General features: G+C 37.1%; 1 long non-coding RNA gene and 1 other non-coding gene across 2 annotated transcripts; both read left to right on the forward strand.

Annotated features, from left to right (window-relative positions):
- The first annotated feature begins 26,338 nt into the window (after positions 1-26,338).
- Positions 26,339-239,906, forward strand: LOC135971795 (uncharacterized). The gene is made up of 4 exons (XR_010588055.2): positions 26,339-26,578; positions 26,911-27,123; positions 122,098-122,177; positions 239,782-239,906. It is a non-coding gene; the product is annotated as an uncharacterized lncRNA (long non-coding RNA).
- Positions 48,206-48,756, forward strand: LOC102144083 (small ubiquitin-related modifier 2). Its single transcript, XR_006699296.3, has one exon. It is a non-coding gene; the product is annotated as a small ubiquitin-related modifier 2 (transcript).
- Positions 239,907-288,358: the final 48,452 nt, after the last annotated feature.

Genomic DNA, 288,358 nt, shown 5'->3' on the forward strand with positions numbered 1-288,358 from the left:
GGAAAGGAGCATTTTGTCTTTGAGAATTGAAAACTTTAGCCAAAGTCACAGGGCAAGGTAAGCAAATTTTTTAAGCTCACTGGATCTAATAGTAAGAGGGGCCTCTCCCACTTCCAACTTCTGGTTCCAAGACCCATATATTCTGGTGATGGGAGAAATAGCATTATATATCAGGTAATCATTCAGAGAATTTACTGCTGGTATAGTGCCTGAGTCTTTTAATATGCCATGCCACTGTTTTCCATGTCCAGCTTCTTTTAGAGAATGCAGTTCTAAGCCACCGTCTTTACCTCATTTCCCATAAAGTGAGTGTTCCTTGGTTAGAAGCAATGTTTGTGATATACCACCTGTTTAATAGGGTATTCTGTGATTCTTCACTTGGTGATACGGCTTTTTAGTATGGTGTACAGAGAAAACAAAACAGTCACCAAATAGCCAGTTTCCATCCCTTCCACATCAAGGATCCAGTGTAACTGAAATTCAGTAAATGAATGGCTCCTCTTAGACAGTATTCCACATTGAAGGGGGAGCGTAAGGGAGGTCACTCAACATTGGCTTCTGCTACTCACTGACTGATTACTTATCAGTGGAAGTAAACAGCTTTAGGGAGGTGAGGTCTATAATGTTAGGCTCCGACATCTCTTTTATCCTTGACACCAAGTCTGCTTTGTTTCTGAGCCTATTGATTAGGGGTAAAAGAGATTATGGAAAGAGGCTGATCAACATTCACAAGGAGAGTGATGCTGATTATTGAAAGCCACCTGATGATTGAAAGCCTTCCCCACCAAGAAGGCCTTCTGATGAACAGTCATATAAGAACCAAGTTTCTTCCATTTTTTTAGCCCATTCCAAGAGGTCCATCCATGCTCCACTAAGCCACTTTGACATCAGTCTTCCAATTTTGTTATCTCAGGATGCAGAGTCTTCACTGAGGCCTTAATTCCTTCAAGGAATAGTGAACAATCAGATATACTATCCAAAGTTCTGCCTCATCAGAAGGATTTATTTCCTCTTTTAAGAAAAAAATCAGTTGCCTCATCTATCATCTGAGAGGCTTCAGTTGTCACTTCCTTCAGGGTTTGCCTCAAGTGCAAGAGCCATCTTGTCCAAGGACAGAACTTTGTCTAGGGAAGCCCATGTTCAATGACTGAGTGAAGTAGAAATATAAAGGCCTCGTTATTTGGGCCCAAAGCAGGGTAATCGTGATGAATATGCTTTTAAGTTCTCCATGGGGTTGACCAAGTTTTGTTTATCTTCTATCACTGTTTGACTTCTTCCTGTGCTCAATCCTGCTTTTCATCTCTCCCTTTAGCAGGTATTGATTCCTAACAAACATTCTGCATTCCAGACTCCATCTCAGCATCTACTTCTGGAGAACCTAACCTGTTGTGTAAATTCAGTTGGAATGTTTTTTTTTTTTCTCAATCAACTAATCTAGGGAATAACCAACAGGTAGGAGCTGAAGGAGGTTTGGTTAACGTCAGTTGCACTGGGTTAAAAGCTTTCTGCTCATGCAAAATAATTATGCTTTCAGGACTTGCCTAATCCAGGCCTTCTTTGTACTGCTTTCATATGATGATGGAGTGATTCAGGGCATCCCTGACTTTCTGGTTAATGTATAGATTAAACCTAGTTTGCAGTGAATTGCCCAGTACATACACTCATCAATGAACCCATAATTATATGTTTAGTTACAAGGGGAAGAGCTGACTCTAACAAAGTCTTGTAACTTTTTCAAATGGGCATGACTTCCCTCTCAAACCTTGCAGACCTTATTTGAAATTCTCTGTTGAGGCTTACCACTCTGTCTGGGCACATCCAAATCTTCCACTGAACTGTACTATACTGTATCATAAAGAAGTAAGCTCTACTTTTTACCTACTCTTATAAGTGACTAAGTGAAAAGCATTTCTTAAACATTAAAAGAGAGCTTAGATCCAGGTGACAAATACCCACTACTAGGCCCATCTTACTATTACATTTCAAAATAGTATGATAGGTTTTTTTTCATAGGGCAAAATACATCAGGTTAAAGATACCCATTGTGGTGATGGTGGCTCATCTAAGCCAACTTGGAGTAGAGGATGATTTGATTTAGGTAAAGGTCCCTGGAGGCAGTGACATCTGGGATGGGATTTGTGGAAACAGTTTGAGTAAGGAGATAAAAAAAGAAGCAAAGAAAGATGAAAAAAGAAGATTCTCAGCTGAGAGAGTAGTATTTGTCAAAGCAGTACGGTGAGAGAAGACAAGGCATATTCACTGTACTGCAAGTTTTGAAATCAGCCATATTTCTCATCTAATGTACAGGAAGACTGGTCTGTCTGGGGAAAATGTAGCCTGTGTAGATAAAGACTATTTAATATTAATGGGGAGGTTCCAGGAAAAAAAAAGTCTAAGGGTTACAAATAAATATTTTTTTGCCCTCTCCTAACCAACATGAAGGCATATTTGTGGTAACATTGCATAGATTTTTATAAAGGAGAAAAAGAAATTGAAAGTCCCCCTTCTCTCCCCCTGGCCACATACACACACCTTGCTCCCTTCCAGTCCTTGGGGGTTTTCCCTGGAAGGAGGTTTATACATGCATACGCTACCGTATAATTGTCACAGCAATTAAGATGTAGGCTCCGAGTTCACGGCTCCATAATTTATTGGCTATGAAACTCTGATCAAGTTACTTAACTCTTCCAAACTTCAGTTTCCTTGTCGGTGAAATGGAGAGAATGTGTCTCTAACTAATAAAGTTATTGTAAGAATTAATTGAGACGGGGTTAATAAAGTGCTCAGCAAAGTGCTGGGATATGAAAATTGTTTCAAAATTAACTAATATTTTATTATTATGACTTTTTTCTTCAGTCCTTTTTACCATGATCTTGACTATTTCACTTCTATGATTCAGGATAACTACAGACAAGGTTTTAAGTGCCTATTATGATTATAATAGAAATTCCATTCTCTTATGCCATCAAATCATTACATTTACATATGTATTCAACACTGCCAAATCCCAAATGAAGGTTAATGTTCATGATGGAGAAGAGCCATTAGCACATTTATGAAGTTGAATTCCACTTATACTTTCACAGATATTTTTATCAATAAAGCTAAGTAACTAATTTGTATTAATATCAGGAATACCAGGCATATTTGTGATATCTGGACTAAACAGATAGGCATTTGGACTCTCAAACCCCTGCCCTCTGTATCTTACTGAGAATCAGGAAGCATGCAACACAGAAAAAATAGAATCAAGGTTTCTCATCCCTTGAGCCTTAAACACTGTTTTCCGAAGTGGGTTTATTTAAACTACTAGCTGTTGGAGAGTATGTATAGTTTTTATGTTAAAATAAATCCCATGGTCAATGAGATACAGGAAATACAGGTTTTAACCAAGTTAAACAGAGTTTATTATTGTGAGACCTCAGAACTCTTATTATGTAATTATATATTGTAGATTTCCAAAAGTGACTACAGTGGTGCCATTCTGGAGATTTTCTCAGTTATTTATAATGTGAGCCACATTTTCCAGAAGGCAAAATAAAAAAATTATAAATTTATTTTAATAATATTTTCTTAACCTGGTATATCAAAAATGTTATCATTTTAGCATTTAGTCAATATAAAAATTATTGAGACATTTTATATTTTTCTTCATTGTGAGTGTTCAAAATCAGTGTCTACTTTGAAGTTGCAGCACATCTCAATTCAAACTAGCCACATTTCAAGCACTCAACGGCCATGCATAGTGAGTGGCTACCACATTTAACAGTGCAGGACTGACTGAACTGCAGTATTTCTCAAATTTACTTTTCCATAGTTTACTTTTCATGGAGCATATTAAGGGATTATATTCCAGAAACAGTGATGAACAAATAGTGATGTATGAAGGGGACCAATGGAGAAATTTCCAGATGCAAGAGAAATGAGGATATGGAAAGTGCCATTAACGTATGAGATCTGGGTAAAAATGAAGGCTTGCATCATGGTTACTGTGAACATTAACTTAGCATCACACTGGTATCATACAAAGGAGCAGATTGACATTCAACTGGATTAACTGCTGAGCAGGCGGAAGAAACATGAAATTGCAATATTGACAAGACAAATAAGAGAGTGAGTAGTTCTCAGAGTAAAAGACTAGCGAGCAGAACAGCTTTACAAGGGAGATCCTGGTGTTCAAACAGAAGGATCCTCCAACCCACTGCCTCTAAAAGGAATGGTAATTCCTTCTAAATTGAGTCATTTTCCCAATCAAAGGAAAGCCTAGATTTTTTTTTAAAAAGGATTTATCTCCCAGAATTTCTTATATATTCTGAGTCATTCCTAGACATTCTAGGTGAAATCTAGTACATGACGGTTACTAGAGAGGAATTCTGAATTTTTCATCTCAAACAAAGCTTGGCTTAGACCCATAGGGATTTATTATTATTATTATTACTATTTTTATTTTTATCTTGAAGAATCACAACCCCAGATGTTCCCCTACCACTCTACAGTAGGTCACAATGATTGCCTTGGCATTAAATTGTACCTTACTGGCCTATATGAGTTCATTGTTTACCTCCCCAAGTACCTATATTAGTCACAGGGTTTCAGGACCAAAGAGGAGTCATGCAAAATGATTAAAACAGGCTTAAGCATTCTTCATGTTTCCACCTCAAATAGAAATTACAAGAGAATATTTTTCAGGGATCATGCCAAAGCCTTTTTCTGCTGAAAACAGGCTGATTTAGCAAGGCAAATAAAAACAAAATCTTTTTTACAACATTTGATTAGGAGGTCTTGAGTTTAAACTTGAAGAGGAGAAGAAGGAGGGGCAAGGTGAGGGGAGATGCAATTTGTATAATTGTATTGCTATGGATGGGAACACCAATACCGCCAGATTTAATTATTCCTTTCATCTTGCCTTATTTCACTCTCGAAGATCAATATGCTTGTTCTCTTCTTAAGCAGCAACGATTTCTACAATCTGAACATAAATTTAATCATGTGCTGCCATCTCAGTGTTTATAGACTCTGTCAAAGACATAGCCCATTATAATTATTTTCTCAATCATTCGCCACAAGAGAAACACTTTAGGCAACACTAAAACTTAACTTAATCACTAGAAACAATATCAGCTCAACAAATAGATCTTATTAGATGGCCCATTTTTTTTTTTAAAAAAAGCTCATTTCCCAATACTTTAATTTTCTGTTAAATGTCAAATTGTGTTTACCTACAGGAATTGAGCTATTGCCATATTATATATGAACCATAAATGAAATAGTATCATGAAGATTATTATTAAAACTGATTCCCAATACAGCATATGCAAACTTCTAAGTCATAAATCATTAGGGGTAGTTTGTTTCCTTCCTCCCTGAAAAGGAAGTGTATGCTAATGCTAAAATGAGTGCAGCCTATAGAAATGACTAAAAGTGAGTAAATTGAAATGTCAGGAGACAAAACATTTATCACAAAATTGGCAGCTCGGATGACCTTCAGAACTTTCAGATCTGAGAGGTGAATTAAATCGCAAAATGAATGTAGAATTGTGAAAGAAACCAATGGTATTCTAGCTGTGATCACATGATCCAGCAATGCCACAGACATATCACAACTCTGTCTTATGATTCTGCAGCACAAATAGAATCAAACTCAGATATGTATACATCAACAAAAAAGAATGAGAACATGTCCATTGCAGGAACATGGATGGAGCTGGAGGCCATTATCCTTAGCACAATGACACAGGAACAGAAAACCAAATACCACATGTTCTCACTTGTAAATGCAGATAAATCGAGCAAATGGATACAAAGACAGGAACAACAGACCCTGGGGCCTACTTGACACTGGAGGGTGGGAGGAGGGAGAGGATGAGAAAAAGTAACTACTGGATAGGTAGTTAGGTGACAAAATAATCTGTACAACAAACCCCTATGACACAAGTTTACCTAAAAGACAAACCTGGACATACACTCCTGAACCTAAGATAACAGTTTTTTTGTTTGTTTTTGTGTGTGTGTGTGTTTTTTTTAAAGGACAATAGTTATACAATTTTATGTAAAGTAAGGTACAGTAAATATCACATTGCTATAGAGAAATTAGGAGTATGTGTATGTGTGTGGATGAACATGTATATAGGTGGGTAGGCATGTGCATATGTGTTCACATATGTGTGTATGTTTTGTTTAGGTGTGAGGCTGTTTGTGTGTTTAAGTGTGTTCTTGTTATTCTTCTATATTTTTCTCTGGAGGGAAAGGCAGCTTGCTTAAAGTTGTTTTAAAGACAAAAGTGGCCAGGCACGGTGGCTCACGCCTGTAATCCCAGCACTTTGGGGGAATGAGGTGGGCAGATCATGAGGTCAGGAGTTCGAGACTAGCCTGGCCAACATGGTGAAAACCCATCTCTACTAAAAATACAAAAATTAGTTGGGCATGGTGGCGGGCACCTATAATCCCAGCTACTTGGGAGGCTGAGGCAGAAGAATTGCTTGAACCCGGAAGGTGGAGGTTGCAGTGATCGCACCACTGCACTCCAGCCTGGGCAACAGAGTGAGACTCCGTTTCTAAAAAAAAAAAAAAAAAAAAAGCACACACAAAAATATGATTTGTTAACATCAAATATTTGTTTCTAAAACTATGAACTTAACAAGATCTAGAAATTCATGACCAAATCAGATAAAATTCTATTAATTTCTTTTCAAAGGAGTAAGGAAAGATTTCTTACTAAAATAACTTTAGAAGATGCTCTAAATAGTACATTTTATTCTTTTATTTATTTTCATTATTACATATTTATAACTCACACAATATGTCTAGAGAAAAATAAAACAAATATCCTGAAGCCACTGCCAGATTTACTTAAATCTACCATTTTGCCATATTTCCTAAAGAAAATGTGCCACATTTAATAGAAGGTCCTGTATATCCCTGCAAAGCCATTTTCTTTTTCCCTTCCCCATAAAGTAAGTACTGTTCTGGAGTTTTACATCCTTCCTGTCCATGATTTTGTACTTTTAATATTTAATTGTATTAAACATATAAAACATGAGGTGCACATTTTTATACCTTATGGATATGACATCCTATTGTGAATACATTCCATATTTTTCTTTCTTCCCTTAAAATTACATTTTTGAAAATTATCTGTATTAATATATATTTGTATTGATAGCACTAGTGAATTTAACTGCTGTGTAATATTTACTGTGAAAGTCTAACATTATTTTTGTCTTAAATTGATAAACATTTCCAATTCTGTTGTACTTCTAATTAAGCAATGATTATTCTTGCACATTTCTGTTGAACATATATGCAAGAAATATGCTATAGAACTTGACTAAAGGTAGAATTATTGAGTTTCTGGGAATGGCATTTTTGACTTTATAAGGTCACCAAATTGCTTTCTATTGTGTTTGTACAATTTAAATTGTGGTATGTGAATTTCTTATTATCCCATATCCTTATCAAAATTTGTTACTGTGAGACTTTAAAAATTTTGTCAGTGTGAAAGATGCGAAATAATACCTTAGTTTTTTTGTTTTAATTTGCAGTTTTCTGATTGCCAATAAGCCTTTTGTAACATGAATTCCAAATATTTTCCATTTTATCATTTATCTTTATTCCTTGCTTACAGTGTCTTTTAGACCTTTTTTCTTGATTAATTTTGGCTCTTTTATTTATACTTTCTTCCTGTTTTCTTTGTTTACTCTTGTGTCCTTTTCCTCCAGCTTCTTAAAGTGAATTCTTAATTCATTTTTCCCCAGCCTTTATTTATTTTTTCTTTCTTTAAATACACATTTAACAGAGTGATGTCAGCAACATAGCTGAAAAGTTGCCTGGTGCTCATCCCATAAAAAGGGAACAAAACAATGAATAAACAACTATATTTTGAGTAGGTGACTGAAAAAGCATGCTGAAAAGCACCAGAGGGGCAGCACAGTCCCCACAGAGCATGGAAGTGCAGGATAGCACCATAGTGAGGAGTGTGAAGCATCCTGCTTCTGCCACATTCTTTCTTCACTAGGATTGACTTGAGCCAAGGAGTACTTCTTACGAGGAAAAGCTAAGCTGGAGGCTCTCAGTGGTCCCCATTACTGTCACAGATGCTAAGAATACTTGCTACGGGAGAATCCCCCAGTTTTTACAGGCCCTGAATCCTGTTTGAAGAGTTGATGGGAGTGTGTGTGGCTGCACTGCCCCAGAGTAAGAGCCCATTTTACATCTCCTCCTCCCATGACCTAAGCTCCTATGACACACTGCCATATTGAAAGACTCACTGCTAGAATGTATCCTGCCCTCGAGGCCAGTAGCTACTAACTCTCTCCCTCCCAAAGGTTCTGCCATCATTCCACCATGTTCATGTGGGTACCTGTAGCCTCGTGACCCCAGCTTCCTGGCTTGAGGGAATAACCAAGACCCCAAATCCAAGTGGCACCCAAACTCCTGTGACACATGTGCACCTTCACAGTGGGGAAGGTGCCACACAGCTGCTGGCCCACTGCACTCATATACACCACATCAGCCTGACAGCCAATGCAATGGTTGTCCCACCCCCCAGAGAAACTGCCACACAGATGGCTAGCCCACTGGGTCCACGATACTTGCCCAACCTGACAGACAATGTGGCAGCAGCCTTGCTCACCAAAGAATCAATTGCACAGTCAGACAGCTGGTTGTGCCTACATATGCCCCACAGAGAGCCTGTTGGACAGTCAGCCATCCTGCTACACTCATGCCTGGCCTGGCAATCGGTCCAGTGCTTGAATTCTTTGAAAAATTGTGCCACCACCATCACAAACTCCCATAGCTTAGGCCACTGAAGCAATTACAGACATCACTGATGAGGATTATGGCTGAAGAAACTGTACAGAGCCACATGACTGAATCCACCCAAACCAAAGCCAATGTACCACCATACCTAACCAACACTCTAGCACCCATATACAGAAAAAGCATTCTCTCCCTACTAAAGCTACTCTATAAAATTGAAAAAATTAACTCTTTTACTAGATGCACACACATCAACATAGGGACACAAGAAACATGAAAAAGCAAGGAAACCTGACACCTCCAAAGGAATAATTTTGGAGAATAATAGTTCTCCATTAACAGACCCCAAAGAAAGGTTATTTACAAGTGCCTGAAAAGGAATTCAAAATAATAATCCTAAGGAAACGCAGCAAGATCCAACAGAGTACTGACAAACAATTTGAAAGAATCAGGAAAACAATTCATGATATGAATGAAAAGTTCAACAAAGAGACAGAGATAATAAGAAAGAATCACACATAAATCTGAGAGTTGAAGATGTTAATGGATAAAATAAAAAATACAATTGAAACCTACAATAATAGACTGCACTGAGCAGAGGAAAGATTTTTGAATTTGAGACAGGTCTTTTGAAATAACCCAGTCACAGGGGAAAAAAGGAAATAAGAATAAAAAAGAATGGAGAACTCTCTAGGACTTACGAGACACCATTAAGTGAAAAAATACTTGCATTATAGAAATGTCAGAGGGAGAAGAGATAGAAAAAGAAACATATTTAACACAGAAAACATATTTAATGACAGCTGAAAACTTCCCAAACCTGGAGAGAGAGATGAACAACTAGATCCATGAAGCTCAAAAATCTCCAATTATATTCAAACTCAAAATATTCCTCCAGAGCACATTATAATAAAAACATCAAATATAAAGGGGGAATTCTAAAAGTGACAAGAGAAATACATCAAGTCACATATAAGGAATCCTCATTACACTGAGTAGATTTTTCAGCAGAAATCTTGCAGGCCAGGAGAGAATGACATAATATATTCAGAGCTGTGAAAGAAAGAGAGAAAGAAAAAAAACCTCTAAGCCACAAATAATGTATTCAGCAAAGCTTTACAGCAAAGGAGGCAAAATAAACACCTTCTCAGATAAGCAAAAGTTGAGGAACTTCACTGCTGCAAGACTGGCCATACAATAAATGCTTAAGGGAGTGCTACGACTAACAGTAGAAAGAAAATAATTACTATCACAAAACACGTAATTGTATAAAACTTACATTTAAAGGTAAGTTTATAATCAAACTCAGAATACTCCAGTGCTGTAAGGGTGCTATGCAAAGCTTTCAATCCTCTAGTATGAAGAATAAAGGTCAAATTAACAATAGCTAAAATTGGTGGCAAATAAACACACAATAGATACGTAAATTAATATAACCAAAATATAAATTGTTGGCGATAGAGGGAGAATGTTGATAAAACAAAATCAACAAAAAGTTTCAGAAACTGTATACATGAAAATTAGAAAACATGCTCCTAAATAATCAATGGGTAAATAGCGAAATTAAAAGGAAAACTTAAAAGTCTTTTGAGGCAAATGAGAATAGAAACACATCACACCAAAACATGAGATACAGCAAAAGCAGTTCTATGAGGAAAATTCTTAGAAATAAATGACTACTTCAAAAACGTAGAATGATTTCTAGTAAACAACCTAATGTGACACCTCAAGAAACTAAAAAAGAAGAACAAACTTACTACAAAATTGGTACAATGAAGAAAGTAATAAAACTCAGAGAAGAAATAAATGAAATATAGACTACAAAAATAATCCAAAGGAGCAATAAAATGAAGAGGTTTTTTTTGAAAAGATAAAATTGACAAACCTTTAGCAAGACTTAAAAAAGAGGAAAGACTCAAATAAATAAAATTAGAAATTAGAGAAGACATTACAACTGACTTCACAAAAATTACAAAGAATCTTGAGACTATTATTAGCAACTATACCATTGTTGTTCAAGTATTATGAGCAACTACACATGAAGAAAGTTGGTAACACAGAGAAGTTGATAAATTCTCAGATCCAACCTACCAAAATATGAAGAAATAGAAAATCTAAACAGACTAATAATGAATGAGGAAATTGAATCAGTAATAAAGTATTTCATAGAAAAAAAAAAAAACTTGGGATCTGATGGTTTCACTGATGAATTCTACCAATTAAAAGGAAGTAATACCAATTATCCTCAAACTATTACAGAAAGTTAAGGAGAAGAAATGCCTCCAAACTCATCTTACAAGGCCAGCGTTCCCCTGATGGCAAAATCAGTCCAGGACATAACACAACAACAAAAATTAAAAGCCAACATCCCTGATGAACATAGATACAAAAATTCCTGACATGATACTAGCAAACTGCATTCAACAACACAGTGAAAAGATTATCCACAATGATTATGTGGGACTCATTGGAGGGATAAAAGGATGCTTCAGCATATGCAATTCAATAAATGTGACATACCACATTAACAGAAAAAGAAAAAAAAAGACAAAAACCAGACCGCCATCACTGTGGCTCTAGTCAGCAGTTTCCCCTGGCCAGTGCTAGATAGATCAGGAGGTTTGGACTGGGCACTATTGCTCAGAGCATAGCACAGTGGTTGTGGCCAATTGTTGCCAGACTCCTTCCTTAGGTGGGACCCAGATCCATCCCTCCTCACTGGGCAGGGCCTCCCTACAGGAATTCCAGCAACTCTAGCCAGGGCCTTTCAGACAGAACTCTCATCTCCTTGGGACAGAGCACCTGTGGGGAGGGGTGGCCAAAGTCTCTGGTTCAGTGGACTTAATCTTTCCTCTCTACTAGCTCTGAAGAGTCTGGGTGATCCTTACAAGGGGGCATCCCCCAGAACAGTGCACCAGCTCCACTAAGAGACAGACTGCTTCCTTAAGTGTGTCCCTGATCCATGCCTCCTGACTGGGTGAAGCCTCCCAACAGGGGTTGCCAGACACCTCATACAGGAGAGTTCCAGCTGGCATTAGGTCAGTGTCCATCTGGGATGAAGCTTCCAGAGGAAGGAGCAGACAGCAGTCTTTGCTGTTCTGCAACTTCTACTGGTGATAACCAGGTGATACCCAGATATGCAAAAATTAACTCAAGATGCATTAAAGACTTAAATGTAAAACCCCAAACTATAAAAACCCAGAAGAAAATCTAGACAATACCATACAAGACATAGGTATGGGCAAATATTTTATGATGCAATCACCAAAAGCAATTGCAACAAAAGCAAAAATTGACATATGGAATCTAATTAAAGAGCTTCTGCACAGCAAAAGAAATGATCATCAGAGTGAACAGACAACCTACACAATGAAAGAAAATTTTTGCAATCTATTTATCTGACAAAGGTCTAATATTCAGAATCTATAAGAAACTTAAATAGATTTACAAGAAACAAACAACCCCATTAAAAAGTGGGTAAAGGACATGAACAGACACTCCTCAAAAGAAGACATTCATGCAGGCAACAAACATATGAAAAAAATCTCAACATCACTGATCATTAGAGAAATGCAAATCAAAACCACAATGAGACACCATCTCAAGCCAGTCAGATGACGATTATTAAAAAGTCAAGAAACAACAGATGCTGGTGAGGCTGTGAAGAAATAGAAACACTTTTACACTGTTGGTGTGAATGTAAATTAGTTCAACCATTATGGAAGACAGTGTGGCGAATCCTCAAAGATTTAGAACCGCAAATACCATTTGACACAGCAATCCCATTACTGTGTATATAACCGGAGGAATATAGATCATTCAACTATAAAGATACATGCATGTGTATGTTCACTGCAGCACTATTCACAATAGCAAAGACAAGGAATCAACCCAAATGCCCATCAGTGATAGACTGGATAAAAAAAATGTGGAACATATACACTATGGAATACTATGCAACCATAAAAAGGAACAAGAACATGGCCTTTGTAAGGACATAGGTGAAGCTGGAAGCCATTATTTTCAGCCAACTAACACAGGAACAGAAAGCCAAATACCACATGTTCTCACAAGTGGGAGCTGAACAATGAGAATATATAGATGCAGGGAGGGGAACAACACATACTGGGGCCTCTTGGGGGAGGGCAGGAGGGAGAGCATTAGGAAAAAGAGCTAATGCATGCTGGGCTTAATACCTAGGTGATGGCTTAATAGGTGCACCAAACCACCATGGCACATGTTTACTTATGTAACAAACCTGCACATCCTGCACATGTACCCTGAAGCTTAAAAACATAAATTTAAAAAGATAAAAACCCATATTATCTTTTCAACATGTGCAGAAAAAGCATTATGACAAAATTTAACATTTCTTAAAGGTAAAAACTTTCAACAAATGAGGTATAGAAGTTGTGAACTTCACCACAATAAAGGCCGTAAATAATCAACCCACAGCCAACATCATACTGAATGAGGAAAGATGAAAGGGTTTTCTCTAAGATCAGGAAAAAGACAAGGTTGCACGATTTCATGATTTCTATACAGCAAAGTACTGGAAGTCCTAGCCATAGCAATGAAGCAAGACAAGGAAATAGAGGGCATCCAAACTGGGCAGTAGAGAGTCAAACTGTCCCTGTTTGCAGAGAACATGATTACATATGTAGAAACTTATAGAGACTCCATGAAAACACTGTTGGAAATAATAAACAAATTCAGTTAAGTTCCAGGATAGACACAAACTCAGCATACAAAAATCAGTGTTGTTTTCACACACTAATAGTGCGCTATATAAAAAAAGAAATCAATGAAACCATTTCATTTACAATAGCTACTCCTCAAAATAAGATACCTAGAAATAAACTTAACAAAGGAAGTGAAAGATCACTATAGTGAAAACTATAAAACCCTGATGAAAGAAATTAAAGAGGGCACAAATAAATGGAATAATATCCCACGTTCATGGATTGAAATAATTAATATTGTTAAAATGGCCATACTACCCAAAAAAAGCTACAGATTTAATGGAATCCCTATCAAAATACCAATGACATTCTTCACAGAAATAGAAAAAAAAAACTTCTAAAATTCATATGAAACTACAAAAGACTAAATAGTCAAAGCAATCTTGAGCAAATAACAAACCTGGAGGCATCACACTACCTGACTTCAAAATATATGCATTCTACAGGCTGTGGAAACAACAAAAAAGTGTGGTACTGGCAAGAAAAAATAAACAAAAAGCAAACCAGACACATAGACCAATGTAACAGAAAGAGGGCCAAGAAATAAATTCATGGACCTACATGATTTTTGACGAAGGTGCCAAGAACACACATCGATGAAAAGGCAGTCTTGTCAATAAACGGTGCTGGAAAAATTGGATATGTACCTGTAGAAGAATGAGACAAGACCCTTATGACTCATCATATATAAGATTCAACTCGAAATGGATTGAAGACTTAAATGTAAAGCCTGAAACTATGATACTACTAGAAGAAAACGTAGGCAAAATACTTTGCAACATTGGGCTGGGCAAGGATATTTTAATAAGATCTCAAGAGCACAGGCAACAAAAGTAAAAATAGACAATAATATATAAAAGTAAAAATGTTTTGCACAGTGAAGAAAACAATTAACAAAGAGACAGCCACAGAATGGGCAAAAATATTTGCAAACTGTATATCTGACAAAGGATGAATATCCAGAATATATATTAAATAACCTAACAGCAAGAAAACCCCAATGACTCAATTAAAAACTGGGCAAAAGACCTTAATAAACTTTTCTCAGAAGAAGAAATACAAATGGCCAACAGGTATAGGAAAAAAGGCTCTACATCACTAATCACTAGGGAAATGCAAATGAAAACCATGATGAGATACTACTTCATTTCAGTTGGAATGGTATTGTCAAAAAGACAGAAGAAAACAAATGTTGGCAAAGACATGGAGAAAAGAGAACACTTACACATCGTTGGTGGGAATGTAAATTAGTAGAGCTATTATGAAAAACAGTCTAAAGTTTCCTTAAAAAATACAAAATAGAACTACCAAATGATTTAGCAATCCCACTCCTGGGTATATGTTCAAAGGAAATGAAATCAGTATGTTGAAGAGATAGCTGCATTCTTAAGTTTATTGAAGCACTATTCTCAATAGCCAAGACATGGAATATACCTAAGTTTCCAATAATGGATGAATGGATAGAGAAAATGTGGTATATATACACAATGGAATACTATTCAGTCATAAAAAGAATAAAATCCTGTCATTTGCAACAACACAGATACATCTGGAGGACATTATGTTCTGTGAAATAAGCCAGGCAGAGAAACAAATACTGCATGATATCACTCTTATGTAAAATATATTTTTTAAAAGTTTATTTCATAAAAGAGAGTAGAAGAGTGGTTACCAGAGACTAGGGACAGGGTGAAGGAGAGGAGAATCATTGGGTAGAAAGTTACTATTAGATAGGATGGGCTGGGTGCGGTGGCTAACGCCTGTAATCCCAACACTTTGCGAGGCCGAGGAGGGTGGATCACCTGAGGTCAGGAGTTCAAGACCAGCCTGGCCAACATGATGAAACCCCATCTCTACTAAAAATACAAAAATTAGCCAGGCATGGTGGCATGTGCATGTAATCTCAACTACCCAGGAGGCTGAGGTAGGAGAATCGCTGGAAACCAGGAGGCAGAGGCTGCAGTGAGCTGAGACTGTGCCACTGCACTCCAGCCTGGGTGACAGAGCAAGACTCCATCTCAAAAAACAAAACAAAACAAAAAAACAAAACAAAAAAAACAAACCCAAACAAGAAAGTTATTGTTAGACAGGATGAATAAATTCTACTGTACTTTTGCACAGCAGGGTGCCTGGTTAACCGTAGAGCATTGTTTATTACAAGACAGCTAGAAGAGAAACTTTTTAATGTTCTTAACACAAAGACATAATAAATTCATGAGATGAAGGATATGCTAACTACCCTGACTTGCTCATTATACAACATATACATGTACTGAAACATCAAATTGTACCCCACAAATGTGTACAATAACAATGTGTCAATTACAAAATAAATAAATACACATTTATCTTGGTTTCAAGACTATCTTTTGGAGGCAATAATTCATTCAAAGCAGTAATTTAAATAGTATGGATTTTCAGAATAACAGGCTGAAGTCTGTAACAATTCTTTTAAAGTGAGAGGATTCTTTTGGATTCTTTGAAATCACATAATATGTGTGACCAGGCTGCCTAGAGGTTGGGGCAGGCTTTGCATACATAGTAAAAATGTAATTGTCCCTGAGCTGTCATGCCTAGTAATCATGAACAAGTACTTTTCTGAGTTAAGAAACTTCAGCTACACTCCTTTAAGTCTGTCTTATAAATTAAAAAGTTCGATTTTTGTTTAATAAGGCCATCAGTGAACCTCAGTCAGCAGAACAACTTCTAAAAACATGACTATATGACTAGGGAGTTATCCTTAGATGCTATCAGCTTAATCTGGTATCTCCTAATTACATCTCTCAGTACATGCCATTGTCCTCGGAGAGCAATCAAATACCCTAACTGAATAACCTCCCTTTTGAGGATGTGAAAGACCAGAATGGTTTAAAATATGTATAAATATATGTAACATTTCTTCTTTAAAGCAAATGACATACCAACAGCGAGTTGACGCAAGCTGATTCTACAGAGATGAAACCAAGCCCCTTCATTTACCAAAGTTAATTTTTTCTCTAAGAATAATGTTGAAGCTCTTTGTAGATTCTGGATATTAGCCCTTTGTCAGAAGGATAGATTGCAAAAATTTTCTCTCATTCTGTAGGTTGCCTGTTCACTCTGCTGATAGTTTCTTTTGCTGTGCAGAAGCTCTTTAGTTTAATTAGATCCCATTTGTCTCTTTTGGCTTTTGTTGCCATTGCTTTTGGTGTTGTAGTCATGAAGTCTTTGCCCATGCCTATATCCTGAATGGTATCACCTAGATTTTCTTCTAGGGTTTTTATGGTTTTAGGTCTTACATTTAAGTCTTTAATCCATCTTGAGTTAATTTTTGTATAAGGTATAAGGAAGGGATCCAGTTTCAGCTTTCTGCATATGGCTAGCTAGTTTTCCCAGCACCATTTATTAAATAGGGAATCCTTTCCCCACTGCTTGTTTTTGTCAGGTTTGTCAAAGATCATATAAATCATTCTACTATAAAGACACATGCACACGTATGTTTATTGTGGCACTGTTCACAGTAGCAAAGTCTTGGAACCAACCCAAATGCCCATCAATGATAGACTGGATTAAGAAAATGTGGCACATATACACCATGGAATACTATGCAGCCATAAAAAAGGATGAGTTCATGTCCTTTGCAGGGACATGGATGAAACTGGAAACCATCATTCCCAGCAAAGTAACACAAGAAGAGAAAACCAAACACTGCATGTTCTCACTCATAAGTGGGATTTGAACAATGAGAACACTTGGACACAGGATGGGGAACATCACACACTGGGGCCTATTGTGGGGTCGGGGAAGGGGGAGGAATAGCATGAGGAGAAATACCTAATGTAAATGATGAGTTGATGGGTGCAGCAAACCAACATGGTGCATGTATACCTACTAACAAATGTGCACATTGTGCACATGTACCCCAGAACTTAAAGTATAATAATAAAAAGAATAGTGTTGAAGCCTGAGGTTTATCAATAAGACCATTTGTCTTATGTACGTAACACCTACTAATTTTTTTCTTTTTTTTTATGAGATGGAGTCTCACACTGTCACCAGGCTGCATTACAGTAGTGCGATCTCGGCTCACTGCAACCTCAGCCTCCTGGGTTCAAGCGATTCTCCTGCCTCAGCCTCCCGAGTAGCTGGGACTACAGGCACGCACCTGTGTGAACCACCTTGCCCTGCTGACACTCACTAATTTTTTAACAGGTTTTTAGGCTTTTTTTTTCTTTTGGTCTTTTATAAATATTTTACAATTCCAAGTCTTTATCAAATAGTCCATTAGAAATTTTCCCCATATTCTTTGCAGGTGTGATAGCCATGCATTACTACATCTTATAGAGCACTGTCTTTACAGATTTATTTCTCATTTAGTAGTTCCATTTAAACTGGTTTCCATTATGATTGTTTTCTGGGTTGCAGATTATTTTAATCTGTGAAGTCTTTATTTACCATTGTGTTCCAGAAAATAATTTATTGTTTTATTATGCCTTTATTATGAGGCAGAAAAACATTTTTATTCCTCCTTTGTCTTATTCTTTCTTTTTTAAAAGTCTACAAATGTGGATAACACGGAGAATAAATCCATCTACAAAACCTCCATTCTGTGGACCCCACAAGTAATTTCTTGAGAAGAGATTATAAATTAGAAGTACAATCTCTATTTAGGAATGAAATATTTAGGCTGGGTGTGGTGGCTCACGCCTGCAAGCCTAGCACTTTGCTAGGCCAAGATGGGTGGATTACCTGAGCTCAGGAGTTCGAGACAAGCCTGGCCGACATGGTGAAACCCTGTCTCTGCTAAAAATACAAAAATTAGCCGAGTGTGGTGGCCGGCGCCTGTAGTCCCAGCTACTTGGGAGGCTGAGGCAGGAGAATCGCTTAAACCCTAGAGGTGCAGGTTGCAGTGAGCTGAGATTGCACCACTGCACTCCAGCCTGGGCAACAGGGCAAGACTCCCTTTAAAAAGAAAAAAAAGAAAATAATAATAATAATAAAATAAAAATGCCAGGCGCTGTCCCACAGTGATGAGCTTCTTCAGCTAATGTGTCATGATGACAGACTTGCCACCCAGTGCCAGAAGTGTTAAAGGGAGAACTGGTAGCCATTTTAGTGTTTGCTAATGAAACTGTTGTGCTCCCAGTTCCGCTCCTCGTTTGCCCACCTCCATCAAGACATATCATCAGTACATGCCAATCAAAGTGACTGCCAACAATGGATCCTAAGAAGAGAAGTTGGCCAGGCGTGGTGGCTCACGCCTGTAATCACAGCACTTTGGGAGGCCGAGGCAGGCAGATCACGAGGTCAGGAGATCGAGACCATCCTGGCTAACACGGTGAAACCCTGTCTCTACTAAAGTACAAAAAATTAGACGGGCGTGGTGTCTGGCACCTGTCGTCCCAGCTACTTGGGAGGCTGAGGCTGGAGAATGGCGTGAACCCAGGAGGCGGAGTTTGCAGTGAGCCGAGATCGTGCCACTGCACTCAGGCGACACAGCGAGACTGTCTCAAAAATATAAATAAATAAAAAATAATAATTGCCTTTTTTACTTTTTCTTTTTTCATTTCTTTTTTTAAAAGAACCTACATGGGTATATTAGATAAAAAGTAGTTGGAAATGTAGTTTCCAGAGTCGACCACAGAAATCATTGGCCAATTTTCTGTTGCTAGATTTTTTAGTAGTCATCTTGTACTGCAACAGCCACAAGTTTGGTTTTCTTTTCCCCCATTAGAAGGCTATAAATTGCAAACGTTATACACTTATGCTACTAATGAGGATTGAGTCCAGTGGTATGCTTCATAATTATTTAACAATCAGCTTTCTGGAGAATGAAAAGCTCTAATTTTTAGCCTTTGCTGCTTTCTTCAGTGTAAATAGTATCATCAAGTCTGATTATAAGTTCTCAATGTGACATCACTAAGCAGAGAATTGGGAAGGGATTCACAGCAGTATGCTATTATGTAGTATTTCTACCATAATGATTGATTAGATGTAAATAATCTAAAGAGCACAGATAATATTAAATCAATTAAGATGTAATGAATTTTTATTACCTTTAATATAATTTATTTACTTGTAGGTTTATATAATTGATTTTAAAATAATGTCAGTCTCTAACAACTGACTCTCAAAATTTAGTGATTGGCTCTCTTGAGCCAGTATGAGCCACCTCCAGCACACAACTGGTTCTGCCTTTCTCTGCTTCTTTGGTTTTATGACTTGATTTTAGAAATGGCTTTAGTTGAAATATAATAGTTGGGGTTTTCAGGAAAAAATTCTCATATATATATGCTTTACTGGTATTTAGTGGAGAAAACTTTTTCTGTGGTTGAATTTATATTCATATTAATCGTTGTTTGAAGCAGGCAGATTTTATCATAAAGAACAAATTTAAAATTGGGATTCTTTGTTGTTAAAATTTATTTTTGTAACATAACTAAAATGCTTTCTTATTCCCTCATGGATTTTGAAAGATAAATAATATACTATAAAAAATAAGGCTTACATATCAAACTGTCTTCGATTCAAATCCTGGCTCTGCTATTCACTGTGTGCATTTGAACAATTTAGTGAATTCTAAGAGACTCAGCTACTTTTCCTTAGAATGGAAATAACACCACCCATTTCTGAGGTTGGGTAAATAATATGGATTTTTATATATATATAGATATACACACACACACACTCACACACACATATATATTATATATACACACACATATATATTTATATATACACACACATATATATATATATATATATTTATATAAAATAAAGACAAGTTTCTCTCATGTACTGGACCCTTGGTGCCCCATCTCTGGAGTTACACCTTCCTATCAAATTCTCCTGGATGCTTTGTCTCTTCACAGAAATAGTCAGTGCACACTCAGACACATCTATGTATGTTCAGCACCTTGTTTTTTCACATAATATGTCTTAGAAATTGTTCCATTAAAGTGCACATAGAACTGCCTCGTTCTTTTGCCAGCTTCATAGGACTCCACTGTAAGGATGTACCAATGTTGATTTGATCAGTCTTCTGTTGATGAAAATTTAGGCTTTCAGTATGCCTTTTCCCCCAAACATTATTACTGTAAATATCTGTTTTTTATTTTTATTTTTTGAGATGGCATCTCATTCTGTCGCCAGGCTGGACTGCAGTGGCATGATCTCGGCTCCCTGCAACCTCTGTCTCCCAGGTTCAAGAGACTCTCCTGCCTCAGCCTCCTGAGTAGCTAGGATTACAGGCGTGCACCACCACGCCTGGCTAATATTTGTATTTTTAGTAGAGATGGGGTTTCACCATGTTGGCCAGCATGGTAAACATCTTTGTACACATATTGTAGTACATAATATGTGTAGTAATATTAGTATAATAACTTTATAGAAGGGAAATTATTGAGTCAACAATTTTTTCATCAACAATTTCTTAATTTATACCATGCAGAGTTACTGTGAGAACTCAATGAGATAACAGAGGCTGTGCATGGTGGCTCACGTCTGTAATCCCAGCATTTTGGGAGGCCAAGGTGGGTGGATCACCTGAGGTCAGGAATTTGAGACAGCCTGGCCAACATGGAGAAACCCCGTCTCTGCTAAAAATACAAAAATTAGCCGGGCATGGTGGCCCATGTCTGTAGTCACAGCTACTGGGGAGGCTGAGGCAGGAGAATTGCTTGAAGCCAGAAGGTGGAGGTTGCAGTGAGCCGAGATCTCACCACTGCACTCCAGCCTGGGTGACAACAGCAAAACTCCATCTAAAAAAAAAAAAAAAAATAGATAATGGAGTTAAAGTGCTTAATACAGAGTTCAGCATCTAGTAAGCACTCAGCAAATGTTAGATATTATTAGCAGGGCACCTGTGGCTCTCAACCCAGACAAAGCAGGACCCACAGACTCAGGGCAGCTGTCAAACAAAGGGACACGTGTGCAGGCCATTCTGAGTCTGAGCACTCTCGGGGAGGTGTACAGAACAACAGTAAAGAGATTTAGGAGAACATGTCATTACACAATTTCATTTCCTTTAAAGAATGACAAGGATGTCATTAGAAATGGTCTGACTGGATCTGATGATTAGGTGCTAGGCTTAAATGGCAGATCGCTCAGCCAACTGGTTGTTTCTGTTCTGCATGACACAACCAGTGTGACTGAAGTTTTTCATTTCTCAGTTGATTACTTTGGCAAGTTTTAGACATTTTTATATAAGCATTGAAGGCAAAAGAAGTTCAGGCCTTATAGTTAATTCACTAATATTTACTGCTGAATTTAGGACATTAAACTACCTCCTCTGATGAGAAAGCCAATAGACTAGAAGCTGGCTTATGATCACCAATATCAGGCCTCCATGCCATTGGCATTAGGGCTGATGTATCAACTCTGCCGTGTTGCTCATGCCAAAGCAGGGGTTTCACAAATCCCACTTTTAATTGGATTTCCCCCCTATTTGTAACAAACAACCCTCTGTCTCTATATTAGAATAAATGCTTCTTCCCTGCTGAGTGCTTAAAGTCTCGACGTTCAAGAAAGGAGGCAGATTTATTCTAGCTTTCTATTTTCACATATTGGATTGCTTTCTTAGTATTTACTGAGCATTCAAAATGTGAAAAGTTCTGAAAACTAAGATACCTTGCTTCCTGTCCCTGAAGCCAATCATGAAAGAAAAATAAACTATTGGGATTAATTAGCTATTTATTTACATTTAAAGGAAAGAACGCTGCATGCTCTTCCTCTTTTTTTTTGTTTTTTTGTTTTTTTTTGAGACAGCGTCTCACTCTATCACCCAGGCTGGAGTGCAACTGGTGCGATTTTGGCTCACGGCAGCCTTGACTCCCAGGCTCAAGAGATGCTCCCACTTCATCCTCCTGAGCAGCTGGGACTGCAGGTGTGCACCATCACGCCAAGCTAATTTGTTGCATTTTTGTAGAAGTGGGCTTTTGCCATGCTGCCCAGGCTGGTCTCCAACTCCTGGACTCAAGGGATCTGCCTACCTCAGCCTCCAAAAATGCTGGGACTACAAGTGTGACCTACAGCACCTGGCCAGTGCCTCTTCCCTGACCCCCACCCTGCCCTAAGAAAAGACAGTCAAAATATGTAACCTCCTTACCCATCACAATATCCATATTGAAGTTCTACAGCTACCCTGTGGTGAGCCTAGGTTGAAGCCAGGTATCCTTCTGGTGGTTTTGCTATGATGGGCATAAAGTATGTCCATTGTGCTAGCTACTTTCAGGGAGCTTAACCAAATCAGAACCCAGATCCCACTGATAGATCTGGCTACTGAGCTGCTTCTGCTACTAGGCTATTTAAAACATTTTGTGAACAGTTTTGTTTTTAATAACCCGGATGCTAGTCAATAAATGACAATGAAAATGGGAAGAAAGATTATTATTGGAAGGCAGGAGGAGCTTTAGGAAGAGGACAGAAGGGTGTTTACCTGGTTGGGAGGCACAGCTGAACTGTACTGATATAATCTTTCCTTTCTTCTTACCCTTCCCAAATTTTCTTAAATCGCTCTTCACTCTCCCATGGATCCCATTCCCACAACCATGACCAAGAGTATTCCTTTCATCAAAGCTGATATCATTTATATAAAGAAGTACATGATTCAGAGTCCAAGGACCTTAACCCTTCAAAAGGATATTTACATTCTTAAAAAAATGTTTGCTAATGCCTTCCAAACAGGTGTATTATGCTAGGGTATTTTAGGCTCAACTCTCTGATGCTTCCTGTCTATTCCACAGACTGTGCTGCTTGTTCTTCCTCTTAAGTATTTAGGAGATTAAAAAAAAGAAATATCCACAGGATCACTACATTAAGGCCCTGACTTCAGTGTGTGTGTGTGTGTGTGTGTGTGTGTGTGTGTGTGTGTGAGAGAGAGAGAGAGAGAGAGAGAGAGAGAGAGAGAGAGAGAGAGTCAGTGGAATGAAGGGGCAAGGAGAGCAGAATTAAAACCTGAATTCCAACCAACTATCTGCCTATTGCTTCTTCCTCTCTGTTTCTCCTTTGTACTTTCCATTTTTCCACCTCTACTGACCCTTTCTTTTTTGCCTGCAAACACATTCAACTGACCTTCTAAGTACAGTTTTTGTCCTTATTTTCCCTCCAGAATTTCTAGAGCGAGTGGTCCTCACACCTTTCCTCCACCTGCTTCTTACCACCAACTTGCTCATCTCCCAGCCCTTGCTGTCTGATCTATGTTCTTACCACTCAACTTTCTGGCATAGCTAATAGGCTGTCCCACTGAAGCTCCCTAACCTTTCAGAATCTTCACCGTGGCAACCTGCTACATCTTGACCTCTCTCCTCCCTTCCCTCAGCAACTGCTCTTGCCTAAGACACTAATGATTCCTTTCCATTATATTCAATACAGACTTCTCCATTGACCTCTTGGCAATGTTTACTACAGTTAACCCATTGTCCTAGCTGACACATTCCTTCCTTGTATTCTAGAACACAGACTCTCTTCTGGTGTTTCCCCTACCTCTCTGGTAAAAGTGGCCCAGCCTTTGTTGTCGTCTCTTCCTTCTCATCCTATCCCTTAAATACTGATATTCTTCAGGGATATATCTTGGCACTTTCCTGTATTTGCCTGGGAATGTGTCTAGTAAGTACGTATTCTTCTGAGGTTCTACTTTTCATTTATGTGATAAAGCCTTCAAAATTTGTAGCCTCAGATTGACCTCACTTATGTCCATCAAACACATATTCAACTGACCATTGGAAATCTCCCTTTAAATATAATCTCAAATTTAGTATCACAAGACGAGGTCTCTTCCTACAAATCAAATTAAACACACACTCATACACACACACACAAACACTATCCCCCGCTACTTTTGTATTTGTTACTTAGTGAATGGTAACACCGACCATCTTGTAGCCAAGAAGAAACTTGATGTTTTTCTTGACCCTTCTCTCCCACTACCCCTACTCCACAAAAGAAATAGTGAAGACTTGTAACTCTATCTTTTGAGTCAATTCGTATTTCTCAGTCCACATTGATACTATTCAAGACCAGGTCTCCTGAATCTCACTGCCCTGTGTTTCTCCTCCTTCTTTCTATTCCCACATTGTTGCAGAGCAATTTTTACCTAGTTAGACAGAGCAAGACTCTGTCTCAAAAAAACCCAAAAAAACCAAAACAAACAAACAAACAAAAAAACAAAGTTAAACTAGGATAACACCAATCAGCGACTTCATATGATTCGCTGGATAGAGTCTACATTCCTTAATGTAACCTTAAGGCTCTGAATAATTGGCCTCAACTTTCCAGCCTTCTCTCTTACTATTTTTCATCTTGTATTTTCTTCCTATTTGCACCTTGCTGTCACTCTAAGCTGAGCTTTCACACTGCATGGGGATGCTCTTCCCAATTCACTGCCTTAATCTCCTGCCGCTTAGAGGCCACTTGCCTCTGGGATCATTCCTTGACCCCACAGTGTAAGTAACACGTTCTGAAACGCCTCTAGATGCCATAACACCCTGTGTTTCTCTCTCTTACCCCAAACAATGATCAGATTATCAGTCTACAGGAGACCGGTGGGTTCACCTGTCTGTATCACTCAGCAGACTGTAAGTGCTCTTAGATATCAGAAGCCATGAATCTTCTTTATCTTTGTAATCCCAGTACATCATACAATGCCTGGCACATAGTGGATTTTCTAAATAAATGACTTGCTAACAATTTGCTAAGTAAATGACTCCCAATTCTATATCTTAGTCCTGGCCTATTTCCTGTAATTTAGCTGCCTGCTGAGCATTTATAATTGTTTCTAGCTAGTACCTTCATTTCAATGCACTCCAAAATAAACTCAACACTTTCCAAGACTACAGACTTTCTTATCTCTCCATGACAACATTATTATTCCAGTCTCCTGGGCCTAAAATCCAGGCACCATCTCTGACTATTTTCTCCCCCTTGCCAGGCAACATCCGACGAGTGGTCAAGTCTGTAGATTCTACTTTCAGAGTTTCTGCAAACTTTTTCTTCTTTTACTATTTCTACTTCTACAATCCTAATATAAGAGATTTCTTACATTTAGATTAGATGACTAGAAGAGTTAGTCCCATGGGTTTCAGCCTCCAATCTCCTTCTAATATATCCCATTATTAATTTTTGAAAAATGCATTTCCAATTATATCATTTTTATATTAAAAATCTTCAAAGATTCTTTACTCTCTATTTAGTTAAAAACCAAACAGCCTAACATTTAAGACGTTTCCTGATATGGCCCCAAGATGACTGTTCATTCTTATCTTTTACTATTTTTCTATAAGAATGGGATGCTTCAGTTAAACCACATTGTTCTACCATCATGTTCTGCACTTTCCCTCATGGACATGTTTGTCCTCCCTCTGCCCGACTAGTGGAATGCCCTCTTTCCGTCCCCTTTCTCCATATGTTGAAATCCTCCCCACACATCTGGGTTGATCATACAGTCCACGTCTACCATAAAGGCTTTCCTCATTTCACGTGATGAAATATGATCTCCTCTAGTGTTAAACCCCCAGAGCGCTTTGTTTCTCTTACATGGTACTCATCAGTACGAAATTTGTATTTGCCCCTTACTATAGTCATACAACTCTAATACTCTGTTTCTCTTCCTGAAAATCCACTGAAGTTAGGAGTGATAGCTTATTTTTTTTTTTTAATCAACTCACCCCGGCACCAGATATAACTCTCTGTGTACATGGATGCACGTACACATTACACACACACAGCAACGTACAAGACTCATGCACTCTCTATCATCGTGACGAAAAGAGAAATACCCATTGCTCTGCTCTTTTCTCTGCATCTATTATTCAGGAAACATACACTGAAATACTAATCATGGCTATACTTTTTTTATTCCTAGGGCATCTAAGATATATCTCATTCCTGCAGCTCATGATCTTTTTTAAACTATTTCAAACTAGAGGCGCTACTGGACCAGCTGCTTGCTGTCCTGCATATTTGGAAGACTCCCTTTATGGAATTGTACACAGACCAAAGTGGGTCTCTCCCAGGCATCACCTGCATCCCTGTGTTTCCCAAGGTCTTCAGACAGACCTTGCCAACTCCCGGGCGACTTGAGAAAGCGCTGTCCTTCTCAGGTAGGATTCATGTTCACATTTCCAGATGAAATCACCAGCCCCTCTGAACTTGAGAATGAAGGGAGGTCGTTCTTAGCCTGAACAAAAGGGACTTCATGCCTGACTTGTTCCCCAGGGTGAACAAACACAGCCATGTTTACCCTCACCAGGGCACATTTGCAAGCTAAAAAAGACTGGGCATATTCATCCCTTTCCTGTTTAGAGTAATGGGGAGCCCAGCTGGGGTGGTTACCAGGTTCACAAAGAAACAGGCAAAATGTTGGCAAGTCATTGGGAGACCTAGCAACAAAATTCACTGCGCCCACCCCCTTTCCCATCCATCTGAAATGCAGGTTGCCTCAAAGAAGCATGAAATCCCTGGGAACTTCTTGTGCCCTTTGAACAAATCAGCTCGATGAAGGGAGATGACTCAGTCTCCTTTTGCCCCCGAAAGCCGGAGCCAACTCTGGCTACCAGCAGTCTTGGCTTCACAAAAGAACAATTTACCCTGGTTCCCTCCCAGACTCCAGTCAGTCTCCCTGCAGCTTCAAGTGGCATCAAAGAGGGTATGTATACTTTGTTTAATTATCACTTGCTCTTCTGGAAATAGTTCTTTGATGGCCTGTGTGTGGAAATGTGCTCATTTACAAATGGATGTTTCTATTTGCCAAGTAGAACAGCTCAATGCAAATGAAAGAACTCTTCCTTTACATTTAGGAAACTTTTTTTTTTTTTTTTCAAATGGGACAAATCAGCACTGCCCAGTTATGAACTGGTTCTGCTGACTCTCAGCAATTTAAGACTGTTAATTAAATTGGAAACTGCTTGCTTTCTGTGGTGCAGCAGAAAGGATTTATAAGACATACATGCCTTATATATATCTTATATATGGTGGGGTTTTTTTTTTCTCTAAAGGAAAATGTGTCTGTTGAATCTTTGTGTTGGTGTATAAACCAGTCCTGACTTGGCCTGGAGCAAGACTGCTGATGGCAAATTGAGACCTGGAGACACATCTCATTGCCTGATGGATGGAAGAAGCTACCCAGCCATGTTGCCTCATTTTTCTCAGGAGGAGGGAGGACTACACCTCTGTTCAGAGGAAATAAATCACAGGGTCAGAGGTCAGAGGGCATTAGTCTATAAAGTTTTACGACCTGTAGCTGACAGTTATTTCTCTTGGATAGAGGAACAAGAAAAAGAAAAGACAACTTGTACTTGTTCTCATTCTCATTTCTTATCTCTCTCTGAATTTAATTTCCTTGTTGTTGCATTCAATCCCAAAACATTGCTTTCTCAGCGTTTCTATTATTTATTCTTCACTATCTCATTCATTTTTACCACTGTTCGCTCCAGAATTCTATTTACCTTTTCTCAGTCGTGCTATTACTGTTTTATTTGTTTCAGCCAGCTTGTCATCCTTCTCCAGGAACTTACTGTTAGCAAAGACTTGTTTATTGACAAATTCCTGTCTCCTTGAAGAAATGCTGAATTAAATTGTTGGGATAAATCCTTTATGTTCTTGTACATTTTTTATATTATTAAGGTTATTTTCTTAATTTTACATTTATTTTTGTATTTTTACATTTTATTTTGGGCCTTGGATGGCGGGAAATAGACGAAAGGATAACAAACAATAGCTACACTATCTTTTTAAACATTTATTTCTAATGTTTTATTTTATACTTCATTAAAAATTATTGAATATTAGGCTTAATTTTAAAGATTTCTCAGCAAATTTAAAAATAAAATGAACCTCAGTACATGCATCTATGTAATTTATTTGGAAGAAGGTATTTCTGAACATTAATGGAAATATGTTCATTTTGGTTGTTTAAACAATACAAAGATTATGAATAAAATAAAGAGTAGAATAGAATAACAGAACTTAACAGACCTCCAAAAGAAAATTAAAATTTAAAAATGAGTCTGGAATAGCAGTAATGGAGATCAGAGGCAGAGAGACTGTTCTAGAATGAATTAGGGATGAATCATGTGCTCCTTCACGTCCATCAGAATCATCAATAACTGTCATTTTCTGAGTGATAGCTAGTGATAGCTAGAATGAAAGCTTCTTTGAGGTAGCTCTGTGTCTTGTGTGGAGCTCTATGTCTAGCCTCTAGCATAATTCCTGACACACAAGAAGTACTCATTAAATACGTGCCTGTGAGTCAATGACTGAACACAATTATCAAAGACTTATGGTAATGGGGTTCTGATTGCAGGAACCTCCTGTTCGCATATCTGTCCTCTATCACACTATAGCCCACAGTGTAGTTCTTGTGGTTCTCTATGTGCACTGTGTTTTCTCATTTTAGGTTTCAACACTGTGCTGCCTGACTGGAGCAGATTCCTCTCCCTAACCACCTTTACTTCCTTCTTCCTTTTAGCATTTCATTTAGATGACCCTCCTCAGGAGCTGGGTGAGGTGCTGCAACATATAACATGCATCCGACTCTACTGGAGTTGCATGTTTGGCTTGCTAGACTAAAAGCATCTTGAAGGTAAAAAGAGTGTCTTACACAGCTCTGTACCCTCAGTGTCTAGCCCAGAGCATGAGACAAAATAGAAGCTAACATATCTGCTGAATTAATAATGAATGAAGGAGCAACAACAAAAATGTGAAAAAATAGAAAGGAGTAGCAGATAATGGCAAGAAGAGGTTGAAAAGCAGTCCTCTGCCTTTACCTTGAGAATACAAAGCACAATCTTATACAACAATTAAATTGATTTTGATTCCAGTGCCCTCCAATGTGGACCATTTGGTTAGATATTTGTTGTTCTGAGAGATTAAAGGTAAGGAATAAGTTGGGTAGTGTAGATTGTTCAGTTAAGAGTATGAATGACTAGAAGTGAGAGGTAGCGTCATGTGTGGGCGTTGTCCCAGTCATACTATGGGGAGCACTATGGTGGATTCTCCCACTCTACCTGCTAGAACTTATTCCCCACTCTCCCTTAATGCATTCCTTCTCATCTGGTTAAATCTACATATTTACTGACTCTATAAAATACCTTATTAATTTGTACTTTACCACCTTTTCTCAGTTTCCCTCTTTTCTGTTGTTTCTTCTCCCCCTTCTCACATATAAAAATATGATCCTTCAAAGATCAATTCATATTTTTCTGCCTTCAGACTATTCTAAGACATGCAAATGATGTTTCTGCTATCTTCAGAACACCTGCAGTATTGCCACCTACACTATACAATCGATAGATGACATAACTATGAATAAGACTGTATTGCCCACTGCTTTCTCCACTCAATTTGTCTCCCAACCAGACTGTAAACTCTTTCAGTTCAGACTGTAAACACTTTGGACTTTTTATACTCCTTTACGGCACTTGCCCTTATAACATGCTAGTTACCCTATGAGTAATTGATTGAGAAAAATGGGTTACTAGATAGCTTTTATATATATGTATGTAACATCATCCTCAGACAGCTATCTGATTATCCTACCCAAATATTGCTTTTAGGGCATCCTGATTTTATAATTTTATATGGATATGTGTATGTAAGCATAGAAATGGTTATAGTTAAAGATGTAAATATAGAGAAGTAGAAAGAGCTCTTTCATTGTTTCATTGGACACTTCAAGAAGTTCTTAAACTTGCAAGCTTCTTTTCTCTTCTTTCTTTCTAAGAGGGCATGATAAACAGTTGTTTACTGCCCTTTGGATAATGGACTGTCACAAACACTACTCTGGTTTCCTCCTTTCTTGGCTAAACAACCTTAGCCCCTTTAGACATTTAAATGCCATGAACAGATGCTCAATAATATTACTTGGTGGTTAGCCATAATTTATAGTGCTTATTTATGGAAGTAGATGAAAACAGAAGCCTTACGTATTTTTAAACTTTTCTTTCACATATGGCATACTTTAGAGAGAGTGAGGATTTGGATGAATGGATAGATGAATGCAGCTAATATTATCATTTTGATCTCATCTAAAAGCGGGGAAACATAGGAAACATTAGAAAGAAAGCTAAAATGTACAAGATGCTATTTTACTATTAACTCAGACTTTTCTTATGCCAGATGGTGTTGGAGGAAAGCTTTTGTTTTCTTGATGATAGGCATTTCCTTTGAATTTTGCTAACCAGACACATTTCCTCTCTTTTCAGTATGCAGAGACACAGCAACCATCTTTTAAACACCTCTTAGATACAGTAACTGGTTTGGCATTTCCTGGTGACTGTGGGTCTGACAATTGCTCAGAATTTCATCACTGCTTCAGTCATATGTAGAAGATGCTCCCAGAGATAAGCATGAGACCCCCATCAGTAGAGTTATTTTAGGCTTAGTATTACTAAAACAGCATCAAATTCTAATCGGACCTACCAGACTTAATTTAAGGAGCTATAGTGGACTAACACCAATGTACTGTGACATCCAAACGATCAATACAACATTATATGTAATCACAAATGTGTGTTTGTGTGTGTGTGTGCATGTGATGTATATGGTAGAGGGGAGGGCAATGTGGGTGCAGGCTGGTGGGCTGAAGACACCTTTAACCTTGCTTTTGTACTATACCAGATAGGTCTTGGTACTGCCCCTCAAGCAAGGCCTAAGAGTATAAAAGGGAAGGGTAACTAAATAAGCAAAAGAGATAGAGGTTGCCATGCTAGTCAAACTAGATCTTGAGATGTTAGGAAACTGAGAGGTCAGTTAACACAACTTCTTACTTGATGCGGAATGCCATTTCCATTGTCATCAGTGAATATCAACTATCCTTGAAAGGCTATATTAAAAGATGATTATTTATTTTGCAAACATAAAGACAGAGAAAGAAGAAGAATTGGAACTATTAATTTTCAATTAACAGTTGGGAAGGTTAAAGATAGGGATGGATTTAGTCACCTATTAGCAGAATGTCAGACTTAAAGGCACTTCTTGAAGCTGAGAGATGGGTGTGTGCTTGTGGCATTTAGCTCGGCAGGATAGAATGTAAATTACACTTCTTGCCCTAAGAGCTGGATTCTAGCACAGGCTCCATCATTAGCTAGCTATGTAGCACTGAGCTACACACATGACTTCTCACCAGTAAAATCATCAGGTAGGATTAAACGATTCCTAAGTTCTTTTCCAGCAAGAAATTATGTGACCCTAAAGAAAACATTTACTTCTAACAGTAGATCAACTGTAGTACTGATAGGAATCTCAAACTTTCTATCACATTCTCCTCTACTGAAAATTATATCATCATTGTGTCTACCTCATAGGCTTGCTCCATATCTTTTTCTCTGAGCCCTGCATTTTTCTTTATAAGATTATCTTGCTTCCAGATTCCTCCCACAGACTCGGTGTTGGATTAGAGAGGTATTAATGTTCAGAAGGATGATTCTAAGGCTATTATGTATCTTTTCCAGATTACATACTGCACAAGGGTACCCAACTGAAGGATCAAGTGGGAGCTGCAAGCAGGGTGCCTTGGGTGGATGCATCCACCTGAAGGCAGGCATGCCTATTGCTAATCCATTCTAGGGTATTGGCTTAGGGTATTCTGAAAAGTGGGATTCACCCATTTGTTCTATGATCTGAAAAGGTCTGAAATATACCAATGCTATTAGCATTGACTCTCCAATGCCGAACATATATCACAAAACCAATTACAAGAGACTCTGGGGTTAAAAAAGAGATGTTACATATTGGTTCCTCTTAAGGGGCAAAACATTCCAAGACAGCTCAGATTAAACTTTTGCATCACCTATTTTGTGGGAATAACAGTACATTATCATGGGAGAACACATTTTTAAGTGAAATTTATTGGATAAAACATCCTCCAGGCGAACTTGCACTGAATCCCTGCTGAATGATCTCAAATGAATAAAACAAATTATATACACTGCATTAGGCCTTAGCATGTATAGTACCGTCAAAAGGAGATTCAAACACTCTCTGTAGATGCCCTGCCTGGCAGAAGAAGGCAAATCTCATTGAGGCACTTGTTGGTAATCCTTCTCTCTCATAAAGAATTTGATAGACTTTTCTGCAGATATTCAGCAACTTATTTGGGGTTTGGAGTGAAAATGTGGTGAAAAAGGCTGCCCTAAAGTTTCATGGAAAAATGTAAATTGCGTGAGTTTTCTTCCAAATCAAATCGGACTGAAAATGGCTCCCACAGCTTCTTCCTTCAACCATAAGATGTTCCCATTAGTGCCAATTAATGCTGAGACCCTGGCAATCTGTGTGCATGATTCATTAATGAGGAGCCTCATTTACAGTTGAAAAAGTAACGCAATGGAGCAACTGCAGTAATGTCCTGCTTTTTCCACACTGACCCATGCTCTGCCAACTGCTGACCTCTCCCCGCAGAGAAGATTTCCTCCAGCTGGTCGATGGCAGCATATGCACAAGGGACAGTGGACATGGCAACAATGAAGGTGAAATCTCACCTACCATCCCAACCTCCATGCTTACTTGAGACCAAACATGATGCTGAGATTCTCTTTCTTCTTAAATGAAATTTCTAGTTTAATTAAGGAAGGAACAGAGAAGCTGAGACCTCTATTACTCTACAGCACATTGCTTTTCTACAAGGTATCCACTTCATCAACACCCTCTAAATCTGTAGAATATCCTGCTATCCTCATTACTAACATGACACCAAAAAACAAATGGGCTCAATTAATTTGTAATGCTGCTCTGTGTGAGAGATACTGGTTTTTACAATATAAATATATATGTACATCTTTTTAATTTTGCCTGAGTATTTCACTGCAATGACTGATGATGGTTATTTATTTAACTGTAACAGTCAAATCAACTTTTCCCTCTATCTAGTTGCATCCTTCCTATTCTCCAACCTAAACAGGGATAAAAAAAAAAGAAGGGCCTGGAATTCTGGGCACCAGCCAGTGTCCCAAATCTACTGTAGCCAGAGAGTAGGGAGAATGCAGCCTCAAGTCTAGAAAGCCAGGAAACACTAATCCTCTTCAAAATGAGAAAGTGACTTTCTCTGCCTTGGAGGGAAAAACACACCAGGCCCAGCAATCTCTTTTTTCCATGAACTTAGCAAGCATTTTTCTCCCCACTCCCACTCTTACTGCTCATAGGAGAAAACATGACACACTTATTAGCAAGGTCATTTTAAATACTGTTTTGCTTAAAACAGCATCAAATTCTAAACAAAAATCTGTGGGTTTTCATTTTCATTTTTAGTTTATTTCTAGTGGGAGCTGGGCTAAAATAAAATTTTATACTTTCTACAAACAACAGTGTAAGTAACAATGAAGAGGAAATGTTTATGCTGCTGATATGGTTTGACTCTATGTCCCCACACAATTCTCATCTCAAACTGTAATCCCCATGCGTTGAGGGAGGGACCTGGCGGGAGGTGACTGAATCATGGGAGAGGTTCCCCTGTGTTGTTCTTATGATAGTGAGTTTGAGTTCTCATGAGATCTGGTGGGTTTCTTTTTTTTTTTCTTCTTCTTCTTTTTGAGACAGAGTTTCTCTCGTCATTCAGGCTGGAGTACAGTGGCGCAATCTCAGTTCACTGCAACCTCTGCCTCCTGGGTTCAAGTGATTCTCCCACCTCAGCTTCCTGAGTAGCTGGGGTTACAGGCGCCCACCACCCTGCCCAGCCAATTTTTGCATTTTTAGTAGAGATGGGGTTTCACCATGTTGGCCAGGCTGATCTTGAACTCCTGACGTCAGGTGATCTGGCGGTCTTATCAGTGGCAGCTTCCTTGCTCTCTCTCTCTCCTGCCACCATGGGAAGATGTGCCTTGCTTCCCCTTCCCAATCCGCTATGATTTTAAGTTTCCTGAGGCCTCCCCAGCCATGTAGAACCGTGAGTCAATTAAACCTCTTTTCTTTATAAATTACTCAGTCTCTGGCAGTATATTTATAGCAGTATAAGAACAAACTAATACAGCTCCTAAGCAGAATCAGCTGTTTTCCACATCTTTTAGCAATAGTACATTTGATCAATATCCCTTCTGAGCCATTAACAAGCATGTGACCTTGAACAAGTCTCTAAACCTCTATAGGCCTCAGTCTGCTCATCTGTAAAATGAGACCACTGGATTAGATTTTCTCTATGGATCCTTATAGCTATAAGAGGTTATGATCCTGCACATGAATTGCAAGTGACTCTTACATAGGTGATAAAAACCACTGGCCCAACACGCTATTGAAATGAAGGCCGTTTCTAGCTTTTTCTCTCCTGGATGAAGATGGAAATAACAATCATTATCTGGGGCCTTGGGGGCTACTTGCTTGTACTCAGGCTTTTTGGAAAGTTGAAAAGCATTAATTGGTTATCTTCTGGGTCTAAATCTACTTCAAAATTGATTAGAAATGTTGTATTTTCTCTGTGAGATTCAGCAGTGGCTAGGTACTCAAAAGAAGTTATTGTTAAACAAGGAAGCATAGTCCAGCTCTCTGGAGGGATCAAACTAAAACGAACTTTATTCCTACTTAAGCCTCTGGTAATTTTCTAGAGTATGAAGGGACCAAAAATTACCCAGGCAATTAGACATTTCTGATATGTTTAACTAAACTGAAGCACCATATATATCTCATAGAGTTAGGATGATGCTGGGTAAAACGTATTAACTGTACTATCCAACCCAGGTAAGTTTACTCATGAGGCTACATACTCTTTAGGTTTATAACTTGTCATTCATTTAAAAATATTAATATCTGCAAGGATTCATTGGCTACAATGCCTTTTATTTTGTATAAGGCTGTGTAGTCAGATTAAGCAAAGGTTAATAGCACCAGTTTGTTCTTTTCAGAGAAAGGCAAAAGCCTTTGGACTTACGGACAGAAATTACACAGGGTTAACTGTATCCTTACAAACCTCTATGGAAAGGGATGACAGGACTTTGGCTTCATTCCCTCAATCGCTATATCAATAGAAGAAGTGCTATAATTTCATTTCTTGGGCAACCTATTCAGATAACCTTTCACACAGAATTATAGCTTCTATTAAAAATGTGTATCCTTTCCCAAAGCCTTTTTACTCTCTTGTTTTAATATGAAACAATTGAGAGTTATAACAGCACATTGGGAAAGAATTATTATCCTTGTCAACATCCTTAGGGGACTTGATTAATATAAGAACCTCTTCTTCCTAACTAATGATACTACAGGCTGCAGGAGCATTCCCCAAACAATCGTGTAATTCAAGTCCTTTGTATCTGGTGTGTATCTGACAGACTGGTCAATAGCTTCTGCTGAAGAAAAGTATTCCTCTCAATTTCAGTCACAAAGCAACCTCTAAGGAAATTCTCAAGTCTCATAAGTAGGCTGGACTTAGAACATCAGGCTCACCTGTGACACCTCTGCCTCAACAGAGATGTTGAATTCCAAAAGATGTTGAATTCCAAAGAGGAGGCTTTACAAGGAAATCTGGAGGATGAATGACAGAGAAAGGTCAGGTACTGTGGTACAGAGAAAGACAGGTAAATGGTAAAAATCTTAAATTATTTTTATATGATGATACAAGGAATAATAAGCTATTGTATATGGAACACTTTCTTTCTGCCAGCTAATTTTCTAAGTGTTTTACAAGTATTAACTCATTTAATCCTCACCTCAACCTTATAAGGTAATGTATAGGACTATAATATGTAAACAGTTTTCTCTACTACTATTTTACTTAATGTTGTTTTGTTTGAATTTTCCTATATCCTTTCTTTCCATTTGATATGTAAAAGCTGTTGACTTTCATCATTTACGTGATCTACGACTTCATTCACTCATCACAAACTTGGCTTGAAAGTTTCCTCTTTGCCAAGAAAGGGCAGAGAAGCTTCCAAATATATAATAGGGGATGAGTAAAGGATGAGCATAGATTTTATTGTAGTTTCTCAATGGTGTCAATTGAGTTGTGTGCCTTTGCTTTGGTAGAGCAGTAGTTATGTTTTCGACTATGCCAAAATGGCTAATGATATATTTGGTGTCCAGTATGGACTGAACTGTGTCCCCCTGCCTCCCAAATGTATGTGTCCAAGTCCTAATCTTCAGTACCCCAGAATATGACTATATTTAGACACAGGCATTTAAAGACTAAGGTTAAAAGAGGTCATATTGGTGGGCTCTAACCCATGAGACTGTATTTAGAGACAGGGCTCTCAAAGAGGTGATTAAATTTAAACAAAGCCATTAGGGCAGGCCCCTAAGCCAATCTGACTGGTGTGCTTATAAGAGGAAATCTGGTTCTGAGGGAGACACTGGGGGCACACACAGAGGGATGACTATGTGAAGAGGCAGCAAGAATGAGGCTATCTGCAAGCTAAAGGTCTCAGAAGTAATCATACCCTGCCAGCACTTTCACCTTGGACTTCCAGCCTCCAGACTTATGAGAAAATAAATTTTTATTGTGAAGCCACTCAATCTGTGGTATTTTGTTATGGCAGCCCTAGCAAATACAGTATAGAGCAAAATGCAGGCTTTAGCTGTTTTTCATTTAACCATTTCCCCTTTAATTAGTTAAAATAAACTTGTATTAACGAAAAAGCAAATCTTGATAAGCCTTTAGAACACATGTCGAAAATGGCCAGTCAAACTCAGACCATATGTACATAAATAATTTAACCCTGGCGATTTAGTAACACTACCGAGAGCCTATGGGAAGTGTCCAGCGAAGAAATGGTAATATTTACATATCTTACTAAGCAGCATTTGGTGTTCCTCAATCCTAGGAACTACTGGAAATTGTAGCATCCCATGACCATGGGCATCTGTAGGTCCATCCACAGTGCAGCGCAGAGCAGTAACAGCACAGAAACGTATCTTTTAATTGTCCTGCCTTTCCATGGCATAGTTGGGTCTTGAAATCAGTTACCTTGATGCCAAATCTTTACTTTTTTGGTATATAGGCTTTAAAATGTTTAGAACATACTGACATTCAAGTATTTATTAAATTGTAATTTTATGTTGTATATTTATACTGTGCTTTGGGTAGTGGAAGTAGATCTGAGAGAGTATTGATACTTACCCTTTTTCTTGAGGAAATCTGGGGGTCCAAAATTCTAAATAACTGAGATGTGTCATCTAGTCACATTATTATGCTGAGTGCTCCTTATGCATTTTGGAAAATAAGGCCCATTTCAAAATAATATCTTTTAAAATTTTGGCACAAGTTTTTATGACAGTGTTGATTAAAAACTCAAAAAAGATAAAAGCATATGCTGTCATTTTAAAGCACAGATGTCTCCCTTCAGAGAAATCACATGCTCTCTCTCTCTCTCTCTCTCTTTCTCTCTGACTCTCTCTCAGACAGTGCCTTTGGTTATCCATTGAGGAATATAATCATTTCCAACATTGAGAAAGGTTTTCTTACATAGATGATCTTAATCTCTAATGTAGCAGTTTGTCTATTTCTTCCTTTTAGGTCTTCAGCAAAAAGAACAGCTGGTCTCAATCTTTTCTATGTCAGTTTTTCACATGCTGGGGGACTTAAAATGGTGAGCTAGGTCATGTCTGTCAATTATAATAGCAGACTTGAATTCATATAACCTTGTTTCTTTTAACTCCCTATGCCTGAGAAACAGAGGGTGGGGAATAACTGGTGTTTGGCAGGGTTTCATACGTTGCCATAATCTTATTTCCAAACAAAGTATATCCTGATCAGATTTGTCCTAATTCTTTAGCAAAATGCCTCAGGAAAAGTACACAGGATAACCAAGAAAATTTCTTCTGTGCATGGTTGAAGAAAACTCACACACAAAAAGGCAGACAAGTCCCTGTGATTTTTCCTGTGTTACTCGTGTTTTGTAAAATGTGTTAAACACTTGCTAAACACATTTTGTTAAACACTGTGACCCTTATGATCCTCTATTGCTCGCCTTTAGATTAAAAAGTAAAGGTTTTAGGGTTTTGGCCTCTATGGATTAGCTTGGCCATGTCAACCCTCCCATAAGTAACAATGATTAAATGTAAACAAAATTTAAAAGTAGCAAACAAACAACTATTTGAAGGCACTGCAGTGACCAAAAACAAGCCGAAACTAGAGAAGACTGCTTTTGAAAGACAAGCTGCAATAAGTGAAACTTACCATTTTGTGGCTATTTGCCTAAAAAAATATATATAAAATACAGCAGAAAGACAAAACTCTACATGCTTGAGGTCTCAGAGAATATAGTTTTGGGTTGTCAAGAGGGGTCAGAATGCTTGGGGAGGAAATCTGGAAAGTGAAGGGACTGAGGAGATGATCCCTAAAACAAGTGTCCAAAATTTACCCAGACTCTTGGCTAACCAGTAAACTATATATTTACAGGGAAGATTCTCGGAGGCCAGAATAAAAGCAGCAGGTGGAGGCTAAAATTACTGTGTAGAGAGTCAGCTAATACCAATGTAAGAGACAGAGTTTGACTATCAAATTAACTGCCTCCTAGAATATTTTTTAAAAATCATTCCCCCAGATAAACACAGCAGAATCCAGAATCTTTACAAAATACATCATTCATAATGTCCTAGATCCAAATAAAAATCATTAGATATGTAAAAATAAAGGAAAATGTGACCCTCACTCATGAAACAATGAACAGAAACAAACCTCCAGGTAAACCAGGTGTTGCAGTGAGCAGACAAATACTTCAAACAGCTCTTACAAACATGTTTAATTTCTTAAAGGGAAATATGTGTATAATAGATGAACAGATGGGGAATCTCAGCGCAGAAATAAAAACTATAAAAAAAGAGCAAAGTGGGAATTATAGACCCCCAAAATACAGTAATTGAAATGAAAAATTCACTGGAGGGGCTTAAAACAAATTTCAGATAGCAAAAGAAGGAATTGGTAAACTTGAAGATTTATCAGTAGAAATTATCTAATCAAAAGAACAAATAAATGAAAAACGGAAGAAACTTGAACAGAACTTCAGAGATCTGTGGGACAATAACAAGAAGTTTAATGTACACATAATTTGAGTTCTAGAAGTCAAGGCAAGAGAAAATGGAGCAGAATAACAACAAATTGGGGAAATAATAGCTGGAAACTTCTCAAATGTGCTGAAAACATCAATTATACTTTGGAAGATACAGTATTAGATATTCATTTTCCCCAAATTAACATTAAATTTTAATCATATTCCAACAGCCATTTTTATAGACATCGATAAGCTTGTATTAAAATGTACGTGAGTATGCAAAGAACCTAGTATTTGCAAAACAATCTTAGAGAAAACAAAAAAGAAAAAACCTGCAAGGCTTGCACTATTTGACTCTAAAAATTACTCTAGGTTAATTTAATCAAGACAACATAGCACCATCACAAAGATAAACAAATCAATGAAATAGAATGGAGTGTCCAAATGAACCCATGTTTATATGGCAAATTCAGTCTCAATAAAGATGTCAATTTAGTTCAATAAGAAAATGACAGTCTTGTCAATAAATGGTGCTGGATCAAATGAATATCCATATGCAAACAAAAATGTTCAGCTCCTAGTAACGTCATGCACAAAAATTAATTTGTGATAGCTCAGAGGCCTAAATATAAAATCCAAATCTATAATGCAGCATACAAGAGTATTTTTATTAATATTACAAACATTAAAGAAATAGGCATAAAGAGTGTAAAAAATACTCAAAAATATGTATTTACAAAACATATTTGACAAAGGACTTGTATCCAGAATAGATTCATAATTCCCACAGTTCAAAATATGGGCAGAAGACATGAACAGACAAGTCACAAATTAAGTTATATACATGGCCAATAAATACATGAAAAATTACTCAACAAATTAAAATGATTTATCACTGAATTCCTATAAAATGGCTAGAATGTGTAGAGTGAAAGAAAGACAAGAAGAGTACATGCTGAATGATTTCATTTTTGTAAAGTTTTAGAAGAAGAAAACCTTATCCAAGGCAAAAAGGATATTAGAATACTGGTTATCTGGTTTGGGATAAGGGGATACAAGTGGAATGGAATACAACAACGCTTTAAGGAGAGGCAAGAAGGCCCTAAGTTATGAGGTGTGAATTGTGGGTTACTCAGTTCTATTCAGTTTTTTGAAGTGTACATTTCATGTTTGTGTATTTTATTATAGGTGAATTTTACCTCAAAAAATTAAAATAATACCACTAATACTACTAATGATATTCAAACTGTAGATACAAAATGGTTGAAAGCACAGAAAAAACACAAATGGAAGAATGTTGATATTTGTAAAATCTGAATGATAGGTCCATGGGGTTTCCATGTACTATTTTACTTACTTTTTATGCTTTTACTTCAGAAAATTTATAACAAAAAGTTAAAAATAATTTGGTATGTCAGCTGGGCGCAGTGGCTCACACCTGTAATCCCAGCACTTTGGGAGGCCCAGGCAGGCGGATCCAGTTTGAGACCAGCCTGGCCAATGTGGTGAAACACATCTCTGCTAAAAATACAAAAATTAGCCAGGCGTGGTGGCGGGTGCCTGTAATCCCAGCTACTCAGGAGGCTGAGGCAGGAGAATTGCTTGAAATTGGAAGGCAGAGGTTGCAGTGAACCAAGATCACGCCACTGCACTCCAGCCTGGGCAACAAGAGCAAAACTTCATCTCAAAAAACAACAAAAAATAATAATAATATTTTGATATGCAATACAAACAGTAACATGACAATTATTGGAAAATGGCATTATTCAATAATTAAAGCTCAAATTTGTATTAGATTTTATCTAAAACAATTAAATATAATTGCTCACACACATAAATAACTTTTGTAACTTAAAAACCAAATGGAACAAACAATCCACTTAAACATTTATAAGAAATTTAGGAGGAGGTTCCATGAAGGCCGAATAGGAACAACTCCAGTCTACAGCTCCCAGCATGAGCAACGCAAAAGACAGGTGATTTCTGCATTTCCAACTGAGGTACCGGGTTCATCTCACTGGGGCTTGTAGGACAGTGGGTGCAAGACAGTGGGTGCAGCCCACGGAGCATGAGCCGAAGCAGGGCGAGGCATCGCCTCACCTGGGAAGCACAAGGGGTCGAGGAATTCCCTTTCCTAGCCAAGGGAAGCAGTGACAGACGGCACCTGGAAAATCAGGTCACTCGCACCCTAATACTGTGCTTTTCCAATTGTCTTAGCAAACGGCACACCACCTGGCTTGGAGGGTCCCACGCTCACGGAGCCTCGCTCATTGCTAGCACAGGTGTCTGAGAATGAACTGCAAGGTGGCAGCAAGACTAGGGGAGGGGTGCCCGCCATTGCTGAAGCTTATGTAGGTAAACAAAGCAGCTGGGAAGCTCCAACTGGGTGGAGACCACCTCAGCTCAAGGAGGCCTGCCTGCCTCTGTAGACTCCACCTCTGGGGGCAGGGCATAGCTGAACAAAAGGCAGCAGAAACTTCTGCAGACTTAAACGTCCCTGTCTGACAGCTTTGAAGAGAGTAGTGGTTCTCCCAGCACAGAGTTTGAGATATAAGAAAGGACAGACTGCCTCCTCAAGTGGGTCCATGACCCCCGAGTAGCCTAACTGGGAAGCACCTCCCAGTAGGGGACTACTGGCACCTCATACGGCCAGATGCACCTCTGAGAGGAAGCTTCCAGAGGAACAATCAGACAGCAACATTTGCCATTGTGCAATATTTGCGGCTGTGCAGCCTCTGCTGGTGATACCCAGGCAAACAGGGTCTGGAGCAAAGCTCCAGGGTCTCTAACAAATTCCCAAAGACCTGCAGCTGAGGGTCCTGTTAGAAGGAAAAGTAACAAACAGAAAGGATATCCACACCAAAACCCTATCTGTACATCACCATCATCAAAGTCCAAAGGTAGATAAAACCACAAAGATGGGGAGAAACCAGAGCAGAAAAGCCAAAAATTCTAAAAATCAGGGCACCTCTTCTCATCTAAAGGAATGCAGCTCCTCGCCAGCAATGGAGCAAAGTTGAACAGAGAATGACTTTGATGAGTTGAGAGAAGAAGGTTTCAGATGATCGGTAATAAAAAACTTCCCTGAGCTAAAGGAGGATGTTCGAACCCATGGCAAAGAAGCTAAAAACCTTGAAAAAAGATTAGACGAATGGCTAACTAGAATAAACAGTGTAGAGAAGACCTTAAATGACCCGATGGAGCTGAAAACCATGGCACAAGAACTACATGACATACGCACAAGCTTCAGTAGCCAATTCGATCAACTGGAAGAAAGAGTATCAGTGATTGAAGATCAAATGAATGAAATGAAGTGAGAAGAGAAGTTTAGAGAACAAAGAATAAAAAGGAATGAACAAAGCCTCCAAGAAATATGGGACTATGTGAAAAGACCATATCTACGTCTGATTGGTATACCTGAAAGTGGCGGGGAGAATGGAACTAAATTGCAAAACACTTCAGGATATTATCCAGGAGAACTTCCCCAACATAGCAAGGCAGGGCAACATTCAAATTAAGGAAATACAGAGAACTCCACAAAGATACTACTCGAGAAGAGCAACTCCAAGACACATAATTGTCAGATTCACCAAAGTTGAAATGAAGGAAAAAATGTTAAGGGCAGCCAGAGAGAAAGGTTTGGTTACCCACAAAGGGAAGCCCATCAGACTAACAGCAGATCTCTCGGCAGAAACTCTACAAGCCAGAAGAGAGTGGGAGCTAATATTCAACATTCTTAAAGAAAAGAATTTTAAACCCAGAATTTCATATCCAGTCAAACTAAGCTTCATAAGTGAAGGAGAAATAAAATCCTTTACAGACAAGCAAATGCTGAGAGATTTTGTCACCACCAGGCCTGCCTTACAAGAGCTCTTGAAGGAAGCACTAAACATGGAAAGGAAAACTGGTACCAGCCACTGCAAAAACATACCAAATTGCAAAGACCATCGATGCTAGGAAGAAACTGCATCAACTAACAAGCAAAATAACCAGCTAACATCATAATGCCAGGATCAAATTCACACATAACAATATTAACCTTAAATGTAAATGGACTAAATGGTCCAATTAAAAGACACAGACTGGCAAATTGGATAAAGAGTCAAGACCCATCAGTGTGCTATATTCAGGAGACCCATCTCACACGCAGAGACATACATAGGCTCAAAATAAAGGGATGGAGGAAGATCTACCAAGCAAATGGAAAACACAAAAAGGCAGGGGTTGCAATCCTATTCTCTGATAAAACAGACTTTAAACCAATAAAGATCAGAAGAGACAAAGAAGGCCATTACATAATGGTAAAGGGATCAATTCAACAAGAAGAGCTAACTATCCTAAATATATACGCATCCATTACAGGAGCACCCAGATTCATAAAGCAAGTCCTTAGAGACCTACAAAGAGACTTAGACTCCTACACAATAATAATAGGAGACTTTAACACCCCACTGTCAACATTACACAGATCCATGAGATAGAAAGTTAACAAGGATATCCAGGAATTGAACTCAGCTTTGCACCAAGCGGACCTAATAGACATCTATGCAACTCTCCACCCCAAATCAACAGATTATACATTCTTCTCAGCACCACATCGCCACTTATTCCAAAATTGACCACATAGTTGGAAGTAAAGCACTCCTTAGCTAATGTAAAACAACAGAAATTATAACAAATTGTCTCTCAGACCACAGTGCAATCAAACTAGAACTCAGGATTAAGAAACCCACTCAAAACCGCTCAACTACATGGAAACTGAACAACTTGCTCCTGAATGACTACTGGGTACATAACAAAATGAAGGCAGAAATAAAGATGTTCTTTGAAACCAATGAGAACAAAGACACAACATGCCAGAATCTCTGGGACACATTTAAAGCAGTGTGTAGAGGGAAATTTATAGCACTAAATGCCCACAGGAGAAAGCAGGAAAGATAGAAAATTGACATCCTAACATCACAATTAAAAGAACTAGAGAAGCAAGAGCAAACACATTTGAAAGCTAGCAGAAGGCAAGAAATAACTAAGATCAGAGCAGAACTGAAGGAGATAGAGACACACACACAAAAAAACCCTTCAAAAAATCAATGAATCCAGGAGCTGGCATTTTGAAAAGATCAACAACATTGATAGACCACTAGCAAGACTAATATAGCAGAAAAGAGAGAAGAATAAAATAGATGCAATAAAAAATGATAAAGTGGATATCACCACCAATCCTACAGAAATACAAACTACCATCAGAGAATACTATAAACATCTCTACGTAAATAAACTAGAAAATCTAGAAGAAATGGATAAATTCCTGGACACATACACCCTCCCAAGACTAAACCAGGAAGAAGTTGAATCCCTGAATAGACCAATAACAGGCTCTGAAATTGAGGCAATAATTAATAGCCTACCACCAAAAAAAGTCCAGGACCACACGGATTCATAGCTGAATTCTACCAGAGGTACGAAGAGGAGCTGGTACCATTCCTTCTGAAACTATTCCAATCAATGGAAAAAAGAGGGAATCCTCCCTAACTCATTTTATGAGGCCAGCATCATCCTGATACCAAAGTTTGACAGAGACACAACAAAAAAAAGAGAATTTTAGACCAATATCCCTGATGAACATCGATGCAAAAATCCTCAATAAAATACTGGCAAACCAAATCCAGCAGCACATCAAAAAGCTTATCCACCACGATCAAGTGGGTTTCAACCCTAGGATACAAGGCTGGTTCAACATACACTAATCAATAAATGTAATCCATCTTATAAACAGAACCAAAGACAAAAAACACATGATTATCTCAATAGATGCAGAAAAGGCCTTTGACAAAATTCAGTAGCCCTTCATGCTAAAAACTCTCAATAAATTCGGTACTGATGGAACATATCTCAAAATAATTAAAGTTATTTATGACAAACCCACAACCAATATCATACTGAATGGGCAAAAACTGGAAGCATTCCCTTTGAAAACTGGTACAAGACAGGGATGCCCTCTCTCACCACTCCTATTCAACATAGTGTTGGAAGTTCTGGCCAGGGCAGTCTGGCAGGAGAAAGAAATAAAGTGTATTCAATTAGGAAAAGAAGAAGTCAAATTGTCCCTGTTTGCAGATGACATGATTGTATATTTAGAAAACCCCATCGTCTCAGCCCCAAAATCTCCTTAAGCTGATAAGCAAAGTCAGCAAAGTCTCAGGATACAAAATCAATGTGCAAAAATCACAAGCATTCCTATATACCAATAACGACAAACAGAGAGCCAAATCATGAGTGAATTCCCATTCACAATTGCTTCAAAGAGAATAAAATACCTAGGAATCCAACTTGCAAGGGATGTAAAGGACCTCTTCAAGGAGAACTACAAACCACTGCTCAACAAAATAAAAGAGGACACAAACAAATGGAAGAACATACCATGCTCATGGATAGGAAGAATCAATATCGTAAAAATGGACATACTGCCAAAGGTAATTTATAGATTCAATGCCATCCCCATCAAGCTACCAATTACTTTCTTCACAGAATTGGAAGAAACTACTTTAAAGTTCATACAGAACCAAAAAAGAGCCCACATTGCCAAGGCAATCCTAAGCAAAAAAACAAAGCTGGAGGCATCACGCTACCTGACTTCAAACTATACTACAAGGCTACCATAACCAAAACAGCATGGTACTGGTACCAAAACAGAGATGTAAACCAATGGAACAGAACAGAGCCCTCAGAAATAATACCACACATCTACAACCAACTGATCTTTGACAAACCTGACAAAAACAAGAAATGGGGAAAGGATTACCTGTTTAATAAATGGTGCTGGGAAAATTGGCTAGCCATAGGTTGCAAGCTGAAACTGGATCCCTTCCTTACACCTTATACAAAAATTAATTCAAGATGGATTAAAGACTTAAATGTTAGATCTAAAACCATAAAATCCCTAGAAGAAAACCTAGGCAATACCATTCAAGACATAGGCATGGGCAAGGACTTCATGTCTAAAACACCAAAAGCAATGGCAACAAAAGCCAAAATTGACAAATAGGATCTAATTAAACTCAAGAACTTCTGCACAGCAAAAGAAACTACCATCAGAGTGAACAGGCAACCTACAGAATGGGAGAAAATTTTTGCAATCTACCCATCTGACAAAGGGCTAATATCAAGAATCTATGTAGAACTTAAACAAATTTACAAGAAAAAAATCAATGCCATCAAAAAGTGGGAAAAGGATATGGACAGACACACTTTTCAAAAGAAGACATTTATGCAGCCAACAGACACATGAAAAAATGCTCATCATCACTCGCCATCAGAGAAATGCAAATCAAAACCACAATGAGATACCATCTCACACCAGTTAGAATGGCAATCATTAAAAAGTCAGGAAACAACAGGTGCTGGAGAGGATGTGGAGAAATAGGAACACTTTTACACTGTTGGTGGGACTGTAAACTAGTTCAACCATTGTGGAAGACAGTGTGGCGATTCCTCAAGGATCTAGAACTGGAAATACTATTTGACCCAGCCATCCCATTACTGGGGATATACCCAAAGGATTATAAATCATGCTGCTATAAAGACACACGCACACTTATGTTTATTGTGGCACTATTCACAATAGCAAAGACTTGGCACCAACCCAAATGTCCATCAGTGATAGACTGGATTAAGAAAATGTGGCACATATACACCATGGAATACTATGCAGCCATAGAAAAGGGTGAGTTCATGTCCTTTGTAGGGACTTGGATGAAGCTGGAAACCATCATTCTGAGCAAACAATCGCAAGGACAGAAAACCAAACACCGCATGTTCTCACTCATAGGTGGGAATTGAACAATGAGAACACGTGGACACAGGATGGGGAACATCAGACACTGGGGCCTGTTGTGGGATGGGGGGAGAGGGGAGGGATAGCATTAGGAGATATACCTAATGTAAATGACGAGTTATTGGGTGCAGCAAACCAACACGACACATGTATACATATGTAACAAATCTGCACGTTGTGCATATGTACCCTAGAACTTAAAGTATAAAAAAAAAAAAGAAGAAACAAAAAAAAGAAAAAAAGAAATTTAAATAGACATTTTACTAAATGATACAGATGGAAAATAAGCATATGAAAAGATGCTTAGCATAATCTGTCATTAGAAAAATAAAAATTCAAACATCAATAAAATGTCACTATATATTCATTACAAGAGCCAAAATAAAAGAGATTGAAAATTCTAAGTGTTGGCAACTATGCAGAACTAGTGTGAAAACAAAATTAAACACACTTACCAAACTACCTAGAAATTTCACGTCTAAGCATTACAAGGGAAATAAGAGGATATGTGCACACCAAGATTTGTGAAGGAATGTTTACAGATAGCAGTTTTACTCATAATAACAAAAAACTAGAAACAATCCACATGTTGACCAACTTTAGAAGAGACAAATTCTGGATTACATATACTACAGAATGCAATTCAGCAATAAAAGGGAACAAACTCTTTATATTCACATCATGATTGAAACTCAAAAACATCGTATAAAGAATCATAAAATAATCCAGTAACAATATATTACGTAGTCTATAATTTTGCTTATATGAAATGCTAGGAAAGGGGAAAAAATCAGTGGTTGCCAGAGTTCCATGGGTGGAAGGAGACAACTGATTACAAAGCGGCAGGTGAGAATTTTCTGGGATGATGGAAGTATTTCCCATCATGATTGTAGCAGAGTTAACAGCACTGTGTACATTTGACAAAACCCATGGAATTGAACAAGTTAAAAGGGCAGATTTTGCAATTTAAAAAGTGGATTGGGGTTCCTGGTGCTGCTTGTGTGCTCGTTTGGTGCGGACCTGGTACCTCTTTTGTGAAGCGGCAGCTGAGCAGACTCCAGCGCTCGCCATGGCCTACGAAAAGCCCAAGGAAGGAGTCAAGACTGAGAACAACGATCATATTAATTTGAAGGTGGCGGGGCAGGATGGTTCTGTGGTGCAGTTTAAGATTAAGAGGCATACACCACTTAGTAAACTAATGAAAGCCTATTGTGAACGACAGGGATTGTCAATGAGGCAGATCAGATTCCGATTCGATGAGCAACCAATCAATGAAACAGACACACCTGCACAGTTGGAACTGGAGGATGAAGATACAATTGATGTGTTCCAACAGCAGACGGGAGGTGTCTACTGAAAAGGGAACCTGCTTCTTTACTCCAGAACTCTGTTCTTTAAAGACCAAGATTACATTCTCAATTAGAAAACTGCAATTTGGTTCCACCACATCCTGACTACTACCGTATAGTTTTCTCTATTCTTTCATTTCCCCCTTCCCCATTCCTTTATTGTACATAAAGTAACTGGTATATGTGCACAAGCATATTGCATTTTTTTTTTTAACTAAACAGCCAATGTTATGTTTTGATTGACATCAAGTGGAGACAGGATGGGGAAAAAATACTGATTCTGTGAAAATACCCCCTTTCTCCATTAGTGGCATGCTCATTCAGCTCTTATCTTTATATTCCAGTAAGTTATTTTGCTCTCACTGTTTTAACAGAAACACACAACGTAAAAATCCTTGCATAACTTGTTCAATTGGACACTTTTAATGTTTTTCATTTATCATTGTAAAACCAAGGACAATTTTATAACTTTTTTTGTACGTAGCTGTTACATGTAGGGCAATCTGAGTTTAAGTAGGGATAAATTACTCTAAAACAAAAAAGAATCCTAGATAGTTTTCCCTTCAAGTCAAGCGTCTTGTTGTTTAAATAAACTTCTTGTTTAAAATGAAAAAATAAAAATAAAAAATATAAAAAGTGGATTGGAACATGCTTCTACATACACAGAATCTATCTTCCTTGGGAAGTTTAATTTTTTTTCCTGGTACTGTTTCTGAAAGAATAGCCAGTATGACCACAGAAAATCACATTAAACATGAAGATGCAGAATGGAAAGCAGGCTTAGACTTCAGCACAGGCACTAAAAGGCTCAGGAAACACTATGCTCTACTTAGACTCAGTCTTATGACTCAGTCATAGTAAAAAGTTATCCCTCTGAAATGCTAACGAACTGTGTGGTTTTAAATACATCGTCTTCAAATCAGTTCTAAGTAAAGGCCAACTTTTTACATGCTATCCTACTTGCTGGCTATGCCTTATGGTCACTAAGTGCTTCTCTGAGAAGTTGTTGCGTAGTGTTATTTCACAGTCTTCTGTCCTTTTTATGAGTCAGAGAAGGAGGGCTCAGTTGAGAATTAAAGGGGGAAGAAATGAAACACAGAAAGTAACTTTGTCTATATTGGGAGACAAATGGAGCTAAAAAGGCAATCGTTTGAGACTAGTGGTGGTATCAACCTGTCCACAAAGATTTTTGTTGTGGTGGTTTGCAATTGTCTTAAGGATGAAAAATTCAAAATGTGTCTAAGTAACATTCCTAGTAACTCAGAATGTGAATAACCTTCCTGATACCGTGTTTTGCATTTTTGTATTGTTTTTGTCAAATAAAAAATCATATATATGTATGGTGTACAATGTGATGCTTTGATATATGGATACATTGTGGAATGGCTAAATCAATCTATTTAACATCTGCATTACCTTGCATGCTATTTTTTTTACAGTGAGAACACTTAAAATCTACTTTCAGCAATTTTCAAGTATATTGTGATAATAATTACAATGATGTACACTAAATCTGTTGAACTTATTCCTCCAGTCCAGCTGGAATTTTATATCCTTTGGCCAACAATTCCCTTGTTTAAGTTTCTAGTTGCCTTTTTTGGTACCAGAAGTCATAGAATGCAAAGATGCAGAGGGAACAATGGGCATCATTTGGTTTTAGTAAACCAAGTAATGATTTTTATAAAGCCTCACTTATAGAAAGCTGCCAATTCCAAGGCTGCCAACAGTTTCCTAACTGTGTTTACACCCAGTTTGTCAACATCACAGCAAAAAGCTGACAGAGATGATCTATGGTGTGCCTGCTGCTAAACTCAATGCCAAAACTCACCATTCTTGGGCTTCTTATCAGGGCTGTGTCCCAGAACAGCTATTCCTAGAAACCAAAATATGTATGTGTGTGTGGTGGGGGTGGGAGTGGGGGTAGGGTGGGGGGAGTGGTGGTAGTGGTGTTGGATGTAGGAAAAGAGACATTGGAGAGATGGCGTCTTCATGGTTTCCGTACCATATTTGGCTGGGTATATCAACCACATTTAGGATGTCTGACTTTTAGTCACACATCAGAATTTTGGTGGGAGATCTCTCCTTTTCTCTTCTTGAATCCCAGTGCTCTCCACACTACACCATTCTGCCTCCAGTTGAGTAGATGTTACCATAGGCATGAACTGGCAAGGGAAAGGATAAACCAAAAGCAAGAAGGCTTCTGGCTGTTGCAATAAACAAGGATAAACACCAAAGTAAGTAGTAATTATGATGATGTGAGAAAGTTGAAGATACAGGAAACATTTAGGAGGAAGAATTGGAAGGTCTTGCAGACCTGATGAGGTATTGAAATTAAGCAGGGGCAACTGGGTGGAGGGCACCACCATTCTTGGAGCTAATGAAACAGAAAATGCTGCTGGCTGAATTTGGGAAAATTGGAGAGCATAGGCATGTAAGGGATCCATGTGAAAATTCACGAAGAGTCTTAAACTGTGGAGTGAATCTTGTGGCTTTATTGTTTGCTTGCTTAATATTTGATGTAACTGTCTATACTCTTTCATGTCCACTTACTTTGCTTTCTCAATCTTCTAGCACATTTATACTTAGCTTCTTCCAGTTCCTTGAATGCTCTTTGCTTTATCTTTCTTTTGTGACTTCTGCACATGAGTTTCCAGGCCTCTTGCCTTCACTCATTGCCACTTACCCTTCAGGTTTCCACTGAGCCATCCTTTCCCCTGGAAACCTTACATTTCCAACCTCCCAGGGCCCAAGTTAGGTAATTCTCTAATATACTTTGACTTCCCTTATTGGAGGAATTATCACCAATACTGATACTGGACTTTTAGTTGTCTCTCTTCATCTCAATATTGTAAACTCTAATAAGACAAAAACATTTGCCTTGTCAATAATGAAGCCCAAAGATCACAATAAAAGTTAAATACGTGTTAATAGAAGTGAATATTTTTAAAATTATGTATTAAACTTAAATAAAATTAAAACATACAAAGATATCCCAATTCTCACTCTTTGTATTCATTATAATTTGTCTTAATTTATATAAATTATAATTCATAAGTGATATATGAAATAAATACATTCATGGGAATATAATTACATATTATATAGCCATATATGTATGCATGTGTATGTATATGTACTCATGTACTGTATTAGTCCATTCTGCATCCCTATAAAGGAATACCGAAAACTGGGTAATTTATAAGAAGAGAGGTTTATTTGGCTCACAGTTCTGCTAACTGCATAAGTAGCATGGCACCAGCATCTGCTTCAAGTTGGGACCTCAGGAAGCTTTTCCTCATAGTAGAACGTAAAAGAGGAGCAGGTGCGCCACATGAGAGACAGAATAAGAGAAGGAAGGGAAGAAATGCCAGGCTCTTCAATCAGCTCTCTTGTGGACTAAGAGAGCAGAACTCACTCATTACTGTGGGAAAGGAACCAAGCTATTCATGAGGGTTCCACCCACATGTCCCAAACACCTCCACAGGGTCCCACCTCCAACATTGGGATGGGAGATTTTAACATGAGACTTGGAAGGGACAAACATCCAAACTATATCATGTACACATATACATACAAACACACATACAATAATATAATTCAATGTACTGCCTTTTGCTTTATAGCACCTTGCAGATATTGTGTGTGTTTTTTTAAATATAAATTGAAGGTTTGTGGCAACCCTGCATCAAGCAAGTCTGTTGGTACCATTTTCCCAGCAGCGTGTGCTCACTTTGTGTCACATTTTGGTAATTCTCACAATATTGCTAACATTTTCATTATTATTATATCTGCTATGGTGATCTGTGATCAGTGATTTCTGATGTTACCACTGTAACTGTTTTGGGGTGTCGTAACAATGAACTTACTTGGTAAATGTCATGTGTGTCTGACTGCTCCACTTTCCTTCTCTCTCTCTCTACTTCAGCCTGCCTATTTTCTGAGAACAGCATTATTGAAATTAGGCCAACTAATAAACTTGCGATGACCTCTAAGTGTTCAAGTGAAAGGTAGAGTTGCATGTTTCTGACTTTAAGTAAAAAGCTAGAAACGATGAAGCTTAGTGATGAAGGCATGTCAAAAGCTGAGATAGGCCAAAGCTAGGCGTTTTGTGTCAAACATTTAGTCAGGTTGTGAATGCAAAGGTATTATTGAAGAAAACTGAAAGTGCTACTCCAGTGAACACACAACTCATAAGAAAATGAACAGTCTTATTACTGATAGGGAGAAAGTCTTATTGGTCTGGAAAGAAAATCTAACCAGCTACAACATTATCTTCCTTAAGTCAAAGCCTAATCCTCAATTCTCAATTCAGTGAAGGCTGAGAGAGGTGAGGAAGCTTCAGAAGAAAAGTTTGAAGCTAGCAGAGGTTAGTTTTTATAAGGTTTAAGGAAATACGTCATATCCATAACATAAAAGGGCAAGATGAAGCAGCCAAGTGCTGGTGTAGAAGCTACAGCAAGTTATTCAGAAAATCTAGTTAAAATAACTGATAAAGGTGGCTACAGTGAAACAACATATTTTCAATGTAGATGAAACAGCCTTCTATTGGAAGAAGATGGTATCTAAGACTTTTGTAGCTACAAAGGACAACTCAGTGCTTTTCTTCAAAGCTTCAAAGGACAGACTGACTCTCTCATTAGGGACTAATCCAACTGGTGACTTTGAGTTAAGCCAATGCTTATTTACCATTTTGAAAATCCCAGGGTCCTTAAGAATTATGCTAAATGTACTCTGCCTGTGCACTATCAATGGAATCACAAAGTGTGGATGAAAGCAACTCTGTTTACTGAATAGTTTACTGAATAATTTAAGCCCACTGTTGAGCCCTAGTTCTCAGACCAAAGGATTCCTTTTAAAATATTGCTGCTCAGTGACAATGCACCTAGTCACCCAAGAGCCCTGATGGAGATGTACAAGGAGATGAATCCTGTTTTCATGCCTGCTTCCACGGCATCCCTTCTGCAGCCCATGGATCAAGGAGTAATTTGACTTTCAACTTTTACTATTTAAGAAATACATTTCATCATATTATATGTGCCATGGTAGTGATTTATCCGATGGATCTGGGCAAAGTCAATAAAAACCTTTTGGGGAGGATTCAGCATTCTAGATGCCATTAAGACCATTTGTAATTCATGGTAGAAGGTCAAAAGATCTACATAAAAAGGAGTCTAGAAGAGTGAGTTCCAGCCCTCATTGATAACTTTGAGGGGTTCAAGATGTCACTGGAGGAAGTAACTGCAGATGTTGTAGAAATATTAATAGAAAGCAAACTAGAATTAGAAATGGAGCTTGAAGATGTGACTGAATTGCCGCAATCTCATGATAAGCCTTGAAAAGATGAGGAGTTGCTTCTTATGGATGAGCAAAGAATGTGGTTTCTTGAGATGAAATCTACTCCTGGTGCAGATGCTGAGAACATTGTTGAAATGACAACATAGGATTTTAAATAGTGCATAAACTTAGCTGATAAAGCAGCAACGGGATTTGAGAAGGTTGACCCCAATTTCAAAGAAGTTCTACTGTGGGTAACATGCTACCAAAGAGCATCACATGCTATAGAGAAATATTTTATGTGTGTGAAAGGAAGAGCCAATTGCTGCAGCATACTTTATTGTTGTCTTATTTTAAGAAATTGCCACAGCCATCCCAAACTTCAGCAATCTCCCCTGTGATCGTCAGCTGCCGTCAACAATGAAGCAAGCCTCTTTACCAGCAAAAAGATGATCACACTCTGAAGGCTCAGATAATCATTAGCTTATTTTAGCCATAAAGTATTTTTAAATTAAGGTATGTACATTATTTTCAGACACACGCTATTGCACACTTAGTAGATTACAGGATAGCATAAACATAACTTTTATATGCATTGGGAAGCTAAAGAAGTTTGTGTGACTTGCTCTATTGAGATACTCCCTTCATTGTAGTGGTCTGGAGCTGAACTCACAGTATCTCATAGGTATGCCTGCATGAGAGCGAAAAAAGTGAGAGAGAAATGGGAAAGGGGGATTGTTAAGAACCAGGAAACAGAGTTTTAAATAAAATTCTGTCCTTAAGAAGCAGAATATTGCTTTATATATGGCATTTAAATACTCGATTTAAATTTTATCATTTTTATGAAGAAGATATAAGATGAAGAAAGTTTTATGCTCCTTAGTATTTATGTGAATCTATGAAAATAAGCAACCAAGAGGCTTATTAATTGCCACGTGTGAACAGGGATTTTTCAAAAGCAAGGTAAGAGCTAGGGTAATGTCCAATAATATGTGAGTGGAAACGGATTTTACTTTTTTTTTCAAAAATAAATATTACAGCATGAGTCATTTTCAAGAGCAATTTTATTCCTGGATTCTTCAAGTTTGTTTTTATTATTTATTTATTTTTATTATACTTTAAGTTTTAGGGTACATGTGCACAACTTTCAGGTTTGTTACATATGTACACATGTGCCGTGTTGGTGTGCTGCACCCATTAACTCGTCATTTACATTAGGTATATCTCCTAATGCTATCCCTTCCCCCTCCCCCCACCCCACGACAGGCCCCAGTGTGTGATGTTCCCCATCCTGTGTCCAAGTGTTCTCATTGTTCAATTCCCACCTATGAGTGAGAACATGCAGTGTTTGGTTTTCTGTCCTTGCGATAGTTTGCTCAGAATGATGCAAATTTTATTTATTATAAATAATTAACTAAGCCTAGCAATAGACTTGCTCAATATGTGTGATGCCCACCATAATACAGAATAAGTCAAGTGCAGCTAGTTAACACTGGTAAACACCTTCTCCTAACATTCAACATTAATGAGAGGCAACACGGAGGCTATAGGCACAAATCAAGTACATGCAAAAATTAATGGCTAATATGGTAGTACATCATTTCCAAATAAATATAAGATGTGTAAACAATAGCTGAGAAAGTGGAAATCTTTTCAGCTGTTCTAAAACAAAAGAATAACAAATTGGGAAAAGTCCTTAGACATCATGTAATCCTACGCAACTGGAGACTTGTACCTTTTTGAAATGCCCCAGTTAAGTGCTGTCCCAGTTACCCTTGAAAATCTCTGCAGAGGCAGTCTCACTGAAGTAACTCATTTCACCTTTGGACAGCTCTGTTTACAGTACAGTGTTTTCTTTTATTGTGATCCCTGACGCTTCCATTTATTGGTTTTAGTTCTGCCACTGTAATCCAGCAAAATACAAATACTCTTTTTTTTTCAAATACTTCTTTCACATGATAGCCTTGGATTACTATTACCAACCTAGAATGAATCCCGAATTTTGTATTTCTATGCAACAGAATATGTAATATGACAATCAAAACTTTTTGGAGCGAGACATGAATAGAAGTTGTTTAATTTCTTTTTTATTCACTAAATTACAGAAATTATAGTTCAGCTTAAATTCTGATTCATGTTGTTTTTAAACTACCGCTGCCCTCTTTTAAAAGTATCACACCACCTTCTTGCCTCTTTTTTTAGTCTGACATCAATCACCATAATCTAATTGTTCTTGTTCTTGCTTCTTGATACCTAGAGGTGGGTGGTCAGTTTGATGACATCTGGCATTTAATGCTTGCTGAGTTCTCTCTTTTATAGAAATAATTTGACGTATTGAAGCAGGCTACCAGCTTAAGTATGCTGGGGAGTGGGGTGGTTGAGGATGGTGAGGGCCGAAGCCACTTCTGCTTTCAGATAAAAGTGTGTTGTAGTACAGGGTTAAGAAAATAACATCAATAAAACAATGAATTCTTTGGAATAAGACCAGACCTAATTTTGTAGCCTGGCTTAGAAAGTTACTGTCTACATAACCTTCATTAAATGAGTTGATTTCACTCAGCCCTAGGGTCCTCATCTATAAAATGGGAATAATATTGACTTTGCAGGCCTGCTGTGATAATTAAATGAGACTGGCACACTTCATCTAGTACCATGTCTGGCTTCTCCTGTTCCAAAGCTAGTGTAGAGTTAGACACTTAGCTCTCAGTTGTTGGTAGCTTCCCCAGCACACCTGCTCCCAATCATCTCAACAGTATTTTTGTTTAGGGCAATCCCCCACCCCACAGTCAGGACAGGTGGCATTTTCTGCTCTGGGCTTCCAACTTCTAAATGGGAGCTCCTCAGCAGTGGTTAAGGCATCAGGTTTCTAATTTCCCAGAATAATAAAGGTGCTGGCAAGGCAAAGACCGAAGAGAAGTTGAATGTTTCCAGGACTCAGTTTGGTATGTCCCTGAGTGACTCAGGCTGCTATGCTTCTGAAGGTCCTCTGGATGGTATTGGAATGGTTTTGCATGAGAGAAATCTGCCGCTATTGCCCAGTGAACCAAGGAAGAAGAAACATATACAGAATATTGAATTAGGGCCAAGAACTCTGCCAGATCTGTGCCTCAAAAAAAAAAAAACAACAAAACAAAACAAAAAAACAAAAAAAACTCATTAAGATATTCATGCATTCATTTATGCACTCATTAATTCATTCATCAAAAGTGTTGAAAGCTCCCTTTGGGTCAAATTGTGTGCAACAGTCCCAGTGAAGAAGTTAGAATATAGTATAAAAAGTACAGTAAAAGATGTAAAATGTACAGAAATGATACAGAGAAAAGGATCCCCTAATCCTTGGGGTTCGAAGAGAAGGCTTCCAGGAAGAAATGACAGAAAGTGAGGTTTGTAAGCGAATAGGCTTTCAGAGAAAGGATAATTCAGGCAGGCATAGGAACACACATGTGCAAACAGAGGAGGCTTGACCTAGCATAGCTTGTTATGGAAATGTCCATATGTTGATATTATAGAAGCTTAACATGCCAAAGGGGGTTGTGAAAATAGCTTAAGTTAGAAGAAGAGTGTTGTGGAAAAAAGACCAAAACCTTAAAATTTCATCTAAAACTATGCTGCTTACCAATAAAGGAAAGGTAGAATTCTCACTAGTTAGTAGTGTCTGGGTTGCTATCACATTTCAATTCCTTTGCATATCAAAATCTTAGGCTTCCTGACATATAAGGGTACAACTTAAAACCCATTTGAGAATCAAATTTTGTTGGCAATGGAGTGGAGATTTTATGATCGCAGGTGATGAGGGTATACCTTGTGAAAAGGAAGGGAGGAGAACTCAGGGTAAAAATAGGAGAGAGAAATCTTACAGAACACCATTTTCAGAAGGCTGTTTGTGAAGAGTAGTGGCAACTTAGGCTTGAAAGAGGCAGAAGCTTTTTCTGGTAAACATTAAGGTGCTCTTATTTTGTAGAGACCTTATATTCTTCTCTCTAGCAGGAAGTTATGTGAGATGAAGTTCTGACTGATATAGGAGGGTTGGCTTTTTTTAACCAGGAACCTGGACTTGTGTGTTATATACATCTTGCAAGGCTAATAAGAAATTGTAAGCATGTAGAGTCATGATCAGATTTGCATTTCATAAATATACCTTGATCACAATGCAGAAGACCAATGTGTGGGGTATGAGGCTGGAGGCAGATAAATTAGTTAGGAGGCTATTGCAATATTCCCAGGGAGAGATAATGAGGGGATTAAACTAAGAAGAGCCATTGGGAATAGAAAGGGGATGATGAGGTTATCTAAAAAAAAAAAAACCCACAGAAAATAACAAACATAATGGGGAAAAATTAGATGCATTCTGTTTAAAGTTGGAATAAGGCACGGGTGACTGCTATCCGGTATACTTTTCAACATAGCACAGAAATTCTGTCTGATTCAGAAATTTTAGAAGAATAAATAAGATGTATACAGATTGGAAGCAATGATACAGTATGTGATTGTTTGCAGATATGAGATACAGGGACACACACGCATACACATACACATAAAAATCTACAAACTATTAAAATTCAAATGAAATCTATCAATATGCTAGATACAAGATTATATTACAAATCAACACACAAAAGATCAACAAATTGAACAAAAGAAAAATTGTGCCGAAGACCAAATTTCCACTCAGGGAATGTCCTCACACAACTATCTCCCTTTTTCTCCTTCACATCTAAGGGTGGCAAACCTCCCTGCCCGCTTCAAGGGTACCCTTAACAACCAGAAAACTCTATTGTCTCTTGTGGTTTTCCTATACTTGACTGCACTTACGTAAAATATCGTTTATTAAACTCTCTGGCTAGGACCATGACGAATATAATTCCTTCTCAAGATGGGTAGTATTAGCCACCATAGAAGCTCCATTCTTCTTGTCTGTCATTGGTTCAATAAATGTTTGTTGTCATGTGATTCCATTCTGGCCATTAAATGAGGTTGGAATTCTGTTGACTAGCTTCTGAAGAAATGTGTACTCATAAAAAATTACAAGAAAAAAATGGTTTCTTCTATCCTCTGAACATTGTTCTATCTGAATGTGCAACCTGGAACTTCTGAATCATCTTCCTATCAGCCTGTGGATGAAGTCATCCCAAAGTGTTCCTTCAGCACTGACAGATGGAAGTGAATGGATGGAGAGGGAGAATGCAAAGGGCCGGACTCTAGAGAACTTCAACACCTGGTAGGTGGTGTGAAAAGAGGAATCTCAGAAAAGAGCAATATTAATCAAAGAGACAGAAGATAAACCAGAATAATAGAGAAATTAAAAAAGAAAGAACTTCAAGAAAAATGTCATGGCCAATATCACGTTGCTGTTGGAGGGGCTTGTCAGGTAAGGTCTGAGCAGAGACTAGACAGTCTGAAGCAAAAGCAGTTGCAGTGGAATGATGGTGCTGAAACCCGAGTGCTAAGGCTTGAGAGAGAGAAGAGGCATTAGACTGTGTAAGGAGACCATACGAGAAGCTAAGTACATTTTCAGAGAGTTTTCCAGTGAAGCAGAGGAAGAAAAGTAGCTATGTAAAGTTGTTATTCCTTTTCTTTGTTTTTTGTATAGGGAATAATTCAGGGTGAGAAAAACCTATAGGTAGAAGTGATAAAGTCACAAAAGAAGAGAGATTATAGAACTGTAACCCACTTGAATAGCCAGGCCATTTTGAACAGCGGGGTAATTTTAATTGACTTTACCTCACATATTTGAACATTCAGACCATCCCTATAGTCTGAAGTGGTGTTAGAATCTGGGTTCCTACTTACGCTCTCTTCTCTCTCTCTCTCTCCTTCTCTGTCTCTCCGTAGAGTATTAATACTAAAACTGCAACCTCTGTATGCTGAAAGCGTGTCACTTTCCTTTAGGATTTATGTGCTTTGACCCAGCCTGATCTCCCCTAGAAATGCCTGTGGCCCTGGTCACTGCTTGAGTTGTTGGTAAGTGATGCTGTACTGAAATAAGCGCTGGGGAAAACTCAGGAGGGCTGATCTCGGCCAGAGCACTTGAGCAGGATGTACCTACTTCTGATGGCATTTTTGGCTGGGAGTCATTTCTCTAACTCCTGAAATCTAGGTCTTGCCTCAGGGCAGGGGGCTTGGAGCTTGGAGAGAGACAGATTGGAACAGGGGATAGGTGTTCAGATGAAGGTCTAGAAAATGTAGTTGTAAAAAGGCAGAGCAGCAACTAGTTTATTTTTTTTTCTTTCTTTCCTTCTTTTTCTGTTTCTTTTCCTTTTCTCTCATTCTTTTCTTTCTCTCTCTTTTAAATTACCAAAGCCTTTATAATAATTAAAGATAGTCAGAAAATAATCTAAGCTTTTTAAATTTGTTTTGCACTTTTTGGAATTCATTTCCTCCCTCACGCTCGCCTCCTGTATTTCCTTCCTATTTAATATTAATGCGATTCCGATCCTGCTTCTCCTCTACTCTGCCTGCTTTCTTTTTCAACTTCAGTGACGAGTCCCTGGCACTCAGGTTAATTTTCCCTTTATTTTAATTATTTCTGCTTTCTCATCTTGACCTTTCCTTCATTTCTAATTGATGCCCTCAGACTGCTGTGAGAAAATTAAGTCACCTCCATCCATTTCAGAGGACCAAAGTGTGTATTGCTCAGTCACAAATTCTCCATCTCATTTTCTCCTGTAACAGAGGCCCATAGAGATTAGTCAAAAGGAGCAAGAGATGGGTGACCTATTTGTTCATGGTAGTTAAAAATTTAACATACAGCAACAGCACATTTACCTCATTTCCTGAGGGTATGGGGTGTTCCATGGAAGTGATTTTTAGAACTAACAGGAACTCAGTGTATATTTCTTTTGAATATCAGGCTCCAATATTCAAAAGAAACAACTTTCTCTTCAATGGAAGTCTTTGTGAAGACTGATCATCGTGGGATGCACTTTCTAAATAGCAACCTCAATACATAATGCCACTGGAAAAGGGAGGCAGTGAATTTATCTGAGTTTAGCTCTGCCAAACTCTCCAGGGACGAGGTAGGAAGGTTTGGGAAGTTACTTCATTTCTCTAAGTAGCTTCATCTGAAAAATGAGAGTTTTAGTTCCATGATGCATTTCTAAGATCTCTTCCAGCCTTGCTAGTCTGTGATTCAACTTTAACTTTTCTGTTTAAATTGTTCATGGTTATTATGAACATTAGTTATTATTATAGTGATACATTCAGGCCTAGGCTTTATGAAATAAAACTTTTCAATAAAGAAATAAATGGATACATGACCTTCCATAAATGAAACCAATATGCTACCCTATGTAAAATACTTGTATCTATCTTGGCAATTTTTTAACCTTTTTATTCAGCAATTATTTACAACTTTATATGTCTCTCAGCTCCCTTTTTATAGCTTTTTTCTCTGTTTTCCAATTTGAGGTTTCTAACCTGCTATGTGTTGGAAAGTAAAAATCACCATACTTGCTATAAATGTGCACAAACTGTCAATGAGTTCGAGATAATGAAATGACTTAGTGTGCTATGAACAACATGCTTTTGTGTTGTACATTTAGTACCATTTCTGCTAATTTATTTGTACTAAAAATATTTCAGATAAATGAAGTTGCCAAGTAAGTAGATTCTTGTATTAAAATATTATAACACTCCCACATTTAAGAAGACTAATACATCCTGGCAAGCTTTATTGTTTCATTTTAAATAGAAGTTAGAACCAATTCTATAGAGTCAAAGAATGTGTACAATATTTGTTTAAAAATAAGCATCATAGTCACAAAATATCATGTCTAAAATTCAATTCTAACCCCCTTGTGGTAGAATGAGAAGAACATGGGCTCAGGAATCTAGCAAGAATATGTTGAATCCAGATATATGTTTGCAAAGGGGATTAATCCTAGGCAACTACCGAAGGGCTCTGGATTCCCAGACTTGCCTGTGGAGTGGAGATGAGAGCACCATCTCCCAGGTTGGTGGGTGAATTACCTTACTTATTAACACATACAATTTATTAAAAATATAGTATTTTCTTCTCATTGTCATTTATTATTCATCAAAGACATTTTGATTACCTTGAAATTGCTTGCAGAAAGCAATTGAATTTTTTTTCTTTATCAACTTTTATTTGCAAATCGGGATACACGTGCGGGTTTGTTACAAAGGGATATTGCATGATGCTGAGATTTGGGGTATAACTGAATCCGTCACCCAGGTAGTGAGCATAGTACTCACAGGTAGTTTTTTTAGCCCTTCCTCCAACTCCTTTTCTCTTCACTCTAGTAGTACCCAGGGTCTATTATTTCTGTCTTTATGTTTGTGTGTACTCAATGCTTAGCTCCTACTTGTGAGAACATGTAGCATTTTGCTTTATCTTTCTGCATTTTTCCCTTATGACAACAGCCTTCAGCTACATCTATGTTGCTGCACAGGGCAAGATTTCATTCTTTTTTATGGCTGCGTAATATTTCGTGTTGTATATGTACCACATTTTCTTTATCCAATCCACTGTTGATGGGCACTTGGGTTGATTCCATGTTTTTGCTATTGTGAATAGTACTGTGATAAACATATGGGTGCATGTGTCCTTTAGGTAGAACAATTTATTTTCCTTTGGGTGTATACTCAGTGATGGGATTGCTGAATCAAACTGTAGTTCAACTCTTAGTTCTTTGAGAAATCTCCAAACTTCTCTTTACAGTGGCTAGACTAATTTACATTCCCACCAACAGTGTATAATTGTCTCTTTTTGTTCTGTAGCCTCACCAATATCTGTTATTTTTTGACTTAAAAAAAAACCATTCTGATTAGTGTGAGATGGTGTCTCCTTGTGGTTTTGATTTGCATTTCTTGGATGACTAGAGATAATGAGCATTTTTCATATGTTTATGGGCTATTTGTATGTCTTCTTTTGAGAAGTGTCTGTTCTAAAATTCATATGGAACCAAAGAAGAGCCCAATAGCCAAAGCAATCCTCAGCAAAAGAACAAAGCCAGAGGCATCACATTACCCAACTTCAAACTATATTACAAAGCTGTGGTAACCAAAACAGCATGATACTGGTACAAAAACAGGCACATAGACAAATAGGACAAAATAGAGAATCCAGAAATAAAGCCACACATCTACAACCACCTGATCTTTGACAAATTCAACAAAAATAAGCAATGGAGAAAAGACTGTCTATTCAATAAATGGTGCTGACATAACTGGCTATTCATATGCAGAAAGAATGAACTCCTACCTATCACCATATAAAAGAAACTCAAGATATTTGATTAAAGACTTAAATGTAATACCTCAAACGATAAAAATCCTAGAAGTAAACCTAAGAAGTATTCTTCTCAATATTGGCCTTGGCAAATAATTTATGGCTAGGTTCTCAAAAGCAATTGCAACAAAAACCAAACTTGACAAGGGGGACCTAATTAAACTAAAGAGGTTCTGCACAGAACTCACAAGTTCAGAAACTATCAAGGGAATAAACAGACAACTTACAGAATGGCAGAAAATATTCACAAACTATGTATCTGACAAAGGTCTAATATCCAGAGTCTATAAGAAACTTAAATCATCAAGCAAAGAGAAAATAACCCCATTAAAAAGTGGGCAAGGGACATGAATTTAAAATATTTTTACAGGTCATAAGGAAGTTTATGAAAATGAACATGCTACTAATTATGGATAATCCATTAATACAGAGTTGAAAGTGAGTAGGTTAACCAATGTGAATGTAATCAACCCATCAGAAAATCTAAACAAGCTCAGAATCCAAAGTTACCTCATCTACCAAGAAAGCAGTGCAGTGCTTTGAGAGAAACTCAGATGTGGACTAAGAGACGTGGATTTGAATTCCAGCCAGACAACACTTTACTAATTGTGTGACTTGGAACAAGTCTCTTGATCTTTTGTGACTTAGTTTTCTCATTTACCAAGTAGAGGTATTAAGATATTAATATTTTGCATCTAGGCTTCACTAGCCTATTGTCAGGGAGAAATCAGATGAAATAAGTCATAGGTTTCAGAAACTAAAAGTGCTCTGAAAATGCAGCAAGTCATTATTACCACAATTACATTCTACCCTAGTTGACCAGTATCAGTATATTTTCTGAATATTTAGTCTTAAGAGTAAACATTCCCCTACTTTTACAAAACTCTGAATAACTTACAAAAATAATTCACATATATATATTTTTAATTTTTTGTGGCTTCTCTTTAATGTCTAGTTCTATATTATACATACTGGATGATTCAAAATAATACAGGATGCAGATTTAAAACACAGATGGGAAAATAAAAATAAACAGAAACAGAATAAAGGTTAGTCCCACATTTTGAATTTATGGTCTTCATCCTCATTTCACACCAAGAAAAATAGCTCTGTTGGGTCAAAGAACACATGAAACTCTAAATTATATATAACTTAGGTTTCTAATAGATACTCACTCTTTTCTAACAGATATTCATTCTTTTTTCTCAGTCTCTGTGGACAATAGAGTAGGACCAGACATCTGAAAACTTTCTTCTTAAGGATTGCCCACCTTTTGGAAAGCCGAGGTCATCAGTTGAGGCAAAGAGGAAAGGTCACACACAGTGAATGACTCAGGTCAGTTCTCCTCTTAGGGGGCAGCACAGCAGAGTGGTTGCAAAAGTACAGCTGTACAACCAGAGAGGCCTACGTTTTACTGCCTATATGTGAAATCTTGAGTAAATGCCTTAACAACTCTTAGCGTTGGCTTCCTAAGTGAAGATAAGTTTACGTGTATATGTCGCCAGATGAGTGTGAGTATTAAATGAGATAATCATGAAAAACTCTTGATTGGCACACTCAATAATGACAGCTGTTAATAACTGCTAAGCTTTAGAGAAATAGACTCTCCCTTTTTAAACTGTAAAATAAATAAAATATGAAGATACTAAGCAGGACTTGGTTAGGCCCAATGAAAAAGGAAGCCTAGTCTAAATAAACTGAGTCAGTCTCTTTTCTAGGTCTTAAGCTAAAAAATCTTAGACTCTTAGAGGTCCATACACTGTATAGTCCAGAGTCCAGTTGCAAATAATTTTATACATTTCTTATTTCTACCAGAGCATTTTTGGATATACTCCCTAATAGATAGTTACTACTTTTGCTTTAAGAAATCAATTATTTTTTCAAGAAATAAAAGTATTAATTTTTACCTCCAAAAATTTTCATACCTTCAATTTATTTAATTTCATGTTGTCTTTTATATTATTGAACTTGTGAGTTATATTTAGAGTCTCTGTTTCAATATTCTTTTCTAGTAATTCCATTGCTTCTACCATTTGGAGACATTTTTCTATGACATATTTTTTCCTGCTTTTGGTTCTTTTAGTCAGCTTTTTTGGTCTGCCTTGTAATTTTTTATTGAATAGCATATATTTTGAATTTTGCATTGTTGGGTGATAGATTTTGATATATTCCTTTAGGTAGTATTTGTCTCTGTTCTGGCACACAACTACCTGAAATCACTTGGGTCATTTACATATTTGCTTTTAAGTTATATTAGGGAAGTTGCAATGCAATCTTTCTTTTCAGGTTAATTGAGTCTCTCTAGTAAGATGATGCCTCTGTGGAGACTCTACCTGAAGCCCCTTATATTATGGGGTCTTTCTCTGTTGACTAGTCAGAACATGATTTATTTCCAGCCTTCTGAGAAGTTCAAGACTTCTTTAGCCTGCTGCTTTTTGCTGTTTCCTTCCAAGACCTAATATATGTGCATATCAGTACTCAAAGATGACTGAAGGGCCATTTCTGCAGAGTCTCTGTAGCTTGCTGCTTTCTATGAAGCAACCTCCTCTCCACTGCCCCTCAATTTGAGCCTCCTTGGCCTCCACAAACTCTTATCTGTATCTTTTCAAATCACAAATACTACCAAGCACTTCTTGGGGCCACTTCTCCCTGCACTGTAGCCTAGAAACTGCCTCCAAGCAGAGAGTGGGGCAGTTGTTAGGCTCCTCTCATTTGCTTTCCTTCTATAATACTAAGGATCCTAGTCCTGTGCTGCCTTTTGTGAAATGTCTGGAGACCATTATTTTATGTATTTTTTTTTCTAACTTTATTGTTGTTTAAGTCAGGAAGATTAAGCCACTCTTCGTTACACCATCATGGTTGGGAGCAAACATCTACAACTCTGTCTTTACTCTTGAGTGACTAATTGACTGTTTTCTTTAATAATTTTTGCATGTATTATTTTATGAACTTACTGCTATTGTGAAATTTACTGTCAGTGCATTTGTCATTTATTCATAGGTAATATGCCTCCTTTTCCCCCCAACCCAAAGCAAGAGGGCAAGGGAGCTCGTTCATATAGTTCATACAGGTAGGAAAAAAAAAAGCATCCACGTTTGCCTGAGACTGCTCTAGTCTTTGCAATGAAAGTCCTGTGTCCAGGATAGTTGGTCATCCTACAATACAGGTCAGCATCTAAGGGTAAAAAAACATGGTGAAGAAGGGTGTAAAGCGGATTGAGAGGGACAAATAGAAGGTATCTAACACACATGGTCTTGATAATGTTTTCATATTAATTCTCCTAATTCTTAATCTTTAAAAATATCACTAATTCTCTAATTAGTAAAATTTTAAAATTTTACTACTTCTCCCTTTAGTTGTGTATAGCATGCCATTTAACCTTTCCTTTTTTTTGTGTGCCATATTTTTCTCTTACACAATTTCTGTTGCATGATTTTTCAAATTGGCTAATGTATGTTCGTTTGTTCTTTTTTTATGGTTCTATGTTATCTCAGATTGGGTTCTCCGAGAAGCAGACTCTCGGAAGTAGATGAGCAAGCAGGACATATGCTAAGTAGTTATTGGGACCAACATCTGCGAAAGGGAGAGAGACAAAACAGGGTTTGAAAAGAGTGAGAAGATGAACTGCATGACAGTCCCAATGAAAGCTTAGCTGATGCCAGGGGAAGCTCTGGAGATGGAATGGCCTTTCAGATTTATACTGAATTGGACCAGGGGGTTAGTTTATCATCTATCTGATTAATCACTGGAAGTGGGGTGCCCCTAAAAGGTGGTGTGACCTCGAGTGAAGCAGTTTCTTTATTTGAGGCAACCTACAAAGAGGACTCATAGCTGAAAGGCCTATCCTGGAAGCCCTCATAGCAGCTGGGGAAATAAGTATGTTACTTCCAAAGGAGAATCTGAGTAGTCTCTCACAGCAACCACCACACGTTATTTTTTCTTCTCTTTCTTGCATGCCTTTATTTATTTTGATCATAAATGGTTAGTAAGCTTTATCTTATAGCTTATTAGCTTAGCTAATCTAAATTTTTTGAATGTCTGATTGTGTGGTTTATTGTGTCTATTGACTTCAGTTGATGTGAATGACACAAGAACTGCTTTTCTTGGTGTATTTTGTAAGTGTGCACGAGTAATTATTTCCTGTGGGAATTTAACTGTAGAAATTATCTGTAGCTTATATTTAAGGTTTGTCTTTCTAGAGTGTTTATAATTTACTCTGCTGTAGGTTTTCTTAGGTTTTTCTTTTATGTTAACTTTTAACTGGCATATTCCTGTACCACAGGGTTACATTTTAACTCCAAACTCATGTGAGATTCAGACTCAGGATATCAAAGTTTAGAGAAAGCCTTTGATGTTTTTGTTGTTATTCCTCCAGCCACAGCTCAGGTGGAGAAAAAAAAAGCTTCATTATTGTCTCCTTGTGATGAACTTTTGTTAATCTCTACCTTTTCTAGATTATATGAACATTATTCGGGGATTATACCTTGGCATCACTTTCTCACAAAGGCTCAGAGTCTCAACTCCTATTTCTGTGGGATAATTAAATTGCAAATTTAGGCAACCTTATATATTAGTAGTTAATGCCAGCTGATGTAACAAATGACCCCAATATCTTAGAGGCTTAACACAACATAAGTTGATTGTTCACATATCATTCAATAAAGACTAAGCATCTCTCTTGGATACTTTTCTCTAAATAGCAGTTGGGGGTCTAGATGCCTTCCATGACATAGCTTCCCTATTTTCATTTGCTTCCAGATACATGGATGAAGGAGAGAGTGTGTAGAAGTGTGAATAGGCTATATTTAGGGATAGTCCCTCCTACCCACCATCCATTGGCCAGAACTCACTCACATGGTCAACTTAACTGCAAGGGAGGCTGAGAAAGATACAAAGACACATGATTATGGATAAACACTAACAGTTTCTGCCATATTTTGACAGAAAATTGCCACAGTATAATTCTTGTATTACACATAAGCTCAGTGCTCTGCTCTGGTTTTCCATTCCCTCTTTTTTTTTTTCTCCTTGTGAGCTCAGCTAAGCATTTAATGGGTGTTAGCCTATATTTCTAGGTATTTTGTTCTTGCAAAGCTTTGAGGTTGTCTGGTTCTCCATATTGCAGAGAACAGAAGTCCAAATTTGCCAGTCTAAATGCAGCTGTCCTAAATATGCTGTTCAGACAGGATATTGTCTGAACAATCACTGAAAATTTCGAGAATCTAACACAGTGCCTGACACATAGGAGGTGATCAGTAAATGTTGGTTAAATTGTAAAATTATAAAATGTAGCACTCTACAGAAATCTTTATGCAAAATATCAAGAATCCATGAGTTGCAAAATCCAACAAGAAGTGCTCCTGAGTTATCTTTGGAATTGCTTGCATGTTACAGCAAATGGAGATACCCTCTTTCTCATTCTATGAAAATTAGGCCTCTGCTCTCCTAATGCCATCAGTGCTAAACAGACCTTAATTTTCTTTAATGCTCATAGCTTCCTGACATAATTTTGAGTGAGGGGACTTTGCCTTACTCATCTTGCCTAGCACCATATAAATAAAGTGGTTTTAGTGCTTATGGGTTTTCCATTCTCCTTGTTTTTTTATTTGAGGGTTAAAGCACATAGAGTGTAGTGCTCTGTGTCTGGATGTAATGACCTAGGAGTCCCCTCATCATCTGCCATTATCTTTTTCAGCAAGTAAATGCTGTATTTTCACCTTAGTCTGCCCCAATATTTTACTGCATCTAGAGATTTATAAAGGATACAAGGTTGAGGGTAAGAGAAAGACAACAGAGGCCTACTCTGCAACTCTGCAATACTGTTTGCACACACAGATTGTGCAGTCAGTATTTATGTACCTTGGAAAACCAGGTTGGATGACAGCACCTAGAGAACAGCTTTGTCTTTCATTTTGGTTTCATTTCCTGGTGTCATAGAAGATGAGTGCTTGTTTCCTTTGCTGTTGGCAGGTGTCGTACCCAAATTCAGCTGCATTTTCCCTGTAATTTACTTCTTCTATTCTTCTTGAAGTAAATGTCACTCATAGTTTCTTGTAGCTCCCATTGGCCTAATGTATATAAAATGCAACCCTCAGTCCTGAACTGATAGCTGATGTGTGGATGTTACAAAAACCAGATCAGTAAGATCATGCAATGGAATTGAGGGCAAACCTTGGGAATAACCGTGGACAAGTCCATTAACCTGTTTTGGCCTCAGCTTCTTTATTGGTAGAGTACATATGTTAATCTATATCATCCTTTCCACTGTGACATCTTGGCGTTCTAGCTCTTGTGGATGTTTTTTATTAATGGTTAGTTTCTGCATTTCTTAGTGAATTGTTTAAAACATTTTCTTACATGTACACTTAATTATTGGTCTAGGCCATTAATTGCCATTTTGTGAATCTATGTATTAAATATTAAATGTGGATGCATCGCTGTGAGTGCAATTTCAGATGGTGTTGCCTTGAGGAAAACATAGATTACAAGTAACTCAAATGTTTTCTTGAAATCCTCAAGACTAAAAAAATTCTCCAAATAGTGCACAGAAATATTTTTTAACATCCCTTGCTCTTTCTACACTTCTCTATCTTCATAAACTCTCTGCAGCCTCTTCCCTCCTCCAAGTGCAGAAGAACCTCTTAATCCCTCACTTCCTCTCTTCTTCCTATCAATTTCTCTTAAATTATTTCATTTCTTACAGAGATTTCATGCTGCCTTTCTTAGTCCCCAGAGAATTATAGTTTATCTTCTGTTCTCAGTCTATTCTTACCCTTCTCTTCATCATCTGTCTCCATCCACTTCTTGGGCAAAGGATGAAAGACAGGGAAGCAGACAGGGAATTTCTCCTTTTTGCCATATTCATCTCTAAGTGATGATTTCTTTTTTGGAAATGGTTATGAAAGGGCAGGAATGATAATTCAAGGAAATAATGATGAGAAACATGAGAAGGGTGTATTTCAGCTCCTTACCTGTGGTGTAGAAGAGATCTGAAGAAAAGAATAAACTTCCCAGTAACAATCCCTTCTCTTCTCTTCTCTTACATTGAGTTTATTAAAATGCAGGGGGTCATGAGTCCTTGGAATATGAATCTGGGCACACTGCCCATTATTACCTTTCCTCCCAAATACTAGTAAACTGTGGGATCTTTGTGGGCCAGTTCCAAAATTATATAGTATTCAAGTGCCCACTTCGGGCAATAATTACCTCCGAAAGCCTATTATAAGACAAGTTAATTATGGGATAGAAAAGTAGACAGGTAATTCATTTTTCATTTTTTTAAATTCAAACTTTCTTGAGTTGATTCTGAGTTGGTCAGTTTCTGATCAAGTTTACTCTTATCTAATCTAAATGTCCACAAATTGGTATAAATTATTGAATATCTGGACTGGCCTCCCAACTGCTGACCCTGTAAGAGAAGGTATCTTATATGATTTAGAAACCATTGACTGCTAGCATTAAATAATAAAGGTTGTTTCTATACACAAAATGTCTCAAGAGATGCAGCTGTTTGCACTATTGTGGTGACCTATGACATCAGAGCTGGCATCTCTGTGATTAATCTGGTCATTCTTTTATCTTTCCACATCATGACCACAAGATGACTTCTGTAGACTCAGCTTTATGTCTGCATCCAAGCAGAAAGAAGGGGAACAGGCCGGGCGCGGTGGCTCAAGCCTGTAATCCCAGCACTTTGGGAGGCCGAGACGGGTGGATCACGAGGTCAGGAGATCAAGACATCCTGGCTAACACGGTGAAACCCCGTCTCTACTAAAAAATACAAAAAACTAGCCGGGCGCGGTGGCGGGCGCCTATAGTCCCAGCTACATAGGAGGCTGAGGCAGGAGAATGGCGTAAACCCGGGAGGCGGAGCTTGCAGTGAGCTGAGATCCGGCCACTGCACTCCAGCCCGGGCGACAGAGCGAGACTCCGTCTCGGAAAAAAAAAAAAAAAAAAAAAAAGAAAGAAAGAAGGGGAACAGAGAAAAACTTTCCCCCCCTTTAATTAGGAAACTATAAGCAAGCACTTTCCCCAAACAACCCTACCCCACCCCTACCCACTGTCATCCCAGTAGGCATGTCATTTGATAGAACTAGATTTTGTGGCCATTCCTGACTGTAATGGAGGATAGAAAAGAAGAGGAGGAGACGGATGCATGAGCCACTGCCCAGGGCCATGAATACCGTGGCTCTGAAGTGATTGGGGTGCTTCTTTCAAGGAAAATGGGGCAGGGGCTGTGACAAAGCCAGTCCTCACTTGTTCCAAGATACCTCTCAAATAAGTGGACATCATCTTTTAGAGACCTTTTTAAAAGAAAAGGGCTAGTAAGGTTTTGTAGAAGTTTACTAGTAAGTGTTGATCAAATAATCTTCAGTATATGGAGACTTGTTCCATTACACCTCTCAAAGAAGTAGAGCATCATCTTTTAGATAACTTCACCTTAAAAAAAGAGTAGTAAGCTTTTGCAGAGGGTTTTCTAGTACATGTTGATAAAATATTCTTCAATATATGGGAGCAGGAAAGAGAAAGAGGAAAGGGAAAAGAAAGCATGAATATCCATGGGGAAAGTCATGGAACTGAGGCATTTTTTCCTGGTGAACCTAGAGTGTAAATTTATATTTCTCTGTAGAATTCATCATCCATTCTACCTTGCATTTTGCTTCTATGAAATTATTCATCCACCCCACCTTGGTGCTTCTAGATATTCTACTTTAATCTGAGTTCCTCAGTACTAGCATGACTGAGTGGTACCAAGTGACTATGGGTACATCCCCTTCCTTTAGTTTTGTAAAGATAAATGAAAAGCTGAATGTGTAACTCCCTGAGAACCTGGCAGGCACAGTGGTATGCAGAAATCACACAGTCAACACAGGCATGTGGGAGAGTTTTTCCTCTCTTGGGGAAAGAGAGTTTCCCCAGTGCTGAAGAACTGGAGGTATAGGTATATTCAGAAATACTTGCACACTGAATCTGTGTTTACACCTCAGCTCTAGATAAAGCCTTGCTGCCTTTGGACGTGTTTGAAGAACTGTAAGAATCCAATGTTTAAAAGCATTTCTTTAGATGTAGTGAATAAATGTGTTTCATAATTTCTTCTGGATAGAGATGCAAACCTTAAGTATAAAAGACTGGGGAATCAACAGATGAGTGTTTCAGGTCTGGAAAGACACTACTTTGTGTGTGCAATGGTACTGCAGCCTTGCGGCCCCCGAAGTTGAAATCCCTTAGGACTCTGAGGTTGAGGAACACTTTGCTGAAATACGGTTTTCAGTTCCAGCCCTATGTGCCCTCTCACATCCATTAAAATATTTTACTGTGAGGACTTAAATGACAAAGTAAATCTCACTTTATGGTAGATCTATGCATGTGGTTCTTTCCCTCTTGCTAGCCTCCAGAAAAGCAGGTTTCACAAGTTAAGACTGATGACATGGAAGACCGTGGTCCTGTTTGCTCTTCCCAGTGCTGGGTTTTCCTGCCACACTTCAACAGGGCTGTCTGGGGAAAGACTGCACTAATGTGGAACAGGTTGCTACTACTGGAAATATACCAGAAAGAATCTTGTTGACTAAAATTACCTGTTACAGCAGCCTCAGCTAGTGTATTAAATGAGTTCCAAGGAAAAAGAAAACTGAAAAAAAAAACGAGGCACCTGACAAGGCACTGATAGCACATTTATTCCTATCAATCACCAAAATCCTAATAAGAATTGGTAGTCTGCTCACCTTATTGAAGCATTGGGAGAAATCTGGGAAACATTACACCAAGTACATGTCTGCAGAGGTATACTCCTGAACCCCCAAAGGCAGGCCTATGCAGAGAAGTAATTTCTAAATTCAAAGGTTGCAGCATCTGTGGCTGATATATGGAGAGAATGGTTATTGAATCCCAGCAAAGTCACCCTATTCTTCTAGTGTGGTTTCCTCCTGATAATAAAGGAGCAGCCTGTCTCTGTATGAATGACTTCGCACCCACTTAGCTGTGAATTTGGAGCAGAAATAACTTGGAAGAATCCAAGAAATGTGGGCTTTAACCATGAGATGCCAAAAACCTGTGGGGATAACACAAGATCAGGAACCTAACCAAGCAAAAAGCTACAATTTTTATTATAAAGCAAGTAGCAGCCACAAATTGAAAGGCATGAGCTATATCAACCAGTTATAGATACAGCAGAAAAAGAAGCCACACAGAAGGATGCCATGTGGAAAATGTTCTGTGAGCTTCTTAAGGAAACACAGAGCAGAGAGCACGGTGCGGAACTAACATCCCACAGGCTAATTCTTGCTGTCAGATTACAATGCCTTGATTTGCAGTGATTGTCAAAAACATGAGTCGCTAGAGTTCATCCCCACCCCCACACTTCAATACAGATTTCCTGGTAACTTCACTGACAGTAAATATAGCAATAGCTGCCATAATCTAAGTCCACTGCACTGGGAGTAGGCGCTGCTCCCAGCCACTGAGGGTCTGAGGCTTTGCTGTTCAACACGGTGACTTACAAGATTTCCTTTGCTCTTCTATCTGTGGCAATAGCATATGCTTAAGCACAAGCAAGCATAGAGTATCTGGGAAAGGAGCACTAAGGAAAGCCTTTAATTACTTCATACATTTGCATGTGGCCAATGTTATAGTCATGGAGAAGAGCAGAATAGGTATTTGGCTAAATATTTTATTTTGGTGTCAAGAACAAAACAAAGACTCTAGACATTGGACTGCTGAATAGCTGTGCTTTTTCCTAAAGAAATGATATCTGAAAACAAACAGCCCTAAATACAATTAGCGGTTTACAAATCACTCTAGGCCTTGGTTTGAATGACTTTGCTCTGCCTGGCTATAGTTAAATAGAGTTCTAATTACATGTAAGTACCATGGGGCAGTGCTGCTGCTACACAGAAGACCAGAACTGTTCTGTACAGAGTGGCTTTCTGACTTGCTTAAAATTCTTTTCTCAATGGAAATGTTATTAGAAACCCAAATATATAAGACATAAAAAAGCTGAGTTTTTAAAACTTACTATTTTAAAATCATTATAGACTCATAGAAATTTGTAAAAATAGTACAGATAGGTCTCACATATCCTGCACCTAGCTTCCCTCAAATGTACTATCTTACATAAAACTCTAGTATGACATCACATATCAAAACAGACCTTCTCCATTATTACATTGTCATGAGACTTTGTAAACACTAGCTTGAGTAAAAAAAAAAAAAAAATCTCAAAACATAATTGTATGTATTACATTCTGGTTGCTTGGCTTTTACATGTTTTGATTACTGATGCCTAGATACTACCCCTTAGTTAATCAGCCAATAGAAAACATGCTCTTAAAACAAGGTTCTTCATTTATAATAATAATGACAAATCTATCTTTCAAAGGATCTCACTGATAATTTTGTGTTTTTAGGCTGCCATCTTATGCAATCTAATTAGATGACAATTTTTTTTTAAAAATTGAGATCTAACACTTTCTTAGAATAAATTTTTGCTATCTATCTACCTGACAAAGGGCCAATATGCAGAATCTACAAGGAACTCAAACAAATTTACAAGAAAAAAAACCAACCCCATCAAAAAGTGGGCAAAGGATATGAAGAGATACTTCACAAAAGAAGACATTTATGTGGCTAACAAATGAATGAAAACAAGCTCATCATCACTGGTCATTAGAGAAATGCAAGTCAAAAACACAATGAGATACTGTCTCATGCTAGTTAGAATGGCGATCATTAAAAAGTCAGGAAACAACGGATGCTGGAGAGGATGTGGAGAAATAGGAATGCTTTTACACTGTTGGTGGGAATGTAATTAGTTCAACCATTGTGGAAGACAGTGTGGAGATTCCTCAAGGATCTAGAACTAGAAATACCATTTGATCCAGCAATACCATTACTGCATATATATCCAAAGGATTATAAATCATTCTGCCTTAAAGAGACATACACACGTGTGTTTATCGCGGCACTATTCACCATAGCAAAGACTTGGAGCCAACCCAAATGCCCATCAATGAGAAACTGGATAAAGAAAATGTGGCACATATACACCTAGAATACTATGTAGCCATAAAAAAGGATGAGTTCATGTCCTTTGCAGGGACATGGATGAAGCTGGAAACCATCATTCTCAGCAAACTATCACAGGAACAGAAAACCAAACACCGTATGTTCTCACTCATAAGTGGGAGTTGAACAAGGAGAACACATGGACACAGGGAGGGGAATATCATACACTGGGGCCAGTTGTGGGGTGGGGGCCTAGAGGAGGGACAGCATTAAGAGAAATACATAATGTAGATGATGGGTTACTGGGTGCAGCAAACCACCATGGCATATGTATACCTATGTAACGAAACGGCACGTTCTGAACATGTACCCCAAAACTTAAAGTATAATAATTAAAAAAAAGAATTGTAAGTAATTGCAGTGCTTCCTTTTTAGTGTTTTACGTGAGTGCATGCATCGTTAGTATCATCTTCAACCAGTGAGGGACTTTCAGAATCCAAGAGGGTATATTTCTGGAGAGCACTGCTGTGTGTGGCATGCTACCTAAAGTACTCAGTCATGAACCAGAATGGTCACTACAAGTAATTTTCTCCACACTGTACAGTTTCCTCTTATTCCAAACACCTGGAAGTTCGCCTTCATCTTTGTTCTTTACAAAACATTAAAAAAATTGTTAATACAAATTAATAATTCTTTACATTGTGGTATGTACTAAGTACAGATTACATAAAGCCAAATATGAGCATAAATATATTCAGTGAGTGACAGAGGTCACACAGAAATAGCTCTATCGTTAGAGAGCCTTAAACATGCCATCATAAACATTCCTTAGGGATTTTCCATGTGTCATATATTACCTCATTTAGTCTTCCTAACCTTTCATTGGGGTAGGTGTTATGACTTTTTGTCATAACTTTGTAACTTTTCAGATGAGAAAATTGAGGCTTTAAGAAATTAAGTTGTGCTATATCACAAAGCTAAGTGGAAGATTCAAGATCTGAACTTCAGTTGAATACTAAACCAGTGCTTTTAAGTGCTATACAGTGTGTTCTCATAGGACATTGTGGAAACCCTTATTCTGGAGGGACTAACGATCTCTCTAAGGCCCACACAGGATCTTGCTGATCAGGGAACATGTAGGTGCTGATACTGTCAGACTAATCATAGAATTATGATTAATGAAGCTCTCTTTTGACAACTGTTATTGTTCAAAAGTCAGACTTTAATTTCAACCTTCTTCCCCAGCTATTCATAACTCACCTGTATTTTTATTCTGTTCCCAAATGCTATTGCATGTAACAACAGCTGACAGGGATTTCAGGAAATATGAATCCTTTCATGTTTCCTTCAATCTGGAATGCCCCCAGTAAATACTGTCTACCTAGAAATGCTGATTTTTTCAGCTATGTGGGACTTACCATCTTCCTAGTAAGGCACTATCGGCATTAATTCGTCTGAAAGGAAGACATTCTCCCGTACACTAAAATGGGCTCGTCTTCCTGTCATTTCCAATATTCTAGCGACAAGTAGCTTAGGGGAAAGCGTGGGTGTTTTCCTCTTTTATGCCCATTCTCTGCTACCTGAGGCTATATCCAGCTTTTTTGGGTCTTAAAACTCATACAACTTGGCAATCCCTTTTTAAGAAATGTAATACAGAAATAGCTTCCATTTTTACAACGGGTACACATTGCTAAGGCCCCCTCCAGATCTTAGGAAGTGGCCCATGCAGGCACCTCTGGGAAACTTAAACTCCAATAGCTTCATGATGCAGACAATCTCAGCCTCTGTGGGGTAATGCTAGTCTTCTGAAGCCATAGAAGAAAGACATTATGACACAGGTATACGAACATCTGCTTCAGAACCAGAGAGAACTTGAGACACCCTCAGAGTGCTAGGAGGGAGGTGGGTAAAGGGAAGGGCATAGGAATCTCCCGGGGAAGGCAATACTCAGACTCTATCATACACCTGGCATCTGGCAGCAAATTTTATGTGTTATTGACTAAGAAAATGAGTATAGAGGATGTCCTCGACAGGTCTCACAGGTGGATTTTTCTGATCTAATGAGCCAATGAATTGGTTCTGCTTTAGTAAAATTCAGATATTTTAAATTAAGATCTCTTTAAAAACTCTCTATTTTAAATATGAGGCTAGGACTTTGACTCTGTGATCATTCTTGGTATCCAGCATGCCAGATCAGTTTTCCTTGCCACTCCAGAGCAATCGAGTTCATGACAGAAACGTGCAAATCCATGTCCACATATGGTCAGACAAGCCTCGTACGCAGAAGGACATGGCGAATTAAGAAGTGCATCTGTCCCAGGCAAAATGCGTGCCCGGAAAAAGTGGATTATGTCCGAGCTTTAAGATACTGTGATGTCCAATTTATTTATAATGTGTTTTCAAGGCAAAAATCCAAGGATGTGTAAATGTAAGGAAGGGAAGGAATAAAAGCAACATTTGAAACTCAACGAGCTCCAGATCATTTTCATCAAACTTATTTCCAGTCACTGTCACTCCCCCGAGCAGACATTTTTGTCATAAGGCACCAGGCCAATGCAGTCAGGTTCCTGACAGATTTCTTCATCAATCCAGGAAATATATAGTGGGCTATTTGTGCCATCTGCCACCCAGGTGTCAGTCATTGAAAGGCAGCGCGGAACCCAGGAATGGCATTTGGAAGACTGCTCAGTGCTGCACTGAGAAAGAAACTGGGAGCACATCAAGTATGATAATGAAAACGACCACATCAGAAGAGCACAAAGGAGACAAAGACTTATGTTGAAGCTCTGACGAATGAGAGGAAATTCTACTGTCTCTCAGCCAATTGGATAAGAGTCTTGTTTTAGAAATCATAAAAATTTCAATATTTCTCAGGCATTTTGTAGTGGTTATTATACTCTGTGTGTAAGTATCTCCCTTGTAATAATATTTGCACACCCCTCTTTTTGGAGAGTGAGAACATGAGGGAAGAAATTTCTGTTAGAGACATCCTAATCCTGACCTCATCTCAGCTTGTAATAAAAAAGCTTCACTGTATTTACCATCCTGAAATAATTATGATTTTCACTTGGAAACGTATTAAAGTCACAGCAGTAGTCCTCTCTTAGCCATGAGGGATATGTTTCAATACCCCCAATGGAGGCTTAAAGCCACACATAGTATCAAACTCTAGAGATACCATGGCTTTTTTTTTTTTTTTTTGTCCAAATCAGATAGCCAAGATGGTTATTAAATGACTAACAGGCAGGAAGGGAGCAAATGCCCTGCGGATCCACTAGACAATGGGAGGATTCACATCCCTGGAGGGACAGAGTGGGGCAGTGGGAGATTTCATCACACTACTCAGTGCAGTGTGAAATTTGAAGCTTATGAATTATTTCTAGAATTTTCCATTTGATATTTTCAGATCATGGTTGCCCATGTGTAACTGAAACCACAGATATAGGGAAGTGCCATTGTACTGCAACTCTTGTACAGTTGGTGTTTAAAGCACTGGAGTCTTGGGTTCTAAAAGGCATCCATTTTATTTGCCTCGAGATGAGATTGTCTTAATTCTCAGTTTGGAAGGCTTAATACAAGCCACTGAGTTTTCACGCAAGGTGGGCCTATAATGGAACTGCACCCAATGTCATCGAAGGGGTCACTGTTTTGTCTGTCTTTGTACACTGCTCAAGTATCTGTGTGACTGGTGCTGTTGTAGGTCTCAGTTATACTTATCCTGTTTTCAACATTGGATCATGGCAAAAGAGTGTAGTTGGTAAAACTTCCCGTTGGTATCATTCTACCTTTTTAGTGCTGCTTCTGCTTTTGAAGGGGTTCTGTGTTTCCTTCCCTCCCTAACCCCTTTACCTGTCTCTTGCCTTCCACTCAAGTTGCTACCTGTTGCTTGATTCCAACAAAACCTAACCTGGGGCTTAGGAGCATTCGTAAGGACTTGGGTTGTGTTTCTCAAACTTGAGTAATATGTGTTTCCTTTTAAAGAGTAAAACAAAATACTTCTAGATCTTGAAAATTAACTAATGATTTTTGCTGCTTAAGTATGTATGAGCATAAAGCTAGGTATAATCTCCATCTGTTTAAAACTGTTATACAAGAATACACCTAAAACAAATTTATATATTAAATACAAAGAAAAGCTATAAAATCAATAAAAGTCAAATTAACAACATTAATTTAATGTCATGGAAAAGTCTGTTTTGCTAAAATCCAATCGACTGTCATTATGAATACTCTGTGCTATGGCTCAGGCTCTTGAGTTTGACATGCATATAACTATTATATGTCCTGTGGTGACTATATAGGCGTGCAGGACAATTGTCATTTTGACATCAAGACAGGCCAGTATAATGACATTCCCATACATTAGAAGAATTACAAGATTCTACTATTTTTAGATGTCTTCTTTAATTTTATAAATAATCTTGAATTTTTAAGAATTCCATTCCAAACAATGACTATATTGATGGTTACTTATAACAAGTTTTCTTATTGTGTACTATTATTATTACTATTAAATAAAAAATCTCTTGAAAATTTATATGCCCTAGTTTGAGTTTCTTTTGTATGTATTTTTTTTCATGTATTTAATTATTGAAATAGAATGCAACAAATGCCAAATCTGAGACTTGTTAGAAACATCCACAGTTTTTTGCAATTCTACAGGAAACCTTACTCACTGCATAATTTATTGCAATTTTTTTTCCTTCAAACCTTCGGCAATATTTGGTCTGTGTCTTCCCAACATCTTTGCTGATAGAGGAACATGTTTTAGTTTATTTCCATATGCTTTTCATGTTTTATTTCAGTCATTTTTGCTATAAAGAGAAAAACAGCTATTTACTCCAATGGTAAATGGCTTGGGGTTTTTTTTTTTTTTTTTGTCATTAAGAAAACTTAAAGTCTGCTTTCATATATACATAAATCATATTACAGATATGTACACATATAAAAATCACATTATACATACACATATAAATAATATGTATTACATATACATATATAAATCATATTTATAGATATATACACACACACATATATATCAAGCATTAGAAAATTAGTATTGAAATAATCATAGCCTCACAGGCATTTACAAAATTAGTCTAAAGAGGTTCCAGATACCCTTCACCTGGCTTCCCTCAGAGGTAACATCTAACATAACTCTAGTATAGCATAAAATATCAAAACCGGGAAATTGGCATCAGTATACAACCCACAGGCCTTATTCATTATGAAATGTTAGTAAAACTTTGTAAATACTGGCTTGAGTATAAATGACTTCTATTACCAAGAAAACAAGTATAATGTGTCCTATGATCCAGGTGCTTAGTTAGTAAATGTTTTGATGCCTGTTGTGATGTTTTCATAGTATCCCTGAGCTAATCCTGTGAGGGAAAACAGGCAGTTGGGATGAGGCTCTTCATTTATAATAATGTAAATCCATGTTTCAAATCCTTTTGAGGCAGGAGGATAGGGTCTGGAGGCAGGGAACCTGAGGCTGTTTCATGCTGACTTCCTAGAACTAAATTGAAAGGAAAAACCTAGTTTTGCATGCCTAAGTAACAAAAAGACCAGGGGCATTCAGGTCCTTTTGACCTTTTTCTGTGTTGCGGATGGGAAATCGGCTGTCTGCAACAAATCATATCGAGTGTGGGTGGAATCTTCGTTTGCAACTTTGTAACTTTACTGCAGCCTCTGAATGGTTGTTGTCCACAACAAATCAGACTGATTGACCACAGAGTCTTCATTTGTATAAATTTGCAACTTCACTTCAGCCTGTGGTTGGCTGCTTTCTGCAACCAATCACTGATTGCAGGCTGTCACTTCATTTATACGAAGTGAGCATGAAGTGGCCAATGGAAAACTTCTTGGGGATATTCGGACCCAAGAAGATTCTGTATTTGGGCTCTTGAGCTGCTGCTGGGGTCCACTCCCACACTGTGGCGTGTACTTTCATTTTCAATAAATCCCTGCTTTTGTTCTTGTGTTGCTTCATTCTTTCTTTGCTTTTCTGGGCGTTTTGTCCAATTCTTTGTTCAAAATGCCAAGAACCTGGACAGCTTGCAGTCATGACCCTCTACTGGTGACACTTTTATTGATAATTGTTGTTTCCAGGCCCTATTTTGTGCAATCTGATTCGAATACGATTTTTCAATTTGATATATGGCTGACAGTTTTTTTAGAAATAGAAAATCTGTCAGTTCTCTCCTTTTATTGTTTCGTACAAGTACATGCATGATTATTATCTTCAACCTAGTTTCTCTACAGGAATCTTCTTTCTAATCACTTCATTTTTTAAGTATTTCACTAAAATCAGATATTTATGTAGTAAATCTACCTAACTAGGTACATGTAAGTTACATAATCACTTAAGATAAAAGAATGAGGCTCCAATTCCTCTCGCCCTACCTTTATGTTTAGGAGCATTGTCTCTTCATTCAGGGTTACTTTATATACTTCATGTGACACCTGACCTATGACTTCCTTGTGAATATTTAGAAAACATGAGTTGAAGTTTAAACACTCAACTGATCCTTGTATCCCCTACTGGAGGTTATAAATTCCATTTAAAATAAACTGACCGACAGGATATAAATCCTTCCTGGTTTGTTCCTTTCTAGCCTCAGCTTTGAGTTTACATGCTCACAATACCAAACTACTGATAACTCATCACATATATCTTGGTATTTCACAGATCCTCTCCTGTATAAATGCTTTTCCATCCATCTGGAGTTTTCTTCCTTCTTTTACTGATTGAGAGGACTTCTCTTCTTTGAAAGCCCAGTTCAGTTGTCTTTTCTTCCACTAAGATTTACCACACTCTGGGAAGCTGAGGTGGGCGGATCACTTGAGGTCAAGAGATTGAATATCCTGGCCAACAAGGTGAAACCCTGTCTCTACTAAAAATACAAAAATTAGCTGGGTGTGGTGGCACACACTTGTAGTCCCAGCTACTCGGGAGGCTGAGGCAGGAGAATCGCTTGAACCTGGGAGGTAGAGGTTGCAGTGGGCTGAGATCGCTCCACTGCACTCCAGTTTGGCAACAGGGCAAGACCCCGTCTCAAATTAAAAAAAATAAAAAATAAAAAATAAAAAAACCACACACACACAAAAAAGATTTTCCTCTTTCCTTCTCTGTATTTCATGCCTGTTCCATGTGAATCAACCTGTGTCCTAACAGCTCATTAGGCTGCAATCTATTTCATTATATCTCTACGTTTTGAAAATTAAGAGTTCAGGTGTATTCTTCTTCTCAGTGTTTAGCATTTTGGACTACATTTATTTTAGACTGGGTCTTTCCCCCGCCCCATCCCCCCAAAAACAATGGCTTGTCTTTATCATGTCTTGATCATTTGGATCACAGGGAACTACTAGAAGAATCACAATGATGGTGAGGTCGGAATATTTGCCAATACAATTTTTAACTGTGATTTTCAGAACTGATGCAGCTGGAGAAAGGAATTACCTGTAAAATAAATAACAAATTTTTCTAGGATGGGTTCAGTTTTCTGACTATTGTGAAAGAATTTGGAGGACAATACACATTATTTCCCTGTAACATTCAGGATTATTATTTCAATTGTGAATTAACCTATTATTTTCTTATTCATAAAGGTACAATGAATATTTCCTAGGTATTTTGTGACCTTGCCTCCATAATCCCTCAGAGATTCTAACCTGTATTGCAGCCTTCAGGACTGTAAATTATATTGTGTGGGGTAAGGGGAGGGAGGTGTCTGAAACTAGACTTTAAAACCCAGTCTTTATAGTCTCATGACCTTTGGGAAATGAACCGCAGCTTATACATTTCTAATTTCTGTCCCTTCAGGAGGGTGCCAAACTCAGGCAAAGGGGAGAGAGGCTGCTTTGGGCTCTGCTTTTCTTCTCTGAGACTTGCTTTATAAAGGATCTATTAACAGGCTTAAGGTAAAATTTCTCTATTGCATAAGCCTGAGTATGTAATAGCCACCCATTGTACCCTCTATGAAGTATAAAATCAGATGCCAAGTTTTATGGTTAATTGTTATCTTTTCATTGGTTGGGATTTATAAAGTGTTTGTCTCTGGTGCTCATAGGGGAGACAGTATCTCAGATAGCCCAGTGATCAAAAGAGTATAGTGAGAGGCAATGGGGAGTTAGAACAAGAGAGGAAGGCAGGACTTAGCATATCAGACACATGAAGAGTTATGGTAGATGAAGCCTTGATTTGTTTTTCTTCATATAACCTGGTCCATACTTGGAGGAAAAAAACAGGAAGATAAAACAGGAAAGCCAAAACCGGCATGGCATGGCATGGCATTGCATTGCCAAAAAAGATAAGACCACAGATGGGAATAGGCCCCAAAGAGCTGGAGTTGGCAGTTTGCTCTTGTCAGGTTGTGAGAAACAGCATTGCATATCTGTTCCCAACTCTCCTTCAGAAATTTATTTTGGTAAACTGAAACTCACCATAGTAGGAATATTTACACCACTGCAAGTGGGAACTCTGTTACAAATCAGGGCTTTTTTTTTTTTTTTTTTCCTTAAGAGCTGATTATGGAACATTTGCCAGGTCACCCCTGGGAGTAGATTAAATTCAGATAAGTATAAAGATATACATGGGATCAATGGGTCTATAAGAAGGACTTTATCTTTTAGGTTGCTGTGCTTAGTATACATATAATTGCTTACTACTTGCATAATAATTCCACACTTCTTATCAGCATCAGCTAGAGTCCTGGCCAAAACAAGAAAATAGTTCATTCAAAAACTATTGAGTGAACTATGGGTATTCTGATCAAGGTTTAGGGCATGATGAATAAAAACCCAAAGGATTAGTACAAATAACAATGAGGATCCCTTACTATTTTTTAGCCTGAAGAAGAGAGAACAAGGAGCCATTACCAGAATCTGGGGACACAGCAGCTGTGTACAGAAGTGTACTTGATAGGACCTGTGACCTTTGGAATAAAAATGTAATTAGCCTAAGGGAACCCCTGGGAAGGAGTCAGGGGAATACTATGATCTCACTCTTCTCCCTAAGAAATCTTGTCACTTTCACCATTGGCCCAACCCAATGGTAAGCCAGAGAGCAACGGAGCCTGTTGGTGGAGTTCATTCAGGTCCGAGTCATAGGGAAAGAGGAAAGGTAGAGTGACACTGGAGATATAAATGGAAGATATCCAGTATAATACCCATGGATGTTGGTTTTATGTATCTTTCTGGTGTGTGGGTTTGCAACATGAAAGATGCTAGGTTTTCGAGAATTGCTTTTGCTGATTCATTACGAAGAGGCAGCTAGCAGTAAACTGTAGGTTGCCCTGTCAAGGACTGAACCAGACATTGGTAGTATGGCTGTGCTGGGTCTAAGAACTCAGGTCACTTGTGTTGCTCTTTTCTCTAATTTGCAGGATAAGTGGCTACAACTGGATCAAGTGAATACTAGATATAGATGTTTTCCTCCTGAAGGAACTATCCACAGTAAATGGCTGATGGGAAGAACTGGTGCACTTTTCTAACTGGGGCTTCTCTGTGCTCATTCTCTATTTCATGGTGGCCTCTGCCCAGTGGTGTGGTAAAGCAGGTTTCTACCAACTTTGTGAGAGACAAATGCTTATGTCTTCCTAACTTCAGTTCAGTGACATCATGATGATAGCTTGAGATCTACCATGATGTGAGAGTTTACACCATGGAAATCAGCAAACATTATAAATAATTTTATTTTCTTCTCCACAAAGTTTGTTTTTAAACACTGAGCAGCATACCGCTGCCTCTGTATATGGAAATTCTGTATAACAAGTTACTGAGTTCTATGAAACAATTTTTTGCTTAGGTCTCAGATCTGAGTTTCTGCCCTTCTTGTTTTATTATTCTTCTCTCAAAATTTGATTTTAAGTTTCCCCCAAAATTTGAATTCTTTCCCCATGCAGAACTACCAGCTCACTAGAGTATTAGGAAATTTATGGAGTGAAAAACCATCACATATGAATAATTGTTTCTTTTTAAATACTTACTCCAAAATATGAAGGATTGTTGAGGCAAAGGCAATTAAGAAGCAAATACAAAAAAGGCCCCCATTCTTTTCTGAAAGCAGGACACAGATTTAAAAATAAAAAAGGTATCCTGTCCCTTCACCTCAATCCCTACCAAGAATAAAGGTTAACCACTGAAGACAACTTTAGGCCCTTATCATCCTAGCGATGGTACCAGAGGAATCTATATTAGCAAGCTTTGCTAAGTAGCCTCTACCTGCCATTGATTTGCCTTCTGGCAAGTTGCTGCCCCGAGATACTTGGCCCATGACTTCTTTTCTGCTGTTTATTGCATCGGAATTTCATGGCCACGCTCTTCATTGTTGCTGTCCCGAGCTGCACGCCCCGGCCATAGCGAATAATAATTAAAGATTAAACGCCTGAGCTATATTCATTTCCACCTTCTACCTCCTCCCTATCTGCCTTTTTTCCCCTGTACTAATACCTCATTAAAGATGGCACTCTTCCTGCTGCTTCTTCACTCACTTTTCCCGTGCCCGGGAAAATTGTTACTTAATAGCGCAAGCGCAACATGACGTCCGACCGGAGAAACCGAAACCAACCTGGCCACGCCCTCGGCAATGAGATCATTTCCGCCTTGGCCCAACCCCTTCCCCTCCAAGTGTATATAAGGCAGTGCATTACCGCCATTAAACGAGACTTGATCAGAGCACTGTCTTGTCTCCATTTCTCGTGTCTCTTGTTCCCCAAATTCCCACCCCCTCCTCCAGGGCCTGCTCTGACGATCCCGCGGGCAGGGATAGTTGCTCTCAAATAAAACAGTTATTCCACATACCCCACTAAGAGTAGTAATTTCTTCTGTTTCGGGAGTATTTCTGCAGTTGAATGTATACTCACATAATTATTCAAAGCATTTGGAAATATCACTATGGCTATAAATATCTCTAATATTTCCAGAATATGGAAAGGCTACCAACAAATCTGGCAGAGTACAGTCTGGTAACAGCCCAAAGACTAGCACTTTCACATCTGTTAAATGCTCATAATTTTTAAACTAATACATTCATTCCAGAAACAGCAGAACAAAAAGATATCCTGCTAGGAGATCTATTTTCATATCAATATTTAAAATGCTTTCAATATTCACCATTTCACACTCACTAAATCTCCAGTGACTTTTTGCTTCCAAGAAATCCATCAATTACAAACCAAAGAGAACATCTAAAAGGACCTATAAAATGGAATACGCATTGGCAGGAAGGGAGTCCAACGCTCACCAGAGAATGCAATTAGCAAATTTTTTTCCTAATTAATGCAACTGAATAAAACGTGTCACCATCCAGAAAATCCATATTTATTATTACCTCAAAGAGAGTCACTCAATATCTAATTTTAGCATCTAGCCTTCAGAGGAAAGTACTCCTCATAATTAAATTATGAAGACACCAAGGGACATAAAAAATTCACATGAAATATCCAAAATATTAAAAAGATTAAAAATTAAAAAATAAAATGAAAAAATATTGGCCTCATTAATAAAATTTTGTAAAGTAAAAACAATAACTTTGTCTTTCACATTAACAAAAACATTTTAGTGGAGTATACTGATGAATGCTATGGAAAAATAATACTGTGTTGTGGTGAGAATCACAATCTATGGAAGTCACACTGCCTGGGGATTTACATCCCAACTTTATTTCTAATTGTGGAACCTTGGACTTAATCTGGTTAAGCCATAGCTTCTTAACCTGTAAAACAGGAATGATTAGAATATGCCTTACGGTGTTGTTGAGAAGATTTAAAAATATAATGTCTACAGAGCAGCTGGAACAGGGCCTGCCACAGGGTAAGTCCCCAGTGGCTGTCAATAATTATCATTACAGCGATGATGAATGAAGATGAGCTGTGGTGTGGAGGACAGTGAGTTAGACAAAAAACGCTTGCTTATCCAGTAATGAGAGAATTGGCATAAATTTTCTGGAGAGATGCTTACCTGTATGCATATAATTTATTTTCAAGAATGTTTATTTTAGCATTATTTACAGAAAATCATGAGAAACGATGTATAAAAATGTCAGTACCAAAATCATTCAATGGGGTATTATGTAATCAATTGTACTTTTGAGTATTATTTAATATCTAAGTATATAATATATAAAAAAAGCAAAATATAAAATGTGTTTCTGCAGCTGAATTCCTTAATGTTTGTTTAAAATATGAATTTTATAAATTATATATGTGCACAAAAATTATACATGTATGCACAGGAAAAATATCAACGTTAATTCATCAAACTTGTTGATTTTGAATACTGTTATAGTTGATTTTTGTTGACTTCTTTATATTTTTGTGTTTTCTAAGATTTTTATTATGAGCATTAATTAGTTTCAGGATTAGAGAAAAAAATCTAGTGAAAGTCTCAAGTGCTTTATATGTAATTAACAGATGTTCAAGTTAGAGCAGTTCTTGATAGTCTGCTACCCATCTTCCCTTCCTGACAGATGCATGCTCAATTAGATGCATACATAACTTCATGCACAACTGACGGCCTTTGTCATAAGTGTGACTATAATTACCTGGCCAACAATCCCAACACCAATTTAGTAGCCACACATGTACATAAGTTAAATCCATTTTCAAGGCTCTTAATAACTAGCATTTACTGAGGCTATACTTTATGCTAGACATTATTTTGCACACATTAGCTACTTTAATCTTTGTAACTATCCCATGAATTAGGTATACTGTTTTTCTATTCAACAGAACAGAAATTTGAGGCTCACTTAGATTGACTTGCCCACCGTTGCAAAAGTCCTATTGAGGAAGTGACAATGTGCTAGCAGCCCTTGCTCACTCCCTGTGCCTCCTCGGCCTCCGCGTCCGCTCTGGCCGCGCTCCAGGACCCTTCAGCCCACCGCTGCACTGTTGGTGCCCCTCTCTGGGGCTGGCCGCTGGAGGCCCTCGCAGGCCGCAGGCCGGCGCGGTTCCGGGTGGGCGCGCGCTGGGCAGGCCCCGCATTCGGTGACCCGGCTGGCGCCTGCTGGGCTTGAGCTGGGGACGAGCTCCCTCTGGGCTGCCGGAGCACTTGGCCTAGCTGCTGCAAAGTCCTGCCCTGGAGTGCCAGTGAGAGGTGAAGCATGCTGGGCTTCTGGGATTGGTGGGGAATTGGAGAACTTTTCTGTCTAGCTAAAGGTTTGTAAACGCACCAATCAGCACTCTGCCAAAATGGACCAATCAGCTCTCTGTTAAACGGACCAATCAGCTCTCTGTAAAATGGACCAATCAGTTCTCTGCAAAATGGACCAATAGGTAGGATGCAGTTGGGGCCAGATAAGGGAATAAAAGCAGGCCACCTGAGCCAGCAGTGCTGGCGGGTTGGGTCCTATTGTGACTTGTGGAAGCTTTGTTTTTTTACTCTTCACAATAAATCTTGCTGCTGGTCATTCTTTGGGTCTATGCTGCTTTTATGAGCTGTAATACCCCCAAAATCGGCAGCTTCACTTCTGAAGCCAGCAAGACCACGAAGCCACTGGGAGGGACCAGTAACTCCAGACAGAAGGAAGGAACAATTCCAGACTCACTGCCTTTAAGAGCTGTAACACTCAACTGCGAAGGTCTGCAGCTTCACTCCTGAAGTCAATGGGACCACAAACCCACCAGAAGGAATAAACTCTGGACACATCCAAACATCAGAAGGAACAAACTCTGGACACACCATCTGTAAGAACTGTAACACTCACTGCGAAGGTCTGGGACTTCAAGCTTGAAGTCAGCCAGACCAAGAACCCACCAATCCCAAACACACAATGACTGGAATTTGACACCAAATCAGTCTGACTTCAAGAGATTAAGCACTTAATCGGTATGTATACTGGCTCTCAATAAAATACCTCATACTTAGCTTCTTTGCTTTGCTTTCACTATTGAGCTGAAAGAAAAAAATAAAACTTATTCCAGTTTTTGCCCATTCAGTATGATATTGGCTGTGGGTTTGTCATAAATAGCTCTTATTATTTTGAGGTACATTCCATCAATACCGAATTTATTGAGCGTTTTTAGCATGAAGGGCTGTTGAATTTTGTCAAAAGCCTTTTCTGCATCTATTGAGATAATCATGTGGTTCTTGTCTTTGGTTCTGTTTATATGCTAGTTCAACCATTATGGAAAACAGTATGGCGATTCCTCAAGGATCTAGAACTAGATGTACCATATGACCCAGCCATTCCATTACTGGGTATATACCCAAAGGATTATAAATTATGCTGCTATAAAGACACATGCACACGTATGTTTATTGCAGCACTATTCACAATAGCAAAGACTTGGAATCAACCCAAATGTCCATCAGTGACAGATTGGATTAAGAAAATGTGGCACATATACACCATGGAATACTATGCAGCCATCAAAAAGGATGAGTTTGTGTCCTTTGTAGGGACATGGATGCAGCTGGAAACCATCATTCTTAGCAAACTATCACAAGAACAGAAAACCAAACACCGCATGTTCTCACTCATAGGTGGGAACTGAACAATGAGATCACTTGGACTCAGGAAGGGGAACATCACACACCGGGGCCTATCATGGGGAGGGGGGAGGGGGGAGGGATTGCATTGGGAGTTATACCTTATGTAAATGACGAGTTGATGGGTGCAGCACACCAACATGGCACAAGTATACATATGTAACAAACCTGCACGTTATGCACATGTACCCTACAACTTAAAGTATAATAATAATAAATAAATTTAAAAAAAATAAAACTTATTACAAAGTATAATCTTAAGTTCCTGATATCCGTAAAGTTAGTATAAAATAACTTGGAATGTGACAATTGTAGCTAATAAACCAGACAAGCACACAAGTAAAGATTAGTTGTACACATTTTGCCAAGATAATGCACTTAAAAAACATAAAATAAAAAGTTCTTAACCATATATAGGATATGCACATGGCAGTATTCTTCAAGAAAACAAGTTTTTAAAAGTCTGCTGAATAGGAGTTAATTTCTTAAGAATGAAAATATTTCCTGTTTTATTTTGTCTTCAGGTTGATAGTTATGGTGGATGAAAAACAAAGGCAAGGCAAATGATACGGTTTTCATATAGTAATACTGAGCTGATGTAGAAACTAGATACTGTTTCTGGTTCTATCACAATTTGCTACAAGTGCCTACCCAGAGAGGATAAGGGTCAGACAGCTTTTCTTTATTGTGTAATGAAAGAAGTATTTTATTATCTTAAACAGACCTTTTGACTATATCATTCTATGTTTTTTGTAGTGTCAAAACACCATATACAATAAATATTTATCAAATGAATACGTATTTTTAAGTTACTACCTAATTCTATGTACAAGGCCCTAGCTGAAGCTTCACCTCCTTAATGAAGTGTCTGTTAATTATTCAAACTGCCTCAACTCATATATAGTTTGTGCAGTAATACATATTATTTTTAAACACGGCTTAACAATTTCACATGTAAAACTCTTTCTTAAAATAAGTTGTAAATCAATTTGGCAAAGACAGATGTTTGATACATAATTTTAGGTACGCCTTGCATTCTATCACAGTGCTCCTTGGGTCTCACAGTTGATGCCTAGCAAAGTCTTGGTGAATGAATGCAGAGTAAATTTGAATCGGCAACTAGATTCAGAATTTTTGACGTGAGGACATTTATTTCATCAAAATGAGGTTCCTCCAGTTACAGTCCAGGTCTTCTTTAAGCCTGTTGCGGTTTTGTCATCACAACCATCATCATCTTCATGATAAAGAAACATTTATTCAGTCCTTCTGCAGTGAATGGCAGCAGCCCAAGCTCTATCCTCGAGTGAGATGGGAAGCAGCTGGCCATCATTTTCTTTGTAATAATCTTTCATATGTTTGAAGACTATTTCCAGAGTCTAAGATCATTAACCTTAAAAGAGCTTTGAATATTGGACAAGGTCAATTGCTACAAAAGAAGGAATCAGAGGAATGATAGGGAACATGTTATGGGGTGAGGAGACATCGTGTGTGTTACCAGCTTGCTAGCCAGCTCTTCAGTGTAGTGCAGCCAGCAAGCGTGGGAGAAGATGAGCTGTCAGTCTTTTGGTGCACATCATTTGTCATGGGTCCTCTTATGTCTGCAGAGGCAGGGACAACCCTGTTAGTATGCAGAGCTTGTCATGGGACCAGGAGTATCTATACACACTGAGTGCACTTTTATTCTTGCCAGTTAATGTAGCTGAGAATGGTTGTACTGCAGGATTGCAATTTTGCCAGTGCTCTTGGCAGTTGAAATTAAAATCAAATTCCTGAATATAGAATTTTAAAAAGATAGATGGCTGTCCTCATTCTCCAAAGAGGTGAGGAATAAATTTGCCACACTTTCAGCAGTTATTGTTTACATTTAACAACTTTCCTAAAGTCCAGAGTATGACTTTGGTGTGAGACTACATTTTGACATGGGAATTGGACAAAGATTAGAGATCAGCCTGAAGAATATTCATGTGACTTCTACACTGAACTGCATAATTCTAAGGATAAACATTTTGTGTCCTCACTCACACATCACACAAAGCAGTAGTTGTTTAGGGAAGATAGCGTAGAAAATCTAAAGGACAATTTCAATAAAAATCCAAATTTGGCCAGGATCCTCCTCTGAATGGAAGGAAAACCATATAACTTCAGCTTGCAAAATCTCTTTTATTTTCTAGTTTATTTCCCCAAGGTCTAAGCTATATACTTCTTACTGTATATCATCTTTAGTTCTTTCTATGTCCTCTTTTCATTTGACTCAGGAAAGCATCTTTCTATTTGTGAAATTTTCCTAGAATTTTGCTTTTTAGCTCAGGGAATTCAATTAAATTAATCTGAAATATGAAAAGCTGAGGGCCATAAGGGCACCAACACATACCAAAAATAATGAGAAAGATGTAAAAATATTCTGATTTGGGGAATGGGGAGTATAATTGTACTAAGAGGTTTTAATTATTATTATTTTTTTTTTCCTGGCAGTCATTCCTTTTATTTTTCTAACCCCTTCACTCAGGTACTGATAAACATTCTTTGGCCAGAATGCTGATGCTGAACCAAGCAGGCTATGAGGGGTTCTCCCTCATGGGTGAGACTAATGTCATTATAAAAATGGCCCTCTTTTACCTTTTTGATTTTTGTTCTTCTGTCATGTGAGGACACAAAGATTGTCCTTGCATCCCCTTCCACCTTCCGCCATGTGATGATATGACAAGAAGGCCCTTGTCATATACCAGAGCCTTGATCTTTGACTTCCCAACCTCCAGAACCATAAACCAACAAATTTCTGTTCATCATAAATTACCCCATCCTAGGCATTCTGTTCTAGCAGCACAAATGGACTAAAACAGGTATCATAACTAAGAAATCATAGATTAATCAAGGTCATGAAGATTTACACCTATGTTTTCTTCAAATAATTATAACATTTTGCCGTTTACATTTAGATCTTTGATCCATTTGTTTTTTATATGACATGAGGTAGAGGGCCCAAATTTATTCTTTCACATCTGGGTATACATTTGTCACTGAGTAATCTTTTTTATATGCTCCTGGAATCAATTTGCTAGTATTTGTTGAGGATTGTTTCGCCTGTGTTCATAAGGGATATAGTGTTCTACAGTTTTCTTTTTTAAATGTCTTTGGTAGGTACTATGGCAATAATAACAATATGAGTTGGGAAGTACTCCTTTCTCTATTTTGCAGGAGTTGTTTACATATTTGTATTAATTCTTAAATATTTGCTAGAATTTATCATTGAAGCCCATCTGGGCCTGGGGTTTTTGGAGAAAGGTTTCTAAATTACTAATTCATTCTTTTCACTTGTTATATGCATTCCGATTTTCTATTTTTATTTAAGCCAATTTTGGAGTTTGTGTCTTTCTAGAAATTGTAAAGTTTCATCCACATAAATTGACGTGCTGCCATACAACGTAAGTAATTTCTTATTAATTCTTTTTAACTTTATAAAGTTGGTAGTGATACTCTCATTCCTCAGGTTAGTATTTGGGTGTCTTCCCTTTTTTCATGCTTATTTTAGCTAAAGATGCTACCATTTTGTTATTCTTTTCAAAGAATCAACTTTTGGCTTCATTGATTTTATTTTTGTTTCTATTCTCTATTGCATATATTTTCTGGTTTTTATGATGCCTAAAAGGCTTTCCATTTTCTTATTCCAAACAGTCCTTATTTCATTTATTAAAAATATATATTTTAATCTTCAATTGAGAACTAGGAGCTGTACGAGGCTCTGCATATATTATGGTGAGCAAAAACAGACATGGTGTCCAATCTATAGATATTATAGTCTAGATAGAAGATAATCACATTATGAGACCAACAAATGCTTAACTTAACACCAACAATATTCTTAAGAAAAACAGCATGCTTTTAAGAGAAGATATAAAAAAGATACTGGACTTAGAGAAAGGACAAAGATTACGCTCTAGTGGAAGAAAAGAGAGGGAGAAGTTAAGATCAGATCTGAGCAGGTAGAGAAATAGCATCATAAACAGAAGATGCAGTGTTTGCAAAAGCTTTGATCGTGCAAGGATCTGGAAGGAGAAAAATGCGGCTGGAATATGGAGAAGGTAAGGAGTCTTTGAGAGGTGGTCTAATACCTAACATACCACACTACTGCTGTCATAATGGATTGTCTATCATGGTGAGAATTTATGAGAGAGAAGAGAGGATCAAAAATACCTGGTGCAATTCATTGAACTAGGAGCATGTGGAATGTTTATTGGGAAATTTCATAAATTCAGCCAGTATATGTTGCCTTGAGTTTAATCTACTTGACAATAGAAATATAGAGTAAGCAACTGTATATAATCATGATAGTAGTCTTAACAACAAGTAACACAAGGTAGCACTTAGTTTTTCTGGGTAATATTCTCAAAGCTTCATGTAACAATTCACTTAATTCTTCCAAGAAACCTAGGAAGAACTATTATTATTTCCATTTTGCCAATAAGACATAAAAAGGTGTGTTTGTGCATGTGGGTGTGTGCGTGCATGCATGTGTTTATATGGTGTGCAGAGGGAAGATTGTAGAGAATTAAGACAGCAAGAGATCAGAGAAGTGGGTAGGATTGCCAAACAGCTTTGATGGTTCCTTTGAGGCTACTGAACTAAAATTTATAGTATCAATAGGCTGCATCGTGGGGCACTTGATCCCTTGAGTAGAGAGACAGAAAGCAAAATGTGGGCTGCCTAAGGGATGAAGTTTTGCCTTACAAAGTGTGATGAAGTGTGATGAAAAGACAAACTCAACAGTGTTTATGGTGTGGCTAAGAATATTATTGAAATAATGCAAAAGAGGAAAATTGGGAAACAGTGGAGCTAGAAACTGGCAGAAAATTGAGGAGTCAGTGAATTTCCTTTCAGCCAATTTTCAGCCCCCACAGCATCCTTGAAAGTCCAGAAGTATGATCTTTTTATGTGATGCTAGCCTATGAATTACCTTGGCTTAACCCTCATAAAAATACTCTCAGTGTTCTCAAAGTCCAGAACGTTGTGCTTGTTCTCCCTGAGTTAATCCTGACTCAGCGTTTTTCTTAAAGTGCCAAGGATAATCTCAATGGCATCCAATCTGCAGATGTCTGTGCCTTTAAATTCAATAAAGCTGAACACAATAAATCTATCCACAATAAGATAATGTCTCACATTTATTAGACTTTCACTTTAGAGGTTTATTTCTGATTTTTTTTTTAAGTTGAAGTTGAAACTACAAATCTAAACCTTAAACAAACCTTTTCTGTAGGCTCATATGTTGGAAAAATTATTGCTGAGGTAGCTTGGAGGTAGCTTAAATAATAAATGTTTACTATTAACAAATAATTTTGGACAACACAATCTTGGGGCATATATTTTAAGTATCAGTGGCCCTTCACTACTGAGACATCTAGAAAAATGGGGATGAAGGGATAATGAGATACACTGGAACCTTCAGGCAGAATGACACTGAATGAAAAAATGTCTCACAATTTTGTGACTGTTCTGTTATTTGGATTTTCTTGGGCTCACCAAATCAATGTGAGGAATTACATTTCTGTGTAATCCAAGTTATTTACTTGCACATTTTTGGGACTGTAAATGATTCTGACCTTTCCGGAAGTATTATGAGCAGAAAGGACAACTGTCCCTTTAAAACTTGCCTCTTGATGTTAATAAATTAGCGACCTCTCACAGCTCCATGCCAGACTCCATTTGTTGTAATGTTGAATTGAAGTCTCCAGGTGAAATGAACAACTGCCAAGCTAGCCTTTCAAGAAGTTGCCTTTGGGAACATAATACTTTATTATCTGTGTTGTGCCATTCTGTGCTGAGTAGTAGTTAAAGTAATGAGAGATCTGACTAAGTGATCTATTTCAAGGTCTATTTTCTCCTTGGCCAGTGGAACACCTTTAGACTGTTCCATCCATCTGTTCTTCCTCAGGGCATAAGGAGTAAGCCAGTTGGCTGGAACTAAAGTCTTTCATCTGTTTTTCAAAAATCTAAATGTGTAAACTGAATTCAGTCCCTAATATGTTTTTCTAAAGCTAAGCTTTTGACTTCCCTAAAATTAACATCGGTTTTCACCAGTTTTTTTAAAAACTATTTTTTCATTTGTTGGAGTTCAAAAGACACTGCAAGTTCCTATAACCAGTAATCAAGGGCAGTTATTATTATTTTTTAAATTATCTTTAACCTCTCAATTCTCTTGTTCTTAAGAGATAATAGAACCAAATTTACCTTTCAACAGTCCAGTTCTATCTTGTTCTGATGAACAAAATTTCCTCTTAAAAGCTTTTTGAGGAAAAATACAAATAATCTTCAAAATTTGGCTTGGACATGAAGAGGTTTTTATTAAGCAACATGTTGAGTATAAATAAATTAAAAACGTATTTTAAGTAATAGAGGAAATGCATTTGGAAAATTTTATGTGGAATCTTTCCAAAAGCAAAATAATTGAAAATTTATTATGATGCTTGGTAAAATTGAGGCAAAGCATTCCTTTTTTCTGAGTTTGCTGGGAAGAACCGTAAGGAATTCAGTGGTTTGAGATGTGGAGCTCTGTCTTGTCTTGAACCAGGATAATCTGTTAATATATTTCTTATCTCCAGGAATAGTAACAGAGAAGGTTATAGGAACCTACCATCCTACATATGGAATTATACTAATAAACTGCACTGAAATTGATTTTTTAAAATAAGTTTTCTACTGTGTCACACAGAATTAGGGAGAATGAAATAATGCTAAAATTCTAGACACTATGACAGGCACTGAGCGGCCTGATCTGTATCAGGGGGCCTATTTGGTACTCCTAGACACTATTTAATGGCATCCTATATTTGTCCCTGCAGCTGGAAAAAGATTGTAACTTTGCACATCCTGCTTCCTCTCATAGCTTATAGACTGTAAACTGGAAGAGCCTTTAGATGACCTCTGTCACTATTGTAATTTGATCTCAGGGTATAGGCTGGTTTCTCAGCAAGGTCTTTTTCTGACTTTTTCCATCAAAATTAGGTCTCCTTCTCTTGTAGTTTCTTTCTCATAGAACCTATTTATTTTCCTTTATAACCTTTATTACAATTGGTGATTTCAAATTTATGTAAGTTTGTCTAATGTCTACTCTCCCATTAAACTGTCAGCTGTGGCTTCATGGTACACCTCCCATGTCCAGACAAATATCCTGACAGCTCCCCTCTGATTTCAGCCACTCACTTCATGATGACAGTGTCTTCCCTCTAGGGGTATTTAATTTTATCCCTGATCTTCTCCCATGCCGCAGTCTGGTGGTACCCATCCATCACACAGGCATTTACAACCTGGAATACAGGGTGTTAATGTCTCTGGGGATGACTTTCATCCATTGGGGTCCAGAGCTAATGAATAAATCCTTTGGTCTATCCTTGATGGTTGAACTACTGAACTCATATACAGAGTGCACCATTGGCTCCAGTAAGCACTATACAATTGTGAATGTAGCCCATTTTCCCAGCTGTCTTGACCAAGATGTTCACATTCACGTTGAAAAGGCCATAACCTTCCTAAATTCAATTAACCGGGTCTGTAGAAAATTAACTGTAGTAGTGAGTGCTGGATCCTCAGATACAGAGTGTGCCAGAATGGTTTATCCTGCACTGCACTGAGGATCCTTTTGCCCTTTGTCAACTAATCAGCTGACCTCCACACTTCATTCTCACCTTTTACTGGACTCTGTCTCCAGATTCATTCCCAGAATTCTTTTTCAAACAATGACAGGGCTAGTTCTTACTCCTCACTCCCAGGTAGAGTCTGTGGAGACCCAGGAATGTCAGTGTTGTTGTTCTGGACCTTGGTGGCATCCACCACCTCTTTTCCACGAGTTCTGACAAGGACATCAGAATAATCCACAGTCATCTTTTTTATAATCCTCTTTCTAAAGGATCTTTTTTTAATCTCAAAATTGCACAGCAATCTGGCATTTAAGCTTATACATAGCTCTCTAGTAATTGTTGTGCCTTCAGTGATTGGACATTCAAACCAGCTGACTTTTGAAATTAGTATTTCAATCCCAGGACTATAAAGACTTAGAGATTTTCAAAACCAACCCTACCCTTTGAATTATGATTTGAAGATTGGGAGTAAAGCTTGGTTTTAGAATCTAAGGGTTACTTGCTGGAGCCAGACAGAGCTCTGAGGAAGACAAATGGCCCACTGGTGTTCCCAGGTGCAGAGCCATATGGGAAATGGGAAGCCATATGAGTTTGAGGTTCCAGTCTAAAGCTTCCACATAAGCTTAGAAGGAAAAACTGTTCACCAGTTCTTAGGTATAACATTTACATTAAAATGTGTAACATGTAGATGGTAACCACAATGTACTTTTAATTTCTACTTCTCATTATCTCTTTAGAATTTTATTTAGAGGTATATAATCTAGCCCTTCCTCTAGATGAAAATTTGGGCAGGCCTATGACTTTACTTTCCCCGTTTATATTAAGGATGAACAAGCAAACAAAAAAATCTAGCCATTTTTAGTCACAAAAGTCTCACTAAAAGTTAAAATTTGAAACTTGACTTAGTGTTAAAGATTCGATTGAACCCATTTCAGGCTGAAAGTCTCCAAGGGCAGGAGTGTAAGGTACTTCTATTCTCTACTTTCTTCATGTTCACATTCTCTATTTTCCTTCCAAGGAGGTGGTTGAGGCAGGTGAGTCAGTAGGCTGGTTCTTACTTGTCTTACTTGTCAAGAAAATTCATTAAATATTTATATAATAATTAGCCTGGCAAATGCCTAAAGTTGGTGACCCTGGGTGTGCCCAGCCAATGATAATCTTTATTTTGTGGGTGCTTTTGTGGCACTGCCATGGTAGCCTGCTTGGTCCCCCTTGCTGTAGCTGCCATGATCAGCCAGATGTATCTGTCTCTCAGATGGCCTCTTGTAACCTCTAACTCAGTCCATGAGCATTCAGCAGCACAACCTCAGCCTTTCTCCTAATGCCCCTTAGCCCATCCAGAAGATTACATGGTCAGAACCAAGAGGATGCTGCACTTACTCGTTCCACCACCACAAGGCCAACTCTAGCTGGTGGAAATCACATCTGCAGCACTTGGGGGTTTAGGACCCTCTTAGTGCAGTAGCACTAAACTGGTTCTGCCAGTTAGTCTACCCGATGATTGCCTTCTGGATTTCCAGAGATTGGGATCAAACCCTATCCCTAATTCACTTCAGCTTTGTCAGGCAGGAATCAGACACTATCTTTTAACTGTAGGGAATATATCACAAAGCACTCTGAGTGATCATCTTATCAAGGAACGTTATCCAAAACTTATAAACAGGGCAAAAAGATTACCATGTGCCCTTTCAAATTTTTATCAGAGGAATGTCTGACAAGCCTGTCCAAAGGTCATGTGTCACTCTAGATAAAGATAATATTTTTGACTTAGCATTTGCTGATAAGTAGGACCCAGGCTCTAAAAAGTCAGATATTAACTTATAAAATATTGATCAGTTGCAAATTATTTTTAATCAGTAGGAATGCAAATGAGATGTTTTAGTAGAGAAGATGATTTATGATTATGACACTTTTGCCCTATAGGACACTATATAATGTTCCACCTAACTTTAAATTATTATTCTGGCATTTGTTTCTCTACTGAAAAAATATATGTGTGTGTATTTTATATGTATAGAGATATATATGTATTTTTCTTTGAGTCAGGCTTGTCATTAGGCGGGTTTACTCATTAATGAGTTAAATAAATTATTGACACACACTATACATTTGAGAGCTAATTTCCTGCAAATTATATTTTGATGCCCTCGAGGCCCCCTTTCTAAGCTTGAAGTTAGAAAGTGACACCTTGCTTCTCCTACATTGAAGGTGGCCATTTGAGAGTTCACCAAGGCAACTGATCCTTTAAAGAACTGTATTTACAAATCTCTTTCACTAACTCCTTTCCTAACACTCTGATCTCTTATTATATTCATGAAGTGCATGAAATGGTTCAGGATTTCTGGAACGTATTTTGAATCATTTTTCATTGAAAATCAGCATACAGATGGGTTTTGTCTCATTCATGTTTGGCTCCCTGATAAACCATAATATTTACACCTCAGTCAATCTGAGACTCATTAAGTCATCTTCTGGCATTTTGTTTTACTACTACTATTAAAATGAAAGAACACATTGAAAGAACAAACTGAAAGAACAAAGGCATACATGACCATTTTCAACTTCTGACTCACTTGTAGGAAACTAAGGTTTTACATCTGCAACCCCTTTTTATATAATACTTCCCTTTTCTATGTGGATTCAGCCATAGTATTTTTGGACCTCACATTTTCACAATATTATTGTCTAGAAATTTGGATTGGCCCAGCCTCTATTACCTAGGAAGCTAAAAAATGTTCTCTGTAAATGTTGAGCTGGTACAAGATGCATGTTAAGGAAGGGACTATGTTAGAGAAAGTGACTTCACCTCAACTGTTGCCTTCTTAAATATATAACATAATCACTGTGAAGCTAGTATGATCTTTTAAAGATGTTATAGAACCCCATTTTGTAATATTACCAGAATTACTTTTCTAGTTCCTTCTCATTTGAATAGTGTATTTCTTCAAATTGTTCTTGAATTTATTTTTGATTGGGCTGTGTTTTTTTTTTTTTTCTTTTTGAGATGGAGTATTAATCACTCTATCGCCCAGGCTGGAGTGCAGTGATGTGATCTCGGCTCATTGCAACCTCCGCCTCGTTCTTCTGCCTCAGCCTCCAGAGTAGCTGGGAATACAGGCGCACACCACCACGTCCAGCTAATTTTTGTATTTTTAGTAGAGACAGGATTTCACCATATTGGCCAGGCTGGTCTTGAACTCCTGACCTCGTGATCTGCCTGCCTCGGCCTCCCAAAGGGCTGGGATTACAGGTGTGAGCCACCACACCTGGCCCCTATTAAGGATATTTAATGTTTATTTTAGCCTAACTTTATTCTTGGTGCTTGTAGGGCTGAAGTCTCTATATAAGTTCCTTAGTTATAGAGAGTCTCTGTGTACTGGTATCCCCCAGTAATGGTTGTAGTAGTTATGCTCTTGGTATGTGGGTGAGTTAACGGTCTCCTATGAAGTTGGAATGGCAGGAGTCTCTTTAAGTTTATCTCATTCTCTCATGGTGTATGCTTTGTTTATTTACTTACTTTTTTCCCAGTGTCTTATTTACTGAGTTGACGATTCAGTCTTCGGGCCAATAGGGGAGGTATCCCTGGGTAGGCACCAGTTGTAGCTAAGGCAGGTGGGTATAGTGATACTCAGTGATGGGCCAAGGTCCCAGCCTTAATGAGGGTGTCTGGGGGAGCTCTCAATTAGATATGCAAAGTTTTATCAAGTTTAAGAGTGGGAGTTACCTCAGCTCCCCTGCCAGGACAGCAGGAAGAAGAAATCTCCGAATTGTGAGAAAAATAATTCTTGGAAAGCTGATTATTAAGCCACTTGAGGAGAAACCAGAGAAAGGTGAAAACCAACTTAAAGAAATTCAAAAAACCAATGCAAGATGCAGAATTTCAAAAAACAATACAAAAAGAAAAACTTTTCAGAGATATCATGAAGAAAAAACAATCACAACTTTAGGAAATGAAAGACACACTTAGGGAAATGGAAAATACAGTGAAAAGTTTCAACAATAGGCTAGAAAAAGTAGAAGAAAGAACTTCAGAGCTAGAAGACAAGGCTTTCAAAGTAACCCAGTCAGGCAAAGACAAAGAAAAAATTTTTTAAATGAACAAAGTCTTCAAGAAATATGGAATTATGTTAAAAACCTAAGAATAATTGGTGTTCCTGAGGAAGAAGAGAAACCTAAAAGTTTGGAAAACCTATTTGAGGGAATAATTGAGGAAAACTTTCCTAGCCTTGCTAGAGATCTAGATATCCAAATACAAGAAGCTCAAAGCTCACATCTCAATAATTACATTGAATGTAAATGGCCTAAATGCTCCATTTAAAAGATACAGAAAAGCAGAATGGATAAAAATCCACCAACCAAGTATGTGTTATCTTCAAGAGACCCACCTAACACATAAAGAGTCATGTAAACAAATGGAAACCAAAACAGACCTTAAAGCAAAAACAGTAATGATAAAAAACAACAGTATCAACAAAACAGGCTTTAAAGCAAAAACATTAATGACAAAAAAAGGACATTATGTAATGACAAAAGGGTTAGTCCAACAGGAAGATATTACAATCCTAAATATATATGCACCTAACATTGGAGTTCCTAAATTTATAAAACAATTATTACTAGACATAAAAAATGAAATAGCAACACAATAATAGGGGATTTCAATATTCCACTCACAGCACTAGACAGATCAAGACAAAAAATCAACAAAGTAATAATGGACTTAAATATACCCTAGACCAAATGGACTTCACAGATGTTTACAGAACATTCTAACAACTGCAGAATATACATTCTTCTCAGCAGCATATGGAACATTCTCCAAGAGAGACCATATCATGGGCCACAAAACAAATCTCAATAAATTTAAGAGATTTAAATTAAGTATCTTTTCAGACCACAGTGGAGTAAAACTGGAAATTAACTCCAAAAGTAACCCTCAAAACTATGCAAATACATGGAAATTAAATAATCTGCTCTTGAATAATCTTTGCATTAACAATGAAGCCAAGATGGAAATTTTAAAAATTATTTGAATTTGATGATAATAGTGACACAGCTTATCAAAACCTCTTGGAGACAGCAAAAGTGGTGCTAAGAAGAAAGTTCATAGCGTTAAATGCCTACATCAAAAAGTCTGAAAGAGCACAAATAAACAATCTCATGTAACACCTCAAGGGACTAGAGAAACAATAACAAACTAAACTAAACCAGCAGAAGAAAAGTAATGACAAAGATCAGAGCAGAACTTAATGAAATTGAAACAGAGAAATACAAAAGATAAATGAAACAAAAATCTGGTTCTTTGAAAAGATAAGCAAGACTGGGCATGGTGGCTTATGCCTGTAATCCCAGCACTTTGGGAGGCCAAGGCAGGCAGATCACAAGGTCAGGAGTTTGAGACCAGCCTGGCCAATATGGTGAAACTCCGACTACTAAAAATACAAAAATTAGCTGGGCATAGTGGTGCGCACCGGTAGTTCCAGCTACTTAGGAGGCTGAGGCAGAAGAATCGCTTGAACCCGGGAGGTGGAGGTTGCAGTGAGCCGAGATCATGCCACTGCACTCCTGCACTCCAGCCTGGGTGACAAAGCGAGACTCTGTCTCAAAAAAAAAAAAAGAAAAAAAAAGAAAAGAAAAGATAAACAATACTGATAAATCACCAGTGAGATTAAGCAAGACAAGAGAAGTTTCAAATAAGCTCAATTAGAAATGAAATGGGAGATATTATAACCAACATTACAGAAATACAAAAGATCATTCAAGGCTACTATGAACACCTTTATGTGCACAAAATAGAAAATCTACAGGAGATGAATAAATCCGTGGAAATATGCAACCCTCCTAGATTAAATTAGGAAGAAATACAAACTGTGAACAGACCAGTAACAAGCAGCAAGATTGAATCAGTAATTAAAAAAATAAAAGCCAACAAAAAGTTCCTGGACCAGATAGATTCACAGCTGAATTACATCAGACATTAAAAAAAAAAAAAAAAATTGGTACCAATCCTACTGGAACTACTTCAAAATATAAAGAAGAAATTATTCTTAAATCATTCTATGAAGTCAGTATCATCCTAATACCCAAATGAGGAAAGGACATAATAAAAGAAAAAAAAAAAAAAAGGAAACTACAGATCAATATGCCTGATGAACACAGATGCAAAAATCCTCAACAAAATACTAGCTAACTGTAACCAGCAGTGTATCAAAAAGACAATATATCATGATCCAGTAGGTTTAATATCGGGGATGCAAGGATGGTTTAACATACACAGGTCAATAAGTGGAATCTATCCCATAAACAGAATTAAAAACAAGAATCATATGATCATCTTAATTGACACAGAAAAAGCATTTGACAAAATCCAGCGTTTAAAAAATAAAAACTCTCAATAAAATTGTCACAGAAAGGACATATTTCAAAGTAATAAAAGCCATTTATGACAAATCCACAATGAACATCATACTGAATGTGAAAATTTGAAAGCATTCCGCCTGAGAACTGAAAGAAGACAAGGATACCCACTTTCACTATTTCTATTAAACATATTACTGGAAGTCCTAGCCAGAGCAATCAGACAAGAGAAAGAAATAAAGGGCATCCAAACTGGAAAAGTCAATGTGTTTCTATTTGACAGTTATATAATTGCATACCTAGAAAACCCTAAAGACTCATTCAAAAAGCTTCTAGACCTGATAAATGAATTTAGTAAAGTTTCAGGATACCAAATCAATGTATAAAATGAGTAGCACTGCTATACACCAACAATGACCAAGCTGACAATTAATAACCCAATCTCTTTCACAACAGCTGCAAAAAATAAAAAGAAATACTTAGAAACATACTTAGTCAAGGAGGTCAAAGATCTCTACAAGTACAACTACAAAAGACTGCTGAAAGAAATCTTAGATGACACAAACAAACAGAAACATATCCCACGCTCATTGATGGGTAGAATAAATATTGTGAAAATGACCATACTGACAAAAGCAAGCTATAGATTCATTGCAATTCATATCAAAATGCCATCATCATTCTTCACAGAACTAGATAAAACAATCCTAAAATCCATTTGGAACCAACAAAGGGTCCACACAGACAAAGCAATACTAAGCAGAAATAACAAATCTGGGCCAGGCACAGTGGCTCACACCTGTAATCCCAACACTTTAGGAGGCCAAGGTGGGCAGATCAGGAGGTCTGGAGATCGAGACCATCCTGGCTTATACGGTAAAACCCCGTCTCTACTAAAAATATGAAAAATTAGCCGGGCGTGGTGGCACACACCTGCAGTTCCAGCTACTCAAGAGATTGAGGCAAGAGAATGGTGTGAACCCAGGAGACGGAGGTTTCAGTGAGCCGAGATGGCCCACTGCACTCCAGCCTAGGCAACAGAGCGAGACTCCCTCTCAAAATAAAAATAAAAATAAAAAAATTAAAAAAAATCTGGAGGCATCACGTTACCCAACTTCAAATTATTCTACAAGACTATAGTTACCAAAACAATATGGTACTGGTATAAAAATAGGACTATAGACCAATGGAACAGAACAGAGACCCCAGAAATAAAGCCAAATACAGCCAACTGATCTTCGATAAAGCATACAAAAATATAAAGAGAGGAAAAGACACCCTATTCAATAAATGGTGCTGGGATAACGGTAAGCTACATGTAGAAGAACGAAACTGGATGCTCAGCTCTCACCTTATAGACAAATCAACTCAAGATGGATCAAATCTAGGACCTGAAACCATAAATATTCTAGAAGATAACATCAGAAAAACTCTTCTAGACATTGACTTAGGCAAAGAATTCATGACAAAACCCAAAAGTAAAAGTAACAAAAACAAAAATAAATAGATGGGATACAACCAAACTAAACAACTTCTTCACAGCAAATAATAATAATAATAATCAGCAGAGTAAACAGACGTCCTAGGAAATGGGAGAAAATGTTCACAAACTACGTATCTGACAAAGGACTAATATCCAGAATCTACAAGGAATTCAAACAAGTTACTATGAAAAAATCCAAATAATCCCATCGAGAAGTGGGCAAAGAACATGAATAGACAATTATCAAGAGAAGATATACAAATGGCCAACAAATGTGAAAAAATGCTCAACATCACTAATTATCAGATAAATGCAAATTAAAACCACAATGAGATACCACCTTGCTCTTGCAAGGATGACTGTAACTTAAAAATAAAAAAAAATAGATGTTGACATGGATGTGGTAAAAAGGAAACTCCTTTACACTGCTGGTGGGAATGTATGGTGATTCCTTAAAGAACTAAAAGGAGAACTGCCATTTGATCCAGCAATCCCACTACAGGGTGTCTACCCAAAGAAAAAGAAGTTATATGGAAAAGACACGTGCACACACATGCTTACAGCAGCACAATTCCTAATTGAAAAAATATAGAATCAACCCAAATGCCCATCAACCAACCAGTAGATAAAAGAAAATGTGGTATATATACACCATGGAATACTACTAGGTCAAAAAATGGAACAAAATAATGGCCTTTGCAGCAACTTGGATGGAGCTGGAGGCCATTATTCTAAGTGAAGTAACTCAGGAATGGAAAATCAAATATTGTATGTTTTCTCTCACTTATAAGTGGGAGTTAAGCTATGAGGATGCAAAGGCATAAGAATGACATAATGGGACTTGGGGGGAAGAGTGGGAGTGGCATGAGAAATAAAAAACTACATATTGGGTACACTTAACACTGCTCGGGTGATGGGTACACCAAAATATCAGAAATCAACACTAGAAAACTTATTCATGTAACCAAAAATCACCTCTTCCCTGAAAACTATACATATATATATGCAATAAAATATATATAACATCACTATTGAAAGTGAATTTGTAGAATACTAGATTTCCTACATAAAGCCTATATTCAAAAATATTAACTGAAATGGTTTATAAATTATCAACTAGGGAATGATTGCCTGATTAGGGTTATGTAAATTTTGGCAGAATTACCTCCACTTTGCTCCAGTGTCTATTATGACAATAGACTCTGGCAACATCTGTTAAATTTTCTTTTCAAGTGTTCAGGTCATAGACAGACACAGTCTTTATGACTTGAACACTTGAAGATAATAAATCCAAGACATTTCACTTAACACAGCCTCTAAAGAGGGAAGCAGTATTTGCAACTATTGACTAAATGGAACTGACAAGAACTTTCAGGTTGGGATTTTCCTTGCTAATTGTATTTCACTTTCAGATGATTGAAACTTTGGAAAATGATGAGGTCAGCACAGGCAAGCACAAAGTGGTTGAGATTTTTATTATCTTCTTAGACGCATAACACGATGCCATCTTAACAATGAAATTTCTATAAAGTTTCAGACTTCTCTTAAAAGTGAAAAAGATCTGTTAATTGCAAACACTAAGATCCCAAGTTGATTATTATTATAGTGCTGCATTTTCTAGGAAAAATGTTTAATAGAAAATGGTCACCCATCCTACCATTTTATGTTCAGATCCTGTTATCTTTGAAATGCTTAAAATGCAAGTTGTATGGAAACTCTAAAAAAGAATTCATTGTGCCAGAATTGACAGAGGGCAGCAGAAAACTTACAAGCGGTCCTCTAGTTGATTCAAAAAAGTAATTAATTGCAGCTGCTGTTTTGCAGCAAGCTAGGAAAATGTCATCAAATACAGAAAACTCCAGAAAGAGTGACAAGGCCTTCCTGTAATTCTCCCAGTCTAAACAGAAATGAGATGAATGCTTTGTGACTGCTGTAGGTAATGAGACTTTGTAAGATTATTATAAATAGGGTACATAATTAGCACTCTACAATTCAGTAAGCACTTTGTGTTGTTTTTGTGAATTTGGAGTTGGCCCCAATGGCTTGACAAAACATTCACTCTCCCTAAATCAGGCAAACATTTTGGCTTCAGACACTTATTCCAAATACATGGACTGTCAATTATTTGTGAAGACAAATTTAAAAAGGAATCAAGACATTAACTACAGAGAGAGGCACTAACAGTAAGAAGGTGGCTACCATGTGTCAACCTGGGGTCATCTGCTCTACGAAGCACGCATTACCTGAATTAGGTCATTTAATCTGCATAAGGTACTGTTGCTTTTCTCTTTCACAGATAAGAAGCTGAGGTCTAGAGAGGTAAACCTGATCTATATTCATAGATAATAAGTGATATTTAAGCACAGATCTGTCACATTTAAAATACTCGAGTTTCTGAATTCCATACCCTACCTTCCACAATTTTTGCACTGCCTGGAAATTTATATTGTAGATTTTTTCCCTTTGGGATTCTCTTTGGAAAGGTGTTTGCTACACATTGTAGTGAAAAATGTTCCAGAAGAGCACATGTATTTACCATAGAGAAATTGATGAAGGCAGCCATGACAAACAAAAAAAAATGTTCAAATTATTAATGGATGAGAGTTAAGTACCATCCATCACTCTGTACTTTTATTTGCAAAGGTGAACTCATAAATATCCAGATGATTTTCTTTACTTTTGGTAAGGATTAAAAATAAAGAGACTAAAATTGAATATGAGTATCTCTGTTTTTATAATGATGGGAAGACATCACCAGCTTAGAAGAACATCAGTAAAGAGGAAGGGATACATATCTCTTTATGCCTAGATATAAAATGGGATTTAGCCCTCAAATTGTATCATGGTCAAAAGCATCTTGAAAACTATGATGTGAACTAGAATCTGTGTAATGTGGGACTGGGATAAAGGAAATGCAAGGAAAGAGTAGGCCAGGTTCCTGAAGAACCCTTTACTTGTACTAGATGGGGTAGACTCCAAACTAATGCAACGACAAAAAGAAAAGAAAAAACAAAACAAAACAACACACACACACACACAAGACACAATGACTTAAAGATTATAAAAACTTACTTTTTTCATATAATATTTAACCATAAGAAGTTCAAGGCTGCCAGGGAAGCTCTGTTATTCTCAAAATACACCTTGATCTCTGGTTCCCAGTCACCTCCCTCTGCCATCATACCTGCATGCCAGGCAGTGGCAGAGGAAAGTGACAAGGAGAAAGCAGACTTGCTCCACATAAGAGCAAGATCCAGAAGTGGCCCATAGGGCTCCATCACCTGGCCACAGCGGGGCTGGAATAGGTGGCGTCTCTAGTTGACTGGACAGGGGTCAGCTAAGATTTGGAGAGCAAAGACTTTTGTGGGCAACTAACAATATCTGTCACATCTGCCAAGGGAAGGAAGGAACCTGGGTGGCTGAGCTGAAGGAAACATCTTGGTTCAAAGGCTGAGTTGAGAATTACCTTCTGTCTCATCAAATCCCTGCCTGTTTTCTGAATACCTCTCCTCTTCACTCTTATCTCTGTAGTATTACAAGGTAGAGAAAAGAAATATGAGTTGTTATGCATGCAAAGGTGGAATTTTGACATTGAAATCCTATTAAACATCATTACAGCTTTCTGGGGTTGATAGTCACACACACACCACCAGCACCACCAATAACAAAAGAAAATGAAAAATAAGCAAGTGGGAAATAAAGGACCAACCTTATTTTTTACCAGCCACACACCTTCTATTTTTATTTTTTTCGTAGAGACTCAAACGATTCCCCTGTCTTGGCTCCCCAAAGTGCTGGCATTACAGGCATAAGCCACTGAGCCTGGCTCAAACATCTTTTATACAAACAAGTATAGGTGTAGGACTTTTCTCTATATATACATGTTTTTTTTCCTTTAGAGACAGTGAGTCTGTAAGCCAAAGTAGACGGCCCTACTCCTTTCCATTTTTGCAGTTTGTGGAGACAACTCTGAATCTACTTCCCCTACAGGTCACATGGACAAGACTGGGAAGTATGCATTACACACCATCCCACAATCTGAGATGGAATTGCAAGTGTGAGGAGGCTGGTGGCTCTGCTCAGGGTATGCCTGCACCTGCATCACTGACACAGAAGAGTGAATGCTGCACCCAGAGCCAAAAGCTGGAAGCAAAAACCCACTGATGATTGGATGTCTTTTAAATGACACTCAATACTGAGTTCTGACCAATCACTTCAGCCTGTCCTTCCTTTGGGGAGGTAGTAAAGGATAGAGAAAGAAAGAAGTAGTAAAGGCATATTTTTTCCTTCTCTTCAGGTTGAAGTGTTAAAACAAGACTAGAAAATAATACTGTATAGAAAAGAGTACAACAAAATGGAGCCATTCATCCACTGGTTGATTGGTCCTTCTCTGCTAAAGTGGTAATTCAGAGAAACGTTTAAAACCAAAAGACCTTATGATAACATAAAACAAACAGGCCCAGATATGATTCTACACATGGTAGCAATCTAAAGACAACAAGACACAATGATGGAAACACATCTTTCATACCTTCTCTGTTCTGCCACATAGCAAGAAGAAGAGACATTATAAAGTAGCAGAAAAAATCTGGATGTTAAGAATTTGTGGTCCGAGTATACTGCTTTTTAAGAGGGATAAAGAGCTCCCTGCTGCAAGCCACCATCGTGGTCAGGGTTTTTTTGATATCCTAAAGCTCAAGAGAGGCTGGTGCTCAAGTCACAAATACATTACTTGACCTGCTGATGTATATTTAACCCTAAGGATTGTATCTGGGAACACTCATGAGACCCTGAGTCTTTCTTTCTATTTATGTCTCAGTACTGCTGCTGCTGGAATTGGAGGGAAGCTAACATAGGCTTTTAAAGGGAAGGTGCTTCTGAAGGTTTATCAACCCAGAAAGCAGAGCCTAAATTTAGTGTGCATGTAATTGTAAGTCTCAGTTTTCCCATTAGTAAAATGAAAATAATAATAAGTATTCAAACCACTGGGTTATTATGAAGATGAATTAGCATTATAAACACCAAGAGGGAATACAATGTTTAATATGATGTGAGAATTCAACACATTTTTGATAAAATTTACCGTTCCTTTATGTTAAAAACTCTCAGTAAACTGGATATTGAAGGAACATATTCTAAATAATAAGAGCCATCTCTGACAAACCCACAGCCAACACCATACTGAATGGGCAAAAACTGGAAGCATTTTGCTTGAAAATCAGCACTAGACAAGAATACCTTCTTTCACTACTCCTATTCAACATAGTATTGGAAGCCCTGGCCAGAGCAATCAGGCGAGAGAGAGAAATAGAGGGCATCCAAGAAGGAGAAGAGGAAATCAAACTATCCCTTTCTGAAGATGACTTGATTATATATCTAGAAAACCCCATAATCTCAGTCCCCAAAATACTTCAGCTGATAAACAATATCAGCAAAGTTTCAGGACATAAAATCAAGGTACAAAAATCACTAGTATTCCTATACACCAACAACAGCTAAGCTGGGAGTCAAATCAGAAATGCAAACTCACAATTGTCACAAAAGAATAAAATGCCTAGGTATACAGCTAACCAGGGAGGTGAAATATCTCCACAACAAGAATTAGAAAACGCTGCTGAAAAGAATCAGAGATGACACAAGAAAACGAAAAAACATCCCATACTCATGGATGGGAAGAATCAATATCATTAATATGGCCATACTGCCTAAAGCAATTTACGGATTCAGTGCTATTTCTATCAAACTATCAATGACATTCTTCACAGAACTAAAGAAAACTATTTTAAAACAATATGGAACCAAAAAAGCCAAAGCAATCCTAAGCAAAAAGAGCAAAGCTGGAGGAATCACATTAGCCAACTTCAGACTATACTACAGGGCTAAAGTAACCAAAGCAGCATGGTACTGGTACAATAACAGACACGTAGACCAATGGAACAGAGTAGAGAGCCCAGAATAAGGCCACACACCTACAATTATCTGATCTTCAATAAAGCTGACAAAAACACGCAATGGACAAAGGACTCCCTATTCAATAAATGATGCTGGGATAGCTGGCTAACCATATGCAGAAGATTGAAGCTGGACCCCTTTCTTACACCATATACAAAAATCAGCTCAAGTTGTACTAAAGACTTAAATGTAAAACCCAAAATTATAAAAACCCTAGAAGACAACCTAGGTAATGCCATCCTTGACATAGGAACTAGCAAAGATTTCATGGTGAAGACATTGAAAGCAATCGCAACAAAAGTGAAAGTTCACAAATGGGATCTAATTAACCTTACTAGCTTCTGCACAGCAAAAGAAACTATCAGCAGAGTAAACAGAAAACTAAATAATGGGATAAAATATTTGCAAACTATATATCTGACAAAGGTTTAATATCCAGCGTCTATAAGGAACTTAAACAATTTTACAAGAAAAAAACCGATTAAAAAGTGGGCAAAGGACATGAACAGACACTTTTCAAAAGAAGACATACATACAGCCAACAAGCATATGAAAAAAATTCACTATCACTGATCATTAGAGAAATCAAAGTCAAAACCACAATGAGATACCATCTGACACTGATCAGAATGGCTACTATTAAAAAGTCAAAAATAACAGATGCTGGCAGAATTGTTGAGAAAAGGGAATGCATATATATACACTGTTGGTGAAAGTGTAAACTAGTTCAACCATTATGGAAGGCAGTGTGGAAATTTCTCAAAGACCTAAAGACAGATCTACCATTCAACCTGACAATCCCATTACTGGGAATATACCCCAAGGAATATAAATTGTTCTGTCATAAAGACATATGCATGGGTATGTTCATTGCAGCACTATCCATGATAGCAATGACACAGAATCAACCTAAATGACCATAAATAGTAGACTGGATTAAAAAAAATGTACATATACATAATGGAATACTATACAGCCTTAAAAAAGTATAAGATCATGCCCTTTTCAGGAACGTGGATGGAACTTGAGGTCATTATCCTTAGCAAACTAAGGCAGGAATAGAAAACCAAATAGCACATGTTCTCACTTATAAGTGGCAGCTAAATTATGAAAACACATAGACAGAAAGATGGAAACAACAGATCCTGGGGCCTACCAGAGGTTGGAGAGTAGAAAGAGGGAGAGGACTAGGGAAAGTACCTATTGGGTACTAGGCTTAATAACTGGGTGACAAAATAATCTGTATAACAAATCCCTGTGACACTAGTTGATAACCTGCACACATACTCCTGAATCTAAAAGTTTTTTTTTAATAAAGAAGTCAGCACATTATTAAAATTGCTATTGTTATTGTTATGGATTTGATTAGCCATACAATATGCTCGGTTTCAGGCACAAAACAAGAATTAGTATATGCTTTTACAGCAAAAGATATACAGCCTAGTAGAAGACAGACATAAAATGAAATTAGAACAATAGAATAATACTTCTTCAGTAATTGACATCTTTACTGAGTATGTTACCTGTCAGGAGATGTTTTATAGAGGAAGTCACAAATTTTACCTAATTTAACTCAATAAGAAAAAATTAACAATGTAGAAATTCTATTTTAATCTCTAAATCTGTATGCATAAAAAGAGTCTCACCTGTAATTTCACCCATCCAAGAAACGACACTGACAATTCAGGTTTCTCCCCCAAGCTGCGAAACATATCTGTTGTTTCACATCTTTATGTTCAAAGCCTATCTCTATCGCCACCTAGCTTTTGAAGAATGAATGACATTTCCGTGTGTGCTGTTTGTAAACATCCAGAAATAATGTACATAAAGCACCTAGCTGGTGTTCCACACACTGAGCACTGAAGGAACAACATCAAACTAACAGGTTCTCTGAATGACGAAGAGATATTTCCAGCTGGAAAGGCTTGGTTAGACATGCTTGTGCTTCAGCAAATGCCCTTCCTGTCTTTCAGTCGAGAGGATCGAGGGTGTAGCTGGGGGTTGGGCAAGCAGCTTGGTTAGGGGCAGTAGATACAAGGGGTGGAGAATGTGGGAGCTTTCTGTTGGCTAGTTTAACCCTTTTCCTGTTTAGAAAAAAAAAAAGTGCAGCTTGCTACCAGAGCTCATTCCGTTTTAGATAAACACGCTCACTGAGGCTGAAGAAATCTGACTGATTTTCAATGTGAAAATAAAATGTAAAAACCGTTCCTGAAGTTATTTCTTTACTTCTTAACACAGACATCATAAAATCGTCTGAATCATCAGAATCATCTATGTAGGATGAATCTTTGGCCAAGAACTCTTTGAGAATGATGTTAACATCGTGCATAGAAATGCTACGTTTTCTAGGATTTGACATTTTCAGCTATCGAGAATTACTCTATTTTATAAATGGAAAGACCACTACTAAAACCAAAAGGCTTAAATAGAATGATGTCTTGTTTCCAAAGTTGATATACTAGAGTGATGCGAAAATAATAATGAAAGCGAGATTATTCGTGGCAAAATTATCTCAGCATAAACACCACAGCCGCAAGCACCACCGGCTAGTATTCTTGGGGCAAACGGGTCAAGGATGAAATGAATGTTGAGTATCGAAAAGAATGTGACTTACAGGTCAAGGAATCTTCCCTTTCTAATGAGTATCTGTAAAGAAAAAACTCTTGACTAGCAGTTTTAACTTGCTGGTAAGATTAATGAAAGACAAAATTTGCGGAGATAGCACATGAAGTAACATGATAATTGCATTCAGTTTATACCCGTGTACAATGAATCAGATGACTTTTATCATAAAAGTCTGTGTGGCTAAGTAGCTGATCTACAACATAAATATTTGCTGATACATGAAAGAAAGAATGAGGAATAATAGCATCCTGGGTAGTTTCCAGGAAATTGATAACTTTTCAATAGCTTGGACTTTCTTATAATGTTGTCTGTACTTAGCACATGTTCAAGTTCTTCCCCAGGTATGAGTGCTTTTCTACTTTCTTGTCACTCCAAGAATGACATCCCAAGCCAGATCACCTTTATTGCTCAAAGAAATGTATATGGAGCTTCACAGGCATTCCTATTTCCTCTGACATTTGTTTCCTACAGTATCCCTTTCCAGCATGTCCTGAAATAGGACATGTTCAGTAGCATGAAATTTGTTGTCTGACAATGTTATCAATAGAGCAGAAACCTTCCTCAAGATCCTCTGAGACCTGTGTCTCATATTCATAAAAGTAGTTATTACTTTAGGTGCTGCTCGACTGTGAGCCTCTCTATATTTATTAATTACATCTCTCAGCTGCACTGGATAGCAAAGAGCTGCTGCTTTATGAGTTTTCTCATTTCCCCAATCCTGCAATATTTTGGACTCTGAATGGGGCAAAAAGTAATTCACAAAAGCAACAGTTGTTGTTTGTCTCATACAATTAAATTCTTGGAATTGACTCCAGAGGTGATGTTTTGAGGGGAAACAGAGTATATTGGTCATAAAATGTCTTTGCCATTTGTTGAAATTGGAGTTCGATTTGGAGATGAAATCTGATAAAGTAAACAGAAAGTTACACTGGTGTTTGGAGACCCAGGTTATTGTCTGAGTACTTGTGCTGACTTTCTGGGAAGCTTTAGCTAAACATATTATGCTCTTCTGTGCTATAATTTCTTCATGTGCAAATGTCAGTAGCTGTGTCTACTTTTCTATCAGATGAAAGATTTTAACTAGTAATTGCATGTATATAGCAAGGCACTAAACTCTAAATTACAGTCATGGCATGCTAACTGTAGAGTCACACAGTGCCCTGTGCTTGGTTTAAGAGTAAGCTGCCACTGCATTGAAACTTAATAATTTTTGAATAAGGAACCCAAAATTTTTATTTTGCCAGACCCCATAAATTGTGTAGCTGGTACTGATTCTATTATTGTGATTACCTTCACTTGTAACTAAGAAAACTTTATATATATAGATATCCACACTAAATTTTTTTTTTCAGTGATATATGTTAACAATTTATCCAATGTTTTAAAAGAGAAGTATTTTATTAGGTTGGTGCAAAAGTAATTGAAAGTAATGGTAAAAACCGCAAATACTTCTGCACCAACTCTAATAGTTCCTATCCCATTAGCACTCAATATTAACAAGTTTAATATACTACTAATATGAGTAATTTCTACTTGATTTTTTAATAAGATACAGCCATCATTGTCTTATGGGAAAACAAATTAAATCCTTGGGGACAAATTGATGAACTTTTGAAAAATACACCGTGGGCCAAGGTCACATATTCTATACATTTTTATTACTTTTGAAAATACTGAAAGTTTTAGGTAAAAACTACCTTCTAGCACCCAGAGTCCCTGAGCATCTGACAGCTGTCAAGTAGAACCCTAGACACAAGTCAACTCAACAATACCTAGCAGACTGGTGGCCACTGCTGTGTCTGTCATTATAAGCTATAATTAATTAATATTTTTCTTGAAAATATATTACTGAATATGATGAGTAAGTAATATTTACAATATTTATGGGGGTGAGGAGTCACCCAGTTTAGTTAATAAGACACATTTTTGGTGGAACCATCCATATTTTTTCCTTGTGACTTACTTTCCCCTGTCATACAGAACTAATAAGTTAGAAGTTCCTATTTCTCAGGAATTGGAACCTTTTCCTTACTTTTTTTTCTTTGGGAGGAGGGGAAGGGAAGGTGGGTCATAGGGTTGTTATTTGCTCACGTTCATATGCATATAATCGACACATGAACCGATCACAAATGGGTGTCGTTGTTGCATTTCCAGTTTGGGGCTTATCAGCTTTCACTGATTCAGTCTGCCAATCACAAAACTCATGATGTTAAAACGGTGTTTGGAAGAAACTCCCCTCTCATATGTGTGCTGCCATTATGTTCCTTTTGTCATATATGAAAACATTTTTGCTTGAGGGAGCTTATAGTTTTGTTTGAAATGTAAACCTGTAACTGTTGATTTAAAAAATTGTGTCCAATTTGAAGATGAAATCTGATAAAGAGTTAGGCTAGAATTAGGAGACCTAGGTTATTGCCTGTGTACCCCAACTGATTTCTTGAGAGGCTTTAGACACACCATACCTTTCTGTGTTACTACAGGAAAGTATAGAAGGACCACCTAGTTTGAACTGGAAGAGTAAGAAAGGGAAACTCCATTTCAGCTTATACCTACCTGGATGACACTGGTACCTAGTCTGAACTCCCCTGCTTGACTTTAAAGACAGCTTGTAAGCAGAAGGTATGAACCAAAGAGAATGGATAAGTAGAAGGTACATGATGAAAACTACAGTCTGGCCCAATATGAGGAAATAAAGTAATTGAAGTTAAGGAGAGACTCAATTTTTTTTAAAGAGGTAAGAAACAGTAGTTAGTGGGATATTATCCGTATTAAAGGCCAGCAGTTTATGGTTGCAGAATCTGAGGATAAGTCAAATTTAGAGTATGTAGTACTTCTGGGGAATGTTTTCTTTCTTTTAAAAGGTGCTATGTGAAAGCTCTATGAGGAAGTGCATCCATCTTATTTTCTGCCATGTCACAAGGCATATAGACAGTGTTCTCAAGAATAAGCCCCCTATATCATGTGTTGGGTATTTGAATGAATTGTCCACCCAGTATTTAAGTAAATAAGTTGAAACTGAGAAGACATATTTGTCTGATTCATACCATGCTGAAGTCTGTAACTAAGTTGTATACCTGTAAATTGTCTCCCTGGATAGCTTCCTTACACTTCAATAAAACACTGTGTGCACATAAATAAGGGCTATGCTTATTTCAGATGAACAGACAGAAAAGGAAAAGCACATCATGGATTATGAATGGAGTGAAAATGTCCAAGAATAATTGGACCTCTTACTTTACCATTAAAAATAAGTTTTAAGAGCTATTTCAAAGTCTAAAATATAATTTTTAACTCTTGCTTCTGTGTGTGTTAATATACTAACCTCTCTGTTGGCAGAGTGTAAGGGGTTCTGGGGGTTCAAGGACTTCTTAATGACAACCTAGAAACATTTGTCTCAGTGCTGAATAGGCAGACAGCTTCCAGAATTTTCGTCTAGGTCACTTGAAGGACTCATAACCAAGTCTAGGGCCCAATATATTCTCTTAACAGTGAATTTTTTTGGGTAAAGTTATAGACTATTGATAAATGTCTTATATATTTCCATTTGCTTTTCTTATATTGACTATTTTAAAAATACCTAATTCTGAACTCTGAAAAGGGTGCATTTATGGATGTGATTTTAACTACAGAAAAACAAACTATACCAAAGAGAAGCTATTTATTTAGCTAATGACAGAATGTTAATATAAACCAGTGACATGTATCATGTGAGAAACCATTACAACTAGATTTATTAAAAAATACCTTGAAGAAATAATAGAATGCAAATGAAAATATTTGTAATGAAAACATTATAGGAAAAGATCAATATTAATTCGTTTTTAAAAATATTTTAAGCATTGATTTTTAAAATATTTTTAGGGTATTTATTTACCATGAGGAAAAAAGAGTAATTAGTGATTGATTCTTCAGGCAGGGTAAAATCTGTTGTTACAGAGAATATTTTAAAAATCTAATGAAGGAATGTGAGCTGGAGTCCCTTATGTTAAGATGATTAAATGAATCATATTTCATGTATTTAATCAAGCAAAATTATGTCAGTGAAGCAAAGGGCATTATTGTGAATCACAAGGGCTAATACTGTATGGCCTCGGATTGTTCTATCAATTACAGTCTCACAAAGATTTGCAGCCCTGCGCTGTGGGGCTCAAGAGAAGGCATGTGGGTCATTGTCAGAACCACATAGGAAGAAAAGTTCCTTGGAAGGTGGGCCAATGTTTTATTTTTCTTGTATGGACAGCACATTTAGCAGAAATGAAGAAAGGCAGTGAAGAACTAACAAATAAAAGGGACTTAATCTATTCTATTTTTCTTTCTTAAAATTTTTATTCTACTTCTCCTCTACAAATTAAACCCTGTAGTTCTACCAAGGTGTGAGTGACATAATGTGAGATATCTACTTAATCAGAGTCCCCTGAGCAGGGAAACTTCAAAATTTCAAAAATTTGAAAGTAAGTTCTGTGCTGCAATGTGAAATTTGGTAAGAAAACAGTCAGGACCTGTGTTTAGTCAATAGAGTTTGGGTGTCTCAGTACCAGTAGGGTCCATGCTGTGTGCAGTCCCTGGGTTTCTGTTGACCATAATGTGATTAAACAAAAGAGCTCTTCCTCAGAGATGTGGGGAACCTTTGATGGATCTCATTATTCTTGGTTTGGATATGACAGACTTGTTTGTTTGTTTGTTGTTTATTGAGACAGAGTCTCACTTTGTTGCCCAGGCTGGACTGCAATGGCACAATCTTAGCTCACTGCAACCTCCGCCTCCTGGGTTCAAGTGATTCTCATGCCTCAGCCTCCCAAGTAGCTGGGATTACAGGTGCCCGCCACCACACCCAGCTAACATTTTGTATTTTTAATAGAGACAGGGTTTCACCATGTTGACCAGGCTGGTCTCAAACTCCTGACATCAGGTGATCCACCTGCCTCAGTCTCCCAAAGTGCTGGGATTACAGGCATGAGTCATTGCGTGACTTGCTTATTTTTATGATTCCTGAAGAACATGAGCTCTGAGGTCTCTATTAGGGATATAAAACCCTGTCTCTCCCAGGTCCATCCTACCTCAACAATAGTGTCTTTGGGGAGTTTAAAGTATTGCCTTGTTCCCCTTTTTACAGCTGGACTTCTTTCACCTTTAGCTGGAGTTCTTCTGTAGTTCATTTTCAAATCCATGTATCGTATATACATCATGTTTACCCTTTTTAGGATTTGTGAAAACAAAACAAAACATCTGTGGTCGATTAAAGATGGTTGCAAATACTTTGCTATTCCTCCAATTTAGGTGTGGAATCTAATCATGCTCCCCTTGAATCTGGCCTAGTTTATGGACTTATTAACCACTGGATACTGCAGAAGTAATTTTATGAAGTCCTGAGGGTAGATCATAATAAGTCTTGCAACTTCTGCCTGGATCTCTTAAAACATTCCTTCTTGGACCCTTGAGTCTCCATATAAGAAATCTGACTACTCACCTGGAGAGAACTTGTGGAGAGGGCCTGAAACCAAATGGAGAGGGTCAGGTTACACAGGAGTTTACGTTTTCAGCCCTCCCAAACAAGGGACCAGCCATGTGAGTAGCTATATTGGACCTTTGGACCTTTGGGCCTTTGGTCTAAGTTGGATGCTGGATCTCTCAGACTGAAAGAAGGGAAGAAAAGCAGTATGGGGACCTCCCTCCACCAAAAGACTGAAAATGCCATTGCAGTTGAGGACCACAGAGAAAATAGGAGTTCAGGAAACAACGTAACCATAACAAAAGAAGATAATTCAACAACAGAGAGAATTATACCCTGAGGAGGAAAACTGCAATAAGGGGAGCAGATCTGAAAACTGATGAATAAAAGTGCCAGTTACTCAAGAATCCAAAGGAAGATAATTAAAGCTAGCCACAAATAGGGGGGAATTCTTAATTTTTTTTTTTTTGTTTCTTTTGAGATGGAGTCTTGGTCTCTCTCCCAGGCTGGAGTACAATGGTGCGATCTCGACTCAATGCAAGCTCCGCCTCCCGGGTTCATACCATTCTCCTGCCTCAGCCTCCAGAGTAGCTGGGATTACAGGTGCCTGCCACCATGCCTGGCTAGTTTTTTGTGTTTTTAGTAGAGATGGGGTTTCACTGTGTTAGCCAGGATGGTCTCGATCTGCTGATGTCATGATCTCCCCACCTCGGCCTCCCAAAGTGCTGGGATTACAGGCTTGAGCCACCACGCCCGGCCAATGCTCCTCAAATTTTTGACTAGCCTTTTAGCTCTGCATTAACAAAAACTGGAAGACTGGCATATAAATAAATAATCTTTGAAGAGCTTTCTTAGTAAATGTTCTCAATGACTACTGCTTATATTTTACTGACCACTTTGAACAAGAATAAAGCTGCTAATATGTAGTAGGTTTTTTTTTGTTTTGTTTTGTTTTTTTTACCTTGTGGTTTATCGTCAGCAAAAAATAAAATAGGATTTCTCTCTATAAAGGGGAATGGAATACTGAAATCAGGTTGCTAACTAGAATTATTTGTCAAAAAAAGATAAGTACTGTCTAAGAACAGGAATGCTAAGAATGACATTATGATTGTGATCATGACCTAATCCCTACTCCCTCATTTTGTCTTTGAGGAAGACACGAATGATATTCTCTGCACCGATTTTTTGAAAAATATTTAATTAAAGGAGCAAGAACGTCTTTGGGAAGAAATGTAATGGTTATTATCTGTGCTAAGATGCTAGTGACAAACAGTGAAATTGGAATAGATTCTTTGGATTCTGTGATTACAAGAATGATACTGCCACAAGGATCTTTGGCCATGGCTAATGGATTAGGAGGTCTCTTGGACTGAAATGATTGGGCAGAAGATTAATAAATTATTTGATATGTATTTTTAAATAGCACCAGAACTAGTGAACAGAAAATGACTTTCTATCATTTCTATGATAGAAAATCTTCACTCCTTTCTCCATTTTCCCACTTGGGTCATTTCAGTTTCTTTTCCAAGTATGCAACTTTTCTGTTAGTTCCACTTATTTGATTGTTTGTCATATTGCCTCTTAAACTTTTGTGTTATTAATTCATATTAATATGTAACTTTTTTGAATACTTTATTTCCAAAACTCATCTGTAATTTTTCTCAAGAAGGAGCCATGTTCTGTGCTTCTCATTTCCCAAAGTGCCTGTCCTAGCTCAACAATGAACATATGCGATCCATCTGTAATTACTTTCTTGAATTGACTGGATACAACATCTAGACAGGAAATAGCTATTAATTTTTGTAAACACTACCTTCAATCAGAAATCCTTCCCTATCCCTGGGATGATATATTTGAAAAACAGTGGTTCCTATATTTCTCTTAAACATTTAAATAATCCACTCTGGACATCTGGACATTTAAATAATCCACTTTCAAGTATTTTCTACATGTGATTCTATTTTTATGTAGTATAAAAACAGCTAAATATGTTTAGACCAGGCGATTGGCTTATGCCTGTAATCGCAAAACTTTAGGAGGCCAAGGTGGGTGGATTACTTGAGGTCAGGAGTTTGAGGCCAGCCTGGTCAACATGGTGAAACCCCATCTCTACTAAAAATACAAAAATTAGCCGGGTGTGGTAGTGGGCACCTGTAATCCCAGCTACTCGGGAGGCTGAGGCAGGAGAATCACTTGAACCCAGGCAGCAGAGGTTGCAGTGAGCCGAGATCATGCTCATGCACTCCAGCCTGGGTGAGAGAGTGAGACTACTTCCCAAAAACAAACAAACAAAGACAAAAAGAAGTATAAAAGATAATTTGAAAAAAATTGGACAAAATATTCCTAAGTGAAGAAAAGTCATCAATTCAAACATCCAGGAAATTCATCAAAACTTGAGCAGGATAAATTCGAAGGAAAACACATGTATGCATATCAAATAAAAATGCTGACAATTGAAGTTAAAGAGGAAATTCTGTTTCATGTTTTAAATGTTTTAGAGTTTTATTTTAATTAAAGAAGGACAATTGTGTGTATTTATAGGATATAATGTAATACTTCAATACATGTATACATTTTGGAATGATAAAAAATCATTTGTTTAGCTTTTTGGAAATATACATTATCTTAACTATTGTTGCCTTACTCTACAAAAGAACACTTGAAACTACTTCTCCTAACTGTACTTTATACCCCCATTGAGCAACATTTTCCCTTTCACCTCCACCTCCCTGTTTCCTCCAGCTTCTAGTAGCCATAAATGTACTCTCTACTTTGTGTCAGTTTGACTTTTTATGATTGGTATCGTTTGGCTCTGTGTCCAAACACAGTGGGGACACTCAAATCTCATCTCAAATTGTAATTCCCATAATCCCCACATCAAGGGAGAGACCAGGTGGGAGGTAATTGGATCATGGGGACGGTTTCTCCCATGCTGTTCTTGTGAGAGTGAGTGAGTTCTCAGGAGACCTGGTGGTTGTATAAGTGTTTGACAGTTCCTCCTTCACATACTCTCTCTCTTAGTTGCCACCATGTAAGATGTCCCTGCTTCCCCTTCTGCCACGATTGTAACTTTCCTGAGGTCTCCCCAGCCATGTGAAACTGTGAGTAAATGAAACCTCTTTTCTTTATAAATTACCCAGGCTTGGGCAGTTCTTATAGTAGTGTAAGACTGGACTGATACATATGGTATTTCTCTCTTTGTGCCTGGCCTCTCGCACTTAACGTAATGACCTCTGGATTTATCCATGTTGTTGCCAATGACAGAATATTCTGTTTTTATTAAGGTTGAATAATATTCCATTGTGTATATATACCACATTTAAAAAATCAATTTATCCACTGATAGACACTTAGGTTTTTTCCATATATTAGCTGTGGTGAATAATGCCACAATACTCATGGGAGTGTAGGTATGTCTTCAGCATATTGATTTCAGTTTCTTTGGGCATATACCCAGTACTGGGATTGCTAGATCAAATGGCAATTCTATTTTTGGTTTTTTGTGGAATCTTCATACTGCTTTGCAAAATGACTGTAATAATTCATAATACCAACAAAAGCCTATGAGGGTTTCTTTTTCTTCACATCCTTGCCAACATTTATTTTTCATTTTTTGATAATAGCCAATATAACAGATATGAGGTGATATATCTCATTGTTGTTTTAATTTGCATTTATATGATGATTAGAAATAATAATGTTTTTTTCATATCTGTTGGTCATTTGTGTATCTTCTTTTAAGATATCTCTATTCAAATCTTTTGCCCATTATTTAATAGGGTTATTTGTTTTCTTGTTATTGAGAAGTTAGAGTCCCTTGAATATTTTGGATATTCACCCTTTAACATAACATTTTCAAATATTTTTCTCTTCGTTCTGTTAATATGATGAATCACATTTGATTTGTATATGTCAAACCAAACTTGCTTCCAGGGGTAAATTTCACTTGATCATCGTGAATGATTCTTTTTAAAATTTCTTGCCTTTTAAAAAAATTATGATACATAATAATTTTATGTATTTATGGGGTCATTTTAATGTACTTTTGAACAGGTTTGCTAGTATTTTGTTGAGAATTTTTGCATCTATTTTCATGAGAGATATTGGCCTATAGTTTTCTTTTCTTGTAATGTCTTTGCCTAGCTTTGGTGGCAGAGTGATACTGACCTTGTAAAATGAGTTTGAAAGTATTCCCTTCTCTTTAATTTTTCATATAGTTTGGTAAGAATTGGTACTAGTTTTTCTTTAAATGTTTGATAAAATTCAGTCACGAAGTCACGTAGTCCTGGGCTTTACTTTGATAGGAGACTTTTAATTACTGATTCAATCTCCTTACTTGTTATTGATCTGCTTAGATTTCCAATTTCTTCTTGGTACAGACTGGTAGCTTATATGTTTCTAAGAATTATTTATTTTTTCTAGGCTGTCCAATATGTTGGTGTGTAATGGTTCATAGTTGTCTCTTATGATCCTTTGCATTTCTGTGTTATCATTTGTAATGTCTTCCTTTTCTTTTTAAATTTTATTTATTTGAGCCTGCTCTGTTTTCTTTTTTCTTACTCTTACTAAAGGTTGGTCTTTTTTTTTTAGCTTTACAAAAAACATTTCATCTTTTCTATTTTGTTTTAGGGTGTCGATTTTTTTTTTTTTTTTCCTGCGCGAATCTTTGCTTTTTCCTTCCTTACGTTAGCATTTCACCCAGTTTGTTCTTCTTCTAGTTCCGTGAGGTATAACATGAGGTTATTAGAGATCTTATTTTTTATGTAAGTGTTTATTGCTATAACCTTAACTCTAGAACTGCTTTTGTTACATCCCATAAGTTTTGGTATGTTGTGTGTCATTTTCATTTGACTCAAGTTGTTTTTTAAGTTTCCCTAATTTCTTCTTTGACCTAATCGTTGTTCAGGAGCATGCTGTTTAATTTCCACATATTTGTTTTCTTTTCCATGATTCCTTCTGTTACTGGTTTCTAGCTTGTATTAAGCAAAATAACTAGAGAACTAAGATAAACCAATAACATTGTTTTTGGAAAAGATATCTGATATGATTTCAATCTTCTTATAGTTGGACTTGTTTTGTGACCTAACAAATGGTTTATCCTGGAGAAGTTTTGTGTACACTTGAGAAGAATGTGCATTATGCTGCTGTTGAGTGTAATGGATCCTTATATATCTATTAGATCCGTTTGTTCTAAAGTGTAGTTCAAGTCCAATGTTTTCTTTTTGTTTGTTTGTTTGTTTGTCTGTTTGAGATGGGCTGTCACCCAGGGTGGAGTGCAGTGGTGCAACCTCTGCTCACTGCATACTCTGCCACCCAGGTTCATGCAATTCCCTTGCCTCAGCCTCCCAATTAGCTGGGATTACAGATGGGAGCCACCACACCCAGCTTATTTTTGTATCTGTAATAGAGACAGGATTTTACCATGTTGGCCAGGCTGGTCTCCAACTCCTGGTCTCAAGTGGTCTGCCCACCTCGGCTTCCCAAAGTGCTGGAACTATAGGCAGGAGTCACACACCTGGTCTAAGCCCAGTGTTTTCTTAGTAACTTTCTATCTGGATAATATGCCTAGTGTTGAAAGTCAGCATTGAAATCTCCTACTATTATTGCATTGCAGTCTGTGCCTCCCTTCAGATATCTTAATTTAAAAAATATATTTAGGGCCGGGCGCGGTGGCTCAAGCCTGTAATCCCAGCACTTTGGGAGGCCGAGACGGGTGGATCACGAGGTCAGGAGCTCGAGACCATCCTGGCGAACACGGTGAAACCCCGTCTCTACTAAAAAATACAAAAAAAAACTAGCTGGGCGAGGTGGCGGGCGCCTGTAGTCCCAGCTACTCGGGAGGCTGAGGCAGGAGAATGGCGTAAACCCGGGAGGCGGAGCTTGCAGTGAGCTGAGATCGCGCCACTGCACTCCAGCCTGGGTGACAGAGCCAGACTCCATCTCAAAAAAAAAAAAAAAAAAAAAAAAAAAAAAAATATATATATATATATATATATATATATATATATATTTAGGTGCTCACATTTTGGATGCACATATATATTTACATTATTATGTCCTAAAGAGAAAATTTTAAACATAACCAGGGGAAAATACAAAAATAGACACATTATAGTAAGAGGTCAATGATCAAAATAGCAATGGACTTATCCTCAGAAATAATGAGAAACAGAAAGCAAAAGAGTTATATATTTAAAACACATAATTTAGAAAAAATATCTATCAACTTAGAATTTTATATCTAGAAATACATTTCAAAAGCTAAGGTGAAATAAGGATATTTTTAGATAAATAAAGGTCAAGATAATTTGTTATTAGATCAATATAACAAGAATGTTAAAGCATTTTTGGCAAAAGAAATTAAAAATTAATGAAATTAAAGGTCTATGGATAGAAATGTAGATTAATGGAAATGGTAATTGGGAATGGTTGAAGATGAGACATAATTTTTTGTTTTTAAATATTTTTCAATGTATTGACTATAGCTATATATATGTGTAACTATATAGTCAAATATTTACTTGTACAATATATTTATATATCTATAGGTATCTAGATATATAACACACATGCAATTTATATATCTCTATATATTTTAGATATATAGACTACATGTTCTATATATTGTGGAATTCAAAACATGTAGAATTATGACATAAACAAGAATAGCACAAGGGATGGGAGAGAAACTGAATTATAATATTACAAGGTTCTTGTATTAAGTATATATATATTCTATAATAATAATTTAAAATAGAGATGGTAAGTTAAAGAAGAAAACATTTTAACCATTACAGTTACCATATACTAAAAACAAAACATCAAATACCAAAGTTTATCTAAAGAAAGCTAATAGTGGAAAGGAAATAGAATATCAAAAATTCATCAAAAAAGATAGGAAATGAGACTTAAAAGAAGAGAGAAGCACTGAAAACAAATAAAAATAAATAGCTGGGGGCAGACTTAAACTCAATCACATAAGTCATTACATTAATCATTACATTAAATGTAAGTATACCAAAAACTGTAATTGAAAATCAGAGATTGCCGTAAGGAATAAAATAGAAAAACACAAGTATATGCTATTTACAAGATACATTAATTGCAAATGCACACCAAATGCATTTTGCTTCAGGCCATTTTGAGTAACAGGGGTTGGATATACCCTATGACCTTAAAATAACTAGATAACTAAGAGAAATATATAATAGTTTTTAGACACCAGACAATAGGCAGAGCAGGATGGTGTCCAGAGATTTGAGCTTCAAATGGAAAGCTACACAATATATTAGTGATCCTAATCAGTGTAATACAGTGAGAAAAAGAAGTAAAATTATTTAAGATTGGAATGGAAGAAGTAAAACTGTCTTTAGTTGCCAATAGCATTACTGTTAATTTAGAAAATCCCAAGGAATTCACAAAGAAGATACTAAAATTAATAAGTGACATTAGTAGGATTTAAGGATATAAAGTTAATTTACACAAAAACTTGATTAGACAAAAAAGAGGAGCAAGACAGCCAAAATTAGCCTTCCAGTGATTGTCCCTCCCGTGGGAACAACTGAACAACTACCCACATAGGAAAGCTCCTTCCTATGGACCAAAAAATTAGGTGAGCAATCACAGCACCTGATTTTAATACAACAAGAAGAAAAGAGGCATTGGAAAAGGTAGAAAGAAAAGCCTTGCATTGCCTACACCACCCTTCCTCCCAAATCTAGGCAGTGAAGCAACTAGAGAGAATCTGTGTGATTTGGAGAGGGAGAGTGAAATGCAAATGTGGGACTTTGCATTGTACTTCATTGCTTCCCTGTTACAGTGGAACACAACAGAGGGCAGAATTCTGCTGATGCCCACAGAAGGAGTATTTAAATAAACCCTGGGCCAGAGAAGAATCCTCTACCTCAGCAGGAGAAAACTGGGTCCTAGCTAGCATCATTACCAGTTGACTAAATTGGCCAAGGATCCTGAGTAAATTTGAGTGGCAGAAGGGGCCACAAGTATTACAGTCTTTGAGGAAGTGCTGGTGCTGCACTGGTCTTAAAGGCAATGAGCTTGGGATGCCACCCAATGTGACACAATCTGTGGTGGCCATGGGATTGCTTGTATCACCCCTCCCCCAACTCCAGGAAGTACAGCTCTGGGAGACACTCCCTCTGCTTGGGGGAAGGAAAAGGAAGAGTTTAGAGAACTTTGTCTTGCAAGTTGGGTATCCACTCAGCCACAATAAAATAAAGCACTGGGCAGATTCCTTAAGCCGCTGATTCTAGGTCTTTACTCCTAGATGACCTTTCTAGACCCATCCTAGGCAAGAAAGAAATCCACTGTTTTGATGGCATGAGGCCAATCCTGGCAAGATTTGCCATCCACTACCTAAAGTGGCCTTGGACCTTAAATAAACATCAGTGGCAGCCAGGCAGTAGCGGTCCAAAGAATTGGTTAAGCCCCAGTACTGTGGTGGTCTGAAAAGCCATTTGCCTCAGTTATGAACCAGTGCAGTACCAGCTGTGGTGACCACAGGAATGCTCACATTATCCCTCCCCCAACTCCAGGCAGCCCAATGCAGGCAGAGACTCCTGACTGCAGAAAAGAGAGGGAAGAGAGGAGGTAACCCAAGGAATTCTCTTGTTATGTGCTCCAAATCCACCAGGGCTGTGTATGTAGGACCCTGTATATCAAGAGTTGTAGTGTTCCTGGGTTTAGGGTGCCCCTAGTGCTAAAACAGCTGCAGTAACCACAGCCTTAGGTCGCAACACTCAAACCACTTTGAATTCTTGGAAAGGCCTCTCAAAAACGATGCACACAAACAAGCCCAGACAGAACAAATTGGAATAAATACACAAGTCTCTAGTGCCCAAACATTGACAAATATCCAAAAACATCAAGAAAATCTAGAGAAACATGACCTCACCAAAGAGACATCAGTGACCAGTCCTCGAGTGATGGATATATGTGAACTCTCTGACAGGGAATTCAAAACAGCTGTCTGGAGGAAGCTCATCAAACTTCAAAATAACAAAAAGAAGAAATTCAGATTATATCAGAGAAATTTAACAGAGATTGAAATAATAAAATGAAAGCAAGCAGAAATTCTGCCACTGAAAAATTCAGTTGACAAATGAAAAATGTATCAGAGTCTCTCACCGGTAGACTTGATTAAACAGAATAATTAGTCAGCTCGAAGATAGGATATAAGAAAATACATAGTCATAGGAGAAAAAGGAAAAGCCAATAAAAAAAGAAGTATGCCTAAAAGATCCAGAAACTAATCTCAAAAGGACAAATCTAACAATTACTGTCCTTAAAAAGGATGTAGAGAGAGATTGGGGTAGAAAGTTTACACAAAGAAAATAACAGGAACTTTCCAAACCTAAAGAAAGATATGAATATCCAGGTACAAGAAAGTCAAAGAACATTAGGAAGATTCAACCCAAATAGTTACCTCAAAGTATATAATAATAAAACTCTCAAAGGTCAAATATATTTTTAAAGAATGATCTGAAAAGAAACAAGAGAAAAAATGAAAATAGCATATAAAGGAGCTCCAGTATTTCTGACAGCAGACTTCTCAACAAGAACCTTATGGGCCAGAAGGGGGTGGGATGACATATTCAAAGTGCTGAAGTAAAATAATTTTCAATTTAGAATATTACATTCAGCAAAATTATCTTTCAAATATGGAGGCAAAATAAAGACTCACCCAGACAAACAAAAGCTGAGGGATTGTGTTAACATCAGATCTGTCTTGCAATATGTTTGAGAGAATTTGTCAATCTGAAAGAAAAGGATGTTAATGAGCAATAAGAAATCATCTGAAGATATAAAACTCACTGATAGCAGTAAGTACACAGATAAATACAGAATACTCTAACAGTGTAATTGTGGTGTGTAAACCACTCACATCTTGAGTAGGAAGACTAAAAGACAGACATATCAAAAATAATAACTTCAAAAATATTTAAAGTGATAGACAATATAAAAAGATAAATAGGGGCAACAAGAAGTCAAAATATGGAATAGACTGGAATGAAGTGTAGTTTTTTATTTTTCTCTTTGATCATTTTTTTCTTTGTAATAAGAATCAAGTTATCTCCAGCTTAAAATAATTCATTATGTTATTTGTAATGCCACATGGTAACCACAAAAAAAAAAACTATCAACGGTTACACAAAAATTAAAAAGCAGCAAATGAAAACATACTACCAGAGAAAATCAACTTTACACAAAGAAAGGAAGAAGGAAATAGAGGACCAAAAACCAACCAGAAAACAAACAACAAAATGGCAATAGTAAGCCCTTACACCTCAATAATAACATTAAAAAGGCCCAACTACAGGTGGCCTGCAAGAAACTTCCATCTATAAAGACAAACAAACTAAAACTGAAGGGATGTAAAAATGTATTACATACAAATGGAAACGATGAAAGAGGAGGACTAGCTATATTTCTATCAGATAAAATACTTTTCAAGACAAATATGGTAAAAAGAGACAAAAGTATGTCATTATATAACACTGAAGGGATCAATTCAGGAAAAGGATATTACAATTCTAAGTATATATTGACCCAATGCTGCAGCACTTAGAATACTGAGCAAATATTATTAGAGCTAAAGAGAGAGATAGACCCCACTACAATAATAATTGGGTATCTCACCATCCAACTTTCAGCATTGCACAGATCATCGAGACACAAAATCAGCAAACTCCGAACTGAACCTGCACTATAAGCGAAACATACCTAAGAGACATTTATAGAACATTACATCCAGTGACTACAGAATACCTATTATTCTCCTCAGCACATAGGACGTCCTCAAGGATAGACTGGAAGTTAGGCCACAAAATACATCTCAAAAACCTTTTTAAAAAGTAAAAATATCAAGTATCTTTCTGACCACAAACAAATAAAACCATGAATCACTAACAAGAGGAACCTTGGAAACTGTTCATACACATAGAAATTAAGCAATATGCTCCTGAATAACCACTGGGATAAAGAAATAAAGAATGAAATTTAAATTTTTTCTTGAAACAAATGAAAATGGAAATACAACATACCAAAAATCTATGAAATGCAGCAAAAGCAGTACTGAGAAAGTCGTTTATAATGATAAACACTTACATCAAAAAGGAGAAAAAACTTCAAGTAGACAACTAATGATGAATCTTAAAGAGCTAGCAAAACAAGAGCAAACCAAACTAAAAATTAATAGAAAAATAAAGATCAGAGCAGAAATAAATTGAGAGTAAAAACTAAATATAAAAGACTAACGAAAAAGAAAAGTTGATTTTTTAAAAAGAGTAACAAAATAGACAAACCTTTAGCTAGACTAAGAAAATGAGAGAAAACTAAATAAAATCAGAGACGAAAAAATGGTATACAGCTGATACCACAGAAATAAATGAACCTTTATCCTTCTACCCTCTACAGATACTGAAATTGAGTTGAAATGTATTATAAACATATGTTTAGAAACTATGAAATAAAACATTTAGAATAAAATGCCAGAGAAATAATAAGATTTATTAGATAAGGCAGCAAAACCTTGAAGCATAAAATTAAAGAATTGGACTTCAAAACTAAAAAAAAAAAAAGTGATCTTCAAAATACATCATTTGGAAAATAAAATAATAATACATAGCCTTGGCAGAAATATTTTCAAAACACATGTCTAATAAACTTCCATATCTCAAAAATTTTGGTCCCTCAAAATTGGGAAAACTTTGGAACAGAAACATCACAGTTACACAAATGGTTAATAGTCACATTAGTAGGTGCTCAGCCTCATTAGTTATCAGGAAAATGTAAATCACAAGCACAATGAGCTATCACTATATCCCCATTAGAATAGCTAAAATTAATATATAAGTGTGTGTGTGTGTGTGTGTGTGTGTGTGTATATATATATAGTCAAGTATTGGTGATAATGTACAACACAGACTGTCATCCACAACTTATAATGCAAAATGGCACAAAATCGTACTACCATGTAGGAAAATAGTTTGTGATTTTCATATAAAGATGAGCATAAATTGACCATATGACCCAGCCACTTACCTATTGGTATTTACTTGAGTTTTGAAAGCTGATATACATACAAAAATATAGACATGGGTATTAATGTAGGTAGCTTTATTCATAAAACCCAATACCTGGACACAATGTCAGTCAACAGGTGAATGGATAAACACATTGTGATAAGGACATTTAGTGAGATACAATTCTCAGAAAATAGGAAGAGTTACAGATACATTCAATAGCATGAATTAATCTCAAAAATGCTAAACAAAAGAAGTCAGACACAACTAAATGATTACTAATTACATTTACATAAAACTCTTAAGAAGGCAAATCTAACCAATGGTGACAAAAAGCAAATCAGTCCTTACCCTGGAAATAGGATTAGAGCTGATGTTTGACTGGGAAAGGGCACAAAATAACTGTTGCCTTAGTGGTTGTATGAGTGTATATTTTTGTCAGAACACATCGAACTGCATCCTTAGAATTGGTGCATTTTTTTCTATGCAAATCATAGTTCAATTGCATTGTGGTTTTTTTAATTATAAAAGAAAACTAAATAGCTAGAGTTAAATTTAAAATATTCAGAAGACTACACAGAAAAGCTGTGCATTCATTGCAGTGAATTAAGAAAAATAAATATAGCAAGCTCATATTGTGTAAGTCTCAGTGTTACAAAAAATAAACAATTCTCTACAAACTAAAGAATAGATTTAATTTATTCACAATGAAAATCCTAAGAGAGATTTGTTTATTGTGTTTACAGATTCATCCTAAAATTTATATAGACATTTAAACAACCAAGAATAACTAAGACAAATCTTGAAGAAAGAAAACAAAACTAGAATACCAGCTATTCCGACTTATTATGCAGCTATTCCAATTAAAACAGTGTATTCTAATGTAAAAGTAGACTGATAGACAAATGTAACAGAATAAAGAGTCCTGATCCACAAATATTATAATCTGATTCATGTCAAGACTAACATTACTGAGTACAGAATTTTCTGATTAATAAATGGTTTTGGGATTATTGTATACTCATATACAAACAAAGTAAATTTTGATCTCTTTTTACAGTATACACAACTTTAGTTGCAGATGGATTGCAGATGTAAACATAAAAGATAAAACAATTAAAGGAAAAATTAGAACATCTTTATGATCTAGAAGTAGGTAAAAAATAAAATCTAGTCTAAATAGGAAGGGCTTCAAAGAGAATAAAATATCTAGGGATCCAACTTACAAGAGATGTAAAGGACCTCTTCAAGGACAACTACAAACCACTGCTCAGTGAAATAAAAGAGGACACAAACAAATGGAAGAACATACCATGCTCATGGATAGGAAGAATCAATATCGTGAAAATGCCCATACTGCCCAAGGTAATTTATAGATTCAATGCCATCCCCATTAAGCTACCAATGACTTTCTTCACAGAATTGGAAAAAACTGCTTTAAAGTTCATATGGAACCAAAAAAGACCCCGCATTGCCAAGACAATCCTAAGCCAAAAGAACAAAGCTGGAGGCATCACGCTACCTGACTTCAAACTATTCTACAAGGCTACAGTAACCAAAACAGCATGGTACTGGTACCAAAACAGAGATGTAGACCAATGGAACAGAACAGAACCCTCAGAAATAATACCACACATCTACAGTCATCTGATCTTTGACAAACCTGAGAGAAACAAGAAATGGGGAAAGGATTCCCTATTTAATAAATGGTGCTGGGAAAATTGGCTAGCCATAAGTAGAAAGCTGAAACTGGATCCTTTCCTTACTCCTTATACGAAAATTAATTCAAGATGGATTAGAGACTTAAATGTTAGACCTAAAACCATAAAACACCCTAGAAGAAAACCTAGGTAATACCATTCAGGACATAGGCATGGGCAAGGACTTCATGGCTAAAACACCAAAAGCAATGGCAACAAAAGCCAAAATTGACAAATGGGATCTCATTAAACTAAAGAGCTTCTGCACAGCAAAAGAAACTACCATCAGAGTGAACAGGCAACCTACAGAATGGGAGAACATTTTTGCAATCTACTCATCTGACAAAGGGCTAATATCCAGAACCTATATAAGAACTCAAACAAATTTACAAGAAAAAAACAATCCCATCAAAAAGTGGGCAAAGGATATGAACAGACACTTCTCAAAAGAAGACATTCAGACAGCCAACAGACACATGAAAAAAAGCTCATCATCACTGGCCATCAGAGAAATGCAAATCAAAACCACAATGAGATACCATCTCACACCAGTTAGAATGGCAATCATTAAAAAGTCAGGAAACAACAGGTGCTGGAGAGGATGTGGACAAATAGGAACACTTCTACATTGTTGTTGGGACTGTAAACTAGTTCAACCATTGTGGAAAACAGTGTGGCGATTCCTCAAGGATCTAGAACTAGAAATACCATTCGACCCAGCCATTCCATTACTGGGGATATACCCAAAGGATTATAAGTCATGCTGCTATAAAGACACATGCACATGTATGTTTATTGTGGCACTATTCACAATAGCAAAGACTTGGAATCAACCCAAATGTCCATCAGTGACAGACTGGATTAAGAAAATGTGGCACATATACACCATGGAATACTATGCAGCCATAAAAAAGGATGAGTTTGTGTCCTTTGTAGGGACATGGATGCAGCTGGAAACTATCATTCTCAGCAAACTATCACAAGAACAGAAAACCAAACACCGCATGTTCTCACTCATAGGTGGGAATTGAACAATGAGATCACTTGGACACAGGAAGGGAAACATCACACACTGGGGCCTATTGTGGGGAGTGGGGAGTGGGGAGTGGGGAGGGATAGCATTAGGAGATATACCTAATGTAAATGATGAGTTAATGGGTGCAGCACACCAACATGGCTCATGTATACATATGAAACAAATCTGCACATTGTGTACATGTACCCTAGAACTTAAAGTATAACAACAACAATAACAACAACAACAACAAATCTAGTTTTACCTAAAAAAAAAAAAAAAAGACAAATTGGACCATACTAAAATTAAGAACTTTTCTTCTTCAAAACACAACCCTAAAAGAGTAAAAATATAAAACAAAGAATGTTAGAAGATATTTATAATACACCCAATGAAAAATTCATACCTAGAATGTGCAAAAAAATCATTTAAAAATAAGGGCAATATGAACAATTCATTTAAAAATTGTTAAGAAATTGTAAGATGCACTTATTATAAAAGTATATCCCAATTGACAATGAACATATGAAAGAATGGTAATGCTTACCATTATATGCCACCAGAATGCCTAAGGAGAAAAAGTCAGAAATACCAAAACTTGGTACAGAGGTGGAGTAACTGGAACTCCTATAACACTGATGGTGGGAGCGTAAGTGGGTACAAACAACTTAATTGGAAACTGCTTGACAGTGTCTACTAAAGCTGAAAGAATAAACCCTGTGGCCCAGCATTTTACTTTTAGGTATATATACAACAAAACTGTATTCATATTTCACCAATATATGTGTATCAAAATTGTCATACTGTCACTATTCAAAATAGCTCAAAATTCGCCTTTATTTGAATAGACAAATATTAAGGTATTAACACAATAGAAAACTATAAACATAATGAGGAAAAAACAATGGAATTAGAAGAATTTATACTCTGTTATTACATTGATATTAAATTAAATCATCCCAACATAAAATGTAGCGTTAGACATCAATATAGTGGTTACACTCAGGTGTTGAGTGAAAACTGGAGGACAGTTGTAGAGGAGCTCTAGGGGCTAGCAATAATCTTCTTAAACTGGATGGTGTATATGGGCATGCCTATTCAGGTATAATCAGTTGGAAAACTTCATCAATATGTAAAAGTATGATTTGTATACTTTCCTTTATATATGAGGTACTTAGATTACAAGCTTGTAAAAATAAAAATTTAGGGAAAACTGCTTTTCTAACAAAATCAAAATTCATTGTTCTCAGCTTTGGCAACTCAGCTGAAATTCTGAAATAATAGAAAATGTTCCTGCTATACAAGCTATAAATATACTTAGAATTCCTAATCCTGTATTGTTGTATGCATAAAGGCAACAGATTCTGGCATAGCACCATGTTAGAATTTATGCTATTTAAAGTTAGAACAAATCATTACAATATTTTCCATAAAACTACTTTGAATATTCTAGCTCTGAGAATAATTGGAAAAGCATGTTATTTACTAACTCATGTGAGAAAATGAGGAAGTTAAGTAAAATGAAGTGTCCTGTAACCAATACTTTAGTTCTATTAAGATTTCGTAGGGTCTGGGTCAGAAAAAGGATACTAGGACTTTGAGCAAGATACCAACCATGTTGGAAGAGTTTCTTTCTTTTGAGGCTTCTCTCCTTGACTTGTAGATGACTATCTTTTCCCTGTGTCTTCACATGGTCTTCCCTCTGTATAATGTCTGTGTCCTAGTACTAATTTCTTCTTACTAGGAGAGCAGTCATATTGGACTAGGGCTTACACTAATAACTTCCTTTGACTTTGATTACTTTCTTAAAGTCAGAATCTCCACATACAGTCATATTTTGAGGTACTAGGGTTTAACTTCAACATGTGAATTTTGTGGGGACACAGTTCAGCCCATAACACCAACTAATTTGAAGACTGTTGCAATACTCTTCATTTCATACCCAAGAACTATTAAAAAAGCACCTCCCAGTTTCATGCTAACAGCACCCAATTTTGCTAGGTACCAATTATTCCTAGGCTTTCTGGTTCCTTCCAAGACCTAGAGTATGAATAATCTAGGCCAGCTATCATCATGTCACTTCCCTTTCCGTTCTAGTCATGGACAAATAATATAATCCTGGCCTATGAAATATACAGGAAGTGTACATAGGGAACATCTTAGAAAGGGTTTGTGTTTTTAAATACAGAGAGAATGCAGGAACTAGTCTAATTTATGACTGCAGATGATTTGAAGCTTGGAGTTAAGGAGGCATCTTGCCACTTTGAAGGTAACGTTTCATACACTCTAAGAAAGCTTAGGAAAAAATGGGGAAAAGCCAAGGAAATCTCAGTGAAAAAGCTCATGTGTAACTGTGACAATAGTGAGTTGCTGAATTAACCTTGTAATTGTCTTGCCCTGACTTCTTGTTGAAAAAAATGAATATAGTCTTCTCTGTCAAACTAATCTGAGTTGGATAATCTATTTCTTGCAGTCAAAGGCATCTTAATTGATAAAAGGATAATATAATCTGTACTTTGAGAGTATTTCTATTGCTCATTTCACAATTATTGTGTGGGAAATGGAAGAAGGGAATTGTTCCTTCTCTTTTTACACAGCTGCTGAAAAAGCCCAGACGCTTCACTACAGATGGAAATAAGACATCACACCTACATTGTTTTCTAGCAGTATACTTTTACATGGAATAAAAAGTTCATGCTTAGGGAAAGAAATTTGTCTAAAAAGTGCTTACAGTTGTTCTGTTATGTTCTTATCTTTGTCCCAGCCTACCTCCTGAAAGCTTTGGTTATTAATTTTAGACTTGTTGGCATTGACAAGATGACTTAGGACAGTTCCTAATGCCTGGTGTTGTCCAATGTTGCGAAACCACTAACAGTCTCCTAGGTTTTCATTCTTTACACTAATGCCAACAAATTTCATTCCAACAGACATCTCTTCCAAGAGGCGAACTTCCAGGTTTCTCTGTCAGATCTCTAGATCTCTCATGCATATAATTTATGTGAAATTATATATAATAAATGCCATGAAATCTGGATTCTCTCTCACTAGGTAGAGGGTTCTACTTCTTCATTGCTTCCAATTTCTTTCCAGTGCTTTGCTCATATTCAATTTCATGCTGAAAGTTAACATCAAGGCAAGTATTTGAAAGCTTATTTGGCTTCAACCTATATTCATCTGATATAGATTGATGAGATGACATTTTATGTTTCCTGAAGACTATGAATGTTCTTCTAGTCATTCAATCTAACAATTACTGGATTGGTTTTTGGAATAGATTTCCACGAAAGGAGGCTACTCTCTCATCAAACTTTAAATAAGGTAGCTGGCACTATATACTATACTTTTACTTTCAAAATTGTTTCTAAAAATGTGAAGAAAAATGGCATCTAAATAAATCCATGTGAAAGTCATCAGGTTGTTTATGCTCAGTAATCGATCTTCAACAGATTTAAGATTATTGGTGTCAGATGAGACTGCTGGTTAAAATCAGAATTGCCAATGCCCATTTCAACAATCTCTCAGTTATCTTCTGCGTTTATTTTGCTTCCTATGAACTTTGGCACTGACATATTCATTTGATTAGGTGGCACATCCAAGCCAAGTTTTTACTGAGATTAATGATTAACCATGTAATGTGTTTCTGGAACAAACATTGAGATTGAGAATCAGGTAAAGAGTTTGGGGGAAATTATCACAAAGTATATAACTATATGAAAGCTAGAATGGAGAGAAACCGACCTGCAATGAGGTTGCACCAAAAACCTCAATAGAGCCTACAGATTGAGGGAAATGTCACTCTAGAACTGCAATAGCATTATGGAGTTGTCTTAAATAGAGGGGCTGGGGACTCATGCTACTATATCCATTCACAAACCAATTACTGGCCACCAGACACTCCCAGGAGAGAAGGAGTATAATCTCAGGACAACTACTTCCTTGTTGCTGAGGGCAATTCCCAGTGAGTGAAGCAGCAACCATTCACAGTAGCTAGCAGATGAGTGCTTCACTCTGGAAAGAAAGTATGGACAGAATACAGCTCTTATGGACAGCTTCTTAAGGTAATTCTATCTGGGAACAGCTACTCCAGGATTTGTCTTATTCTAATAGTGGTCTTGGGGTGACAACTTATGATATAATTTACCTACTCTACAATTATTTTTAGAGTCTTCTCACACTCAGCTCGCACCTCTCCTGGTGTAAATGGCTTGCTTGTGTGTGCACACAGATTCTTATCCTTGAAGGATATGGGCCATAGGTTACAATGCCCTTATCAAGCTATGGCTGCTTCACTTACTCCTCTACCATTAAATCGAAGCATGAAAGCACCGAAAGATATCCTAGTGTATCACCTGTGTGTCAAACATATTCTTACCAAACTTCTGAAGATCAGGGGCAATTACCCCTGCAAACATGATGATTCCTTGCCTTCCCTTCTGGTCTTTGGTACAAATGACTGAGTGGTGGTCATCGCTTAAATTTCAATGGGACTCTTACTAAATTCTTTAGTGGCAGTGATCACCATCTGAAGCCAGGTTCTCCCTATAGACGTACAAAGCCTAAAATGTTACATGGCTAAAAAGCACACGTTTCCCAAGCAGATCTAGGGGGTGACATTAAGCAAGGTTATTTCTACTTTCACTTGTTGATTCCCAGACCCACGTCTTCTGCCTATTAAGGAAACAACACTTAATTTATGAAGATTAACACATTCTGGGCTGGGCATGGTGGCTCACGCCTGTAATCCCAGCACTTTGGGAGGCCAAGGTGGGCAGATCACGAGGTCAGGAGATCGAAACCATCCTTGCTAACACAGTGAAACCCCATCTCTACTAAAAATACAAAAAAATTAGCCAGGCATGGTGGCAGGCGCCTGTAGTCCCAGCTACTCAGGAGGCTGAGGCAGGAGAATGGCGTAAACCTGGGAGGCAGAGCTTGCAGTGAGCCGAGATCGCGCCGCTGCACTCCAGCCTGGGCAACAGAGCAAGACTCCCTCTCAAAAGAAAAACAAAACAAACAAAGCCAAAAAAAAAAACCCACACACACATTCTGGTGATTTAATGCATTCAGAATGCCATCTCTGAACTGATGCCTGAGAAGTATTTTTAAGATATTATCTCAGTGACCTCTCAGGCTGGAGCTTCTTAGTGGTTGCAGTGTGCAGGAGCTTCGCTGTAGATCCCATGATCCTTTAGTCAATTCAGACTTTCTTTGCTATTAATTAGGCCCCTTGATCTCAGATGATACTGTGAGGGATCTTGTGTATGTCTATCAGATACTCTGTAAGCCCTCAGAAGTTGTGCTGGGCAAGGTCCTGAGGGATGAAAAGGCAAATCTCTATCTCAAATCCAGCCAATCCCAGTGAAGAGGAATGAAACTCTGTCCCTTAGGGGCAGAAGGTTCTTAATCTAGTCAACTTGTCATCAAATTGCTGGTTGATCTCCTCAAGTAATTGTGCCATATTGGTAATGTGGGTTGTTCTTTTATGGGCAGTTTGAGGCATTCAGCAGTGGCAGTAGCCAGATTAGTCTTGATGAGTGAAAGCCTGTGCTATTAGGCCCATGCATAGGTTTCATCCTGCCACCATGCATGAGCCCATCATGCCAGGAATGGGGTGAGCATTCATAAAGGCTAGCTGATGTCAACTAATCAAGTCATTCTGTCTATTCAGTAGTTTTATGACTCTTGTGGTGGGTGCTGTCTGATGGGAATTAACATATGATACAAAGATCCTCATGTGTTGTACCCACTTCCACTCTTCTCCACACTTCCCTGACTTCAGTCTTTTAACATTTCTCTTTTAAGGCCTATAACCAACCAGCCAGGTCATTTGCCATTGACCACAAGACTGTACACATTCTTATTTTGTGCCATTTCTTTATCCACACAAAATGGCTGACCAGGTACACTGCAAAGAGAACTGCCAATTGGGAGGATTTCATCCTCTTTGCTCTCTTTCAGAAACACCTGAGTAAGGTTTAGCACACCTGTCTTCAAGTTTTGATTCACACTAACATACCAAGTCAATCTGTCTGGAAACTAAATCTGTACCTCTTCCTTCTTGGTTAGCTGATGACTGAGCCCCTATATAAGATCATGTAGACATGAGCTGAGCGGGAAGCACCCATGAAACAGTAGTGTAAGGACACATGGGATCAGATCATCTGCTTATGCAGTTTACTTGTGTCTTCCAGCTCTGCTTATACCCACTCACAAACATACCACCTCCAACTGAAGATAGATTGCTGCTGTGCTCCCCTAACCTATGACTCACAGTGTCTCACATAACTGACTAAAGTTGAGCAGTTGATATTTTCTGGTCAGATGCTCCATCTTGAGAGGCATTTAGTAGCATATTAGAACAATTATATTTTCTCTGCAGATGGTACACCCTTGCTACAGAACATCAAGGATTTATATTGTTGTTCTCCTGTTGAAGCTTGCCATGAACTCTATATGGCATCTTTTTCCATCACAGACACATTTAGTATCATAAGTTCTGTCAAACTGTATGGCCCAATTTTCAGAAATACTTATACTGCAGCCTGAATTTTACAAAGTTAGCCACTTCTGTGCCATCTAGTAAATGAGTCAGAGCAAGATTCTCTTGCGCAGAAGTGGGAAGCTGGGCAGATCTCCACAGGATTTATTTCAATTAGCTTCCCTGACACCATGGTACCTTGGCAGCACTTGTATCAGTATTGCCCAAGACTTTTTAAAATGCCCTATGTTTTTAATGCTACATTATAAAATCTTTATAAAATTAAAAGCATCTGTGAATAAGAATGGAAAACATATTTAAATGCAGATGTGGAATGGCCAGATAAAGTACTTGTTTTGGTAAATAACTCACCACCACTAACAAACTCATGGGATGGTGCACTCGACAACATAAATTTATCAAGTGTGGTGACAGTGTCAGAGACACCCTGGAATCATTAAAACTGTAAACATTAAATATGCAAAGTCAAGCACTTACAGCTGAAGTGCTGATGGAGTATGTACATTTCTTGAGTGAATATCTAGTTTCCATTCAATCAACTGCCATATCTTACTTTATTTTAATTTCTTTAACAACTTAAAAAGCTGAGCACTCTTGCACCGCCAGGGGAGCTACTTTGGCTGATAACAGAAGGCATTTTTCTAGGCATCTATTAACATTTTCCAGAAAGAAAACTGCCTAATTGGACTACAATTAATACTTGTCTATGCTATATTATATTTATTCATACTCTGGGAAAAAAAAGAAAAAATTAGAAAAACAAAAACAACAATAAAAACAACAAAGAAATCACAACAGCAACAAAGTATGTTCAAATGCTTAGAGGCAAATAATATGACTGAGGATCTTAAATTCTTCATCAGGTCAAGAAACTATGAGGGCCAAGTGTGTCTAGGGAAATGAACATTGATACAGGTGAAGTACAAAAGAAAGTGGCAAACAAAGCCTGATTCAGGAAAGAAAAGACTTTTATCATTTTGGGCAAGGATAAATCAGTCATAATTATCTATAATTTATTACTGTCCTATTACTTAACTCTGAAAGTAAGACTATTTGCTAATGACATTTTAAAATTGAGAGACAAAATTTAGTTGCAATAAAATTTACTCTTCAGTATATGGTTCTATGGCTTTTGACAAATGTATGCAATCAGGTAACTACCATTAAAACCAAGATATAGACCATTTCCATCACTCCCCAAATTTTCTTCATGCCCATTAATAGTTAACCCTTCCCTCGACCAGCAGCCCATGGCATTCACTAATCTCTTTTGGTACCTATATATTTGCTTTTTCTAGAATGTTACGTAAATGGAATCATAAATGGTTTTACTCATGTTCTTGTTTATTTTAGACATTCATTTCTTTTATTGCTGGTAAGTGCTCCACTGTATGAAGGTACCACCATTTGCTCATTCATTCACCAGTTGAAAGACATTTCAGTTGTTTCCAGTTTGGGGTGAATATAAATAAAATTGTCATCTATATTTAAGTGCAGATGTCTATGTGAACATAAGTTTTCATTCACTTGGATAAATACCTAGGAGTGAAATTACTGGAAAGTATGGCAAATGTATATTTAACTTATTAAATTTCTAAACTCTGTTCCCAAAGTTATTTTACCATTTTTTCAATCCCACCAACAATGAATAAATTCCACTTGCTCCTCATCTTCCCCAGCACTTAGTCTGGTCAGTTTTCTTTCCTTTTTTTCCTTTAGCTATTGGGATAGTTAACGAGTGGTTTGTTAAGAATGTTGAGAATAATTTCATGTCCTTATTTGGACATTTGTATATCTTCCCTTATGATGTCTTCTCAAAAATTTCTTCACTATTTTAAATTCTATTCTTTTACTACTATTAAGATTTGAGAGGTCTTTTTATATTCTTGATACAAATTCATTATGAGATATGTAATTTGCTGAAGCTGAGAATTGAATCAAGGACTCAACTCCTTTTACAATAGCTGAAAAAATACTTAGGAATATATCTAATGAAGGAGGTAAAACATCTATACAAGGAAAACTACAAAACATTGCTGAAAGAAATCATAGGTGACACAAACAAATGGAAACACATCCCATAGTCATGAATGGGTAGAATCAATATTGTGAAAATGACCATACTGCCAAAAGCAATCTACAAATTCAATGCAATTCCCATCAAAATACCACCATCATTCTTCACAGTACTAGAAAAAGCAAGCCTAAAATTCATATGGAACCAAAGAAGAACCCACATAGCCAAAGCAAGACTAAGCAAAAAGAACAAATCTGGAAGCATCACATTACCTGATTTCAATCTACATTATAATGCCATAGTCACCACAACAGCATGGTCCTGGTATAAAAATAGGCACATAGACCAATGGAACAGAATCAAGAACCCAGAAATAAATCCAAATACTTGCAGCCAACTGATCTTTGACAAAGCAAACAGAAACATAAAGTGAAGAAAGAACACGCTATTCAACAAATGGTGCTGGGATAATTGGCAAACCACATGTAGGAGAATGAAACTGGATGCTTATCTCTCATCTTACAAAAAATCAAGATGGACCAAGAATTTAAATCCATGACCTGAAACTATAAAAATTCTAGAAGATAACATCAGAAAAATCCTTCTAGACATCGGCTTAGGCAAGGATTTCATGACCAAGAACCCAAAAGCAAATGCAATAAAAACAAAGATAAATAGCTGGGACTTAATTAATCTAAAGATATTTTGCAGGGCAAAAGGAACAGTCAGCAGAGTAAACAGACAACCCACAGAGTGGAAGAAAATCTTCATAATCTATACATCTATATATGTAGATTATATATATGTTGAGTATATGAATCTATATATATGTTGAGTATATGAAAACATGCTCAGCATCACTAATGATCAGGGAAATGCAAATCAAAACCACAGTGCAATACCACCTTATTCCTGCAAGAATGGCCATAAGCAAGAAATCAAAAAAATAATAGACATTGGTGTGAGTGGGGTGAACAGGGAACACTTCTACTACCCTGATGGTGGGAATGTAAACTAGTACAACCACTATGGAAAACGGTGTGGAGATTCCTTAAAGAACTAAAAGTTTAACTACCATTTGATCCCCCAACACCACTACTGGGTATCTACCAAAAGGAAAAGAAGTCATTGTACAAAAAGATACTTGCACATGCATGTTTACAGCAGCACAATTTGCAATTGCAAAAATGTGGAACCCACCCAAATGACCATCAGTCAATGAGTGGATGAAGAAACTGTGGTATATACATACATGGAATGCTACTCAGCCATAAAAACAAATTAATTAATGGCATTTGCAGTAACCTGGATGGTATTGGAGACTATTAATCTAAGTGAAGTAACTCAGGAATGGAAAACCAAACGTTTTATGTTCTCACTCATAAGTGGGAGCTAAGTTATGAGGATGCAAAGGCATAAGAATGACACAATAGACTTTGGGAACTCAGTGGGGAAGGGGTTGAGGCATAAAAGACTACAAATCGGGTTCAGTGTATACTGCTCAGGTGGTAGGTGCATCAAAATTTCACAAATCATTGCTAATGAGCTTACTCATGTAACCAAATACCACCTGTTCCCCCCAAAACCTATGGAAATAAAAAAATTAAAAAAGGAATATGTGGTTTGCAAACAGTTTCTACCAGTTTGTGGTTTGTCTGTTTATTCTCTTCATATTGTCTTACAAGAGCAGTTCTCCATTTTGATGGAAATCAATACAGCCAGTTTTCTTTTATGGAACATGCTCTTGGTATTGTTTCTAATACATCTTTCCCTTTTCCAAAATTTCAGATAGTTTCTTCAATGTATGATTTTAGACTTTATTTCTAGGTTTAATATTTATACCTGTTACCTATATTTAGTTAATATTTGTATATAATTTAAGGTATAGAGTGATGTTTGTTTTAATTTAATAAAAATATAATTATTCTAATGCCATTTGTTGAAGAGAGTATACTTTATCCATTGATTTGCCTTTGCACCATTGTTAAAAATCAACCAACTGTAAGAAATATGGTTCTATTTCTGAATTCTCTATTTTGTTCCATCGATCTATCTATCTTCTCAACAAAACCCCACACACTCGATTAGAGTAGCTTTATAGTTAATCTTGAAATAAGCAACCTTCCACTTTGATCTTTATCAAAATTATTTTTTTTATTCCAGCTCCTTGTCTTTTCACATAAACTTCAGAACTAGCTGGCCAATTTCTATTCAAAAGACGACTAGGATTTATATAGAAATTTTACTGAATTAAAGATGTTTGGAAATAGTTTATCTCTTAAAATAGTGAATCTTCTAATCTATGAACATGATATAGCTCTCCATTTTGTATATCTTGTTTCCTTTCATCACTATTTTGTACTGTCAGCATACAAATTTGTTAGATGTATACATAAATATTTTATATTTTTGGTGCAGTTGTGGATTGCATTTTTAAAAATGTTGAGTATCAGTAGTCCCCTGCCAGTATATAGAAATGCTATGGAATTTTGTTGCTATTGATACTATCAAATTTTATTGACTCATTTTAACATTGACTTTGCATTCTACAACTTTACTAAGCTCATATTCGTTTTAATTCTGTTTTGTAGATTATTTGTGTTTTTTATGCAGCGAATCATGTTGTGTGCAAATAGAGACAGTATTATTTTATCCTTACTGAAGTCTATGCTTTGTATTTATTTTCCATGCATGATTACATTGGCTAGAATACAGTACAGTGTTAAATAGAAGTGATGAAAATGGGCATGCTTGCCTTGTTTCTCGAAGGGAGAAAGCATTTGGTGTTTTACTAATAAGATGTTAGCTAGAGACTGAGCTGAATTTTGTTTTGGTAGATACTCTTTTTCAAGTTGAGGATATCTTCTATTTCTTATTTTCTATATCTACTAGTATTATCATTGTTTTCTTCAGTCTGTTGAAGTGGCAAATTACATTTTTTGAATGTGGAAGCAGCCTTTTATTTCCAAAATAAATATCACTTGTTCAAAATATATTATAAATTTTACATATTACTGAATTTGATTTGCTAATATGAAATACTTTATGGATTTGTATAGCATTTTATGGAGTATTGCTTGTGTTTGTATTCATGATAATTACTGGTATCTTTTCTTGAAATATCTTTTTCCAGTTTTGGTATAAGGTAATTCTGGCTTTATTAAAAGATTGTAAAGTGTATCATACTCCTTATTTTCTGTAGGAGTTTGTGTTACTTTAAAAAGTTTAATAACTCACATTATTTTGTCAGTGAAACTATCTGGATCAGGAGCTTTCTTACTTAGCATGTTTTAAAATACAAACTAAATTCTTTTAATAGATAATGGACTATTTATCTCTTTATTCTTTAGTAAGGATCTGTTCTTTATGTCTTTGAAGAAAATAGTCTTGCATATTCTAGTTGCAAAATGTATGGTCATAAAGTTGTCCTTAATATCTCCTAATTACCCTCTTAGTGTTTGTGGAAATGTAGTTAAATGTTTATTCTACTGATCTATTCAAATAAGTAGCTTTTTGGCTTTCTATAATTTTTTTTCTGTTTTTTAAAGTCTCCCATTTCTTTTGTTTTTTTGCTTATATTCATATTTTGCTTCTGCATACTTTGTTTTTCAGTTATTCTTCAAATTTGAGTTCCTTAACATGGAAGATTAGAGTTTTTCTTTTTTGAAAAATAAGACTTTATTTTGTAGAACAGTTTGAGATTCACAGTAAATTTGAACAGAATGTGCATGTCCTCCCTGTCCCCTACGTGCATAGCCTCATTATCAACATTCCCACCCAAGTGGTTCATTTGTTATAATTAATGAATCTGCATTGACACAATTTACCACCCAAAAGTCCACAGCTCACATTAGTATTGTGTTGTACATTCTAAAGATTCGGACAAATTTGTAATTAAATGTAACCACCATTATAGTATCATAGTGAGTAGTTTCACTGCCCTAAAAATCCTCTGTGTTATGCCTATGCATGCTTCTCTCCCCACAACCTCTGGAAAACACTGATCTTTTTATTGTCTCAATAGTTTTGCATTTTCCAGAATGTCACGTAGTTGAAATCACACAATATGTAGCCTTTTTCAGATTGGTTTCTATCTCTTAGTATTATTTACTCAAGAACCCTCCATGCCTTTTCATAGCTCAGTAGCTCACATCTGAGCTAATTATAAATAGCTCAATTGTCTGAGCTGAATTGAATGTACCACAATTGCCTGAACGTACCAATTGTCTGAATGTATCACAGTTTATTTATTCACTTATTGAAGAATATTTTTGTGTATTCCAAGTTTTGGCAATTGTGAATAATGTTGCTATAAACGTCTGTGTGCAGGTTTTTGTGTGAACCTAAGTTTTCCACTCCTTTGTGTATATACCAAGGAATGCAATCATTGGAAAATATGGTGAATGTATATCGAGTTTTGCAAGATATTGCCAGACTGTCTTCCACATGTAACATTTTATATTTGTACTAGCAATGAAAAAAAGTTCCTGTTGCTCCACAACCTCTCCAGCATTTGTTGTCATCAGTGTCCTGGATTTGGTTTATTCTACTAGGGGTGTAATAGTATCTCATTGTTTTTGTAATTTTCATTTTTCCAATAACATATGATATGAAGCATCTTTTCACATGCTTATTTGCTATCTGTATATCATCTTTGGTGAGGTATCTGTTAAGGTCTTTGGCCTATCTTTTAAGTGAGTTATTTTCTTATTGCTGATTTTAAAAAGTTATTTGTATATTTTGGATAATAGTACTTGATTGGATACGTGTTTTGCAAATATTTCCTCCCAGGCTATATCTTTTCTTTTTATTATTCTGACAGTATCTTTTATAGAACGGAAATTTTAAAATTTTAATGAAGTCTAGCTTACCAATTCTTTCTTACATGAATCATGTCTTTGATATTGTATCTAAAAAGCCATTGCTAAACCCAAGATTATCTACATTTTCTCCCATTTTATCTTCTATGAGTTTTATAATTTTGCATTTTACATTTAGGTCTATGATCCATTTTGGGTTAATTATAGTGAAGTGTGTAAGATCTGTGAGTCACTATTTCTCAAATGTGGAATTTCCATTTCTTCAGCGCCATTTGTTAAAAGAACTATCTTTTCTCTGTTGCCTTTAATCTTTCATCAAAGTTCAGTTGACTATATGTCAGTCTATTTCTGAGTCTCTATTCTGTACCACTGACTACTTGTCTATTCCTTCACCAATATCACACAGTCTTGATTACTGTGGCATTATAGTAAGTCTTGAAATTGGATAGTGTTAATTCTTCATTTTTTTTTTCCCCTTCAACATTGCGTTGGCTACTCTGAGTCTTTTGCTTTCTACATATAAAGTTTAGAATAGGCTTCTTGACGTTAAAAGAAACTTGCTGGGATTTTTATTGGGATTGCATTGAATCTGTAGATAAAGTTAGCAAGAATTTGTTATATTGAAAACACTTAAGTCTTCTATAAATGAACATGATATTTATTCTTTTATTCTATCAGAATTTTGCAGTTTTTCTTATATAGGTATTGTACATATTTTGTTATATTCATATCTAAGTATTTTATTTTTGGAGATGCTAATGTAAATGCTATCTTTTTAAATTTAAAATTTCAGTTCTTTATTTCTAGTATTATTGAAAACCAATTAACTTTTGTATATTAACCTTGTATCCTGCAACATTGCTCTAGTTCCAGGAGGATATTTTTGTCTACTCTTTCAATTTTTCTAAATAGACAGTCATGTCATTTGTTTAAAAAAATACCATTTAATTTTTTCTTTCCCAATCCATATTACTTTTGTTTCATTTTCCTGTTTTATTGTATTATCTAGGAATTCCATTACAATATTAAAATCAGTGATGAGAGGGGCATCCTTGCCTCATATTTTATCTTACAGGAATTTTTTTTAGCACCATTGTAACCATTTTTTTAACACCACTAACTGTGTTGTTAGCTGCAGGATTTTTTTGTAGATGTTCTTTACCAAATTGAATAAGTTCCTCTGTATCTCTAGTTTACTAAGAGTTTTTATCATGAAGGGATGTTAGATTTTGTCAAATGCATTTTCTGCATCTTTTAATATGATTAGAAGTTTTTTTCTATAGCCTGCTCCTTAATTTAAGTAAATGACAGATTACATTAATTGATTTTCAAATTAAACCAAACTTGGATATGTAGAATGAATCTCACTTTATCATGGTATATAATTCTTTTTTATACAGTGTTGCATTCAATTTGCTAATATTTTGTTAAGAAATTTGAAGCTATGCAAAACTTTGATCTAGGGAAAGTAATGAATGCCAAGCCTCTCCATTTGTCAGATCTAAGTGTGTTAGAATGCAGCCCTTTAGGTGGGATCTATAAAAGTAGCTTTCGTGCATGGACAAAACTTTTTCCAGGGAAAAGCTATAGAGCTGGATTTATCACTAGATCAAGCCAATGAAAAGACTTGGGAAGTGCCCAAGCCTCACTTAGGTTCCCAGGGGCCTATTATTTGCTGCCTCATTAACTCTGGAATTCAGGCTAGTTAGAAGATTTATCATCAAGTAACAACAACAAGAGTGTGCAGGGAAACCTCTTTCAGGAAGTGGGAGCTATGCATTTTAGCTCCTTCTCTTCACTGATCTCTGGAGATGTAGCCCCTGGAAGTGCTTGTGTGCCCATTTAAAACTACCTCTTTGTACTGTGATCTGAGAAGAATTACACGTGTTTAGTCCTTTCTACTTCCAGAATTAGGTGGCTTAGGATGCAGTCTCTATTGTGGGAGCTGTAGAATTTGGGACATTCAATGCATGGACACTCCTCACAGCAAGAATTGGATTTATCACTGGGGTGGCCTGGGGAAACGTCTTGGGAAGTGCGTGAGCTCCCGTTCAGGATTTTTTGTCTGACTTATTAACTCTCTAATGCACGTTAATTAGAAGCCCAACCATCAGCAGCAGCTGGTAGAGTGTGCCGACAAATTCCTTCCGGGGAGAGACTATGAGCTGTGCATTTTAGCCCCTTCTCTGCCCTGATCCCATGGGATGAAGCCCCTAGAAGTGCCTGCACACTCATATAAAACCAGTGCTTTTTCTGTGGTCTAGAGGTATTTGTATATTCCTGGCCCCTTCTTCTCCCAGTTAGGTCAAAAACTAGAAAACCATAAAGAACATCAGAGTTAGGGTGCTATATGTGTGGTCCAAATTCTCTCTTCTCGTAAGATGCCGAGTGTTGATGATTCTTTCCTGATTGTATGACACGGTGCTGGGATAGGGTTTGTGCTCAAGTGTGCCTCTACTTTTTCTATCCATTTTGATGTGGATTTTTATTTTTTTTTTTGCGTTCGGCCAGGTGTAGGAGTCTCCCAACTCATTTCTGACTTTCCTTTGGAGGAACTGATACATGTATGGATGTTTATTTGGTGTTACCTGTGGGAGAAGGGACAGTCAGGAACCTCCTATTCCACCATATTTTTTTTGACATCACTCCTTTCAGGATTTCTATTTACCTTAGACTTTTTGTAGTTTGAAAATAATATGCCCAGGTGTCTTTGTGGCATTTAAATTGCTTGGGGTTTTCTGAGTGCTCTGGATCTCTGGTTTGTTATCTGACATTAATTTGGGGAACATTCTCAGTCCTCGTTTCAATTGTTTTTTCTGTTCTTTTCTCTTTCTTCTCCTTCTGATATACCCATTATGTGTATGTTATACCTTTTGCAGTTGTCTCATAGTTTGGGATATTCTTTTATTTTTTTGTGTTCTGATTGATTTTCAGGTTTGAAATTTTCTATTGAGATATCTTTAAGCTCAGAGATTCTTTCCTTGGTTATGTCCACTCTACTAACAAGTCCGTTAAAGGTACTCTGTTTTTGTTACAGTGTTTTTGATATATCACATTTCTTTTTTCTTAAAATTTCCATCTTTCTGCAACTTGCAGTTTACAATGGTTCTTGTAAGCTGTCTTCTTTACCCATTATAGATAGCCATTAGCATATTAATCATAGTTGTTTTTAACTTCTATTTTGAATTTCTCATATACCTACCACATCTAAGTCTGATTCTGTGTGTGGTGTTTTTTTGCCTTTCAGTATACCTTGTAATTTTTTCTTGATAGTTGGACATGATGCATTGGGTAAAATCAACTGTTGTAAGTAGGCCTTTAGCAATGTGTTGGTAAGGTGTGGTGGGAGAAGACGTGTTCTATCGTCCTCTGATTAGGTCTCAGACTTTTAGTGAGCCTATGCCCCTGGATTGTGAACTTTGCAAGTGCTTCTCTGCCATCCACCCTTCTTTAAGTGGAATGGGATGGTCCAACTGGGCTCCATTTATGTACTTCCCTTCTCCCATGAGGAACGCTAAAGGATGCTGGAGTTGAATATTTCCCTTCCCTTGTGTCAGTTAGTCTCAGATAAAACCCTAGCAAGTTGGCCTATGCTTAACTAGTTTCTGTGCAGGGCAGACCTTGATAAGAAGAATAGAGTGCTCTGATGTATTTCAAAATGGTTTCTTTCTCTCTTCTGCCAGAACCATGAGGGGATTTTTTTTTTTTTTTTTTTCTGATTGTCACTGTGAGGATTTGATAGAGCCCTGGAGATAAAACTCATAAAAACATGTGCTCCCCCTTTGATTAGCTCCCCCTGAAGGTTTTTAACTCTCATTCATATCTCTGATGAGCCTCCAGCAATTCATCAATTATAGTTCAGATTTTCCTGCTTTCCACAGGTTACTGTAGGGTTTCTATTTTGGTAAGCTGTGATTCTCTGTATTGGCCTGTCTGCCTCAAATGTCAGGGGCAATATTCACTCTGTGACCTCATTTTTCTTGCAGATTTTAGAAAAGTTGTTGATTTTTTAATTTGTTCATTTTTGTTGTTGTTGTCACTTGCTAAATGAAGTGAGGACTTCCAAGCTTCTTTGCAGGACTAAGAGCTAAAAAGCCCCCTCTTATTTTTCTAATATAAATGCTTAATGCTATAAATGTTCCCTCTAAAAACTCTTTTAAATGCATCTCCTCAATATAACATATTGTATTTTTATTTACATTAAATTGAGAATGCTTTCTAGTTTTCTCATTGACTCATCGGTTATTTAGAAGTTTTGTTTTTAAATTTTCAAATATATGGGGATTTCCCATATAACTTTCTGTTACTGATTTCTAGTTTAATTTCACCATGGTCAGAGAATATACTCTGCATCACATTATTTAAAATTTATTGATTGATGTTTTATTACCCAAAATATAGCCTCTTGGTGAATGTTCCACGTAAACTTTAAAGGAATGTGTATTCTGCTCTTTTTAGGTAGCTGAGTAAGGAGTGTTAATATTATCAAGAAAAATTGTAGATTTGTCTATTTCTTTTTTTGTTTCTATCAGTTTTTGCCTGATGTATTTGAAACTAAGTTGATAGGTATATAAACATTAAAAATTGTCATTTCTTCTTTTGAATTGACTCCTTTTATTATATGTGATTCTTTATTCCTAGTGAATTCCTTATACTAAAGTCCACTTGGTCTGATGTTAATATGGTCATTCTAGCTTTCTTTCAGTTAATGGATTTACTTTTTACCTATCTATATTCTTACATTTAACTTAGATTCTTTTTAGATATGTAGATATAGTTTGAGATAGTTTGGTTTACTTTTTTATCCAGTTATAAGATACCTATCTTTTAATTTGTGTTTAAATGTTTAAGATAATTATTAATAATGCAGGATTAAATTTTACTATTTTCTTAGTCGTTTTCATTTAATATGTTTTTTCTTTTATTCTTCCTTTTTGTCTACTTTTGATCAATTAAGTATTTTATTCAATTTTATCATCACCATTTATTACTAAATACTTTAAATTGTCTGTTTCCATGGTTTACAATATTTATCTTTTTTTAATAGTAATCTAACTTCATGCAATAAACTACTTCACATGTAGCATAAGAACCTTCAAACAATATATCTTCAATTGTTATCTTTTATGCTATTTTTGTCATACATTTTAACTTTATATGCACTATAACCCACAATACATTACTACTATTTTTGTATTAGACAGTCATGTATGTTTTAGCGTAATTACAAATAAGAAACACATGTATTTTACATTTACTTTTATTTTAACCCTTTCTGTTGATCTTCATTTCTTCATGTAGACTCAAGTTTCTATGTGTTATCATATTCCTTCTGCCTGAATAACTTCATTATTTTTCAAAGTACAGGTGTTCTTGGAATAAATTATTTCAGCTTTGGTTTGTCTGAATTAATATTTATAACTTCTTTATTTTTAGAAAATAACTTTTTCTGGTTATTACTTTCTTGATTCAGCAGAATATTTTTCAGCATATTGCTAATGTCGCTTGATTATAGTTTCTAATAAAAAGTATATTTCTTTTATCTTTGCAACTATATGCACTATGTATCTGTGTCTTTTTCTTTCTGGCTGCCTCCTAAATTTTTCTGTATTTCTGGTTTAAAGCAGTTGAAATATGATATGGAAGTTGTGTATGCATGCATGAGTGTATGTATCTGTGTGTGTATGCATTTATTTAGCTTAGGAATCTTTTACCTTGTTAAATCTGCAGTTTGATATCCTTTATTTTTGTGAAAATTATTAGCAATTATATCTTCAGATATTTTTGTCTCCTGTTCTGTTGCTCTTTCAGTAGTCCGATTGTATGTATGTTACATTGTCTGATGACATTCCACAGCTTTGGAAGCTCTCTTTTCTGTTTTTCTCCTGCTTTTTTTTCCTTTTATATTTTACTTTGGAAAATTTTTATTGACTCATCTGCAAACTCATTGATATTTTACTCAGCCATGTGAATTTATTCATTAGCCCATTGAAAGCATTCTTTATGTCCACTATTTTGGTTTTATTCTACTGTTTCCATTCAACTTTTTTATAGTTTTCATTCTCTGTTGAAATTCTTCATCTGTTCATTCATGCAGTGTATCTTTTTCACTAAAGCCTTTAATGTAATTATCATAACTATATTAAATTATTTTCCTGTTCATTTTAATATCTAGTTAATCTCTGAGTCTTGTTCTATTGATTGCTTGATCTCTTGGGATTTTCTTTTTTATTTCCTTAATATTTTTTGGTGTTTCTCATAGTTTTGTTTGATTATACTATGTAGCACATAGAAGTATTGAGACTAAGATAAATCATATTTTTGTATGGCATTGGGAACACCTTTTCTTCTGCTAGGCCATTAATATTATGAATTGAGTCAATCTAGTCAGGATTTCTTTGACATCTGGATTTTTGTTGTTGGTATTTTACCTTCTTTATACTTTTTATGTGGTTGGGATTTGGTTTGTCAGAGAGTTTTTCTCAATGTTTATGCTCAACTATAAACTTTAGTCTACCCCTGCACTCCTGCTTTTCAAATAGAATCTGTCTCTTTACCCTTGCCCTTGCCCCTGCCCTTCCAACAATAGTAAAATGCCATTGCTTCTTCCTCACTGCTTGTTAGCTTGGTGGTGGTCATTGTGAACATTTTCTTGGATGTGGAATTTCTCAATATTCCTGCCCCTCCTCTAGCAGTAAGATATCTCTGTTTCCTGATCTCCATGCCGAGGGCTAGATTTTATTTTCTTTTAACCTTCCCCTAGACACAAGAGATCTTTTCCTGCACCCCAGGAACTACAGGGTTTATTACTGCTCCCTCAGCCATTTAGGGCTTTGTTCTGTGGAGAAAAGGCACTGGGTGTGAGCTTTGAGCTTTCTAACAGTGACAGTCACACACTTTACTCAGACCTGCAGCAAGGATGGAGTCTTCCTCCAGTCTACCTCCCTGTCCTCGATAATTCTTGTGAGAACTTGGTAGAGATTAGTGAGAGAATCCTGCTGGTACATACAACAACCTTTGTGTCTTTAGCTCCCAGGTTTCCTATACTTTCTCCCTAGCCCACATTTGCCCTTTTGTGATTCTTCAAACCTTTTAGCTAATTTCCTTTTATATGCGTGTATTGCAAAAAACACCTACTCCTTCTTCTACCAGAAAGGAAAACAATAAAAAATACAGAAGACAAATCCTGCCCTTGTGCAGGTTCAAAACTCTCAGGAATGTTCTGTACTGACTGCTTTTGCACTTCAAGTCCCTATTTGTTGCTTTACTTTTTGTAGGTCAACATAAATTCTGGGCATTTAACACTCTAGTTAGTTTATCAGATAGGATGTATTAATTTGTTTCTTGCTCCTAACTCTAAGGGTAACCCAATTCTACTTTTTGACTTATGCCCCAAATCACTACTTGAGTTTTTCTAGTAGATTTACTTCATGTTAAAGCAGCTAAGATAATAAAAACAATCTGTTGAATTACTTCTTGAATCCTTCCTCCAAAAGCCCATAATATTCTTCTACCAAGGGGATATGGTAGCCTTGGGAAGCACCTCCATTATCATTCAACTACACTTGCCTCCCAAAAAGTCTAGCACTAAGATATAATAGAATTACTTTGCTAACCTCTGTTCTTGATATTTTGCAAACTGACATAGGCCTCTTTGATAATTTTCATTTTTCTTAAATATAGCAGTGCAGTTCGCAAAGTTGTAGAAATTTTTCCTTATAACATCTGTTTCAGAAATCATTATAGCTCAAGTTTCTTCATTGCATAAATTGCCTTATTTTGATTTCATCAGTTTTTATGTCATTTTTTTTTCATGCCAATATGATTAAAGCTATATTTAGAAATCACATTTTCAGACAACCTTTGTTTATCTGGCTGCACTTCTTATGCACATGTTTTTGGACTTTAATTTCATGCAGACATATTCTTTCTCTTGGCAACTTACCTTCCCTGTTCCCACTAGCTACCTACACATAAAATCTAGATAGATTTAATACTTTAGTGCTTTTAATTCAAAATGGGGGGACACTTTTATTTCTCATTGATATTTGCTTTCCTACTTTTCATTAACTTGTTTACAAATTGTACAAATGATCTCAAAATACTGTTTAAGTAAGATTTTTTGTTTCTTTTTACATTGCTAACTTGAAGAATAGTACAAATATTCTCAATTTGAGTGATCAGGGAAGTAGACAGCCTCCCACTGAGGTCTCCAAAAGCCAGTGCTAATGGACCCATACAGAGAAGTTATTGTGCTAGGGTGAATCTCTCAACCGATGCAGCACAGCAATATTGGTTTTGACATATATGTTTGTTACATTGACTTAAAGATACAGAAGATTCCTATCTATATAAAATTGTACATCCTACTTGCTAGGCTGTAGTCCTAAATATGTGGCCAGAAGAAAGGAGAATGACAATCGGAAATGGTGAACATACTAAATGGTATTTCCTTTTTTTTTTTTTTTTTTTTGAGACGGAGTCTTGCTCTGTCACCCAGGCTAGAGTGCAGTGGCACGATCTCAGCTCGCTGCAAGCTCAGCCTCCTGGGTTCACGCCATTCTCCTGCCTCAGCCTCCCGAGTAGCTGGGACTGCAGGCGACCGCCACCATTCATAGCTAATTTTTTGTATTTTTAGTAGAGACGGGGTTTTACTGTGTTAGCCAGGATGGTCTTGATCTCCTGACCTCGTGATCTGCCCACCTCGGCCTCCCAAAGTGCTTGGATTACAGGCGTGAGCCACCGCACCCAGCCAGTATTTCCTTTTTAACCAAAAATTTTAAAAGTATATTTTAGCTATTTATTTATTTATTTGAGACAGATTTTCACTCTTGTTGCCAGACTAGAGTGCAATGGCACAATCTTGGCTCACGCAACCTCCACCTCCTGGGTTCAAGCAATTCTCCTGCCTCAGCCTCCTGAGTAAGCTGAGATTATAGGCACCCACCACCATGTCCAGCTAATTTTTGTAGTTTTGGTAGAGATGAGGTTTCACCATGTTGGTCGGGTTGGTCTTGAACTTCCGACCCCAGGTGATCTGCCTGCCCCGGCCTCCCAAAGTGCTGGGATTACAGGTGTGACCCCCCGCGCCCAGCCTAATTTTTTTTGTTGGTGGGTGAGAGTATTTTCAAAATGTTCATAAAAATCTACTGAACTCTTTCCAAATAGTGATGTAGATGGAGAAACTTCTATTTTGGTTTTGGCTCTTGGAAAGCTTCCCCCATCTCTCTTTGAGCTTTGTAGTTAGTGCTACCTCAAGTACCAAATTATGAGTAAAATTGCTTGATGAAAGAGCCGCTCTCAGAACCTACTATGGGCTGGTGGAGTATAGGGCTGCTAAACAACATTAGACAGGAGAGGCCAAAAAACAGACATTTCTCTTGTCCACTCCCCAAATGCTAATTTTATTACAGCATCACAATATCTCAATCCTGGTTTTTGATTGGGTCACTGGAGACTCCTTCAAAATATTTTATCATTAAGAGGGACCAAATCTGTAAGAACATGGGCCATAGAACAAGATCCCTTGTGCTATAATCTGTCTTTGGTACTTACTATGGGAAAATTATTTAATCTTATCTCTAAGATAGGAGGTCAAGAGACCTCTTAAGATTGCTATGAGGAGTAAATAAAATGTCCATAACCCATTCTTAAAACAGCCCTTGATACTTCGTAAGCACTCCTTAAATATTAGCAATTAGTGTTATTATCTAAGAGGAGAAAGACATTCACTGTGAAACACTAAGTCCTTTGACAGAAAGTACTTCTCATTCTGGCAGGATTCTGTAGGGATGAAACAGAACAGAAGAGGGGAAGGTCAGGACCTGTCTTAAGCATTAAAAGCTGATAAGAGAATGAAAACTTGGTTTTGACTATATCTAATTATACATACACACATGTTAAGAAGGATATTTAAGAATATTGAATAATGACAAATTTTATATGCATGTGTTATGTGTATACACAAAACAATATCTATACTTATGTATACATATAATATTTGTCATTCTTAAAGATGGTTTCCAAAATTGTATTTTAGGCCCAAGACAAGGATCCTCTCCTGTCAAGTTGAGCAGTTTGTCTCCAAATTTAATGTACCTATCAACCACTTGGGGATTTTGTTACAAGACGGATTTTTATTATATAGGTCTGGAGTGAGGCCCAAGATTCTAACGGTCTGATAGATTTTAGTGGTCTGATGGTCTCTCTGGGAGAACATTATGGGTAACAAGGACCGAGAGCATTTTGAGTAGAGATAAAAATCGAACACAACACTCTACCTCCTCATTCTCTACTGTGTCCCATCAACACTGCCAGCACAGCTACCCTGATCCAAATCCTTTAATAACCAGCGCTATTAATGAGCCTGCACTTTCCCTGGGTGATGTACTGTGCTGTCAGAACATACTCAACATAGCCGAGGAGTGGAAAAGGAATCAGATTGTCATTTGGCTGTTTGGGGGTACTGATCCTGTTGCCTTTGGTTAAAAATGTATAAGCTTTCCTGCTTCCAAGTCATACTCTCTGGGGACATAATGGGGCTCAGAGAAGGGTCTCTAATGCCTCCATGAAAGATACTCCATTACCTGACCCTCTGATAATTACAAGCCCCTTGTGGGTCAGAATCTTGTTATCCAACACTTACAGGATGTTTGCTATTTGACACCAGATAGGTCACAGTTTCACAAATAGCAGCACTAATAGAAACAGAGACTCTAATCCAACTCTCTCTACTCACAGATATTACATGTGAAGTCTGGAGGTATTAACTGACTTGTACAAGATAACACAGCAAGTTAGGAACACAGTTTTCTCCTCAGTCCAGCTCTCCTCTAAACAATGTTATTGTTGAGAGGATGGAGAGTAAGGTTTACATAGGAAAAGAATGCTAACCGCCCATGGTAACGTGTAACATGCAGAACAGTGGTGCTTTTACTGAGGCATTTGAATGGGAAATTCTATAAGGATAGGGATGGCCGAGGAAGGTCTTAAAGGATATGTGGAAATGAAATTGGACTTTAAAGGAAGAATGAACCAGATCCAAATTCAGCCCTTAAGTCACATTGAAAAAGACTAGGCTTGATGCTCATGCTGGAACCTGGATGGTTATGGCAATGAAATCTATGAAGATCTCAAGAAAGCATCCTCGTTGGTATAATTTGAAACCATGGCAGCAGGGCAGATAAATCATTATGCAAACTGTATCACTGCTATCAGAATATTTTAAGGAAATGAGGAAAGGCTAGGTATATTTCCATTCACAGAACCAAGGGGATGGCTATGATAAAGAACACTTAGCCTTTGGAGAGACCACAAAACAAGGTATGTCTGGGTTCCAAAAAAATTGAGATATTGATGAACACCTCTCAGATGTAGGAGCAGAAGGTCCAGGCAGATCCTGGAGATGACTCTATTCCTGGTGACTGGGATTTAAGTAACAAGAGCTTAATCCCAAGGAGGACGTTTTGAGTAAATAGGTCCTGGAAAACAAAGGATACTGGAAGGAAAACAAAAACAGATTTAGGCATAAGGATGTAAGACATGCTGGAACCAGGATATTAAGAGGGAAATTAATTTCCAGAAATAAAATAATATCAGAGGTCTTGGCATTGAGGCACATGGTCAGAGCAGGGCCCAGGACATGGATAACATGGCACTTGCCTGCCAGCCTAAGGATTTGAGGACAAGGACAAGATTATCTACAGGTAGAGATGGATGAGTGAACTGGCTACAATTTGGATGTTATGGTAATTAAATCTAGGAATGAAGCATTTCACCATAAACAGGAACAAGCTTCTCTCCATGAGGGTCATCAGCAATGTTAATGTGCAAGAGTGTGCTGTGCAGACGAAGACATCACAACAGTAAAACTAGGTAGATAGAGCTTGGACTCTGAAGCCAACTCATCGTATCATTTTGCTGCTTCCCTGTACCTAAGGATGATGTGCTTGGCCTGTGAGCAGATCACAGAGATTGGAGGTAAGGCTGGGTTAAAGTTTGGAGTCTGACACTGATCTATTGTGTGATCTAAGTCAAAGCACTTTTTTTTTTTTTTTTTTTTTTTTTTTTTTGTGCTCCTCCAAGCCAAATTTGTTAATCCATAAAACTGAATAGGGAGGCTGACTTATTCATGCCAAATCTTTTAAGGTATTGTTTTAAAATTTTTCATTTCAAAATAATTTCAGATTTATAAAAAGTTACAAAAATAGTCAATAACTGTATATACTGTATACCTTTCAACCATATTCCCCAAGCATTAACTTTAAAATTAATCATGTTTGCTTTAACATACAGTGTGTGAGTGTCACTGTTTTCCAAACTATTTGAGAGTAGGTTACAGACATGATGTCCTGCTACCCCTAAATACTTCAGTTTATAATTCCTGAAAGTAGGAACATTCTCTTACATATGCACAAAAAATTATAAAAATCAGGAAATTAGCTGTGAAACTATATTATTCATCCTAAGAGGAATTATTCAGATTTTGTCAATTATTCTAAAATGCCCTTTAGAAAAATTTGCTTTTTGTGGGGTAGCAAGGTCTGCTGTAGGCCCAGTCCAGGATTGCATGTTGTATTTAGCTGTCATATGTCTTAAATCTCTTTAAATCTAGAATAGTTTCTCAGTCTTTGTATTTCATCTTCTTAACATTTTGAAGAGTATCAGCCATATATTTTTATTATTTATTTATTTATGTTGAGAGGGAGTCGCTCTGTTGCCCAAGCTGGAGTGCAGTGGTATGATCTTGGCTCACTACAAGCTCCACTTCCGGGTTCACGCCATTCTCAGCCTCCCAAGTAGCTGGGACTACAGGTGACCACCACCATGCCCAGCTAATTTTTTTATTTTTAGTAGAGATGGGGTTTCACCATGTTAGCCAGGATGGTCTCGATCTCCTGACCTTGTGATCCACCCACCTTGGCCTCCCAAAGTGCTGGGATTACAGGTGTGAGCCACCGCGACTGGCCTTTTTTTTGTTTTTGTTTTGTAATATGTCCTTCAATAGTGTTTCTGATGTTTACTTATGGGTTAATTCAGGGCATGTGTATTAGTCCGTCTCATGCTGCTATAAGAACATACCTGAGACTGCGTAATTTATAAAGGACAGAAGCTTACTTGGCTCACAGTTCCACATGGATGGGGAGACTGCAGGGAACTTACGACCATGGTGGAAGGGGAAGCAAGCACGTGCTTCTTCACATGGTGGCTGCTATAAGAACATACCTGAGACTGGGTAATTTATAAAGGAAGGAAGCTTACTTGGTTCATAGTTCCACATGGCTGGGGAGGCCGCAGGGAACTTACAACCATGGTGGAAGGGGAAGCAAACACATCCTTCTTCACATGGTGGCAAGAGAAAGAAGTGCAGAGAGAAGCAGGAAAAAGCCCCTTATAAAACCATCAGTTCTCATGAGAACTCACTCGCTGTCACAAGAAGAGCATGGGGGAACCACTCCTATGATCTAATCACCTTCCACAAGGTCCATCCCCCAACAAGTGGGGATTACAGTTCAGATTACAATTCAAGATGAGATTTGGGTGGGGACACAGAGCCAGACCATAGCAGTATGTATTTTTGACAGGAATAATGCTGACTTCATATTTGTCATCAGAATCAAATGCAATAATGTATACGAAAGTGCTTTGGTTAAATGTAAAGTTCTATTGCAAACCTAGGGTTGAGGACTGAATTCTCTATTTCCTCTCTGTTCTTATCTCCTAGAATGTATGAAAAGTACCCTGGGGAGACAAATGTTTCATTTAGGTACAGTAATGAAACTGGAGGATATAAGTCAGTTCTGCATCATGTTCACCATGATAGAAACTTTAAAACACTAGCATTAGAATATCCTAGAGGACTCCTAGCTTCCTCTGGACCTCTATTTTTTTTCCTTACACAGGCATTTCTCCTTGTAAAATCCTTACACATTTAATTCCTTCTTGGTATTTGAGGACCTGAACTAATACAGGGAACTACTGTTCTACTGAACACTGTGGGAAAAATATGAGAGGGAAGAATTATCTCTGACTGAAGAGTGGAGCACACTACTGAAATAGACAAGCTGTCTGGCAGAGAACATCTCATAAATACCTCTCCCTGCCCCAGTCCAAACTACAGCACTTGACGAAGTAAACAGTGAAATACACCAACCATTTGCATTTCAGAGAGAGCAAAGAATGCCAGCTTTATCCCAGAGTGAACCACCAGTTGGGTCAGGGATACAAAGGCAGAACAGAGACCCCACGAAGGGAAAGCAGAAGGGAAAATACATAATATGGATCCAGTAATTTGCCATAATAACAAGTGTCCCCTTAAGCAAGAAGAGTAAAGTTTATTGGTTTTATATTAGTTGATAGTAAGAACAATGATTAAGAATGAGAGGAAAACATCCACCTCCCTGAAGGAGATTCTAAATGGGGTTTCTAACATTTCCAGCTCTTAAATGAGGATGGGTAATGATCCCTCATATTTCATTCTTAATGTGTCATGTAAACAAGCAGGAGACAAGCCTGCCTGGTGTTGCAGCCAACATATCAGTTTTCTGTAGCTAAGACTATATCTGATGTGTGAAAGGCACATCAGCCTGTCAGAGGTGGAAGAGTCAATATTCTCCAGGGCTTCCTGTTAGTTTGCATCTTTGGTGATGCTTGGAAGGCAAGTGCACTAGTCCCAGAATCACCCACAGCCTGACTTGCGCAGCCTCAGGGGACTGCTCTGGCATCCTTTGTGAGGAGTCTAAAGTGCCTCTAGCAATCCTCAAAGTACTGAATGATCCAGGTGGGAACCTGGGAGTGAAAAAGAAAAAAAAAATTGACTTGTATTTGCATTTATTGCAAAAAAAAAAAAAAGATGCTGTGTTCAGTTATAAAGATCTCAAGAAAACATCCTCATTGGTCTAATTTGAAACCATACCAGCTGGGCAGATAAATCATTACGTAAACTGCATCACCGCCATCAGCATATTTAATGAAATGAGGAAAGGCTAGGTATGTTTCTATTCATGAATTCTCTTCATCACACACACACCAACGCTGAATTTGCTATAATTAGTTTTGTTCTCTACAGAAAACTTCATTTATTGGGGATGCCATTAAACAAGTGAAATACAAATTACAAGTGACATTGATATGATCATAATCGCTCCTTCCTGGCTGCCAGAGATATTTTCTGAGAGGAGCCTGCATTTCTACAGATGGCATAAAAAAATGAGGCCTGCAGAACACACCATTATTCCTGCGAGACCCTCAGTTCATTAGTTGAAGCAGCCAAGTCTTCATGAGCCGCAACTGATCAGCAAATGGGAAATGAGCAAGAGTATAAATTCCCAGCAAACCAAATCATTAACATTTGCTGCCTGCATCCTGGAAACACAGTAAATCAAATGTGTCATCGTTTATCAAGACAAAATATCATTACTAATTGGGATTAATTTGCTGCTGTGGGATTGCTGACCTTTGCTGAAAGAAAATAAAACTGCTCGTTAGCTGTCTTCATTTAATTTTCCTTGAAGAAGGGAGGGGGAAAAGGCATTCCGGCTTAGGGAGGAGGGAGGAAAGGTGGGGTGGGAGTGTTCTTCTCTTCCTAATACTATACATTTTAAAGTCACAGCTTGATGAGAGAACCTGCTCCTATGCTGTTGCCAATCCATAATCCAGGATTTTCTATTTGTGCCCAGAGATAACAATGCCTCTGGATGTCACTGTCGGTGATTTAACACTGTCTTGGGAAATAATAATTAAAATAATTGCCAGGGTAAAGTTATACATGGTTTCATTTATAAATAGGAAAAGGCAAGCCCATTGCAAGCCTAGGATTTATCTTTCTGCACTAACATTAAAGGTGATTCAAAAGAAATAACACATATGTCTGAGCATCCTCAGTGATTTTACATCTGCCTGGGGTCTACATGGAACCATTGACTCAATTATTTTGGGTATTAACTTTTACTCTAGTAGGTATCAATTTTTTTTAGGGCAGATGAATGCGTGTGCTATGCTAAATGGCTGTAAATGCTTGAGTCAGGGTTCTTGTCTTTAGACTCTAAGGAAACTGTGGATCCTGAGATGTCAACTGTGGACTCAAATCAACACATTAAACACCACTGATATTTAAATTTTGTAAAAGATTGCATACAATTTTTATTTATCCTGATTGTTGAGTTGTTTGATGCCCCCTTACATTTTGCTTCTGAGGAAAGTATCTCATTCGCCTTACCCGAGTTGTGACAGGCAATGTTGAAGTTTAAATGATTTACTCATCACAACAACTAATGGGAAAACTGAAGATGAATAACCTCCCAAACCTGGCAAACAGTGGAATCAGGATCCACATGGAGAGCTTCAATGCCTGGTTTCAGCATCCATGCTCCTAATACTGCTATTCCTCTTAGCTACTGTGAGTAAATCAGAGTAGGTTAAGAAGTGGACCATGCCACCAAGTGGTATCATGGGAATTTTAGACACACATATACTAACATGTGAACACACATACACACACTCGCACACACGCACTTGAAACAATTACATACAAGGCAATAATTAAATTAAGAATGTGTGGGTGAGCTAATGTGTGCTACTGTGAAATTGAAGGTGAAAAAATGAAACCCCAATTGTTTTATTGAAGACTTCTACAAAGCACTGCACTGCCAAATCTGCAAGTCAGTGCTAGCCACTTGCTATGAAACACAAAATTCTGGACCAAAGCAGGAAAGGGGTAAGGCAAATGTGCAGTCCAAGGCCTGGACACATCCTAAGTCTCTGATCAAACTGTTTTGGGAGTTTGCAAATTTCCAATTCACAAATGCCTTACTTATTTTCCTGTCAACATAAGCTAATACTTGCAGTGGTAGGAAGCATATTAAGGTTTCTTAATTGTTTTAAAACAATCCTCTCCTCTTAATTAAGAAAAACATTCTCCTCATATTTTTACACTGTAGTGTGACTTGCAAACTTTGTGTAACTTTTTTATTTTTTAAATGTTTGTGGGTACACAGCAGGCATATATATTTGTTGGGTACACGAGATATTTTGATACAGGTGGGCAATGTGTAATAATTATATCATGGAGAATGGGGTATTTCTCCCCTCAAGCATTTATCCTTTGTGTTACAAACAATCCAATCATACTGTTTTAGTTATTTTTAAACACGCAATTAAATTATTATTGACTATAGTAACCGTGTTGTGCTAACAAATAGCGGGTCTTATTCATTCTTTCTATATGCTTTTCTGTACCCATTAATCATCCCTCAACTCCCTACCACCATCCCCGCTCTACCCTTTCCAGTCTCTGGTATCCATCCTTCCACTCTCTATCTCCACGAATTCAATTGTTTTGATTTTTAGCTCTCATACATAAGTGAGAACATGTGATGTTGGTTTTTCTGTGCCTGTTTTGTTTTACTTAACATAATGATCTCCAGTACCACCCATGTTGTTGCAAAGGACTGGATCTCATTCCTTTTTATGGCTGAATAGTACTTCACTGTGTACATGTGTCACTTTTTAAAATCCATTCATCTGTTGATGGACACTAAGATTGCTTCCAAGTCTTGGCTATTGTGAGCAGTGCTGCAACAAATGTGAGTCTGCAGATATCTCTTTGATATACTAATTTCCTTTCCTTTGGATATTTACCCAACAGTGGGATTGCAGGATCACATGGTAGCTCTATTTTTAGATTTTTGAGGACACTCCAAACTATTTATAGTAGATGTACAAATTTACACTCCCACCAACAGTGTATGATCTTTTCATCCTCACCAGCATTTGTTATTACCTGTCTTTTGGGGGAAAAAAAAGCCATTTTAACTGGGATGAGATAACTCATAGTAATTTTGGTTTGCATTTCTCTGATGATTAATGCTTTCGAGCACCTTTTAATATGCCTGTTTTCTATTTGCATGTCTTCTTTTGAGAAACATCAATTTAAATCTTTTACCCACTTTTTTTCCCTATAGAGTTGTTGGACTTCCTTATATATTCTGGTTATTAATCCCTTGTCAGAGGGTTAGTTTGCAAGTATTTTATCCCATTATATGGGTTGTCTCTTCACTTTATTGACTGTATCCTTTGCTGTGCAGAAGCTTTTAAACTTGATGTGATCCCTCTTGTCCACTTTTGCTTTGATTGCCTGTACTTCTGAAGTATTATTCAAAAAATGTTTGCCCAGACCAATGTCCGGGATATTTTCCCCAATGTTTTCTTGTAGTACGTTCATAGTTTTGGGTCTTAGATTTAAGTCTGTAATCCATTTTGATTTGAGCTTTGTATATGATGAGAGACAGGGGTTCAATTTCATTATTCTGCCTATGGATATTCACTTTTCCCAGCACCATTTATTGAAGAGACTGTCTTTTGTCCAGGGTATGTTCTTGGCACCTTTGTTGAAAATGAGTTTACTGTAGGTGTGTGAATTTGTTTTTGAGTTTTCTATTCTGTTCCATTGGTCGATGTGTCTGTTTTTTATGCCAGTATCACATTGTCTTGGTTACTGTATTTCTGTAGTATAATTTGAAGTCAAGTAATATTATTCCTACAGTTTTGTTCTTTTTGTTTGGGATAACTTTGGCTATTATGGGTCTTTTATGGATCCATATAAATAATACAATATTTTTTCTATTTCTGTGAAGAATTTTATTGGTATTTTGATAAGTACTGCATAGAATCTGTATATTGCTTTGGGTGGTATTGACATTTTAACCATATTATTCTTCCAATCCATGAACATGGAATATCTTTCTGGTTTTGGTGTCCTCTTCAATTTATTTCAACACTTTTTTTTTTTTTTAATTTATTATTATTATACTTTAAGTTGTAGGGTACATGTGCATAACGTGCAGGTTTGTTACATATGTACACTTCTGCCATGTTGCTGTGCTGCACCCATCAACTCGTCTTTACATCAGGTATAACTCCCAATGCAATCCCTCCCCCCTCCCCCCTCCCCATGATAGGCCCCGGTGTGTGATGTTCCCCTTCCCGAGTCCAGGTGATCTCATTGTTCAGTTCCCACCTATGAGTGAGAACATGCGGTGTTTGGTTTTCTGTTCTTGTGATAGTTTGCTAAGAATGATGGTTTCCAGCTGCATCCATGTCCCTACAAAGGACACAAACTCATCCTTTTTGATGGCTGCATAGTATTCCATGGTGTATATGTGCCACATTTTCTTAATCCAATCTGTCACTGATGGACATTTGGGTTGATTCCAAGTCTTTGCTATTGTGAATAGTGCTGCAATAAACATACGTGTGCATGTGTCTTTATAGCAGCATAATTTATAATCCTTTGGGTATATACCCAGTAATGGGATGGCTGGGTCATATGGTACATCTAGTTCTAGATCCTTGAGGAATCGCCATACTGTTTTCCATAATGGTTGAACTAGTTTACAATCCCACCAACAGTGTAAAAGTGTTCCTATTTCTCCACATCCTCTCCAGCACCTGTTGTTTCCTGACTTTTTAATGATCGCCATTCTAACTGGTGTGAGATGGTATCTCATTGTGGTTTTGATTTGCATTTCTCTGATGGCCAGTGATGATGAGCATTTTTTCATGTGTCTGTTGGCTGTATGAATGTCTTCTTTTGAGAAATGTCTGTTCATATCCTTTGCCTACTTTTTGATGGGGTTGTTTGTTTTTTTCTTGTAAATTTGTTTGAGTTCTTTGTAGGTTCTGGATATTAGCCCTTTGTCAGATGAGTAGATTGCAAAAATGTTCTCCCATTCTGTAGGTTGCCTGTTCACTCTGATGGTAGTTTCTTTTGCTGTGCAGAAGCTCTTTAGTTTAATTAGATCCCATTTGTCAATTTTGGCTTTTGCTGCTGTTGCTTTTGGTGTTTTAGACATGAAGTCTTTGCCCATGCCTATGTCCTGAATGGTACTACCTAGGTTTTCCTCTAGGGTTTTTATGGTATTAGGTCTAACATTTAAGTCTCTAATCCATCTTGAATTAATTTTCGTATAAGGAGTAAGGAAAGGATCCAGTTTCAGCTTTCTACTTATGGCTAGCCAGTTTTCCCAGCACCATTTATTAAATAGGGAATCCTTTCCCCATTTCTTGTTTCTCTCAGGTTTGTCAAAGATCAGATGGCTGTAGATGTGTGGTATTATTTCTGAGGACTCTGTTCTGTTCCATTGGTCTATATCTCTGTTTTGGTACCAGTACCATGCTGTTTTGGTGACTGTAGCCTTGTAGTATAGTTTGAAGTCAGGTAGCGTGATGCCTCCAGCTTTGTTCTTTTGACTTAGGATTGTCTTGGAGATGCGGGCTCTTTTTTGGTTCCATATGAACTTTAAAGCAGTTTTTTCCAATTCTGTGAAGAAACTCATTGGTAGCTTGATGGGGATGGCATTGAATCTATAAATAACCTTGGGCAGTATGGCCATTTTCACGATATTGATTCTTCCTATCCATGAGCATGGTATGTTCTTCCATTTGTTTGTGTCCTTTTGATTTCACTGAGCAGTGGTTTGTAGTTCTCCTTAAAGAGGTCCTTTACATCCCTTGTAAGTTGGATTCCTAGGTATTTTATTCTCTTTGAAGCAATTGTGAATGGAAGTTCATTCATGATTTGGCTCTCTGTTTGTCTGTTACTGGTGTATAAGAATGCTTGTGATTTTTGCACATTAATTTTGTATCCTGAGACTTTGCTGAAGTTGCTTATCAGCTTAAGGAGATTTTGGGCTGAGACAATGGGGTTTTCTAAATATACAATCATGTCATCTGCAAACAGGGACAATTTGACTTCTTCTTTTCCTAACTGAATACCCTTGATTTCTTTCTCTTGCCTAATTGCCCTAGCCAGAACTTCCAACACTATGTTGAATAGGAGTGGTGACAGAGGGCATCCCTGTCTTGTGCCAGTTTTCAAAGGGAATTTTTCCAGTTTTTGCCCATTCAGTATGATATTGGCTGTGGGTTTGTCATAAATAGCTCTTATTATTTTGAGGTACGTTCCATCAATACCGAATTTATTGAGCGTTTTTAGCATGAAGGGCTGTTGAATTTTGTCAAAAGCCTTTTCTGCATCTATTGAGATAATCATGTGGTTCTTGTCTTTGGTCCTGTTTATATGCTGGATTATGTTTATTGATTTGCGAATGTTGAACCAGCCTTGCATCCCAGGGATGAAGCCCACTTGATCATGGTGGATAAGCTTTTTGATGTGTTGCTGAATCCGGTTTGCCAGTATTTTATTGAGGATTTTTGCATCGATGTTCATCAGGGATATTGGTCTAAAATTCTCTTTTTTTGTTGTGTCTCTGCCAGGCTTTGGTATCAGGATGATGTTGGCCTCATAAATTGAATTAGGGAGGATTCCCTCTTTTTCTATTGATTGGAATAGTTTCAGAAGGAATGGTACCAACTCCTCCTTGTACCTCTGGTAGAATTCAGCTGTGAATCCATCTGGTCCTGGACTTTTTTTGGTTGGCAGGCTATTAATTATTGCCTCGATTTCAGAGCCTGCTATTGGTCTATTCAGGGATTCAACTTCTTCCTGGTTTAGTCTTGGAAGAGTGTAAGTGTCCAGGAAATTATCCATTTCTTCTAGATTTTCCAGTTTATTTGCGTAGAGGTGTTTATAGTATTCTCTGATGGTAGTTTGTATTTCTGTGGGGTCGGTGGTGATATCCCCTTTATCATTTTTAATTGCGTCGATTTGATTCTTCTCTCTTTTCTTCTTTATTAGTCTTGCTAGTGGTCTGTCAATTTTGTTGATCTTTTCAAAAAACCAACTCCTGGATTCATTGATTTTTTGGAGAGTTTTTTGTGTCTCTATCTCCTTCAGTTCTGCTCTGATCTTACTTATTTCTTGCCTTCTGCTAGCTTTCGAATGTGTTTGTCTTGCTTCTCTAGTTCTTTTAATTGCGATGTTAGAGTGTCAATTTTAGATCTTTCCTGCTTTCTCTTGTGGTCATTTAGTGCTATAAATTTCCCTCTACACACTGCTTTAAATGTGTCCCAGAGATTCTGGTATGTTGTATCTTTGTTCTCATTGGTTTCAAAGAACATCTTTATTTCTGCCTTCATTTCGTTATGTACCCAGTAGTCATTCAGGAGCAGGTTGTTCAGTTTCCATGTAGTTGAGCGGTTTTGATTGAGTTTCTTAGTCCTGAGTTCTAGTTTGATTGCACTGTGGTCTGAGAGACAGTTTGTTATAATTTCTGTTCTTGTACATTTGCTGAGGAGTGCTTTACTTCCAATTACGTGGTTGATTTTGGAGTAAGTACGATGTGGTGCTGAGAAGAATGTATATTCTGTTGATTTGGGGTGGACAGTTTCTATAGATGTCTATTAGGTCTGCTTGCTGCAGAGATGAGTTCAATTCCTGGATATCCTTGTTAACTTTCTGTCTCGTTGATCTGTCTAATGTTGACAGTGGAGTGTTGAAGTCTCCCATTATTATTGTATGGGAGTCTAAGTCTCTTTGTAAGTCTCTAAGGACTTGCTTTATGAATCTGGGTGCTCCTGTATTGGGTGCATATATATTTAGGATAGTTAGCTCTTCCTGTTGAATTGATCCCTTTACCATTATGTAATGGCCTTCTTTGTCTCTTTTGATCTTTGATGGTTTAAAGTCTGTTTTATCAGAGACTAGTATTGCAACCCCCACTTTTTTTTGTTCTCCATTTGCTTGGTAAATCTTCCTCCATCCCTTTATTTTGAGCCTATGTATGTCTCTGCATGTGAGATGGGTCTCCTGAATACAGCAGACTGATGGGTCTTGACTCTTTATCCAGTTTGCCAGTCTGTGTCTTTTAATTGGAGCATTTAGTCCATTTACATTTAAGGTTAAGATTGTTATGTGTGAACTTGATCCTGCCATTATGATATTAACTGGTTATTTTGCTCGTTAGTTGATGCAGTTTCTTCCTAGCCTCGATGGACTTTACATTTTGGCATGTTTTTGCAATGGCTGGTACCGGTTGTTCCTTTCCATGTTGAGTGCTTCCTTCAGGGTCTCTTGTAAGGCAGGCCTAGTGGTGACAAAATCTCTAAGCATTTGCTTATCTGTAAAGGATTTTATTTCTCCTTCACTTATGAAACTTAGTTTGGCTGGATATGAAATTCTGGGTAGAAAATTCTTTTCTTTAAGAATGTTGAATATTGGCCCCCACTCTCTTCTGGCTTGGAGAGTTTCTGCCGAGAGATCTGCTGTTAGTCTGATGGGCTTCCCTTTGTGGGTAACCCGACCTTTCTCTCTGGCTGCCCTTAAGATTTTTTCCTTCATTTCAACTTTGGTGAATCTGGCAATTATGTGTCTTGGAGTTGCTCTTCTCGAGGAGTATCTTTGTGGCGTTCTCTGTATTTCCTGGATTTGAATGTTGGCCTGCCCTACTAGGTTGGGGAAGTTCTCCTGGATGATATCCTGAAGAGTGTTTTCCAACTTGGTTCCATTTTCCCCCTCACTTTCAGGCACCCCAATCAGACGTAGATTTGGTCTTTTTACATAATCCCATACTTCTTGCAGGCTTTGTTCATTTCTTTTTCTTCTTTTTTCTTTTGGTTTCTCTTCTCGCTTCATTTCATTCATTTGATCCTCAATCGCTGATACTCTTTTTCCAGTTGATCGAGTCGGTTACTGAAGCTTGTGCATTTGTCACATATTTCTCGTGTCATGGTTTTCATCTCTTTCATTTCGTTTATGACCTTCTCTGCATTAATTACTCTAGCCATCAATTCTTCCACTTTTTTTTTCAAGATTTTTAGTTTCTTTGCGCTGGGTATGTAATTCCTCCTTTAGCTCTGAGAAATTTGATGGACTGAAGCCTTCTTCTCTCATCTCATCAAAGTCATTCTCCGTCCAGCTTTGATCCGTTGCTGGCGATGAGCTGCGCTCCTTTGCCGGGGGAGATGCGCTCTTATTTTTTGAATTTCCAGCTTTTCTGCCCTGCTTTTTCCCCATCTTTGTGGTTTTATCTGCCTCTGGTCTTTGATGATGGTGATGTACTGATGGGGTTTTGGTGTAGGTGTCCTTCCTGTTTGATAGTTTTCCTTCTAACAGTCAGGACCCTCAGCTGTAGGTCTGTTGGAGATTGCTTGAGGTCCATTCCAGACCCTGTTTGCCTGAGTATCAGCAGCAGAGGCTGCAGAAGATAGAATATTTCTGAACAGCGAGTGTACCTGTCTGATTCTTGCTTTGGAAGCTCCCACTCAGGGGTGTACTCCACCCTGTGAGGTGTGGGGTGTCAGACTGCCCCTAGTTGGGGATGTCTCCCAGTTAGGCTACTCAGGGGTCAGGGACCCACTTGAGCAGGGATTCTGTCCCTTCTCAGATCTCAACCTCCGTGTTGGGAGATCCACTGCTCTCTTCAAAGCTGTCAGACAGAGTCGCTTGCGTCTGCAGAGGTTTCTGTTGCGTTTGTTATTGTTTACTGTGCCCTGTCCCCAGAGGTGGAGTCTACAGAGACAGGCAGGTTTCCTTGAGCTGCTGTGAGCTCCACCCAGTTCGAGCTTCCCAGCAGCTTTGTTTACCTACTTAAGCCTCAGCAATGGCGGGCGCCCCTCCCCCAGCCTCGCTGCTGCCTTGCTGGTAGATCACAGACTGCTGTGCTAACAATGAGGGAGGCTCCGTGGGTGTGGGACCCTCCTGGCCAGGTGTGGGATATGATCTCCTGGTGTGCCTGTTTGCTTAAAGCGCAGTATTGGGGTGGGAGTTACCCGATTTTCCAGGTGTTGTGTGTCTCAGTTCCCCTGGCTAGGAAAAGGGATTCCCTTCCCCCTTGCGCTTCCCAGGTGAGGCAATGCCTCGCCCTGCTTCAGCTCTCGCTGGTCGGGCTGCAGCAGCTGACCAGCACCGATCGTCCGGCACTCCCCAGTGAGATGAACCCAGTACCTCAGTTGAAAATGCAGAAATCACCGGTCTTCTGTGTTGCTCGCGCTGAGAGTTGGAGACTGGAGCTGTTCCTATTCGGCCATCTCGCTCCGCCCCCCCTTCAACACTGTTTTAAACTTGTCATTATAGAGATCTTTCAGGTATTTGATTGATTCCTAGGTATTTAATTTTATTTTATTTGTGGCTATTGTAAATGTGATTACATTTTTTTTTTTTTTGGATTGTTCACTTTTGGCATATTGAGATGCTACTAATTTTTGCATGTTGATTTTGCATCCTGCAAATTCACTGAATTTGGTTATAAGTTCTAATCTTTTTTGTGGAGTCTTTATAAGATCATGTCATCTACAAACAAGTATAATTTAACTTTTTCCTTTCCAATTTGGATGCCCTTTATTTCTTTCTCTTGTCTGATTGCTCCAGCTAGGACTTCCAGTACTATGTTGAATAACAGTAGTGGCAATGAGCATTCTTGTGTTCCAAATCTTTGAGGAAAGGCTTTCAGTTTTTCCCATAGCTGTGGGTCTGTCATAAATGGCTTTTATTCTGTTGATTTATATTCCTTCTATACACAGTTTTTTGAGAGCTTTTGTCATAAAGTGATGTTGAACTTTATCAAATGTTTTTCTAGCATCAATTTAAATGATCATATGGTTTTTGTACTTCATTCTGTTGATATGATGTATCACACTGACAGATTTGCATATGTTGATTCATCCTTGCGTCTCTGGGATAAATCCCACTGGCTCATGATGAATGATCTGTTTAATCTCTTTAATGTACTGTTGAATTTGGTTTGCTAGTATTTTTGAAGATTTTCGCATCAATATTCATCAGAGATATTGGCCTGTAGTTTTCTGTTTTTGATGTGTCTTTGTCTGGTGTGGTATCAGGGTAATACTGACTCCACAGAATGAGCTTAGAAGTATTTCCTCCCTCTCTATCCTGTGGAATAGTTTGAGTAGGATTGGTATTAATTTTTTAAATGTTTGGTAGAATTCAGCAGTGAAGCCATTAGATCTTGAATTTTATTTACTGGGAGATTTTTTATTATGGCTTTGATTACTGTATTAGCACATTTTCACACTGCTATGAATAGCTACCTGAGACTGGGTAATTTATGAAGACAAGAGGTTTAATTGTCTCAGAGTTCTGCAGGCTTAACAGAAAGCATGACATGGAAGCCTCAGGAAACTTACAATCATGGCAAAAGGTGAAGGGGAAGCAAGCACATCTTACCATGGCAGAGCAGGAGAAAGAGAGAGAGAGAGTAAAGGGGGAAACCCTGCACACTTTCAAACAACCAGATCGTGTGAGAACTCACTCACTATTATGAGAAAAGCAAGGGGTTAAGTCTGCCCTCATGATTCAATCACCTCCTGTCCTATCAGGCTCCTCCCACGACATATGGGGATTACTGTTTGAGATGAGATATGGGTGGGGACACAGTGTCAAACCATACCAGTTACGTTTCTTGTTATTGGTGTGTTCAGGGTTTGGATTTCTTTCTGGTTCAATCTTAGTAGGTTGTATGTGTCTATGAATTTGTCCATTTCTTCTAGATTTTCCAATTTATTGGTGAATACTTGGTCATAGTAGCCACTAATGATCCTTTGAATTTCTGCAGTATCAGTTGTAATGTCTCCTTTTCATTTCTGATTTATTTGGATTTTCTCTTTTTTTTTCTTAGGCTAAAGTTGTTGTCAATTTTGTTTAACTTGGTTTGTTTTCTTTTAGTTATCGACTTTAACTTTTCAAAAAACCAACCTTTTGTTTCATCAATCTTTTGTATTGTGTTCTTCATTTCAATTTTATTTATTGCTCAGATTTTCTAGTTCTTTAAGAGGTTTCATTAGGTTGTTTATTGAAAGTTTTTCTTTCTTTATTACAAGCACACATACTGCTTTTGCTGTATCCCATAGGTTTTGGCATGTTGTTTTTATTCTCATTTGTCTCAATAATCTTTTATTTTTTTCTTAATTTCTTCATTGATCCACTGGTCATTTAGGAGCATATTGTTTAATTTTCATGTATTTGCATAGTTCCCAAAATTCTTCTTGTTGCTGATTTCTACTTTTATTCCATTGTGGTCAGAGAAGATGCTTGATATTATTTCAATTGTTTTGAGTGATTTAAGACTTGTTTTGTGACGTAACATATTGTCTATCCTTGAGAACGATTCATGTCCTGAGGGAAAGAATGTGTCTTCTGCAGATGGATGAAGTGTTCTGTAAATATCTATTGGATACATTTGGTCTATAGTGCAGATTAAGTCTGACATTTCTTTATGGATTTTCTGTTTGGAAGATCCGCTCAGTGTGGAAAATGGGCTGTTAAAGGCTCCAGCTATTGATTGAATCGGGACCTATCTCTGTCTTTAGCTCTAATAATATATTCCTTTATATATATTTATATATGCACTTATCTTTATTGGGTGCATAAATATTTAAATTTGTTATATCCCTTGTTGAACTGATCCCTTTCTCATTATATAGTGACCTTATTTTTCTCTTATTTTTTTCTTTTTGGTCTTGAAATCTATTTTGTCTGATGTAAGGATAGCTACTCCTGCTCGTTTTTTGTTTCCATTGGCAGGGAATATTTGTTTCCATCCCTTTATTTTTAGTCTATGTGTGTCTTTATATGTGAAGTGTGTTTCTTGTAGGCAATAGATAATTGGGTCTTGTTTTTTATCCATTCAGCCACTCTATGTCTTTTTATTGGAGAGTTTAGCCCATTTACATTCAATGTTGTTATTGATAAAACAGTACTTGCTTCTCCCATTTTAAAATTTGCTTTCTGGTTGTCTTATGGCTTTCTTTTCCTTCTTTCTTTTGTCCCTGTCTTTCTTTTAGTGAAGGTGATTTTCTCTGGTGATATGATTTAGTTTTCTTCATTCTATTTTTTCTGTATCCATTATATGTTTTTTGGTTTGGGGCTACATGAAGCTTGCAAATACTCTTATAACCCATTATTTGAAGCTAATAACAACTTAAAACTGTTTGCTTAAACAAATAAACAAGCAAGTAAGCACAAAGAAAACTGACAAAAACTCTGCCTCTTAACTTGTTCCCCCTGTTAACTTTTTTGTTTCTATTTATATGTTATTGTACTGTCTATGTCTTGAAAAGTTGTTGTAGTTCTTTTTGTTGTTTTGTTGTTACTGGTTCATCCTTTAGTCATTCTGCTTGGGATAAGAGTAATTTACATACTACACTCACAGTGTTATAGTATCCTGTGTTTTTTCTGTGTATTTACTATTACCAATGACTTTTGTACTATTACCTATTGTTCATTGATATCCCTTTCTTTATGACTGAAGTACTCCCTTCAGCATTTTTTGCAGGAGAGGTCTGGTGTTGATGAAATCCTTCAGCTTTTGATTGTCTAGGAAAGTCTTTATTTCTCCTTCATGTTTGAAAGATATCTTCACTGGATATACTATTCTAAGATAGAAGCTTTATTCCTTCATCACTTTTAATATGTCATGCCACTCTCTCCTGGCCTATAAGGTTTCCACTGAAAAGTCTGCTGCCAGATGTATTGGAGTTCCACTGTTTGTTATTTGTTTCTTTTCTTTTGCTGCTTTTAGGATCTTTTCTTGATCCTTGATGTTTGGGAATTTGATTATTAAATGCCTGGAGGTAGTCTTCTTTGGGTTAAATCTGCTTGGTGTTCTATAACCTTCATGTGTTTGGATAGTGATATCTTTCTGTAGGTTTGAGAGGTTCTCTATTATTATTTCTTTGAATGACCGTTTTATCCCTATCTCTTTCACTATCTCCTCTTTAGGGCCAATAATGCTTAGATTTGCCCTTTTGAGGCATTTTTTTTTAGATCCTGTAGGTGTGCTTCGGTTTTTAAATGTTTTCTTTTTTCTCCTCTCACATGTATTTTCAAAGAGCCTGTCTTCAAGTTCACTAATTCTCTTCTGTTTGATCACTTCTGCTATTAAAAGACTCTGATGCATTCTCCAGTATGCCAAGTGCATTTTTTCAGCTGCAGAATTTCTGCTTTGTTTTATTATTTCAATGTCTTTGTTAAATTTATCTGATAAAATTCTGAATTCCTTTGTGTTATCTTGAATTTCTTTGAGTTTCCTCAAAACAGCTATTTTGAATTCTCTATCTGAAAGGTTTGATACCTCTATTTCTCCAGGACTGGTTCCTGGTACCATTTAGTTTAGTTCATTTGGTGAGGTCATGTTTTCCTTGATTGTCTTGAAACTTGTAGATGTTTGTCTGTTTCTGGGCCGTGAAGAGTTAGATTTTACTATTGTTTTCACAGTCTGGGCATTTGTATGCATTCTTCTTGGGAAGATTTTCCAGATATTCAAAAGGACTTGAATTTTATGATCCAAACTGTGTCTGCTTTAGGGGACATTCCAAGCCCAGTAACACTGTGGTTCTTGCAGACTCATAGAGGTACCATCTTGATTGTCTTAGACAAGATAAACACAAGGGGATTCTCTAGATTAACAGGCAGAGACTCTTGCTCTCCTCCCTTACATTCTCCCAAACAAATGGAGTCTCTCCCTTTGTTCTAAGCCATTTAAATCTGACAGTGGAGTGACACGAGTAGCCCTGCAGCCCCCACCATTATAACTGCACTGAGTCAGACCTGAAGCCAGCATAGCACTGGGTCTCACCCAAAGTCTGGTGTAAGATCTCCCTGGTTATTGTCTGTGTTTGCTCAAGGTCCTAGGGCTCTATAATCAGTAGTGTCAAAACCAGCCAGGAACATGTTTTTCCCTTTGGAGCGGTGAGTTTCCACAGGCCCCCCTGAGGTCCAGAGGTGCTGTCCAAGAGCCAGAGACTAGAGTCAAAAATCTTAGAAGTCTACCTGGAGTTCTATTATTGTACCGTGGCTGAGGTGGCACTCAGACTACAAGAGGCACTCATTGTCATTCTTTACTCCCATTTCCAATGGCAGATGAGCTCCACTCCATGGCCACTGCCACCATAGGCCCATGGGAAATACTGCCAGACTACCAGTGATGTTTCCTTAAGGTCCAAGTGCTCTTCAATCAGTTTGCAGTGAATGCTGCCTGACCTGGGTCTCATCCTTCAGGGCAGTGGGCTCCCCTCTGGCCTAGGGAAGGTGCAAAATGCCATCCAAGAGCCAAGTCCTGGAATTGAAGACCCCAAGAGCCTTCTTGGTGCTCTACCCTGTGGCCAAGATGCAAGAAAAAGCCCCCTCTACTTTCCCTCTGATTTTCTCAAGCAGAAGGTGTCCCACACCATAGGCACCACAGCTAGGAATGTGCCGAGTCTCACCAGAAGCTGGGAAGTCTCAGAGTCTCATCCAAGGCCTTTGACATAGTACCTGGGTATCACTGCTTTTTATTCAGAGCCCAAGGCTATCCAGTTACCAGGTGATGAATTCTGGTAGGACTGAATCCTTCATTTCAAGGCAGTAGGTTCCCTTCTGGCCCAGTATATACCTAGAAATGATTTCCAGGAGCTAGGGCCTGGAAAGGGGGCCTCAAGACTCTGATTAATACATTATCTTGTTGTGGCTGAGCTGGTATCCAAGATGCAAGACAAGGTTCTCCCCCGTCTTCCTTCTCTTCTCCTCAAGTGAAGGAAGGGGTCTCTTTTGGAGCCATAGTCCATGTAGCCTGGGGTTAGGGGAAGGGTGATGCCAGCACTCCCTTAGCTGCCCCAGTTGGTGTCTAAGTATGTCACATGCCCACTCTGTACACTGTCTTTTGGCCCAGTTCAGCACTAGCACTTCCCTAGGAGTTGCAGCCCTTGTGCCCTCGACTGCCTTTCACATTTATTTAGATTCTGAGAGCACTTTTGCTCATGGTGGTGAGGCTTGAGTAACTCAAGTTCAAACCACTGGGGACAGCAATTTCCCTTTGACTAGGGCTGGTTTAAATGCTCCCTCTTTGGGTGGGCATCAGCTGAGTTTGGTCCAGGTTTTGTTTATGCTATAATAGGGCAGCACAGAGTTCAATGCCTCACAGTTGCTGTGTTCTCCCTCCCCAACACACAGAAATGCTCTCTGCACCATGCCACTACTGCCAGGGGTGGGAATGAGTGAGGGATGGCATCAGCAATTCAAGACTGTTCTTTCTACCTCTTCAACGATATGAAATTAAAACCAGGTACTGTGAGTGCTCACCTGATTTTTGGTTCCTATGAAGGTGCTTTGTTTATGTGTAGATAGTTGTTAAATTGATGTCCTTGCAGGGGGGATGATCAATGGAGTTTTCTATTTCACTATCTTGCTCCACCTCCTCCCTGTAACAACTTGAGTAACTTTTAAAAAAGATGTATGAGTTGGCACATTGAGGTTGGGCGAGAGGAGGGAGGCAGGGGTGTCAAACCAGGCCAATTTCCCTTAATTCTGATATAATAAATTATAATTTTGCTAAAATGTGTGGTATTTCATAGCTAGCTCAGTGTCATGGAGAGACCCCAATGCATGAGTTGTAGAAACTCTTGAAGAAGATGGGTAGTTAAACTCCTCTGAAGGAGAAGATCTATGAGTTGATACACTGGCTGCTTATGATAGAGAGAACTTGCAAAGAAATGAGGACCAGGTGGACAGATTTAGGAGTCCCACAGCCCTTACCAAATGAACCAAGCCCTGTCCAAGTGCAGCTGACTTTAGGAAACTGAATTGATGACTCTGCAATGCTTATGAAAAAATAAGTTTACGTACCTGAAAGTTCTTTTAGTTCAAGATGGTCTTGTTACAGGTTTTTCTTCTTCCTATTCACTTAAATCTAATCTTAAATCTTGTTGATGTTAGAATTCTCAGGCATTCAACCTTGGTCCAAATAGGTCACATAATTTCAACCACATTACTTTGTTTTTATCACTGATTGCTCTTAGTGCCTTTATCATACCCTGAACTCAATATAGGACAGCCAAGGATTTCATGAATTTGATTTGCTAGTACCCAGATTTGACTGCCTAACATTGTTAGGAGTTAATAAATTCCTATTCATATACGAACTTTAAAAAATCTCCCTACTCTGGACCAGCTACTAGTTTCAACTACATGATACACAGAAGTAGTTTTAATTAAAGATTATATCTATAGAGACATCAATTTTATAACCTATCCATTCTCCGAAACTAAAGTAGACTCTGAAAGTTTTAGTTAACAGCATTATAATAACTGGATTGTATGCTGAATCCTCATGAATCCTTGCACTTCTACCCTAAATATCACATAAATGTATTTTTTTTTATTTGGGAGTTAAGAAATAAAGACAGCATTTTTTTTAAAAAAAGCATAAGATGAGGTAAAAGTTTTTGCAATTTTGCTAAGTCCCCTAACATTTCAAATTATAGCTACAGCTCTAAAATTTTATCTGCCAGCACCTTTCAAGTGGGGAGTTGCTAGTGATCCTCTAACTAAAAATTAGATCAATGCCCTGTGCTTTCAGACTTTGGGAGACTTCTGGTGGGGCCAACTGAATGCAATGTATGAAAAACTGAAGCCAGATTTGCTTGTAAAATTGTACTAATATTTAATAATCTCATGGTATATAGCTCCAAGGAGGAAGCTTTGAAAAAAGTGTGTGCAGGCTCAGGCTTTCCATATTATATATCATTCATAGTCCTCTATGAGTTATGCCCTAACACCTTGACTCTACTCATATCACAGCAGAGGATGTGGGGTCTATAAGCTCCACACTGTGTCTGGGGGTTATCTTGTCAGGTGATCTTGCACAAGCCTGAGGCCAGTACTTCTGGACACTCAGAATTTCAAGACCTTTTATTAAACTGTACATATTTATGAGATACAGAGTGATATTTTAATGCATATATACAGTGTGTAATGATTAAATCAGGGTAATTAGCATATCCTCAAACATTTATTATTTCTGCTGTGAACAGTCAAAATCTAGCTTTCAAAAATATACAATAAATTATAGTTAATACCCTACAGTGCTGCGGAGCATCAGAACTCATTTCTCCCACCTAGCTGTAATTTTGTGTTTGTTAATTAACCTTTCTTCATCCTCCCCTTCCCACTACCTTTCTTATCCTCTAACACTCACAACTCTACTCTCTAGTAAGGCTTTTTTGTTTTTCCATTCTGGATTTTTCTGGCAAAGAATACTGTATTTTTGGCAAAGAATATTGTCATGGGGCATATTAACTTCTTCCCCCCGACCCCGTGATTCACTTCAAATAAATAAGGCAACACTAAAATTGTATAGGTCTTCCAGAGCAAATATTGTGAAAATCAGGAACTTCATATGTGCTTTATACTAATTCCCTTCTGTCTAATAAGTAAAAAGGTCTATATATATTATAATGTAAAGGAAAATATTATATAAAGACATGTGTGTATATATCCTGTACACTGTATATGCTATAAAGATATACTACATAATCACATTATAAGTACCTTGCAAACTTCTAGAGACAGAAATAACATAAATTTCTTGTTTATATGCCATAAAGATATACTATATAAAGAATCACATTATAAGTAGCTTGCAAAATTCTTAGAGACAGAGATGATAATGTAAATTTCTTGTTTGGTTGTTTTTGTTTTTTACTTTGAGTGCCAGGCATTATGATGGGAACCAAGAAGGCCTCAATAAATTCTTGTTGATAATCTGAGCAACTAAATAATTTAACTTTACCTGGCTAAGGTTGGTCCACTCAGAATCCAGGAAGAGTTGACCACAAATCCCAATATAAGCTCATCTTTTGCCCATCTCTGAAATGATGTTATTACAATCCTATGAATGGTGGGACACATTTTTCAAACAAGTTTGTCAGGATCGTAGTGTAGACAATCTCACATGTTTTCTTTCTCTCAACTATCTCTTCTTACTTTTCCCCACTGCAAGATAATGATCCCTGAATTCATAACATCTCCTGCCTCAGGGTAATGATCCCTGAATTCTCATTTTTCTACTACATGCTTTTTATAAAGGATCTTTCACATTTTGTTCTCTTGTGTCTATTTCTATATTTCTGTCTTGTATTCTCTTTCTATTTTAGCTTGATTAAAATTCAAAATGAAAAATATTATTAATGTCTGGTCAAATAACCACACACTTCAAATCTCCTGGTTAGATTTTGAGACCTAATTCTTCTTCAAAGCCATTCTTCTGCTTTACCCATGGATAACCCACCGGAAACTGATGAACTGATAAGAGATTGAGCTGCCACTCAAGCACGCCCACTGCCACACCCCCGTCTTCCATCTCCAGGATGAAATGACACTATTTATGGTATTTTTTTCAATAACATTTTAGATTTAGCTCCAGAGAGCTGAACTTTATCTAAATAAGTTCTTTTGTCCCATGCTCATGTTTATGGTAGCATAAAACACCTGCAGAAGCAACAAGAAGGCAGCAAATGATATCTTTGAAATATCACAGGGTGTCTTGGCAGCAATAAAACGTACTCAGCCTTCCAAGAAGATGTAAAGTCATCCCTCAAAGAAACGACAGAATTACAGGGTTAGCAGCTGCTGATTAGGTTTACGAAGGGGACTACTCAGAGGGAATCATGGAGTGCTTTACTGAGCAATCTCTCAAAGTAAAGAGGTCTGGAGAGTTGAAACAAGCTTTAGTCTGCATTCTCCTTATTTCCCCCCCATTTCCCTTTTAGGCTCTTTAGAACTTAGTAACAAACTATACTGTCTTTGATCCAAGAACTCAAGCCAGTCCAAAGAGAGGTTTTGCTTTATAATATATAATTTTTTATGTCGAACTCCATACTTTTCATTTTTTCTTATTTTCTTGATAAAAGGAAGACCTGCCAATACCAGGCCCACATTTCCACAGGGCAACAATGGTTATTGCTGGGCAATGACTTTCTCATTTGGATGGGTTCCTGTCTATTTTACCATAGTATCTACTATCTGTTACATTATTTCACTTAATAATTCATTTATGTAATACAGTTGAACTCTGAAGGCATTTGCAATTTCTGCCTTAAACCTTCTGAGAGGTGAAAGGTAACTTGTTCAGGACTTATCCCTTGCAACCTGGCCTTTTCAAGCTCCATAGAAACTGAGTATAGTCCAGTGATCATAGCAACCAATCCTAGTCTGAATTCTAGTCTGTCTCTCGACTGAAAAAATTCTAGTCTATCTCTCAAACACTGAAAAACAAGAGTGGTGCTTCCTCAACCATGGATACTTACATGATGAATTCTGCTGTTAGCATGCCATGTCACATAACTGCAACTGCAAAGCTTGAGACTAGCTTCTTAATCATTCCAGGAGCGGGGTTAGTTCTCACCATTAACCATGGAAGTTCAGTCGGCAAGATATGGCCAAAGGCATAATTCTACCATGCTATGTTACTACTGCATTGTGGCCCTTCACCAAATCAGCATGGGCTGATATTTTTCTTATCATGAAAGTGAGAAGCTCAAGAGCCCAAGGGTTAGGGTCTTCTGCGCAGAGTCTGAGGTTTCATGTTGCTAGATCAGACCTAGCACATAATAGGTAATAAGAACGTACACACCCGCTACTTCTTTCCTTAATTTTTCTCCATAAACAGGCTTTATGAGAGTGCCCCTTGGCTATTTTCCCTTGTTTCCATAACAGCTGGTACTGGAAATTTTACCAAGAACCCACCATGGACTGTTTGGTGTAAATCAAAGGATTAGAAATCAACGTTCTGCCTTGGGGATGGGATCAGTCTTGGGGGTGTCTACTTTGGGCTGCACAACTAACTATTGGCATCGCTGGTCATTGTTTATAAAAATTAGTCCCATGGAGGTCCTAAGAAATGGCATCTTTTCAGAAAATGATAAAAGTTGGAATGAATTCCTAGGTTGTTAATAAGGGCCTTGGAGAGTCACTTAGAAAGGAGTGAGCTCCACTGAGGTGAATATTGAACTATATTCCCTGATAAACCATGCACAAACACTCTCTCTCTCCCTCCCCAACCCCTCCACATACAAACACATGAACAATGGAGTATAAGGACCCACTGGATATTTGCTGAAAGTCTGACTAGTTGTACAAGGGAGCAATGCTATTAGGGAACAGCACAAAACACCTGTAAGACAAAAATAAAGACGTCTTCAAAATATAATCCATGAGAGGGGAACTAGCTGACCACTTCTTTGAAATTCCAGGGTTATCCAGTGACTCAGATGTTGATACAGAAACACAGGCTGTCTAACTTCAAATGCCTCCATAAATTATTGTGTTGGATAGAAAACTCGATTTCTTATTCAATTAGATCGTGAAACACCAGAAAACACAGCACTGTGCAGCCCCACAGTGATGAGCTTCTTCAGCTAATGAGTCATGATGACAGACTTGCCACCCAGTGCCAGAAGTGTTAAAGGGAGAATTGGTAGCCATTTTAGTGTTTGCTAATGAAACTACTGTGCTCCCAGGTCCTCTCACTCGTTTGCCCACCTCCATCAAGACATATCATCAGTACATGCCAATAAAAGTGACTGCCAACAATGGGTCCTAAGAAGAGAAGTTGGCCGGGCGTGGTGGTCACACCTGTAATCCCAGTACTTCGGGAGGCTGATCACGAGGTCAGGAGTTCGAGACCAGCCTGACCAACATGGTGAAACCCCATCTCTACTAAAAATACAAAAATTAGCTGGGCGTGGTGGTGTGTGCCTGTAATCCCAGCTACTCAAGAGGCTGAGGCAGGAGAATTGCTTGAACCTGGGAGGCGGAAGGTTGCAGTGAGCCGAGATTGCACCACTGCACTCCAGCCTGGGTGACAGAGTGAGACTCCGTCTCAAAAAAAAAAACAAACAAAAAAAGGGAGAGAGGCTAAGTCAGTCGTACAGTGTAGCTCTTCCTCCCTCCAAGAATACATGATTTCCTCAGCCACTGGAAAAGTCCTGGAAGCAATGATGCAAGCTGTGGTTAACCTCTACTTGATCTTTCAGTCACAAGCAAAGATGCCAGCCTTATTAATTTTTCTGGACTTGAAGATGTGACCCTCCCAGGCTATCCTTACAAATGATGGTGCCCTGTTCACCTTGGGAAAATATAATCTGCACACTGTGACTAGTGAATTGGTCAATAATCACCAGTTTTTAGAGTCTCCCATAACAATAAGTTGCACTGCGCCTGGGTTGAAATGGTACACGTTGCTAACACAGTGAGGCATGCCACATGGTTAGAGGCCATCTTTGGGGGGTGAACCAAGTTATTAAGAAGGCAGTTATTTAAGACTGAGTGCCTGCAGGCTCTCTTCCTGGACTGAGTTGAATGCCTTCAAAGTTCAGTGGAGACTAGATACAGCCCAAGCTTCCTGATTAACAAACATGCTTGAATCCAGTCCTCCACGCTGCCTTTGACATTATGTCTAGACAGGGTTAGCGCTGTCGTGGTGACATCTTCCTGCTAGGTGGCCAAAGTAATTGGCCAAGCCATATGGCTAGTGTCAAGGCTTGTGCATCTGCCCTGGATCACAGCAGAAGAGAGTCTACTTATGTCTAATCATACCGCCTGGAAGCCCCACAACCCAAGAGTAAGGATCCATTTTCTGGAGCCCAATATCCAGTCAAGCAAAATTTCTGTGGGCTGTTGCAGAATGCAGTGGGTCACTGAGGACCTGTGTACCTGTCACTGCTGCTGTGAGCTTTCCCTGCTGAAGGGAGTCAGGCCTACTGTGACAGCTGCTTGCTTATGTATCTTTCTTTGCAGTGCAACACCTGAGGAGTTTGCATTTGAGCCTTCCACTCCCCCACCCCCAGAAAATGTCTGTAACAGCCTCTATATTGTTACCTATAAATCATGCTGAATCCTTCAACTTTCTCCTATTTATATGTACAATGCTCTTTTATAGGCTACTAACAATATTGGTATTTGTCTTAATACAGAAATGCTGACTGTAGGAGAAAACAAGGATGGTTTTAACCAATATCTTTGTGGCCAAATACTGAATGCCCTTATATTCCTGGGGATGTTTACAGTTGTAATGGGAAGGTGTTGCTTAACACATAATGTCAATAGCCACAGGAAAATCAAGAGAAGCATTGAATTTTCACTCTTTCTTTTGTCTTAAGAATAGCTTCATCTGGGCCTATGGGTTCAGCAGGTTGTTGAAGCTTAGCCTTGTGAAGGGCTATAAATATCCTGAGGATCGCCCAAGAAGAAGCCCAGAAGAAGGAGAAAGGGGTTCAGTGTCCTTGTAATTTGAATATAAAAAGATTTTTAAAAATTTTATTCCTCAAACTGATGAAGCAGGTAATATCAATAACTTATTTCAAATGTGTAAAGAATTTGTGTAGTTTATTTAGTTTACATAGAAAATTTTAAATATTCATAATTAAACTATTTATAAGCCAGAAAACATGAGCAGTAAATTCTGAGAAACACAAAATACAGAGTAATATTAAAATTGTTATATAATCTAACTATATATATTTTTGCATCTAAAAATAGCTTTTTTAATACCTCTGTTTACTAGTGTCATTTGCTTATTAGTTCTTAAATTGTGATTTCAACCTCTTTTTTATATAGTAGGATCGGTGAAGCTTAGAACTAGGTCACTCTGTCCTTTGTTTTCTCCTGGTTCAAGATACATGTGTCCCTAACAGCTGACCTATTCATATGGGTAGGCCCCACGCTGGGAAGTCACAGCACAAATTTGTTTTAGGAAACTCTTAGAATACCCACTTTTTCCCGGACCACAAGAAAAGACAGAAAAAAGGAAAGAAGGAAAGGAAGGGAAGGAATGGAGAAAGGGACGAAGGGAGGGAGGGAAGAAAGGAGGAAGGGAGAAGGAAGAGAAAAGAAAGAAGAAAAAAACAAAAGAAAGGGGATTTAGCTGAAAGGGCATTTAGTCCCTTTCACTTCTTGTCTTTACCTAATCGTAGAATTGGGATTACTGCACCTATTACTTATTGCTAGCAAGTCAAGTAGCAAAGGCCAGAAGGAATGATGGTAAAATTGCTTTGGTGGTCTTAATGATGTCTGAAAAAATAATAGCAGTGGTTTTAGTTAAAGTAAGAATAAAAGCTTCATATCCTCAAAGCCACCATCATCTTACTATTGCCATCACTTATTTCCAAGGCATTTGGGGATCTCTTTAAATAGTTCAGATATTAGTAATTGAGAAAACAAAGGGAGTAATCAAACAAACATGCCATTTTATTTTAGCTTTGCTAGAATCCCCAGATTCCTCTGATTTTGTTTCTCTTTTGCTGTGCAGACAGCCTCAGGGAATTAGATCACAGCCAGCCTCATGAGGCTGAATCAATCATTCATATGTTATTTGAAATCCATTGAACAAATAAGAAAAGGAAAAAAAAAGACACCAAAATGCCTGCTCAGTTCTTCGTATTTGGCTACATGCTATATTTACCTGAGGTCATCCTTCGTGGACCCAGAGCCCCTTGGAGAGCTTTTGGTTGCTACGTAAGCACTTAAGTACCCTCATTTGATTGTCTGCAGGTTCATATTCCATTTTGTTCTCTGCTCTTTTGTGTTTCCTGGGCCATGTGATGAAACTACACAGGTTCAAAAACCATGGACTGAGGGCTTGAAAGAACTTGCGAGAGGCTTGTAAAGAAATCAGGTTGTGAATGTGCCAAAAGTATTAAAAAAGAGAAAAAACAGAACAGACCTTTCCCCAAAGTAACTGTGAATTGAAAGAACGTGATAGAGAAATTGGTGATAGATGAAAAGAACACAGTGCTATTGTTTTGTTTTAATGCTGCAGGTTAGAGAAATTGAGTGGATGCTCATCAGCAAGCAAATGTACCCAGAATACCTGATCTCCATGTTGCTTACGCAAGCTGATGGGGTTCAGTAAGAAAAAATAAAGTCATATGAGTTTTTAGAGACCCTGTGGCATCAGAAACACCCCAAGGAGAGCCCCAGGAGTTGACAGACAATGGAGCAGCTAAGACAATGGAGCAGCTAAGTACTGATTTATTACTTGAATCAGTAATAAGGCCGGTCACAGTGGCTCATGCCTGTAATCCCAGCACTTTTGGAGGCTGAGTCAGGTAGATTACTTGAGTCTAGGAGTTTGAGACCAGCCTGGCCAACATGGTGAAACCCAGTGAGCTAAGATCACGCCACTGCACTCCAGCCTGGGTGACACAGCGAGACCTTGTCTCAAAACAAACAAACAAACAAACAAACAAATGAAAAATCAGTAATAAGAACTGAAGAGGAAGAAAGTTGAGAAAACTCTGAGGGATGTGGGGTTTCCATCTGGAGAGGCTCAGTGTCCCCAAGGCCCTCTCTCCTTCCTGTCACCTACTGGGCCTCTTGTACTGTATCTTAGCAGGCCCTGTGCGACTGGGAAGATTCGTCTACCTTTGTGGGCTCTTGGTCTTTCACTCATACATTATCTGGACTTGTAAGTCCTGGCTTTTCCTTGATGGTGGTGCCTTCTCTATTCCTGTAACATTGATGCATGGAGACGAAGGAGTAAGGGACACCAGTGTTCTTGTTCTTCACTGCCTCTACCAGGGTATTCAAATGAAAAAATTTCATAAAGGTTAGTAAGGTGAAGTCCATGCCATCCATATGACACATTCTTCCTCATTATCTTTAACTGCAATTCAAAGGCATTCTTGCAGGAACCTGGGATCACTTGAATTCATGTATCAGCTCTGCTACTTTTCTGTCTTTTGACCTTAGGCAAATAACTGGAAATGTCTCACTAGTTTATGTGTCTGTAAAATGGAGATAATGACACCTATCTTAAGAGAATGTTGAAAACAATAATCTAATGTGAAATAAACTTTACTGCAACTTCCTGGACAATATAATACTTTGTGGCTATTGACAAGGCTGTCAAAATTAGAAAATTTCTCAAGATTTTAGAATCGATTTCAGTCTTCTTTCCCAGTCTATCTTTTAAATCATCCTCCAGGACTTTTATATCATGTGATGGTTCTAGAGAACCATTATAACTGCCTAGTCACAATACTGTATTCAACCTCTGTATACCCACATTTCTTTCATTTTCAGACATACATCTTTCAAATGTGTAAATTGCAGGTGGGTGCATTTTACAATGGATTTTTGAAAGTTTCAATCACTTATTCCTCTTAAAATCTTGCTATTTAGATAATTATGCTTTGTATAATTGATAGCCTCTTAGAACTAAGGAAATGTGATCATTCTCTTTGCCTTAGCTGACATTTTTACCATCTTTTCCTCACTTCATGTTTACAGCACCTCATTGATAACATCCTCTCATTGCCAGCTGCTGCTCAGAAGATGGTTCCAGGCATCTCCTCAGTGCATTTCTCTCATTCAATCCTGGATTCCTCCAATTCTATAGACACGCTATTCAGAATTTCTCTCGAGGCCCACTGTATCCAACTCAGTGCAAATGCAAGAGATCTCTTTGCCTTCAGCAGCCCTGGGCTACCTTGACAGGGCTTCATTCCTTTATGCTTAACTCTGCTGCTCTAGGCCTGCCACACCCAGCCCAGGCATCTGAGTTCCGTTCTACAGTCAGATACCAATCCTTAGAGAGGAAGTCAGAAATCTTTTTCTGCCAGAAAGTAAATATTTCTGACATAAAAATGATCAAATAGTAAATATTTCAGTCTTTCTGGTCCATATAGTGACTTTAACAGCCATTCAACTCTGTCATTGCAATGCGAAACCAGCTATGGAGAATATGTTAACAAATAAGTGTGGCTGTGTTTTGATAAAATTTGATTTACAAAAACAAGTGGCAGGGTATCACTCACACATTACTGGTAGGAACATAAAATGATATAGCTACTCTGTAAAATAATTTAATAGTTCTTATGGAATTAAACATGCAATTACCCTATGACCTAGCAATTGCACTCTTGGGCATTTTTCCCAGAAAAAAATAAAACTTACATTCACACAAAAGCCTATATACAAATGTTCATTATTGCTTTAATCACAACAACCAAAACCGAGAAACAACCCAGATGTCCTTCAACAGATGAATGGTTAAACTGTGGTAGACCTAGTCCATGGAATACTACTGAGCAAGAAACGACATGAACTTTTAGATACAGGCAACAATTAGGACAAATCTCCAGGGAATAGCACCCAGTGAAAACGGCAGTTCCAAAAGGTTATAAACTATATAATTACATTTATAAAACACTTCTGAGGTTACAAAATGATAAATGTAGAGAACTGATTAGTGGTTGCTGGGGGTTGGGATTGGGAGGGAAGGAGGTGAATGTGGTTATGTAGCAGCAACACAAAAGTTCCTTATGGTGAGGGAACTGTTTTGAGTCTTGACCATAGTGGTAAATATATGAACAGACACGTGTGATAAAATTGCTCAGAACTCTCTCTCTGTCTCTCTCACACTCACACACACTGAAACACATAAAGGAATACAAGGAAAACTGAGGATGTTTGAATAAGACTGAGAGGCTCTTTCATGTCAATATTCCGGTTATGATATTGTACTAGACTTCTGTAAGATGTTACTGTTGTGGAAAACTCAGTGAAGGTTACACAAACCCATTTTATAACTGAATGTGAACATACAATTCTTGGAAAATAAAAAGATTACTAAAGATAATAAACAGGTGCCAGGTCAAATAATCCCTTCGGGCTGGAGTCTGCCGCGTCCTGCCATAGAGCAGTACTATTCTCGTTTCCTTTCTAAATGAAGCTTCTGGGGATGTGGTTCCCAATTTTCTATTTCTGGTCTTTGCCTCTTGATTCATACTCATTTACCATCGCCTGCTCTTTGTATGGCTTTCTGGTACATATATGCTCAAACTATTCACAATTAAGTTATCATCATTGCTGATCCTGCCCCTCAAAAAACTACCCATTTCTTCCTGTTTTCCAGGTTCTTGCTCTGGGAAAAGCAGTAAGAGACATCTCTGAATCAGACTTGGTCCAAAACCGAGAGTCTGTGTTCTGTCCAAAACCGGAAATGGGTGACTTCTCCTGATCCCTCTGGAGCAGTCATGTGACAAAATCTGTAGGTTCTGTTCCCCAAAATGCCTCTTCTCCTGCTGTGACTCTGGGTCAGACTTTTCTTATTTACTGTTTAAACTATCGTCAGCCTCTTCTCTACGGATCCTTCTCGCTTGTTTCTCCCCAGTAAGCCATCCTCTGCTGACTCACACCTGGGAAGAAGGCATTGCTCCCGCAAGCCCACTCTGGCTCTCCCTTATTTGAGAAGGGACGTCCTGGCTCCTCAGCCTGCCATCTGGGGTTCTCTACATCGTCACATCTTTGCCATAACTAGCCTTTATACTCTCCTACTTGCCTATTCATCCACTATGAATTAGCCACAACGGAAGGCTTTCTACTTCTTGCACGTTTGTCTCTTGATGTCTTTGCTCCTTCTTCTGGTTACATGTCTAGGTTTCCATAGCTGCCTGGCAATATTCTTTGAGATAGTCATAAAAATATGTCATCCTCTCAGTCAACAAAATAGCCCTTCATGGATATAAATAACATGAACACTAGAAGGATTTAGTTTCTGAGAGGTAGTGGCAGTGATATTGATTTATAACACAAACTACCGTGTTTGTGTGATATATACACAATACTACCCTGACAAACCCAAACCTCACCAAAAAAGATGCTTGTGAATGCTGGTGTGCAACACACATATTATGTTTAACTAAACAAAGTTAATTTGTGTTTGTGATGGAATGCCAGACCCAAAGGGAAGACAGTTAGATATGGTCCAAAACCATTCAGATTAATTTTGCTTAGATCACATCAATGTCCCTCTTGGGTGTGTCCCACTCCTGCACCACATCATCACAGGATACCCCTGTTACCGCCCTTCTGCTCTCCAAATAATACTGAATCAAAGATGATGTACGTATAGATTTTTACTGACCGTCTGGGGTGATCAAAATTCAAGGATGGCCGAATGCAGATGTGCAGACTCTGTCTGTAGGGATCTCCATTTGTTGACACTGCTTCCCTTTGTTTTGACTTTATTTTAGATAGGTTTCCCACTCTGATTATAAAACAAAATGAACAAACAAAAAACTAACAAAAGAAGCTCTAGGCTGTCATATTCTATCTTCACAATTCCATCAACTAAATATAGTCATCTCTGACTTTAACCCCCATACCAGTCTGTTTGGGCAGCTTTTATGGAACTTATATTATATCTTTAATTATAGCTGTGTAAACTAGTTATTATACAGCCTTGATCTTATTTATTTATTTTTGAGACAGAGTCTTGCTCTGTCGCCCAGGCTGGAGTGCAGTGGTGTGATCTCGGCTCACTGCAGCCTCTGCCTCCTGGATTCAAGCTCCTCAGCTTCCCAAATAACTGGTATTACAGGTGTATGCCACCACACTTGGCTAATTTTTGTATTTTTAGTAGAGACAAGGTTTCACTATGTTGGTCAGGCTGGTCTTGAACTCATCAACTCAGGTGATCCGCCCACCTTGGCCTCCCAACATCTTAACATCTTATTTAATTCTTACAAGGACTCTTTATTTAAGTACTATTATTCCTCACATTTGAGCAGTAATAAAACTGAACTTTAGAGTCTCCCTATCAACTTGCTAGAGGGTCCTCAGTTAGTGAATGAGTCACAGTTTGAACAGAGGTCATCTGGTTCCAAAGCCCACATGCCTAACGAGTGCTCTATTTCCTATCTAAAACTTGGTCTCTGTTCTGAAAGTGAGGAGAATTATAACTATCCTACTTTCCTCACAGAACTGTTGTGCTTATAAAAATAAAAAAGATATATGATCATGCTTGAAATGTACTGGTAGATGTATGGGATTATCATTTTTTCCACAATTCATTTTAAACTCCATCTAATATTCACCTACCTGTGAAAAATGAAAACTAAATGTTTTACTAGTATCTTATATATATAAAGAATTCTTACAATTAAATAATAAGACAGGCAGCCTGATTTTTTTTACTGTGCCAAAAATTTGAAAAGACATTTTGAAAAAGAATGTGTATGAATGGTCAATACACACATGGAAACATGATCAACATCATTAAGAACCAGAGAAATATAAATTAGAACCACAACGAGATACTACTATTAACACATCAGTGCAGCTAAAATTCAAAAGAGACACTACTGTTGGGAATCTAAATGGTATGACCACTTTGGAAACTTTTGGCAATTTTGTAGAAGTTTAGTATATTCTTATCAGCCATTATACTCCTATATATTTACCCAAGAGAAATTAAAACATAGGTCTCCACAAAGATTTACATGTTAATGTTTGTAACAGCTTTATTTCTAATAGCTAAAGACTAGCAACAGTTTCACTGCACATCAACAAATGAATGGAAAGGCAAATGGTGTTGCATTCATACAGAATACTGTTCAGCAATAAAATGTGAATTATTGACATAAGCTACACCTTGAGTAAATCACAAAATCACTATTTTCAGAGTGCAAAAAAGCTAGATACAAAAGCCTACTTCCTGTATAATTGCATTTACATGAAATGTGAACTAATCTGATTAGATCAGTGTTTGTCAGGGATAGAGTGAGGAAGACAGAGTGAGGAAGGGGTGTTTTGAAAATGGTACACAGTGGAGGTGATCTATCTTTAGTGTAGTTGCTAATTTATACAATTGTTAAAAATCACTGAATTGTACACTTGAACTGAATGCAGTTCATTGTATGTAAATTATCTCTAAATAAAGCTCATGAGGGAAAAATAAAAACAATGGATGACAGCTCAGTGTGTGACTAATTCAGACAACATGTCTTAGAGGGATGAATAATCAATGAGAGCTGGTGGCATCACATGAGAGTTGATTGTGGGCATCTTTTCCTAACTGCACAGGCAATAGACAGTCAATGACATTGTATTGGTAGATTAAAACTAGCCATGGTGGGAGTATATACACCATGGAAATAGATAAATCTTACTTTTTTGTACCTACCTCTATTCCTCTAAGTACCTGTTGTTAAACATTTACTAGCAAACTACTGACTAGTATAATCTATAACATATATACTTTATGTCCAATATTTATAGTTATGTGCTTACCTCAACTTTTAAGAATTTTATAATAAAATGGGAAATACATGGACTGAAAGATTGAATAAAAAAAACTTTCTAATTAGATTCTCATTCTAAATTTGAAAAAGAGCAATGGAACAAAAATTATGTTAGAACTGAAGTAGAAAGAGCACCAGGTTATGAGTTAGCAGACTTAAGGTTCAGCTAAATTCTGCCCACTTAACAGGCTATGTAACCTTCACATATCTCCTTTCTTCCCTCAGCCACAGATTTCTCATTTCTGAAATGCAGATTATAATATTAGATGGGCTTAAATCATATGGTTGTGAGCATTAAATAAAATCATATGTTTGAAAGTGATTGGTATTATTGCTTAATCTGATGTTTCTAGAAAGTTTAAATGTCTCTCCAAATATATTGTAAACATTTTCAGTGCAGAGAACATAATAGTTCAATTATTTATGAATTATAGAAAGCATTTTAAAACATAAATACTAAGGGTCTTATTTCTATTTTGAGGAAGACTAGGAATTTCAGCTAGTTCCATCTTTTTTGTATGTGTATATTTACATTGATTATGTCATTATGTGTGTGATAAAATCTTTTCTCTTTACTGTAACACTTCGGCTCTATAACTTAAAACTTCTCCATCTTAAAACAGTTTCAAATAGAACCTCTCAAGCATAGCTATAAAACTGCATCTAGCTTTCTATGCTGAAATCTAAGTAGCCTACAAAAAAGAAATTGCTGAAGCTTCTTTGAAATAATAAAAGAATTATAAATAACACACACACAGCTTCAGTGGCAGTTCAGAATAGAAAAGTCAGGGTGTATTTGGTGCTTCCTGAATAGAGGGGAAACTCTTGTGGCACAGAGCAAATCGAAAGTGAGGTGAATGAAGGAGGCATTGAAAAACCCCCTGTGTCTTCCTACCCTTCAAATATGGAGGGTAAACTCTATTGAAAGGTCTTTTTGATGGTGTAATAGGAGCCAATGCAAGATTGGCTACATGAAGGCAAATAGGGTTACGAAAACTTGCACCTGAAACCACAGAGAGCGATTGTGGAATTTCATCAGGAAGTGATTCAAAGTGGTCTTTTAGGGACACTTGCTTGGTGGCACTAATGTCAGTACAAGTGTTCAGGAATAAATGCAGCGTCCAGTACTTGGATTAAAAAAAAAAAAAAACGAAAACAATTGGGAGGAGAACTGAATGGATAGCCAAAGACACAACTAAGAACACTCACAACAAACTTCCCGGAGTTTCAGTCAACAGTAAACTAAGTGTGAACCAGGCTACTCTGTTGTTGTAGCAAAAGTTCCTGTGCTGGTGGAGAAATGCATTCAGGGGAAGGGTTTTAAAACCCCTACATGTGCCATTGGTCATACCATGTCTGAAGGATTGTATTCACATTAACACAGCATACTCTAAGACAGACTGGACAAACAGTAGCATTGTGAACAACTGGGTATATTCAAACTGGAGATGTGGAGATTGCTGGGGTGTGTAATGGGGGTTGAAGTTAAAATAGTTGTTTTCAAAACTAAAAAGTTTTGCATTGAAGTCTCCAGTTTTTCTGTTGAGGATTAAATGGTAATATGACAACTGCTTTGAAGTTACCTATGACTCCACTTCCGCCTAAATAGATGGGAGGTTATGATAACAATATATAGAAGGAAATGGGATGTGCCAAAGGTCATACAGCCTGTAGGTGGGTAGAACTTTCAATTTGAAAAGGTATGAATTCATGACATGGAATCAAAGTTAATGAAATGAACTTATTGTACTCTGTCCTTGTATACAAGATGATGGTGCTGATTTAAATTGTTTTATTGTGGTAATGATGTTTGCATTGATAGACTGCCCATTTAATTCCCCTATTTGCAATTGCATGGATTTTGCTTTAGAATGTCATGAAGTATGAGGCCATGGAACTCATGAAGGACTCAAGGCTCTGAGACTGTCTCCATTAGCACTGCTCTAACAGGACTGAGACACACTCATTGTAACTGGGATCAGAACATGGCATACTTGCTTGAGTAGTTGATTTTATTATTGAAAAAGGACAATTAAGTCATCATTAAAATAGCCTTCATAGAAGATGAATATTCAGTTATTCTTTACCTACCAATGACTAAATTAAAGGCAATTCTCTTTATGAATTGATGCACTATTCCAGGCTCAGAATTATTGGCTCATGTATTTAATATACCATAAATACAGGATGACTTTTGAGTTATGATACACTAGCTTACCTATTGAGCTCAAGCTGACTGTGTTATTAACGACATCATTAAAAGTAGAAGCAATATTTTATTCATTTAAAGGATGGGTGACAATGTTATAATTAGATAACATAATTCAGATCAAAACTACATTTCCATTTCTACTTGGTAAAGTTAAGCATTTTAATCTATTTTTGTACCACTGTCTAAGATAATTGAATTTTATACTTTTTCAGACAATAGTATTTTCTAGTCATTTAAAAAAATTACAGACAGACCTAATCATGTTGATGTATCATTGGTGAATTTGGTAATCATTAGGTTCATATAGGAGTCACTTTATTCATTCTCTCACCACCTACCATCTGCCAAGTATTTGGAAATAATATAGAAAAAGTCACTGTCCTCATTGAGTTTATTATACAGAAAACTCCAAAATATGCCTATAATATCAGATTTGCTCAAATATATATTTAGTAAAAATATCAACTGAGTGCCAGGGATGTGTAAAGACATTTTTAAACATCAATATTTCAAAAAACTAACTCTGATATACTCTTTAGCAGGAAGCTTCTAGGGGATATATGCCACCAAAATAAAGAAGTAAACATGAAAAAGAAAGGCTTAGGAGCTAGGACCGTATTTCTTAAATTGCACCAACATGCCCTGGAAAGCCATAAAGGGTACCACAGAACGTTTCAGTCATCAAAGGATATACAGTGACATTTGTTGGACATCACATGAATTACCACTAGTATTTGTTGAGACCTAAGTACTTAGTACACAGGACTATTAGGTATTTCTTTTGGTAGAGAGTGTCATTAAAGAAAAAAAAAAACCATGATTCAAAAGGGCATTATTAAATGAGAGCATTTGAAAATATTTGATCAAGGTTATGGCATATCAAACAGAAGACAAAGGCAAAGTGAATCTTCAGGGCTACGATGAAAGGATGTTCTTAAAGACTAATGTTCAGCAGGCCTAGAGTTGTACCAGGCAACACTGAAGCAGGTAAGGTGACTCTGGGAAAGCATTCTTCGAAAGAGGGGGGGGAAAAAGCGACAGAATGCCTGATGGATTTAAATGTATTAAGAGAGAGGATCTGCACTGCTGAGGAGGTTGTGGCATGATTTATGACAAATACATTTTTAAAAGAAGTAAACTAAAACGAGACAATTGCCAACACCAGAAAAGAAAAATACTAAAAAAGAAAAAATAGCCATAGCAATATACATGGCTCATTTGATAATAGTTTTTTATCACATAAAAATAATACGAACACTGAATATCTTAAAAAAATTGGCTATTCAGTTTGGCGATTCCTCAAGCATCTAGAACTAGAAATACCATTTGACCCAGCAATCCCATTACTGGGTATATACCCAAAGGATTATAAATCATTCTACTATAAAGACACATACACATGTGTATTTATTGCAGCACTATTCACAATAGCAAAGACTTGGAACTAACCCACATGCCCACCAATGATAGACTGGATATCCATCACCTCCAAATGTTTATCATTTTTATGTGTTGGGAACATTTCAAGTCTTATCTTCTAGCCGTTCTGAAATATACAACACATTACTGTTAACTATAGTCACCCTCCTCTATTAAATATTAGAACTTATTCTGTCTACCTATATGTTTGTATCTATTAACCATCTTTTCTTCATTCCACCCCCATAACCCTTCCCAGCCTCTAATAATCATCATTCTGTTACTGAAACACCAGGGGTTTGGTCTGGATTCTGCTGCTCGGCACACAGAAAGCCAATAACTGAGACGACAACTATTGTGAAGGAAGAAGGATTTAATTGGGTGCTACAGGCTAGAGACGGTAGCTCAGTCTCAAATCCATCTCCCCGACTGACTAAAACTAGAGGTTTATATAGCAGGGGGGAAATGTAACAGTGTGTAAGAAAACAGGAACTAGGCAGGGGCAAGGAAACATTTGGAGCAGTGACCTGGTGAGTTTATTTCTTTGATACTTTTTTTGAGAGGCTTTAAAGTCCTTTCCTGAGGAAGAAACTCAGATAAAACAAATACAACTTTCAAGTTTTAACAGCAGAAGAGCCAATTTCTATGTTTATCCAAAAACAACTGTCTATGGGACAGCTGGGCCTATTTCAATTCTACTCTTTACCTCCATAAAATTAACTTTTTTAGTGGTCACATGAGTGAGAACATAATATTTGTCTTTCTGTGCCTGACTCATTTCACTTAACATAACAATCTATAATTCCATCCATATTGCTGCAAATGACATTCTTTAATATGGCTGAATGTTATTCCATTATACATATATGTGTATATAAAATGGAATATATATGTATATATAATGGAATATATATTACAGAATATGAATACACACACATTGTCTATACCTTTATATCTGTTACTGGACATATGCACACATGTTGATCCATATCTTGGCTATTACAAATAGTAACAACCATGGCACATGTATACCTATGTAACAAACCTGCACGTTCTGCACATGTACCCCATAATAAAAAAAATTGGGCATATTTTGAGAGAATATGAGAAATGTACAAATTTTTCAGCGCGCGTGTGTGTGTGCATGTACAAGGAAGATCCTAAATCATCATGTTTCAGTTGGAAAACCGAAAGATAACTTTTACAACTAAACACTTCTTAAATAGCAATAAAATCACATTATAGAGTACCAAAATAATCAGCTAAAAGTGTTGAAGATGTCTACCTTTGGGGAAACAGTAACTGGGAGTAGCCAGTATGCATATTTTTAATCTATGTATCTATCTATCTATCTCTAGAAATGTCATAGAATTATATGTTTCTTAAAAATATGACTATAATTAATATTTTAAAACTAAATAACTTCTTTAAAAAACATTTAAGGCATTGAAGTCTCATCTATTATTGTTTTGTAATGCCAGGCTAGTTGTGATGAAATTCCCTCAGTTTTTGCTCATATGGGAAAGACATTTTCCCCCTCATTTATGAATGATATGTTTGCTGAATGTAGTTTTCTTTGTTCATACTTGTTTGTTATTCCTTTCAGCACTTTACATATATCATCTAATTCTCTCCTCACCTATAAGGTTTCTGCTACAAGATAAATTGTTAGTCTGATGTGGGTTCCCTCATATGTGACTAGATACTTTTCTTGCTGTTTTAAAAAATATCTCTTGGTCTTTGACTTTTGATTGTTGACTCTAGTATGTCTTGCAGAAGACCTTTTTGAGATATATCTAGTTAGGTACTACTGAGATTCCTATACCTGGTTGTCTAAATCTCTTGCTACCCTTGGAAAGTTTTCAGTTATTATTTCGTTAAATAGGTTTCCTATGCCTTTGGCCTTCTCATCACCTTCTGGAACATGGAAAACTTGTATATTTGGTCACTTTATGGTGTCCCAAATGACATGTAGGCTTTCTTCATTCATTTTTATTCTTTTTTTCTATTTTTTATTCTTTTCTGACTGGGCTATTTCAAATTTCAAAAGATTTGTCTTCAATTATTTCTTCTGCTTGATCTCATATATCATTGAAGCTCTCAATTCTATATACGTATTTTTTTCATTTGCTTGATTCCTTTTCATATTTACCTCTTTGCTTAAATTCTTACTTATATCTTGAATTATTTTCCTGAATTATTTGAACTGCTTATCTGAGTTCTCTTATATTCTCTGAGCTTTTAAAATATGATTTTGTATTCTTTTTTAAGGCATTTCATAATTTGTTTTCATTTTCAATTTTTGTTGGATAATTACTGTGTTCTATTGGAGGTGTCATATTTTCTTACTCTTCCATGTTTCTTATGTCCTTACATTGATATCTGTGCATCTGGTATAATAGTCACTTCTTCCAACTTTTGGATTGCCTTTCATAGGGGAAGAATTTTTCTTGAAAATAGCTTTGGGGTTGGTTGGGTAGGGCACTTTACCTTTAATTCTACTTGCGTGCAGTAGCATATTCTCTGTATGACTTATTCAACTTTAAAGATCACCACTATTGTCTGAAATTTCTTCATTGGCTTACACTATGGTTGTCATCTGGGGCTTTGGTCAGGCTTTTCTGAGGACAGAGATGCCAGGGGGACCAGTCCTCAGGCCCTTGTGGTGGCAGTGGTGGATCAATCATTCATATTCTTTTCCCCTAGGCAGCATACACGGGCTTTGGTCTTAGCAGATTCAGGTGAGCCAATTCTTGGGCTACCAGGAGGCTTGATCCTGTGCCAGTAGTGGCAGTGGTGAGCTGGGCAGGCAGACAGGTCCTTGGGTCCCTGGGCAGCATGCGTGACACAGGTGATGGCAGTATCAGTGGTGAGACAACACTTGAGCTCCCAGATAGCACACGCTGGTGTTAGCAGTGGCTGCAATGGACTGGGCAGGCCAGTCCCCTGGCTCCCAGATGGTGCATGTGGTTCTTGGTGGTTGTGCCAGGCTGGGTAGATCCATCTTGAGGCCCCAGGAGGAGTGGACAGATGCCAACAGTGGTGGACAGGACAGGGAAGTTCGCAGGCCTCAGGTGTCATGCTCAGACACTGGCAAGGGGAACAGTATGGAGCTGGGAAGACCTATCCGAAGGTCCCCAAGGGTTGTGTGCAGTTTTCATCAGTTGTAGGCAGGATGGGGTGATCCCCAAGTCCCTAGAAAGAGTGCTAGGTTGCAACAGCAGTGGTGGTAAAGTAGAGGGGGTGTGTGGATATCTTTAGCAAATGTGTGGTGGCCCTACTGCTGGGGCTGGCTGGCAGGGTTGCTTTCAGTTCAGTTATCCTGAACAAGTGGCTCTGGGGGTGGGTTGTTGCTATCAATAGCAGTGGCACCAAGCTGGTGGCTTTCAGGCTCTTGGGGCATAAACTTCAGCTCTCTTTGTCCCAGGGTAGCTTCCCTAGTGCACTGTACTCCTCATTCCACAGAGTATAGAACAGTGTAGGAGCTAGACTGCTGGGGACCCTGTCACATTGCTAGGTCAAAACAATGTTGCACCACTGGAACCCTCTAGGTAGATGTGAGGAGATGTCAGTTGGGCCCCAGGACAGGAAGTAGCCAGGTGGGATCTAGGGGTCTCAAATTGGTGCTGCGCTTCTGCTGCGTAGTTCTTGGGGTGGGGGGTGTGGGACCTCGTGTGAACTTCTTCTCTCCAGTCTCCTAGCAAATCCCAGCCAGGTTGGCTGCCTCACTTGCCTCTTCTTTCATGCCTCAGGTGTTTCCTGTTATGTCTCTGCTGAATTCTAGTGTTCTTAGATTCTCTATTCAAATTGTGATTATATACTCACAATTTGGGTCCTTCCGGGCGGAGGAGGGGATTCCTGGATGTGGCTAGTCAGCTATCTTGAACACTCACCCAACCATAACTTTTTATTTAAAATCCATAGCAATTTGAATTGTTATTGCCTTTGGAGTAGTGTTTGATTTTCTGTCTTGGTCTGTGTTGCATTGCTGTAAAGGAACACCTGAGGCTAGTTAATTAAAAAAGAAGAGGTTTATTTGGCTCATGGTTCTGTAGGCTCTATGGGAAGCACGGTGCCAGCATCTTTTCTGGTAAAGACCTCACAAACATTTCATTACTGGTGGAAGAAGAAGGAAGAGCAGGCATGTCACATGGCAAGAGAGAGAAAGAACAAGAGGGAAGGAGGTGCTTGGCTCTTTGTAACAATCAGATGTCATGGGAACTAAGAGAGCAGGAAGTCCTCATTACCAGGGAAATAGTACCAAGCCACTCATGAAGGATCTGCCCCCATGACCCAAATACCTCTCACTAGGCCCCATCTCTAACATCAGGGATAAAATTTCAACAGGGGATTTAGAGGGTCAAATATTCAGGCTACATCAATTTTCCTCTGGCTATTTTTCTGATTTTTTTTTTCCTGAATCTTAATTTTCAACAGATTATGATGTAGCTGGGCATTAGTCTATTTGGATTTATAGTTTTGAAGTTTTACTGAGCTTTTTGAATCTGTAAGTTCTTCTATGAAATGTGGGAACTTTTAGCCATTATTTAAAAATATTTATTTTAGCAGTCTGATTATACCAATGTTAGACATTTGGTTTTGTCTCACAGATTTCTTTTTTGTTTCAGTCTATTTTTTCTGTTTTTAGATTGGATATTTTAATTTATATATCAAGTTCAATAACTATCTTTTTTTTGTCATTTCCATTCTGCTGTTAAACTTGTTATTTTATAATTGCATTTTTATTTTAATGTTTTGTTTGCTTTTTTATGTCTTCCATTTTATTGTTTAAATTTTCTATTTAAGAGTGTTTGCCCTTACTTCTTGGAGTATTCGTATGATAGCTACTTTAAAAGATTTTATTGGATAAATCCAACATATGGCTGATCTCTATGTGAGTGTCCTTTTTTCCTCCCGTGCAAATTGAGACTTTCCTGGTTCTTAATATGCTAATAAACTTTGTATTTCTTTCTGATATTTGAATACTGTGTTATGAGACTTTGGGTCTTGTTCAACTTTTACGAAGAGTGTTTCTGTTTTTGTTTTATCAGGCAATAGATATGCTTATGCTCAGATCACAACTTTCGAACAGCTGCTTCTGAGGGATATGTTTTCAATGACCTTTTTCATTTTCAAAGCCTCACAATGTTATTTGGATCTTTTCTGGGTACATATCACCCAGTGTCCCATCTGGGACCTAAGTGGAGGTCTATCATTGGATTCAGTCCTCAAAGTCTTTGTTATGTTGTGTTGGAGCATCATGCACATTTGAGGGTCAATCTAGGAGTTCATAAACAACTGTGTATATATGGTAAGTTGCTCTACCAACTCCTGTGTACTATCTAATTTCTGAGACACTCTCTTGGTTCTGTGATTACAAAGCTATGGAATTATTTATTTTACTCTATAATGACTTCCCACCAGTATGTTTTAGCTTGAGGTCAAGCAGCAGGATAAGAGAGACAGAGAGACAGACACACACATATACACATACACACACACACATACACACACAGACATATTTTCCACACCTATTTGTGACCATAGCTTCTGATGAGAAATTAAAGTTCAATCTCCCTCAGAGTTTTAGGTAACTGTGGATTCCAGATGCTACCAATTTTGCTTATAGGTCCCCCATTTCTCACTCTTTGAGCCTGAGCTGTGTATCACCCAGTGTCCAGTCTCACTCTCTGAGCCCGAGCTATAATGTCCTTTTGGAGCTCTCTCTGTTCATGCCCATGACCACTTCTCAGTTTCTAACAACCTTGAGAGCAGGCCAGGGGATACTAGAGGATGAAAAACCAACTCATCTCTGACTCAGTGGAATTTCAAATTCTATTCTTCTCTGATATGCCTACTACTGTTGACTTTTCTGAGTCCTCAAATAGTTCCTTCATGCATCCATCCAAAGTTTCTAAGTACATTTCATGAGATAGGCTAGAGTGTTCTGATTCCATCTTATTCAGAACTGGAACCACTGGTCATTTTATTCTTATGTATTCATGCATTTAGGTCTGTGCTTCCACAATTAAAAATGTCTATATTTCCACATTGCTGGCTTCTTTCTTTTGATACGTTTTCTGGGGCAGGCAAAATTTGTTTCTTATAACTCATCACACAATCCATAAACAATATATTTTCAGAAATGGTAATTTCAAAAGAAGTCAAAATTACACATTCACCACATCCCCTTCTCTTGTCCTGCTAATTGAATAGTATATATTCTAACACTGAGCTTCCATTGAAGTGCAGCTCTTATTAAGATGAAGTGGCTTTTTATATACAGAACATAAATTGTTGCAATAGCTTAGTGGGCATTTCAAATTATGGGAAACCCAACTGAGGGGCAAAGATTGCTAGACTGAACAAAAATGAAAATAAAAGTATGAAATACATGGTGAATATACACACATCATTCAATCACTGCAGTCTTCTAGATATCATTGACTTTATTTTGTAGATGAGAAAAAATAGTGAGGACTTTGTCACCTACTCACACACATACTCTGAATCACAGAAGGAGAAAGGCACCACTAATGAGTCTCTTCACAGAGGACAGTCACTTCCCTGAACTTATATAAAGGATGTGGTGACAGCACACTTCAGAAAACCATTTTCAGAGCCATCGTTTTTTATTGTTTTATTCTGTCATCTTTGCAACGGACCTTTCAGAGCTGAAGCTGACTGTGATGAAACTGTCACTCTTGCTTTATTGATAGTGTTTTTGTGGATCCTACAAGTGCCCTAAGGAGCACTAGGACTTTTTATGCACATTCATATGCTTAAGAAAAAGTGCTGAAGATTGTGGGCCTGAGGTCTAGCTTGGAGAGCAATAAGCATTGGCCATAGGTTTCAGAATGAGAAGATTTGGTGCTGCTGAAAGGGCTGAGCAAGCTGAACCAAATACGTTCACTTGATAATTAATTATTTTAAAGACTAAGTGTCAAGGATTGTGTATTCTTTGTTCAACACGTGTAGTACATGTATCTCCCAGTTTACCAATGACTAATAGTGTAAAATAAGACAAGGAGAAAATGGATAACAGCCTTTTAACAGACTTAGCCTAGATTACAGGTAAGCCTGGATTACTGGGAAGCAGAACTCACAAATCAATATCCTTATGTTTTCTTTTTTAACTTTTAAGACTCAGTTGAAAGATTATTGCCAAAAATAATATTCTCTGTGGTTGTATTTCACATTATAGGAAGGTCTGCCTGTTGGCACTCAATTCTTCTAGTTATCCTGTGAGACAGATGAGGCATGTTTTATTATCTTCATTTTACATATGAAGAAATGAGGCCACAGATAATATGGTCCAACGTCACATAGTAGTTGTGTAGCAGAAACAGGTGTCCAACAAGTAAGTGGTGTTTCCACTTATGCCACCTGCCACTTACTCTTCATACCACTCTAATCAGGCTTTCACTCCTACCACCTCAGAGCAAAACTACACTTCCAGAGGTCATTGATCACATCCGTGTCTTAATAATACATGCCCTCCCAGCAGCACTGACACTGCTGCCCAGTGACTCCAGACTGAAATCCTCTCCTGCCTTTTCTCCTATTTTAGTGGCCTCTGCTTCTTTCCACTCTTCTTTGCTGGAGAAACCATCTAGTCCAAATTTGAAATCACAAAGTTTCTTAAGGATTGAAACTCCAAGGTCTCTTCTCTCTAAACATATATTTTGTCTCTATGCATGCCTAACAACTCCTATAGTGTAACCTTAAAATAAATGAAGACATATTGACTTTCATTATAAAAAACAGTTTTCACCTTTCAATGCTTCTGAGAATTTGTATCATTCATGCCCAAATATTCTCTCTCTAATGCATTTATTGTTTTATTAATTTACTCAAAAATATTTATTGATGGTCTATAATTTTTTGAAAATTCAGAATGCAACATTCCAAAGATTAAAAAAAAAAACTGCCCTCTTGGAATTTACATTTTAATGGCCAACACAGATAATAAACCCACAAAACTTGATGTGTAATCACATGTTGAGTGTAATAAGCCCCATGGAGAAAATTAAAGCATTGGAGAGTGGTGGTGGTTGCAACATGGAAAAGACAGGAAAGTTCATTACAAATGAAAGCACTGGGTGGCCCTGTAGAAAGAACTGTTACACCAGAAAGAAATGGAATTAGATAAAATAAAGCCTGTGTTGTTTTTATCGTTTTTTGACCTTTATGGATTAACAAAATTTATTTTAAGATATTAAAGAATATGTGCTTAGAGCAGTGGCTATTTAACAACGAAGCCTGTGTTTTATCATGCCTCTCTTTTCCACTGCATTTATTCATTTGTTTTGATTTTAAACTTTTATTTTAGGTTTGGGGGTACATAGGAAGGTTATATAGGTGAACTCATGTTATGGGGGTTTGTTGTACAGATTATTTTATCGCCCAGGTATTAAGCCTAGTACCTAACACTTATCTTTTCTGCTCCTCTCCCTCCTTCCATTCTCCAATCTCAAGTAGACCCAAGTGTCTTTTGTTCCCTTCTTTGTGGTTCTTGACTTCTCATCATTTAGCTCCCACTTAAAGTGAGAACATGCATTATTTGGATTTCTGTTCCTGTGTTAATTTGCTAAGGATAATAGCCTACAGCTCCATCCATATTCCCACAAAAGACATTATCTCATTCTTTATTATGGCTGCATAGTATTCCATGGTATCTATGAAACATGGAATTGTCCTTATACAATCTGTTGGGCATTTAGGTTGATTTCACATCTTTGCTACTGCGAATAGTGCTGCAAAGAACATTCATGTGCAGGGATCTCTATGGTAGAATGATTTCTATTTCTCTGGGTATATACCCACTAACAACATTGCTGATTCTCCTTTTAGCTCTTTGAGGAATCATCATGCTGCTTCCCACGAATAATTTGGTTGAACTAATTTACACTCCCACCAACAGTGGATAAGTGTTCCCTTCTCTCCATAACCTCACCAGCATGTTATTATTTTTTTTTTTTTTTTGACTTTTTAATACTAGCCATTCTGGTTGATGTGAGATGGTATCTTATTGCAGTTTTGATTTGCATTTCTCTAATGATCAGTGATACTGAGCCTTTACTATATGAGTGTTGGATGCATCTCTGTCTTCTTTTGAAAAGTGTCTCTTCTTGTCCTTTGCCCACTATTTAATGGGTTGTTTTTCTCTTGTATATTTGTCTAAATTCCTTATAGATGCTGGATATTAGATCTTTGTCAGATGGATAGTTTGTAAAAATTTTCTCCTATTTTGTAGGTTGCCTATTTACTCTGTTGATAGTTTCTTTTGCTGTGCAGAAGCTCTTAAATTTGATTAGATCCCATTTGTCAATTTTTGCTTGTTTTTTGCAATTGCTTTCGGCTTCTTTGTCATGAACTTTTTGCCCATTCCTACGTCCAGAATGGTGTTGCCTAGATTGTCTTCTATGGATTTTATAGTTCTGGGTTTTACATTTAAGTATTTAATCCATTTTGAGTTGATTTTGTATATGGAGTAAGGAAGGGGTTCAGCTTCAGTCTTCTGCATATGGCTAGCCAGTTAACCGAGCACCATTTATTGAATAGGGTCTTCCATATTGTTCTTTTTTGTTAGCTTCATCAAAGATCAGATGATTGTAGGTGTGCAGCCTTATTTCTGGGCTCTCTATTCTGTTCCATTGATCTACGTGCCTGTTTTTCTACCAGTACCATGCTGTTTTAGTTACTGAAGTTGGGTAAAGTGATGCCTCCAGCTTTGTTCTTTTTGGGTTGCCTTAGCAATTCGAGCTCTTTTTTTGGTTTTGTATGAATTTTAGAATACTTTTTTCTAGTTCTGTGAAGAATGTCCTTGATAGTTTGATAGGGATAGCATAGACTCTATAGATTGCTTTGGACAGTATGGCCATTTTTATGATGTTGATTCTTCCTATCCTTGTGCATAGAATGTTTTTCCATTTGTGTCTTCTCTAATTTCTTTGAGGAGTGTTTTGTAATTCTCATTGTAGAGATCTTTCACTTCCCTGGTTAGCCATATTCCTAGGTATTTTATTCTTTTTGTCTCACTAAATTTATATTGTGGGAAAAATCTTTAGCCTCTCTGGGACACATTCTTGATAATTTCTGAGAACCTTTTTAGGTCTACAGTTTTATCAATTATTTTGAAAAAGATGGGTCAGAGACAGAGGAATAGATAAGAAATAGAAATATTGAGGATTATAGGCCATGTGTGGTGCTTCCTACCTGTAATCTTAGCACTTTAGGAGGCTGAAGCTGGTAGATTGTTTGAGTACAGGAATTTAAGACCAGCCTTGGGAATATGATGAAATCCTATCTGTATAAAAAATACAAAAATTAGCTAGGTGTGGTGGCACGCGCCAATGGTCCCAGCTACTCAGGAGGCTGAGGTAGGAGAATTGCTTGAGCCTGGGAGGTGGAGGCTGCAGTAAGCATGTAAATAAGGGTCTGGGACCTTTGAGAAGTATGAGGACATCCCCAATTATTTATTCTCATGACTTCTACCAACTCGCAAGAAATCAATAGGCCTCTTATCTTTGTTCATTCTTTTTATGTGAAGCATGTTATTTCTCAATAATCTACAAATATGGAAATATAGAGAGACTTTTATTTGGTTGTTTTGTTTTCTCCTGGCTTTTCTTCTTTCTAGTAACGTAATAACCAATATATATATGGCAAAATTCAAGTTGCTGCAGTTTGAGGTTCAGTATTGTGTCTAGCCCCACATAGAGAGGAGTCTTCCATTAACTTCAGCTGATCTCATTTTCCAACCTTCTAGGTTTTATCAAGTTAATTGTCAGTCTCAGGGAAACCAAGGTAGTCTCTAGCTGGTTTTGTTTCAGTTCTGATCTATCCTATGTCCTCTCCATTCATATGATACCCCAGAGGTCTGTCCTCTTTTCTCCCTAACCCTTTATATGAAAAACCTTTAAATCTTTCCAAGGCATCATGTATGCTTTAAGCCCTCACATACTGCAGTCATATAAGCATTTGCTTTTAACTGGTCAATCGAATGGTATTATCAGTTCCTTTTAACACTTCTTTCTTATTTTGTCAGAGTTCCCAATATTGGGCTACATTTCTGCTTCAGCCCTGAAAGACTCTATGTTTTCTGTTCTATGGTAATGTAATTTTCTTCTTGCCAATGTCTACCACATACAGATCTATATCACAATAACCATATTTGCTTGAGATAACTGTTTTTGCTAGAGGAATGAACTAGCTATATGCACAACTGGAAATGAAGTTATCCACACTAGGCTCAGGTGACACAAAATAACATGATTTTTGTCTTTGGGGACCCAGGTTTACTCTGAGTCATTAAACAAATTCCAGAATCTTTCTGAACGTGTTTACTGCATTGTTAGAGCCATCTTAAGAATTCTGATAAAGGCAATTTAAAACATTTAATATTCTGAGCTTACTGATTGAGAAGTCTTATTTTAAATATATTAATGCAACCATAAATAAGGAACTCAAATATAGCTACTGTAATTCCCTGAGTGCAGACTTTTAATGAACTAACAATTAATGTAAGGACAAATTCTCATCACAAAGCTCCCTCTGTTCATAACTGCTTAGGTTTAGTTTATGGTCTGTTGATTGGCTGAGGGAAGTTAATTGAAAGTAACTATATATAGACAATTCACAAACTGTGAAAAATAACATAAATGTCAAAAAGTAAGCCTCTGTGGCACAATTCAGTGGGTCTTATGGTAAGAGCAATAAACTAAAACTTCTAGATTATAGCCATATAACAACTCTCCATGGTGTTTGGAAAATAATGTAAAGCAATGTCAAGTATCCTTCTAAGTGGAGGAACCACTATCTAGGTTTCATCTCAAAAAGCATAAATTAAATGCAAAGAATATTAATTACCAACATCTATTTATTTTCTATATGCCAGGCAATGTACTCAGTATAAGGAACTAAGAGAAAAATCAAAGAATTTAGGCTGCTCAAAGTCCAGTAGGAAGACCAATATACAAAAAAAGTATCAAGTTGTGTAAAAACAAATAATGCTAACAAAATGTCACAAAAGAGCGTAAAGGGGCAAATAATTCTGGGGAAAATCAGGAAGACTTCACAGAGGAGGTTTCATTTTAGTTAGGCATCCAAGGCATTGTTCCATCAGATCAAGAAGAAGAAAGGAGAAACAGTTTCTTGTGTATCACGCCTTATTCTCTCATTCTCTCTCTCTCTCTCTCTCTGGCACGTACACACACACACACACAATGTGTATTGACACAGTTTGTTGAACGTGTTAGTAAACAAAAGATTTTGCAAGGTGCACAACTGGATGTATCTGTCTCACATTAGACTGTGAAAATGTGTTCAGTTTGCAAAGCTTGCATGACTGGGCTGTTGGCAAGGGTTTCCAGACCACGATGAGTAGCTAGGAGACAAATCATAAAAGGTCAGAATTGGCAGGGGCTTTAAAAGGTCTTCATGCTTGAGGCCCCTATTTTGCAATATGGCAATTGAGTCCCAGAGAGGGAGGTTGCTTGCCCAGTGACACTTATTAATAGAATCAAAGAGCATACAAATTCTCTAAACAGTAACTGATAACAGTGTTTGCTGTAATAAGTTGACAATATGGGGGAATCAGCAAAAACATAATTTTAAGTGCTAATTCTCAGATACCACAAAATATGTTTTGGTTGGTTTTTCAATCTATTTTGTTCTTTTACCAGCACTTCTCAACTCTAATGTTCCGAATTATTGATCTAACTTAGAATCTCTTTTCATGTTCTTTGGGGAAAAAACAGCAATTATATAACAATTACTTCTATTCTCACCAGTAGAGAATTTATTAGAAGGTTTTTTTTTTACCTTAAATATGGATGTAAATCAGGAAATGAAATATTAGAAATCCTAAGCTGGTTCTCTCTGAAATGTTACTACTTCCCAGCACAGCCTTTAAGTATTTTGTTTCTTAGTGCCAAGAATAGGATCTTTACCTCACGTTCTTTCTTGATAGATGATAGACTAACATATAGATGCTGGATAGACATAAACCTATATGCATAAGAGACATACATACTTGCATGTATACATCTATGTATGTACGCATATCTGACATATACATCAGGTCCTCAGATAATGTTGGTTCATCTAGCATTGTTTCATTGTAAGGTTCATCGATGAGAAACAAAATAATTCCTGACTGAGACCACTGTCTTTGTGGAGTTTGCACATTCTGCCCATGCCTTTGTGGGTTTCCTCCAGGTACTCTGGCTTCCTCCCACATCCCAAAGATGTGCCTGTTAGGTGAACTGGTGTGTCTAAATGGGCTCAGTCTGAGTGAGTGTGGGGTTTTTGTGTGAGTGCACGCTGCAATGGAATGGTGCCCCGTCCAGGATTGGTTTCTGCTTTGCACCATAAACTGCCAGGAGAGGCTGTAGCCACCCATCACCCTGAACTGGAATAACTGGATTAGAAAAATGAATGAATGAATACAAATTATTATAAAATAAAAAATTTTTAAGTATACAATAATCATACAAATGCATGACAATAAATAATGCAGTATAGAAGAGCTTAGTGAGCCCGCCATATTTGTTAATGTTGGTTTTGAACTGTTTGGTGGTAGCGGGTGCTGTTTACAATGTTCACTTCACAAACATTGGTTCCTCAATGTAAGCCACAACCACTATGACCACTGTCACTCACCGATTCACCGAAAGTTGGGTATATAATCTTACTTGTTTTTATTAAACTTTAAAAAATTTATGTATAGTTCATATTTGTTTCAATGTTTAATATTAGAAGCATTTTGGATCTTTATTTAGAAATTTGGTGATTTTTTTGTGACCAGAAATATGCCACAGGAACTTTACTCCTGCTTCTATTAATTAACCTATGGGAAAATTGGTTTTATTATTATAATCATTTTGCTTACAGTCACAGTTTCCAAGAACCTATGCATAACATTAAGTGAGAACTTAACTGTGTGTGTGTGTGTGTGTGTGTGTGTGTGTGTGTGTGTGTGTGTGTGATTTTTCTCGATAAGTGAGGGTATCTGACATATCCAGATTTAGAGAGGTAGATCACAGAAATCCAAGCTGGGTATACAAGTTACAGGTTTTCTAGTCTGTCTCATGAAAATTGAAAGCAACGTTCAGGGCTGAATCCTGATTCTAGGGAAGAAAAAAAAAAAAAAAAAAAGCCAAATAGACAATCAAAATGAAGCAGAGTAGGGGCAGAACACATAGGTAGAACCATTATTGTGTGGGTGAAAGGGGCAGAAACAGCAACCAAGAATGAGCAATTTCCACCTGCCAAAAAGGTGGGGTAAGAAATCAATAAGCTAAATCTTATTCATGGCAGTTTCCCAAAATGAATTTTAACCTTGTCTATGGATAGAGAGAAAGATGTTAAGGACTGAGAAGATTATGTCAAAATATGCTTTACGTGGACAGTGTAAATGAGCGAGAGCTTTTAACCCTTCTAGCCCAGAGATTTATCCAGGAAGGAAGGTTTCAGAAGCCTAAGAATTTGAGGTATTTTACTTAATATTTTTTTCTTTTTTTTCTATATTTCTTCAGTTTAAAAGTACTACAATTAGAATTTTAATATCTAATTTTTTATTGCAAAGAAAGATTTACTATAATACATAATTTATGAAATTCCAGGAGATCATGCTAAAACAGTGCTTTGTGATTCAGGAAATGTTGAGTGAATTGGCACCCCAAGTACCATAGCCAGAATAGATAGAACTCAATCTTCAAAAAGACCAGATCCTGAAATAAAATGCTTCTTTGGCTAAATATTAATAAAAAATAAAAGAGTACTTTAAATGGGAAAAGATTACTAAAGTTTTGATGAAAGTTCTTTGAGTGTATTAACATAAAGAAATCAGAATTTTCTAAGAGTGAAATAGTAATTTGCTTAGAATTTTTTGTTGTTGTTTTTTTGCTTTTTTGTTTTTTGAGACAGAGTCTTGCTCTGTTGCCCAGGTTGGAGTGCAGTGGCGCGATCTCGGCTCACTGCAAGCTCCGTCTCCCGGGTTCACACCATTCTCCTGCCTCAGCCTCCTGAGCAGCTGGGCCTACAGGCGCTCGGCACTAGACCCGGCTATTTTTTTTGTATTTTTAGTAGAGACGGGGTTTCACCGTGTTAGCCAGGATGGTCTCAATCTCCGGAACTCAAAAGAAATTCTAAGCCAATTATATGGTTTAGATATTTGTCTACTTCAAATCTTATGTTGAAATTTGATCCCCAAATACTGAAGGTGGAACTTGGTGGGAGGTATTTGGATCACAGAGGTGAATCCCTCATAAATGGCTTGCTGTAGATCTCGAGGTAATGAGTCCCAGAGATAACTGACTGTTAAAAAAAAAGCCAGGAAATCCCCTCCCATCTCTGGCGCTTCCTTCCTCTTTGCCTTCTGACATGATGGAAGCTCGCTGAAGCCCTCACCAGAAGCAGATACTGGCCCCCTGCTTCTTCTACAGCCTACAGAACCATGAGCCAAATAAACCTCATTTATTAAATAAATTACCCAGTCTCAATTATTTCTTTGCACCAACACAAATGAACTAAGACAGCCAGTAATCAAATCTATTTAAGATATATGAAGGGGAGATGGTAATTATAATGTAGAAGGTGTTCTAGGGATGGAGAGAAGATTTTCAGGAAAATTCAGTGGTTTCATTATTACCAACTTCCTTGAAGTTGTTAGATGCCTACATCTAGTTTATTCTTTGAAGCAAATAGGTCAGAGGATTAAGGATACTATCTGTTTTCTCACAGGGCTTTTCCAGATCTCCTGACATTCTACACATGAAAAAAGATACAAAAATAAATAAATCTGTATACATAAATAGCCATATCACTCAGATGCATCCCCTGGAGTCAGTAAAGTGATGTCACTGAAATGATGGATAAAATGTGTAATTTATGAATTCAGATGCCACCATCCCCAATATCACTACTGCTATCTACATAATGAAAGTAAAACCTCATTCTAAATCTTAAGGTTGACTTAAGAACAACCTATAGAGATAAAACACACCCAGGAAATTATTATACGCTTATGAGTGAAACAGGGATGTAAACTCAGGACCTTGTGATTTGTCTGTTGGAGGTTTTTAGAGTTCTGTTCTTCACCAGAAATTCTTACTATGTAGTGACATCAATGGATTCAGGAGGCAATGAACACAAAGCACAACTACTTTGTGGTTGTTCCCAGAATCTCTCTCAGTAACTGTTTTTGGTGCCTTAATGAAGGCATTTGATCTTGGCACCCCTTTTTCAAAAGTTCAGTGATACGATGAATGGATGATTCTTCCACAGCTGACTGATTAGGCTTATAGCCCTAATATTGGGGGAAAAAAGCTATTCAGAGTCTGTGTGTGTGTGTGTGTATGTATACACACATTTTTTTTTAGAGTTATCCAAGACATACTACACTATACTACACTACACTACACTACACTACACCACAGTATACTACATTACACTATAAACTAAAAAGTGTGTTGCTTTGTGCAATTTGACCTATGATTACATTCTGATGTAACTTGTTTGTAAGAATTTATAGAAAAACTTGTACAGTAGTCCTCTGTTATCTGCAGAGGATATGTTCTAAGACCCCCCAGTGGATGCATGAAACCACCGATAGTACCAGATCCTATATATGCTATGTTTTTCCTATACATACATACCTATGATAAAGCTTAATGTATAAATTAGGCATAAGAGATTAACAACAATAAATACAAATAAAATATAAAAATCATAACAATATGCCGGCATCACTACTCTTGCTCTTTAGGACCATTACTAAGTAAAGTAAGGGATACCTGAACACAAGTACTGTGATACCCCAACAGTCAATCTAATAACTGAGATGACTGCTAAGTAACTAATGGGCAAGCAGCATACAGAGTGTGGATATACTAGACAAAGGAATGATGCATGTCACAGCATGTGACTTAACACTTATGAATAGCTTATTTCTGGAACTTCCCATTTTAATATTTTTAAGACCTCAGTTGACCACAGGCAAATGAAACCTCAGAAAGTGAAACTGTAGATAAGGAGGACTACTTTATTTGGATGCCTCCTAACTTTTTATGTTGGTCTGTTTTGAGATTGGACAAAACAAAGTAAGTTGAGTTGTCAACTTAATTCAGGACCATGTTCTTTCCTACAAAAAGCCAGTCAACTAGATTTTGAAAAGATGCTCTCTGCTGTTCATAGTGGGGAGAGTGGTGGGTGGAGGGTATGGAACCTCTATGATATATTTTATATTATGATATCAAAGTGTTTGGGATGGTTTATCATCATCTTAACTTTGACTTTGTCAGATTGAACCACAACTTTAACATTATTAACATGTGGCTTTTGTATTTCATTAAGAGCTAAACAATTAAGTTTGCATTTTTGATGCACCATAATTGTAATTGTGTGACATTGTTCTGATGATAATGTTCATTGATCATTCATAATGCAGCTACTCACACCACGAATCAAATATCAATCAACACCTTTTTAAAAGTTTACATGCAGAAACACACTTTATTTTCAGATTGATAATTTGCATTCACAGTTTAATCTTCAACTGTCAGAATTTTTGGTGTTATTTTCATCTATTTTCTTATCACAGATCTTTAAACTCTTATTAAAAATGTTTTAGAAATAAACAAAATACTATGGCAAAGAATGAAGAGGGAAAGCTTTTAGCATTACTAATTTGAAGTTTATTTAATGGCTGAGTTAAACAATTGACATTCAGGTATAGGACAGACTGCAGATCAGTGAACTCCTTAGTTTTATGCAGGAAATGGGGGTGGATGGCTAACTCTCCCAGCAACATTAGAGTAAATAAATACCTGGTTATTTGATCTCAATATCTGTGAGGATCTTTCTGCTCCAACCCACTTCGAATTCCACAATCAACGGAGACATTGTCCTCAGGATCTATTGCAATACTTTTCCAAATTTTTTACATTGCTAAAAGTATCATAACTGCAGTGATTTTATACGGTGTCAACTTATCTAAATTAGAATCATGATTTTATATGGTGTCAACTTACCCAGAATAGCTTTCCCTATATGGTTCTGGGACAAACTGGGCAATGGAGAAGTTTGTGCAAGATTTGTGAGGAAGAAGATTAGTAGTAGTCATTAAAGGCTGAAGCATGACACATGCCACTGAAACTTGCACACAGTATCACTGATCTACTACATCACCCGACAGGGGAGGAAGAGCACTCTGGCTTGAAGTTCTTTCGGGTTCTTCCTGCACTCCTTCATCTTCTCTGAGCCCTAAGCCAGGCATGTGTGCAGCTTAGGGATGAAGGACACCAGCTGCTTCTCCAAAACATTACATCATTGAGATTGGATGCAGACGTGGGTTTTATTATGTCCTCCCAAGTTCCAGTTTTTTCTCACTCTCCTTTGCTTCATGTCCCAGTTTTCTCCCCAGTGCTCACTTTGCTGACTTACAAAACTTCATGACCACCACCACATACAAGAGCTTATCACAGACTTTTTTTTATCACCTTCCACAATGTGTACTTTTTAGTCCCTATAATAAATTCATTTTTCCACATAACTCCAGGTGGTTCTGCTTCCCTGATCAAAGCTTCCCCAATACAAAAATAGAGACTGAATTCTAAGTCAGTGATTCTTTCAGCTGATAACTGAGGGAGGAGCAGGAAGTATGCATTCTTCTCTCCATGACTTTGCAGCGTATGCTGACGTGTTTCTGTGTAAAGAAGGGAAAAACTTTAATCTTCATGTATGCATGCATGTATCCTTTATTATAATGCAGAACGGAGCCTCACATCATCCAAAGCATTTTCTAAAATGAAGTCATGGAATCTTGTCTCATTATGATCAGAATCTCTGCTGCCCTCAGATTATTGCCTTTGCTATTCTAAATCTCAAGCGTGCATACATTTCTGTATAATGATGAACATTTTTCCTTCACTCAACCGTCTTTTCTCATTGTCACCAAATAAGGACCTTGGTAATTGCTGAACTTGAGCAATTATTAAAGAATTGTATCTCTTCTCTAAGAGTTCTCTTTATTCTCTTGGCCTCTTGTTCTTTCTGGCTCTTCCCCTCCCTAGGAACTGTCTTGGGAAAATACAGTTAATCTCCTCTAGAAGCTTGTTTTCCTCAGCTCTTTGGTTCACTCATTAAATTTGGCTCTCTTATGTCAGTTTTGGTTTGATTGTATGTTTAAAGTTACTTAAAGATAGAAAGGGGCTGTGATGGTGGAGAGACGGCCTGTAGCTTTACAGAAATATATCTCATCCTTATGAATTTATTGATCTAGACAATAGATAAATCAGATGATACTGCATGCTCAAGATTTTATGTATGGAAGAGAAGGTAGCGATCAGCATTCACTGGGAGAGGCTGGAAACTAGTTTCATCCAACGGGATAGGATCAGTGCCAAAAGAACACTCACATACAAGTTATGAAAGGAAATTAATGCAGATGACTGGAAATTGGCATCTGGTAAGTTCAGAGCCAGTTGAGCCCAGTAGTCTTGTCATTTCTCTGAAGAGTGTTAAGATTTCTCCAAACACAGTCATGGGAATCTTAAATAGAAGAAAATTGTAGAGATTCTGATGACTGATGATGATGTTTATTGTTTATTCATAATGCAACCAGGGCATCCCATGGGTGGCTAGCCATGTAGGAACCTTTTGAGAAAATGAGTGTAATTAATCAGACTACATGTAAGAGGCAAGATTCCAGTTTCTGAAGAGAAAAAGTGACAAGAAGGTTCTTCAGCAAGAACAATTTGGCAAGACGATTCTTTAGCAAGATCAATTCAGGACCCAGTCATAGAGCTATTCCATGATTTATGCATTCACTCAATGTTTATTGAGTGTATAGTATATTCTGCAACCTAGGCTTGGCATTAGGGGTGCAATAATTTTGAAAAATGCATTTCCAGGAACTAGTGGTTATGTCTTAGTTATAGTCCTTGAAAAATAACTATCTGAGTAAATATTTCTCCTTGTTATTATTTATTTTCTACAGAACTGTTAACAGCTTTTATAAGCACATTTATGCTGCTAATGTGTTTTTGCAAAGGGTTATATATAGTAGGTTGCATTTTTCATACACAACTTGTTTAATGGTACATCCTTTAGGAAATGCTGGCATGATGAATACATGCCATCCTGGCTTTCAAAGACCTCATCTTCTATTGAAAGCCAATAGTGGAAAAAGTGATCAGTGTAGATAAATAGAACACTAGAGTAATAGAAGTAGAAGGTGAAGGAAAGAAGCTGTGCCAACAGTTCTTCATTTGCTCCTTTAGATTCATCATTCAGCCCTCTCCTCCTGCTCTCTGTTCCAGTGATGTGGTGGCTATTGGCAGCGTTATTTGGGTTTCCTTGCCCTCTAACTTCCAGTTGGGATCAATCAATGAAAGAATCCAGCGGTACATCAGAGGGTATGAAGACAGAGAGACTGGGTTATTATTTCTGCCTTCATCTACCCTTCCTGTACCCCCTGGCGGGGGGATTTCAGCAGTGGCCGCTTTCTTCTACTGAAGGCCATGGATCCTGTCAAGCAGCCTCTCACACTCTCTTCGGGGACAGGGACCTTCTATCCCTTTAGGTCTGGTGTTGGTAACACTTGCTGGTAGTTCCTGTGTGTGTCACCATCTGCTTTTCATTCCTTAACTTCTGTATAAAGCACCTTAATTAAGTTATAACTAATTCGTTTCTGTGTACATAATCGATATTGTGCCAGAACTCTGAGTGACAAAGGAATGAACATTTACTGAGTGTCTATTATGTCCCAAACACTTTAACATACGTTATTTTATTTCCTTATCACAAATACCCTGCAGTGTATGAATAGTTAGCCTCATTTTATAGAATTTAAAAAGGGGAGAAATGAAGAACCAGAAAGGTTAAGTAACTTGTTGTAAGTCACACCTCTAAAATTAGTAGACTTGAGACTCGAGCCTAGATATTCAATAGTCATACACTTATCATATACTATTATTAAGCACAAAGGACCAATTACTCAAAATAGATCAGAAGGTTAGAATCATACTGGCAACAAGTTTTGCTTGATAATAAGCCAACTAAATAATGAAATGATTTGGTGCCAGAATGCAGAAGGAGATCAACTAGATTGAGCGTGGAGAGAAGAGGCAAGGGACATGACAGCCGTTTGTAGAACTGCACGTGTTTTTTCCTCAATTCTATCAAAAAGATTCAAAAGACACAATTACACTCAATACACACAGCATTATAAAATCATACGTCCTGCCACAATGAAGAAGGTCTGAATTCTTCTGGAGCTGTGTGCATTTGAGAGTTTCTTCACTGATCACTATTCCTGTAGACTTTAAAAAACAAAATTAGGAAAACAACAACAACAGCAATGCCTTATCTATGGTTCTCTGTGCATCTGGGTGTGGAGGCATGAAAAACGTATTGCTGTTTTCCCTAACTATAGGGAAATTTGAGTACTAATGTATGGCATTGCTGTCCATATTTACATTAGAACATCAAGTCCCACACAAATGTAATAAATCCGGATGGGAATAAAAATTTCCTTTTATTTTTTCATATATTTCTTAGATATAACTTTCCTTAATGCTCAGACCCTCTCTGAAAAGCTAGAGAATCTGAGAAAATGAAATAAGACAGGTGCATATCTAGACACTGGCAAAACAAATGTACAAGATGTTAGACAAATGTAATTCAGCAAAACAAAACAAAACAGAAAAACAGCAACCAACATTTACAAGAATTTCCAAAGCCAGCAATGTATTATTATTATTATTTGTAGACAAATATAGTATATGGGTTTCCAAACAGGAATGACCAGTCTCAGAAGAGTTAAAACAAGGCAGACAAAGGAAAGACACAAAGCCTTATGACTACATATATATAAAAAACAAATGTAGCCAAAAATTATTGTGCACTTTCTAAAATCTCAGGAGGAGGAGGATGAAGATTTCATTAATCTAAAAACTCTTCTGCTAATTATCAAATGGTATGTTTGTTTCATTTAAGTATGCTATTTTCACTTTTATTTTACTGGAAATGTTTTTAGCAACTGGAGTGGATCTCATAGCGGTGATAGGGTGGAATTTCTTCAACATAAAAGGGAATTTTTGCCTGCAGGGCCAATATCACAAGGATCAACGATTTTTGATTAAAATACATATACCAAGGAGTGTAGCTATGATGTTTTTGTGTGATATTTGGATTTTGTAATGAAACACAGCGGGGAGAATGTGGACGTTAAGGTAAAGAAATACAATATGCCTGAAATCTGTGTAAGATGTTTCTAACTCCTGGTATTATGATGAATTTTCTCTGGGAGGCAGCCAACACCGACATTATGCTGCTGTTCAGAGATCTTCTTTTGAGGGAGAATGTCTGGGGATGCCAGTCTGAATAGCTGCACAAATGATGATGTCTACGTCTTTACTAAATTGGGATTGCTTGATAAATCAAAAGAAATTTTAGAGCTATGTGGAGCCCAGGGTAGAAATTTTGTTATTTTTCCATGTCTTGAGCTAATGTACATTTTAGAGGCTAAACTTATTATTCCCAACAGGCGGAACAATATGCAATAAGGTCTCATGAAAAGAATGTGGGGTTTAGTGTTAGAAAATCTGATTTGAAGAAAAGCCCTGTTGCGTTCTGAGAGTGGATTCAGGGTAAGTCATTCCCTTTGGATGACAGTGTCCTTACCTGTGTGATGTCAATAATAATGACATCTATACATAAGTAATCATGACAATCAAGTAAAGTAATATATGTGAAACTGACTATATACATCTGTTTCTTGAATTCAAGAGGTCTACAGATTCTTCTCAACTCTTCCCTTAAAAACAACTAAACACCATGGAAAAAGTATTTTAAACCCTCCTTTAAAAAATATAGTGAAGGGATGTCAATAAGAAAAAAGAATATAAGCAATCAAAAACTCAGTAAACCTGAGAACCTAGAGGGATGAAGAGGAAAGTGAATTTGAGTTTCACCTTGAAGACACTTACCAAATCTAAACGAACTTAATACTGGGCTTTCACAGTCTCCCAGAAGACATGAGGCAATGCCCAGGACCAAATTCAGGTAGGAAATCTAAGAAAACATCACTCTGTCTTGGCATTAGGCTAGAACTTCCAATGGGTGTATTTTGGCATAAGGTCATCTAGAAATAAACCAGACTGCTTTTCTTCCCAGGAAACCATTTAGAAAAATCCCTTGTCTCAGACCATTTTATTTTATTTTTTGCAAGCAAAAAAATTGCTTTGGAAAACTACAACTACAATAAACTCTCACATAGGTTTGTACACCAAATTTACACTAGTTACCAAATTGACACTTAAACCAGCAAAAGCTGCTTTAAGATATAAAGATTTTAATTTCAAATCTTCCTAGCATAGTAGTGCTCCAGATGTGTGGTAGAAGTAAATGCCAATCATTTGTTGAGTAGACAACCCTCAGCCTACATCTCAAAGGAAGACAAGCTTATAGTAAGAAAATAAATGGGTAGTCTGGGGGTTGGTCGGGGTTAGGTCTCCATGATCAAAAGAGAGCAGTCAAAAACAAAACAAAACACAATGGCAACAACAACTTGAAAATCAGGCCCCCTAAAAGTTCGAATATTGAAAATATTACACATAATATAAAATAAGCCTGTATAAAAATGTCTAAAAATAGGAGACTATAAATGTAAGTAAAGACAGACTTCTGTTTCCAACTATGATGTAGTAAGTAACTTGTATTAAACTAACCTCTCTACTGAGAAAAAAACTGTAAATGTGGAATAAATTTAGAAAACAGATATTTGGAGGCATAACAGAGCAAAGGAAATGGTGAGGGCTTGAAGGGAGGAGATCTTGGAGAGATGCGGGCATGGTGGGGCTATCTGTGGAGGTGATGTGAATGCTGTAACTTGCCTTCGCTCTTTTTCTTTTCATGACATTTGCCAATATACAACCAGCTCTATAGAAGCCAGACAGCGGTGACCTAAAGCTTAGGACAGTCACTCTGGGCTGAGGAGGCAAAAACTGACACTTAAGCTAGAACTTGAGAATCAAGATCACAGAGAAGAAGGAACCAAAGAGAAAGCAGCCCACATTTAACTATGTAATTTCATCTTTGGATATTTACTAACTCCTGAATTTAGCATTCACAGCGTAACACAGGAAACCAAGTGAAACAGAAGATGTTCCCTCTAGTACTCATTTGATAAGAATTTTTTTCATGAATGGAAGTAGAATTTTACAATTTTTTCCTGTACATTTTTTCTTTATCGATTTAGACAATTGTATGACTTTTTCTTTTAAAGTCTGCCAATACAGTGCTTTGAGCATTGATTTTTTCAAATGTGAAAACAATGTTGCAATTGCAGGATACCTCATACTTGATCATATTTTTAGTCATAACTAGATTTTCTTTTATTTTGGTAAGGATTGTTTTACGCCTATTTATTAATGATATAGTGAATTTTATTACTTACAAATCTTTGTCTGGTTTCAGTGTCAGGGTAATGCAGGCTTTGCGCACTATGTCAAAAGGATTCCCTGATGTTTTCTCTTCTAGAAGAGCTCGTTTAGAAATGGTATTATTTGTTCCTTAAGTGTTTAAAAAAGTTTACCAGTGAAATGCTCTTTGTGGAGACAATTTTAATCACACATTGTCTTTGATACAGGGCTATGCAGGATATCTATTTTTCCTGAATGAACATTGGTGATTTTGTATCTTTCAATGAATTTCTTTAACTAATCTAAGCTGTTAAATTTATAGGCATAAAATTTTAAATATTCCATTAATATCCTTTTAATTTGTAGGATCTTTAATGAGTCCTTTCAGTCATAATATCGGTAATTCATATCTTATTTTTTTCCAATCACTCTCTGGCTGGAATTTTTCTTTCTTTCATTGACAGTCTCAGTCCCTTTCTCTGTGTGTGTGTGCGCGCATGAGTGTGTGTGCGCATGTGTGTGAGTTCACTGCTTTCTGCTTTTTTCTTCCTATTGCTTATTGAGTCTAATTTACTTTATCATAATAGAAACTTAAATTACTGATGTCAAATAGTCTTATTTTTAATGTAAGCATTTAATACTATAAATTTTTATCTGAACGTATTTTAGCTGTATCTTCCAAATAATGATATGTGTATTTTTATCTTTATTGCATTCCAAATATTTTCTTTTCTTGAGACGGAGTCTTGCTCTGTCACCAGGGTGGAGTGCAGTGGCGCGATCTCAGCTCACTGCAACCGCCGCCTCCCGGGTTGAAGCAGTTTCCCTGCCTCAGCCTCCCAAGCAGCTGGGATTTTAGGCAAGCACCACCAGCCCAGCTAATTTTTTGTTTTTTAGTAGAGGAGGGGTTTCACCATGTTGGCCAAGACGGTCTCGATCTCCTGACCTCATGATTCGCCTGCCTCAGCCTCCCAAACTGCTGGGATTACAGGTGTGAGCCACTGTGCTCGGCTGCATTCCAAATATTTCCTAACTTCCCTTCTATATTTTTTTTAATTCAACACAATTGTCTTAGAATTTACACAATTCTAAGAAAAGTGCAAATGACTTAGAGTTGTCATTTAGGCTTGTGTTAATTATCGACTATTTAGACATTTTCTAACTCTTTTTTGTAATCAATTTCTAGTTTAATTCTGTTATGTCAAAGAGCCTAACAGGGATATATGACTTCAATTATTTTAAAATTATTAAGACTTGTTTTCTGACCCAGAATATAGGTCACTCTTGAGGAATATTCCTTATGCACTTATAAAAAACATGAATTTTACTATAGCATAGGATTTTCTATAAATATCAATTATGTCAGTTTGGTTGATAGGGTGGTTTGAGTCCTCTATGTCTCTGATGATTTCCTGGAGTTTTTATTCTTTAACTTATTGAAAGCAGATGCTGAAATTTTCAGCCATAATTGTGAAGTTGCCTATTCTTCCTTTCAGTTCTATTGATTTTTGTTTTGTGCATTTAAAATATCCATTATTAGAGGCAGATATATTTAGGACTTCTATGTGTGTCTTCTTCATGAATTAACACTTTTATCATTTGTGATGCCCTCTGTATCCCTGGTAATCTTTCTTTCTTTGAAGTTTACTTTCTCTGATTTTAATAGAGTCAAAGTGTCTTTAATCAGTGTTTTTATATTACTCCATTTTCCAGATCTTACTTTCTCTGTTTAAAATGCATTTATTGTAGATACCATGTAGTTTTGTCCTACTTTTATTTGTATCCAGTCTGCTATTCTTTGTATCTCAAATAAAGGTTAGTCACTTATATTTAATTCATTACCGGTAAGTCTGCCATATTCCTATTGTTTTTTATTTGTCCCATCTGTTCTTTGTTCATTTTGTCCCATTTTCTTGCCTGATTTTGGATAGAATATTATCAATTTTCCATTCTATCTCCACTAGGCTTAGTAATTACAGTCTTTCTAACTTTTAGTTTGTTGCTTTAGAGGTTATATTCACATTTTTAACTTATCCTAGCCTATCTTCAATAATATTATGCCATGTGAAATATAGTGTAAAGCATGTAGAATAGCTTGTCTTCATTTGTTACTGTTAATATAAATTTTACAACTAAATGATTACCAAAATACATCGTTAATATAGTCACTTATTTTTTTACAGTGATTAAATATAAAGAAACTGTCTTTTAGATTTATTTTCTTACTTTCACTATTTGTGGCATTCTTCATTTCCTGGTATATATCCTAATTTATTGTCATTTGGTCTCATACAACTCATCCCTGAAAAGCTTTCTTGAGCATTTCTTGTCTGCTGTGGTGAATTGTCTCATCTTCTGTTTCAATAAAAAGTCTTTATTTTGTCTTTATGCTGTCCAAATGTTTAATTCTGGGTTGACAGTGTTTGTTTGCTTTTAAATTCTGCAACATTTAAGATATAACTGCATGTTTTTCAAAAATTCTGAAAGGTATGCTATAATTTTTACTTTTACCCTTCTATTTGTGTGTTTCTTTTTACCTGGTTGCCTTAAAGATTTTTTTCTGTTTCTGCTTTTCAGCTGTTTGATTATGATATGCATGAGTGTGTGTGTTTCTGGCTTTTTATCCTTGGGATTCTCTGGACTTGTTGGACGTGTAGAGTTTTTTCTTTTTTAATTGGTCATTATATTTTAAAATATTTTTCTGTCCTATTCTCTATTCTTGTTCTGCAACTTTAGTTACACATAGATTAAACTATTTTATATCGTACAACAGCTACTGAATACTCTTTTCCACTATTTCCCTTTGTGTTTCCGTTTATATGATTTTTATTGATCTATCTTCAAGTTCAATGATTCTTTTATCAGATACCTACGGTGTTATTTCTGCACACTGAGAGAATTATTTATCTTTGATAATATTTTCATTGTTATATTTTCATTTGTCTCTCTTGTAATTTCTCTGTGTGTTGAAATTCTACATCTTATTATGCATGTTGTCCACCTACTCCATGAATTACTTTAACACGTTAATCATAGTTTTTGTTTTTAAGTCCATGTCTTCTAGATACCATACCAGGGTCATCTCTGAGTTTTTTTCTTATGCTTTAGTTTGTCACAATGTATTTTTTTTCCTCGATTTTTTTGTGCGTTTCATAGTTTTTTATTAAATGCTTCATGTTGTACATAAAGGAACACTAGAGTCTGAAGTAAAGGCTATTTACACATGGAAGTGGGCCATTAGGACATTTGTGTGTGGTGGTGGATTGACCTTGGTTTGGGCTTTGTTGCTCCTATCAACACTTTCCATGCATGACAGTGGTGAATTGTTGTTATCCTTTGTTTTAGAACACAACCTATGGTGTCACCAGCTCTCAGCCACCTTAGATCTCATTAGCCCTCCTTTATACGGACATTAGAGTCTGCCCATACTATTGCTTCGTACACAACAGGAGACTGCTGTAAGTTTTTACTTGGCTCTATACCCATAGTGTCTGTGGTCTCTGGTGTTCTCTGTTCTCCTGGTGCAACCTCAGTCTTTTGCCAGCTCTATGCAACTAAGTCTCGTGGGTTAGGGTTTCATAGTGTCTTCACTTCTTCCCATGGCTAATTCTGCTCTGCACTGTATGCTGGGCATGGTACAGGAGAGCATTTTCTGGCTCTGTCCAGCCTAAGCAGACCTCAGCTTTGTGGCAGCTTGAATCCTGAATTTCCTGCTCCTCAGTCAGGATCAGAGTATTTTTTCTTACATTATTTATCCAAAGGCAATGGATCTTTGCCTGTGACTTGATAGTGGGAAAGTCTTTATCCCTCTCCTAGAGGCAGACATACTTTGCTTCTATGCAAGACCAGAAGCAATAGCTCTTTATGCTGGTCTTTCAGTGGCAGCCAGTTATCTCCTACAGCTTTCCATCGCTAAAGGGTACTGTCTCTGGACCTTGTCCCCAGTCTTTTTCATGAGAATCCTGTTAAGACACAGGGGAAAGAACCTACAGGGGAGCCGCTCCTATTTCTGAGGTTCTCAGGGATGCTAGGCCACACTTAGCCTTGAAGAGTTAGTTAATACATTAGTTGTTTCTTTGCTCATTTACTTTTATGGCTCTTACTTTTCCTCCCCTTGTCCTGACAAACACAAAAGAATGCATGAGTCCTGTCTCTCCTCACAGGGGCTCATTGACCTTTGAAATTTGGTCTTCCTTGTTGTCATATTCTCCGATGGGCTCAGAAAATGTTATGATTTTGTGTATTACCCAACATCTCCTGGTTGTTAGGATAGAGGCAAAATTTTCTTTTGGCTTTCTATATCCTATGCAGATGTGGAACAAACTGGTATATTCTATATTGCTTTGGTAAATGTTGTATTCTCCAGGCCCTTCTTTGAAGCATAGTCCTCTGATGGGATTTCTTACATTCCACAATGTATCTCCCCGAGCATACCATTCTCTCTCAGTCTGAAAATGCTTTTTTCTACCATCCTCCATACCAATTCTAGAATTTCTAGTTCAGTTTATGTGGAAGTCACCTTTTTTGATACTTCGAGAACCTAGCCGAGCAATATGGCTATATCATCTCTGACATCCTTGCCTGGGTATTAAGTCCTCTATCCCAGGAGAGTGGTAGAAAATCAATAAACTCTCCCCTTTCTGACTTTATTTTTCATTGCCCTTTAATCAAAGCACCCTCAGAATCCAGGATCATGACACTCTCCTGGCTCCTGCAGGTGTCCTGCTGAAGTCCCGCCGTTGCTTTGTCGAACCCTTCCTTTCCTCCTGTATGATGTCCAGCACATCTCCAGATGGATTATACTGCAACTTTAAACCGAGTTATAGTTGTAATATCTTGAAGGGAAAATAGAGACAGATTTGGAATGACTGCTTTCACAATTAGCTTTTAATTACTGATTTATCATATTTAGCCTTTTATTATTTTTTTCAAAGCATCAATCTAGTTTAGGAATAGGCAGCTAGTCCCTTGTCATCCATGACTGTCTATCCCACTATTTCTCAATTACCTGATCTATCACAGCAGAAACTGCATTTCTTTTTGCTGATATAGCATTCCAGTTGACTGTTGGTGAACGTTTTAACATAATTGGAACACCACCTTGTTGCGGGGGCCATCTTTGCTCCACCTACCACAAGGGATGAGTTCCTTATTGATAACCAGACAGTAGGTGATCCAGCTCCAAAATCACATCATACCTTCAGCTTTTGCAGAATGTTCTGCATACTAACTACTGAAGGTTGGGTTCTCTGGTAGACTTGCAGGAGGTTTCTTTGGGAGTCCTTTTGGGATTCTCATGTGGGGAAGTGAAAGAAAAGAAGCATGTTTCGGTAGAGATAGAAGTTGAGCTTTGATATGTAGTCTCTGTGAGATGCCTCAGCCAACCCTGTACGCGTGAGGAAGGAGGAAATGAAGACAGAATGGGCTTTCAGACCTCTCTATACATACTCGTATAGGTTATTGGATGTGGACCTCCGGGGGAAGGGACATAACCTTGGGCCATAGTGACGCTCTTCAAATGAGGCTATCTCCCAAGATGACCTACATATTAGGGGGCTCTGCCAGAAGGAATTAATATGCCCTGTATTTCTGAAAGGTATCTTAGAAGCATATCAAGCTTAAGAAATTCAAAGAAGCCACATCCAGGCAATCATGGTCAGACTGCTAAAACTAAAGAGAATATTTTTAAATCAACAAGAGAAAAGGGACATCGAACAAGCAACAATAAGATATAGAGCCAGTTTTTAGTGATGTAAATCAAAACTTTAAAGCAAAAGAGAAAAATAATTGACAATCAGGAATGGTATTCCCTATGGAAAGCATGCTTTAAGTGTGAAGGCAACATAATGACATTTTAAGGCCATAAAAAAAAAAGAGTTTTATTGTCATTATTTTGTTTTTTGTTTGTTCCAGAAAAATTGCACTAATAGTAATACCAAAGGTGACTTAACTCATGGAAAGGGGGTTGTGTTGACATTTAAAGAATGACTGGAGGCCAGGCACGGTGGCTCATGCCTGTAATCCCAGCACTTTGGGAGGCTGAGGTTGGCAGATCAGCTGAGGTCAGGAGTTCAAAACCAGCCTGGCCAACATGGTGAAACCCTGTCTCTACTAAATATACAAAAAAAATAGCTGGGCATGGTTGTGGGTGTCTGTAGTCCCAGATACTCAGGAGGCTGAGGCAGGAGAATTGCTTGAACCCAGGAGACAGAGGTTGCAGTGAGCCGAGATCGTACCACTGCATTCTAGCCTGGGTGACAGAGTAAGTCTCTGTCAAAAAAAAAAAGAAAAAGAAAAAGGTCTCAATGGAAGTTGATACTTGAAACTCAGATGCATCATCACGTGACCTGTGCTTCCCCCTCAATAGAGGTTCTAATGAGGGATCAAGTAACAAATGGAATCTTGGATATATCTAGCTTATAGTGGGTTCACTGTGTTTGCAGACTCACCCAGTGGTTATTGCCTAGTCCCCAAGAGTATAACTGAGGTTAATATATTTGGAATTTAAAATAACCACCACAGACAGTCCTTGGCTTGTTCGAATACCGCAAACACAAACAAGTTGTAGCTCTGTGGCAGCTGCTATGCTGGAAGAAGTGGTACATTTCTTTGTTAACAAGCCCTCAGGTATGTGGTATATGCCCATTGATTTGGCAAATACATCTTTGCTATTCATATTAGAAAAGAGGATGAGAACAACTTGCATATAGGTGGAATGGATATTGATATTCATTTGCAGTTTCATTTCCCTTTGTCATAATGTCTACAGACATCTTGACTGCCATAATATTGCTTAAACTCAGTTTCTTGTTGTTATTATACTGTCTAAAGAGATATGAATTGTTTGCATATCCTGTATAATATCACATTGACCCATTATGTCAGTGACAGAAAACTCATTGGGTAGGATAAGCAACTGATTGCTAATATACTAGAGACCTGGGTAAGACACATGTCCTCCAGAGATTGGGAGATAAACCCTATAAAGTTTCAGGTTCCCACAGCTTCAGTGAAATATATAGCCCTGTGGTAAGCAGTGTGCTAACATATTTCCAACAAAATAAAAGGCAAAGTGCTCTATCTAGCATTGTCTACCATAAATAAGCAGCACAGTGCTAGAAAGGCCTTACTGGGCTCTGCGGGCAATATGTTTTACATCTAGGAGTGCTATTATAGTCCATAATCTGAATTACATAGAGGCTGCTAATTTTGAGTAGGGCTAAAGGTAATAAGGGGCTCTATAGTAGGTCCAGGCTATGGTGCAATCAGCTCTATCCCTTAGGGTCTTATGTATCCAACAGACCTAATAACGCTGCAGGTGGCCATCCATTGTTAGATGGAAATGGTGTCACTGAGAATGACACAAGCCAATCTTGAGAGCATGACTAAGCCGTATGAACCGGTAACCCTATTACCTGGTGCAAGTTTAAGGAAACTGGATAGCCACTCGGCACCAGAACCTGTGTATGCCTCACTCATAACCAGTGATGAGCTTCTCATTGTCAGCTGGCAGCAAATGAAGTAGCTTCCAAATCCCATCTTACATTTTGATATTTTTGGTATCAATTGTTGTAGGGAAATACGCTGTATTAATATGTATTATGTTAAGTAAATTAACCAGGCACTGGATGTTTACCAGACCTCCCTACTTGCACGAGGGAAAGGGAGGAAACAGGCTTGGGCAGAGGGGGAAATCAAACTCAGGTGCAGACTAGAAAGAGTGAGCCAGCCTGCTGGAGCTCTGGATCATGTAAGATCTGTCAGTGTTGTCCCACATTAGATACTAACGGCAAAATGCTTTAGTTAGGTAACAGTTTACAGAAACAGCTTCTAGAATCGAATGGGAGGCTCTCTTTCATTCAATTATTCACTTATTCAAGAAATTGTTATTGAAAGAGGTGTCAAGAAATGAAAATAACTAGCTAATAGCCTCTAGATTTAATATGTCTTTTGTGTGCAATACTTGGTAATTCAGGGAGCTAGTCACATTTCTGACCAGTTGCTTCCTAAGTGTATTATGGTTTTTTCCCCCATGGAAACATAATTTTTTAATTACCTAATGGAAGTCAGTAGAAAATAAGATTTACATGACAAATATTTCCATCCAGTCACCTTTGCTGTAAATCAAGGGCTTTATTTCTAATAAAATAGTTTTTCATGCAATCAACAAATTGAGTATGTGATGTGGTTTATATACTGTGTGGCATGTGAAATCAAAGATGAATAAGTGCTAAGTCTTTTTTTTTTTTTTAAAGAATTTCCATTCTATTGGGAGAGATGAGAGGTGGACATAAACAATATATAAAACAATATGTATTAAGTATCAGATGACAAGCAAGGTGATGTCAGAGTTCAGAATAAAGTAACCCCCTTTCAACAGACATGGGATCTCTAAAAGGAGCAGGAAGAAAGTGCATTCTAAGCAAGAAACAACAGCACTGTAGTCAAGAAATGAAAGAAAAAAGAAAAGGCAAAATCTTTAGGGTAATGCTTGCTTCTCCGGGTTACCTAGAACAAAGGTTACTTGCAGAAAAATGAATGAATAAAAATTTGGCAAAGTGGTTTCAATTTTGTGGTTTCTGAATGCTGATCAAATGACTTAGGACTTTATTAAACAGACAATGTAGATACTCCCAGGGTTGTTAAGAAGGAAAATATTGAATAGGTTTAGAACCAGTCTTTAAGAAAATTATTTGATTGCTTGGAGCAATTTGGATTGAATTGGAGAAAGTCTAGATGTTTGAGAACTAATTACAAGAATTTTTAAATAGAGCAGGTGAGAAATAATAAGGGCCTAAATTAAGTATTGTCATACCATATTGCAGTTATTTATCATTGTTCTATCTTATTTGAATTTGAATCTAAATTCCTAACACAGTGTTTATCTCATTTGCTTTTTTAAAAAATATGCTTTTAGTAAGTAAGCATATGAGTCCATCATAAGTTAGAAGGGCTATGCAAATGACAATCAATGGCACCTTTTGAATGATTTTATGTGAGAATTTAAACAGAGAGATTTCAAAGAATTTGAACCTTAGTAGTTGGAAGAATGGTAATAGTTATTATAGAAATGCTCAGAAAAAAAGCCCAAGAAGCAGCATGGGTCAGAGGGGCAGTATGGTGAATTTGGTGCAAAATGAGGGCCATCCTTACTTGAGCCAAGGACTGTGGCTTTGACCACAGTCTCAGAAAATGGCACCGACCTGCTTTTTCTTCACAGAATGCAGCATGGCTCCAGGACAGTGAATACTGAAAGAAGGCAGCATCATTTTGACTTTTTAGATGTCTGCTGTTTTGAGATGTCCTGAGGGTTCAATACTCAGGGCACTCAGTGTCTTTTCAAAGGAATAGCAGAAGCCTGTGTGACTGAGCTCCAGAGGATATTTCAGGGTTTGGCAAAAGGGGTAAATGTCCAACCACCAGAGGGAACTCCCAGTAGCAGCCTGGTGGGGGCCCATAGCAGGCAGAAGCTGTATTCACATTGTTGGACATAGGTGGACACAGTCTGGAGATGCCCAGACACTTTTGGGGTGGACAGGAAGTACCTTGTAGGATCCTGAGGCTTGCCAATAATGCAGATGAGTTATTGATCTCACAGAATGAATGAACATTATTGTTAATTCAGCCACATTAATGGTTATAGGCTGTGGGTACTACAGAGAGTAAAGCCACACTTCATAAAAACTATCCCCTCCCACACCATTGGCTTCCAAGGACCAATTTTATACTCACTTAGCAAGTCTTATTGATGGGCAGAAATCAGTTTGGAACAAAGTTTTAAGGCATTTATGATTGGTTTTGAAATGGAAAAAAAAAAGATGTGCACGTATCCCCAGAAAAGCTAGGCACAGCTTTTCATCCAAAATGAATAATTATGCATAGAACTGATTACTTAAATACACGGTTCATGATTATGAATGAAATTACCTGCATTACACTGCAAATACCTTGTTCTGCATGGATTAAGGAAAGTAAAACTTGATTGCAGATGTTGGAAATTTTAGGTCTTGAGATTTTTCAGCTACTCTCAAAATATATCACTTGCCTCTTATAACATTCCCCTTATAGAAGTAATTTACAAGTTGAAATTAAAAATGAAATATTGGTTCTGCTGGATTTCACAGTGGGGTGAAATTCTAGTAGCTGGACCATAGGAAAGTAAGTGGACTGTTTCTTTGTTTTCACATCTAGTTCAGACACTTTCCATAAGATGTTGCACAGGCCAAGGAGATCTCTACCTACTTGTTTAATCTGGGGGAATCCAACAAACCCTTAAGCCCCTGACGGTTTCTTCCAAAAGCCTGAGTATGTGCCTGAAATCCTATCTTTATTGCTTTACTTCTGGTTTTTGCTTGTTAAAATGCACATGTTCCTGAGGAGAATAATCCATGAAAGTGTAATCCATCAAAGCAACATAGTGTGAATCAGCTTGTCAGTTCCATTCCAAAGCGACAGCTTGGGAAGAACAGGTTTATTTTCCTATGTTGTTTTAGCAACCTCATTTTTCACATCTTTTCCCACTAACCAGATTAGACCCTCTGTGTAGGCATAGGCTTTGGTTTAGCCTTTTATCTGATCATTTCATGTGGACTCATATCCTGTTTTGGGGGGAACTCATTTGCTTTTCTTAGATTTCTTAGAGGTTTGTAAGAGAGTAGGCTTTATTAGTATGTAGTGCTTAAATGCAAGGAGTCAATATTGAAATTGTAATCCTGGATCAAAAATAATTTGGACTCAGAAACATTTTGAAATGTAGGCAAACTACAGCTCACTTCCTTTGGTGTATTTCTTTATGTTCATCAATCACGGCATTATTTTAATTAAATTTCATGTTTCTCAAAGTAGTATTTTTGATACGTGTACAAAGTAACTCAAAGTTTTAAAAGAAAAACTCTAAAAGGTTTCTATAAAGAAAAACAACAATGCCTTACCCAACCCCTTTTCCACAATCTTAAAGGGAAAGCCTTAGGTATAATATTAGTTGTAGATTTTTCTCAAAATTACTCTATTTTTGTTAGTTTCTTGACTTTTTTATCAGAAAAGTACTTTGTATTTTCTCAAATTGTTTTCTAGATATATTGAAATAATTATGTATTTTGTTTTAGCCTGTTCACATGGTTAAATAAGATTAAATTATTAAAGTATTAAATTTTAATGGATTGATTTTTTGAATCTTCAGTCCACCTTTTATTCCTAAGATAAAATCCCCTTGGTCATGATATACATCATCCTACTTTGTATTACTGGCTTTGGTTTGCTAATATCAGTTCCCTGAATTTTTCAGAATTATGACTACATCCTCCCATAGCTTCTCATAGGTCAGGACAATTTTCTGTATCATCGAAACTATCTGATTATTTGTCAGTTTCATTCCCTTAGCAGCCTCACCCAAACAATTCAAACTAATAGCTCTCAAGGCTTTTTTCTCTAATGAGTTTTGATCTTCTATTCCCTATGTCATGCTCTCCTCGTCTTAGCTTTTTTATTTATTTGTTTATAGAATATCCTTTAGTAATTTCCTTTGAAAAGGTAAATTTTTGAGGCACTTTTCATGTCTTCAAATAACTTTATTTTACCTTCACCCATGACTGGTAAGTTCTACTGGCACAAAAATGTACCTTTACAATATTCCCCATGTATAATATTTTGTTTTTCATTTTTCTCTGACACAGACCAAAATAATTTTAATTCTTGATGCTTTTTTATGTGACATTTTAATTTCTTCTTTCAGGGAAGAAAAAATTTTCTAGGATTTTGTTCTTATCCTTGACATTCTAAAATTTCATTAACCTCATAGTTTCTGCCCAAAGGCTCCTAGATCTAATAAACAACTTTGACAAAGTTTTAGCATATAAAATCAATGTACAAAAATCAGTAGCATTTCTATACACCAATAATGCCCAAGCTGGGAGCTAAATCAAGAATGCAAACACAGTATTCACAAGATAAATAAAATACCTAGGAATACAACTAACTACGGAGTGAAAGGCCTGTACACCAAGAAGTGCAAAACAGTGCTGAAAAAATCAGACAACACCAACAAACGGAAAAACATTCCATGCTAATGGGTAGGAAGACTCGATATTGTTAAAATGGCCATACTGCCCAAAGCAGTTTATAGATTCAAGGATATTCCTATCCAACTGCTAATGTTATTTTTCACAGAACTAGAAAAAAACTATTATAAAATTCATAAGGAACCAGTAAAGAGCCTGAATAGCCAAAGCAACCCTAAGCAAAGGAAGAAAGCCAAAGGCATCACACTTCCTGACTTATAACTATAGTACAAGGCTATAGTAACCAAAACAGCTTAGTATTGGTACAAAACAGACACACAGACCAATGGAACAGGTTAGAAAACCCAGAAGTACAGCTGCACACCTACATCCATCTGATCTCCAACAAAATCGACAAAAAATAAATGAACAAAAATAGAGAGAAGGACTACTTAATAAATTTTGCTGGGATAACTGGCTAGTCATATGCAAAAGCTCAAAAGTGGACTAATTCCTTTCTATATATATATAAAAGTCAACTCAAGATAGATTAAAGACTTAAATGTTAAACCCCAAACTGTAAAATCCTGAGAAGAAAACCTAGGAAATACCATTCTGTACATAAGACTTGGCAAAGATTTCATGACAAAGTCTCCAAAAGCAATTGCAACAAAAACAAAAATTGATAAGTGGGACTTAATTAAATTAAAAAACTTCTGCACAAGAAAGGACATGACCAACAGAGTAAACACACAACTTACAAATGAGAGAAAATATTTGCAAACTATGCATCCAACAAATGTCTACTATCCAGAATTTAGAAGAAACTTAAAAAAATAATAAGCCAAAACAATCCCATAAAGAAATAGGCAAAGTACATGAACAGACACTTTTCAAAAGGAGACATATGCACAGTTAACAAGCATATGAAAAAAATGCTCAATGTCACTAATCATTAGAGAGATGCAAATCAAGACCATAATGAAATATCATCTCACACCAGTCGGAATGGCTGTAATAAAAAAGTCAAAAAAATAACAGATGCTAGTGAGGTTGCAGAGAAAAGGGAACACTTATACACTGCTGGTGGGAAGGTAAATTAATTTAGTTCCTGTGGAAAGCAGTTTGGAGATTTCTCTAAGAACTGAAAACAGAAATACCATTTGACCCAGCAATCCCATTAATGGGCATATACCTAAAGAAATATGAATTGTTCTACCACAAAGACACATGCACCTGTATGTTTGTTACAGCACTATTCACAACAGCGAAGTCATGGAATCAACCTAGATGCCCATCAGTGGTATTCTAGATAAAGAAAATGTGGCATATATGCAGCATGGAATACTACACAGTCATACAAAAGGAAGAAATTGTCTTTTGCAGCAATATGAATGCAGCTGTAAGCCATTATTTTAAGCACATTATTATTATAAGCATGGGAAAAGAAAACCAAATACCACATGTTCTCATTTATAAATGGGAGCCAAACAACAATATGGTTCAGCTGTGTCCCCACCCAAATCTCATCTTGAATTGTAGTTGCCATAATCCCCATGTGTCATGGGAAGGACTCAGTGGGAGGTAATTGAATCATAAGGGCAGTTATCTTGATGTTGTTCTCATGATACTGAGTTCTCATGAGATCTGATGGTTTTATGAAGGGCTTTCCCTGCTTTTGCTCACCACTTCTACTTACTGCTGCTATGTGAAGAAGGACACATTTTCTTCCCCTTCCACCATGATTTTAAGTTTCCTGAGACCTCCCTAGCCATGCTAAACTGTTAGTCAATTAAACATTTTTTCCTTTATAAATTACCCAGTCTCAAGTATGTCATTATCAGCAGCATGAGAATGGATTAATAAACTAAATTGATACCAGGTAGTAGACACTGCTGCAAAGACACCAAAAAATGTAGAAACAACTTTGAAACTGAGAAACAGGCAGAGGTTGAAAAAGTTTGGAAGTCTCATAAGAGGACAGACAAATGTGGGAAAGTCTGAAATTTTCTAGAGCCTGTGAGGACTCAGAAGAAAGGACAATGTGGCAAAGTTTGAAACTTCCTAGAGACTTGTTGAATGGCTTTAACCAAAATGCGGATAGTGATATGGACAATAAAGTCCAGGCTGAGGTAGTCTCAGATGGAGATAAGGAACTTGTTGGGAACTGGAGCAAAAGTGACTCTTGTTATGCTTTAGCAAAGAGACTGGTGGCGTTTTACCCCTGCTCTAGAGATCTGTGGAACTTTGAACTTGAGAAAGATGATTTAAGGTATTGGGCAGAAGAAATTTCTAAGCAGCCAAGTATTCAAAATGAAGCAGAGCACAAAAGTCTAGTAAATTTACAGCCAGATGATGTGATAGAAAAGCAAAACCCATTTTCTGGGGAGAAATTCAAGCTGGCTGCAGAAATTCACATAAGTAATGGGAAATCAAATGTTAATTGACAGGCTAATGGGGAAAATGTCTCCAGAGCAAGCCACAGACCTTTGTGGCTGCTCCTCCCATCACAGGTGTTAAGGCCTAGGAGGGAAAAATGGCTTCATGGACTTGGTCCAGGGCCCACCAGCTCTATGCAGCCTTGGGAACTGGCACCCTGCACCCCAGCTGCTTTAGCTCCAGCCATGGTTAAAAAGGGCCAATGTATACAGCTCAGGCTGTTGCTCCAGAGGGTACAAGCTCCAAGTCTTGGTGGATTACAAGTAGTGTTGGGCCTTCAGGTGCAAAGAAGTCCAGAATTCAGGTTTGGGAGACTCCATCTAGATTTCAGAGGATGTATGAAAACCCCTGGATGTCCAGGCAGAAGTTTGCTGCAGGGGTAGAGCCCTCGTGGAGAACCTCTGCTAGGGAAGTGTGGAAGGAAAATGGGTCAGGGTTACCACACAGAGTCTCCTCTGGGGCACTGCCTACTGGAGCTGTGAGAAGAGGGCCACCATCTTCCAGACCCCAGCATGGTAGGTCCACTGACAGCTTGCATTGCAAGCCTGGAAAAGGCACAGACAACACCAGCCCATGAAAGCAGCTGGAAGGGGAGCTGAATCCTGCAAAGCCACAGAGGCAGAGCTTCCGAAGGTCATGAGAGCCCACCTCTTGCATCAGCATGACCTGGATATGTGACATGGAATCAAAGGAGATCATTTTGGAACTTTAAGGTTTAAAAACTGCCCTATTGGATTTTAAACTTTCATGGGTCCTGTGGCCCATTTGTTTTGGCCAATTTCTCCCATTTGGAGCAAGTGTATTTGCCCAATGCTTGTACCCCTATTGTGTCTACAAAGTAACTAACTTGCTTTACATTTTGCAGGCACATAGACAGAAGGGACTTGTTCTGTCTCAGATGAGACTCTGGACTTGGACTTTTGGGTTAGTGCTGGAAGAAGTCAAGACTTTATGGGACTTTTGGGAAGGTATGATTGTTTTGAAATGTGAGAACATGAAATTTTGGAAGTACCCAGGATGGAAGGATATGTTTTGGCCATGTCACCACACAAATGTTATCTTTAACTGCTGTCCCCATAATCCCCATGTGTCACAGGAGGGACCAAGTGGGAGGTAATTGAATCATGGGGGCAGTTACCCTCATGCTGTTCTCATGATAGTGAGTTCTCATGAGATCTGATGGTTTTATAAGAGGCATTTCCCCCCTTTTGCTTGCTACTTCTCCTTGCTGCCACCATGTGAAGAAGAGCATGTTTGCTTCCCTTTCTGCCATGACTATAAGTTTCCTGAGGCCTCCCCAGTCATGCTGAACTGTGAGTCAATTAAACCTCTTTTATAAATTACCCAGTCCTTAGGTATGTCTTTTTTAGCAGTGTGAGAACAGACTAATACAATTGCGAACATATAGATACAAAGAAGGGAAAAAAAGACATGAAGATCTACTTCAGGATGGTGGGTGGGAGGAGGGCGAGGACTGAAAAACTACCTACTGGGTTCTATGCCTATTATATGGGTGACAAAATAATCTGTACACCAAACTCCCATGGCACACCAATTTACCCATGTAAGAAACCTGCTCATATACCCTCTGAACCAAAAATAAAAGTTGGAAAGAAAAAAAGTATATACATATTTGTTTCAAATTGACTGAAAAATAGTTATGTGATTAGTTGGTTGGCCTCTTGAATGTTGAGTTCTGGGAAACTGTATAAGTTCTGAAAATTTTTCATCTGTAATTTATTTTGTTTTTATGTCAAGTACTATGTTGTAAGTTTGTTTGTTTTGAGGTATATGTTGAAATAAGATAATGGAAATATATTTACAACTCTGAAGTCAGAAATCTGCTACTTTCTTCAGTTTATAACTTGAGTTGAACAAATATTAATTGAGCATTTGTTATATGACTAGCATTGTGCTGGATATAAGGAACCAAAAATGAATTCACTTTCAGACACTGACTTTTAATTGCTTTGTATCTAGTGGGAGAAATAAACATGAAACCTGATAATAGCACTCTAATGTATAAGTGCTGGTAAATAATATGAAGGGAATCCTCAAGAAAGTTCAAGAAAGGATCTCTGGAAGAGATGACACATAAGCTAAAATTTAAAAAGGCATAAGAATTAATCAAATGGAGAAATAAATGAAGGATGTTCCTGGCTGAGAATACAGCATTCATCCATTTATTCACTAATTCTTTTCTAACTTATTCAAAAAGCATTTATTATTTTATTCCAGCCACAATTCTAGACATGAAGATCAATAATAGACAATACAATCAAGGCATAAACTAACAAAATGACTTATCTTTTGTGTGCTTGTGTCTTCGTGTGCTTGTGCGTTACTAGAAGTGTTTCAGGACTTACTGGCATGTGTAATAAATGACAGGGGATCTTGCAGGAGAGAATTTTGAGAAACAGGCCCCTTTCTTGCATGACTTTATATGGCATAGTAAGCCATTTGGATTTTTTCTTGCAGGTGTCTGAGTGTCACCATAGGAATTTTTTCTGTTTTTTTTTTTTTTTTAAATAATATACTCCTTTTATATGCATTACTTGTATTCAATTTTTTAATTACCCATTTGATGTCATTTATAGGTCAGAAGTTATCCTCATGTTGTCATTGATTTAAAACAGATATTTATTGATATCTACACCATTATATAGGTATCTATCTAAACTCTCTCCTCACCTTTTTCTTCCACCTTTAGTTTACTTACTAACTTATTCAATAAACAATCAACCAACTCACACCTTTTCTTCTACTAAATAAGTTGACATGTCTAACCAACTGTTGTGTATTGCTCTGGAATTTTATCCATGCTTAAATACTTGTGTATAAACATACATTCACCTTTTTATAATTCTACATTCATTTCTAAATTCATCTATTCATCTTCTATTCAAGTTCATCTGGTCAATTAAAAGAATTAGTTCCAATTGTACAATTTCTCTGCTAGACTTCACAAAGATTCTGTCAAGGTAACTCAAGTAGTTTTAATTAATTCTTCTTAATGGCTTCAAAATATTCCATCATGTGGATTTACCATAATTTATTCAACCATTCTGCTATTAATGGTGATCTTTGCTTCCAGTTTTATGTCACAATGAAAACTACTGTAATAAAGATCCTTGTATACATATCTTGCCAAGCTATTTTAATTATATGAGATAGGTCCCAGAAGCAGAGTTGCTGGGTTGAAAGGTATGTGTATTTTCAAATTTAGATTTTGTTGCTAAATTATTTCTTCAAAGACTGTCATATGTTCACCAGCAAATTAAGAGGTTATTTTTCCCATATTCCAACAAGCAACATCAATTATTGCTTTAACTTGTGCCAATTAAACTATATATAAAATTTTATTGACATTGTACTTTTCATTTATCTGACTACTGGTGGGTTTAGGGACACACTTATTGGTTATTTGGGTTTACTATTTTGTGAGTTTTGCTTGTTTTCATTAGTTTTTCATGTGAATTTTTAAGTGGTCTCGTGTTAAATATTACTGTTTTCTCTGTCATGTATAATTCAAATGTGTATAATTTAACTAGGATTTTATATAGTAAATATTTGTCATATACTAGTTTATATCACTTTGTAGAAAAATATTATCATTTTATAGCTTTTATGGTTTCTTAATTTTCTGTCTTGATAAAGGTCTTCTCCTTTCTCAATTTTTGCACATATCGTCTCAGAGCTTCTTTTCAGTTGTCTTTTTCAAGTTCTCAATTTATCTGAATTTTTTCTTTTACTTATAGTTCTAGGTAGCATTCCAACTTTTCTTTTTCAGATGTACAGTGCATTGTGTAAGCACTTTTGAAAATATCACTCTTGTCATATATTAAATTTTCACATCAATTTTGATTTGTGTCTGCATTTTTCATTAGATCTCACTGGTTTCTATTTCTATGTCAGCATCCAACTTTATGTCACAGAATATTTATAATGTGTTTTAATATTTAGTAAACTCTTATTCCCTATTACTGCTTTTGCTTTTGCTGGCATTATTCTTTCTCATCAACTTAAAAAGAGACTTTTGTCAAGTTGCAAAACCAAATTTAAATCCTAATACCCATAAATATTTTAATTGGACTTGAAGTACGTTTATTAATATTAGGAAGATTGACATTTTTATTGTATTAATCTTTTCCATCTGAAAATATGGTATGCTATTTCAATTTTTTCTTTGTTCATATTCTTTCAATCAGATTTACTCAGCTTCTCTACTTTTCTTGTTGAATTTATTCCTAAGCATTATATACTTTTTTGTTATGATTGTTAAGGGAATATTTTCATCATTTTCATTTCTCAGTGCTTACTGCTAACATAGAGAAAATCACAGTATTTTTTTTTTGTTTTTTTTTAGATGGAGTCTCATATTGTCGCCCAGGCTGGAGTGCAGTGGCGCCATCTCTCCTCACTGCAAGCTCCACCTCCCGGGTTCACGCCATTCTCCTGCCTCAGCTTCCCAAGTAGCTGGGACTACCGGCGCCTGCCACCACGCCTGGCTAAGTTTTTGTATTTTTAGTAGAGACGGCATTTCAGCAAACCACAGTAGTATTTTAAACAGTGCTGAGAAACATCAAACAAATTTTAAGTAGAAACATAGTGATAATATGGAGAAAAGATTTTAAAGGAAAGAGAACGAGAACTGAGAGGCCAATTAGAAGGCCACTGTTGCAACTCAACTGGGAGAAAATAAATTTCTGAATCAAGGTGCAGTTGTCTAAGCTGGAGAAAATGGAGCAGGAAGCAATGAGTTTGAATAAAATTGGTAGAACACGGGTATTGACAATATGGGACACGTGGGCAGAAGAGGTGTTTAAGTTAACTGTGAGATTTCTAGCTGTTTCCTGAAATGGCAGATACAGGAAAATAAGGTTAAAAAAATCCACAATAAATCTTAGTTCTGCTTATGTTTCTAAATACATTATAAAGCACTGTTTCTCAAATCTTTGGCAATCCAATAACCACTTAGTGGGTGACTAGTGCAATTATAGGTTATCACATTTTAGTTAAATAAGTTTAAAATAATAATGGCTTTAAAAATAATTATGCAGTAAACATTATCTTGATTGTTAAAAAAGAGTATTACTTATTTCATATCTATGCCAGATATCCTATTCATTTTAAAGCTTTACTACAATGTATATGTGGGCTCAGTGATGGACAATGTAGCCAAATGGCCACATTCTACATGTAGTGGGTTTCTACTGAGTTAAAACCCTCTGACTTTCAACTCTATATTATGTGGAAATAGGAGCAACTATTTACAGCTTCATCGGCTATGTGCATTAATTTCAAATGTGTGCATAGATATTATGAGACAAAAACTAATATATCTCATTAACTATTTTCAGAGCCACATCAGATGTAAAATAAATGAATATATCACACTGTAAAGTTTGACCTCAAATGTTTCAACTTAGACCACAGCAGCAATTGGTTTCCTAATCCATTCTACTTGCTTTGGGTGATAAATAATAAACTCAATCATCTATTGCCAATTTCTATCTCCCAAAAGTGAAGATATGTATTATGAAAAAAGTTAAATCCTTCACAAGGAAGCCATTGACACCACTATTTGGATTTTGAAAGGAAACTTGGTACCCTACTCTCAATTTAAAAATCATCATCTTTTCCTTTGAATTTTTAGTGTCATACTATTCAGACCACCTAAAATCATACTAATGCTCTCTACTGGTATCATCAGTGAAATGAAGTTATTTTAACTTTATTAACGCATGAACTCAAATCTTTCTCCCTCAGAGAGCAGGGAAGTTATGAGGAAAGCAGTCTTTGACTTGAAGCGCATTTCCTCACATTGCATGATGAAAAGATGGACTCACTCTAGTTGTTATTTCATCATACTCAAATATGTTTACTATTTCAGAGAAATGTGCTTTCTAATACTGTAGTCCTTAGATATATGTTAAGAGTTAAATTTAATTAAGGTAAAAAATAGAATTTAATTTCTCAGTTGCACCAGTCACATTTCAAATGCTCAACAGCCACATGTCTGTAGGGGCACCATGTGGGACAGAGCAAATAGGGAACATTTCCATGACTGTAGAAAGTTTTTTGGGTCAGCGCCATTCTAGGACAATGGATCAAGGAATATTATTGACCACTGTCTATTCTCTTTTAGTGAATAATGTTCGGACTGACTTTGTAGACACACTATTTTCCTGTGTCACATGTTTTTCCTGCTTCACACATAGCTAAAGGTCTCTTACCATGTCCCAAAGGTGCCTGTTACAGTCTATATCACACCTCAGAAGATAATCATTAACTACTCCGAAAACAAAAATCTTTCTTCTGATTCTCATGAGTTTTGTGAAAAAATAGAACAGGAATCACTAGGCCTTTTTTTTCCTACCTGTCCTATACATGTGCTGAAAACACATAGAATTGGTAATTCTATTCAATTGTAGTATTAACTCTCTTAGTATACACACACACAGACACACATATGCGTGCACACATACATACCCCCCACACCTCCACACGCCAATATAGACATGTTTTAATATTTTCCTGACATATTTTTATCTTTGAGATCCAACAGTATCATTTCATAAGCAAATTTTACCAGTAGCTTATTATTTTTCTGGTATAATATTTCTTTTTAATTTGCTATTGGCTTTGTAGACTTTTCACCAATAGTGTAACCATCATTTGTATCTGTTTTTACTCTGAACAGTGTAATTCTGGATAATGCTTCCTTAGTTTGTGCTCTTGTCTTTCTTCAATGGCAAAACATCAACAAGTTTATATTAAAAAGCCTTCTAAATTATATATTGAAAATTTTTGTAATTATTTGAAAATTTAGGAAAACTTCAATGACTTTATGTTCTCATTTGTTAAATTTTGTTAACAGCTAACTCATTGTGAAGTGAGAGAAAATGGTTCCATGGCCCAACAGAATTCAATTTTTAAATAATGATGTATTTTAGAGTTCTACATTTCTTTGGCTGATTTCATTATAAAAATTCAATTTCTGAGAACATATCCATTCACATTCTGTTTTACAAATGAAGTCCCATTTATTATTTCTACTAACAAGCCATTCAGAAGGGACTGCTGTTTGTGTTATCTCCATCACTGTTTTATGCTTCAATAACCATTTTTTAGAGCTATTAGTTCATTTATGTCATTAGGGAATATGACAAATCAATAGAGTTAAAACAAGAATGCAAATTTGATATACAGAATATAAACAGTATATATACTATATATAAAAATTGGATATACATACAAGGAATATACACATATATATGATGTGAAATTATGTTAGGTGTGATAAATTACATACTCCTTAAAAATGTGCGCAGCTTTTAGGAAAGCAAAATAATTAAGTAGATTAGGATTTCTATAAAAATCACAGTTAATCTCACATTTTAAATTTTTGAAAATTTACCCACCTCAGGAAGATCAGTGGTTTGACCATGAAGTTTTGAGGATATTATTGGTGGGGTCAAGCAGGCTGCTAGTGTCTTTAACCTGTGTATGCTTTTCAGGAGGGACTTTTGTTTTAGTTTTTAATCCTCAGAAGTCATATCTAAGGCATCCAGGGCAGGGTGTCAATGCTGCACAAAATGCCTGCATTTGGTGCTGTCGGGCAGGGCGGGGATCTTGGATGATGTTCACAACACCTCCTTCTAGGACTGAGGTGGTTGGTGTCTCAGAAGTGAAACAAAGTTTACTAAAGTTTTAACAAGTCCACTCCGAAATGGAGCCAGAGTCACAGGAAGGAACAGCATTAGAGCCACCAGTACAGCTCTCTGAGAGTGTAAATGCACTTCACCGGCAACACGCAGGAGTTATTTACCAGGGGAATAGAGGGCTAATTCTTAGGACTGACCCTCCCCAAGACTAAATGAACTTCTCAGGGTCACACAGAGTTCCAGGCTATCTAGTTGGGAACATAAACTCCATGATGTGCTGACGCCCATTCCCACCCACACTCTCATCCATCACCACAGAGGCAAATAAATGCAGACCAGTGATGTGTTATTCGCTCATCTTAATTAAAGACAGTATAATTACAACGTATTTATGCAACTAACATATACAGTAGTTATTTGCTTTCTTGGCATTGTCACAGAGGGAAAAGTTTCATATAAAGGGACTTTGCATGTAACTAAGTACAAAATCTCTTTAAAAATTTAAACGTGTCATTTAAAAAATCTCTCTGAAGTTTCTTCTACATCCCCTAACCTGCTAAAGCAGGATGTACTAGATATACTTTTTATCCCCCTAATGACATTACATGAAGAACATCAATGATTTTGCTGTGCTGTATAAACTGATGCCTTCAGAGGCTCTTGAAGCATGTGAGACTTCTTTCCTTTGTGCTAAATGACCTCAAGCTCTTCTATTTCTGCTTTTAAGTTTTCAGACTTCCCCTGTGGAAAAGCAGGCTTCAGTTGAGACTTTGTATCAGAGGGCCTGCTTGGAGTATTATCTTCCCACTCTTCTGTTTTTTCATTTCATTCCCTTCCACCATGTCTTCGAAATTGGTGTTTCTTTTCTTCCTTTTTTTTTTTTTTTTGAGACTGGAAAACAGGTATCCATATGAGTATTCTGTAAGAGTCCATAGGTTTCCAAGTGATGGTCAGTGACTTTTCATGGAGTGAAATAACAAGTTTAGGGAACTGGTTCTTTTTGACAGTTGTCTCCTGGCATTTTTTTCTCTCTTCTTTTTCTATGTCCCCAACTGTGTAACAGAGGACTGAGAATACCCCACACTTGATTTCTGATTAAGGGGCATAGTTTTGCAGTTTATGAACACAGTTTTTTGTTATTTCTGTAGCATCTTAAAAACGAAATGAAAAATCAGCACTAAGAGAAAAAGCACATAAATACATGCCTTTTAACCATGTGATTGTTGCAATTATTGATTTTCTTGGCATTTGTTTCAGTGCATGTTTTCTGTTACTGGTGTCAGATACATTTTACTTAGAAATGCTACGCGATGAAAATCCTATAGTGCAGAACTCCCTTTCCTCCTTGTGTTTTTATTCACAGTGTACAGTATCTTCTAACTTTGAGGAATCACTGCAGCAAGTTGTAAATGATATATAGAGTGACAAGTTTTCCCTACTGAATAAAGAGAAAAAGTACTGAGCAATGACTGCTGTGATGTACTGTTTCTCGTAATATTTAGTTTATACAAAGCTTTGGAAACCCAGCAGGCCCTGAGCTTTCTACACAGTGAGACAAAACCCAGACCAAAATGCATTTAATGTGCTCATTTCTTTTTTCTTTCTCTTCAATACATTTCCAGTTGAGCAATCAGTTTCATGCCCCAGGGTGCACTACATGCCTATAACCCTAGCTATGCAAAGAGCTTGGATTACGATTGGATCTGAAGGTGGGAGTAGGAATTGCAGCTTCTTTGGTCTCTTGCCAAATACCAGTAGGAAGAGAAATGCATCTACAAAAAAATTCTGAGTGTGTATGTTGATGGTAGGGGGAGGGCATACATGTACATGCATTTAAGAACAAATAGTTGGCCTCAACCATTAAGCCAGTCTCATCCTGGGTGTCTAGACACTTCTACTGGGCAGGGAGGAAATTCTCACATCCTGGATCAATGAGCTGTTCACAGCAACATCCCTTCCTGGACACACTTGGAGAGGGACATAGATGATATCCACACAGATGAAGGTATGAGGATAGACACATCCAGAAGAAAAGCCTCCTTTTGAGTGCGCATTGAAAGATAGCTTTTTAAAAAAAGATGTGTGACCCCAAACTGCCACGGGCACTGTTTTAACTTAGAAATATTTATACATCTATCCTAATTAGATTTTATAGGAAATTTCCTGTATGAAATCTCCTGAGATACAGTGGTGGAGAATGTCTTTTGACTTTACTTGATACTGGGAAGCCAAATGACTTATTGTAAAGAGGATCAAACACAAGAAACATTGTCAGCTCACATGGGATTTGGCTCTATCTGAGGTCAGTACCTCACTGCTAACCTCAAAAGTCTTGACTTAATGCTAAAGTGTTCTTTTCCTGTGGTGGTTGCTTACCCAGTGGTTCTCAAGCATTTTTTGGAGAAAGGAGGAGTTTGGGCGTAGCTGAAGGATAAAGCTCATATGCATGATATTTTCCCATCAGATGGGTGGAAAGATTATATAGATAAGCTAGGTTTTGGATTATTTTAAATTTCTTGTAGTTTTTCTATAGCTCTACCTCTTTTCTTTCCATTGATCCATAACAGACCTATATGTAACAATACAATTTAAGAATCAGTGGGTAGCCCTTAATACCTGTTTACCAGTTGCTCGGAGATTTTAACTTGATCATTAGTACTGTTCAGAAAAATTTTATCCATGAAGTCCAAGCTTAAATATCTACACAGAATAATTAAATAATTGCAATATTTATAAACATAATGGAGAATTTGAAAAGGATTTTAAAAAGGGAAAATATATAAGGCTTTTAAAGATTACATTTATATCATAATCATACATTCACATTACCTTATAATAATTTTTCCTTTATCCTCCATTATCTTAAGTCCTGTAATGTTTTGAGTTTGAAAAATACCAAAATTCAAGTTAAAAATCACTTTTCTCTCTCTCTCTTTAATAGAATGTCTTTAGGCACTTTTCCATAATTCCAGGAAAAAATTCAGATTGACATCTTAGCATCTCAGATCAACTCTCTGAACAATCACGTTTCTGTTAGCTTTATCTTCCATAATGAGAAACAATAAAATGAGGCCGGGAGCGGTGGCTCAAGCCTGTAATCCCAGAACTTTGGGAGGCCGAGATGGGCAGATCACGAGGTCAGGAGATGGAGACCATCCTGGCTAATACGGTGAAACCCGGTCTCTACTAAAAAATACAAAAAAAAAACAAAACAAAACAAAAAAAAAACCTAGCTGGGCGAGGTGGCGGGTGCCTGTAGACCCAGCTACTCGAGAGGCTGAGGCAGGAGAATGGCGTTAACCCGGGAGGCGGAGCTTGCAGTGAGCTGAGATCGCGCCACTGCACTCCAGCCTGGACGACAGAGTGAGACTCCGTTTCAAAAAAAAAAAAAAACAATAAAATGAAATCAAAATAAAATTTAGGTATCACAACTATATTACTCCTTCTCTTTCGTGCTTGTTGTCACTGCCTTTTTTCTGATCAAATATATTTCCTATCTTACTGGTTCTCATTATTTAATATTTGTTCAATTTTGGTGATTTGTTTGCTTTGCTTTGAAGTTCAACTTTGTTGATTTTCCTATTTCTTCGCTTTAATTATCATCTACTAAACATCTCTAAGTGAAGACTAAATACTTAGGCCATATACTAAATTGAACTTTCTCTGCTTTAAAAAAAAAAGTTGATTCGATGCAACAAAAATATTGACCAATATTCAGGTCCACAGCCCTGATTACAGCTTCTGCCACCTAGATCCTGAATCCATAGAAGCCATCTCTGCTTCAAAGCCTGATGATAATAATGATGATGATGATGACTGATGATGACAAACTGTTTTAAGTGCTTTCTATGTATTATCTCATGCCATCCTCAGAGCAACCCTTTGAAAGTAGCTACACTACTATTCCATTTCACAAATGAGGAGGCCTGGAAAGACTCAGACAATTTCTAAGGCCTTATCAATATTATGTCTGAAGTAGCTTCCGACCCTTGTCTTAGTCACTCCTCATTAAGCCTGCTGTGTTTTCCCTCTGAAGTTCTCCTAAAGAACATATCTACACTAATTATTCTGACAGTTTTGACAGGAAGACAGAGGAGGGCTTACGCTACGCACCAATAGCAAACAACTATTAATAAACATTCATATTAGATAATTATGTTCTCCGCAATCCCTTCTTGACAATCTTATCCCTTCCATGGCATTTCTTTGTGTTGCCTCCACCCATAAACCTCTGTCAGTTGTCAGCAACTTGAGAATCCCCTGCAAACTTCCGGTTCTCTTTCCTTGATTCTATAGAACATTCAGATCTATTCAGTCCCTGCTCTTTGGCGAGCCTACGATACCACCCAGGTGTTCAGCTACAAACTGCCTTCCCCAGAATGAATACCACTTACTCAGAAGGTAATCATGGTATATGGTGAAGAGACATGTTGCTTCTATTAGAATTTGTTTCTATGTGGTTACAAAGCCTTTGTAATTATAATTTTAATGGCTCACTAAATTATCTCCTGCTCATGTTATATAATAAGCCATTTTTAATTGTTGAATATTTTGGTGGTCTTGTTTATTTATATATCACCACAACAAACATTTTTATTCATTTGGACTTTGTGTATGTTGAATTATTGCCTTAAAATAAATTCCCAGAGGAGAGACTACTGGGTCAAAGGATATGAATATCTTTATGTTGTATTATTTTACAAACCAGTTGTATCCGTTAACAGAGTTGTATATAAGTTAAAAGCCATACCAAAGCTTTGTCAACATTATTTCTATTTTCTTACTATGTAGAAGCATGAAAATATTCCCCCATGTACAGAAGATCCCTGACTTAGACAATGGTTCAACTTACGATTTTTCAATTTTATTCTGGCTTTATGGGGTATTGAATGCATTTTCAACTCATGTACAGTGTTTATCAGGAAACCCATCCTACGTAAAGGAGGATCCACGTTTGTTTTCTATTTGTGTTTTATCATTACCTATTGGGTGAAACAATTTTTCTTTGTTATTTGTTTTGTTTCTACATTTCGATACCGTTTCACACAAAGACCACTTTTGGTCTACTGTACTTGATAGAAGGATTTTAACTTAAGTTTTACTATTTTTTCATTTTAGCAGAAGTTGTAGATTTCAAGTATATTTCAAATATACTTTGAATTGGTCAGGCTATTCCTACACAATTATTGTTTTTGCTTCAAAGCTGAGAAATCCACCTTTTCCAAAGATCAGATAATTATTTATTTTCTCCTTTAAAATATAGTATTATGTTTACCAATTTCATAGTAGTGAAATATCACTAGTAGTGATATTTGGTGTTGGGCAGGTTTTCATGTTTCCAAATTTTCAATAACAGTTTTGTCAGGGGCAGGGTTGGTAAAGGGAAGAGTGCAAACACTGTTTTCCCAGAGCCAATGACCCAAGAAGGAAGGAGTGGTGAAGGCAGAGCACACAGCGGGTGCTGCAAGGGTGGAAAGCAGGGTATCTACCTTACAGTATATTCTTTGGACATCCCTGTACTGGAACTTTCAATTAGGCATGAGACCTTAGCTACAACCTATGATATGGGAACTAGACTGATGAGTTTAATTGCCTCAGGGTAGTTTAGAAAAGCTGCTTGAAGACCTGTCTTTTACTTTAGCATGAATATTTTTGACCAAAATTTGCAAAGAAAGGGAATTTTATTTAAACCAGGTATAATTGTACCTGGCTTAAATTTATAATTTTAATTATGCTCAATGTGAGCATAATTGTAGGTTTAAATAAGAAAATGGAATTTTGTTTTTTGTTTTCTTTTATTAAATGAGGACATAAAAAACAAGCAAAGAAAAACTGTGGTAAAATTAAAATAAAATAAATTTGTATATAAAAAAAAGAACTTCATTTTGAGTTTTCTGCTCCCTTTCCCTAATGATATCTTAGGAACAAGACTAGCCATGTCTCATTTCCCCACATCTTTGGGGCCCAAGGAGCAAGTGAAGACCTTGGTCCTAAAGTCTAAGGGAAGTGTTTCTTCCCTGGGCCCAAGATTAAGTTGGCCGCTATATTCCATGTTCAGTAACAGAAGCATAGGGATCACACTGACCAGAAGATGGTGGTGGTTGCAGGGCAGGTAGCTCCAGATTTTCCTCTTTTCTCAGTGTCTTTTTTTCTGACGTTAGCTTTCCTGCTTGGTTTTACTTAAAGTCAGAGTTTCTTGACAAAAATAATAATAATAATACTACTACAAGTAGGTAACTGAAGAAAGATAAGGTTTACCTGAAAATTCAGATATTTTATACAACTGTAATTCCTTAACCTCCATTTAAATCCCCAAATTCACAGAATATAAATACTAGGCTAAAATACAAATTGATTTTGTCAATGGCTTGATTCTTCAGTGAGCAGGTTTTCTTTTGCTATGAAAAAATGTTACTATAAAACAATTAGTCAGGTCTACAACCAGCCAGCCACAGTAACAATACTGCTTTCCTGTACATAGTACATCTTGCTGGCTGGCACACGGGAAGGAGAAACAGAGGGAGAGGCATAGAACATGTGTCAGGAGTCTACTTCTCAAATATTCTCTAGACCTTCACTGACTATTCCCACATCAGAGAAAAATTTGTTCTCCACCTCCACTAAAGCGAATTCCTTTCGTCCTGTGATTCTTTCCCCTCCTGACTTCTCTAAATTCACCAGCCTTTTAAATATATATACATATATATCTTATTTCTGATCTTTGCTTTAAAACATATTGGGGAATTAGGGAGCAAAAATTAATAATAATTAAAGATAGCAGGGGAGAGAAAGTAAGATTTACTGAGTATATGTTATGGGGCAATCAATTTATGTGTGTGTTCTTATTTCAACATCCCTCAAAACTATCAACCATCACATCAGAGCTGTGAAATACCATTTGTAACTCATTTTACACATCAAAGAAACCTGAGATTCTAGGAGCTTAAGTAACTTGGTCAAGGTCACACTGCTAATATGCTGCATCACTGATACTGAAATTCAAATCTATTTAATTTCAGAGCCTGTGCTCTATACAACTTTGCCAAGCCACAAACGTCCTCTTATAAAAAAGAAAAAAAAAAATCTTTTGACCTTGCAACCCCTTCAAGCTTCTGTTTGCTGAGTCTAAAGATCTTTTGACAAATCCTGATTGTCCCACAGCCAGCACATGTGCCTGACCCCTTGATGCCCATTTAGGCTTCTGCCCATAATTCGGTTAGTGCCATCACTGCGTAAGTGATGGACCTGTTGCACCTGTCTCTTTTACTGGGTTCCAGCATGGCAAAGCTTTTCATTTGCTTGAGTTCAGATCTTAGTTTTGGACTGACTAGCTGAGTGAGGTTAGGCAAATTATTTATCCTATTTTGCTCTTCATAACTATGTAAAAATAAGTTAAAATATTTACCTCATAGGGTTATTATAGGCAGAAATAACCTTGAAAATACAGTGAGAGTTCTTGACTACTTTTTAGGCTAATAAATTACAGGGTGGGAATCATGTGATTTCAATTCACCTACTTCATGTAGCATGGTGTCTACTTCATAAGAATTTAATAAAATTTTGTTAAATAAATGAATATAATTATGAGAAGACTATACTCATTGCTTCTAACTTTTCTTTTAAAACCCTTGTAATCTGACTTCCAAAACCACCAATTCACTAAAATTATTATAGAAATAATTAGTAGTATCTTAATAAACTCAATTCAAAGTTTCCTTTCTTAATTTATTCAATATTGGGCATCAGTGCTAGTACCCTGTTTCCAAAACTCTTCCTTCCCCTGACCAGTGCCATGGCACTCAAGTGGACCTGTATATTTGTCATGGCCAACTCCGTTGATTTTAACTCCTATAAAATCCCTGCATCCACATTCCTCAGCTCCTATGCACTCTATGCATCTAATTCTAGTTTTTATTACCTTATACCATGACGTGCAGAGGGACTGCACATACACTAGGGCCAGTGGGAAGAATGGACTCATCAATGAACCTAGGAAAAACTGGTATGGTCATAGATCAGAAAGCAAAAGTAAGCCGAGTGGAAGGTAAGCCCTGCAGGAATGGCTCCTAATTCACCATCTTACACCTGTTCTCTCTGCAAATCATCCTTTTTTTTTTTCATACACATTGGCAGAGTTCTCTTTTCTAAATACAAAACTGATTATATGGCCCATACATAAAACCTGTCAATGTCTCCCCTTTGCTCTGAAAATGAAGAACACCATCCCTAATGCAGCCCATTTGGCCAAACGTGATCCCAGCCTTTTCTCACTGCTTCAGCCTCACATCCTTGAGTCTTACTTTTGCTTCCTGAGCTGCGGCCACACCAGTTTTTCTTAGTTTTGCTCCCAATCCCATTCTCCCCACTGGCCCTAGTATACACGAAGTCCCTCTGCATATTTCCCCTCTTCTTGATTTCATCAACTTCCATTTTATCTTCATATGTTAATTGTCACTTTCCCAGAGAGTCTTCTGTGAACTCCCTGACCAAGTCACTCACCCCATTAAACACTCAGAGAACAACATTCCTCTCCTTTAGAGCCCTTGTCACAGCTCCAGTTTTGCATGTAGTTGTCAGATGACTGGATTAATGTCTGTCTCCCCTACTAAACTGCAAGTTCCATGAAGGTAGCAGTGTGTCTGCTTTGTCTCCTTTTGCACACCTGGCACTTACACCAGGAACTGGCACACTGAATGAACTCAAAATACTTTTGTTAAATGAAGGAATGAGCAAATGAATGAGTCGATCTATTAATAATGGTCATACAGTTTTGTTTCTTCACTTTTGAGCATTTCTTCTCTGCCATTTTGCTACCTCCTTTTAGTTTTCATGCCCCAAATGTAGGCATTCTCAAGGATCTTTACTCAATCATTATCTTTTTCTTCTTCGTAATTTTTCCCATGGAAATATCATCCCTTCCCATAGCTTTAACCACCAAACCTGTGCAGTTAAGCACATAGACTCCTCCATGACTTCCTGATGCAGTCAACAGTCTCTACCAATATCTCTACAATGTTGCTTACTTTAAAAAATTCTTTTATTTTTGACTATCGTCCTTATAATCAGCATCACAGCATCACATCGATAATGCTTATTATAATTATCGTCCTTATAATAAGCAAATGAAACGATTGAGTAGGACAAAGCAAGGACCCCATATACCACCTAATAGCCATGAAGAGGACCTCTGGACTTAAGCATCCCTTTAACTCATATAGGAGATTTTTTTTTTTTTTTTTTTTGAGACAGAGTCTCACTCTGTTGCCAGGCTGGAGTGCAGTGGCACCATCTCGGCTCACGGCAACCTCCGCCTCCGGGGTTCAAGCGATTCTGCTGCCTCAGCCTCCCGAGTAGCTGGGACTCCAGGTGCGTGTCACTATGCCCAGTTAATTTTTGTATTTTTAGTAAACATGAGGTTTCCCCATGTTGGCCAGAATGGCCTTGATCTCTTGACCTTGTGATCCGCCTGCCTCAGCCTCCCAAAGTACTGGGATTATGCGCATGAGCCACCACGCCTGGCCTCACATAGGAGATTCTGTGTGCCTCCTGGTATGGCAGATACCGATCCTTGAAAAGGGAAGGTAGATGGATATAAGGTCATGCACTGCACTATCAGTGCATGAAGGAGCAGGAAACAGCACAGCTTTGAAAGGGCAGCTCCTTCCAGCGGTCAGACCTAATACCTCTTCACATAGAAGCCTGTGTTTAATGGTAATCATGAAAACAGGCTTCTACCTGCTTTGCAGCTGTTGCAGTAATCCTATTCCCCATAATTTCCAGGTTGTGGAATTATCCATCTAAATTTCCTTCACATAAATGGTGCCTGATGAATAAAAGTACAGTGCAGATTATGTCCCTTGATGGTACCTCTAATCTTCTGTAATAATGGTGGGTGATGATTACTGTTTATGTTATGCAAGGTAAAAATGGATTTGTATGTGTGCATGTGTGATTTTTGATTTAGAAGGGGAAAGGTAGGGGAAACGGAACCGCTGAATCAGAATGCTAGATTGGAGAAATGGATTAGCATTGATTATTTCTGATTATTTCAATCCTGTACATGAGGTAAATGTATTAGAAAACCATGTGATTTTCACATTTTAATATTTGATTTCTGAATTTCTGCAAGTGACAAGTAAAAAAGAAAAACAAAATGCAGCAGATGTTATTTTATCTGTTTATCAAGTGGAGACAGTTCCAAAGAGCACAGGGGTTACTGGCATAAAAGCAGAGTGTTAAGTTTCAACTTCTCTTTCGGGTTGCCACCTTCCGGGTAGCAGGAACAGAAGTTCTATCTTCAGACATTTACATCCATCATCTTCTGTTTCCAAAACTCAACCATGTTACCCTAATCCCTGTCCATTTCTGTTGCTGTTAACTGTGCTGCTGATTATAAAATTGTGGATACTTGAGGTGTAAACAACGGATTAATGGTTTGTAGACTAAGTGCGGTGCTGGTTTTTTCTAGTGACATCCTGGCACCTCCTGGGAAACAGAGTGGGAAGGATTTCTTCTCTGGGCTTCCACATGTATGAAATATTCCTATCTATCATTGATACCACAGTGCGGCTTATACTAGTAGCCATTTTAAAGTGTCATTTACTTTCTGAGGAAACAGTGAGGAAAGAAGTCCATGCACAATAGAGGCAATACCTTTGTATTTTTTATTTTTACGTATGTATTCATTTAAAATCCCAGTCAGTTGGCTCAGCTAAAATCTTTATTCATTGGTTTGTTATAAGCCTTAATTATTAACCTTTACTCTTAACATTTAGTCATTTTGGTCACAGATAGACCTACCAAGACGGGTTTTCTTTCTGTTTCTGTAACTATTGGTTTCATATTATTACTCTCTTTCTTTGAACCTTTGATAAAGAGCATCTCATGTGGGAGATTCTGTATGTTTCTTGTTAAGGCAGGTGTCAGTCCCCTTATGTGGGTGGCTTCAAGAATATGTGAATATAAGTCCACATACTTGATGACAGTGGGGAATAAAGGAGCAGCAAGAGGATTTCTTCTAAAAGGTACGTCTTCTCAGGAGTTGGTCTCAAAATTCATCCGTGTAGGACCGCATGCATTGGTGGTAATCATAAAAACAGGCTTCGAGGACTCTTCTCGACACATCCAGATGAAGCAGCCTCCTTTTTCTGGGCACGGTCTGCCTCCCTGCAGCCTTCTATGACCACACCTCTCTAACCAGCTCTTTCATGGGGTACTTTTAAAATTAAATACACAAGGCTCTAGTCTCTGGTTTGTAGCCCCTTGATGCAACTCTAGTCATCACGAGTTGCAGAATTAAGCCCAGTGAATTCATATTCTCGCTTGCAGTCGGGGGATGAATGAGTTACTTGCCTGCAGTGTAGATTAGCCTAAAAGGGGGATTTAAATAACTGAAATCCACCAGAAAGGGAGGACAGACTTGAAACACTTATGGTATTCACAGTTCTTTCTTTTCTGTATCCTCTATCTCACTCTCCACTAAGAATTCTGCTGCCTCAGCCTCCCGAGTAGCTGAGTGAAGAAAATACTGAAAATCCAGGTATCTTCTGCTTGGATGAGATCTTCATGGGCCCCATTTTGGGGTGTTTCTGATTTGAAGTTTCATAGAAATGCTGGGGAGCCATGATCATTGTCTCCCTAGTGGAAGAGTGGAGAGTAAACCTAGTGAAACCGTAGAGTAAACCTCTTTGTGTGCAACAGAGAGGGCATATGTTGCAGTAATGACAGAAAGCTATATATTGCACAAATACAGCTAATGGCCAGGTGCTGCATTACCTTCCTAGTGGCAAGAGATCTTTATAGCTCATCTAGCCTATGGATGGTATGCCTGTATGTATGTGCGTATTTGTGCATGCACACGCAAAAGAGAGAGAGAAAGAGCATGTTAGTTAGGGAGGACAGAAGGTATCTGAAAGACAAAATGAGCATATTTATAAAATTGGAGACATAATGGGATTGGGTCAGTGTTTCCATCTCTTTACTAGTGGTGCATGTCTGTAGAAATGTATTTTGCAAAGGTTCTCAATTTTCCTTGATTCACATGACTTACACAGACCTTAAAATGGATAATGATGGATCATAATGAGAGACAGAAGGTGAGTCAGGCAGGGAAGCAGCTGGAGACTAGAAGTGATGGAAAGGCACTGATCCTCAAAGTGCTAAGGCATTTTAATCACCTCAGACTTGGTCTCAAGTGCTAGCACCTTCAGAGACTAATAACTGTGATCCTTAGCAAAAGAAAATTGGGCTTGTGACATCTTGAATAGGGGAAAAATGACACTTCTTGTTTTTAGGTACAAATGAGACACTTAGGCAGTCCAGAGCAAGATAGCCCTGTAGGAATTTCCTCAGGGGGTAGGTAATAGATCAATTTACTTTATCACTGCCTGGGTCCTAAAACTAGTCTCCTTTTCCCACATAAAGAGCTCGTGAGAACAGTGCCGGAACATGCCATTTTGGGAGAACTGAAATTGAAGTTTTCCGGTTAAAATTCATTTAATAAGCTTTTCTCACAGACCTTTGAAATCTCAAATGTTAAAAGGAAGGAGACAGAAAGACAGAACTGCTAATTCAGTGACGCTGTATTATCTAAGACATTCACTTTTAACCTGTGACCAAAACCATTCATTCCACCATTTTTGTCCTCTCCATGGAAAAGGAAAATTCAGTTAGAATATAACAACCTTCTGGACTTTTCTGTCCGCTTTCTTTCTCTTTCCTTGATCCCCATGCCAGATAAATGCTTCACTAGAAGATATCTCCCTTGGTGGTTGAGCCAAGTGCACATGTCAGTGTTGTGAATTTACATGATTCTTCCAGGAAACATAATAATGATACTGAAAATAGTACTTGATCCAAACTTAATAACTCAAGACTGTTTTTCTTACTCCGTAACGTAGAGCAAGAAAGTCTTTCGGTAGTAATTTCAGTTAATCAAACAGTTTCATGGATGAAATGAATGTTCATGTAATACTGTTCACTTGCCCCAGACCTGCATGTGTGTGTATGTCTGTGTGGGTGTGTGTAATGCAAAGTGAATGAAAATACACTATAACCTGGATAACTGGCCAAGAGAGAGAAACGAAATTCATTCAGACTAGAGGCACAAGAAATTCAGTGCCTAGGAATTAATGAGGGGATACATGAAATAACAGAGATATTTAGCATGGTACTAGCATAGTCCTGTTTCTACAAACAACTGTCCACTTCAATATAGGAAAGCTTTCTGAGTGTGTCTCTCCTACGACCAACACTGTTGAGTAGACATTCTTGATGCAACACCGCCTACCTCCAACCCAACTCATTAATTCACTGCTATTATGAGTTTTGCTGCTAACAGCTCACATCTGTACCCTTCTCCAGAAGCTTGCCCTTTGGTGAGAAGCTTGCCTCACCCTGAGGCAGCCACGAACCCAAGACTGAGTGGTCTGAGTGTGTCAGTGGGTGGGAGGTGGTGGTAATAAAGCTCTACCACCTTGTTGCCACAGGGCAGACAGTCTTGACAGTACAAATGTTTATGTTTCAGAAGTCCTGTGGTATCAGGTCGAAGCTAGATATCACCTGAAATCACATCTTTACTTAGACTCTCTCCTCTATCCTAATTTTCTCACTTCTTCTGAGATTTCTCCCAAGAGTACCCTCTGAATAAATCATTTACATAAGAATCACGTCTCAGGCTCTGCTTCTGAGGAAGCCAGATACAAGACAAAAAGTTAAAAATGGCACTCGAAAATGTACCTAAATGTCATTATTTCATGTTCTAAATGTAGATATTTTGTTCATCAATTCTTTAACATTTTCAGTCTCGTGGTGGTACTGACTGCCAGCCAGCAGTGACACTTGAGTATCAATTACTACCTTTATTGGTAGACCAGTGTTTTCACAATTGTTTGAATACTGTATTGTTTTTCACTCATATAACTTTATGAGAATAGAAAATTTTAAAAATTACTCATAATGAAGAGAAGGGATGTAGCCCTAAAAGAAAATAAACAGACAACAAAATTAAAGCAAAGATGAAAATCATCAGCGTTGCGCTCAAATGGTATCTTTAGCTTCAAACCTTCTAAATCAACATAAGTGAGCAGAATGTGATCCATTGTGAAGGAAACGGACAAAATAAAAAATATGTGCAAAAGGCTGGAAATAGGGCATTGCCTATTTTGTCTAAAGGGAAAAGCATAACTATGGATTTTATAAAATTATTCTAATCTTAATTATCTGAGAACACAACTCTTCATTATAGCGTCTACCTTTTTTGAAACTTTTTAAGAACTTTTATGTGTTTTAGGAATATATTATGGATGAATATAAATAACTGCATAGCACTAGGCAATTAAAAATTTGAAGGGTCGAGGGTAAGAAATCCAGTGGATAGCGAAGGGGGATGTAAGTTTGGCAGGCCTAGAGGTGTGCTACTCAGATCTCACTGCGAGTACCTGCTATAGGGCATACTGACAAGTGGCCTCTGTTTGTGGCACCTTCAGCTCTGTTGCAGTGTCAGCACCGAGGCCGGGACTCAGCAGAGCAGAGGCACCAGGGCTAGGTCATTTCTGCCCCATGCAGGTCTCCTCAAATAGATCACCTTGATCTAGAATTCCTCATGAGCCTGGCTAAGGCTTTCTCAGAAAAGTGCTCAGTCTGAAGCTCCTCCTGCCCAATTCTCCCCACTTTCTCTCTTCTTTCACAGATGCCAGACCTTTATGATATTCTGAAGGCTTTTCTAGCTTTATATTTGTTACTTCTTTATCCACATTAGGTGTTTCTCCCAGTAACTCTCTTGTGATCCAATCTGTCTTGGCACATTCTTTTCTCTAAGAACCCAAGCTGGCACAAAGAGGTATGATTGGGGGTGGAAATATGCATTATTTAGACACTGAGACCTCTCAGTGAAAAGCTTGGAAAATGATTATGGAAGGTTAGTTTCCAAAGGGTTGCGTAGCTGCTAGGCTTTGTAGTTTTCTGCTATAAACCTATAAGGCTAATAAATAAAGCAAATAGAACAACTCAAAGAATCGATGTCTTAGTTCAGACTTCAGACCGCCAAAAAAGCACTCAAGCAGTAAGAACTCATATTTGAATTCCATGTGCTTGGAGTCCATTTTATCCCACTGGGCTTAGGTTTCTTTACCTATAAAATCATATATAATAGTGTTTATGTTGCAAAGATGTTGCAAAGATAAAATGACTTAATATATGTGGAGATGCCTAATAAAGAATCAATAGTTTCCTCCCAGCTAAACACTCAGCTATTTGACATCATCCACAGAAAATCTGTAGATCATTGTCCATACTTTACAATTAGTGGAGGTAAGAAAACAGAAAAAAAAAAAAAAACCCACAAACAATAATATTTGAATATATGGAAGTCGAAAGTTATTTTCTTGTGTTACCATAACCGGTGCTTTTCTTCCTTACATCTGAATCCCAAAGGATCTGGTTGCAAAAATGAATATATATTGTATGTTTTTAAAAATTTTCGTATGTGGAAAGAGAAGACATCATTGAAAAAATATTTTTATTATGCTAAGTTATAAATGAAGAAACAGGAACTAGGTAAGTTCAAATGCTAATCCTCCCACAGATTTATTACATTTCCCTAAGTTACCAAAACCCCTAAATTTGGCAAAGTAGAAGTATCAATGATTTGTAGCATTCTGGATATAAATATTTTAAAAGACAATAGAGCAGGCTCCAGTAAATGTGGAGAGCTAACAGAGAAGATGTAAGTCTTCTAGGGTGCACACAGAAGGAAATTAGAAAGGAGGTGGAAGATCTTGGAGCAGAAGAGAATAGAGGGCAAGAAGGTAAAGATGTTTGAGAGTAATGGTAATAAGCTATAGTGGGTGTCATGGTGCATTACCCAAATTTCAACCCCCCTTCTTCCAGCTAAAACTTTCATTCCTCACTTGCTCCAGAGGTGTGGTTGCTGAACCAGCAACCCTCTCTCTAAGGCCTAATATGGAGTACCAAATGCCTGGCTGAAGTGACTTTAGCTGGGGCAAATCTGAAGGGCTGCCCCAGCTCCAGAACTCTTTGTAGGAATAGCTAAGGCCTTGGTCATAACTGCATTGTATTCACCTTCTCCTTCTGCCCATTCTTGCTCCCAATACTCCAGTCAAGGTGTTGATACTAACAGTGCTCCTCCATAAACTAGGCACATGTGAATATGCCTTTGCTTCCAAGGAACCCCACCTGGGATATCAGCCATGTTGAAAAGCATCAAAAGATAGAATGAATAAAGTCAGTTGAGTATCAAAGTCTTGATAAGCCCCCAGAATATGTGTGAGAACAGGTTTGATCAGATTTCTTGTGGCCAACATCAGTAGCCATTGATACATCAGGACTTGAGTACCCTTAAGGGTGCAGGTTTCAATCTAAAGATGAAATATATCCTGGGGCTTCAATTAAAAATATTTTTTCTCCAATCTATAGGGCTGAGTAAAAAACTCACTCTAGCTTTAAAAATAAATATAAATAAATAAAACCAAATAAATATATGGAAGAAACCCAAAAATAGACTTCAAAGAAGACTCTACCATGAAAGATAGACCCAATGCTTATTGGTCAGTTAAAACTGGACCCAAAGAATGTTTATTCCAGTGCCTTCCAAATGTCTAGAGCAATTTTTCCAATTTATTTTATTCCAAGTTTGCACATTTTTTAAGCAACAACTCAACTTTCTGAGCTACAGATACAATATTTATGTCCTTCCTTGTCTATGTTATTTATCTTAAAACTCCATTTAATTCCCTCATTTATTCCTTTTCACTTACCTTACCTTCTATTAAAAACAAAACAACACTTAACCATAATTGCCCATAGCTAATTTCTGCTGAGAATATATACTTATTTTTTATTTGGTTTTATATACAGCGTATTTAAAATAAGGATGCAAATTTTCACTTTAGATTTGGTCTTTTGTCTTTGTCTTTTTTTTCTCCTCTTTGTTGAAGTTTGTTAACACTGTAATTCTTATGGAATGCCCATAGTGTGGCATATCAGGGATGTAAAACAATGCAAGTTCAGTATGTTAAACACTTACTATTCTCTCTCCAAGAAAATGATAATGAGTAAATCATGAATAAAACTGCACAGTAACATCAGATGTGATACCCTATATTCCTGGCCTATTCTTTGAAGTTTCAACTTCACCAATCTCAGCACAGATCTTAGATCTGTCATTGGCTTCAGCTAACAATTATTATTTCTGCAACTGTTTTCATATTTGGCTAATGACACTCCTACTTTCAGGATGGCCATTTGGCTGATGTCACTTGATAACACCCTAAAACAAAAGTGGTATCTGTTGAGTAAGCATCCCTTTTTCCAAATTGCAAACTCATAAAAGATAGTACAAGTAAGCGAAAATGGTATTCAAAGGGTATGGGAGGAGGGTGCTGAGAAAAGGAGGGCACCAATGCTAAAATTAATTGTATGATTATATGACAATTTTAAAATGAAAAATTTTCACATATTGCATGTATACATATGATGTATTTGGAACCAAAATATGGAGAATGTGAGTAGCTAATATATGATATTTCTTCCAAAAGAAATGTTGCTGAAAGTGTATAAAGACAATTCTGAAAATCTGCATAATTTGCAGGAGAAACAACATTGCAAGTGAACTTGGACCAGGGAAGAGATGGAGCCTTGTTTTACTTGGCTTATAAGCATTGGCTTATATTTATTGAGCATGAATTACATGTCAGACATTTTATGTATTAATTCACTTGGTCCTTCTAATAACCCTTTGAGGAATATGTCATTATTTCCTTATCATATAGATGAATAATCAGGTACTCCAACATGTAACTTGCCTAAAGTCACACAGTTGTTAATTGTCAGAGCTGACATTTGCACTTAGGCAGTTCAATTCCAGTGCCTGCTCTTTTAAAAACAATGTACTGCAGAGACAAAGGCAGTGGCTCAAACACACACGCCCCATTAAACAGAAGGCCAGGGAGCAATCAGCACATTCACTAACCTGAGTTCTCATTTGTAACAGGGAAAAACCAATAGATATTGCTTTATTATCCAGTCTCTTATCTCCTCAAAGACTATAAGCTCCATTAAATAAGGATCTAGTTGAGTTTATCTCTAGTACCCGGACAGGGCTTGAAACATAAGAAATAGTATATATCTATCTAACAAATAAATGAACTTAATAAAAGAGAAATACCAGAACAAAATCCTGAAATTTTATCATTTGTCTCTCATTCTTGTACTCCGTGTATAGCTTTTCCCTATTTTGGCAGAAGTATATGTTGTCTCAGGAACAATTTTGATTGTAAGGTGAAAATGCCAAGGGAAGAAGTCAATGTTAATCATATGACTTTCAAACAAGGCCCTTGAAACCCAAAACTGAAATGAGAGCTTTGAGAGAAAAGTATTTTTTGAGGCTCAAAAAAGGAAATCCTAGCATAATTGATTTTTTCTGGAGCACTGACAGGCAATAAAAGTCCTTTCAAAGTTGAGTTGTGGGGAAAATCTTCAGAAGTAGGATAAGACAGAAAAAGAAGAAAGCAAGCATATAAAAGGAAAAGTAGACTTAGGGTAGACTGAGGAGTTTCAAAACATGTGTAATTAGAATTCTAGCTTAAAAAATCAGAAAGTAAGAAAAAAAGGAAGGAAAAAAGCCAGAAAGGAAGGAAAGAAGGCAGAAAAGAAGGAAAGAAGGCAGACGGGCAACATTGAAAGAGATGATTGTTTTGAATGAAACTCTTCTAGTTTCTATTAACTTAGTTGGTAACTACTGTCCCCGGCAGCCACCAAAGGTCCGAACAGCAGAGCACCAGCAAGAGATCTACCTGTATGGGTCCCTTCAAGGGCAGGATTGCAGGCGTGACTTCAATGACATAGCCACAGTGTGAAAGTTTTCAAGTTTTGTATTACTCCCAGATCCTCATGCTTGGAATGGTCACTAGACAGGGTCAAACAACAGTCCTCTGTCCCAGGTCTCCTGCAGCAACAGCAAGTGTGGGCATGTGGGAGCAAGCTTCCCCTATTTAAGGGTAGTCTGGGATGGATGTCTTAATTTTGTAGGGTTGCTTTCTACTGGATACCTCAAACAACTGTCAGCAAGAGTTGAGCAGTTTGGCACAAAGTTGGTGTTGAATCAGGGCTCCACAGAGGGCCTCCCCAGGCCTAGGCAGCAATCAACTATAGTTTCTCAATTTCTTGTAATACAACGTTGGCTGAGATGCTTTCTGTATGGATCAGAACCGCCAGGACTTAGATTCAAGAAACCAAACAACAACAACAAAACAAAATCCCATGTATAATAACTTCAAAAAATTCCTCAAATACATAATAGAGAATCTGAAGAATATCAAACACAGACAGGAAAATCATATAAACAGCCAAAGTGAAAACACCAGTTATCTATAAAGGAAAACTATTAATTGGACAGCTGGTACCTACACAGCAAGTATGGAAACCAGGAAAAACAAACTGGAATGATATCTTCAATATGTTAAGAGGAAATAACTGTCAAGTTAGAATTCTAAATTCACCAAACTAAGTTACAGGAGGCCAAAACTGTGTTTTTGCTATCAACAGATATGCAGAATGTCCTTCAAGTAAAGTAAAAAAAATAAATTAGGTATTGGGAGCCAAAAAAAAAAAAAAAAGAAAAGAAAAAAGGTAAGCGTGTGCACTAATCTAAATACACCAGAACTATACTGAGCAATTAAAATTTGGAATCTTCAATGTCTAATCTGGAGTTTCCAAATCACATTTTTAATTCATTTGGTCTTGTCGAAGGTGTGTTAGTTTCCTATTGTTGCTATTACAAACTACGACAGACTTGGTGGCTTAAAGTTACACAAATTTACTATATCGCAGCTCTGTTTGTCTCGGGCTACAACCATTGTGGGCAGGGCTGTGGAACACCGTAGGGAATGTCTGGGGGAGGATTCATTTCCTTGCTTTTCTAGCCAGAGGTTGCCCTCTAGAGGTCACCTACCTCATGGTCAATTCCCCCACCTTCAAAATCCACAATATTGGGGTCTTTCTTACACCATCTCTCTGGTTCTCCCTTTTCTGCCACCTCTTTTCACTTCTAGGACTCTTGCAATTACATTGGGCCCATCTGGATAATCTGGAATAATCTCCGTATCCCAAGGCCAGCAGATTAACAACTTTAATTCCATCTTCAACACCTTGAATCCCTCTTTGCCATTTAAGGTACCGTATTCACAGGTTCCAGGGATTAGTACATAGATATCTTTAGAGACCCATTATTCCATCCCTATAATAGGCTTCTAATTCTCTTCACCAGTTTTTAATATACAATAAACCATGTCCAATCATGGAGAATTTTTCTATTATGGTAAACTTTGCTTACAAACTAAACTTTTAAATCATCAAAAATACTAGTGAAAAAGTAATCATTAAATAGAAAAGCAAACAGGTTTAGAAACTGTTTGGTGGTTTTTCAAATAAAGGTAAAAATGTATTTACATTATGGTCTAGAAATTCCTTTACTAGATACTTACCCAAGAGAAATGAAAACATGTTTACAAAAAGATTTGTACATGAATGTTTATAGTAGCTTTATTAATGATGGCCCAAACTGGAAACAACCCAAATATCTATAAGCAGAAATTTAGAGAAACAAATTGTGATATATTTAGAAAAAGGAACAAATGACTCATGTACTCAACAACATGGATAAATAACAAATCATTATGCTGAGTGAAACAAGCCACATCAATAGACACAGGAATCCATAATATATGAGTCGTTTACATGAAGTCCTGGGCAGGCATAATAATACATGACAGAAATCAGAATGTCTTGGCTGTAGGGGAAGTGGGAAAATTATTGGGAAGGGGCAAGATAGAACATTTTGGAGTGTGTTTGGGTGGTGGTTACATGGACGTATAGAATTCTCAAAGCCAATGAACTTAAGAATCGTACAATTTAAATAATCTATCACAGCTCCCTGGTAACTATCCAGATAGCATCCATTAACTCCAACCTCTAGCTCTCCTGCATTGATGGTGTCAGTACCCTTACTTATAAATTTATTCCCGAACATTCTAACTGTTCTTAAATTTACTTTTAGAGCTCCAACTGAAAACAAAATCGATTTGATTTTGGATGGAAACAAAGTAACCAAAAACATATATTGTCCAAATTTAAACATAAGTGTATTCATGGAACAAATGCCCTTGTCTGTCTCTCACGGACTGATGCTTTATGTATTTCTCTTCTGAATTTATAACTGGAGATGTCTGGAGTCAGTGCCTCAGGAGAGGAGTGCATTATTGCAGGCTCATTGCCTTTAAAAAGGTGTGTAGATATTTCCCATTAATTAGAATAAAATAAGATCAAATAATAGCCCAATTCATGATAATTTCGTTCTTGTAATTGACACCATCATACAAATGAGTTCTACAACAATGGAATATACGCAATTAGAATTTCTTCAACCTTATTTACATTTAATTTTCCCTTATAAAAATTTAAATTCAATCAATTTTTGCTTACTGAAAGTATATCTGAGAAGTTCACATTAGGTGGATGTGAAGTACAAAATTTAATTATATAACATGTCAGGTTAAGCTCATAGTAAAATTTGTTAAACTTCAAATTACAAGTAACTTTCAGATAGTTTATTGTCATATGCTTAGATTTTCTGTGTCAAAAATCTTTTCTATAAGTGATTTCAATAAACTAAATATTTCACGTTACATTATTTTATCTTTATCCATAAATGGAACACTACCTTGCTTATTTTGTGCAAAAGTAAGGTGAAATGTTAGCTTTGATGATCACTCCACTAAGTGTAAAAACAGTATTTTTCCAAATAAAAAATTTCCAAATAAATGCTATTTTTTTAACTTTATTTTTCTATTTTAATTTTTTAAACATTTAATATCATTTGGAGTCACACATATAGTTTTAAACTTTGAAATTAATTTAGAAAAAAAAACATGGCCTTAATTTTCCATGAGGTATTAAAAATAGTCATATTTTTCATGTCAAATTCATCTTTTTATGAACGAACACAATTCAACCAATTAAACACTGCGCATCTGCAGTTATTGACAAATAGGTGTTTTTTGCTTCAGACCCATGACAAAACTAAAAGAAATGTGGTCTTAAAATCACATATCCTTGAGTATATTTGCACTACCTTTCCACATAAAACATATTTTATACACAATAAGGGTTCGATGACATTTGCTGAAGTGCTATATTTTAGACACCATTGAATTTAAAAACATTAAAGAGCCATCTTCAGATTGAGAGATTACGTATTTGCCAGAGGAAAGATACAAAGTCCTTCAGAGAACTAGAAACTCCTAAGTCTGTTTTCTTTGCTGCCCAGTCTGGTACTTCCTGCAATCTTAAACTCTGTGATTATTAGGAAGGATTCAGCTTTTGTCTGGGGAAAACCAGTTTAAATTTGTATACAATAGAGAAGCTTCTCACTAGCTTCAACTGTTAGCACAATTTGCTCCAGGATTTAAAAAAGTTAAAAAAAAATACCTCCTGGACACTCTATATTCTACTTTACTAATTAAAATTCTTCTAAGTCATATTTACATGTTTTTATCATTTTGAATGACATTTACTTAATTTCCTCCAGAAGGTTCATGTGTTTAGTAAATTTCTAAATAAATTCAATCTGACTTCTTTGTCTCTCCTAGAATCTCTTTAGTTAGCCAGTCACTGCTGAGAATCAAGATAGGTGTCATCATAGCCATTGTTCTCCACCTTGCTTTAATGTTTGCATATGAAGCAAACACTCTGTCTAGTTGAATCCAGTCCTTTATCAGATAAGACTCATAAGGATTTTCTGACTTGATGAAGGGAAAACATTAGGATTACCTGGAGGGCCCCTGAGATCAAGCTCCCTGATTCTCAGTTATTCTACTCTAGATTCATTCACTGTTAAGGAGAAGGTGCCTAGGATACTTGGAGTTGGAGCTATTATTTAGGCCTGAAAGTTCCCTGAAACTCACCATTTAAATTTCACAAAGGCAACGATATCCCTCTGCCTGGTCTCAGTGTCCCCAATTTGCAGTTTATTCTGTTGTACATGTTGCACTTCTCTAACCCCGCCCATGTTTACCCTGAATCTATGAACAACCTTTTTGTGTGTGACCTGATGCTGACAGATGAAAGTAAACACAGAAGCCAAAATATAAAAAGAAAAATCTCATCAGCTCAGCTGAGAAAAGGGTTTGTGTGTGTTTCATTTCATGCCAATTCAAAACTATCAGAGAGAGTCATGAGGTAGTTTACATCCTGATATAACCTCATGTGTTCTGCAACCATGGTTTTTGTTCAGTGATCACTAGTTGAGTGTTTACTGTGTGCCAGGTACTGAAATAGGCATTATGAAGGATACAAAATATTACAGAGGCAAAAAACGAAATCCACAACTGACTGTTACCAATTTCGTCTTAAAGGGAGTGGCAATTTGCCAATTGGTCGACTGTAGCATTGGGGGTAAAGGGGGAGGTTCAGAGTCATGTACAAAGGCTGCTGCTTGTCCCTGAGTAACTCATCTTCTTCTTGGGGAAGTCTGTGATGAGTAAATAACCACAGATTGCTTTGTGGAATGAATGAATAATTGGAGGAGATCAGCTTCCAGTGGCTTCAATAAGCAGCTATAGCTCTCAGTATGCTTCCAGTGACTTTTCTCTGTTATCTGACCCTCCAGATAGAATATTCAAGTATAGAGTTATACAGCATGCAGTCAGCACACCTTTGTCCTTTGTACCATTTTATGTCTCACTGTTCTCACAGTGAGAGCTGTGTGTTTAAATGGTGAGTCTGTTCATGTGTTATCCTAATAGGTTTGTCTCTTCTGCTGGTGGGTCTTCCTCCTTTATCTGCAATAACAAATCCTGACTGCTTTATGGATCATTTTTGCTGCTTAATCTCAACATAATATCTATTCTCTTGCTTTAACCATGACATGTGGACCAAATTCTTGCTTTTGAATTCCAAGTCCCTCTCTACACTTCCTCAGAAGTACTGGGAGGATCTGATTGGGGCTCTGTATATTGGGCTAGTCTTACCTGGGGTCACATAGCCTGAGCAAGATCATAAAAAGTGGGAAGACCCAGCAAGGTGAGCTTTAGCTATAATACTAGAGGGGCAATTCAGAGGCCAAAAGTTTGCATGTCAAATTGAAACTAGGCCTCATAATTCCTAAGCCTCATAAAATTTAGAAAGCTTGGCCATCATGAAACTTAAACCCCAGATGGCCACGGATAGCCCCCCGATGTTCCCAGAACCCAAACAGAAAGACAATTCCAGGAAATAGCCTCATGGGGTCCCACCCTGATAGCCTCATGAGGTCCCACCCTGATAACCTCATGGGGTCCCACCCTGACTCAATGTCCCCAATGTTCCCGGAATCAGCAATTCCAGGAAAGAACCTCCTAAGGTCCCGCCCCAACCAATCAGAACAAGATACCTTGCTCAGGCCATAGACAGACCCAATTACCACGCGCCTAAAGCTTTGTTTGAATTTCGCGCCCTAAGCTGTGTTTGAACTTGTGTTTGCCTATATAAACAACCTGTAACAAGCACTCGGGGTCCCAGGGCCAACTTAGAGCTTGGGACCCTAGCGCGCTAGTAATAAATAACTCTCTGCTGTGAATCTCGTGTCAGTGATCCTTCGCGGCGACCCCTGCCCAGGAGGGAATCGACAGTTCGGTTCCAACAAAATGTAAACACAAATTACAGACAACATGGGGTCAAAATGAAAATCCAGAAGACAGACAGACTTGAGATCAGAGAAGAAATAAATTGGGGAAAACAAAGGGTCTTTGGCTTCACACTGTTGTACTATTAGTATGATTGACTGCTGCCTGCTATGTGGATCTAGATCAACATCAGTTCCAGGTATTCCTTCTCCTTTTATGCTCTAGAAATACCCACACCTAATCCTTCACTACTTTACCATATCTGAGTTTCAGATAGATCTTTGAAGGAATCACCCATTTCTTGACACACATGTGGCAAATAATGAAATGCTTGTCAGCAACATAATTTTACTGTAGCGATGGAGAGAATCCTGGGTAATGTTCTGTCTTGAAACCCTGGTGATTTAATTGTACTGCATTCCTGTCATTTATAGTAAGTTTTTGTGGAGCCCTGCTCCCCAAGGTAAACCCAATGTTTGAAGTAACGATATTAAATTTTACCACATTCAGTTAGTCCAGAGTGTAGGATGACTTTCCACTTTTACAGCTCTTCTCTTGTACATAGATCTTCCAACAACTCATTCAGGGCCATGAGTTCAACTTTTACATTGACTCCTCACCTATGATATGTTCTTTAGTTCTCCCTAGTAATCACTCAGTTCCCCCTCTGGAAAGGCAACGTGTCTGTAACAACTTGAAAGCAATTTTTGTTGAAGACTATTTTTAGGAGGTAAACATATATTTAGCATTGGGAAAATAAGTATGCAGGAGACACAGAAAGGATGCTCTCCTATCTGTGGCTCTGTTATGGACACTACCTTTGTGAATAGAAAAAGATAATTGGGAGAATCATCTTCAGTTTGTTTCTCTGGGAATCCATCAGCCAAAGGTCAAGTTTTGCTGTTAACAATAGATGCTCTGTCAGTTAAACTCAAAAAATGTTTATTGAGCTCTATTACTTGATTCAGTCTTAAGTATGCAATTACAATGTATAAACAAGTAAAAGACATGATTCTATCCTTCAAGGAACTTGTAAACATGTTTTTGTAAAAAATAAACAACAGCAAGAAAAACAAAGCCTAAGAAAAAAATCAGAGAAAGGTAAATGGACTGTAAAAACACATATACCAGATTGTGTGTTATAAACAAGTGCCACATGCTTTGCAAGAAAGGAGAGTAATGTTAATTGGGGAAATTATGACAGATGACCAGGAAAAGTTCTGAGTCATACTTGTCCTTAAAGGGTAGGTCCAATAACACAAACCATAGTGAAGGTCATTGGCATTCTAGGTAGAGAAACAGCATTATCGTAGGGATCAGCATGGTATTCTATTTTATATCTCTAAACTAGTATTATTTCAAACAAAATTTTAAAACAACTTGAAAGCAATAACGTTATTCTGTTCTTTGAGGATGAATGAGATGCTTATTGGTATCCTTTTCCTTTCCCAAAACAGGACTACACATACTCAAAAGTGCAGATAACTCATGCACAAGTGAACCTGAAAAAGATAAACAGACTGCTATAGATTGTGAAAAAATCCAATATAGAAATGATAGAAGAGGATCTAGAATAGTCTATAGAAACATACCCATCCTGCTCAGTGCTTCACTGTATGATAACAGAAAAACTTTGAAGCAGTTAGAAGCAGCTAAGAGGGCGTGGAAGAAGTAAATTTCCTTAGTTCCAGTATCAATTTCTGGGTGTCTACAATTTGATTTAAAAACAGAAAATAAAGACTTTACAAAAATATAGCAAAACTGAAGATAGTTTTGAAATGTGCAAACAAACCTTATGATGAGGAAGTTATTGTTCTGACACAGACGGGTATGGGATAGAGGAAGAACCATATGCAGATGATGAAGACCTAATACAACAAAGAGAGAGTCAAATCAAAACCAGTGCTTGCTCTGCAACTTATACACTAAAGTGGAAATGACACAGAGGTTAGCATGGACAGTCCACAAAGATAATATGCAAATTTCTGAAGTGTTCCATACTTTTCTGCCATCATGAAAAATATGAAATTATAGAACTCATTGGTAGAGCAGATGCACAAATGGGAAAGAGAAAGTAATCAAATATTATCCCAACAGAAAACCAAAAACCTTACAAAAGTAAACAATAAGAGAGGAAGAAACTATGGATATAAAAAAGAACCAGAAAACAATAAAATGACAAGAGTTCTCACTTATCAATAAAAATCTTGAATGGAAATGACTTAAATTACCTAATTGAAAGACGTAGACTAGTTGAATGAATAAAAAATAAGCAAGACTCAACATTTGCTGCCTACAAGAAACCCACTTCACCTGTAAAGACACAATAGACCAAAAGGGAAGGAATGGAATAAGACATTTTATACAAATGAAAGTAAAAAGTGAGCAGGAGTAGTAATTCTTATATCAGATAAAATTGATTTTAAGTCAAAAGCTGTAGAAAGAACAGGGAAGGCTATTATATGAAGAGATCAGTTCAGCAAAAGGGATATAACAATTGTAAATATATATGCACTCAATGCTGGGGCACCCAGATATATAAAGCAAACATTATTATAGCCAAGGAGAAAGACAGTCCAAAATACAATAATAGTTGGGGACTTTAACACCCCACTTTCAGCACTGAACAAATTATCCAGACAAAATCAACAAAGAAACATTGAAGTTAAACTGCACTATAGAACATATGGACCTAACAGATATTTACAGAACAGTTCATCCAGTAGCTGCAGAATACACATTCTATTCATCAGCACACAGAACATTCTCTAAGACAGACCATATGTTGGGCCACAATACAAGTCTTAACAAATTGTAAAATACTGAATTTATATCTAGTATATTTTCAGACCACAATGGAATAAAACTAGACATCGATAATAAGAGGAACTTTGGAGATTGTACAAATCCATGGAAATTAAACAACACACTTCTGAACAACCAATGGGCCAATGAAGAAATTAAGAATGGAATAAAATTTTTTGAAACAAATAAAAATAGAAACACAACACACTACAACCTATGGCACAGAACAAAAGTGGTACTAAAAGAAAAGTTTATAGCAATAAATGACTACATCAAGAAAAATTATCAAATAAATAACCTAACAAAATGCCTCAGGGAACCAGAAAAGCAAAACAAATCATCCTCAAAATTAGAAGAAGAAAAAAAAATAAAGATCAGGGCAGAACTAAATAAAAGAGAGATTTAAAAAGTACAAAAGATCAATAAAAAAGAGGTTTTTTTTTTTTTTTTTTTTTAAAAAAAGCAAAGTCACCAAACCATTAGCTAAATTAAGAAAAATAAACAGAGAAGACTCAAATAAGTAAAATAAGAAACAAATAAACAAAAATGATGACAACCAAGACCACAGAAAAAGGATCATTAGAGTTTATTAAAACAACTATACACCAACAAATAGGAAAACTTAAAGGAAATGAATACATTCCTGAACATGCACCACCTGCCAAGATTGAACCAAGAAGAAATGGAAACTCTGAACAGACCAATAACAAGTAATGAGATTGATCAGTAATAAGACTCCCAAGAAAGAAAAGCCCAGAACCAGATGGCTTTACTGTTGAGATCTACCAAACTTTTATAGGAGAATCAACACCAATTCTTTTCAAACTAGTCCAAAAATTAAAGAGGAGAGAATTTTTCCTAGCTCATTCTATGAGGTCAGCATTACCCTGATATCAAAACCAGACAAGGACATAGCAAAGAAAATGAAAACAACAGACCAATATTCCTGATAAATAATAGATGCAAAAATCCTCAATAAAATAACAGCAAATCAAATCCAACAATATGCTAAAAACATAACACACCAATATCAAATGGGATTCATGCCAAGGATGCAAGGATAGCTCAACATACACAAATCAATAAACCTGATACATTACATCAATGTAATAAAAGACAAAAACCATATGTTTCTTTCAGTAGATACAGAAGAAGTGTTTGACTAATTTCAATCTCCCTTCATGATAAAAACTCTCAATAAATTAAGCATAAAAAAAGACCACAACACATTAGAGGCCATGTATGACAAACTCACAGCTGACATCATACTGAACGGGGAAGCTGGAACTCTTTTTTCCAAGAACTGAAACAAAAGAATGCCTACTTTTACCACTTTTATTCAGCTTACTACTGGGAGTCCTAGCTAAAGCATTTAATCAAGAGGAAAAAGTAAAGGTCATCCAAATTGGAAAAGAGGAAGTCAAATTGTCTTTGTTTGCAGATAACATGATCTTATATATAGAAAAACTTAAATACTTCATCCAAAAAACTCTTAGAACTGATAAATTACTTAAAGTTGTAGGACACAGAAACAACAAACAAAATTGAATAGCATTTGTATATATCAATAATGAAGCAGTTGAAAAAGAACTCAAAATGCAATTTCATTTATAATAGTTTAAAAAATATCTAGGAATAAATTTAACCAAAGAGGTGAAAGTCTCTACAATAATAACTACAAAATGCTAATGATAGAAATCAAAGGAGACACAGATAAATAGAAATACATTTCATGCTCATGAATTGGAAAAATTAGTATTGAAAAAATTAGGAAAAATGAGCAGGCTACCCAAAGCAATCTGCAGACTCAATGTTATCTCTATTAAAATGCCATTGACATTTTACACAGAAATTTAAATAAATTCTAAAATGTGTATGGAACCACAAAAGACTCTAAATAGCCATAACAATACTGAGCAAAAGGAGCAAAGTTGAAGGCATCACATTACCTGATTTCAAAATATACTACAAAGTTATAATAATTAAAATAGCAAGGTATTGATATAAAAACAGAAACATGGACCGACGGAACAGAATAGAAAAATGAAAAATAAATCCACATATTTACAAAGGTGCCATTGACATACATTGAAAAAGGACACCCTCTTCAATAAAAGATGCTGGAAAAAGTGGATATCCATATGCAGAATAATGAAACTGGATTTTTGTCAGTATACACACAAATCAACTCGAATTGTATTAAAGACTTAAATGTATGACCTGAAACTACAAAACTACTAGAAGAAAATATAGGGGAAACACCTCAGGACATTGGTCTAGGCAAAGATTTTATGGCTAAGACTAAAAGCACTGGGAACAAAAACAAAAATAGACAAATTGGGTTTTATTAAACAAAAAAGCTTCTGCACAGCAAAGGAAACAATCAAGAGTGAAGAGAAAACCTGAAGTAGAGAATATATGTGCAAACTATTCATTTAACGAGGGATTCATATCTGGAATATAAAAGGAACTTAAGCAATTCAACAGAAAAAAATTTAATGTGGCCATGGATCTGAACAGACATTTCTCAATATAAGACATGCAAATGACCAACAAATAAATATATGAAAAAATAACAAATCTCACTAATCATCAAGAAAATTCAAATCAAAACCACAGTGTCATCTCATCCCAGTTGTAACATCTATTATTAAAAGGACAGTAAATGCTTGTTAGGAGGCTGAGGAAGGGAACTCATACACTGTTTGTGGGAAGGGAAACTGATATAACGTTATGGGAGAGTATGGAGGTTTCTCAAAAAATGAAAAATACAACTACCTATGATTCAGCAATCCCACTACCACATATTTATCCAAAGGAAAGGAAATCAGTAAATCAAAGGGATATGTGCACCCTCAGGTTTATTGCAGTACTACTCACAATAGTTAAGATATGGAATCAACCTAAATGTTAATAGACAAGTAAAGAAAATATGGTATACAAACCCAATTGAATATTAATAAAAAATAAATGAAATCCTGTAATTTGTGGAAACACAGATGAATCTAGAGGACATTATGTTAAATTGAATAAGGAAGGTGGAGAAAGAAATACTGCATGTTTACACTCATATGTGACAGCCAGAAAAGTTTAGATCATAGAAGTAGAACATAGAATTGTGGTTATAAAAGCCTAGAAAGAGTAGTAGGGAGGGGAGGATAGGGAGAGATTGGTTAATAGACGTAAAATTACAGCTAGCTGGGAGGTGTGAGTCCTGGTGTTCTGCAGCATGCTAGGGCGAATACATTCAACTGCAACTTACTGTATAGTTTAAAAAAGCTAGAAGAGAAGATTTTCAATGTTCCCAACACAAAGAAATGTTAAATATTTGAAGTAGTGAATATATTAATTACTCAACTTTCTACTCCATAAATATGCGCAATTATTTATGTGCCAATTAAAATAAAGGAAGAAAAACAGGGCAGGTACCACCATGGCTACAGTATTTGCAGAGGACAGACTGGAGAGCAACTCCAACACTGAATGTGTTTATAACTTTGTAGTTTTATAACTTAAATGTTAATAATACAATACAATTGGGTAATTAGAATGGAGTTGATTCTGGGTGTCAGCCATTATTAATAATAGTTTCATTGTCTTTAAACAGCTCTTAAGAAATTCCTTTTCATTACTATCAAAGAGAAGCATCTGAAATTGTTGAACCTAGTCAACACTTTCTGAAATTATTCCAGGGCTAACAGTGGATAGAAAAGAAAAATAAATAAATAAAAAACCTTTTAGATAATTGTACATATAATTATTAGCAGGACTTATTATTGGTATGCCATACATTACCTAAGCTAATTTTCTTAAAAAAAGAAAAAAAACTATTTTTTCAACTATTTTTCATTTTTCCCTTTTTTTTTTTTAAACTTTCTTAAGAGAAATCCATAAAAGCTTAAATGCTACTGCTATTCTTAGAAGGACTTTAGAAATCATTATCTTATACTATTTTCATGAACAGTAGAAGCACTAGGTACTTTGAGTCTTTGCTTATGATATTTTTATTTTAATATTCAATTCATGAAAGATTTACATGTTTCATATAATCACTGATACTCTGAGTGCCAAGACATTCCTAAAGGTGGCCGGCCTTGAAAACAGGTCAGCTTTACCTTGTGACTTTAATTTAGCATGTGCTTTTCAAATTAATGTATTTAATTCATGTCTTCTCTATTCTTTTTTTTTTTTCATATTATCAAGTGTAATTTCAGGGAATATCAAAGGAGCACTGAGAAATATTTTTTATACTTTAAATTCCTCAGATGGTTTAAGATATACATATACCTTATATATTTTATATCATTTATATTATTTATATATAATTACACATATTTTATATATAAATATCATATAATTTTATATAAATATATAAATTTTATATAATTATATATAAATATATAATTATATTTTATATATAATTTATATATATATTATAATATATATTTATATATTAAATTCCTGAGTAGGTCTTTTGAAAATTAAGTAATTCCATTTAATGTATACATTTGACAATCAAAGTAGACCAATAAATCTCTATCCAGAGGATGTCATATTGCCTGAATATGTCTTTTAAAAATTATGGCAAGTATTGTATTTGATTATTTGGATTTTTTTCCACTCACAGGACTAATTTTTGGCAGGGAGAGATGACTCATGAAATTTAATGGCAGCTCATAATAAGTTTATCAAAAATATCAAGGTTTTCTGAGAAAAGGCCATAAAAATTCAATCTAAATGTTCAAATTTAAAGGAAAAAAATGACACTTTCAATTACATCTTTAAGAAGTCTAATTAATGTGCTACTTGGAGCATATGAGGATTCTTTAGAATTCTGATGTTCATTCATTCCTCAAATCTTAAATGATTATCAAATGCCTATTGTAAACAAAACATCATAAATATGTACTTGTTCTTTAACCCTTGCGGTAACAGTATACAAAATGAATTAAGGCAGGAATTGCACATGCTTTTAATATGAAATTTTATTTATTATTCACCCCTACTGAACATGAAAAATATTTACCCTGTAGAGTATTACAAGTAAATACTTCATTGGTTGTAGAAGTCTAAATTCTGGTGGGCTATGCAGAAAATAAACAAATGTATATCTTTATTTCATTATATGCTATACATAAATGTGGATAAGTATATCTTGATAGAGAGATCAGAGACTGAGGGTATTCAACATAGCTTCCTGTGTGCTTTAAATTGCAACATAAGGGAAATAGCTATTGCACACAATTTCTTTCGGAGAAAAGATAAGGCGACTTGATCCCATAATATAGCACTTTTCTTGAAGTTAAATTTAAAAGACCTAAGGTAGACAAAAAGGGAGAGATGCGTAGGGAATACAAATGAGGTGAAACCTGGTTTTATAAAACAATATTTAAGAGAGAGGGTGCAGTGCTATGTCTACAGATTTAAGCTAAGGACCTTCTATGCCATTTCTGCCTGTCTTGTTTTCCGAGAGAAAGAAGTACATACCAGAAAGCTGACAATAATAGAAGTATTTGGGAATTTGGTGCTTTTATCTTAAAAATAACATCTAAGAGAAATGAAAAGGCTGCTTTTTTATCTGCACAAAAGCAAATTCAAAAGATTATTACTTTTTATCCTCTTGGTGATATTGCCATAGGCTTTAATTAAATATTTCTCTCCTGGCACCCACCCTTTACATTTATGACTAAGAGTGCTTGAGGAAGAATGGGAATCCACTGAGCAGGTCACAATCTTAAAGCTCCTCTGACTCTTATTAATAAAGTGTTAAAAACAAAAATCTGGTGAAAGACCCACATAAAAGTGACAATGTCTAATGCAAGAAAGGGAGAAAATCCAAAGTCAGCAGTTGTCAGCATTAATATCACTGTACACCAAGGAATAGGATCACATTAAATATCATCTTTCCTTTCTGTTACAGTCTGATAAGTTTATGTTAGTTCTACTATGAGATCTTAAAAACAAACAGCCCTTTGCTGGAATATAAGTAGCTCAGGAAAACAGAATATATTGTCTCCCTCAAAGATAAAGAGAGTCCACAAGTAATCTGCAGTGCCTCAGCTATTTTTTCCTCATCTTAGGTCTTTGAAAATGTTAGGTCTTGAAGGGATCAATTTGCTCTCAAGTGTGTTTTCTCAACACCTAGATATTGGTTTGAAAATTGGAATGTTAAAGAGCCCTCAGAAATAATACCACACATCTGCAGTCATCTGATCTTTGACAAACCTGACAAAAATAAGAAATGGGGAAAGGATTCCCTATTCAATAAATGGTGCTGGGAAAATTGGCTAGCCATAAGTAGAAAGCTGAAACTGGATCCTTTCCTTACTCCTCATACAAAAATTAATACAAGATGTATTAGAGACTTAAATGCTAGACCTAAAACCACAAAAACCCTAGAAGAAAACCTAGGTAATACCATTCAGGACATAGGCATGGGCAAGGACTTCATGTCTAAAACACCAAAAGCAATGGCAGCAAAAGCCAAAATTGACAAATGGGATCTAATTAAACTAAAGAGCTTCTGCACAGCAAAAGAAACTACCATCAGAGTGAACAGGCAACCTACAGAATGGGAGACAATTTTTGCAATCTACTCATCTGACAAAGGGCTAATATCCAGAACCTACAAAGAACTCAAACAAATTTACAAGAAAAAAAACAACCCCATCAAAAAGTGGGCAAAGGATATGAACAGACATTTCTCAAAAGAAGACATTCAGACAGCCAACAGACACATGAAAAAATGCTCATCATCACTCACCATCAGAGAAATGCAAATCAAAACCACAATGAGATACCATCTCACACCAGTTAGAATGGCAATCATTAAAAAGTCAGGAAACAACAGGTGCTGGAGAGGATGCGGACAAATAGGAACACTTTTACACTGTTGGTGGGACTGTAAACTAGTTCAACCATTGTGGAAAACAGTGTGGCGATTCCTCAAGGATCTAGAACTAGAAATACCATATGACCCAGCCATCCCATTACGGGGTATATACCCAAAGGATTATAAATCATGCTGCTATACAGACACATGCACATGTATGTTTATTGTGGCACTATTCACAATAGCGAAACTTGGAATCAACCCAAATGTCCATCAGTGACAGACTGGATTAAGAAAATGTGGCACATATACACCATGGAATACTATGCAGCCATAAAAAAGGATGAGTTCATGTCCTTTGTAGGGACATGGATGCAGCTGGAAACCATCATTCTCAGCAAACTATCGCAAGAGCAGAAAACCAAATACCACATGTTCTCACTCATAGGTGGGAATTGAACAATGAAATCACTTGGACACAGGAAGGGGAACATCACACACCGGGTCTTATTGTGGGGAGGGCGGAGGAATAGCATTAGGAGATATACTTAATGTAAATGACAAGTTAATGGGTGCAGCACACCAACATGGCACATGTATACATATGTAACAAACCTGCACATTGTGCACATGTACCCTAGAACTTAAAGTATAATAAAAAAAAAAAAAGAAAAGAAAATTGGAATGTTTAAAGCTTTGAAAGAAGAGAATATCCTTCTACAATTTTCTGTTCCTTCAATTCTGGTCACAGTTCTGCTATGAATGTGTTCTTGTCCAGACTCCCCAGGGATTGATGCTTTTGAACAATGGAGATACCAAGAGAGTCAATTAGGTTGAGATTTAGTTAAAATCCTGTGTGTTAGTACCTGTGTGGTTTGTGGGCATGCTGGTGAAGAGGCACGTTTTAGCACAGATAGCTAATCAACATAACTAACACATAGAATGTTTATTAGGATCAGTGTTTCACTGGTATTTGCAGCCCTGTCTCACTTTAGGCATTATTGTAGTGATCCTAATGTGACTTCCATGATTATCACAACTGTGATAACAATTATTTATGACTTTTTAAGTGCTAGATTTTTTTAAGAGTCTCTCTCTGTTGACCAGGCTGGAGTGCAGTGGCATCATCCTGTCTCACTGAAACCTCTGCCTCTCAGGTTCAAGCGATTCTCCTGCCTCAGCATCCCGTGCAGCTGTGACTACAGATGCGTGTCACCATACCCAGCTAATTATTGTATTTTTAGTAGAGACGGGGTTTCACCATATTGGTCTGGCTGGTCTTGAACTCCTGACCTCGTGATCTGCCCACCTCAGCCTCCCTAAGTGTTGGGATTACAGGCACGAGCCACTGCACCTGGCCACTCAAGATTTCTAACAGCCCATGTGCTGGATACTATTAGCATTCAAATTTCACAGATGAGGAAACTGCAACATAGCAAAGTTCAATGAGTTGCTCCAAGTCATAAAGCTATTATGCAGGTAAAGTAAATATTTGAACACAGCCATGATTTTAACCACTACAGAATTCTGTCTCTCTATTCCATTGGTATTGCTGTATCTATATCCCTAGTGTTGTTCTCTAGCACATCTCTTTTGCTCCCTCCTTTCCTTTCTGTCCTTGTCCTTTCTCTCTTCTACCTTCCTTCCCTCCCTTCCTCCTTCCCTTTCTTTCTTCCATATATTTCATGTGTATTAATAAGATATACAGTATACAGTATATATGTGTATGTGTATACTGTATACCTATATATGTGTATTAATATATTTATAACTGGCAAATAATTCCTCTTAGGAAGAGGAAAATTCTGTATGTGTATATGGAGTTAGCTGGTAAGCCTGTGCTATACCCGGAAATGGAAATAACTGTTTTGCATAAGAAAAGGGAAGGGATCTTTAATTGCCTTTAATTATTTGACATCAAGAAAGAGGGGAAGATGAAAGAGGAGAGAGGAAGTTGGGGAAGTGAACCTGAACCAGTGAGACTGTGGTCTACCCAAATTCCATGATTTGATTACTACCTTAGATTCCCTCTGAAATGTTCAATAAAGTTTTTTTAAAAAGATGAAAGCAAATTGATTTCCAGTGGAAATGATGAAGGATCTGAACTAAGTATCCAATGTTCTGTGGGGCAGCAAACAAAAGGAACTGGAGCAAGGCGCCAGAGAAAAACATTAAAAAACTAGTCTTCAAAACATAAAACAAAACTTTGAAGGTTGCTGGGAAGCTTTTGCTTTTCAAACACCAATAGAATAGAGTTTGGACCAACTTCAAGTACATCTCCAAGTACTGGGACCTTAACTAACATTTTCATTTCTTTCCTTTCCTCCCTACCTTCCTTCCTACTTTTTTTCTGTCATTTTTTCATTTTTTCCTTACTTCTTTCTTTTTTCCCTCTTTTCTTCCTTCTTTCTCTCGTTTTTCTCTTCTCTGCCTAGTTTAACAAATTTTTAGAAATACATAAAATATAATTAAAATTTTAAACACGTATTTAAAATAAAGTAGAAAAAACTCCCAAATAGAAAATAAGGCAGAGTGAGATGTATCCCCAGATACACTGGTTATAAAAGTATTTTCATACAGTTATGCTAGAACTATGCTATACATTTTAATGTGAGCTTCTTCTTGACAAAAGCGATAAAAGGAAATAAGTGTTTATAAAATTAATATTGAACATAGAATTGTGTATCATTTGGTGAAATGCATATATTTTGCTCTTATTACTTTTCTTAATAGTGACTTATGATTATAAAAAGGTGCAAAATTTTACTGTTTGCTTATGCAATATGGTAGAAACTCAATGCTTTTCCAGATATTTTGACATGTTGGCCAAGGTGACTAGCCTCTTACAGTTTGGAAAACAATTCCACTCCCATATGTATGTTAGCCCATCCCTGATCACAGGACCAGGAAGGGCAGATACTCTGTTGGAAAGCTCTTTAAGAATTTAAGACAGTTACATTGTTTAGCTTCCTTCTTCAGAATGTGTCACCACCATTTCATCTATTTTGAGTTTTTAGGATGCAGTGGACTGAAAGCCTAATTCTATGTTTAAATCTGTGTTTAAAATATTGGTGATATTTTTAAGCCATTTTCAGTTTTGGAATTCTTTACCAGAAAATAATTCTGTGGCAAAGCATTGGAGAGCAAATGTCGGCTTTCTTTACCGTGACCATCGAGGTTCTAATCTATAGCTAGAAATAAAAAAAAGATTGTTTTCTATATTTAGAGGACAAAGTAGTCACTGCACAGTGTAAAAATGCACTAAGAAATAAATCCCATATATATATATAAAATATATATATATATTTTTTACAAAGAAACAAAATTTAGAATCTCACATGAGCTTTCTGTAAAGCTATTACACTTGAGTGCTAGGTAATATTGCAACCACAGCACTTTTTGATGGTTTATGGGAATTCTCTACAATCTTAAATTCTTTCAACTTAAATTGCATTTCAAAGTTTCATTCATATCCAGTAAAAATGATGTAGTTTTCAACTGGGAATGAATTATTCATTAACGCAGATAACGGTGTTACTGTGGAATCAAGGAGCTATAACATTAGCATAAAAATTTCCCTGTCTTGCATTAATTGTTAAAATTGAAAACAAACACAAAAGATATTGAGTTGGAGATCTTTTTTGCTAAATAAAGTCTTTTATGGTAATCTTTATATCAGATTTTTAGTCATGGTTCCTGGGGGTTTATAAAGTATTTCATCTTGTTTATTAATGATAGTAGTGCAAAAACTATGTTTTTATGCAGACTTAACAATTGTTTAGGGTGGTAGTTTGAATTTTTTTTTTTTGGTCTTACATAAATTCTTCAAATGACATACTTAAAAAAAAGTAATCTGTATATTTGTGTATCATTTTGTTTTATTTTGTCCCTGAAAGATGTTGATTTGTAAGAGGCAGCTTATAAATGCTTTGATTGAAATTTATAAGAAACACAGCGTCAAACAGTGATTTCTTCAATAAAGATATCCTGATTGAAGCATACAAAATGCATCATTGATTTAAAATGTCATGATTTAATGCTTAATGTGTCAGATAAAACATTAGACTGTGTGAAAGATGGAGAAATAAATATAACATGATTTACACTTTTAAGGAAATCACAATTTATTTGGATATAAAAAGAGAGGCAAATTCCAGGGGAAGGATTAGCTTTCAAGCTTCCTCACATGGATATTGGCAAGCCTCAGCAGGAGAGACAGAAAGAGAAAGAGGAGAGAGAGAACACTCCAGAGTGGGCTCCCAAGGAGAAAGTTATCTTCCTATCACTTAATATCAGAAGCAACAACTTAATATCGGAAGCAACATTTTATCATCATTACAGTATTATATTTTTTGAGAAGTGAGTCAATTAGTCCGGCCCACGCTCCTAGGGATGGGATTACACAAGTGTGAATACTTGGAGATAGGTCTTAATGGGGACCATTTTACAGGCTGCTTCTCACAGGCTTATATATTGTGTCAGCCCTTGCAAGTTAGAGTATAGCTATGTCAGATTTCCCCAGATCCCAAGAGAAAATAAAGAGAAGATAAATGTAACACAGTAAACATTTTTAAAAAATCAAATAATGAAACAAGCAAACAAAACAACCCTGTAGATGTGAAGCTTTTGGGAAAGTCCCATATTTACTAGTTATTTACAATTCAACCCAAGAGAAGGATTTTTGAACCACTGATGGAATATGGTTAATCTTTGTGAACCAATATGATGCCAGATATTTTTAATTTAATAAAGCTGAGGAAAAAATGAAACTTTTATGTGAGGAATGCAAGCCACTTTGAATTATTGACCCAGAAAGGAATTAGAACGAAATAGCAGCCGAGTCCCACATCTCCCCTTGAGCTAAATAAATACCTCTTGAAGCCACTATCATGCTATTCGGGCTTTCAACTAACTGTTGCTAAGTAGCCACAAAATGCCGTGTGCTGGACAACATAACTTAAACTTGATAGTTCAGTCATGTATAGCCTATCACTAATCTGTGTTTCCATAAACCAATGAGTATTCATTCCTATGAGCAACTTTTGTAATCACTCCCTCTCCTGATTCATCCATTTTTTCTTTAAAAACTTGAGCCTCTCTTGTTCTCCAGAACACTTGCCTAGGCAACTTGGAAGTATTTTCTCAGGCAGCTGTCCTTAATCCTGGTCTAAATAAATTATATTAATTTTGCTTAATTTCTTCCTTTAGGGCAACCAAACAAACAGCAAAGAGAAAGGTAGTGGTCAGAGTGCCACACTGTTGGGTCATCAGCTAGTGATTCTTTCAAAAAAGAATCTTTTGAAGATTTTTCTTTGATCTTGAGATTCTGGACTTGTTTTTGTTGTGGAAATATGCTTCTCCTTATAAGAGAGGCATGTGATAAAATAGAAAGCACAGCACATTTGTATTTAGAAGACTTGACCTCTAAATCTGGTCCCACCTCTTACCAGCTGAGCTGCATGACCTTGGACAACTCACCATTTTTATGTCCAGTTTCCTCAAGTGTAAAATGGATAGAATAATGCAAAATCATTAATTGCTATGCATTGCATGCACCGAAAGCTATGGGATCGTAGAGAAAGGAGATGAGGATATTGACCACTAGTGAGGACTGTGGGATGAGTGTGGGGCTTGAGAGGAGTGGAAAAGGTTGTGGCCAGGTGGTGTGGATAATTAAATACAGAGCCATCTAGGTAATGGAGAACATGATTGATGCCCCTGCTGAGGCTGGGTAATCTGGGTTTATTGTGAAGCCAAAGAGAACAACTGTATAGCTTTTGGCAGTATTTTCAATGGTCTGGAAACAGGAATACTAATTGTAAATGGTGAGGTTTGCCTAGATTTAGGCTTGGCAAGAAAAGAGAACTGGAGACCAAGGAAGTATGATAATCCAGGGTGTTAATGAGTAGGAAAATGTGGTCTCTTGGGGTAAGCCTTTCCAATTGTTACATTTGAATAGAGAACTTTAAAGCTACTGGAGATGCAGCTCACGGAGGCCTCATATGTCCAAAAACATGGTCTGTGTGGCCAGACATCTGTTCTCTGTTCCCATTTATGGCTCTAACACATGGTAAATCATTTAGAATATACTGGTATAGACAATCTAAGAGGCTGAAAAAGCACTTGACTAGTTACAGGCAAAATTAGTAATTTTATTTTTTATGTATTATACATCTCTTCTCTGTGCCCTTCTCAGTTTCATTGAAGGCCCCATACCTTTTGCCCACACATAGGGTTCTTGTAAGTCTCAGGCTCTTTTTTTTTTTTTTTTTTTGCTTAGGAAAACACATGTGGTTAAAAAAACAAAGGCAGACCTTTAAAATGGAAGTTTATTACCCTTTATGGGCATCACATTCTTATAAGGATTTTCAACAACAGCATGCCCATGGAGTCATGAATTACTCACGGCACTTAGGCAGGTAGCCTGTTTTGAGCAGAGGAGGCCCCAGCTCCTATTTTAAAACTGACAGTAATCATGGTCAGTTCAACACAAGCTCCAAAGTTGAGGTCCTTATCTATTTTCAATGTCTCCCTTTCTTTATTCCAAGGATGCAGGCAGGAGCAAAGCTATTTTATCCATCAGTCACAACAGCATAGTGCTCACAGACTATAAGATTTTCAAGGGCCAATGAAAATATCTGAGGCTCTAGAAAAATATTTCACTTATAGCCAAAGAAGAAACAACTCCAAAATTACAATTTTAACTTTATGTCTGCCAAATGTCATATAATGACAACTTCATTAATTATTCATTTCAGTGTTCACAAAACCATACATATGAAAATACTTTGTGGCTGACAGTTTTTTATAAGATAAATGTCAAAAACTATGTATAATGATTGTCAAAAAATCATACAAACATAAATTCAGTAACTTATTCATGACGTAAGCTTAAAATATTAATTTTCATTCATCCACATATTTATTAACTTAATACAAATTATTATTTCACAAACAAGCACTTAATTTATATTAGGTCAGCAGTATTCAATCTAGATGCTGGTATCCTTAGAGAACAAAGAGACTTTGTGAGGACACAGGTATAAGTAGTTTGATGTAGATTAATTTTCAGATGTTCAACTTTCATGTGTACTCATTACTGATATTGATCAATCTAAAAACAAGCCTGCTCCTCTGCTTCCATTTTCTCACTGCCTCGTCTCCAATCATTTTTCTTTCCATTGCAGATTAAAGGCATGCACCTGGAGAGTGTGCATGCGTATGCACAAAGACACACACACACCACACACACACACAGTAGTCCAAACCTTCCCCTAGATATGAAGGAACTAAAGGGCCATTATAACAGAATAAAAGTAGGAACGATTCGTATTTCATCAAGAATAATTTCTGATACGAGATCATTGAATGATTTGTGGGGGTATATAACTGGGAAAGAGTTAAAAGAAGTCAATTATATCACTGCAAGAACACCTCTCCCATTTCTGTCTCATTATTTAGGCAAACGAGTTTTCTCAGTTGTTCATACCAGTAACAATCAAAAGCAAGAATGAAATTGATACAGAAACCTGTCTTCTAGCGAAAATTGATAAATTGAAAAGGAGAAGCTCTACCCATATAAGTAACAGATTGATTTATAACAAAATTGTATTTAGTAATTATTTTCCATAGTGTATAATATACTTATTTTTGATAAATTTTGTGTCAATAATGATCATAATGATAATCCCTCAGATGTTTTCCAAAGCTTAAAAGCCTCACAATGATAGGATTTTTTAAATACAAAATTTAATGTTTATCGTTCCGTGAATATATACATATATGTATATATGTATGCAGGTACACACATATACAAATGTATATATATGTATGCATGTACACACATATACAAATGTATATTTTTGTCTTTTATTGTAAAAAATATGCTGTGATTAAAATATTTTTATGACAAAATATATTAGCATAACATAATGTGAAGGAAGAGAATAGAAACATTAGTTCATGGAAAAAGAGTGCCAGTTTTAAAATTTCTGATGCTAAACCAGAGCTTCCTCAAATATTTCTCAAATGTAGGTGGTGACTATCAAAGCACTATGGTATTTACAGACCTTTGGAAACATTTAGGAGAATGATGTGACTATTTTTTTTAAATGTCAAGATTCACAGCATGGCAGAAATGACAATCGCTTGCAATAATGTAAAATTATGATGCTAAATTACAGATTAAATATAATCTATAAATATAATCTTAAGTAGAATATAATCTTAATAATATAAGCAAGCAAGGTACAATGTTTTTCAAAGCATTTTTTAGAAAGAATTCAAGAAATGTTTACAGTTCACCGCGTTGGGCACTGTGCTTATGATAAATTTCCATGTTTTTCCAGCCTATCAGAATTCCTGTAAATTATTTCTATGGATCACTCATATGCTCAGAAGTTGCCTAGATAAAAGAAGGAAAGACACAAAGTAGATCTGAGGCTTTTTTTTTTTTTTATCAGATATGGAAATACAAGTGGTGAGACAGTTAAAATTTATAACAACAACAAAAGATCATTTTGTAGAATTTGTGAGTATAGGTTATTTTTCCTCCTGGTAATTTTTGTGGGCCATGTTCTATTTTTGTTATTAAATTTGAAATTGTTACTCTATTAGCTTAAAACATACTATTAATGAAGGTAGTCAGTATTCTTCTGTTCTACCTCAGGACAATGTTTCATTTATTGAATTAAATTACACTAATTGAATTAAATAACCCTGATGAGTCTGTAATATCTAGCTATACCCCCAAGGTAGTGGGAGTGGGAGACGGCAATGGCTTAAGGGGGGAAGGATTATGAAGAAGAATAAAATGTTATCTTGCCTGGAGAATTTATATTTTGTTTTCTTTTTCTTTAGTTTTCTATCTATAGAATTAAAATGACATCTCCCTGCTTAAAACCTCTCACTTTCCCTTTGTTCATCAGGAGAATGGAAAAAAAACTGAAGTCATGATGAACGTACAATGTTTTTCTGTTTCTCTGTTTTTGTGTGGATTGTGTCATTACCCTGAGTGCTGTTTCTCCATTTATTTACCCAATTATTATTACACACTGAAGCCATCCCTGATATGGTAAGGAAAAATTAGTCAATATTTGTACACCTATCTTTATTCAGACTGGATTCCCTGGAAACAGACTCCGATAATGAGCTGCTTGCTCTGGGAAGCCACATCTGTTAAAGTAAGGCAGGAGAAGCTGATTCTCAATGCAGTTGCAAGCAACGCCTTATCCTGTCCTACCAGAAATTCTGAGCTGGAATGGCCTTTCAGACTTCTCCCAAGTTAAGGCAAGACAACTAGCTATTGTTATTACACAGTCATCAGACCAGGCCATAAGCTTAGAGGATACATAACCTTGTACAATGCAATTCAATGCGGCTGAAGCCAAAACCCAGTGAGACACTGCTGAAAGCACCCTTCGGTAGCCAAGATCTACAGCAGTTAGTGTACTGCGTATTGGCTGGAAGAAGGGATCTTGATGAGGCACCATAGTATATATTGCAGGCCTCAGAAGTAAACTGAATTCACTCATGTACATCATATTTAATACCTGCTATATGCAAGGCACTCTTTCGAGGTCTGTGGAGACATTGTTAACAAAAACAGCCAATATCTCTGCCTTTATAGAGCATATGTTCTTGTAGGGGAGGTACATCTCCAATGATAAACATAATAAAGAGGGAAAGTATATAGAAGGTGATAACACGCTATGGCAAGAAGAAAAGATGGACCGGGGCTGGGGGTTTAAGACAGGTTGGCCATATTTCATCATTTTATTTTCATGTCTCCTTTCAAAATTTAAGTTTCTTGAAGGCAATCTTTCTAACTCCCATGCCTAGAATGAAGTCAGGGTTCAACTTGTAATGGAGTACAGTAAATTTTTCTCATCGCTTTTTGTTCCCTTCTCCTTGATGATCTTAATTGCCACCCACACACCATGAGCAGAGCTGGTTTGTATTAAGAAAGAGTGGTTGATTTTGAAAGACTGCATAAAACACCACTCCCTACACAAATAGACCAAAAGCATCCAGGGGGCCAAGTGCTTAAAATTTCATTCTGGAGCTCACCCCATTGTAAATTAGTCAGCATTGTCATCTCCCTACTCCAAAAGGAAAGGATCCCTTGGCGGGCTAGTCTGCCGAGTCGCTGGGTGGATATGTTTTTGAGAGTTGAAAGTATGTGCAATTCAAACTTCTTAAGGGCTGACTTGGTGCAGAGGTCCTCACTACTATTAAACAAGAAAGAGAAAACACAGTGTTGTGGGAAGTAGATAGAACTTGAAAATGTTTGTGTTCCTGGGACGTGAAGGTGTGACTCGACTGGCTGAGAATTCAACTGGTCAACAGACCCTCACACACTTCCCCTGGGGTATCTAATTAAGAATTCCTTCCAACATGACTTCAGAAAAGAAACTGGTCAACCCTGAAATTTTAGATGAGGCAAGTGCTATGTTCTGGGAATAACAGAATGCTTGTGATAAAGGGTATTAAAATGATGCCTAGTGTTTCTTTCTTGTTCTTCTATGGAACAATAAATAAGGCTATAGAAAGGAGTGGGAAACTTTGCTCTTTCAAAAGTCACTGGCTACCAGAAAGAAAGAAGAAAACTGGCATACACATCTGTAAAAGTTGACTCCATAGCATTTTGTTTACAGAGAAAATAAAAACTATGTGTCTTAAAATGATTGCAGGAAATTATAATTGAATCCTATAATTATTGCATACAATAAAACTAAAATATATTTTAGTCTTACAAGATAAAATATAAAACTGAAATATAATTTAGTTTTAAGTTATCACCATTAAAGGAAGTAAGAGAAGAGGAAAAGAGAAATGGAAAGAAAATAGAGATTCAGGAGAAGAGAATAAAAACAATCTTTAATAGAAGAGAGAAAGAAAGAAGACAGAGAGAGAAAGCAGTGGGTCAGATGTGAAGAGAATGCTAGTAATATGAAGGGCAAA

The sequence above is a fragment of the Macaca fascicularis genome, chromosome 7 (genome assembly GCF_037993035.2).
Source record: "Macaca fascicularis isolate 582-1 chromosome 7, T2T-MFA8v1.1".
Taxonomy (NCBI): Eukaryota; Metazoa; Chordata; class Mammalia; order Primates; family Cercopithecidae; genus Macaca; species Macaca fascicularis.